Source organism: Elephas maximus, chromosome 12 (assembly GCF_024166365.1).
Source record: "Elephas maximus indicus isolate mEleMax1 chromosome 12, mEleMax1 primary haplotype, whole genome shotgun sequence".
NCBI lineage: Eukaryota > Metazoa > Chordata > Mammalia > Proboscidea > Elephantidae > Elephas > Elephas maximus.
The window spans coordinates 59,804,153-60,027,157 of NC_064830.1; the positions used below are offsets into that span (position 1 = coordinate 59,804,153).

Below are 223,005 nucleotides of genomic sequence, written 5' to 3' on the forward strand. Positions count from 1 at the left end.
ACACACACGCCTGTGAGTTTCCTTCTATAAATGTCACCAAACAGAATGTAGCGTTCAGCCCCTGGCTTTTTTTTTTTTTAACATTTGAAAACATTTTATTGTGGTAAAACAGATCTAACAAAATTTGGCCTTCACTACTGACAATTCAGTGGCTTTAATTATACTCATCTTGTTGTGCAAACATCACCCCAGAAAGAAACTCAGTACCCCTTCAGCAATAACTCCCTTCCCCCTGGGTACCACTCATAAACTTTGGCCCCTGTGCATCTGCCTGTTCCAGATATTTTATCTAAGTGGGGTCATACACTCCGAGGCCTTTGGAGCCTGGCTTCTTGCATTCGGTGTAACAGAACTGAGATCCATCCAGGCTGTGGTGTGTATGGGTGGTTCATTCCTGTCCACTGCAGAGAGGGATCCCGTGGTGTGGATCCCTTCACCTGTGTGGTTTTCAGCTTTTGTCTACTATGACTGATGCTGCTGTGTACATTGGTGTCCACTTTTTTATGTGTGCACACGTTTTCATTTCTGGGGGGTAATCCATAGGAGTGGAATTGCTGAGCTGTGTAGAAAACGTGTCTGACAGAAGGATTTCTGGAACGCTAAAACACAAGTTCTATTATCTGTCAGAGTGGCAATGTTGTCATGTGCCCTATGGCCTTGGGACACTGCACACTCAGGACAGAGTGAGAGTGAAAAAGGCACATTACGTCTTGGTATTACAGTGAAAATGGCTTTGGCCTCGTGGACCCTCTGGAAGGGCCCGGGATCACACTCTGAGAAGCACTGTTGTATGTGATCTCTGCCTATAGTCCCTCAGCCTGGAGTGCCCTCCCTTTTCTCTCCACTTGGCCAATCCTCACATATCCTTTGAGATAGCACAACTCAGATGTCACTTCCTCTAGGCAGGCTTCCCTGAAGCACACTACCCACCTCTGCCTCTGCCTGGGAGGCACCTTTCCCCCAACGCCCTTCATGTGTTGTCATGAACCCAGATGCCACACCAAGCTGCCCCCCTTCTGCTCCTGCATTGGTCTCCCCACTGGGCAGCTCCTGGCCAGACACCTGGCCCCGTCTGAATACCCCCAAGTGCCAGGTGAGAACCTGGCATGGAGAAGGCCTTGGCAATATTTGCTGAGTGAAAGAGGAAGTGAGTGAATGAATGACAGAGGCTTCTCTGAGGCCCCTTCACACTCAGAAGCCTGGAATGGAGCCAGCGGAGGCCAGCTGGGTGGGCCTAGGCCTGGCATGGGTTGGGGGGGGTCCTGGGATGGAGCTCCGTCTCCTCCAAGATTCCAGCATCTGACAGATAGGTCCATGTCCTCGGCAGACTCGCTGAGGCCTGGGGTATCCGACCCCTCCACCTCATCCCTCAGCTCACTTCACTGGCATCTCCTCTGGCGCTTTGCCTCTCCTCCGTCCCTCCAGCCACCCCACCACCACCACCAAGTTCAGAAGGGTTTGGCTGCATTCTAGACCCAAGGACCACGCCTGGCCTCACTGTTTCTGCAGAAGCTTTATTTATCGGAGGGTTCAGATTCGGGGTCATGATGGGGTTACACCAGTGTGGTCCACTCAACCCCTAGATGCCTCAGCTGGGGGATTCTTTCTACTCCTGGGCCCCTGCCCAGGGGCCAAGGAGAGCTCATTCAAGTGGTTACTTGGTAGTATTTCCTGGAACAGCTGTTGTTTTCACTAATGGAAATTCCATTCAAAGATAAGGCCGGAGATGCCCAGGGGCTTGTGCTGGCCAGACACACCCGTGAGCACCTGCCCCTTCTTATCAGGGTAGGCGAAGAAGCTCTGGCCATTTTCACTCCCAAAAGTGGCCACTCGCCCTAGGTTGGTGTACAGTACCAGGGACCGGAGAAAAAGCCGGTAGGTGCCGTAGGCTGAGATGATGTGCTCCCCTGGCCACAGGATGAACTCCTGGCACTTCCCACCAGTGGCACCTTGTCTCTCGCTCCAGGAGGACCCAACTCGCAGCTGGACACTGGGAGAGAGGTGAAGCTTCAAATGCCCAGACCCAGGGTGGCCAGCATCCCTGGCTCCTCCAGCAATGACCCTTCTGTAGCCCACCCACTGGGCTGCTCCCTGTCCCTCCCCTCACCTTGCAGGTCTCCTTCCCTCTGCTCAGCCCACCTCACACTCTGTCTCCTTTGGGGTTGGGAAGTTCTGCCCCACTCCCTCCCTTGGGTCCCTATGTTCCCCATAAGCGCAGAGCAAAAATCTGCCACCAGTCAAGACCAGAGACGTCACCCCAGTATTAGGAGAACTGCTCTCTACATACTTCTGGTGATTTGTGTTCAATCAGTGGTCCATTCTGACCCTCATATCCTTTCCTATTTGACCCAAACCTGGACAGACTGTCACCTGATTTCCCCATCAGGTATTCTGGGACCAAAGAGCCATTTCTAGTGAAGTTGAGTTTGGGTTAAAAGAAGAAGGTAGGGAGAAGCCACCACCTAACCCTCTTTAAAAGAGCCCTGGTAGCTTGGTGGTTAAGCACTTGGCTGCTAGCCAAAAGGTCGGCAGTTCAAACCCACCAGCCTCTCTGCAGGAGAAAGATGTGGCAGTCTGCTTCTGTAAAGATTTACAGCCTTGGAAACTCTGTAGGGACAGTTCTATTCTGTCTTATAGGGTCGCTATGAGTCAGAATTGACTCGATGGCAATGAGTTTTGGTCTTAACCCTCTGTAGACCAACCCAGGAGGTAATTGCAGGACCTGAACATGGAGGCAGAAAGAACTGGGGCTGGTGACTGTGGGGGAAGCTGGCTGGGGCCAAGGGATAAATTGAAAGGTGAACGTGGGTGGGTCCATGACTCCAAGGAATCACCTGGCCCCAGTCACCAGAAGCAGACCCAGAGACTGGGAGAAGAGGCTCCAAGCCCCCTCCCCCTGAATTCCCGAGACCATGGGATGAGTCCCCTGCTCCTACTCACCTTTTAAATAGCCCACCTAAACCTATACAGAATCGAATTGCCGTTATTTCATTTTCATTGTCTGCAGAAATGTTGAAGTACTTGCCTCCTCCGTACCCATACAATGCTACAAGGGTGGAAAAAAACACACAGGTAGTTTGGGTGGTCCTTGTGGCTAGAGTTAGCCTGTACCAGGGTGGTGGGGAGGGGACCCTAGAGGCTGGAGAATGTGGGGTGGCCCCAGGGGGTGGGCTGCAGAAGGGCCAACTTACTCCCTGCCCAGCAGGAGGGGGTCCCTAGGACAGCAAGGGTCAGCAGCAGCAACATGGCTCTGGGCTGCAGATCACAAGGCTCCTGGGGAAAAGAGGAGAGGCCGGGGGACGGTAACGCAAGGCTCTTCCAACCCCCAGATCCCACTGGGCCCCTCCATGGGGGCGGGAACTTCTTACCCACCCAGGTGAGGTCGGGACTGGGGAGTCCTTGCTGTGCCTGGGTGCCTTCCACCTGGCCTTTATACCCATGGACTCCCATCCAGAAGAAAGGAGTGAGGGCCACCAAGGAGACAGGAAGGCTCTTCCTCGGGTAATCCCCAGGCCTGGAGGAGGCTCCCGGATGTGCCCGGCAGCCTAGAAAAACAGGCAGGGACAATGACAGCCATACCTCTGTCGTCTCTGGGCCAGGCAGGTGTCAACCCCATGGGGGTGGCAGGGCAGGTGCATGTGCTGGCTCTGTGGGGCCAGGGCTCCTGCTTCATGCAGCACCAGATTTTGGACATTTCCAGGCTTCAGGTGTAGGCAGTGCCCAGTCCAGTGGGTTTCACCGAGCCCCAGGCTGAGCTCCCACTGCCCCTGAGAGCCGGAGCAGACAGTCCTGCTGTGTGTGTTGGGCGCCAGGTGTGAGCGGGGCTCTGAGGCTGGCCTCACCTGTTCGCCATGTGGGAGACGTCCACAGCGCCTCCTTCGGGCAGGGCTGGGTGTCACAAGGGGTGAACAGCCCAGAAGGGGCTCCCAGGCTGTGGTAAGGAAGACACCAGTGGTGCAGTCAGTGCCACGACTACAGCAGAGGCCAAGAGGAGCTGAAGGCATAGAGCCTGGGCAGCCCTGCTGGTGTGGCACTTCTTTCCCATCTCACCCTCTGCCCCTACTCCCTGTCCTCTCCTCCTGAGTCCTTGGGAAGAAGTCCTGTGTTAGGGGACACAGATCCCTGTTTGTATAATACCGTGATGCTTGGGTCGCTGGCCTGTGAGGGCTGGTGTGTTTGGAGATGGCTCCATGGGCCCCAAAGCCATGCCACTGGGAAGGAACCAGGGCCTGGAGGTAGTAAAATGGCAAGGGGGTGGAGAAAAGAGAAAGAAAGGCCGGAAGATGCCCAACCATGTAGACACCAGGGGCTAGAGCAACTTGACGGGAAATGCTGCATGCATTGTCACAGGCTGGAGGCCAGGCTGTCCAAGGGCCCTCCCTGGCCTTTGGGAATAGCCCCAAGGTCCCAGTCCCCCACAGAAGGGGTGGAGGTGAGCACAGGCCCTGGGATCAGACTTGGGTTTAAATCTGCTTCCCTAGTTATTAGACACGTGATCTTGGGGAAGTGTTTTCACCGCTCTGTGCCTCTATCATTTTATCTGCAAGATGGGCACAATCACAGAACCCACCCTGAGGTTGTTTCGAGGGCTCAGTTGTTGTCTCCATATAAAGGGCCTGACCTACACTACCAAGACTTTGATGGTATGAGGCATGGGTCCACAGTTGTTCTTCGCAGGTTTCTTTGAAATCGCCAGCAATTAGAAATGTACCTGCAAGAGGGCACTGATTAAATAAATTCTGGTGCAATCTACTCCATGGTACACTGCACAGGTGTGAAGATGGAGAACATGCTGGCTGCACTGACACATTGTCCCAGGAGGAAAAGCTTGGGGCAGACAGGTGTATCCAGATGCCCTGTTTGTGTTTAAAGAAAAAGAGTGGGGGTGCAGTGAAGGGGCTTGTATATGCCAGGCTAACTCTAGAAGGGCTGGCTCCCCAGGACTGGCAATACTGGTCACGTCAAGGGATAGCAGTGGGTGGAAACCATGCCTAGCTGGGACTTTGATCATCTATACCAGGGTGAGTATACTACGGCTGGGGGGCCCAAGTATACTGCTTTTGTTTTTGGTTTTTTTAACAGTATTTTATAGTGTTTTCAGCGAAGGTTTACGCAGTGGTTTAGGTTCCCATCAGACAATTTCTACACAAAGTGTCCAGTGACATTGGTCACATTCTTCACAATGCATCAACATTTTCATTTTTTCCATTCTGGTTACTCCATTTCCATTAATCTAGTTTCCCTGACCCCTTGCCTTCTCATCTTTGTTGTAAAGTAATCCACCACCTGTTTTTGCACAACCAGAAGCTAAGAATGCTCTTTAGCGTTTTCAATGCTTGGGAAAAAATCCAAAGAAGAGTAGTATTTTGTGACATGCGAGGATGATCCGAACTTCAAATTTCAGGGTCGACAAGTAATACGCTCGTTCATTTGTCTGGGCTGCTTTCGCAATGCAAGGGCAGAATTAGATGGGGATCGAGTGGCCCACAAAGGCTAAAGCATACGCTCTCTGGCCCGATACAGAACATGTTTGCTGGCCGCTGGTGGAAAATGACCCTCTATCCCAGATCAAATGCATCCCTGTCCAAGTGCTGCAGGACGGATGTGGGGGTCTTTTGTTGTCCTGTTAGTTGCCATCAGGTTGATTCTGACTCCTGGTGACCCCATGTGCACAGAGTGGTTCCATAGGGATTTCAAAGCTGTGGGCTTTTGGAAGCAGATCACCAGGACTTTGTGTTTGTAGCTGAGATCTCAACTGTTTGTACCACCCAGGGACTTCCAGTGAGGGCAGGGCTCTCCTTTTACAAAACAGCCTTTCGCAGGGAGCCTGGAGCCAGAGGGAAGCGTTAGGCCTCCCCAGGTTGTCCCTTTGTTCTGCCTCCCATGCTGCACTCCCTGCAGAGTTGCGTTAGGGCTTAGGCTGTTGCAGAGATGTGGGCGCCCTGCTGGGACTCCGCTGCCCTCCAGCCCCCCTGCCCTCCTGGTGCCCCAGGTCTGAGAGAGTTCCAGGTGTATTGAACTGGGTCCAGGAAGGGGGTGGGCAGCAGGGCCTCCGAGGCCCTGGGAGGAACCCTGGTGGAGGTGGGGGTGGAAGGGGCTGAGCCCTAGGCACGTGGCTCTTGGAGGAAGGGGCCAAGGAGGTGGCACAAAGGGGGCTTGTGTTCCAAGCTAACCTGAAGGCTTGTTGGTGGGTTTTGCTGCCAGTTCTGGCACTTTCTTTCCAGCTCCAGGCTGGCTTTGTGGGCACCCAGGGGAGGGCACGTTTATAGGCGTGCACATGCCTGGGTACAGTAGATGTACATTCACACCCATGCAAGGAAACATGCGTGTGCACACACACACTCACACACATGCACCCTATACATACAGGTGCTAGGTTACCTGTCTACACACAGGTGCTGCTTGTACATGTGTGTACTCTTGCACCATCTTCAGGAGGTGGATTACAGGGTGAGAGGTCTGCCCTGCACCCACTGTCACCCGGCCCCCAGCCCACACTGGTGAAGATGTAACACAAGGCCTTTGTCCTTGTGTCAGAGGGATCTGGTGAGCTTTTACATGGCACGCCCCAGACCTCAGTGTGCCAGGAATCAGAACAATGGGGCCTTCTCCTCCAGCACAGGCAGTGCTGGCTGGCCAGAGCAGGGGGCCTCGGCCACATGTCCTGGGGCTGGGTCAGGGCCATATGCCTCGTCTCTCTGCTCCAGCTGTGGGGCCTGAGGACCTCCCTGGGCTTCTCCAGCCTGACACCCAGCAGAAAGGACAGCTGTCCACGGCCTCTTCAGAGGAGCCTGGGGTCAGGGCAACCCTCTGAAGGGAAGTCCGCAGCAAGCTGGGAGGCAGAAACCTGTGTCCCTGGTTCACACAGTGGGTTGCAAAAGGAGAGCTGCTCTACCACGGGGCCTCACAGGATGCCAGGGCTGTGGGGTCAGTTGGAGATCCTACTGAGTGGGGAGGGGACTGACCAGAGGGGAAGGGCATCCCTGTCTGAAAGCCAAGTGAAGCCCACAACTTAAACACTCAGCTCCCCCCACTCTTTCACTCACCCATTCAAATACTCACTGGGCACCATGCTCCATGCTAAGCTTTTATCCACAGTTTCCCCCCAGAGCTCAGTTTTTTACCTGGGAAACCAGGACTGCCAACCACGCATTCTGCTTCATCATCTGTGTAATTAAAATCTGCTACTTGTGGGTTGACAATAAATTATACTCACCTGTCAACTGGAGAGAGCTAGGATGTCCAGGTTTGAGTCCCCGGGCTGCTCTGGCACAAGTCTTAATTGCCCTGTTAGCACCTCCCAGGGCTGAGCTGCTCCCTGGGGAGTTTCTGCCTGTCACTTGGGCTCCAGATAAGGTACCTACTAAGCAGGGCAGACCCCCAAGATGCCCTCTGCCAGTGCTTATTTGCTGAGCACACTGCCTGCCCCTGGAAATTTTACCTGAGGCCCAAACCCTGGACTCCAGCCTGGGCTCCCCTTCTGACCCTGTTCTTTGCTGGCATATTCCTTAACCTTGCTGAGCCTCAGTTTCTTCATCTGCAAATGGGAGTCATAACAGAGCCTAGTGTATGAGGCGGTTACGAGGGTGGAATGGAACAAGGGGTGCAGAATATTAGCAATGGGTTTGGGGTGGGTAGTACGGTCCCTTTATCAAGGGCTGGCTCTAACAAGGCTCTGGTGTCGGCTCTAAGGGTTTTACGTGCTGAAACAAAAGCAAACTGGTCTTGAATAAAGTGCTCATCTATTTCCCAAGACTGGACAAGCTCTCCCTGTGCGGGCTGCAGAGGGCAGGAGCCCATGGTGATGACCTGGAATTCTTCAGTCCACACCTCCCTGCCAGAGGAGAGAGGGTCCAGACCAACCAAGACTATGGAAGCCAAGAGTGGACCCAAACAAGCTGTCTATCAAGTACAAAGGCAAAGGTCTTTCCCCCAACACTTTACTGTAATCACGCCCAAATACAGAGCAAAGCTGAAGGATTTTTACAGTGAACACCTATCTACCCACTGCCTAGCTTCTCATTTTCTTAACAATCTACTATATTTGAAGATTATAGAAGACTAGAAGAACCGCACAGCTGAGCCAGCCCAAATTGCTGACCCACAGAATCGTGAGCCAAATAAATTGTTGTTGTTGTTCTAAACTGCTTTTAATTTTTTTTTTTTTTACTGTAGTACAATATACGTAAAATTTACCATTAGTGACATTGAGTACGTTCGTGATGTTGTGCAAAATGGTTGTTGCTTTAAGCCACTTAGTTTTGGGGGTGTTTGTTACACAGCAAAAGCTAAGTGATACTAATACAGGCTCCAAAGTCCAGGTTCTTGACTTCTGTGCTGTGCTGCCTCACATGGTATGTTCTCAGTCAATACTGGACCTAGTTATGGTTGTTTAGTAAAAAGACACAGTTCCTTTCTCAACAGCTGTTTTTAAGTGCTGGGCTTCAGCCCCAATGGGTGCCTGTCTCTGAGTCCCAGACAGCACCACTGCCCTGACCTTTGCCCTCTGGGGCATCTCAAGATGCAGAGTCCAGAACAAATCCTGAAGAAAATTCCATCAAGGACCAGAGCAGGAGGAAAAAAACTAAGCTGCTTTGTTTTTTAGAAAGGGAAACAAAAGTCTTCTTTATTCACTTGTTTTTGAAAAACCAGCTTAGGGAAGGTCCGACTGTCGCCAGTAATAATAAACGTCTAATCCTGCTCTGTGTTAAGGTCCAGAAATGGAGAGAGACCAGGGGAAAAGAGGAAACAGGGAGGAGGAAAGATCCAGGGAAGGAGGTGGAGCCCCATCTGCTACTCACTGGTCTTCTAAGTGAGGACAAGATAATCTCTTGAGACTAAAAACAAGAACTGTTGTGGACAGAATTTATTATTGAAATTACAAATGACTTCTGGTGCCAACATCCTGGAGCTGGGCTAAGCATCCCAGGAAAATGGCATGGTCCTCCACAAGACTTCCCTCACTTCAGATACCAGCCACAACCTCAGGGTCCCTAGGCCACCCTTACTTCTGACCAGCTGGCTCCAAGTCTTGGGGCTTCTGCTACCCTCGCAGGTTTGATAATTTGCTAGAACAACTCACGGAACCCACTGAAAGTGCTATACTTACAATTACAGTTTTATTAGAGCAAAAGGAGACAAATCAGAACCAGCCAAAGGAAGAGATGCATGGTGCTGGGACTGGAAGGGTCCCAAATGGGATACTTTCCTGTTCCCAGGGACATGTCACCCTCCTGTCTATGTCTATATCAACCAAGAAGCTCCTCTGAGCCTCAGTGTTCAGAGTTTTTATTTATTTTGTATTTTTTCATTGTACTTTAGATGAAGGCTTACAGAGCAAACTAGTCTCTCATTAAACAATGAATACACATATTATTTTGTGACATTGGCTGTTAACCCCATGGTATGTCAACACTCTCACCTTCTTGACCTTGGGTTCTGCATTACCAGTTTTCCTGTACCCTCCTGCCTTCTCATCCTTAACCCTGGGCTGGTGTGCTCATTTAGTCTCTTTTTGTTTTAAGGGCCTGTCTAATCTCTGGCTGAAGGGTGAGCCTCAGGAGTGACTTCAGTACTGAGCAGTAAGGGTGTCTGGGGACCATACTCTCAGGGTTTCTCCAGTCTCTGTCAGCCACCCCAGTAAATTTGGTCTTTTTATTTATTTATTTTTGTGAGCTAGAATTTTGTTCTACACTTTTCTCCAGCTCTGTCCGGGGCCCCCTATTGTGATCCCTGTCAGAGCAGTCGGTGGTGGTAGCCAGGCACCATGTAGTTGTATTGGATTCAGGCTGGTGGAGGCTGTGATAGTTGTCGTCCAGTAGTCCTTTAGACTAATCTTTCCCTTGTGTCTTTGGTTTTCTTCATTCTCCCTTGCTCCAGATGGGGTGAGACTAATGGAGTATCTTAGATGGCCACTCAGAGTTTTTATTGAGGAGTGATTATTTTATTATATATAAATATCATACATATTTAATATTTATTATATATAAATATAATATTATTTACTGTATTGAGGCCACTGATTGAATCACTGGCAATATGATTGAACTCAATCTCCAGCTGCCATCCCTTCCCTGGAGCATCATTGCAAAGACGCCCAAAAGAGCTTTGTGTGTCTTTTTTGACGCCCCAAAAGGACAAGAGTAAAGGACTGAGGCCACTAACATTTAGGAAATGCAAACAGTATGCTGCATTTCCGTTGAAAATTCTAGTACTTTCTAGAAAACTAAGTAAAAGAAAAATAAAGGCAAGGAATAACTCAAGTGAAATAAACAGAGGTGTAAAAAATAAACCTAATGATATATCACATTACTTGGCTCAATAGCAAAAATATGTGTACAGCCTAAGAGGCCTTGGCCTGGGCCAGCCATGGACGGGACTCTGCAGGCCGGGGCTGGGCCGAGGGAGGTGAATGCTGAGCTGTGGCCAGGAGGGACTCTCTGCTGAGCAGGGTGGGCTCAGATGCCAGGCCCATGAAAGGGAGGTCTACCTGGCTCCCTTAGGTGCCCCACCTTCATGTATGTGGTCAGCTCTGCAGCCAGTAGTGCCCCCAACCCTTCCTCCTGGTGGTTCAGGAGGCACCACTGCATGGAGTAAGGGACATTCTGGGAACCCAGCACTGGTCAGCCCTCCAGGCCTCCATTGCTTGAGTGTGGAAGCAGTGCCTCCTTCTGGGCATCAGTAGGTGGTACCCCTCTTCCTCTCTTCCAATGCTAGCTGGCTTCCTACTGCCTCCTCCTTCTCTGGTTAAAAATTTGGTCCCTGGGTCTCTGGGTAGTGGAAATGGTTTATGGCTCAATTATTAATGGAAAGGTTGGCAATTCGAATTCACCCAGCAGCGCCACAGAAAGGCCTGGTGATCTACTTCCGTAAGATTCTATGCAGTACAATTCTACTCTGAAACACATGGTGTCACTATGAGTCGGAATTGACTGGATGGTAACTGCTTTTTTTTTTAATTTGTGTGTATAAACTGAAATGCCTTCTAGGCTATATTTTCATAATGGCCAAGGCATCTTATCCAGAGAAGAAGCTAAGGATAACCAAACCTATTGCCATAGAGTCAATTTGGATTCGTAATGACCCTATAGGATGGAGTAGAACTGCCCCATAGGGTTTCCAAGGCTGTAATCTTTATGGGAGCAGACTTCCACTTCTTTCTACCATGGAGAGACTGGTAGGTTCTAATCGCCGACTTTTCAGTTAGCAGCCGAGCACTTTAACCACTGAGGAACCAGGACTCCTTGAGGGTAAGGATACAGGATATGAATGACTCAGACAGTGAACTGAAAAACTGGCTTCCTCATTGATCAGGTTGAGACAAACAGGTAAGAAAAGACTAGATTCAGTTGGCTAGCTCCTAGGCAACCATATTCTTAGGATTTATTATTCCACCTTTCAGTGTTAAAACAGGACAACTTTCTGTTGTTATCAAATTTATTGACAAGACAGTTAAATCTGCAGCCTTTCATCTTTAGCCTTGAGAAAACAGTTTAACCTGGATTCATGAACCATTTGTTTGTGGGGTAAATGTTAGCTTATTAAACCAAAGACCAGATGAGTTGTGGAATGACATCAAGGACATCATCCATGAAGAAAGCAAGAGGTCACTGAAAAGACAGGAAAGAAAGAAAAGACCAAGGTGGATGTCAGAGGAGACTCTGAAACTTGCTCTTGAGAGTCGAGCAGCTAAAGCAAAAGGAAGAATTGATGAAGTAAAAGAACTGAACAGAAGATTTCGAAGGGCATCTCGAGAAGATAAAGTACTATAATGACATGTGCAAAGAGCTGGAGATGGAAAACCAAAAGGGAAGAACACGCTTGGCGTTTCTCAAGCTGAAAGAACTGAAGAAAAAATTCAAGCCTCAAGTTGCAATAGTGAAGGATTCCATGGGGAAAATATTAAACGACGCAGAAAGCATCAAAAGAAGATGGAAGGAATACACAGAGTCATTATACCAAAAAGAATTAGTCGATATTCAACCATTTCAAGAGGTGGCATATGATCAGGAACCGATGGTACTGAAGGAAGAAGTCCAAGCTGCTCTGAAGGCATTGGCGAAAAACAAGGCTCCAGGAATTGATGGAATATCAATTGAGATGTTTCAAGAAACAGATGCACCGCTGGAGGTGCTCACTCGTCTATGCCAAGAAATATGGAAGACAGCTTCCTGGCCAACTGACTGGAAGAGATCCATATTTATGCCTATTCACAAGAAAGGTGATCCAACCGAATGAGGAAATTATAGAACAATATTATTAATATCACACGCAAACAAAATTTTGCTGAAGAGCCTTCAAAAACGGCTGCAGCAGTATATCGACAGGGAACTGCCAGAAATTCAGGCTGGTTTCAGAAGAGGACGTGGAACCAGGGATATCATTGCTGATGTCAGATGGATCCTGGCTGAAAGCAGAGAATACCAGAAGGATGTTTACCTGTGTTTTATTGACTATGCAAAGGCATTCAACTGTGTGGATCATAACAAAATATGAATAACACTGCGAAGAATGGGAATTTCAGAACACTTAATTGTGCTCGTGAGGAACCTTTACATAGATCAAGAGGCAGTTGTTCGGAGAGAATAAGGGGATACTGACTGGTTTAAAGTCAGAAAAGGTGTGTGTCAGGGTTGTATTCTTTCACAAAACCTGTTTAATCTGCATGCTGAACAAATAATCCGAGAAGCTGGACTATATGAAGAAGAACGGGGCATCAGGATTGGAGGAAGACTCATTAACAACCTGCGTTATGCAGATGACACAACCTTCCTTGCTGAAAGTGAAGAGGACTTGAAGCACTTACTAATGAAGATCAAAGACCACAGCCTTCAGTATGGACTGCACCTCAACATAAAGGAAACAAAAACCCTCACAACTGAACCAATGAGCAACATCACGATGAACGGAGAAAAGATTGAAGTTGTCAAGGTTTTCATTTTACTTGGATCCAGAATCAACAGCCATGGAAGCAGCAGTCAAGAAATCAAAAGATGCATTGCATTGGGTAAATCTGCTGCAAAGGACCTCTTTAAAGTGTTGAAGAACAAAAATGTCACCCTGAAGACTAAGGTGCGCCTGACCCAAGCCATGGTATTTTCAATCGCATCATATGCATGTGAAAGGTGGACAATGAATAAGGAAGACCGAAGAAGAGTTGACACCTTTGAATTGTGGTGTTGGCGAAGAATATTGAATATACCATGGACTGCCAAAAGAATGAACAAATCTGTCTTGGAAGAAGTGCAGCCAGAATGCTCCTTAGAGGCAAGGATGGCAAGACTGCATCTTACATACTTTGGACATGATGTCAAGAGGGACCAGTCCCTGGAGAAGGACATCATGCTTGGCAGAGTACAGGGTCGGCAGAAAAGAGGAAGACCCTCAACAAGGTGGATTGACACAGTGGCTGCAATAATAAGCTCAAGCATAACAACGATTGTAAGGATGGCGCAGGACCGGGCAGTGTTTCGTTCTATTGTACATATGGTTGGAACCGACTCGACAGCACCTAACAACAACAACATTAAACTCATGCTTGTTATTTTGCACTGAAATTGTGAAGGACGCTGCCAATGTCTTTTTTTTTTCCCGTCCTTTTCTTATTCTCCAAAAAGTTACAGAACACAAGGGAGTTTTTAGACAGCCACTAAGATTTATTATTTCCTATATGCGAAAAAAAAAATTTTTTTTATATGCGAATACTTAATAAGAAAAATTATAAAGGTGGGCAGTTTGAACCCACCAGGTGCTTTATGGGAGAAAAGACTTGAGTTTGCTCCCATAAAGATTAAAACAAAAAACCAAACCCAGTGCCATCGAGTTGATTCGGACTCATAGCAACCCTATAGGACAGAGTAGAACCGCCCAAAAGAGTTTCCAAGGAGCGCCTGGTGGATCCGAACTGTCAACCTTTTGGTTAGCAGCCCTAGCACTTAACCACTATGCCACCAGGCTTTCCCCATGAAGATTACAACCTAGGAAATCCTATGGGGCAGTTCTACTCTGTCCTATAGGGTCGCTATGAGTCGGAATCCACTCAACAACACACAGCAACATAAAGAAATTAAAGTAATTCTGACAGGTTCTAAACATAAGCACAATGCACAACCTTGTATGTATTTTAGCATAAAGAGCGTTGGGCACCCAGAGACACTGCTACAACATCAGCATTTGTTCGCTCTGGGTGATGGGAATACAGGGAGGAGATTTTCATGTTTCTTTTTTTTTTTTGTACTTTTGAATCTTTTCCAAATTTCTTTCCTTACCCATTTACTACGGTATTTTAAACAGAAAACAACTATAAACGTATTTTGAAAACAAACAAGAATCCAGCGTTGGGCTGCTGTGGACAAGCAACAATTTCTCAGTTTTATTAAGGGTCTCCACAAAGGCAAATTCAAGCCACCTACTTCCAACCAAACTGCTGGCCCTCAGCCCTTCCTGGTGACGTTTCAGGACCACTACTACCAGCAACAATGGACGCGAGGATATGGCGCAGCAAGATCTCCACATCTGAGAGAAAACGACTTTAGCTCTAGAATTCTAAGTCCATTCAGGGGACGGAGAATCGTGTCATTCCCAGACGCCCACGTGCCGCCTCCTGGTGGCGGAGTCGAGGTAGTGGAGGCAGTTCCCGGACATCGGGTGACCCTTAGAAAACCCTGGTGGTGTAGTGGTTAAGTGCTACGGCTGCTAACCAAAAGGTTGGCAATTCGAATCCACCAGGCGCTCCTTGGAAACTCTATGGGGCAGTTCTACTCTGTCCTATAGGGTCGCTATGAGTTGAAATCGACTCGACTGCAATGGGTTTGGCTTTTGGGGGCTTTGGGTGACCATCAGCAGGATGCTCAGATGGATGACCACCTGGAGGCCAACCCGAACTCCACTTGTCGCCATATTTTCGCTGGATGCTGAGGGAGTAAACACAAGTCATCCTCTCCTTCTAACACATGCCCCCAACTCTCATCTTCCCCACCCCATCTCCCCCTCCCCTGTTCTCCACCGTCAAGTGGGAGTTTTTCCCTGGATCTTAGTCCCAATCTCCCTAACCCACTCCTGTGCTAAGATCATTCCTCCCGGCTGTGGAGTCATTCCTTTCCCAGAGCTAACCTTTGCTTTCCTGCTGTAAACTAAGGCAAAGCCCGTCGGCTTTCCTCAGCCACATCAATCCTGCTCCTGTACCACAGAGCATTCTGGGAAGCTCTCTGGGTTAGTCCTGAAGGAACAGCAGCTTCTCTGACCTCTCAAGAGTTTGCTTACCCCTCCTCTCTCAGCACGGAAATTTGCCCATCCATCCCAGCTTCCAGCCCCCACAAGTTGGGGTTCCAGGACTCTCAGCACCTCTCTTCTCCCCTCCCCCTCCCTTCTCGGTACCCTGAGACCCTCTTCAGCCTGAGAATGGGTTCCTTGAAGCTACCAAGTGACTCTGGGATCTACTGCTCTGTTTTACCTGAGGTCCACTCTGACCCTCGGGCCCCTTGCTCTTGGATTTCTGCCCTGTTCCCACTGTGTTCTGCCCCAGCCAGTTCTTTCTCTCTTCTTGGGTTTTCTTTCCACCACAAGCACACCAGTCTCTACACAGGCATTCTGAGAGCAGCAGGGGTGGGCTGGAAGGTGCATTGGCAGTGAATCCACCAGGAACTCACTGGGGTCTTATTTACCTTCGACCTCCTGCAAGGTAAACAAGTGCTATACATACAAGCGTAGATCGTGTGTGTATGTGTGTGTGCGTGTGGTTTAATTAAGTGTTAAAACAAAAATAATATTAAGCCAATAATAAAAACCGATTAAAAAAAAGTACAACCAGGATGCTCCTTAGAAACAAGGATGGAGAGACTATGTCTCACATGCTTTACACATGTTATCAGGAGGAACCAGTCCCTGGAGAAGGACATCATACTTGCTGTCTTGGTTATTTATCTAGTGCTGCCATAACGGAAATACCACAAGCAGATGGCTTTAACAAAGAGAAATTTATTCTCTCACGATCTGGTAGGTTACAAGTCCAAATTCAGGGTGTCACCTCCAGGGGATGGGCTTCTTTCTCTGTTGGCTCTGGAGGAAGGTCCTTGTCATCAGTCTTCCCATGCTCAGGGAGCTTCTCAGGACAGGGACCCCGGGTCCAAAGGATGTGCTCTGCTCCCAGCACTGCTTTCTTGGTGGTATGAGGTCCCCAACTCTCTGCTTGCTTCCCTTTCCTTTTATCTCTTGAGAGATAAAAGGTGGTGTAGGCCACACCCCAGGAAAACTCCCTTCACCTTGGATCAGGGAGGTAACCTGAGCAAGGGTGCTGTTACAATCCCACCCTAATCCTCTCAACATAAAATTGCAGTCACGAAATGGAAGACAACCACACAACACTGAGAATCATGGCCTAACTAAGTTGATACACATATTTTTTGGGGAACATAATTCAGTCCATGACACTTAGTAAAGTACGGATCAGTGAAAAAGAGGAAGAGATGGATTGACACAGGGGCTGCAACAATGGGCTGAAGCATAACAACCATCGTGAGGATGGCACAGGACCAGGCCGTGTTTTGCTCTGTTGTACGTAGGGTCTCTATGAGTTGGAACCGACTCAACACCACCTAACAACAACAACGAAAATTGATTGAAGTTTATTGGATATGTAATTTGCAAATTGGGGCAACATTTTGACTGTTACTGTGTGCCGTCGAGTCGATTCTGATTCATGGTGAACCTATATAACAGAACTATAGAACTGCCCCGAAGGGTTTTCTAGGCTTTGTATCATTATAGGAGCAGATCGCCAGGTCTTTTCTCCTGTGTGGGCTTGAACTGCTGACATTTTGGCTAGCAGCTGAGTGCTTAACCATTGCACCACCAGGGAGTCAATATGTTCCAAAGATGAGAGATTTTCCATAGATTTTTCTACCACACCTTATCCATGGAAATGGGGCCAGAGCAGTATTTATATAATAACAACCAACCAACAACTAACCCAGTGCCGTCGAGTCGACTCTGACTCATAGCGACCCTACAGGACAGAGTGGAACTGCCCCACAGAGTTTCCAGGGAGCTCCTAGTGGGTTCAAACTGCCGACCTTTGGTTAGCAGCTGTAGCACTTAACCACTACGCCACCAGGGTTTCCATATAGTAACAAGTTACTCTAAAACACAGCTTCTAGTCTGACCTTGGAGTTTCTGTTTCTTGAAAATGACTGCACATAGATAATCCTTCACAAGGCTCAAGTTCAATATGTTTTACAAATTGACCGGAAGGTGGCTTTCCACCACACATCTGTCAGTTTGTGTACTGTGGTGGCTTGCGTATTGCTGTGATGCTGGAAGTTACGCCACTGTATTTCAAAATACCAACAGGGTTACCCATGGTTGACAGGTTTCAGCTGAGCTTCCAGACTAAGACAGACTAGGAATAAGCAGCAGAAATCTACTTCTAAAAATTGGCCAGTGAAAACCTTGTGAATAGCAGCAGAACATCCTCTGATATAGTGCAGGAAGATGAGCCCCTCAGGTTGGAAGGCACTCAAAATATGGCTGAGGAAGAGCTGTCTTCTCCAAGTAGAGCAGACCTTAAAGACGTGGATGGAGTCAAGCTTTCAGGACCTTCATTTGCTAATGTGGCATGACTCAAAATGAGAAGAAACAGCTGCAAACATCCATTAATAATCAGAACATGGAATGTATGAAGTATCGAAGTATGAATCTAAGAAATCTGAAGTCGTCAAAAATGGAATGCATAAAGATCCATACCCTAGGCATTGTTTTTGTTGTTAGGTGCCCTTGAGTCAGTTCCAACTCATAGGAATCCCATGTACAACAGAATGAAACTCTGCCTGGTCCTGTGCCATCCTCATAATTGTTGTTATACTTGAGCCTATTGTTGTAGCCACTGTGTCCATCCATCTCATTGAGGGTCTTCCTCTTTTTCACTGACCCTCTACTTTACCATACTTGATTTCCTTCTGCAGGGACTAGTCCATCCTGGTAACATGTCCAAAGTATGTGAAATGAAGTCTTGCCATCCTTGCATTTAATGAACATTCTGGCCGTACTTCTTCCCAGACAGATTTGTTCTTTCTTCTGGCAGTCCATGGTATATTCAATATTTTTTGCAAACTCCATAATTTGAAGGCATCAATCCTTCTTATGGAAACCCTGGTGGCAGTTCGAATCCATCGGGCGCTCCTTGGAAACTCTATGGGGTAGTTCTACTCTGTCCTATAGTGTTGCTATGAGTCAGATTGACTCGTTGGCATCCTGTAATACTTCTTTGGTCTTTCTTATTCATTGTCCAGCTTTTGCACACATATGAGACAACTGAAAACTCGTTGGATCAGGCACATCTTAGTTCTTAAAGTGACATTTTTGCCTTTTAACACTTTAAAGATGTCTTTTGCAGCAGATTTGTCCAATGTAATATACATCATTTGATTTCTTGACTACTGCTTCCTTGGATGTAATCATTATAGGAATACACAGAGTCACTATACCAAAAAGAATTGGTTGACATGCACCCATTTCAGGGGGTAGCATATGGTCAAGAATCAAGGGTACTGAAGGAAGAGGTCCAAGCTGCACTGAAGGCATTTGGCAAAAAACAAGACTCCAGAAATTGATGGAATGCCAGTTCAGATGTTTCAACAAACAGATGCAGCACTGGAAGTGCTCACCTGTCTATGTGAAGAAATTTGGAAGACAGCTACCTGGCTGAGTGAAAAGACCCATATTTATGCCTATTCCCAAGGAAGGTGATCCAACTGAATGTGGAAATTATCAAACAATATCATTAATATCACACTCAAGTTAAATTTTGCTGAAGATCATTCAAAAGTGGCTGCAGCAATATATCAACAGGGAACTGCCAGAAATTCAAGCCAGATTCAGAAGACAATGTGGAACCAGGAATATCGTTGTTAATGTTAGATGGATCCTGGCTAAAAGCAGAGAATACTAGAAAGATATTTACCTGTATTTTATTGACTATGCAAACGTATTCTACTACGTGGAGGATAACAAATTATGCATAACATTGCGAAGAATGAGAATTCCAGAACACTTAATTATGCTCATGAGGAATCTGTACACAGATCAAGAGGCAGGCATTCAAACAAAACAAGGGGACACTGCATGGTTTAAAGTCAGGAAAGGTGTGCGTCAGGGTTGTATCTTTTCACCATATAATTCACTCTGTATACTAAGCAAACAATCCAAGAAGCTGGACTGTACAAAGAAGAACGGGGAATCAGGATTGGAGGAAGACTTGTTAACAACTTGCCTTATGCAGATGACACAGCCTTGCTCGCTGAAAGTGAAGAGGGCTTGAAGCACTTACTAATGAAGATCAAAGACCACAGCCTTCAGTTTGGATCACACCTCAACATAAAGAGAACAAAAATCCTCACAACTGGACCAATAAGCAACATCATGATAAGTGGAGAAAACATTGAAGTTGTCAGGATTTCATTTTATTTGAACCCACAATCAACATCCATGAAAACAGCAGTCAAGAAATCAAAAGACACTTTCCATTGGGCAAATCTGCTGCAAAAGACCTCTTTTAAGTGTTAAAAAGCAAAGATGTCACCTTAAAAACTGAGGTGCAGCTGACCAAAGACACAGTATTTTCAATTGCCTCATACGCATGAGAAAGCTGGACAATGAATAAGGAAGGCTGAAGAAGAATTGACGCCTTTGAATTGTGGTGTTGGCGAAGAATATTGAATATTCCATAGACTGCCAAAAGAACAAACAAATCTGTCTTGGAAAAAGTACAGCCAGAATGCTCATTAGAAGCATCAAGCTTGGTAACGTGAAGGGTCAGTGAAAAAGAGGAAGACTCTCCATGAGATGGATTGACACAGTGGCTACAACAGTGGGTTCAAACAAAGCAAAGCGGGATGGAGCGGGATCGGGCAGAGTTTCGTTCTGTTGCACACAGGGTCACTATGAGTTGTAACCGACTCTATGGGACCTAACAACAGCAACTTAAAAGTAAAAACCAAAACCCAGTGCCGTCGAGTTGATTCCGACTGATAGCGACCCTATAGGACAGAGTAGAACTGCCCCATAGAGTTTCCAAGGAGTACCTGGCGGATTTGAACTGCCGACCCTTTGGTTAGCAGCCGTAGCACTTAACCACTATGCCACCAGGGTTTCCAACTTATAAATATAAAATAAAAATTCTAAGAGATGAGAAAGGATTGAGTCATTTGATGGGTAGCGTTTTTTCTTTCTTCGTGGTCCCAGTGGATGGGGTCTTGTACTTGATAGGATAAGCTTGTTAATTACCCCATTAGCACCCTGGAGCCCCATCTTGCTTTCTATTTGTCCACTCAGAGCATGAGGCTGCCCCGGGTCTGCTCTTGCCTTCCTTGAAGGGGGTTCCTGGCAGGCTTTATCGGTCTGGCCCATCTTTTTCCTATCTCCTGGGAAATCATCATAATTTCTGCTTTGCTGATGGAACTCATTTCTAATTTTCAAGAGAGGTATTTATTTGTCCTCTTTAAATATATTTTTTGGTCATTTTAAGATGCTTTTTTTTTTTAATTGTGCTTTAAGTGAAAGTTTATAATTCCAGTCAGTTTCTCATACAAAAACTTATACACATGTTATTATGTGACCCTATTTGCTCTCCCTACAATGTGACAACACACTCCTCCTCTCCACCCTGTATTTCCCACGTCTGTTCAACCAGCTCCTGTCCCTTTTTGTCTTCCCATCCTGCTTCCGAGAGTGAGCTGCTCATTTAGTCTCATGTATCTATTTGAGCCAAGAAACACACTCTTCGTGGCGTCTGGGGTCTTAAAAGTTAGCAAGCAGCCATCTAAGATGCATCAATTGCTCAATCCACCTGGAGCAAAGGAGCATGAAGAACACCAATGACACAAGGTAATTACGATCCCAAGAGACAGAAAGGGCCACACTAACCAGAGACTACATCATCCTGAGACCAGAAGAACTAGATGGTGCCCGGCTACAACCGATGACTGCCCTGACAAGGAACACAACAGAGAACCCCTGAGGGAGCAGGAGAGTAGTGGGATGCAGACCCCAAATTCTCATAAAAAGACCAGACTTAATGGTCTGACTGAGACTAGAAGGACCCCAGTGGTCATGGCCCCCAGACCTTCTGTTGGCCCAGGACAGGAACCAGTCCCAAAGCCAACTCTTCAGACAGGGATTGGACTGGACAATGGGTTGGAGAGGGATGCTGGTGACGAGTGAGCTTCTTGGATCAGGTGGACACTTGAGACTATGTTGGCATCTCCTGCCTGGAGGGGAGATGGGAGGGTGGTGGGGGTTAGAAGCTGGTGAAATGGACATGAAAAGAGAGAGTGGAGGGAGACAGCAGCCTGTCTCATTGGGGGAGAGTAATTAGGAGCATGTAGCAAGGTGTATATAAGTTTTTGTGTGAGAGACTGACTTGATTTGCAAACTTTCACTTAAAGCACCATAAAAATTATAAAAAAAAAAGAAAAGAAACACACTCTTCACCAGTATCATTTTATGTCTTATAGTCCAGTCTAATCTTTGTCTGAAGAGTTGACTTTGGGAAAGGTTTTAGTTCCAGGCTAACAGAGAGTCCAGGGGCCATGTCTTCAGGGGTCCCTCCAGCCTCAGTCAGACCGTCAAGCCTGGTCTTTTTACCAGAATTTGAGTTCTGCACCCCACTTTTCTCCTGTTCCATCAGGGACTCCCTGATGTGTTCCCTGTCAGGGCAGCCATTGGTGGTAATGGGGCACCATCTAGTTCTCCCAGTCTCAGACTGATGGAGTCTCTGGTTTATGTGGCCCTTTCTGTCTCTTGGGCTCATATTTTCTTGTGTCTTTGGTGTTTTTCATTCTCCGGTGCTCCAAATGGGAGCTCTTAGATGGCTGCTTGCTAGCTTTTAAGGCCCCAGATACCACTTGCAAAGTGGGATGCAGAACATTTTCTTAATAAACTTTGTTATGCCAATTGACCTAGATGTCCTTAAGGGACTTTTAAGGAAAGAGAAACCCACATGCCAAGCCTGCCATCCTCCTCCAGTCTCCAGGCCACTTCCTGTGACTACTGCCTCACTGCCATACCCCTCAGCACTCTCCTAACACCCTTCTTGTGCTCCCAGCCCCCTTGGGCCAAGCTGAGAGGCCACCAGTCCCTGCTCTCACTCCAGTGCTTCCCAATGCCTCCCAACATTTTCCCTGCCCCTGTACCCAACAGGCAACACCAAGGGTAAGGTTTTGCTCAAATTGCACTCATTTATTGGAGTTGGCCAGTGTTCTACATTCCCCTCCTCTCTGCTCAGATTTCAGTCAAAGGGAAGGTCTTATAGATAGTCTTCCCATATCTGGCCTGACTTCTTTATTGTTAAGCTGACGTTGAAACTCGAAAGTTTCAACTTCCTGTCACTTCAGGTGACGGGGCTGGACTTTCTGTTGGGGTAATTTAGGTGGCTGGGAGGAAGTTCCCAGAGGTGTAGAAGAGGAGGAGGAAGTGCTCGGAGATGTGGAAGAGGAGGAGGAAGTCCTCAGAGATGTGGAAGAGGAAGAAGAAGAGTCTGGCAATGTGGAAGAGGAGGAGGAAATGCTCAGAGATGTGGAAGAGGAGGAGGAAGTGCCCAGAGATGTGAAGGGGGAGGCCAAGGTTCCTGAAGGTGGAGTTGAAATGGCTGAAGGGTTTGGTATGGGTGTAGTTGAAGTCAGTACCTTGGCCCAGTTGAAGGCTATGCTTGTTATAGATATTCCCCCTTTCTGGCCACGGATAGAGTTGACCTCCATCGACAGCTGCGGTGGTGAGGCCCAGAATTTATGGATTCCTGGCCAGCCAAATTGCACGTGGTGCCCCTTGCTGGTAGTGATGGTGATATGTCTCAGGCACAGCCTGTGGCTGCCAGACACCTGGGAAATATATTCTCCATCTTCCAGGAGGAATTTCTCAAACCTGCTCCCCAAAACGTCCTGCCGCTGGCTCCAGACCTTCCCATATTTTATCTGAATGCTGGAAGAAAAGCAGATAGTTGGGGAAAAATAACAAATTACTTGAAATGGCAAATTAGTTAAAAATAAAAACAAGAACCATTTGGATAAAAATTAGCATTTTCAATGACTTTTGTCACCTATTGGTCATTTAGGGGCATCACAGAATGGCTTTACAACATGGAATGTCCCTTTTATCATAGCCAATGGATTTCCATACTTTGGGGCCATGTTAACTTTAAATTCATTTTCAGTCGCAAGTATCTTCTCTGCTTGTGGAGCCATGTTTTTGTGAGCATGTCCAACCCACAGGGCATCTTTTGACCAATTTTGTGCATGACTGGTATGATGATGAGTTTTATGTGTCCCCTTGGCTAGGCCAGTTATCTAGACAAACACTAATATAGGTGTTGCTGTGAAGGAATCTTGTAGATGTGGTTAAGGTCTACAAACGGTTGGCTTTAAGTAAAGTAGATCACCCTCAATAATGTGGGTGGGCCTCGTCCAATCAGCTGGAAGGCCTTAAGAGCAAAAACTGAGGTTTCTCAGGGGAGAAATTCTGCCTCAAGACTGCAATGTCAACGCTTGCCTGAGTTTCTAACCTGCCAGACTGCCCTGTGGATTTCACACTTACCCGCCTCCACAACGGTGGGAGACAACTTCTTAAAAAAACTCTTTGTGTGTGTATATATATATATATATATATATATATACATGCACACATATACATACATATATATGTAAATCCTCTTTAAATAAATAGGATAAATATATGTGTATCTATATACATATGTATGTATATACCCATTGCCGTCAAGTCCATTCCAACTCATAGCTACCCTATAGGACAGAGTGGAACTGTTCCATAGGGTTTCCAAGAAGTGGCTGGTGGATTCAAACTACCGACCTTTCGGTTAGCGGCCACACTCTTAACCGCTGCACCACTAGGGCTCCCTGTAAAGGTTACAGCCAAGAAAACTCTATGGAGCAGTTCTATCCTGTAACACATGGGGCTGCCAGGAATCTGTATTGACTCCAGGACATCGGGCTTTTATCATGATAAAGAGCATACTTTTTGCACACTACAGGGCTCCCTCCCACTCCTGCTGAGAACTGCCAAGTCAGACGCATGCACTAACTCAGGCAAGACTGTCCTTGCTGGCTGGTGACCTCTCCAGGGTAGGAAGAAGTGGTGGGGAGAACACGCAGGGAAAGAGGGGGCCTCAGCACTGCTCCCCACAGCCCCAAGCTCCGAGCAGCTGGAGTGAGAGGACCTGAGGCTGGTGGGCCCCTCTGGTTCCCCTTGGTGCTGGCTCCAGCCCTCAGTCTGGGTCAGTGACAGCCCTGGGTTGTGGGGCCCCAGAGAAGAACCAGACAGAGAGCCAGTATCTGTGGAGGCTGGGGTGTGGCTGAGGGGGCAAAAGATGCATTTGAGGGGACCGGGGTCTCTGGGTCTCTTCAGAGGTGGGGACTGGTACGGCCCGGGTCTAGGCGCACTCACCCTTTGTTGACAACTGGTGCCATGAAAACCCGCAGGCCCGTGATCCTCTGGCCATTATTCCCTTGGGTGAGGAACGAGGAGCCCCGGCGGTGACCAAAAATCTCTTTGAAGGGAGAAGGAACAGGAGCGTGGTCAGGCTTGCTTAAGAGTAGGAGTCCCAGGGACATCTGCTTATCCTGATCAGCCCCTCCTCCATCCCCCAGACCCTGGGGCACCACATCAGCTGCTCCTGGAGACACATAGGGGTGTTGTGGGTTGAATTGTGTCCCCTCAAAACATAACTCCCAGTACTGGTGAAGTTGGCCTTGTTTGGAAATAAGGTCTTTGAAGATGTTATCAGTTAACATGAGGTCACACTGGAGTACGTTGGGCCCTGATCCAATCCGACTGGTGTCCTATAAAGAAGAGGAGACACAGAGGAGAGGCTGTGTGAAGACTGAGGCAGATATGAGTGTGACGCGTCTACAAGCTAAGGAACACCAAGGATTGCGGGAGCCACCAGAAGCTGGAATAGAGAAGGAAGGGCTGCCTTAGTTATCTAGTGCTACTGTAACAGAAATACCACAAGAGGATGACTTTCACAAACAGACCAAGGCTGGAGCTAGCACCTGGGGAAGGCTTTCTCTCTCTTTCGGCTCTGGGGGAAGGTCCTTGTCATCAATCTTCCCCTGGTCTATGAGCTTTTCAGCACAGGGACCCCGGGTCCAAAGGATGTGCTCTCCTGGCTCTTCATGCTTGGTGGTAATGAGGTCATTCTCTCTCTCCACTTGCTTCTCTCTTTTATATCTCTAAAGAGATTGACTTAAAACACAGCCTAATCTTGTAGATTGAGTTCTGTCTCATTAATATAACTGCCAGTAATCCCACCTCATTAACATCATAGAAGTGCGATTTATAACACACAGGAAAATCACATCAGATGACAAAATGGTGGACAATCGCACAATACTGGGAATCATGGCATAGCCAAGTTGACACACATATTTTGGGGGATACGATTCATTCCATAACAAGGGTCTTCCCCTAGAGCCTTCCAGGAGGGCATGGCCCTGCTTATACCTTTGTAACTGACCGAGGGTTCTTGTCCTGTCCTATTAGCTGATCGAAATAAGACAGACGCCACACCACCAGTTGCAAGCGAAACAGAAAGTGGAAATTTATTGTCTGCGCAGACAAGGAGCAGCAACCATAAGGCCACATGCTCACTGTCTGAGGGGGTTGGGGAACTTTTTATTTCCAATGGCGTCTGGGGGTTGGGTTTGGTGCCTGGAACTCCTCTCTGTCCTTAGCCCTCCCATGTCCACACGTGGAGGTCCAGATGCTGAATCATGTCGGTGATGTTCAGATCTAAGGACAGATTGAGGGCACAGTTCTTCAGGTCCTGTGCATGCTCCAAAATCTTGGTTTGCGCATGTATGGGATTCTGGCACCAAATTCAAACTACGGTTAGGGTCTGGCCAAACCGCAGTTAGAAGCTGTGGCTTGGTGAGCAGAGGGGAGTGGAGGGACCACAGGAGAGTAGGGGGAAGTCTCAAGGGAGGCTTCACCTTGAGTTTGGACTCACGGCCTCCAGAACTGCGACACCTATGGTTTTAAGTGCCTCCATTTGTGGTGTTTTTCAGGTGGCCCTAGAGCACTTGAGACGGATAGGGTTAACTGTGACAGTGGCTGAACAAAAGCTTTTAAAAGATTATCATCTAGAAGTTGGGTAAACAAGAATCCACCCTGTCAACGTGAGATAGGATTGGGACAGCCTGTGAATTACTATCTCCTTCTTAGTGTCTTTCTAGTCCCCTCCTCCTTTGCAGGCTCCCTATGTGCAGAGGAGCAGAGTTTGACTGCTGTTTGACCTTCCTTAGTCCTCCGAAGATGGTGACGTAGTGCCAAAGATCAAGTGCGCTTGCACTATATCCCATAATAAGTGATGCCAAGGCTGCCCAGTGGACTCCATCTTGAGTATCAGCGGGTTCCATCTTAGATACCAGATGTGCATGCAACCTAATTAACATACACCGCCATTCTGAGAAGTACCCGCCCCTTGAAAGAAGCCCACTAAATATTCATTACTCTATTGTCTCCACAGAACCCATTTAAGCCCTAGCCTTGCTTCCTTTTTTGAGTCAGCCTTTTGGAGAGGCTTAGACCCCTCCCTGACTCCTTTTGCTTGACTCAAGCAAAATAAAGCTTGCTGAAGATGAAGTTTGTCTTTTGTGTGTATTCTTACTAGGGAAAAGGCAAGGACTCTTTGTGTCAGATTGGCGATTGGTAACAATATTTGGCAAGCCAGCCAGGAGACTAGGGGCTCAAATTAGCCCCCAGTTAGGGGAGGCAGACTAGAGGGACTGAGTCTGCAGAACAGACCTCTACTCAGAGACAAGCGGCCGCCTGGACCTTTTTGTCTGGTGTCCCTTTGAAGCGGTAAGTTTGGGTGACTCTCCCCCTCAGTCCTCCTTCCCCCTTCAGCAACCTTTATTATCCTTTTTTTTTTTCCTCTGCCTACCTTGTCTCCATTTCCTTTTTTCTCTCTCTTTCTTTCCTCTTTCCACTGAACGGGTCGCAAGCCCCAATGAAGGGGGTTTTGCGGAGCGTGTTCCAGTCGCCTGGCTTTCATGAAAGAGTTTGGGGACAAGGAGTGATTCCTTGTTAGGGGCTTATCACCCATATCCCAAGGGCGGGTTGTGGACCTTGGACAGAGCTGTGGAGAGCGCCCACCGAGTGGATTGTGAACCCCATCAGAGGGTCTCAGAGAATATAATAATGTCTCAGAGAGCACTCAACTAAATTGAGTGGGTCGGGAGCCTCTGATAAGAGAAGGCTGTAGAGAACGCTCCGGGCAGGTAGCGTACCCACAGTGGGAGGTCATGGACAGCGCTCCAATAGTCTACTTCCTTGACCTTTTTTGTTTTCTTTCCTTTCGTTTTTAAACTGTTCTCTCAGGAAGCCCTTCTATTGGTCTCTTGTACTCCAGTTTTTTCCTCTCTTCTTCTTTCCTCTTTCCACTGAAAGGGTTGTGAGCCCCAAAGAGGGGGGTTAGCAGAGAGTGTTCTGGTCATTTGGCTTTTGAGAAAGAGAGTTTGGGGACAAGGAGTGATCCCTTGTTAGGGGCTGATCACCCCATATCCCAAGGGTGGGTCGTGGACCTTGGACAGAGCCACGGAGAGTGCCCGCTGAGTGGGTCATGAACCCCATCAGAGGGTCACGGACAACACTCAGTAAATTGACTGGGTCAAGAGCCTCCAGTAGGAGGAGGCCGCGGAGAGCAGCTCCAGAGCGGGTCGCGTACTCCCAGTGGCAGGTCTTGGGGAGCGCTCCGATAGTCTACTTCCTTGACTTTTTTTTTTTTCTTTTTCTTCTTTCCTTTCATTTTTAAACTATTCTTGGTCTTGGTGAATCTAGAGTTTTGGCAGGCATATGAGTGTGTGGCGGCCGTCCTTTTTGTGTGTCTGGAAGTTGTCTGTCTCTGGTTAGTGCACCCTCCTTCTAGGGAATGGATGTGGAGGTCTCTGTCTAGAGTGAGAGATTGAAACCCCTCCGTTTGGTATTGGAGATAAGAGGTACCTAGAAGATCTACGTGGAGATTCAGATATTCCTAGTAGTGTGTTAGACCTCACCAAGCCCTTTCTGACTTGTCTGGTCTGAGATTCTCTGTTTGTCTGATGTGTGACCAGGGCTGTCTGGGAAGGGTGAGACTGCGAGATTATCTCAGTCGCTTCTGTCTGTGTCTTAAGTGTAATGTCTGTGTTGCATAGAAAGTAATTGGTGAAGAAAAATTCAGGTTGAATTGGAACATGATTGTGGAGACTCCTGAAAATTTATTGATTGGGCTGTTTACTGAACAATTGGTCATATTTTGTTCTAGATGGTTTCAAGAAAAAAGGTAATTTTGTCTTAAAAGAAAAGTAACAGTTCCAGAACAGCAAAAGAAAAATAAATTTTTATCTTTCAAAATATCTGGAATTGGGCTGACTCCCTCCAGCCTCCAGTCTCCCTATCTAAAAATTGGATTCTTTTACAAAATTGCTAAAGGGCTTTGGTGTTTACTGGGTAGATAGCCTTTCCAAATGCCTCTGTATGTAAATGAATAGAATGGGCTAACCTTTTCTTCCACCTTGAGCTAAAAGGTAGGTAGGGTGGGGCAAAATCAGGCCTCCTTAGCCCCCAGCCCTCGCTGCCAAGGTAGAATAGAAATCATAATGAAATGGCCTGGAGAAATGTTTAACTAGTCAATTGAACAGAAACTTTGTCATTTCCAAAGCCAATTAGATTGGAAAAATATGAGAAATAGTGAAAGTCGAATGAAAATGTGGAATATTTAAAGAAGCTTTATTTCATTTAGTTATGTTTTATGGTATACAGGCTTAAAATAATTTCTAAGATCTTTTAGGTAACTGATTGATGTTAAATTGAATCTGCTTCAAAGACGAATGTTCAGTCTGTCATTAGAATAAGATTCCTGAGTCAGAAACCAAGCCACACGGCTTTAAGAAAAAAGCTAAAGTTTTTATTTTAAGATCTTTGGGTTAAATAACTAAAGTATTGTTTCTTGGTGACTTATGATAAACTCCTGACAAGTTTGAAAGCCAAGAAAATCTTTGTAAAGAAAAAGTGCTAAAAAGAATTATTTAACATGTTATAAATTACATAGGAAGTGTTATTAAAATCATGAGAAGTGCCTGATTCTTTCTCTTTGGCTTGAAATTTATTTGTTAGTATTTCCTCTTGTGTTTCTGCCTAATACTAGACAATAAATGCATAATATTATGCCATCTTAATTACTAACTTAGTTGCAAATGTATTTTTTTATTTTTTGAATCTAGCATCATTAAAGTCAATAGTTTGTTTGGTGAATTCACATCATTTACCCATGAAGCTATTTTTTTTGCTGTTCAGGTATTTGGAGACTTGATGGTCTTGGTATATTCTTGATATATACTATTATGTCTCCAGATTATTATGTGTTACATCCAAAGTTCTTTAAAAACATGGTTCTACACCAAGGTCGCACGATAACTACGAGCCCAAGAGACAGAAAGGGCCACATGAGCCAGAGACTTACATCATCCTGAGACCAGAAGATCTAGATGGTGCCTGGCCACAACCGACGACTGCCCTCACAGGGAGCACAACAGAGAACCCCTGAGGGAGCAGGAGATCAGTGGGATGCAGACCCCAAATTCTCATAAAAAGACCACACTTAATGGTCTGACTGAGACTAGAGGAATCCCAGTGGTCATGGCCCCCAGACCTCCTGTTGGCCCAGGACAGGAACCATTCCTGAAGAAAACTCATCAGACATGGAAGGGACTGGACAATGGGTAGGAGAGAGACGCTGATGAAGAGTGAGCTACTTGTATCATGTGGACACTTGAGACTGTGTTGACATCTCCTGTCTGGAGGGGAGATGGGAGGGTAGAAAGGGTTAGAAACTGGCAAAATTGTCATGAAAGGAGAGACTGGACGCGCTGACTCATTAGGGGGAGAGTAAGTGGGAGTATGGAGTAAGGTGTATATAAGCTTATGTGTGACAGACTGACTTGATTTGTAAACGTTCACTTAAAGCTCAATAAAAATTATTAAAAAAAAAAAACATGGTTCCAAAACTTTTTTTTTTAACTGATTTTATTTGGCCTTTGTGTTGTGCTTGTAATTAATTTCTATCATGTCTTTCACCGTTAAGAATTATGTTTATAAATTCATCATGACCATATTAAGTTTTGTCATCTACAGATGATTTTATTTTCTGAAAACTTTTGACAAGAATATCTCAACAAAAAAAGATGGACTATAGTGGACTTATGAAAGGACAGTGACTAGACTCAATCAAAATTTCCAAAATTATTACACAAATGCTGATGGGTTCACAGACTGCGGTTGATCCAGTATCACATGGAACAGAAGTTAACTAAATAGGCTGAGTAAACGATATGATACTGTAGGTTTTATGTGGGAATATTACTGATGTTTTAAGGTTTTTCTTTCTGGAAATAAGAAATGCTTTAAGGTCCTACTTTCTGGAGGTAAGAAACCATATTCCTCTTTTCTCCTAAATTATCTAACTAGTGGGTTTAGATATTGTAGCTCTTGAATTAACAATCTTAGGTTTGGCAGAATATAGTTGCTGCTGAGGCACATGAAAAGCAGTTACTGATGCTGCTTATGCATAAACAAACACCTCATGAGATTTGTTTCCTTGGCTGAAAGACCTTAGGGTCATGGTTTCATTGGTTATTTCAGACAATTGGCCTAATGTTAGTGTTTCCATCCTACCTCCTGATTTGCTGTATTGTGCCTGAGATCTTAAAAACAGATAGTAATTGAGCATTTCTGATCAAAGTTTCTATAACAAGATCATGACCCAAAAGAGAAAACCATGACACAGTTATATGTAATTTTCCCAGAATCCCTATTTCTGGCTTTCATAGAGGTTGGGGCAACCCACACAGGCCATCACCTTTGGGTGTCCTTTTGAACCTTGAGCCTTGGGAAAAAAAAAAAAAAACAACTAATTCCTGAAGCCACTTTGAGGTAAACAATCATCCAGATAAACTAACAAGACTATTTTGCCCTGGGCGTTGTGCTTTTTTTTTTTTTTTTTTTTAAAGAATTCAGTCTGTTCTGAGAAACTGACTCCCAAGATCAGTAAATAGAGTTACGTTTAGGGTCTATCAGTAATCAGTTTAATCAGTCTCTTGCTATACAGAAAATTATGTATCTTAAGAAAACCACTTCTCAGAGGAGATCAATCTCATGAGTCAGACTCCATTTTGTCTTAGATTTCACTTCTGCTTCTGAGAGAGTGACCCACGACTGTTAATAGGTAAACCAAGAAGAGGCAGTTTGCCCTCAGGGAGAACACTAAGTAAGTGTCAGACAGATTAACTGGAGACCTCCAGCAAGAGAAGTCCATCCTGTATTATCTTGCTAATCAAGAATTCTCTAAAGAAAACTTAGTTGTCATATGTTGTTTTTCTATATTTTCTGTTTTCTCTGGAGGAAATTTGTGTGTTCCTTCTAGACATGTTTTTTATACTAGTTTAGATGATCCCTTTCTAACTGACAGTGAGTTTATGTAGATAATTTCTTGTTTAAATTCCTGATAAATGCATAGACAATACACTTTGGGAACTTTAAGATTATCTTTAGGTATCCATGGTAAATAGTAGAAAGGTATGTTTTTTTAATGTTAAGTTTGTTACCCATTGTAAAACAAGAGTCAGAAAAAAAAAAAAAGCCCATGGTCCAACACTCAGGGTATGGTGGGTAATTTTAATTCCTATTTACAGTATATTTGAATTGAAGAAATCCTTAAGAAATTTATCGATCACTATGGGACAAATAACAGATGAAGTTGCTAGTGGAATGGAAACACAACAGTGATCTCTGACCTCATTAAGCCCAAGTGACATGAGATAACAAAATAGCCTTAGATTTTTATTTATTGGTCCAAGAAAATTACAGTCTGTGCTGTAACAAATACCTCTTGTTAAATAACACAAGAGAAGTAGAACACATAGAATTGGACAACAAACTACTTGGTTACACACTGTAACACCCTTACGAACACCAGATTTATTGGGTTGGTTACTATCAAGAATAAGTACAAGCACTAGGTAACTACTGCAAGGGATAGTCCTGATAGTATTAGCCATAAGAGTTATCCTCTATTGTCTTACACACTTAAAAGGCAAAAGAAAAGCCTCAGACTACAATGTTGATGAGAACTGTGCTCTTACTTAAAATCCTGGTGAAGAACAAGATGGTATCCAGTGGAAAGGCAGCACCATGAGTTTAAGGAGCCTGCAGTGGCCGCCATCTAGGAGCTCAACTCAGTCCAGGTATTGATCATCGATGTGTTCCCTGTCCTTGAGCATAGGGAATGTGACCCAGCTGGAGCTGTGCTCACAAGGGCTCACAAGGACTCCCAAAGACACATCAGCTGAGCCCTGAGATAAAGACAATAGATGAGACAATTCTGAAAATTATCTTTTCGGGAACTTCCCACATAAAGCCAATCAAACAGAACAGAAAAGACTTTCCACTCTTATCTTTTTTCTACTAGCATTTAGTAAATAGAAAATTTGTTGGACCAATAAAACCCCCAAAATCTTGACAAATTACCAGCCAACAATGCAGTATCTGTAATAGATCCAGAGTGGAACTAGTATTCAAAAGAGGACATGAGTAGGCTGAGGCATTATAGAAAGTGCTTACTAGAAGACCTTAAAACTAGGGTACAAAAACAGAAAAACCTCTCAAAATTTATAAAGTAGTTCAGGGACCTAAAGAAAGCCCCTCTGAGTTTCTTGAAAGAATTTCTCAGGCTTTCCGGAGACACACTGACATAGATCCTGAAGTTACTGAAAATCAACGAATGGTTAATATTGTCTTCGCAGGACAAAGTTCTATAGATAGCTGCAAAAAAACTCCAGAAATTGGATGGAGGACTAGACCCCAGCTGGTGAGATAGTCACATACCTCTAGTAGCAAGGATGGGCAGTGAACAAGGAAAAATACAGGCACCTGGCTTTTCAGTCAAGTACTTGAGTGTTACCTGGTCAGGTAAGATGGGAATGATGCCTGAAGTGGTGATAAGGTCCAAGCCTACCCCCACCCAGAAACTGTGAAGTAACCACAAGCATTTGTCAGGCTCCTAGGATATTGGTGTCCCTTCATACCCCATGTAGCCCACAGCCTATGGCCCCTATACAGGTTAGTGAAGAAAAAGCGAGACTAAAGTAAAAAAAAAGATTGGGTGAGAAAGTGATACAAGAAGATAGAAAAGAATGAGTGGGAGAGACAAAGACTGGAGAGAGAGAGAGAACGTGAGATGGGAGAGAGTTCTAGAAAGTGAGGGTATAAGAAGGAGAGAGCCCATAAGAAAAGAGAGACTGAGACACAGAAAATGTAAAGAAAAGAACAGTGTGAGATTGAGAAACAAAGGAGGGAGGAGGCAAGATATTTAGTGGACAGTGAGGGAGGCCCTCCCCTCTATTACTTGGTTTCTACCCTTTGTTGTTATACTTCTACTGCTGATTTTGGGGCCTTGTCTCCTCAAACTTCTGATAAAGTTTGTGTCCTCTAGGTTACAACAATTCCAAGATGATGCAGGGTTTTCAGCCCATTCCTGAAAGTGAGACTGCCAATCCTTACAAAACTTTGGACCAGATAGAGATTTCTACTCTATTAGGCAGGACAGCACCCATTTGCCAGCATGAAGAAGTTACAGAAGAGACCTTCACCCATGCTCCCTTTAAGAATAGAGTATGAAATCTCTCGGGGGGATTGAGACAGATAGGGTTAATTGTGCTGGTGGCTGAACAAAAGATTATCATCTAGAAGTTGGGTAAACAGGAACCACATCCTGTCGTGAGACAGATAGGGCTAACTGTGCTGGTGGAACAAAAGAGCTTTTAAAAAGATTACCATCTAGAAGTTGGGTAAACAAGAATCCACCCTGCCAACAGGAGATAGGATTGGGGCAGCCCCTCCTCCTTTGCAGGCTCTGTATGCACAGAGGAGCAGAGTGTGACAACTGTTTGACCTTAGCCCTCTGAAGATGGCACTGTAGTGCCGAAGATCAAGTGCGCTTGCTCCATATCCCATAATTAGTGATGCCAAGAGATGCTGAGAGGGCTTCATCTTGAAATATCAGCAGGTTCCATCTTAGATACCAGATGTGCATGCAACCTAATTAACACACACCACCATTCTGAGAAGTACCCGCCCCTTGAAAGAAGCCCACTAAATATTCATTACTCTATTGTCTCCTCCGAACCCATATAGGACCTAGCCTTGCTGTCCTTTTTGGGTCAGTTTTTTGGAGAGGCTTAGGTCCCCCCTGATTCCTTTTGCTTGACTCAAGCAAAATAAAGCTTGCTGAAGATAGAGTTTGTCTTTCGTGTGTATTCTTACTCGGGAAAACGCAAGGACTCTTTGTGCCAGATTTGCAATTGGTAACACAGTGATAGAGGAGGGCCTGGGGTCCGGGAGGACAGCTCTGCATTTGAGCTCAGGGCTGAAGGGCTCCCAGTGCCATACTCTGCTCTCATGGAGTGAGGTCCTGGGAGGGAGAGTCCAGGACTTTTAGGGACCCTAAACAGAAGAAAAATACACCCTCTTCACCCCATATAATTCATAATAAACATAATAAACCACAGGCAAGCCAAATACAGTTTGGATTTTCCCTAGAAACACCTATGAGACTGTTGTCAGGTGCCGTCAAATTGATTCCGACTCATAGTGACCTGATGTACAACAGAACGAAACACTGCAGTCCTGTGCCATCCTCACAATCACTGCTATGTTTGAGCCCATTGTTGCAGCCACTGTGTCAATCCATCTTGTTGAGGGTCTTCTTTTTCACTGACTCTGTACTTTGCCAAGCATGATGTCCTTCTCCAGAGACTGATCCCTCCAGATAACGCATCCAAAGTATGTGAGACAAAGTCTTGCCATTCTTGCTTCTGAGGATGACCATCGGACATATATAATTTTTAAAAGACATTCTCCTTTTTAGGGGGATTCCGGTGCTGCCAGGACTCTGAGTTTGCTAGCTGGGACACTGACTGGGGCTAAGAGAGTGGAAGAACTGGTCTGCTACCCTCCAGCTGCTGGCCTCTGATAACTCTGAGAGCGTGAAACACTGGCCCTCCCACTTCTCGTTGCCACCCAATCCCAGGAACTTCCACCGAGAGCCTCCAGCCCAACTCAGCCCCCTTTTCTTCTGAAGTGTGTGCCAGGGGAAGGGCCACGGTAGGCTGAAGGCGATGATTCTTTCCCTGAGATCCCCTGGAGGTGGTGACCCAGAAAGGCAGAGGGATTAGATGGGTGGAGGCAGGTGTGGCACGGCCTCATCCAGGTTCACCTGGGGGCCCGCTGGCTGCCCTGGTCAGCATGGTGATTGGAAGTGACATAACAGAACAGCTGCCATTTACTGAGGGCCATTGTGCCAACAAGGAAGTCCCCTCATTTCCTCCTCTCACGCCCTCGGAGTGGGCATCTTATCCTCCTTACAGAGACAGGGACAGAGGCTCAGAGAGTTGAAGGGGCCTTAGGCCCAGAGTGTCCCCTTGATAAGAGGTGGCCATGTGGGCCGCTCCATGTGGTCAGGGACTCAAACATTGCTAAGAGGACAATGGCCGAGCCAGCTGAGTGAGTGGCTGGAGGCATGAGTGCACCACTTGGGTCTCAGTTTCTTCATCTGTAAAAGCAGACAATAGTGCAGCCAACTTGGTGGTGGTGGTGGGGCTGCTGTCAGGGCTGCAGGAGGCAGAGCCTGTCCTCAGTAGATGGAGGGCTCTGTGGGTGGGAGTGAGGGGGTGACGTGGGACTGGGGGCTCTGGGCCCCCAGGCCATCCGAGACCCCCACACCTGGAGCAGAACTTACCCTGGGAGCTGCAGGTGGAGCTCCCCAGAATGGTGAGGGCCAGCAGTTACAGCAGCATCTGGAAAAGAGAGGCAGGTTGCATGGTCGGTGCCCACACGCAGGAGGACAGGGTCCTAGCTCCCTCAACTTGCTAGGGCCCTTCTGCTCACCTCAGTCTCAGCTCAGAGCCTCCTGTGAGTGTCTACAGCTCCCTGGCCCCTTAGCAGGTGTGTGCAGGGCCCTTGGCCTGGGCTTTGGTAGGATGCCAGGGAACCCCTCCAGACCTTTCTGACTCCACCCCCAAGCTCTGGGCCTGCACTTCCATGCCAGGCTAAGATGACCTTTCAGAGTGCTTATCTTATCTCCTCGCATCCTGCTCATGAGAGCTCCAGGGCTTGCTGGGAGGATGCCAGGCCATCTTAGGGTGTGTGGGAAGGTATGGGGGATTGCTAAGGCCTGACAGCAGTCAACACAGAGATTAACAGACCACCTACCAGCCCTCCCAGAGTCTTCCTGCCAAGAGCTGGGAGGAGACCCCTGGGAGGCCATCTGTGAACCCCACCTTCTGTCCCTCTCCCCAGGCCTGGACCCCCTCCACCAGAGGTCCAGTTCCCACAATAGGCTTCTCTGTGCTCTGCCTGCACCCAGATCTGAAGAGGGGACTCCTGGTCTTTCCACGAAGGTCGCAAAATCCCCCGGGGTGTCTGGCCAGCTTCCAGGAGGGGTGGGCACTATAAGTGTATTGTAAAATGCAGGGACGCTGTCTAAGAGGCTTTCTCTCCCCCCATTCCCACCACCAGAAAGGCAAGGAAGATGGGTAGCTTGAGGGGCCATGTTGTTTCTTATGAAAATATTGGAAGACAGGACTCAGGTTACATTCCAGCGGCCATGGATACAGCAACTGGGGAAGAAAGATGTGAACTTGCATGCATCTGCATGTATGTGTGTGTGTGTGTATGTGTGTATGCATTTGTGTGTGCATATATATATGTGTGAACGTATGTATACATGTGTATGTGTGCATTTGTGTGTATGTGTTTGTGCGTGTGTATGCATGTGTGTGTGTGTATGAGAAAGAAAGAGTGCCGCTCCACAAACCTTGACCTGTATCATCTCCCACTCACTGTGCTTCTAGCTCCTCACACCACAGGTCGGAATATGTCCCCTGCCACCCTTATCAAAAATGTGCAAACCCGTTGGCCCAGTAACCTCACTTGAAGGAACTGATTCCAAGAAACTATGTGAGGCTGTGAACAAAGATCTAGTCACAACATTGGTCACTGTAATGTATTTAGAAAAGTCGAGCATGATCTCAATGTCCAACAACATGGGATGGCTTCCGTAAATTCCAGGCAGCCCCACCACGTCCTGCAAAGGGCCCAGCAGATGAAGCCAAGACTGGGTTGAGGGGTCAGGAGACACCACTCCTTGAGGGCCTATCTTCCTCTGGAACTGATCTCCATGATTGTTTTGGAACATTAGGAAATGTTTAAATGGGACTTTATAATCACATTTCCTGATTTGCTTGGGCCAGGTTTCCCTGCGGGTGAGCTGAGATCTCTGTTTTGAGGAGCCGTGTTGTTTCTTATGAAAATATTGGCAGACAGGCTCAGGTTGGAGCCCTGGTGGTGTTACCAATCCCCAGTCTGACACAAAGGGTCCTTTTCTTTTCCCGAGTAAGAATACATGCAAAAGACAAACTTTATCTTCTGCAAGCTTTGTTTTGCTTGAGTCAAGTAACAGGAGTCAGCAGAGGTCTAAGCCTCTCCAAAAAGCTGACTCAAAAAGGGCAGCAAGGCTAGGGCCTATATGGGTTCGGAGGAGACAATAGAGTAATGAATATTTAGTGGGCTTCTTTCAAGGGGCGGGTACTTCTCAGGATGGCGGTCCATGTTAATTAGGTTGCATGTGCATCTGGAATCCAAGATGGAACCTGCTGATATTCAAGATGGAGTCTTCTGGCAGCCCTTGGCATCACTTATTATGGGATACAGCGCAAGCACAATGATCTTTGGCACTACATCACCATCTTCGGTGGGCTAAGGAAGGTTAAACAGCAGTCACACTTTGTTCTTCTGCACATCCGGGAGCCTGTAAAGTGGCAGGGACTAGAAAAACACTAAGAAGGAGATAATTCATGAATTGTTTCAACCTTATCTCATATTGACACGGTGTAGCTCCTGTTTACCCATCTTTTAGATGGTAATCTTTTAACAGTTGTTTTGTTCCACCAGCACAGTTAACCCTATCTGCCTCAATCCCCCCTGAGAGATTTCATACTCATGATTCTTTATGAGGGTGTAGGAGTGGAGGTATCTTCTTCTGTAATCTCTTCAAGCTGACACCAGGTTGCTGGCCTGCCTAGCAGAGCAGGAATCTCTCCCTATCTGGTCTAAAGTTTTGTAAGGACTGGCGGTCTCACTTTCAGGAATGGGCCGGAATCCTTGCTGCATCTTGGAATTGTTGTATCCTAGAAGACACAAACTTTATCAGAAGCTTGAGGAAACAAGGTCCAAAAATCAGAAGTAGAAGCATAGCAACTAGGAGGGCCAAAAAGGGTAGAAACCAAGTAAAAGAGGGAAGTGCCTCCTGCACTGACCACCAAATATCTTGGCCTTCCTGTCTTTTGTTTCACAATCTCACACTGTTGTTTTCTTTACATTCTCTGTGTCTCTGTCTCTCTTTTCTTATGGGCTCTCTCCTTCTCACACCCTCACTCTCTAGAACTCTCCCTAGTCTCACCTTCTTTCTCTCTCTCCAATCTTTGTCTCTTTTTGTCTCTCTCTCTCACTCATTCTCTTCTCTTCTATCCTCTTATATCACTTTCTCACCCAATCTTTTTGTTTCTCTTTCCTTTTGTCTCACTTTTTCTTCACTAACCTATATAGGGGCCATAGGGTATGGGCTACATGGGGTATGAAGGGGCACTAATATCCTAGGAGCCTGACAATGCTTGTGGTTGCTTCACAGTTTCTGGGTGGGGGTAAGCTTGGACCTTATCACCACTTCAGGCATCATTCCCGTCTTACCTGACCAGATAACACTCAAATACTTGACTGAAAAGCCAGGTGCCTGTATTTTTCCTTGTTCACTGCCCATCCTTGCTACTAGAGGTATGTGACTATCTCACCAGCTGGGGTCTGGTCCTCCATCCAATTTCTGGAGTTTTTTTGCAGCTATCTATAGAACTTTGTCCTGCGAAGACAATATTAACCATTCGTTGATTTTCAGTAACTTCAGGATCTATGTCAGTGTGTCTCCGGAAGACCTGAGAAATTCTTTCAAGAAACTCAGAGGGATTTTCTTTAGATTCCTGAATTACTTTATAAATTTTTGAGATGTTTTTCTGTTTTTGTACCCTAGTTTTAAGGTCTTCTAGTAAGCACTTTCTATAACGCCTCAGCCTACTCATGCCTTCCTTTGAATAGTATTCCCACTCTGGATCAATACCAGGGACTGCGTTATTGGCTGGCAGATTGTCAGGATTTTGGGGGTCTTCATTGGTCCAACAAATTTTCTATTTACTAAATGCTAGTAGAAAAAAGATAAGAGTGGAAAGTCTTTTCTGTTCTGTTTGATTGGCTTTATGTGGGAAGTTCCCGAAAAGATGATTTTCAGAATTGTCTCATCTATTGTCTTTATCTCAGGGCTCAGCTGATGTGTCTTTGGGAGTCCTTGTGAGCCCTTGTGAGCACAGCTCCAGCTGGGTCACATTCTCTATGCTCAAGGACAGGGAACACATCGATGATCAATACCTGGACTGAGTTGAGCTCCTAGATGGCGGCCACTGCAGGCTCCTTAAACTCATGGTGCTGCCTTTCCACTGGATACCATCTTGTTCTTCACCAGGATTTTAAGTAAGAGCACAGTTCTCATCAACATTGTAGTCTGAGGCTTTTCTTTTGCCTTTTAAGTGTGTAAGACAATAGAGGATAACTCTTATGGCTAATACTATCAGGACTATCCCTTGCAGTAGTTACCTAGTGCTTGTACTTATTCTTGATAGTAACCAACCCAATAAATCTGGTGGTCGTAAGGGTGTTACAGTGTGTAACCAAGTAGCTTGTTGTCCAATTCTATGTGTTCTACTTCTCTTGTGTTATTTAACAAGAGGTATTTGTTACTGCACAGACTGCACTTTTCTTGGACAAATGAATAAAAATCTAAGGCTATTTTGTTATCTCATGTCACTTGGGCTTAATGAGGTCAGAGATCAATTTTGTGTTTCCATCCCACTAGCAACTTCATCTGTTATTTGTCCCATAGTGATTGATAAATTTCTTAAAGATTTCTCAATTCAAATATACTGTAAGTAGGTTAAGTGCTACGGCTGCTAACCAAAGGGTCGGCAATTGGGATCAGCCAGGTGCTCCTTGGAAACTCTATGGGGCAGTTCTACTCTGTCCTATAGAGTCGCTATGGGTCGGAATCGACTTGATGGCACTGGATCTGTTTTTTTTTTTTTTTTTGGTTTAGAAATTAAAGTTACCAACCATACCCTAAGTGTTGGACCAATGGGCTTTTTTCTGACTCTTATTTTACAGTGGGTAACAAGTTTAACATTACCTTTCTAATATTTACTATGGATATCTAAAGATAATCTTAAAGTTCTCAAAGTGTGCTATCCATGCATTCATCAGGAATCTAAACAAGAAATTGTCCACATAAATTCACTACCAGTTGGACAGGGATCATCAAAAAGGTGGATAAAAAATATATATATCACATAAAAAACATATCTAGAAAGAACACACAACGTTTGTATAGAGAAAACAGAAAATATAGAAAAACTTACATGTAACAATGAAGTTTTCATTAGAGAATTCATGATTAGCAAGATAATACAGCATGGACTTCTCCTGTTGGAGGTCTCCAGTTAATTCATCTAAAACATACTAAGTGTTCTCCTTGAAGGCACGCTGCCTCTCCTTGGTTTACCTATTAACAGTCTTGGGTCACTTTCTCAGAAGCAGAAATGGAATCTATGACAAAACAGAGTCTGAGCCATGAGGTCAATCTCCTCTGAGAACCTGGTTTTCTTAAGATATGTAATTTTCTGTATAGCAAGAGGGTGAGAGTTTGATTATAAATACTAGACACGTATTTCATGTAAACCTTGTAGATAAGACTGATTAAACCAATTACTGACTTACCCTGAATATAATTCTATTTGCTGATCTTAGGAGTCAGTTTCTCAAAACAGACTGAATTCTTAAAAAAAAAAAGCACAACGCCCAGAGCAAAATAGTCTTGTTAGTTTATCTGGACAATTGCTTGCCTCAAAGTGGCTTCAAGAACCAATGTTTCCTCAAAGCTGGAGGGTAAAAAGGACACCCAAAAGTGATGGCCTATGTAGGTTGCCCCAACCTCCATGAAAGCCAGAAATCTGGATTCCAGGAGAATTCCACACAACTCTCTCATGGCTTCCTCTTGGATCATGATCTTGTATAGAATCTTTGATCAAAAGTGCTCAATAAATGGTAATTGGGCACTGTCTGGTTTTTAAGATCTCAGGCATCACACAGCAGATCAGGAGGTAGAATAGAAACTCTAACAATAATATTAGGCCAATTGTCTGATATGACCAATGAAACCATGGCCCTAAGGTCTTTGAGCCAAGGAAACAAATCTCATGAGGTGTTTATTTATGCATAAGCAGCATCAGTTACTGTTTTTCATGTGCCTTAGCAACAACTACATTCTGCCACATATATAAACACAGCAACATTTATCTATTAAGGCACAAACTATTCTTTGGAGAACTAATAGGAAATCTAATGTTATTCGAATTTGTAAAATCATAGCTCAAATTTCAGACCCTTCTCTGGTTATGATATTTACAATTCTGTTAACTTTACCAACAGGAACTTGTAATTTAAAAGTTAAAATAACTTAACGCATTAGTTAATTTAGGAGAAAAGAGGAAAATGGTTTCTCATCTCCAGAATGTAGGACCTTAAAGTGTTTCTTATTTCTAGAAAGAAAGGCTTTAAAACATCAGCAATATTTTTACATAAAACCCATAGTATCATTTCATTTACTCAGTCGTATGTAGTTAACTTCTGTTGAAGTGATTCTGGATCGACCACAGTCTGCAAAACCATCAGCTTCTGCATAAATAAAAATTTTTTTTTTTTTTTTTTAAGATTTCTGGAAATCTTTATCAGTCTAATCACAGTCCCCTTCATAAGCCCAATATAGTCCATCTTTTCTTGTTGAGATATTCTGGTTAAATATTTTCATAAAACAGTAGCAGATGACAAAATTTAATGTGTCCACGATTAATTTATAAACATAGCTCTTAATAGCAAAAAACTTGATAGAAATTAATTACAAGCATGATGTAAAGGCCAAATCAATTAAAAAAAAACTTCAGATAAAAAAATCTCTAAATATTATCATTAGCCATATTTTTAAAGAGCTTTAGATATAATACATAATAATCTTGAGACATAATACCATATAGTCAGGATATACTAAGAATATACCAAGATTATCAAGCCTCTAATATCTGAGTAGTAATAAAAATAACTTTTTAAGTAAATTATTTGAATTCCCCAGTCAAACTATTGGCTTTGATGATGCCAGATTCAAAAAAATAAAGTCTCAACCAAGTGAGCAATACAGAAATAATAAAATTATGACATAATATTGTGCATTTGCTGTCTAATATTAGGCAAAACACTAAAGAAAATACTAACATAAATTTTAACTTACAGTGAATCAGGCACTTTTCTTGATTTTAACAGCGTCTTCTATGTAATTTATAACATGTTAAATAAACCTTTTTGCACTTTTTCTTTATAAAAAAACTCCATGGCTTCCAAACCTGTCAGGAGTTTATCATAAGTTATCAAGAAATAATGCTTTTAGTTATTTAACCAAAGATTTTAAAATAAAACTAAATCCTTAGCTTTTTCTTTTTTCTTAAAGTGGTGTGGCTTGGTTTCTGACTCAGGAACCTTATTCTAATGAGAGAGGCAGATTACACAAAGAAGAGATTAACTCTTCAATTGAGCAATCAAAGAAACTTGTTATTTTAACGGTGAGAAACCTAATTCTTTGTTTCACATGCTATTTAACATTAAAGCTCTTAAAAATCTCATAAACTATTAAACTTTAGTCAGGCAGATAAAACTTTTGAACCATTATCAAATAAATTTCTTTTTCAATAAACCTCTTAAACTTCTTTTTGTATCCCCTTAAATGGCAAAAATAAACTTACTCATTAGCAGACCCAAATACACAAACACGCACACACACACACACACACACACATACATATATATTTGGCTTCTTAAGGTTCTTTTACAATAGACAGAGCTTAGGATTTACCCAATTTCTGATACTATAGTAAAGCAGCAATTTCCTTATCTTTTTTTTTTTTGTCTTAAAAAGGCTCCACCTAGTTGGAGTCTTTTAAAAGCTTCCCTGGACCTATACCTTGAGATGAGGGCTGGGAGCTGAGAAGGACTGATCTTGCCCCACCCTCACCTACCTTTTATCTCATGGTAGAAGACAAGATTAGGTCATTCTAATCATTTACATATGTTTAAGTTAACCTAGACATTTTTGAAAGGCAAAAGATAACTAATTTCTTTCCCTTTTACTGTTCTGGAACTGTTACTTTTACTTTAAGACAAAATGATCTTTTTCTTCAGCCCAATCAATAAATTCTTAGGAGTCTCTATAAGTACGTTCTAATTAAACTTGAATTTCTTTTCACCAATTAATTTCTATGAATCACAAATTACACATAAGACACGCACAGAGGTGACTGAGACAGTCTTGCAGTCTCAACCTCCCAGACAGGCCTGGTCACACATAAGATGAATAGACAAACAAAGCACTCGGACCAGACAAGCCGGAAAGGGAAAGGCGGGACGAGGATGATCTTAGTGAGGTCTTACACGTTACTAGGAATATCTGAATCTCTACTTCAATCCTCCAGATACCTCCTATCCCCAATATCAGATGAGGGGTTTCAATATCCCAATCTAAACATAGATGCCTACATCCACTCCCCAGAACAATGGCACACCAACCAGAGACAGACAACATCCAGACACACAAAAAGGATGGCCATCACACACTCATATGCCTGCCCAAACTCTAGAGTCACCAGGACCAAGAGTACCTCCTGAGAGAATAGTTTAAAAATGAAAGGAAAGAAAAAAAAAGTCAAGGAAGTAGACTATAGGAGCGATCTCCGCGACCTCCCACTGGGGGTATTCCACTCGCTCTGGAGCACCCTCTGTGGCCTCCTCCTATTGGAGGTTAGTGACCTGCTCAATTTACTGAGTGCTCTCCACCACCCTCTGGTGGGGTTTGCAACCCACTCGGTGGGCTCTCTCCACGGCTCTGTTGGAGGTCCGCAACCTGCCCTTGGGATATAGGGTGATCAGTCTCTAACAAGGACGCACTCCTTGTCCCCAAAATCCCTTTTGAGGAAGGCAAACGACCAGAATGCTCTCTGTGAACCCCCCTCTTTGGGGCTTGTGACCCGTTCAGTGGAAAGAGGAAAGAAGAAGAGAGGGAAAAAAACTGGAGCACCAGAGACCAATAGAAGGGCCTCCTAAGCGAATAGTTTAAAAACGAAAGGAAAGAAAAGAAAAAAAAAAAAAGTCAAGGAAGGACTATGCAACCCGTTCAGGAGCACTCCTGGCAGCCTCCCCATCAGAGGCTCATGACCTGCTCAGTTTACTGAATGCTCTCTGTGATCCTCTGGTGGGGTTCATGACCCACTCGGTGGGTCTTGTCCGTGGCTCTGTCTGAGGTCTGTGACCCACCCTTGGGATATGGGGTTATCAGCCCCTCATAAGGACTCACTCCTTTTTCCCAACTCTCCTTTCACGAAAGGCAAATGACCAGAACACTCTCTGGGAATCCGCCTTCATTGGGGCTCACGACCCATTTGGTGGAAAGAGGAAAGAAGAGAGAAAAAAGAGAAAAAAAAATGCAGACAAGGTATGCAGAAAAAAAAGAGGTTAATAAAAGTTGCTGAAGTGGGAAGGAGGACTGAGGGGGAGAGTCACCTGAACTTACCATTTCAAAGAGACACCAGACAAAACGGTCCAGGTGGCCGGTTGTCTCTGAGTAGAGGTCTGTTCCAGAGGCTCAGTCCCTCTGGTCTGTGTCCCCTAACTGGGGGCTAATTTGAGCCCCTAGTCTCCTGGCTGGCCCACCAAATTTTGTTACCAATCGCCAATCTGACACAAAGGGTCCTTGCCTTTTCCCGAGTAAGAATACACGCAAAGACAAACTTCATCTTCAGCAAGCTTCATTTTGCTTGAGTCAAGCAAAAGGAGTCAGTGGGGTTCTAAGCCTCTCCAAAAGGCTGACTCAAAAAAGGAAGCAAGGCTAGGGCTTATATGGGCTCAGTGGAGACAATAGAGTAATGAATACTTAGTGGGCTTCTTTCAAGGCGCGGGTACTTCTCAGAATGGTGGTGCGTGTTAATTAAACTGCATGTGCATCTGGAATCCAAGATGGAACCCGCTGATATTCAAGATGGAGTCCTCTTGGCAGCCCTTGGCATCACTAATGGGATATAGTGCAGGAGCACTGATCTTTGGCACTACATCGCCATCTTCAGAGGGCTAAGGAAGGTTAAACAGTGGTCACACCTTGTTCTGTGCGTGTGGGAGCCTGTAAAGGGGAAAGGGACTAGAAAAACACTAAGAAGGAGCAGGGTGTGTTTCTTGTTTACCCAACTTTTAGATGGTAACCTTCTAATAGCTCTTTTGTTCCACCACCACCTATCTGTCTCAGTGGTGCAGTGTGGGTAAGTGATATGTGATACAGCTGCTAACCAAAAGGTCGGCAGTTCAAATCCACCAGCGGCTCCTTGGAAACCCTATGGGGCAGTTCTACTCTCTCCACTAGGGTCGCTATGGGTCGGAATCAACTGAATGGGTTTTTTTTTTTCTTTTTCTTTGACACAGGTTATGTTCTAGAGGCAGCAGACACAGCAATTGAGGAAGAAAGACACATGGGCGTGTGTGTATGCATATACGTGAATGTGTTTGTGTATGCAGATATGTGTATTTGTGTGTGCACGGATGTGTGTATTTGTGTGTGTATGTGCATATGCATGCATGAGTATATGTGTGCATGTATGTATTTATATGTATTAATATATGTGTATGTATTTGTGTGTATATTTGTATGTGTGTATGAATGTATGAGTATATGTGTATGTGTATTTGCATAGGCATGTATGTGTATATTTGTGTATTGTGTATGCATACTGTGTATTTGTGTGTGTGCATGTGTGTGTATGTGCATGTGTGTAAGCATGTATATATTTGTGTATGTGTGCATGTATGTGTGTGTGTGTGTGTGTGTGTATGATGCGTTGTGGCAGGGCAGGGGTGGGGACCAGGATGGAAGCCAGACGGGAGGGAAGATACGGGGTACCTGGGGGGAAATCACTCCAAGTGAGGCCAGGTCTGACAGGCCCGGTGTGGAAAGGTGGGGGACTGGGGCAGGGAAAGGCTGGGCTGCAAAATCACTGTACCTAGTGGGGCCTCTGGTATTTCTCCCTGGACCCTCCCGCTCTCCCTCAAAAGAGGGGAGAAGGGGAGAAGTGGCCAACGGCCAGGAACCCCAGGGCATTGGAGAGGGAGGGCACGCCCCAGGGCAAGTCCAAGGGAGCAGTGCAGCCTGAAATGCCCAGAACCAGGAGGCAGAAATCCCAGCTCCGCACAAGAGGGGTCCTGGCCAGGCCCTGGGGGCCAGGACTGCCACCCTCCCCTTAAGGGGCAATCTTCAGCATCCATCACTTGTGGGGCTGAGGTGATCTGGGTCACAAATGGAGCATCCTAGAGACACACATGTGCTATTCGGGACCGGTGTTCATGACCTGCAATGAGATGACGAAGGCAGGTGGCACCTGAACTCCCAAAGGTGAGTTGTGTCTGTCTCTGGGGTGTGAGTTTAAGGGCGATTCAGTTTTTTTTGTTTTTCTTACCTTTATTTTGTAAGTTTTCTACAATTAAACTTCACTAGTTTATAAAGAAAGAAAAAAAAAAAATGGCAGCTTAGATTCTCTGCCCTCTCCACCCTTCACCCAGGCCCATCTTCTACATCCTGGGTCATGGCACATCCCAGGGTGGGGGACAGAAGGGGCCTCTAGTGAGGCCGTTTGTCCTAGTTACTATAAACCAAAATACCACAACTGGGTAGATTAAAGGACTGTGAGAATTTACCGTCTCTTAATTTAGAAGGTGGTTGTTGGATGCCATCAAGTCAATTTTTGACTCATAGCAACCCCTAGGCTGTAATCTTTACTGGAGCAGATGGCCAGTCTTTCTCTATGGAGATTCCAATCGCCAACCTTCTGGTTAGCATCTGAGCCCTTAATCCTCTTAACCGTTTTGCCGCCAAGGCTCCTTGGGAGGTTAGGAGTCCAAATCAGGGCATCAGCTCTAGGTGAGGGTTCTTCCTTGTCTGTAGCCCTTGGCATTCCCTGGCGTTTCTTGACTGTTTATAGTTACCCTTTCCCACTGTGTCTGTGTATTCTGCTCTTTTTATAAGACACCATTCAGAAGGGAATAGGTTTAGGACCCACCCTACTCCAGTATAGCCTCATTAACATAACAAAAGAAACCCCCTATTTACAAGCAGAGTCATATTTACAGGGACAGGGATTAGGACTTCCATGCATATTTTTAGGAGACACAATTCAACTGTGACATGACAGAAGAAAAGCTCGGAGGCCGTTCTAGCCTAAGAGGGCCCAAGAAGGGGGCTCAGAGGAATCCCACCTTGGTGACTAAAAACTCGAATTGCATTGGAGACACACAGCACCCCTACCAGGGGCAGTCAGCCCTCAGGCTTGCTTATCTGCTGGCTCACAGGGATAGCCATGGGGTGTCCACATGCCCAGCTTCGGCTACATCTCCTTCAGCTTTTCCTACCCCAGCCAGGTGCAAGCCGAGCCCCAGGGTGAAGGACACCAGGGGCCAGGGAGGCGGTGAGAGACACAGGCAGGTCCAGCGTGTCCATGCTCCTCCAGGACCCACCACCTACCCTGTCCCAGTAGCTGCAGCGCCACCGCCACATGCAGAAGGAACTGCCTCCCCAACTGGGTAACCAGCCCTGTCAATTGTGCAGGGCTCAACCCCCCAATAAACCCTGCACATGTGCATTTCCTGGTGGGTCTGCTTTTCTGAGGGAACCAATGCAGAGGCTTTTCCTGAACCAGGCTCTGAGCTCAGCCTTGGGGGTTCACAGAGAGGAAGGCAGCACTACACCCCTCAGCTGTAGGGGGGGAGGGACCTCGATCGGGGAAAGACAGGAAATATGGGACTTGGGAAGTCAGTCTTGATGAGTGCTAGAGGGGAAATATGGAAGGGCAAGAGGCAGGATGGGGCCAGTGGGGGTTGGAGAGACAGTTCCAGTTTTAAGTGTGGTAGTCAGAGGTATTAGGGTTGGGTTTACTCTATAAGAACTATTTTTTTCTAGTCAGGGATATTAGGCAAAGCCTGGAGGAAGGGAGCCAGCCACACGAAGGCCTGGCCCAGACCAAGCAAAGAAAGGCCTGGGGCAGGACGGCCTTGCTTTGTTCCGCCAGCGAATCTGCCCTGAGATCCGTCTCTCGAGGACATTCGTCACGGGCCACCTGGCGAACCTCTCACTCTCTGAGATCCCTTAGGTTCAGACGCATAGCCAGCCCTTTCTCTCAAGGAGAAGGCAGGTGGCCACAGTGACTGGGAGGTGGGGCAGGGACAGATGGGCCTGGACGCCAGCCCAGCCCCACGCATGCCCTGTCTGCCGTCTCAGCCCATCACAGGTGCCGGCTCGGTGAGGAGGACCTTGCGACCTAGGCGGGGGCCAAGCTGGACCCTCTTGCCTGGAAGGTGGTGAGACAGGCATGGACTCCTGGGGACCAGGGTCAGTGTCCACAACCAAGTGTCCAAGGAGGTGCTGTCATAATGCCACATATGGGGAAGCTCCGCTGTCAGGAAGGGCCTTAAGTCCATTTTGTTTTCACCCTAGCAGTGACCAGAAGACTGAAACTGTCCACATCAAATGAACCCTGAAGATCTAAATCAAGACCACATGCACAGAGACCTGTACAGGGTCTTTGCTGATGTACTGAGGGGACTGTTGCTTCAGATAAGAGAGGGGATTCCCAAGACTTAAAACAAAGTTAGGTCAAGGGGTCACTGGGTGTGCAAACAATTAATGAGGTCAGCTGCTCACCAAAATGTTGGAGGTGCTTCAAAAGAAAGGTCTGGAGGTCTACTGCCAAAAGATCAGCCATTGAAAACCCTGTGGAGTGCAGTTCTACTCTGACACATGTAGGGTTGCTGTGAGTCAGAATCAACTTGACCTGCTGGTTTTAGGTCTGGTTCAAAGTGACAAGGCCCTGAGCACCACAGTCTACTGTGAGGCTCCTTCTGGGCACCAGGACTGGAGGTTGTAGGCTACAGGGTTCAGGGGGTCCCATTTTGGGGTAGGAGGCAGCTAAATGGGATGGAAGCTGGGGTCTGAGTCCTTGTTTTGTTTGCACCAGGCACAGCCCTCCCTTCTGGGCTCTGTCCTCTGACACCCACACGGTTGGAGGTGGGACTTCCTCCTGGGTCAGGAGAGGGTGCTGTTCTGACCTGCAGAGAGGCCCAGGAGAGGGCAGAGCCTGGGCCCACAGGCTTGTCAGAGGGGATGAGGTGTCTGGCCCAGGAATTCTTGTGGTGCCCAGGTTCTGTGCAGCCTGCTCAGCAGAGGGGCCCCAGGACTCAGCCAGCCCAGGTACACCTTCACCTGGCCAGGCCCCAGTTCTGTCCTCTATAGGTGAGGCCTAGGAGGCACCCCTGGCTCCCGGTCACCAGCCTGGCCCTGGGCTAGCTTCCTTGGGACCCAGGGCCAATTCCACCCACCCAGCCTCGGCCTGGGAGCCACAGGGGAAGGTTCCCCACCTGGCCAAGGTGTATGGGGAAGGCCAGGTGGGCTGGCCTGGGTAGAGGCCCTGGGCACAGGCGAACATGGTCAACGTGTGGATGGTAGGGGTGGGCGGAGGGCTGGGATCTGTGCCCAGGCGTCCACCACCACAGCATGTTCTGGAAGCCTCAGCGTGTCCTCCGGGAGCCTGGCAGGAGAACAAGTAAAAAGGCCATCATCCCTTGTCCTGACTAGAGAGTGACAGTCCTTGTGTCTATGGTATCAACAGAGAATTAGAGATGGAGCTTCTCCAGGGCAGGGCCGCCTCTGTGTCACCAGTCCCGGAAGAGGGGATTGAGTCCCCCACCCCAAGTTGGCCCTGTGACTGCTCTGCCTTGGTACCTGGCCTGGGCCCAGTCAGCTCTCCTGCCAGGAAGGGGTCTGCATCCTGGGGGCCTCACCGAGTACTGACTCAGGCTTGGATCTGCTCCTCTTCCTGCATTGACTCAGGTGCTCCTAACCCTATGGCCTGCTGCCAGCCAGAGCTCAGGGCCACCTGGGGGCTCAGAGGAACATCGCTGCTCCCCATCAGGGCCCTGGGTGGAGATCGCATGGCCGCCAGGTGTTCTTTGCTATCTCGCGATGGGCTTGCACCTACCAGGGCCTGCCCCTCCACCTGGTTTCCACATGGCTGCATCTAAGCAGTTAAAAACCAGTTGCCATTAAATCAACTCTGACTCATGGCAACCCCATGTGTGTCAGAGTAGAACTGTGCTCCATAGAGTTCCCAGGCACTGATTCTCAAGATGGCCAGACCTTTCTTCCAAGGCGCCTCTGGATGGACTTGAACCTTCAACATTTTGGTCTGCAGCCAAGTGCATTCAGCATTTGCACTGCTCAGGGACTTGCAATTGCATCTACATGGCATTAGAGGAAAATGATCGAGCTCCCTCATTTCAGTGCCTTTCCTGCCATTTTCCCTGGGACTGCAGGGCAGGGGAGCCACATTGATATCAAAGGCAAAACTTCCCGACTCCTCTTGAACCTCCCCCCAACACCAATCCTCAAATTTCCTTCCAAAGGCAGCACCTCTGTCCACATACACATGTATAGAACATCCTGAGCCCTTTCCAGCCACTCGCCTCTTGTTTGGGATTATCCTCCCTACTGGGTGCTTCACCCCTTTCAGCCTCTCAGGCTTCTGGCAGATTCTTCCTCAGGTGAAAACAGCTTGGCTTTGCCTGGCTTCTCTAAGTGCATCTTAGTGAGTAGCCCGAGGAGGGATCATGGCCCGGTGGCACATGGAGCAGACGTGGAGCAGGCAGAGGACTGGCTGAGGCTGCAGGACACCTGATCTGACGCTCACCACATGCCGGCCCGGCTCCCCTTGGCTGGGCCCCAGGGTGGGGACCCCAGGAGAGGAGGACACTCCAGTAGGGCCAGCGCATGCTTTGCCTGTGCGCCAGCTCCATGCCTGCTTGGCCCACGCACGGCAGATGACAGGTCCAAGTGCAGCCAGAGCACTCACTCCTCTAGAGCCCACCTTGGAAGAGTCTGTCCCAGGGCCCACGGGGGCAGGCTGCCCAGGGCACACCTGAGTCAACACCAGGGGCACAAAGGGCCAGAGCCAGGGCTGCTCTCAGAGGGACCAGTGCAGCCGCCCTACCTGTTATGAGGTCCAGGCTGCTGAGTGCCCACACCTGAGCCAAGGGGGCAAGAGGCTACACTGCAAGACCCCACTTGCCATCACAAGCTGTGCCCCTGAGGGAGATCAAGACAGCGGTCCCCTAGGTTTCCAACAAGAAGCGCTTGGTGTCGGGGTCTCTCCCTAGACACAGCTGATGCTCCTCCCCATGGCTCCTGGGGAGGCTCCTTCTGCACACCCCAGGTGAGTCTCTGCCCCCCAAGGCGACCTGGGGGCTCTGAGGTGTAGGTCTGGCAGCATCTGCTGGGCTTCTCCAGGCCCATCCTTCCCCCTCATTGCATCCCCCTTGGTTCCAGGCCCCAGGCCCTGGACACGTTCATCCATTCAGTCATTCTTTCACTCATCCAGTACTGTTGAGGAGCCTTCCTCATGCAGACCCTGCCCCAGTCTACAGCAGAGACACCCCCATCTGTGGATCTGTCATGCAGACAGATGGGGGCATGGGGAAGGGGCTACTGGCCAGAAGAGGCCTCCTGGTAGGGTGGAGGGGCTCAGCAGCCTGCAGCCAGGGGACAGGACAGAAAGTAGCCTGTGGCTGCCATCAGGTGTGGGACCAGAACACAGGAACTCCACCATGTGGTGAGTCTGAATCTCCACCAGTGAATGAAGTTACTCAAAGTCCTGCGGTGTGTTTCTTGGCAGGGGGGAGGGGGGCTGGAATTAGAGGGAGGAGGAGCCCTCGAAAAATGGATGGAGCTCTGAGGAGCAGGAGTTGGGCATAGGGCTGCCAAATTTAGCCAAAAAAAGTACAGGAGACCAAGATAAATTTGAACTTCAGGCTAATTGACTCCATGAGACCAAAAGAACTAGATGATGCCCAGCTACCACTACTTAATATTTTTATCAAAGACTCTGTAGAACAATCCTGATCAAAAGGGGGAAAACACAGAACAGAACTTCAAATTCTCATGGAGTCAGGCTTTCTGGAGCCATAGAGGCTGGATGAACCCCTAAAAAGTAATGTGCAGGGATAATCTTTAAACCTTAAACCAAAAATATCCCCTGAAGTCTTCTTAAAACCAAGCAATAGTTTAGCTTTACTAGTAAAGAATGTCTGCTTTGAGCATTTGTGCTCTTTTAAGATGTATCTGTATGGGATCAAACAGGTGACAGCAACTCCAAAGATCAGACAAGAACCTCAGGGGCAGTGAGTTCATGTCAATGGGGAAAAAACAACTTGGATAAAGGAGGATGAGAATGTCTGCACAACTCAAGGAATGTAATCAATGTCGTGTAGAAACTGTTGAAAAGGTTATGTTCTGCTGTGTATGTTCTCAACAACAACAAAGCATTATTTTTTAAAATGCTGAACTTCAAATAACCAACGGATAGGTGTTTACCGTAAGGGTGTACTGTGCAAAGGAACGCTGTTAAGAGCTGTACACGGGGGTCCTGGGAGCAAAGGTGGCCCCATTCTTAGATGGGACCAGCCACATTCCTGCCCACTCTCTACGGGGGGCTGAGGCCCAGCACGTCCCACCACCTCCTGCATTGCAGTTGCCAGGTACCCCCTCCCCAGACTGGCCCTACCTGGCTTTGGGGTGCCAATGCCCAGGCAGGGGACAGGAAGGGGAGAGGCAAGCAAGGGGCCCCAGCAGCCCACCCCACCCCAGCAGCCACCCTAGCCCACATCTTGGCTTAGCCTCTGGCCCACACAGGGCTTCTCAGAGGCTGGCAGCCTGTACTCCAGGTGCCACACAGTGGCCCTCGTTCACGCAGACTCCTTTTCTTCCTTTCCTGCCTCGTGTCCCCCTCCCTCACCAGTGCTTCCTGGGATCACCCCAATAAACCACCCATATCCCAGCCCAGGCAAGGGCTGCCTTGGGGGAACCATAGTCAGACCAGGAGAATCTGATATCTGTGGGTGTGGAACCCCAATGAACTGGGGGTCCCAAAGTGTTTCCTCCAAAGCCTCCCAATCCTCCCTACCCCTCTAGAGAGCCTGGCACTGCTAATCTCCTCCCATAAATCACCTTTCTGATCAAACTGACCAGAGGGGTCTGCTATCTTAGAACAAACCTTGAAAATGTAGATAGGGAGACTTGGGAGGGAGGAACGGGCCTGGCTTGGTGGACTTGGGGTGGTGGGGAGGGAGCTCTCAAGGCATCAACTCAAGCATGCTCACGTGTTTATTAGCAAAGAAAGGGGACAGAAGGGATCGAACCCAACTCAGCAAAGGCTTGGCCTGGGTGTCCCCAGCTCTGCGCAGTGTGCCAGCTCCATGGGCTCAGGCTGGCAGCAGGAGCAGGGACGCCCAGAGCAGAGCCAGAAGAAGCAGTGAGGAAGGGTCTGTCCCCAGTGGGCCACAAGCCATCAGCTTTCGGATCCATTGGAAATGCTCGCTGACGTTGGTGTAGACGCCAGGCCGGTTTGGGCGACCGCAGCCCACACCCCAGCTCACGACTCCAATCTGATACCACACATTATCCAGTTCGCAGACCAAGGGTCCACCTGAGTCACCCTGGGGAGCAGTGTGTGCGTGAGCCTGGGCGGGGGTGCCGGGGCAGTACAGAACTAAAGGAGAGGCCTGAGAGTAGAAGCTGTGCAGCTGGACGACAATCTGAAGCGACTGAGCCTCAGTTTCTGCATCTGCAAAGTAGGGCAACAATCCCCACCTCCCGGGGCTGGCGTGAAGTTCAGTTCGTGGGAAACCAGGGGCAGGTGGTAAACTCCAGGGCAGGAGTAGGGTGGGGGGTTGGGATGTCAGGGCACAGAGGCCCTGGTGGGGAAAGGGAGACACTCACAAAGCAGGCATCTTTGCCACCTTCTGGCTCGCCAGCGCAAACCATGTCTCCCCAGATGTTATAGCGGAAATCCGGCTGTTGGTACAGGTGGTTACATATGGTGGTGTTTATGATGGAGATCTGAACTTCCTGGAGGTTGTATGGAGGCTCCAGCTCTGTTGGGGGGTGGGGACAGGAGACAAAGAGAGATGGTCAGCTGAGACTCAGGCTGCAGGGTGGGCTGTGGGGCACCCACAGGGCCTGGGGCAGGGCTCTCATCCCCAGCTCTCGTCAGTGCCAGCACTAGAACCTCACGGGTGCTCAGCCAACCCCACAGAACAACCAAGAGGGTGGGCAGGCTGCTCCAGGGCTACCTGAGACTCAGTTTCCTGATCTGTAAATGCGAAGATGGCCCCTGCCCCAGCGAGTGAGGGGACTCCTGGACCAAAGAGTGCACAGGGAGGGGCCACGAACTGGCTTGTGGAGGATGGTAAGGTCCGGCTGCAGGGTCCAGGCCCAGGACCACAAAGTGCAGCTGGCTGTGCCCCTGGGCCGGCATCCGCTCACCCCTTGCAGCAGCAGCACTTTATGTAGCTCCTGCCAACTCTAGAGGAAGGCAGATTTCCCCTGGAGCCCTCCCACCTCCAATGCCAGGCATGCAGCCTTGGGGACATCTCTCCCTCTCTGGGCCAATGAGACTGGGCTTCTCCTCTATTTACTAGCTTTGGGGCCCTGGGCAATTCCCATAGCTCTCTAAATCTCAGTTTCATTATCTGTAAAATGGGTATAAAAATGTTCCCAGCCTGGCTTCGTTAAGTGAGTTCCGGGAGGAGCAGAGACTTGGCTTTGCTCACTCCTGAGTCCCAGAGCCCAGAACAGTGCCTGGCATGAGACCTGCATGCAGGAGTCGATCTGTTGTCATTATTGTCATGATAGAGAGATGCAGGGGTGGGCCAGCCCTGGGAGCAGTGGGGAGGGGCACTGCGGGCAAAGGGAGTGTGCCCATCTGAGGCCACAGGCCCCGGGTTGCTTTGGGGACTTGGGGTGAGAGGTGAGCAGGACACCCCCCCGCAGATCTTCAGTGGGGAGCCCAGGGTGGAGGAGGATGGCTTGGATTAGGAGGATGGAGCAATGGGCTCAGTCCTCCAGGGGAGTTGACATGAATGAGGACAGATGCAGAGGGCAGGGAACAACTGGGGATGCTGGGGAGCAGGGGGCACCCCAAACTTAAGTGGAATGAATGCGTGGAAAAAACTTGCGGCGTCACCTACAGACCCATTGAGAGCTCCCATCCTCACATTTATGGAGAGAGAAACAGCCTGGGGTGCAGTCCTGGGCCGAGCTGGCCACCTCTTCCAATGCACGCAGCTGGCCACATAGCCAGCCGGGAGCGGGAACTGAGAGTTTGGTCCAGAAAATCCTGCCCGTGCAGGTGGAGGCAGTACAGCAGCAAGTGAGGGGAGAACACTGAGCGGGTCACCACGGGCTCCAGTGGGTAAACAAGTGGATGTGGACGCAGCCTTCCCCAAACCCGCCTGTCCCCCAGCCTTACCCTTGTTCTCCATGATGTCTCCCCACCCAGACACCCAGCAGTCAGTCCGGTTCTGGAACTCCACAGTGGAGTCCACGACACAGATGGGCTGGATATGCTCCTTGTAGGTGACAGAGGAGGACAGCTTCATCAGGGCAATGTCGTAGGGTGAAGACCCCAGAAACCTGGGGTTCATCACAACTCTCTCCACGCTGTAACGATTCTCGTAGGCCTGGAGGTTCCAGATGGATGGCGTGGCAGACAGCTCACCAAACTGGATGCTCCATGGAAAGGGGTCAGTGGTCCTGGCAGAGAGGAGGGCACAGTCAGGGGCTTGGAAGGAGTCACCTGAGCTCACCTGGGGCCTCTCCGTGGGAAGGGAGGGAAAACCCTGGGGTTGCCACTACGTGCTCGTCCTATGTCTGAGAGCCACCCTTGGCAAGTCCTACTCCATGGCCAAAGGGTCCCCTGTAGAAAGGGCAGAAGCCCAGAGAGGCCACACCCAATTCAGAGCCTGGGGCTGTGTGGGGGCAGAGCAGGAGGGTGGGTGACTCCCCCAACGTCTGACCTGCCAGTCACTCAACCAGTCTCTGCCTCAAAGAGCCCTCTAGGACACCTAAATAGGGGCACTTCTTCAGGGGACCCCAATGTAGGGTGCTAACCAGCACATAGGTCAAGGCAGCTTTCCTGAGGAGCTTTCCTCACCTCAGGTAACTCCTCCCACACCTGTGGTACAGGTGCCTGGGGTGAAGTGGGTAAGGAAAAGGATGCCGGTGCCATTTGTTTAAAATTTAAAGGACAACATACACAGATGTACTCGGGAATGTTCTGGAAAAACATTCTGGAAGACGCTCAACAGGGTTCCCTCCAAGGACACCAATAGGACTGCATGAGGTTGTAACGGACTGCAGCCAGGCCTGGGGCTCAGAGGACACCAGGGCCACGTCCACCAGCATCCGTGAGCCCAGGACCGGGTTGACCCAGGGCCTGAAGCTCGGTGTCCCCAGCCCCCTGGCGGCCCCCCAGACTCACTGTTCGAAGCAGTGTGCGGCGGTGAGCACCCAGCGGCGGCTCAGCAGGCTGCATCCGCAGACGTGGTTGCCCCACAGGCGCAGGCTGCCCTGCCATGGCCAGCTCCCCAGTTCCGCGTCTTTGCCACCCACTACGCGCGTGGGGACCTTCCGGCGACCACAGGGTGCTAGGATGGATAGATGGATAGAAGGCTGAGCTGGGGCGGGGGCCAGGCCCTGCCGGTGCGCAGAAAGCAGGGGCACTCCGGGGCCGCGACTGTTCTGGGGCAGTGGAGGGAGACAGTGATGCTTGATTCCCCGCTCCAGCCCCCGCCCACGTGATCCGCAAGCCCGTCCCTCCCCTGAGCCCATCACCTACTCGTGAGCAAGTTCCACTTCGTGGCACCTGGTGGGTAGGGAGAGAGATAAAAGGTAAAGCGCCCTCACGCTGGCCCAGGTGCCCTGAACCGCGAAGCACTCTTCCTGGGCCCTTACCTGGATTCGAGGACACTAAGTCCCCATCCGGTGACCCTGGGGGGAGTTGAGCAGGTGATCCTTCTTGGGTCCTCACGCCCTGCCCGAACTCCCCCAGTCCCCAGAGCCCGGCCCGGGACAGGAGCAGCCAGAGAAGCAGCGTGCGCATGGCCTCCTCTTCCCGCCTGGCTCCCCCTCTGCTTCCTCTTGTGCCCGCCCTGCTGGGGCGCCCCCTGGGGGCGAGGGAAAGAGTGAGAGCCCTGGCCCACCACTCCCTCCCAGCCTGACCTCTATGGGCTCAAGGGCTGTGTGGGGATCTTGAGGTCTCACAGCGCCCTTCCTCAGGCTCCCACTGGGGCTGGGTCACCCAACCACACCCATGATATCCCCCGACCCCGAATGGCTGACCCTGACTCTTCCCTCTCTCTTCTCTGGGATCCAGGAGTTCCGACTGCCTCACCCATTGCCCCTTCCTCTGCCCATTTCTTCTTCCAGGACAATGGACCTGCCCACACCTGGGGACCCCATCAGGGCTATGAGCAAGTCCTTACTGGGTACCCACTGGGACCTGTTCTGTGTCAAACAGAAGATCCTTTAAGGGACCCTGGTGGGGGAGGCGAGGTCCTTAGCCTGGGCCCTCCCTGAACGGTGCCCGCTGGTCCCTGCTCCCCAGGCAGCCCCCAGGTGGCAGGGCCAGTCCCTCTCCTCACCTGATTGGTGGAATTTGAAACTCTTTTGACAGATTTTATTGCTGGGCAGAAAGGGACACAGAGACACCACTGAGTCCTTCATCCTTGGGTCCCTGTGACCAGTGACCCTTGAGTGGGAGTCCTGGCAGGCTGTGCTTGCTCAGTGGGCTGTAGTGAGGGGGTGCAGAGTGAGGGGTTCCCCAGCATCCAACCCCTAGGAGGAGGGGCCCAGCAAAGGTGGGGCTCAAAGTTTAAGTTCTTGTGCATGGGTATGTGAGGAGGGGTCTTCCAGGTGAGGGCAGAGGGGCTCACCTTTTTCCCTGCATAGCCCAGCCAGCCAGCCAGCACAGCGCCCAGCCAGCCAGCACATAGTGATGTGGGCAATGCATGGCCATGCATAGTGGTCCACCAGGGGCCTTGGAGGGCAGAGGAGGTACTCCGTTTCCAAGGGCCATGAGAGCCACTGGGGGGTGTGACCACCAGGCCAGCCGGGGAGGGAGAGCCAGGTGTGGGCTGCATGGGTGGCAGCCATCCCCCTCTTCCTCCCATCTCCTTCTGCCCTTGCTTGGGATGGGGGCCTGTGCCTGTCTCCCAACTGCTTTCTTATACATCTTTGGGCACTTTCCAGGCTTTTCTGGAAAGACTGGGGTCAGAGGAGAGGGAGGGGGATGAGAGAGACGGCAGCAAGCCCAGCCTGGCAACAACCTGTGCTGTCACACCCCCGCCCCAACCTAGATTGAACACAGACCTGACCTCAGCCCTGCCTGTGACTCTGAGATTGACCCCAGCCCTTAACATGACCCTGGAATTGACTTAATGTTGCCCATGACCCCAGAATTGACCTCAGCCTAGCCATGACTCTGGGACTGACGTAGACTTACCCATGACCCCAGGATTGACCCCAGCCCTGCACATAACCCTGGGATTGACCCCAGCCCTGCACATAACCCTGGGATTGACCCCAGTCCTTACCATGACCCTGGAACTGACCATAGCCCTGCCCATGACCCCAGGATTGACCCCAGTCCTACTCATGACCCTGGGATTCACCCCAACCCTGCACATGACCCTGGAACTGACCTAGCCCTACCCCTGACCCCAGGATTGACCCCAACCCTGTACAACCCTGGGATTGACCTAGCCCTACCCATGACCCCAGGATTGACCCCAGCCCTGGCTGAACCTGAGAATTTACCTTAACATCTGACCACGACTTTGGGACCGATGCCCAGCCTTCCTAGTGACTTACAAAGCCTGCTTTCCCACTCCCTGTCCACACTTTCCCTGAACCCAGGCAGACCAGTGCCCCAGACATAGGCAGCAACCAGGTGCTGAGAGGCAGGGGACCACTGCTTTGGCCTCAGCAATTGGCTGGGAATCCAGAGGAGCTGCTTCTCCTGCCCCTCTGTTCTGTGGATGACCCTCCTCGACCCGCTGAGCCGAGGGACAGGGCTGCTGGGATAGTGGACTTGGGCAAGCCTGGAGTTCCCAGCCCTCAGTTTCCTTGTCTGAGAAATGGGGGTAATAGTGCAGGCTACTGTGAGCATCTGAGGACACCCATCAACAGGATCCCCTTCCCAGCTGCCAGGCCCCAGGGGAGGCTGTGACCCTGCAACCACAGGGATGACTGCCCAAAGTAGGAAAGTGGCCCTTCCAGGCCCTGTCTTTTTTGCCCCGAAGACAGACCTGCAAAGGGACAGACATCAGCCCCCCAGGAACCACCACAGTCATCCCTGAGACATGGGCTGCACCCCGCAGTTCGGCCTCAGGCAGGTGAGAGACAAGAAGACACCAGGTGGGTATTAGAGTTGGGGCGGCAGGGAGGAGGCCCAGAGAGGGTCACTGGAGGACTGGGTGGACAGCAGGGAGCAGAGAGAGGTCATGGGTTTGGGACGTGGGGGGCCAAGACTAGCCAAGCCCCAGGGGAAAGGTCGTGTCCCCCAGCAGTCCCAGAAGTAGCAGCAGAGCAGAGGATCTCAGCCTGGCTTGGAGAGAAGTTTCTGTCAGGAGGGGCTGAGTTCTAGGTTGTGATGATAATCCACATGGTGTAGTGCTGACGTGGCTGTAAACACCAGGTTTCTTGGGGAGGCTGCAGCCAAACCCCCAGCTTGCCACTGCGGCCTGAGCCCAGACACCAATGTCACAGACCAGGGAGCCTCCGGAATCACCTTTGGGGAAAAGAAGTGGTTCATGTAGGGGCCCAAGGGGCCGGGGTGCTCAGTGCCAGCTGCCCTCCTCACACAGATGGGTAAGGGCTTCACAGCAGGGCCCCGAGTCCCCTACCTCCCTTGTCCACTCTATTGCCCAGGTCTAGTGGGCAGAGGAGGACCAATGGGTCGGGGTTCCCTAGAAGGTTCAGGGGGTCCCTGGAAGGTACAGGGGTGGCTCATCTGGGAAATAAGTTCTGTCCAATGGGATAAGAAATGGGATGGGACAGCCTGTTCTCTAAATAGGGTGTGACCACCCACAAACAGGAAAAGGAAATTGGAAAACCTCACACCTCAAGTTAGTGAACAACAGCAGGAAAGTTAATTAAACAGTTAAGCCCCTGAATCTTTGCTTTTCATGCCTGCAGTCTGTCCATGTGAATAGACTCTTGTGGGTTTTCTCCCAGAACTGTTTGCTTTCTCTCATTGCTCCAAAAAAAAAAACGTGAGAGTAAATAACAAGGGATTATAGAATATGGCTCCAAAAAGAATGTTAATAAATTTGTTTACTGGCATTTTTGATCAATACAATAGTTTGAGCTTAAAAAAAAATTATGGTTACATAAAATGAAGACAAAATGAAAGAAAACCGTGCACTTCTGTGCTGCAAAGATTGCTGTTGGCTTTGTTTTCGGTGAAAAAAAAAATTTTTTTTAACTCTTAGATAAAGCAATATTAAGAGGCAAGGTGAGCAGAAGCTTGGTTTGGAGTTAGGGTGCTTATAGGAGCAGATGAGAAAAGACAAAACCAATCCAGCTCAGAAGTAGTGACCTTCAATGGCTCTGAGTGTTACTTTGGGAAAGAAAAAATACATGTATTTTCAGGCCAAAATGAAAAAGCTTTAAGGATGGTACATGTTCTGACAATATTCCCTGGGTGGTGCAAATGGTTAAAGCACTCAGCTGCTAAATGAAAGGTTAGTGGTTTGAGTCCACTCAGAGGCACCTCGGAAGAAAGGCCTGGTGATCTACTACCGAAAAACCAGCCATTGAAAACCCTGTGGTTGTTTATATGGGATCAAATTAACAACAGCAACTCGAAAGATTAGATAGAAACCTTAGGGAACAGTGAGTTTATGTTAATGGTGAATAATGGGGGAAGGTTATTCAGAATAATAACTCAGAAAAGGAGGGTGAGAATGGTTGCACAACACAAAGAATGTAATCAGTGTCACTGAAATGTGCACGTAGAAACTGTTGAATTGGTGTGTGTTTTGCTGTGTATATTCTCAACAACAACAACAACAAAATAAATAATTAAAAAAAAAAAAAAACCTACGGAGTGCAGTTCTACTCTGACCCACACGGGGTTGGCAGGAGTCTGGGTGGACATGACAGCAGCAGATATCTGAAGGACAGACAGAGTCCAGGAGCACTTCTTTCCTTTTTGAATTGACCGTTGTATAAGGAGATGCTGCCCAGGAGAGTCCCCAGTGGGAGTGGGGAGCAGGGACCCCTACCCCTTCCCCCCTTCAGGGTGTGGGGAGACAGGGTGGTCTGGGTTCGTCTGCTCACCCCGCAGGCATCCTTCTGGCCCTCCTCCAAGCTGGCACAGAGCATGTCATCTCGAATGATGGCCCCCTGGCTAGAGGAGCTGGAGCCCTCCTGATAGTAGGCCTTGCAGGTCTGGGTGTCAATGAGGGGCAGGTGCAGCTCCTTCAGGGTGAAAGGCAGCGGGAGCTAGGTGGGTGCAGAGAGCTGGCTCAGAGGGCAGCTGCAGCCCTAAGGCAGTCTCCTCCCGGCCCCCACTGGGCTGTCCCCATGCCCCCACTCAGATGGACCAGCCACGCAAAGCCATCTCTGGCGTCAGTCCTCTGGGACCTCCACTTACGCTCATGAGCTCTTGCCAGCTATGCCAAGGCAGCAAGTCGAGCCCATGTTACCGCCATGTCACAGATGTGGGATCTGAGGCCCAGAGGGAAGCTGCAGGAAACGCTAGGAAGGGAGCAATAAAAAAGATTTGAAACTAGCGAGAGGTGGTGGTGGCTGAACACCGTGAATGCACTGGGTGCCACTGAATAGTTCACTTAAAAATAGTTAAGTGTATGTGATGTGAATCACACTGCAATTAAAAAAAAATGGTAAAGAATGTCTGCCTTGAGCATCATGCTCTTTTAAGAACTATCTATACAGGATCAAACTGACAACAGCAACTCAAAAGGTTAAGAGAGGAAACAGTGAGACTTAAACTTTAAGCCAAAAAAATCTCCTGAAGCCTTCTTTAAGCCAAACAATAGTTTAGCATTGTGGGTTTTTTTTTTTTTTTTCCTAAATTTTATTTTGTTGTTGTTGAGAATATACACAGTAAAACATACAGCAATTCAACAGTTTCTACACATACAGTTTAGTGACATTGATTACAATATTCTAGTTCTGCAACCATTCTCACCTCTTCTGAGTTGTTCCTCATTAACATAAACTCACTGCCCCCCTAGGTTCCTTTCTAATTTCTCAAATTGCTGTTGTCAAACTGATCCCATATAGATAGTTCCTAAGAGAGCACAGTGCTCAAGGCAGATCTCTTCTACTAGTTAAGCTAAACTATTGTTTGGTTTTAAAATGACTTTAAGGGATATTTCTGGCTTAAAGTTTAAAGATTATTTCAGGACAATAGTTTTAGGGGTTCATCCACCTTTCACGGCTCCAGAAAGTCTAGAGTCCATGACTATCATGTTTGTTTAGAGAACTCTCTAGGTGGGACCAAATTGACAACAGCAACTTGAAATATTAGATAGGAGCCTTAGGGGTCAGTGAGTTTACGTTAGTGAAGGGAGAACAACTCAGAAGAAGAGGGTGAGAATGGTTGCACAACTCGGAGAATGTAATCAATGTCACTGAATTGTACATGTAGAAACCTGTTGAATTGGTGTGTGTTCTGCTGTGTATATTCCCAACAACAACAACAAAAATAAAATAAATAGAAGATAATAATAACCCTGTGGGGCACAGTTCTACTCTGACACATATGGGTCACCAGAAGTTGGAAAAAGTCTTGATGGCAAAATAGCAAACACCCACCAGGAAGATGTGCGGGTGAGCACAGGTGAGTGGAAACCATTGTGAGTCCCAGGCTCCCCCCAGTGGCCGGCCATCAGGGGGATGCACATATGGTGGGGTGAGGCCTGGGTCTGGCCAGTGACTGGTCGGTTGACTCACTTCCCCCATGTGACCCAGTTCTTCTCAGTTTCCCAAAGTGAGTTAGTAGAAGACACTACAAACACGAGTGATGATGATGATGATGGCAACAACAATGATGATGATGACAATGAGAGCTGCTGAGACATCTGGAGTACTCCACCCTCATCCAGTCTCGCCCAGCTCTGTTGGGAGTGCCGGAAACGTACCCTTCCATCACCCCTCCTGTCTTAGGCTGGGTTCTCTAGAGAAGGAAAACCAGTAACGCATAAAAATATATAGGGAGGGAGATTTATATCGGAAGTGGCTCATGTGGTTGTAGAGGCTGTAACATCCCAAGCCCAGGGGTCAGGAAAGAGGCTTCTCCTGATATATGCAGCCAAAGGGGCTGGCTAACCCAAGATTGGCAGGTCAGAGAGCAAAGCTGTTGCTCACAGGCTGTGAAGATCAACAAATCCCAAGACTGGCAGACAAGACCGCAGGTAACCTGCTAGCTCAAATCCCAAGAGCTGGAGGTCAGATGAACGGAGCCAGATGCAGGATCCAGAAAGAGCAAAAGCCCTGCCTGAAAGTCTGCCCACGCTCAGTGTGAGCTACAGGCCCAAGGAAACTCCCCTTCAGCTGATTGGCTACTCACAGCAAATCCCATCATGGGGGTGGTCACATATCAAACCTCAACAGGGAAGTGACCACAACATCATACAACTGCCAAAACACTGAGAATCCTGGCTCAGCCAAGTTGACACACAATCTTAACCATCACCCCTCCCATCACCCTATGAGGTTGACACTCTGAGACCTCACCTGGCAGATAAGAAACTCAAGTCTCAGCAGGTGGTGGAGGTTACCCTGCCCATCCATAATCAAGCCTGTACTCAGGCTCTCATGTCTAGCTCATTCATCAGAAGGGATGAGGCCGAGAAGGGAGGAGCTGCCTTCTCCTCAGCCTACGTGGTCTGGGATCCCTGGCTAGACCCTCAGCCCTGGCATCACAATACCACCAAGTCCCACCATGACTGCGCAAGTGCTGTGAGCCAACGTATGAATTATGTAACCCCATAAATGGCTCAGTACTAGCTAATGGGGTGTACGTGTGCCCCAGGCTGGCCAGCATCCTGGGGGCCTTAATCCTTCAGAGGGGGCCTGTGGGGGTCTAGGTTAGCAGGCTGTGATGCTTTGCTACAGAATGAAGTATCTCAACAGCTGACCAGCTGACCCAGTGCCCCATGTCGGCCCTGTAGAGGCCCAGCTGGCTCTAGGAAGGGTGGCAGGACTGCCCCACCCCGTGGCACCCCCTAGCACCTTGAAACAAACTTACGTAGATTTATGCTTACGCCCCCCCAGCCAGCGACCCAGCACCACGTCCCAGGGCCCAGGGAGTCTCCAGGTTTGAGGAGGCAGACTGGAGGGATGAGCTCACTGAAGGTGACAGGCAAGGCCAGCTGCACCAGTGCAATGTCACTGCAGCCTTGCGGCTCCAGGTAGCTGGGGTGCACAATGAGCTGGGGCACTTCATGCGGCTCCCCAGGATCACCGGCCTAGGGGTAGGAGCCCAGTGGCAAGTAGGTGGCAGGGGCTGGCTCCTGAGGACAGGGAAGGAAGGGTGTGGTTGTAACCTGACACTCCAAGGTCTGCTCGCACGGCTGTGAAGATACAGGGAGCTGATGAAAGTGAAAGAGGAAGCTTTATTTAGTTGGCCAAGTAAAGGAGAACACCGGGACTCGGGACTCGGGTCGCCAAAGTGTCTCCCAGAACAATAGCCCAACGGGTTTATACGGATAAAGTAAGTTGGGTCTGGGGTCCTCAGGAGCACCCTACGGTGGGGCCAGCTTGCTGACTGGTTTGACATGAGAGGACATTCTTGGGGCTGTCCAGTCTTCTATTTTTTTTAGGCCTGTTCAGTCTGAAAGAGGGGCTACAAAGATGGCATTTTGCCCACGTCCGGGGTGTAGACGTGTGTGTTTTTCGGCCTGTGACGTCAATAAGTTGTCTGAGGAGCAAGATCATCAGTATTATGCAGTCCAGGCGGGCCTGAGCTGGTCCAAGACCGGTTTTAGCTGGACTGAAGTCCCCAGTCTCTTGTTTTCTTTAGCTGAGTTGGAACAGGAAGTATACCTAAATAAGGAGATACTCTAAAAGCAGAGGTTAGTTCCTGTTTTGCCTAATAAGGGGATAACTTCTGCGCTGGGAGTTAACTCTGTTACTGAAGATGGCAGGCTTGGGCCCCTTGGCAGAGCCCCTTGTTTATTCATTGTGGCCAGTGTACTGCCAGTCTCATGGTGAAGGCCAGTGTTTGTGAGTCATAACACTACTAACAAACTTCGGGGGATCTGAGTGGATGCGGGCAACGTGCTCACAGGCCTCAAGTGGAATCCTTGAAGCAATCCTGCAAGGCCCAGATTCTTCCCCCTGATTCACAGGTGTAGGGAGAGGGAGTCACCCGTCAGCGGCCACCCGGCTTGTGAACAGTGGATTTGAGATTTGAGATTCTCTGATGTGGCAGCTCTTGGTTTCTGGGGAATCATTTCTCGGGGTGGACAATGGGGGCCAGGGCTGGGCCTGTCCCATTCCCCACTCTCTCACTGTGCCCAGCCCAGGCCCTGGGGCCACCCTGAATGGGCAAGTGAGACCCCGGATGGGGGGGGCATCCCTTGCCTCCCATCCTGCCCTGGACAGGGGGTGGGGGGAAGGCTGCCATTCCAGTAGGGGAATGAGGGTGTTGGGGGGAAATGGAGGACCTGGCCAGCCCTGGCTCCCCCTGGCACTCCCCCCAGGTACTCACTGGTCAAAGCAGTGAGTGGTGGTCAGCACCCAGTCATTGATGATCAGGGAGCCTCCGCACATGTGGTCCCCAAACTCCCACAGGCTGACCTGCCATGGCCACTGGCTGGGGTGGGCATCCTGCCACAACACCAGTTGTGGCTGGACACATGCAGCTGCTCACTTTCTGCAGGGACAGTTCATAGATCCTGGCACTTACATGGCCCCTTCTGTACCCCCCAGGGCTCCCAGGTCCACCCTCAATCATGTTAGCCACTTGAGCACTGGACACCCAATCTCCTCTTTACAGAGCCATCCGGGCAGAGTGAAACATAGAGCCTGGCTAGAGGACCCCAGGGGGTGCAGAGTGGCCGAGGTGGGGGTGGGCACAGGCCGAGGTGGGGGCCTGGTTATTTGGCCTGAGTGGCCAGGACAGGACTCCTGGGGAGACTGTGAACACAGAGCAGAGCTGAGTGACACCTCTCTGTGACCCCATGGACCCTCCTAACAGGGCCTCTTCCCTGGGGTCTTGGTGGAGGCCGAGAAGGGGCTAAGGTCAGGTGTGTGCACCAGGTCCTCACATCTGGGCCCCTCAGAGGGTCTCCCCAAGTGCAAGGCTATGGGGGGTGGTGCTGGGTTAGACCCCTCGGGGCTCTGGCTCTTGTTGTTCTGATAGGTGCCATGGAGGAGATTCTGACTCTCAGCGATCCCATGTGAAAGGGTAGAATTGCCCCACTGGGTTTCCGAGGCTAATTTTTACAAGGGCAGATCACCAGGTCCTTCTCCCTTGGAGTTACTGGTGGGTTCAAACCATTGACTTTTAAGTTAGCAGCCAAGCACTTAAATGTTGCACTACCAGGGTTCCTTACTCTGACCCTACCTACCCCTAAGCCCAGGCTTTCTACTCTTATGCGAGCCAGTCTCCCCACGTATCAGTCCTACCCTTAGCCCAGGTTTATCTCCTGGGCACTAGAAAGGTCCCATGGGAGAGCTGGGGAGTCTCCCTCCCCTGCAAGGGCCCCAGCAAGAGGGCCAGCAGGATGGCAGGGAGGGCCAGCTCCAAGGCAAGTTTGGGACAGCACGTCTGGGATGGCTCTTAGGGTCAGAGTTCCAGACTCTCCAGGAGGGGGGAAGATGACTGCAGCTCCAACCCCAAATCCTGGGCTGCTCTAGGATAAGGCTGAGGAAGGGAGGAGCCATGGAGGCTGCTCCTGGGCACAGGGCCTTGACCACTCCCCAGCCTGTGTGGTCTGGGACCCCTGGGCAGGCCCTTGGGCCTTGTTCCAGCTGGAATCACAGCACCAATAGCCTCCACCATGGCTGGGTGCATGCTGTGGGCCTGACATGGTGCCACGTACATGACACACACCTCCCTGACCTTCCAGGACTGAGACCCCAAAAAGGAATGAATTGTCCAAGGCCCCATAGGTGCAAAGCTTGACACTCTGAGTGGGGTGACAAGTGGAGCTGGGAGTGCAGGTCTTAGGCCTGATGGGGAGCATCTTTGCTGAGCACTCCCCACTTCCACTCCCCTGTCAACACGGGGCTCTGAGGTGCCCTAGGTGGGGTGACGATGCCTGGGTCATGGGAGGCAGACTCATTATTTAAGATGCTAGCAGCTGGAAGAAGGAACTCTGGTGGCTCAACAGTTAAGCACTCTGCTAACTGAAAGATTAGTGGTTCAAACCCACCCAGCAGCTCCTTGAGAGAAAAACCTATCGACCTGCTTTCCTAAAGATTACAGCCTGGAAAACCCCATGGGGCAGTTCTGCTCTGTCACATAGAGTTGCCTTGAGTTCGAACCGACTCGATGGCACCTAACAACAACAACAAGCAGCTGGAGAAGACCCCAGATTCTCAACAGGAAAAGCGAGGGTCCCCTGGTACCCTCTCTGGCCTTGAAAAGAGCAAGCACCCTGGTGTTCAGCCCCTCTGTGTCCACCAGGGAGCATCATGGCCTGGCTCTCAGGATGACAGGCTTTCTAGAGCTCGTGCCTCCCAGAAAGGGGAGCTGACCAGCCCCTGGGCCCTGGGGAAGTAGGGCTTCAGGAGACTCTTTCTGACTCCTAAATTGTATCCACTACTCACAGAGTACCCCACCCTGCCAGCCTGGCCTCCAGGCAACTCCTCCTGGTGGGGGGCCACCCGGTCTTTCCCATGTCACTGCAGCCACAGACAGGCCTGGGCTAACAACCCCTGGAGACACGCTGACTTTCTAAGCAGCCCCAAATGCTTGATTCAGGCCAAAATTTCAGCCGGTGAATATTTTAATGTTATTGCTTTTTTTCCCTTTACTTATTTTTGTCCTCTACTTCATTTCTCTGGGTACTGGGGTACTTCATTTCTAACAAAAATGTGAATTTAGGAGGCAGGGCCAAGATGGTGGAATAGACGGATGCTTCTGGCGAGCCCTCTTACAACAAAGACACAAAAAAAACAAGTGAAACAAGTATATGTATGACAAGCCCTTAGGAGCCCTGATCATCAAAGGCAAGGTTAGAAAATGATCTGAGGGGCAGAGGGAGGAAGAGACAGTTCAGAAGCGGGGAGGAGTTACTGGACCTGAATCAATGGGAGCCCTCAGGCATCACTCCCAGGAGCGGCTGCGATGGGCTGGTACTAGCGTTTGGCCGGCCGCAATTTCCTCAGGCAGAAGCAGCCAGACACACAGACTACTCGCACCTCTGGAACCAGAGAAAAACAGTGCTCTCCGCAAAAGCTAAGCACTTGCGTATATTTTACCGCAGCCCCGCCCCCCCCCCCCGCTCTGAAGCCAGGTTCATTGGATGATTTCCCAGGGCCAGAGACAGGCCCTGTTGAGTGCCTACAGCCATCCTCCCGGCCTTGGAGAAGGAGTCAATTTGCAATTGGGGGAAAAGATAATTTGCCAGTTCCACTAACCAGGGGAGCTCAGGGCAGAAACGGCTCCTGTCCAGGCATAAACGGTCCATGGACTTTGAGTACCTTTCCCCTCTGCATGGACCTGTGTGGGCCTATTTCAGGAGAATAGGCCCTTGTTATGAGACGACAACTGTTTCAGCTGTGCGGTGGAGAGGTGGGTGTTTGATGTTTGACATTGCTTTGCCTATTAAACAGGGTCTTCACCTACCCACATCAGGGGCCTAAGGACTAGTGGCTCCACTCAGGCCACCCAGCCACCCACGACAGGGGTCCAAGGATAACTGGTACCTCCCAATCCTTACAGACAAAAACATTGGGTGCCCATGGTCCGTTTGCAGAACCCACCCACCTGTACACTCTAGGGAACAGAGACATCTTTCCTCAGAAACAATTAGGGGATGGCTCTGGTACAACCAGATACCAGTACCTACACCAATCGCCACTACCCCTCTAAGACTGCAGGACAGAGCCTATACCACACACTTGATGAGCAGCTACCTGGACACCTGAGCTGAAATCATACAAGAAAAGTGAATGGACTCCTAGACTGATATAGCTGATAACAGCTTTAGCGATCTGGGCACAGGACGTCAGAGCTCCAAAGGAAAAAATAATCAAGCTAGCTCACTTAAGCAACCCATTTAGGTATATCAAAACAGAACAAAGCAAGAAGCTACGACACAGTAAGCAAACATAAAATAAACTAATACAATAACTTATAGATGGCTCGGAGACAACAGTCAATATCAAGTCATGTAAAAACACAGACCATGATTGCCTCAACAAGCTCTCAAAACAAAGAATCAAGAGATCTTATCGCCTCAACAAGCTCTCAAAACAAAGAATCAAGAGATCTTCTAGATGAAAGTGCCTTCCTGGAATTACCAGAGGCAGAACACAAAAGATTAACATACAGAACCCTTCAAGACATCAGGAAAGAAATCAGGCAATACACAGAACAAGCCAAGGAAAACACAGATAAAGCAGTTGAAGAAATTAAAATGATTATTCAGGAACATACTGAAAAATTTAATAAGCTGGAAAAACCCACAGACAGCAATCAGAAATTCAGAAGATTAAAAATAAAATTTCAGAAGTAAACAACTCAATAGACAGTCAGAGGAGCAGAATTGAGCAAGTGGAAGGCAGAATTTGTGAACCTGAAGATAAAGCACTTGGCACCAATATATTCGAAGAAAAATCAGATTTAAAAAATTTTTAAAAATGAAGAAACCTTAAGAATCATGTGGGACTCGATCAAGAGAAATAACCTACGAGTGATTGGAGTACCAGGACAGGGAGGGATGACAGAAAAAACACAGAGGATTGTTGAATATCTGTTGTCAGAAAGCTTCCCTGATATCATGAAAGATCAGAAGATATCTATCCAAGATGCTCATCGAACACCACATAAGGTAGATTTTAAAAGAAAGCCAGCAAGACATATTATGATCAAACCTGTCAAAACCAAAGATAAAGACAGAATGTTAAGAGCAGCTAGGGATGAATGAAAAGTCACCTACAAAGGAGAGTCAATAAGAATAAGCTCAGACTACTCGGCAGAAAACATGCAGGCAAGAATGCAATGGGATCACTTATATAAAAGATCGAAGGGAAAAAATTGCCAGCCAAGAATCATATATCCAGCAAAACTGTCTCTCGAATATGAAGGTGAAATTAGGACATTTCCAGATAAACAGAAGCTTAGGGAATTCGTAAAAACAAACCAAAACTACAAGAAATACTAAACAGAGTTCCTTGCTTAGAAAATCAATAACATCAGTGTCAACCCAAAACTAGAACAACCCAGACAGGGAAATCACAAAAATAAATCAAGATACAAAAAAACACTCAAGGGGCGGAGCCAAGATGGCGGACTAGGCAGACGCTACCTCGGATCCCTCTTACAACAAAGACACGGAAAAACAAGTGAATCGATCACATACATAACAATCTACGAACCCTGAACAACAAACACAGATTTAGAGACGGAGAACGAACTAATACGGGGAAGCAGCGATTGTTTCCAGAGCCTGGAGCCAGCATACCAGTCATGTACGGCACAAGCACAGAGAGCGGCTCCACCCCCCTGAACTAACCCTGGGAGGGGGACCAGCTGGTTTCACGGGCGGGTGGCGTGGGGCGCAGCCGGTAGGAGAAGTCCCCGGGAGGCAGTGACTGGTCTTGGAGCAGAAAGAGCAGCGTCCGAGCCGGGGAACCGTCCCCCAGGGATTTGGACTGGACGCAGGTACGGCATAAACACGGAGAGTTGCTCCACCCCCCTGAACTAACCCCGGGAAGGGGACCAGCCGGGTCACGCGGGCGGCGTGGGACGCAGCCGGTAGGAGAAGTCCCTGGGAGGCAGCGACTGGTATTGGAGCGGGGAGAACAGCATCCCAGCCGGGACACTCGGTCACGGCACAAGCACGGGGACCTGCTCCACCCATCTGAACTAACCCCGGGAGGAGGCCCAACTGGTTCTCGGAGGCGGCACGGCCACGCGGCTGGAGGGACGAGAAGTCCCCGGGAGGCACCGACTGATTTTGGAGTCGAGAGTGCACCGTTCCAGTAGGGGAGCCTTGACGCTGGGCGTGGGGCTGGAAGCGGAGGATCTGACCTTGACTCCAGCGGGCCAGACCCCCCGGGGGCAATCTCCACACAGCCAGCACACATAGGCGACGCGCCCCGTGGGAATCTCAGATATAATAGTCACTCCAAGCAAGACAAGCAACTCTGGCTATATTCTGAGGTGCTACTCTCCTATCTCTCTGTTCCCTCCCCCACCCTCCCCAGGCGGCTTCATTAACATCTGAATAGCCTGAGCCAGAGGGAGAACTCTGATAGGGATCTGACTGCATTTTTTTTTTAGCGGATTTTCTGGAAAAACTAGTTTCCCAGTGATGGCTCGGAGACAACAATTCATATCAAACCACTTAAAGAAGCAGACCATGACAGCTTCTCCAACCCCCCAAACAAAAGAAACAAAATCTTTCCCAAATGAAGATACAATCTTGGAATTATCAGATACAGAATATAAAAAACTAATTTACAGAATGCTTAATGATATCACAAATGAAATTAGGATAACTGCAGAAAAAGCCAAGGAACACACTGATAAAACTGTTGAAGAACTCAAAAAGATTATTCAAGAACATACTGGAAAAATTAATAAGTTGCAAGAATCCATAGAGAGACAACATGTAGAAATCCAAGAGATTAACAATAAAATAACAGAATTAGACAACGCAATAGGAAGTCAGATGAGCAGACTTGAGCAATTAGAATGCAGACTGGGACATCTGGAGGACCAGGGAATCGACACCAACATAGCTGAAAAAAAATCAGATAAAAGAATTAAAAAAAATGAAGAAACCCTAAGAATCATGTGGGATTCTATCAAGAAGGATAACTTGCGTGTGATTGGAGTCCCAGAACAGGGAGGGGGAACAGAAAACACAGAGAAAATAGTTGAAGAACTCCTGACAGAAAACTTCCCTGACATCATGAAAGACGAAAGGATATCTATCCAAGATGCTCATCGAACCCCATTTAAGATTGATACAAAAAGAAAAACACCAAGACATATTATCATCAAACTCACCAAAACCAAAGATAAACAGAAAATTTTAAAAGCAGCCAGGGAGAAAAGAAAGGTTTCCTTCAAGGGAGAATCAGTAAGAATATGTTCTGACTACTCAGCAGAAACCATGCAGGCAAGAAGGGAATGGGACGACATATACAGAACACTGAAGGAGAAAAACTGCTAGCCAAGGATCATATATCCAGCAAAACTCTCTCTGAAATATGAAGGTGAAATTAAGATATTTACAGACAAACACAAGTTTAGAGAATTTGCAAAAACCAAACCAAAGCTACAAGAAATACTAAAGGATATTGTTTGGTCAGAGAACCAATAATATCAGATATCAGCACAACACAAGGTCACAAAACAGAACGTCCTGATATCAACTCAAATAGGGAAATCACAAAAACAAACAAATTAAGATTAATTAAAAAAAAATAAATACACATAACAGGGAATCATGGAAGTCAATAGGTAAAAGATCACAATAATCAAAAAGAGGGACTACATACAGGAGGCATTGAACTGCCATATGGAGAGTGATACAAGGCGATATAGAACAATACAAGTTAGGTTTTTACTTAGAAAAATAGGGGTAAATAATAAGGTAACCACAAAAAGGTATAACAACTCTATAACTCAAGATAAAAACCAAGAAAAACGTAACGACTCAACTAACATAAAGTCAAGCACTATGAAAATGAGGATCTCACAATTTACTAAGAAAAACGCCTCAGCACAAAAAAGTATGTGGAAAAATGAAACTGTCAACAACACACATAAAAAGGCATCAAAATGACAGCACTAAAAACTTATTTATCTATAATTACCCTGAATGTAAATGGACTAAATGCACCAATAAAGAGACAGAGAGTCACAGACTGGATAAAGAAACACGATCCATCTATATGCTGCCTACAAGAGACACACCTTAGACTTAGAGACACAAACAAACTAAAACTCAAAGGATGGAAAAAAGTATATCAAGCAAACAATAACCAAAAAAGAAGAGGAGTAGCAATATTAATTTCTGACAAAATAGACTTTAGACTTAAATCCACCACAAAGGATAAAGAAGGACACTATATAATGATAAAAGGGACAATTGATCAGGAAGATATAACCATATTAAATATTTACGCACCCAATGACAGGGCTGCAAGATACATAAATCAAATTTTAACAGAATTGAAAAGCGAGATAGATACCTCCACAATTATAGTAGGAGACTTCAACACACCACTTTCGGAGAAGGACAGGACATCAAGTAAGAAGCACAACAGAGACACGGAAGATCTAATTACAACAATCAACCAACTTGACCTCATTGACTTATACAGAACTCTCCACCCAACTGCTGCAAAATATACTTTTTTTTCCAGCGCACATGGAACATTCGCTAGAATAGACCACATATTAGGTCATAAAACAAACCTTTGCAGAGTCCAAAACATCGAAATATTACAAAGCATCTTCTCAGACCAAAGGCAATAAAACTAGAAATCAATAACAGAAAAACTAGGGAAAAGAAATCAAATACTTGGAAAATGAACAACACCCTCCCGAAAAAAGACTGGGTTATAGAAGACATCAAGGAGGGAATAAGGAAATTCATAGAAAGCAACGAGAATGAAAATACTTCCTATCAAAACCTCTGGGACACAGCAAAAGCAGTGCTCAGAGGCCAATTTATATCAATAAATGCACACATACAAAAAGAAGAAAGAGCCAAAATCAGAGAACTGTCCCGACAACTTGAACAAATAGAAACTGAGCAACAAAAGAATCCATCAGGCACCAGAAGAAAACAAATAATAAAAATTAGAGCTGAACTAAATGAATTAGAGAACAGAAAAACAATTGAAAGAATTAACAAAACCAAAAGCTGGTTCTTTGAAAAAATTAACAAAATTGATAAACCATTGGCTAGACTGACTAAAGAAATACAGGAAAGGAAACAAATAACCCGAATAAGAAACGAGAAGGACCACATCACAACAGAACCAACTGAAATTAAAAGAATCGTATCAGATTATCATGAAAAATTGTACTCTAACAAATTTGAAAGCCTAGAAGAAATGGATGAATTCCTGGAAAAACACTACCTACCTAAACTAACACAATCAGAAGTAGAACAACTAAATAGACCCATAACAAAAAAAGAGATTGAAAGGGTAATCAAAAAACTCCCAACAAAAAAAAGCCCTGGCCCGGACGGCTTCACTGCAGAGTTCTACCAAACTTTCAGAGAAGAGTTAACACCACTACTACTAAAGGTATTCCAAAGCATAGAAAATGACGGAATACTACCCAACTCATTCTATGAAGCCACCATCTCCCTGATACCAAAACCAGGTAAAGACATTACAAAAAAAGAAAATTATAGACCTATATCCCTCATGAACATAGATGCAAAAATCCTCAACAAAATTCTAGCCAATAGAATCCAACAACACATCAAAAAAATAATTCACCCTGATCAAGTGGGATTTATACCAGGTATGCAAGGCTGGTTTAATATCAGAAAAACCATTAATGTAATCCATCACATAAATAAAACAAAAGACAAAAACCACATGATCTTATCAATTGATGCAGAAAAGGCATTTGACAAAGTCCAACACCCATTCATGATAAAAACTCTTACCAAAATAGGAATTGAAGGAAAATTCCTCAACATAATAAAGGGCATCTATGCAAAACCAAAAGCCAATATCACTCTAAATGGAGAGAACCTGAAAGCATTTCCCTTGAGAACGGGAACCAGACAAGGATGCCCTTTATCACCGCTCTTATTCAACATCGTGTTGGAAGTCTTAGCCAGGGCAATTAGGCTAGACAAAGAAATAAAAGGTATCCGGATTGGCAAGGAAGAAGTAAAGTTATCACTATTTGCAGATGACATGATTATATACACAGAAAACCCTAAGAAATCCTCCAGAAAACTACTGAAACTAATAGAAGAGTTTGGCAGAGTCTCAGGTTATAAAATAAACATACAAAAATCACTAGGATTCCTCTACATCAACAAAAAGAACACCGAAGAGGAAATCACCAAATCAATACCATTCACAGAAGCCCCCAAGAAGATAAGATACTTAGGAATAAATCTTACCAAGGATGTAAAAGACCTATACAAAGAAAACTACAAAGCTCTACTACAAGAAATTCAAAAGGACATACTTAAGTGGAAAAACATACCCTGCTCATGGATAGGAAGACTTAACATAGTAAAAATGTCTATTCTACCAAAAGCCATCTATACATTTAACGCACTTCCGATCCAAATTCCAATGTCATATTTTAAGGGGATAGAGAAACAAATCACCAATTTCATATGGAAGGGAAAGAAGCCCCGGATAAGCGAAGCACTACTGAAAAAGAAGAAGAAAGTGGGAGGCCTCACCTTACCTGACTTCAGAACCTACTATACAGCCACAGTAGTCAAAACAGCCTGGTATTGGTACAACAACAGACACATAGACCAATGGAACAGAATTGAGAACCCAGACATAGATCCATCCACGTATGAGCAGCTGATATTTGACAAAGGCCCAGTGTCAATTAACTGGGGAAAAGATAGCCTTTTCAACAAATGGTGCTGGCATAACTAGATATCCATTTGCAAAAAAATGAAACAGGACCCATACCTCACACCATGCACAAAAACTAACTCCAAGTGGATCAAAGACCTAAACATAAAGACTAAAACAATAAAGATCATGGAAGAAAAAATTGGGACAACCCTAGGAGCCCTAATACAAGGTATAAACAGAATACAAAACATTACCAAAAATGATGAAGAGAAACCCGATAACTGGGAGCTCCTAAAAATCAAACACCTATGCTCATCTAAAGACTTCACCAAAAGAGTAGAAAGACCACCTACAGACTGGGAAAAAATTTGCAGCTATGACATCTCCGACCAGCGCCTGATCTCTAAAATCTACATGATTCTGTCAAAACTCAACCACAAAAAGACAAACAACCCAATCAAGAAGTGGGCAAAGGATATGAACACACATTTCACTAAAGAAGATATTCAGGCAGCCAACAGATACATGAGAAAATGCTCTCGATCATTAGCCATTAGAGAAATGCAAATTAAAACTACGATGAGATTCCATCTCACACCAGCAAGGCTGGCATTAATCCAAAAAACACAAAATAATAAATGTTGGAGAGGCTGCGGAGAGATTGGAACTCTCATACACTGCTGGTGGGAATGTAAAATGGTACAACCACTTTGGAAATCCATCTGGCGTTATCTTAAACAGTTAGAAATAGAACTACCTTACAACCCAGAAATCCCACTCCTAGGAATATACCCTAGAGATACAAGAGCCTTCATACAAACAGATACATGCACACCCATGTTTATTGCAGCTCTGTTTACAATAGCAAAAAGTTGGAAGCAACCAAGGTGTCCATCAACGGATGAATGGGTAAATAAATTGTGGTATATTCACATAATGGAATACTACGCATCGATAAAGAACAGTGACAAATCTCTGAAACATTTCATAACATGGAGGAACCTGGAAGGCATTATGCTGAGCGAAATTAGTCAGAGGCAAAAGGACAAATATTGTATAAGACCACTATTATAAGATCTTGAGTAATAGTAAACCTGAGAAGAACACATACTTTTGTGGTTACGAGGGGGGGAGGGAGGGAGGGTGGGAGAGGGTTTTTTATTGATTAATCAGTAGATAAGAACTGCTTTAGGTGAAGGGAAAGACAACACTCAATACATGGAAGGTCAGCTCAATTGGACTGGACCAAAAGCAAAGAAGTTTCCGGGATAAAATGAATGCTTCAAAGGTCAGCGGAGCAAGTGCGGGGGTCTGGGGAGCATGGTTTGAGGGGACTTCTAAGTCAATTGGCAAAATAATTCTATTATGAAATCATTCTGCATCCCACTTTGAAATGTGGCGTCTGGGGTCTTAAATGCTAACAAGAGGCCACCTAAGATGCAGCAATTGGTCTCAACCCACCTGGAGCAAAGGAAAATGAAGAACACCAAGGCCACACAACAACTAAGAGCCCGAGAGACAGAAAGGGCCACATGAACCAGAGACCTACATCATCCTGAGACCAGAAGAACTAGTTGGTGCCCGGCCACAATCGATGACTGCCCTGACAGGGAGCACAGCAGAGGACCCCTGAGGGAGCAGGAGATCAGTGGGATACAGACCCCAAATTCTCATAAAAAGACCAAACTTAATGGTCTTACTGAGACTGGAGGAATCCCGGCGGCCATGCTCCCCAGACCTTCAGTTGACACAGGACAGAAACCATCCCCGAAGACAACTCATCAGAAATGAAAGGGACTGGTCAGCGGGTGGGAGAGAGACGCTGATGAAGAGTGAGCTAATTATATCAGGTGGACACTTGAGATTGTGTTGGCAACTCTTGTCTGGAGGGGGGATGGGAGGATAGAGAGAGAGGGAAGCCGGCAAAATTGTCAAGAAAGGAGAGACTGAAAGGGCTGACTCAAGAGGGGGAGAGCAAGTGGGAGTAGGGAGTGAGATGTATGTAAACTTATATGTGACAGACTGATTGGATTTGTAAACGTTCACTTGAAGCTTAATAAAAGTTATTAAAAAAAAAAAACACTCAAAACGGGGAAACAGTGGTGTAATTATGTAAAAGAAGACAACATTAAAACAATAATGAGGGACTAAGAAATAGATCTTTCATATGGAGAGGAAGACAAGGGGATATAAAGAAATAAAAGTTAGGTTTAAATTTAGAAAAATAGGGGTAAATAATAAGGTAACCACAAAGGAGACAAACTATCCTACACATCAAAATAAAATACGAGAAAAAAATAGAGGCTCAGCAGAAACAAAATCAACAACAACAAATATGAGGAAAGGACAATATATAATCTACTCAGCACATAAAATTAAGTGGGAAAAAGAAGCTGTCAACAACACACAAAAAAAGGCATCAAAATGATAGCACTAAATTCATACTTATCCATAATTACGCTGAATCTAAATGGACTTAAATGCACCAATAAAGAGACAGAGAGTGGCAGAATGGATTAAAAAAAAGACCCACCTATATGCTGCCTAAAAGAGACATACCTTAGACTTAGAGAAACAAACAAACAAAAACTCAAAGGATGGAAAAAAATATACCAAGCAAACAGCAATCAAAAAAGAGCAGGGGTGGCAATATCGATTTTTGACAATAGGCTTTAAAGTTAAATCCATCAGTAAAGGATAAGGAAGGACACTATATAATGATTAAAGGAACAATGTACCAAGAAGATATAACCATATTAAATATTTATGCACCCAATGACAGGGCTGCAAAATACATTAAAAAAAAAAAAAAAAAAAAAAACCTCTAACAGCAATGAAAAGTGAGATAGGCAGCTCCACAATAATTGTAGGAGACTTCAACACACCACTTTCGGTGAAGGACAGAACATCCAGAAAGAAGCTCAATAAAGACACGAAAGATCTAAATGCCACAATCAACCAAATTGACCTCACAGACATATACAGAACACTCCACCCAACAACAGCCAAGTATATTTTCTTTTCTAGGGCACATGGAACATTCTCTAGAATAGACCACATATTAGGTCATAAAGCAAACCTTAGCAGAATCCAAAACATTGAAATATTACAAAGCATCTTCTCTGACCATAAGGCCATAAAAAGCAGAGAAAAGAAATCAAACACTTGGAAAACTGAACAATAAACCAAAAAAAAAAAAAAAAAACACCCAGTGCTGTCGAGTCGACTCCAACTCATAGTGACCCCATAGGACAGAGTAGAACTGCCCCATAGAGTTTCCAAGCATCACTTGGCAGATTCAAACTGCCAACACTTTGGTTAGCAGCCATAGTACTTAACCACTACGCAATCCATTAAGGATGGAATAAAGAAATTCATAGAATCCAATGAGAATGAAAACACTTCCTATCAGAGCCTTTGGGACACAGCTAAAGCAGTGCTCAGACGTCAATTTTTATCAATAAATGCACACATACAAAAAGAAGAAAGGGCCAAAATCAAAGAAGTATCCCTACAACTTGAACAAACAGAGAGCAACAAAAGAAACCCTCAGGCACCAGAAAAAACAAATAATAAAAATTAGGGCAGAATTCAATGAAATACAAACCAGAAAAATGATTGGAAGAATTCACAAGACCAACAGCTGGTTCTTTGAAAAAATCAATAAAATTGATAAACCATTGGCCAAACTGACAAAAGAAAAACAGGAGAGGAAGCAAATAACCCGAATAAGAAATTATATGGGCAATATTACAACAGACCCAACTGAAATTAAAAGAATCATATCAGATTAATAGGAAAAAATCGTACTCTAACAAATTTGAAAACCTAGAAGAAAAGGATGAATTCCTAGAAACACACTACCTACCTAAATTAACACAAAGAGAGGTAGAACAACTAAATAGGCCCATAACGAAAGAAGAGATTGAAAAGGCAATCAAAAAACTCCCAACAAAAAAAAGCTCTGGTCTGGACGGCTTCACTGCAGAGTTCTACCAAACTTTCAGAGAAGAGTTAACACCACTACTACTAAGGTATTTCAGAGCATAGAAAAGGATGGAATACTCCCAAACTCATTCTATGAAGCCAGCATATCCGTGATACCAAAACCAGGTAAAGACACCACCAAAAAAAAGGAAATTACAGACCTATATCCCTCATGAACTTAGATGCAAAAATCCTCAACAAAATTCTGTTGTTGTTGTTGTTGTTAGGTGCCGTCGAGTTGACTGATACCAACCCTATGCACAACAGAACGAAACACTGCCAGTCCTGCACCATTCTTACAATTGTTGTTAGGCTTGAGCTCATTGTTGCAGCCACTGTGTCAATCCACCTTGTTGAGGGTCTTCCTCTTTTCTGCCGACCCTGTACTCTGCCAAGCATGATGTGCTTCTCCAGGGACTGGTCCCTCTTGACATCATGTCCAAAGTATGTAAGATGCAGTCTTGCCATCCGTGCCTCTAAGGAGCATTCTGGCTGCACTTCTTCCAAGACAGATTTGTTCATTCTTTTGGCAGTCCATGGTATATTCAATATTCTTCGCCAACACCACAACTCAAAGGCGTCAACTCTTCTTTGGTCTTCCTTATTCGTTGTAGAGCTTTCACATGCATATGATGCGATTGAAAATACCATGGCTTGGGTCAGGCACACCTTAGTCTTCAGGGTGACATCTTTGCTCTTCAACACTTTGAAGAGGTCCTTTGCAGCAGATTTGCCCAATGCAATGTGTCTTTTGATTTCTTGACTACTGCTTCCATGGCTGTTGATTCTGGATCCAAGTAAAATGAAATCCTTGGCAACTTCAATCTTTTATCATGATGTTGCTCATTGGGCCAGTTGTGAGGATTTTTGTTTTCTTTATGTTGAGGTGTAATCCATACTGAAGGCTGTGGTCTTTGATCTTCGTTAGTAAGTGCTTCAAGTCCTCTTCACTTTCAGCAAGCAAGGTTGTGTCATCTGCATAACGCAGGTTGTTAATGAGTCTTCCTCGAATCTTGATGCCCCGTTCTTCTTCATATAGTCCAGCTTCTCATATTATTTGTTTAGCATACAGATTAAATGGATATGGTGAAAGAATACAACCCTGACGCACACCTTTGCTGACTTTAAACCAATCAGTATCCCCTTGTTCTGTCCGAACAACTGCCTCTTGATCTATGTAAAGGCTCCTCATGAGCACAATTAAGTGTTCTGGAATTCCCATTCTTCACAGTGTTATCCATAGTTTGTTATGATCCACACAGTCGAATGCCTTTGCATAGTCAATAAAACACAGGTAAACATCCTTCTGGTATTCTCTGCTTTCAGCCAGGATCCATCTGACATCAGCAATGATATCCCTGGTTCCACGTCCTCTTCTGAAACCAGCCTGAATTTCTGGCAGTTCCCTGTTGATATACTGATGCAGCCGTTTTTGAATGATCTTCAGCAGAATTTTGCTTTCGTGTGATACTAATGATATTGTTCTATAATTTCCTCATTCGGCTGGATCACCTTTCTTGTGAATAGGCATAAATATGGGTCTCTTCCAGTCAGTTGGCCAGGAAGCTGTCTTCCATATTTCTTGGCATAGACGAGTGAGCACCTCCAGCGGTGCATCTGTTTCTTGAAACATCTCAATTGATATTCCATCAATTCCTGGAGCCTTGTTTTTCACCAATGCCTTCAGAGCAGCTTGGACTTCTTCCTTCAGTACCATCGGTTCCTGATCATATGCCACCTCTTGAAATGGTTGAATATCGACTGATTCTTTTTGGTATAATGACTCTGTGTATTCCTTCCATCTTCTTTTGATGCTTCCTGCGTCGTTTAATATTTTCCCCATGGAATCCTTCACTATTGCAACTTGAGGCTTGAATTTTTTCTTCAGTTCTTTCAGCTTGAGAAACGCCAAGCGTGTTCTTCCCTTTTGGTTTTCCATCTCCAGCTCTTTGCACATGTCATTATAGTACTTTATCTTCTCGAGATGCCCTTCGAAATCTTCTGTTCAGTTCTTTTACTTCATCAATTCTTCCTTTTGCTTTAGCTGCTCGACTCTCAAGAGCAAGTTTCAGAGTCTCCTCTGACATCCACCTTGGTCTTTTCTTTCTTTCCTGTCTTTTCAGTGACCTCTTGCTTTCTTCATGGATGATGTCCTTGATGTCATTCCACAACTCGTCTGGTCTTCAGTAACTAGTGTTCAAATGCGTCAAATCTATTCTTGAGATGGTCTCCAAATTCAGGTGGGATATACTCATGGTCATATTTTGGCTCCTGTGGACTTGCTCTGATTTTCTTCAATTTCAGCTTGAACTTGCATATGAGCAATTGATGGTCTGTTCCACAGTCGTTCCCGGCCTTGTTCTGACTGATGATATTGAGCTTTTCCATCATCTCTTTCCACAGATGCAGTCAATTTGATTTCTGTGTGTTCCCTCTGGTGAGCTGCATGTGTATAGTCACCGTTTATGTTGGTGAAAGAAGGTATTTGGAATGAAGAAGTCGTTGGTCTTGCAAAATTCTATCATCCGATCTCTGGCATTGTTTCTATCACCAAGGCCATGTTTTCCAACCACTGATCCTTCTTCTTTGCTTCCAGCTTTCACATTCCAATCGCCAGTAATTATCAATGCATCTTGATTGCGTGTTTGATCAATTTCAGACTGCAGCAGCTGATAAAAATCTTCTATTTCTTCATCTTTGGCCCTAGTGGTTGGTGTGTAAATTTGAATAATAGTCGTATTAACTGGTCTTCCTTGTAGGTGTATGGATATTATCCTATCATTGACAGCGTTGTACTTCAGGATAGATCTTGAAATGTTCTTTTTGGTGATGAATGCAACACCATTCCTCTTCAAGTTCTCATTCCCAGCATAGTAGACTATATGATTGTCTGATTCAAAATGGCCAGTACCAGTCCATTTCAGCTCACTAATGCCTAGGATATTGATGTTTATGTGTTCCATTTCATTTTTGATGATTTCCAATTTTGCTATATTCATACTTCGTACATTCCAGGTTCCGATTATTAATGGAAGTTTGCAGCTGTTTCTTCTCATTTTGAGTCGTGCCACATCTGCAAATGAAGGTCCTGAAAGCTTTACTCCATCCACGACACTAAGGTCGACTCTACTTTGAGGAGGCAGCTCTTCCCCAGTCATCTTTTGAGTGCCTTCCAACCTGGGGGGCTCATCTTCCAGCACTATATCAGACAATGTTCCACTGCTATTCATAAGGTTTTCACTGGCTAATGCTTTTCAGAAGTAGAGTTCCGGGTCCTTCTTCCTAGTCTATCTTAGTCTGGAAGCGCAGCTGAAACCTGTCCTCCATGGGTGACCTTGCTGGTATCTGAATACCGGTGGCATAGCTTCCAGCATCACAGCAACACACAAGCCCCCACAATATGAAAAACTGGCAGACATGTGGGGGAAACAAAATTCTAGCCAATAGAATTCAACAACATATCAAAAAAATAATTCGCCACGACCTAGTGGGACTCATACCAGGTATGCAGGGATGGTTCAGCATTAGAAAAACAATTAATGTAATCCATCATATAAATAAAACAAAAGACAAGAACCACATGATTTTATCAATTGACACAGAAAAGGCATTTGACAAAGTTCAACACCCATTCATGATAAAAACTCTCAGCAAAATAGGAATAGAAGGAAAATTTCTCAACATAATAAAGGGCATTTATACAAAGCCAACAGCTAACATCACCCTAAATGGAGAGAGCCTGAAAGCATCCCCCTTGGGATTAGGAACCAGACAAGGATGACCTTTATCACCACTCTTACTCAACATACTGCTGGAGATCCTAGCCAGAGCAATCAGGCCAGGTAAAGAAATAAAGGGCATACAGATTGGTAAGGAAGAAGTCAAAGTATCTCTATTTGCAGATGATATGATCTTATACACAGAAAACCCTAAAGAATCCTCAAGAAAATTACTGAAACTAATAGAAGAGTTCAGCAGAGTATCACGATACAAGATAAACATACGAAAATCAGTTGGATTTCTCTACACCAACAAAAAAAACATCGAAGAGGAAATCACCAAATCAATACCATTTACAGTAGCCCCAAGAAGATCAAATACTTAGGAATAAATCTAACCAGAGATGTAAAAGACTTATACAAAGAAAACTACAAAACACTTCTGCAAGAAATCAAGAGACCTACATAAGTGGAAAAACATACCTTGCTCGTGGATAGGAAGGCTTAACAATATAAAAATGTCTATTCTATCAAAAGCAATCTATAGATTTAATGCAATTCTGATCCAAATTCCAAGGCCTTTTTTTGATGAGATGGAGAACAAATCACCAACTTCATATGGAAGGGAAAGAGGCCCCAGATATGTAAAAAAAAAAAAAAAAAAAAAAAAGCATTGCTGAAAAAGAAGAACAAAGTGGGAGGCCTCACTCTACCTGATTTGAAAATCTATTATACCGCCACAGTAGTCAAAACAGCCCGGTACTGGTACAACAACAGTTACATAGACCAATGGAACAGAATTGAGAATCCAGACAGAAATCCATCCACATATGAGCAGTTGATATTTGACAAAGGCCCCAAAACAGTAAAATGAGGAAAAGACAGTCTTTTTAACAAATGGTGCTGGCATAACTGGATATCCATCTGCAAAAAATTAAACAAGACCCATACTTCACACCATGCACAAAAACAAACTCAAAATGGATCAAAGACCTAAATATAAAATCTAAAAAGGTAAAGATCATGGAAGAAAAAATAGGGACAACGTTAGAAGCCCTAATACACAGCATAAAAACTATACAAAACATTACCAACAATGGAGAAGAAAAACTAGATAACTGGCACCACCTAAAAATCAGCCAACTATGCTCATCCAAAGACTTCAACAGAAGAGTAAAAAGATTACCTACAGACTGGGAAAAAGTTTTTAGCTATGACATTTCCAATCAATGCTTGATCTCTAAAATCTACAGGTTACTGCAAAAACTCAACTACAAAAAGACAAATAACCCAATTAAAAAATAGGCAAAAGATATGAACACACACTTCACTAAAGAAGACATTCAGGTAGCTAACAGGTACATGAGGAAATGCTTACGATCATTAGCCAGTAGCCATTAGAGAAATGCAAATCAAAACTGCAATGAGATTTCATCTCATTCCAACAAGGCTGACATTAATCCAAAAAACACAAAATAATCAAAGTTGGAGAGGTTGTGGAGAGACTGGAACACTTATATAATGCTGGTGGGAATGTAAAATGGTGCAACCACTTTGGAAATTGATTTGGCGCTTCCTTAATTTTTTTTTAAAAAGCTAGAAATCGAATTACCATACAATCCAGCAATCTCACTCCTTGGCATATATCCTAGAGAAATAAGAGCCTTTACACAAACAGATATATGCACATCCATATTCATTGCAGCACTGTTTACAATAGCAAAAAGCCGGAAGCAACCAAAGTGCCCATCAATGGATAAATAAATTATGGTATAGTCACACAATGGAATACTATGCATTGATAAGGAACAGTGATGAATCTGTGAAACATTTCATAACATGGAGGAACCTGGAAGGCATTATGCTGAGTGAAATCAGCCAGTTGTAAAAGGACAAATATTTTATAAGACCACTATTATAAGAACTTGGGAAATAGTTTAAACAGAGAAGGAAATATTCTTCCATGGTTACGAGATGGGGAGGGAGGGAGGGTGGGAGAGGGGTATTCGCTAATGACAGTATATAAGAACTACTTTAGGTGAAGGGAAAGACAATGCACAATACAGGCGAGGTCTGCACAACTGAACTAAACCAAAAGCAAAGAAGTTTCCTGTATAAACGGAACGCTTTGAAGGCCAGCGTAGCAGGGGGATGAGTTTGGGGACCATGATTTCAGGGGACATCTAAGTCAATTGGCATAATAAAATCTATTCAGAAAACATTCTGCATCCCACTTTGGAGAGTGGTGTCTGGGTCTTAAATGCTAGCAAGCAGCCATCTAAGATGCGTCAATTGGTCTCAACCCACCTGGATCAAAGGAGAATGAAGAACACCAAAGACACAAGGTAATTATGAGCCCAAGAGACAGAAAGGGTCACATAACCAGAGACTACATCAGCCTGAGACCAGAAGAGCTAGATGGTGCCTGGCTACAACCAATGGCTGCCCTGACAGGGAATACAACAGAGAGCCCCTGAGGGAGTATGAGAGCAGTGGGATGCAGACCCCAGTTCTCGTAAAAAGACCAGATTTAATGGTCTTACTGAGACTAGAAGGACCCCAGAGGTCATGGTCCCCAGACCTTCTGTTAGCCCAAGACAGGAACCATTCCCAAAGCCAACGCTTCAGACAGGGATTGGACTGGACTATGGGATGGAAAATGATACTGGTGAAGAGTGAGCTTCTTGGATCAGGTGGACACTTGAGACTATGTTGTCATCTCCTATATGGAGGGGAGATGAGAGGGCAGAGGCGGTCAGAAGCTGGCCAAAAAGACATGAAAATAGAGAGTGGAGGGAAGGAGCGTGCTGTCTCATTAAGCGAAGAGCAATTAGGAGTACGTAGCAAGGTGTATACAAATTTTTGTATGAGAGACTGACTTGATTTGTAAAAAAAAAAAAAACTTTCACTTAAAGCACAATAAAAATTTAAAAAACAAACAAACATGGTATCCACTTTTACTAAAGACAGCCATGTGTTTATACAGAAAGTACTTCTAAATCCTAGTTTTCTGGAAACACTGGTTAGTACAGAAGATACAGGGCTAAAGTCATAATAATTTATCATTCTGAGATTATTATTAGTAATGTTTCATGAATGCTTTTAGTATTTTCTTGAAAAGCTGAAGTTAAAAGAAAAGATGCAAATGAAAGCATGAAGTATTCTAATCTACAAAGTTTCTATTTTTTGCTCAATGCCATGAGAAATTACACATGCTTCTACTTTTTTTTTTTTTTTTCTACGTGGTGATATTTCTAGTAGAGAACATGGGCAGCCCATCTCCTGGTGCCTTCAGTGAGAAAGGAGCAGTTTTAATTTAATAACTCCATTGTTGATAATCTTGTAAAAAGTGGGAGGCAGCCTACTTTATGTCCAAAACATTTCATATCCAAGGAGTTTCACCATGAATAAGCTTCTCATTCATTGCCTGAATTGCCTAAGAGAGGCTTCACTGTTTGAGATTCTGAGAAGAAATAAACAAACTTCATCAACAGAGAGTTGAGAAGCGTGTTTATCATACCTGATGATTAATTTAAAATAAGCTTGAGCTGTAACTAAAAGAAACTTAGTTGGAAAATCTTTTTGATTGTTATCTGACTCTTGGAGTCCTGGACATTTCACACTCTGCCTCACAAAAATAACCAATGGAATAATTTGGGACTTGACAAGGAGAAGGAGGTCTCTCCTGATTTTGTTTATCCCTCGGGTTTTCATGGCTGTGACCCCTTGGAAGCAGGTTACCAGGCCTTAGTTCCAGAGGCCCCACTGCATGGGTTTGAACTGCCAACTCTTTGGTTAGCAGTCCAGAGCTTAGCCATTTGTGCCACCCAGGAGTTGAACTCCTGAGTACTTATTTGCTTTCTGTGTTTCACAGCTATGTTGTGGGGGGCACGAAGGCTCATCCCTCTTACATCTTTTCAGTGGATTAAACTTTTATCGATGGAAAATTTCCTTACCTTTCCTGCTTAAGGCTGCTAGCCTTAGATTTGATTTTGTCTGATATTTAATCTTTCATCCTCTGATTTTATCTTGTTTGGAATTTCTTCACAACTTTATTTATACTGTGGTGAAAACATACACACCAAAATATTCACCAGCACAACTTCCACCATTTACGGTTCAAAGGCATTGATGACATTTTTCATAGAGTGCCACCATTATTGCTATCCTTTTCCAAAATATTCCACCGCCATTAGCAGAAATTCAACGGCCAGCAAGCAGAAGCTCCTCTTTGCCTTCCCTCCTATTCCTAGTAACCACGAACAATCTTTGGCTTCTCTATATTTGCCTATTTCATGTAAGTGAGATCATACAGTATTTGTCCTGTAACTGAATTATTTCATTCAGCATGATGTTTTCAAGGTTCATCCATGTTGTGGCATCACAAATTTATTTTGACAATCAAAATAAAACTGCATATATGTCTAGAAAAACTTACAATAAATGAAATGCTTTAACCCACTTATGCTTATAAAAAAATCCATTGCCATCAAGTCAATTTCAACTGATGGCAACCCTGTAAAACAGAGTATAACTGCCCCATAGGGCTCCCAAGGCTGTAATTTTTTACGGAAGCAGACTGCCAGATCTTTCTCCCGTGGAGTGGCTATGAGTTCGAACCACTGACCTTTTGGTTAACAGCCAAGCTCTTAACCACTGTACCACCAAGTTTCCTAACTTATTGGAATATATAACCTGGGATGTACTTGCTGGAATAGTTGTCTGGCTTGCAAATAAGTATTTTCATTAACATTATTAACTATTTTAGGATTGCAAAACAAACCGAAGTTTCATATGATTCATTGATACTTTATGGAGATAAAGGCTTATACTGCCTGCTTGAGTGTTTGGTTTTTTTTTTTTCCAGTTTGCTCCCAGAAATTGTGTTTGAGAGCTCCTAGATAATTAGAATTATTTAAGAGCTAACACATTTCCATTTGAAGACATCACAACAGTCATTATCATCATCATTGATGAATTGTTACTTAGAATTCACACCTTTTCAGTGGCACAGACCTGCTGAGTATGGTACCAGGAGGTAAGGTATCCAAAGCCCCTGCAAAGCGTTTAACCCTGAAATGCAATCAACCTTCACAGTCCTCTTTTTCCAAGCGTGTTCATTAAGTTCCTTGTTTGAGCTGATGTTCCATTAGGAATATACAAAGTGCAGGAAACACACTTCTTCAAAGTGAGGATTATCCAATCTGGGGGAGTGCACACTGCTGTAGACAGACACATGGAGCATACAGAATCAACACCAAGTGTCTCAGTTTGCTAGTGCTGCCATAACAAAAAATATTCCAAGTGGGTGGCATTAAAGAACACGAGGAATTAATTGTCTCACAGTTTTGGAGGCTAGAAGTCCAAATCAGGGCATCTAAGGGAGGGTTCTTGTTTGTCGGTAGCCCTGGGCATTTTTTGTTGTTCTTTGGGTACTTGTGTTACCGCAATATCGCGAGTTAGAGCCGCCTGCTGCAAATACCAATTCTTGAGACAGGGTGAGGTGGGTAACAAGAGCTTTATTAGATATACCGGTATGTGGAGACAGAGGGGAATGATCTCCTCCTAAAGTCATCTGTCTCACCAGACTACCAACGGGTTCGGGTTTTTAAGGGAAAAGGGGCCATAAGTTTTAGGGACTTGTGGCATGTGCGCTCTCTTTCTTCCACTTGGTTTTGGTGGTCGTATCTCAAACATGTTGATCTTTTCCTGCCATTATCCCATCAGCTCAGGGGGTAGCTGGCACCATCCTTGTCTTATTTGACAGGCTTAAATCAATACCACTTGTTTTCCACAGTCTTAGAGGAAACATTTGTTAACACTTAACCATTTGGGGAGTTAACATCAGGATCTTACTTGGAGGCAGGGATGGGCTAGGAGAGGGAAAGGAGAGAAAGAAGGAAGAAGGGGAAAAAAAATTGGCTCAGGTACTGTTCAAGATATGGCTGAGCAGCCTGTTTCACTTGTAGATGTACCTTCATATGGTACCTCTTTCTCCTGTGTGTCTTAGTGTCTATACTCCCCTTTACAAGACACCACTCAGAAGGGATTAGGGTTAAGACCTACCCTCCTCCAGTAAACCCTGGTAGCACAGTGATAAAAGTGATTGACTGCTAAAGAAAGGCTGGCGGTTCAAAACCACTGTTACCAATCACCAATCTGACACAAAGGGTCCCTTGTCTTTTCCCAAGTAAGAATACACACGAAAGACAAACTTTATCTTCAGTAAGCTTTATTTTGCTTGAGTCAAGCAAAAGGAGTCAGCAGGGATCTAAGCCTCTCCAAAAGACTGACTCGAAAAGGGAAGCAAGTCTAGGGCTTACATGGGTTCTGTGGAGACGAAAAAGTAATGGGCTTCTTTCAAGAGGCGGGTACTTCTCAGAATGGCGGTACGTATTAATTAGGTTGCACGTGCATCTGGAATCCAAGACGGAACCTGCTGATATTCAAGATGGAGCCCTCTGGCAGCCCTTGGCATCACTTATGGGATACAGCGCAAGCGCACTAAAGTGGACACACTGTTCTTTTGCGCTGGGAGCCTGTAAAGGGGGAAGGGACTAGAAAAACACTAGGAAGGAGATAATAATTCACGGGTTGTTTCATCCTTATCTTATGTTGACAGGGTGTGCTTCCTGTTTACCCAGCTTCTAGATGGTAATCTTTTAACAGCTCTTCTGTTCTGCCAGCACAGTTAACCGTATCTGTCTCACCACCAGCAGCTCCATGGGAGAAAGATATGACAGTCTGCTTCCATAGAGATTTACAGTCTTGGAAACCCTATGGGGTTCCAAACCCTATCGAAGGCAATGGGTTCTTAGTGGCTACTCCAGTATGGCTTCAGTAACATAACAAAAGAAAGCTGCTATTTCCAGTCAGGGTCACATTCACAGGCACAGGCATTAGGACTTCAATATATATTCTGAGGGGACACAATTCAATCCATAACACCAGGTAAATACTTGCCTTGCTGTTGGTATACTGATCATAATTCTAGAGTTCGGCCTGGTCTTTTTGTCTTATTTCGAACTTTTATCTTATTTTCTTTAAAACACATTTTATTATGGAAATGCTTAAATATACACAGACTAGTACAAGGAGCACCCTGTGCCTGTCCCCCAGGTCAAACAATTATCAGTATATGGCCAATCTTCTATATCCCTCCATATCTTTATATTTTTGCCCATATAATCTGCCATTTTTAAATTTTTGCTCTAAGTCCTGAAAATGTACTTTATCTTCAACTTTACCAATTCATTCTTTAGCTATGTCCATCTTATTGTTCAGCCCTTCTAAAATGTTTTATTTCAGCAGTAATATTTTTAAATACCAAAACTCTTTCTTGTTCTTTGAGCAATCTTGTCTAATGTTTATAAAACCTTCTTGAATCTCTCTGAGGATACCAGTTAGAATTTACCAAGTTGTCTGCTGTTCCACATATTGTCTCAATTTTCTGTGGTGTCAGTTCAGTTTATTCAGATAGATCCTTCTTTTGCATATGTGGATTTTCCTTGAACACTTTTCCATCTTTGGTTCTTGTGCAATAAAGAGTTAACTCAGCAGGTTTGTGATGTTCAAATCCTGTACTTTTCAAAGAAATAACTGGCCCTTGGCCAATTTCTGGGAGATAACCTCTAAGCTCCTGGAATATCCTGCCTAACAATAGTGCCTTTGTATAGCTGAGGCCTTGGGCCATGCCAGATAGTCTATGCTAACAATGTGGTTTATGGTGGGGGCCTTGGGCCACAGAGTATCAGATTGACCTCTGAAGGGCTGGAGACTGAGTAACTAAGGTTGACCAAGCAAATGGCCTATGCCCCCAGTAAAAATCTCGGACACCAGGGTTCAGATGAGCTTCCCAGGTGGCCAGTTCCTCACGTGTGTGGTCACACATCATTTCGGAGAGAATTAAGCGCTACCCATACAACTCCAACGGAAGAAGACAACTGGAAGCTGACACCTACCTAATCTCTCCTGGACACTCCCTTTTGAACCTTTTGCCTTTGCTGATTGTAATCCATACCCTTTTGCCATAATAAACCATAACCATGAATATAATGGCTTTTCTGAGCTCTGTGAGTCCTTCTAGGGAATCACGGAACCTAGGCCTGGCCTTGGGTTATCCATTCACAGCAATGATGAAGAGTCAGGCAGCCCTACAACCGCTTCCACCAGGACAGAAGGGCTGTGTGGGGGCTCTATTTCATTGTGTGGAGCCAGCTGCAGGGCAGCATGAAGACAGGGAGGCTAGAAGCCCTGTAGGTTGTCAAATAAAGCCAGCTTTTACTCTGTGGGTCCCATAAAGAATCTTCTCTTTGGCAGCAGCTGGCACAGAGCTAGGACCCAGTGGGCGCTGTTATGGATTGCATTGTGTCCCCGAAAAATATGTGTTGTAAATCTTAACCCCTATAGGGAATGGGGTTTCTTTGTTATGTTAACGAGGCAGTATAGTGTAGGATGTATCTTGAGTCAACCTCTTTTGAGATCTAAAAGGAGCAGATTAAGCAAACAGAGATGGAAGAAGCCATGTCACATAAAGATCACCCAGGAGTCCAGGAACAGAAGATGAAGAGACAAGGCCCTCCCCTAGAGCCAAGAGAGAGAAAGCCTTCCTCTAGAGCTGGTGCCCTGAACTTGGACTTTCAGTCTCCTAAATTGTGAGAAAATACATTTCTGTTTGTTATAGCCACCTACTTGTGGTATTTCTGTTATAGCAGCACTAGATAACTAAGACAGCCACCCAGTAAGGATTTGCTCATGGGTCTGATGGGGTCCCCAGCTGTGAGCATGTCCACTGTCCTGGAGGAAGAAGTGGGTGGAGGAAGGGGCAATGGGTAGGGTAGCCAGGACCCCTGGGTCACAGAGAAGGAGACAGAAGAGTCAGGGCCAGCAATTCCTGGGGGGTACCAAGGAGTATGGTTGGGGGACCCAGCCCCGGTGGGAGCCTGAAGAAGGGCACTGTAAGACCTGGAGATCCCCAAACAGCCATTGATCCCGGGGAGGTCAGGCTGGGAGGGGTGGTGGGCCCGGGGTCCCGCTCCTTCCCTGGCCACCAGGGGGCGCCCCCGCCGGCGCAGGAGGAAGCAGAGGGGACGCCAGGCCGGGACAAGAGGCCATGGGCTCACTGCTGCTGTGGCTGCTGCTGTCCTGGGCCGGGCTCTGGGGGCTGGGGAAGTTTGGGCAGGGCGTGAAGACGCAGGGGGGCTCACCTGCTCAACTCCCCCCAGTGTCCCAGAATCCAGGTAAGGGCCTAGGAAGCGCGCTTCGCGGTGCAGGGCGCCTGGGCCCGCGTGAGGGCGCCTCACCTTTCCTATCGCCCCCTACCCAACAGGTGCCACGAAGTGGAACATGCTCACGAGTAGGTGATGGTCCAAGGGAAGAGCGGCCTGCGGATCACCTGGGCGGGGGCGGGTGGTCACGCATCACTGTCTTCCTCCCTGGGCCCGGGAGGTAGCGGCGGGATGGCCTGTCCTCCGTGCTAAGCCGCGTGTCCGTCTATCCATGCCAGCACCCTGCGGGCTCCGGCATATCCACGAGCGCGTGGTGGGAGGCCAGAACGCGGTGCGCGGGTTCTGGCCGTGGCAGGGCAGCCTGCGCTTGCAGAAAAGCCACCTGTGCGGAGCCAGCCTGCTCAGCCGCCGCTGGGCGCTCACGGCCGCGCACTGCTTCAGAAAGTGAGTCTGGGGCGGACGCGGGCTGGGGACACCGAGCTATTGGGCCTGGCCTCCCCAGGTTGCAAGTGGTTGAGGCCCTGCTGTCTTCCGAGCCCCAGGCCTGGCTGCAGTCCGTTACACCGTCAGGAGTCCTTATTGGTCCCCCTGGAGGCAACCGTGTTGAGCGTCTTCCAGAATGTTCTTCCAGAACATTCCCGTGCACATCTATGTATATTGTCCTTTTAGTTTTAAACAAATGGCACCGCCATCCTTTTCCTTACCCACTCCACCGCAGGCACCTATACCACAGGTGTGGGAGGAATTACCTGAGGTGAGGAAAGCTCCTCAGGAAAGCTGCTTTGACCCAGCCTGGTGAGCACCCCACATTGGGGTCCCTTGTAGTACTCCCCCCAGTTTAGGGCTCTTTGAGGCAGAGACTGGCTGAGTGACTGGCAGGTCAGACGCTGGGGAAGGTGCCCACCCTCCTGCTCCAAACCCCCTTCCCCCCCACCCGCAGCCTCGGGCTCTGAATTGGGTGTGGCCTCTCTGGGTTCCTGCCCTTTCCACAGGGGACCCTTTGGCCATGGAGTAGGACTCTCTAAGGGTGGCTCTCAGACATAGGACAAGCACGTAGTGGCAACCCCAGGGTTTTCCCTCCCATCCCACGGAGAGGCCCCAGGTGAGCTCAGGTGCCTCCTTCTAAGCCCCCTGACTGCGCCTTCCTCCCTGCCAGGTCCATGGATCCTTCAGACTGGAGCATCCAGTTTGGTGAGCGGACTTCCCAGCCATCTTCCCTGAACGTGCGGGCCTACTACAACCGTTACCAGGTGGAGAGGATAGTGATGAACCCCAACTTTGGAGGGCAGTCACCCTATGACATTGCCCTGTTGAAACTGGCTTCCTCCGTCACCTACAAGAAGAACATCCAGCCGGTCTGTGTAGTGGACTCCACCATGGAGTTCCAGAACCGGACTGACTGCTGGGTGACTGGCTGGGGGAGGATCCAGGAGCATAAGGGTGAGGCTGGGGAGCAGGCAGGTTTGGGAAGGGCTCCATCTGCATCCAATTGTTCACCCACTGGGGCCTGTGCTGACCCACCAGGCGTTCTCTCCTCACCTGCTGCTTTATTCCCCCCACTTGCACAGGCAGGGTTTTCTGGACCAAACTCTCAGTTTCCGCTCCCGGCTGGATATATGGCCAGCAATGTGCCTTGGAAAGGGCAGCCAGCTCGGCCCAGGAGTGCACCCCAGCCTGTTTCTATCTCTGTAAATGCAAGGATGAGGGCTTTTGGGGGGGCATATTCGTGAGACTGCAAGTGTTCATTTTTCCATCGCACTTACATTCATGGTGCCCCTGTTCCCCCACATACTCAGTTTCTCCTTGCCCTCTGTGTCTCTCCTAATTCATGTCAACTCCCCTGGAGGACTGAGCCCATTGCTTCAGCTTTCTGATCCAAGCCATCCTCCTCCACCCTGGGCTTCCCACTGAAGCCCCCGGGGGGGTATCCTTGGGACACCCCCAAGTCGGCAGGGACCTGGCACCTGCTCATTTCTCACCCCAAATCCCCAAAGCACCCCGGGGCCTGTGGCCTCAGATGGGCACACTCCCTTTGCCTGCAGTGCTCCTCCCCACTGCTCCCAGGGCTAGCGCATTCCTGCAACTCCCTATCATGACAATGATGACAACAGATCGACTCCTGCATGCAGGCCTCAAGCCAGGCACTATTCTGGGCTCTGGGACCCAGGAGTGAGCAAAGCCAAGTCTCTGCTCCTCCCGGAACTCACTTTAGAATGAAGTTTTTATACCCATTTTACAGATGTTGAAGCTGAGATTTAGAGAGCTGTGGGAATTGCCCAGGGCCTCAGAGCTAGTAAATACAGGAGAAAAGCAAAAAAAACGAAACCCAGTGCCATTGAGTCGATTCCGACTCATAGTGACCCTATAGAACAGAGTAGAACTGCCCCATAGAGTTTCCAAGGAGCATCTGGTGGATTCGTACTGCCAGCCCTTTGGTTAGCAGATGTAGCACTTAACCACTACGCCACCAGGGTTTCCAATAGAGGAGAAGCCAGGACTTATTGGCCCAGAGAGGGGGAGATGTCCCAAGGCCACACACCTTCACTTTAGAATGAAGTTTTTATACCCATTTTACAGATAATGAAACTGAGATTTAGAGAGCTGTGGGAATTGCTCAGGGCCCCAAAGCTAGTAAATAGAGGAGAAGCCCAGTCTCATTGGCCCAGAGAGGGAGAGATGTCCCCAAGGCTGCACGCCTGGCATTGGAGGTGGGAGGGCTCCAGGGGAAATCTGCCTCCCTCTAGAGTTGGCAGGAGCTACATAAAGTGCTGCTGCTGCAAGGGGTGAGCGGATGCCGGCCCAGGGGCACAGCCAGCTGCACTTTGTGGTCCTGGGCCTGGACCCTGCAGCCGGACCTTACCATCCTCCACAAGCCAGTTCGTGGCCCCTCCCTGTGCACTCTTTGGCCAGGAGTCCCCTCACTCGCTGGGGCAGGGGCCATCTTCGCATTTACAGATCAGGAAACTGAGTCTCAGGTAGCCCTGGAGCAGCCTGCTCACCCTCTTGGCCGTCCAGTGGGGTTACTGAGCACCCCCAAGGTGCTGGTTCTGGCAAGAGCTGGGGACAAGAGCCCTGCCCCAGACTCTGTGGGTGCCCCACAGCCCACCCTGCAGCCTGAGTCTCAGCTGACCATCTCTCTTTGTCTCCTGTCCCCACCCCCCAACAGAGCTGGAGCCTCCATACAACCTCCAGGAAGTTCAGATCTCCATCATAAACACCACCATGTGTAACCACCTATACTATCAGTCTGGTTTCCGCTCTATAATCTGGGGTGACATGGTTTGTGCAGGCACTGAGGATGGCACCAAAGATGCCTGCAATGTGAGTGCCCCTGCCAAGCACCCCCAACCAGGCCTGAGATGCACCCCCACTTTCCCGTCTTACTGACTCCTGGAGTTTTCATGAGAAAACACGTGCAGCCCTTTTTTTTTTAATAAGATTTTATTGTGATTTTTGTGAAGGCTTACACAACAATTTAGGTTCCTGTTCAACAACGGCTTCTACACAAGTCGTTCAGTGACATTGGTTACATTTCTTCACAATGGGTGAACAGTCTCATATTTCTGTTCTGGTTGTTCTTTTCCATTGATCTAGTTTCCCTGCCTTCTTACCTTCCCATCTTTCCTTTAAAGTAATTGTTAGTTCGTTTGGTCTCATATAGATGAATTTTTAAAGACACACAGTACGCAATCTGTTTTTACCTCAAAGGTGACCTCAGGGCTTAGTTTTGGTTCAAGGTATAAAGAGGAGAATCTCAGGGCAATAGTCTCGGGGAGTCCTCTGCCTCTTATTGACTGATCATGTAGCACCGTCTCCCGACCCCCAAGCCATGCACCATGATCTTACCTCTTTTAATCCCCACGGCAGCCCTGGGAGGGGCTGATTTCCACCATAACATCTGGGGAGACATGGTTTGCATTGGCAAGCTAGAAGGTGGCAAAGACGCCTGCTTTGTGAGTGTCCCCCCTTCCCCACCAGGGCCTCGGGGCCCCGACATCCCAACCCCCTGCCCTACCCCCACCCTGGAGTTTATTATTACTGACCCAGAGTGTACAACCTGCCCCTGGTTTCCCACAAATTGAACTTCACGCCAGCCCCAGGAGGTAGGGGTTGTTGCCCCACTTTGCAGATGCAGAAACTGAGGCTCAGTCGCTTCAGCTGATTGTCCAGCTGCACAGCCCCTGCTCTCTGGCCTCTCCTTTAGTTCTGCGCTGCCCCAGTACCCCCGCCCAGGCTCACACACGTTGCTCCCCAGGGTGACTCAGGTGGACCCTTGGTCTGCGAACTGGACAATGTGTGGTATCAGATTGGAGTCGTGAGCTGGGGTGTTGGCTGCGGTCGCCCGAACCGGCCTGGCGTCTACACCAACGTCAGTGAGCATTTCCACTGGATCCAGGATCTGATGGGCTGCGGCCCGCCAGGGACAGGCCTGTCCTCGCTGCTGCTGCTGCTGTCTCTGCTCTGGGCGCCCCTGCTCCTGCAGCCAGCCTGAGCCCATGGAGCCGACACACTGCCCAGAGTTGGGGACACCTAGGCCAAGCCCTTGCTGAGTCAGGCTCGGTCCCTTCTGTCCCCTTGGCTAATAAACTCTTGAATGCTTGAGTTGATGCCTTGACAGCTCCCTCTGCATCACCCCAAGTCCACCCAGCTAGGCCTGTCCTTTCTTCCCAAGTCTCTGTCCCCATCTGCATTTTCAGAGTTTGGATGCTGACGGCAGACCCTGTGGTCAGTTCGATCAGAAAGGTGATTTAGGTCACCAGGCTCTCTGGGGTTGGGGGGATTGGGGGTTTTTGAGGGAAGTGCTGTGGGACCCTCAGATCATTGGTGTCCCACACCCACAGATGCCAGACGCTCCTGGTCTGACCATGGTTCCCCCGAAGGGAGCCCTGGACAGGGCTGGGGTGAAAGCAGTTTATTGGGGTCATCCCAGGAAGCACCAGTGAAGGAGGGGGATGTGAGGCAGGGAAAGAAGAAAAGACGTCTGGGTGGAGAAGGTCAGTGTGGGCACCTGGGGCACAGCCAGGAAAGCCTGGTGCAAAGTGCCCCAGCATTGCCCCCTGGAAGATGGCTGGGTGAGCGTTTCTCTGCTGACCCCGTCCCTGGGTAGAGGGCTCCCCTGGAGTCATGGACTCAGAGTGGAAGCAGGCCCAGGTGAAGCCATGGGGGTGGAGGGATAGCATCCACAGTGTCTGTAAGGTGGCCAGGGCACAGTCTCAACAAGTACTAGAGATCTCTCCAAACCACTAAAGCAGAACCTGAATTTTCACAGGAGCCCCAGGTATTTGAGCCTGTGGGCTGGGGTGGGGGAGGGAGGTACAGTGAGAAGCTCTGTCTGGACCCCTACCCTCCTCTCCCAGAAAATGCATCTGCCCTTAGCAGCCCCTCCTCACCTCCCTGCCATCCCTGGAGCCTGGGGGAATGGCTGCAGGGGGCTCCAGCCACAGAGGCATAGCCAGGGTAAGGAGCACCCAGGGGCAATCTCTAAGTTGCGCCTCTCTCCCAATTTCAAGATGAATAGAAACTGATAAAAGAGATACATCAGCAGAAATGCCTTCCCCCCTCTTGTCCGGCTGCATCAGTCAGGCACCTTTCATATTTGTGGCACCTCAGAATATCATTCCGTGCCTTGTCTGGCACCCCCTTGGACTTTCAGCCTCTGCCACCTATCTGTTTTACACCTCTGTATCTACCATGCTTGAGGAAGGTCATTGTGGTTAATAGAAACGGCTCAGTGGCAACTCCACAATAATAGTAGGAGACTTCAACACACAGAAAGAAGCTGAATAAAGACACAGAAGATCTAAATGCCACAACCAACCAATATGACCTCATACACATATACAAAACACTCCACCCAACAGCAGACAAGTATACTTTCTTTTCTAGAGCACATGGAACATTCTCTAGAATAGACCACATATTACGTCATAAAGCAAGCCTTAGGAGAATCCAAAACATCAAAATATTACAAAGCATCTTCTCTGACCATAAGGCCATAAAAGTAGAAATCAACAATAGAAAAAGCAGGGGAAAGAAATCAAACACTTGGAAACTGAACAATACCCTGCTCAAAAATGACTGGCTTATAGAAGACATTAAGGATGGAATAAAGAAATGCATAGAATCCAGATGAGAATGAAAAGACTTCCTATGAGAACCTTTGGGACACAGCTAAAGCAGTGCTCCGAGGTCAATTTATATCAATAAATGCACATGTACAAAAAGAAGAAAGGGCCAAATTCAAGGAGTTACCCCTACAACTTGAACAAATAGAAAGAGAGCAACAAAAGAAACCCTCAGGCACCAGAAGAAAACAAATAATAAAAATTAGAGCAGAATTAAATGAAATACAAAACAGAAAAACAATTAAAACAGGTAACAAGACCAAAAGCTTGTTCTTTGAAAAGATTAACAAAATCCATAAACGAGTGGCCAGACTGACAAAAGAAAAACAGGAAATGAAGCAAATAACCAGAATAAGAAAGAGATGGGCAATATCACAACAGACCAAACTGAAATTAAAAGGATCATAATGGAATACTGTGAAAAATGGTGCTCTAACAAATGTGAAAACCTAGAGGAAATGGACAAATTTCTAGAAACACACTACCTATCTAAACTAACACAAACAGAGGTAGAACAACTAAATAAACCTATAACGAAAGAAGAGATTAAAAAGGTAATTTAAAAACTCCCAATGAAAAAAAAAGCCCTGGCCCAGATGGCTCCACTGCAGAGTTCTACCAAGCTTTCAGAGAGGAGTTAGCACCACTACTACTAAAGGCATTTCAGAGCATAGAAAGGGGAGGAATACTCCCAAACTCATTCTATGAAACCAGAATATCCCTGATATCAAAACCAGGTAAAGAAAATTACAGACCTATATACCTCAAAATCCTCAACAAAATTCTAGCCAATAGAATTCAACAACATATCAAAAAAATAATTCACCATGACCAAGTGGGATTCATACCAGCTATGCTCTGATGGTTCAACATTAGAAAAACAATTAATGTAATCCATCATATAAATAAAACAAAAGACAAGAACCACATGATTTTATCAACTGATGCAGAAAAGGCATTTGACAAAGTCCAACACCCATTCATGATAAAAAAAAAACTCTCAGCAAAATAGGAATAGAAGGAAAAATCCTCAACAGAATAAAGGGCATTTATATAAAGCTAACAGCTAACATCATGCTAAATTGAGAGAGTCTGAAAGCATTCCCCTTGAGATCGGGAACCAGACAAGGATGCTCTTTATCACCACCCTTACTCAACATTGTGCTGGAGGTCCTAGCCAGAGCAGTGAGGCTAGATAAAGAAATAAAGGGCATCCAGATCGGCAAGGAAGAAGTCAAAGTATCTCTATTTGCAGATGACATGATCTTATACACAGGAAACCCTAAAGAATCCTCAAGAAAACTACTGAAACTAATAGAAGAATTCACCAGAGTATCAGGATATAAGAGAATCGTATAAACATCGGTTGGATTCCTCTAAGCCAACAAAAAGAACATCGAAGAGGAAATCACCAAATCAATACAACTTACAGTAGCCCCTAACAAGATAAAATACTTAGGAATAAATCTTACCAGAGATGTAAAAGACGTATACAAAGACGACTATAAGACACTACCACAAGAAACCAAAAGAGACCTACATAAGTGGAAAAACATACCTTGGTCATGGATAGGAAGACTTAACATTGTCAAAATGTCTATTCTACCAAAAGCGATCTACAGATACCATGCAATTCTGATCCAAATTCCAATGACATTTTTTAATGAGATGGAGAAGCAAATCACCGACTTCATATGGAAAGGGAAGAGGCCCCAGATAAGTAAAACATTTACTGAAAATGAAGAATAAAGCGGGAGGCCTCACTCTACCTGATTTTAGAACCTATTATATTGCCACAGTAATCAAAACAGCCTGGTACTGGTACAACAACAGATACATAGACCAATGGAACAGAATTGAGAATCCAGACATAAAGCCATCCACATATGAGCAACTGATGTTTGACAAAGGCCCAAAGTCAATTAAATGGGGAACACAGTCTCTTTAACAAATGGTGCTGGCATAACTGGATATCCATCTGCAAAAAAATGAAACAAGACCCCTATCTAACACCATCCACAAAACCTAACACAAAATGGATCAAAGACCTGAATATAAAATCTAAAATGATAAAGATCATGGAAGAAAAAATAGGGACCAACGCTAGGAGCCCTAATACAAGGCATAAACAGTATACAAAACATTACTAACAATGCACAAAGAACAGAAGAGAAACTAGATAACTGGGAGGTCCTAAAACTCAAACACCTATGCTCATCCAAGGACTTCATCAAAAAAGTAAAAAGATTATCTACAGACTGGGAAAAAGTTTTTAGCTATGACGTTTCCAATCAGCGTCTAATCTCTAAAATCTACATGTTACTGCAAAAACTCAACTACAAAGAGGAAAATAACCCAATTAAAAAATGGGCAAAAGAGAGCGAAGCCAAGATGGCAGAATAGACAGACGCTTCCGTCAAGCCCTCTTTACAACAAAGACCCGAAAAAACAAGTGAAACAAGTATATCTGTGACAAGCTGGGAGCCCTGAGCATCAAAGGCAAGCTTAGACAACGAACTGAGGGGCTGGGGAAGGAACAGACCGTTCAGAAGCAGAGAGGAGTTACCAGACCTGAATCATGGGGAGCCCTCAGGCACCAGTCTTGAAGCGGCTGCGGCAGCGGCGGGCTGGTCCTAGCATTCGGCCACAGTTTCCTCAGGGAGAAGCAGCCAGCCACACAGCCCACTCACACCTCCGGAACCTGAGGAGAAGGGCGCTCTCAGCAAAAGCTAAGTACTTGCGAATATTTTACCATGCCACCCCCACCCCCAAACCAGCTTCAGTGGCTGAATCCCTAAGCCTGAGATAGACCCTGGTGAGCACCTGGAGCCGTCCTCCTGGCCTTGGGGAAGGAAAAAATTTGCAACTGGGGGGAAAAGATTATTTGCTAGCTCCATTAACTGGGGGAGCTCAGAACAGAAGCAGCTCTTGTCCAGGCATAAAGCATCCGTGGACCTTGAGCACCTTTCCCTTCTGCATGGACCTGTGTGGGCCTATTTCGGGAGAATAGGCCCTTGTTGGCAAACTCCAACCATTTCAGCGGTGCAGTGGAGAGGTGGGTGTTTGACGTTTGACATTGCTTTGCCTATTAAACAAGGTCCTCACCTGCCCACAACAGGGACCTAAGGACTGGTGGCTCCATTTGGGTGGCCCAGCCACCCGCAACAGGGGTCCAGGGATAACTGGTACCTCCCAGTCCTTACAACAAAAACTTTGGGTGCCCATGGGCCCTCTGCAGAGCCCACCCACCAGCACGCTGTAGGGAATAGAGATGTGTTTTCCTCAGAGACACTTGGGGGTCAGTTCTCAGCCTGCTGCCTTGTTCAGAGCATGACCCCCTGCTGCAATCAGATACAGGTATATACGCCAATCACCCCTGCCCCTCTAAGACTGTAGGACAGAGCCTGTACCACACGCTTGATGATCACCTACCTGGAAACCTGAGCTAAATTCATACAAGAAAACTGAATGGACTCCTAGACTGATATACCTGATAACAGCTCTAGCCAGCTGGGGACAGGACACCAGAGTTCCAAAGGCGAAAATAATCAAGCTAGCTCACTCAAGCAACCCATAGGAGTATAGTAAAACAAAACAAAGCAAGCAGCTACGACACAGTAAGCAAGCATAAACTAAAACAATAACTTATAGACGGCTTGGAAACAACAGTCAATATCAAGTCACATAAATAAACAGGCCATGATCACCTCAACAGGCTCTCAAAACAAAGAATCCAGGGATCTTTTAGATGAAAGTGCATTCCTGGAATTACCAGATGCAGAATACAAAAGTTTAATATGCAGAACCCTTCAAGACATCAGGAAGGAAATGAGGCAATACGCAGAACAAGCCAAGGAACACACAGATAAAGCAGCTGAAGAAATCAGAAAGATTATTCAGGAACATAATGAAAAGTTTAATAAGCTAGGAAAATCCATAGACAGACAGCAATCAGAAATTCAGAAGATTAACAATAAAATTACAGAATTAGATAACTCAGTAGAAAGTCAGAGGAGCAGAACTGAGCAAGTAGAAGCTAGAATTTCTGAACTTGAAGATAAATCACTTGGCACTAATATATTTGAAGAAAAATCAGAAAAAAGAATTTAAAAAAATGAAGAAACCTTAAGAATCATGTGGGACTCTATCAAGGGAAATAACCTACGAGTGATTGGAGTACCAGAACAGAGAGGGATAACAGAAAATACAGAGAAAATTGTTGAGGATTTGTTGGCAGAAAACTTCCCTGATATTGTGAAAGATGAGAAGATATCTATACAAGATGTTCATCCAACTCCACGTAAGGTAGATCTTACAGAAAGTCACCAAGACATATTATAATCAAGCTTGCCAAAACCAAAGATAAGGAGACAATTATAAGAGCAGTGAGGGATAAAAAAAAAAGTCACCTACAAGGGAGAGCCAATAAGAATAAGCTCGGACTACTCGGCAGAAACCATGCACGCAAGAAGGCAATGGGATGACATATTTAAAAAATTGAAGGAAAAAAATTGCCTGCCAAGAATCATATATCCATCAAAACTGTCTCTTAAATATGAAGGTGAAATTAAGACATTTCCAGATAAATACAAGTTGAGGGAATTCATAAAAACCATACCAAAACTACAAGAAATACTAAAGGGAGTTCTTTGGTTAGAAAATCAATAATATCAGGTATTGACCCAAGACTAGAACACTGGGCAGAGCAACCAGAAATCAACTCAGACAGGGAAATCCAAAAAAAAAAGCAAGATTAAAAAAAACCCAACACAGGGTAATGGCGATTTATTATATAAAAGAAGGCAACATTAAAATAATAAAGAGGGACTAAGAAATGTAATCATGCACCTTCCATATGGGGAGGTAGATACGGCGATACAAAGAAATAAAAGTTAGTTATAAATTTAGAAAAATAGGGGTAAATAATCAGGTAACCACAAAGGAGACAAACTGTCCTACGCATCGAACTAAAATACAAGGGAAAAATACAGACTCAGCAGAAACAAAATCAACAACAACAAATATGAGGAAAGGACAATATACAAAGAAAATCTACTCAGCACATAAAATCAAGTGGGAAAGAGAAGCTGTCAACACAAAATAAGACATCAAAATGATAGCACTCAATTCATACCTATCCATAATTACCCTGAATGTAAACAGACTAAAAGCACCAGTAAAGAGACAGAGAGTGGCAGAATGGATTAAAAAACACGATCCATCTATATGCTGCCTACAAGAGACACACCTTAGACTTAGAGACACAAACAAACTAAAACTCAAAGGATAGAAAAAAATATATCAAGCAAACAACAATCAAAAAAGAGCAGGAGTGGCAATGTTAATTTCTGACAAAATAGACTTTAAAGTTAAATCCATCAGAAAGGATAAGGAAGGACACTATATAATGATTAAAGGGACAATACACCAAGAAGATATAACCATATTAAATATTTATGCACCCAATGACAGGGCTGCAAGATACATAAAACAAACTCTGTCAGCACTGAAAACTGAGATAGAAAGCTCCACAATAATAGTAGGAGACTTCAACACATCACTTTCGGTGAAGCACAGGACATTCAGAAAGAAGCTCAATAAAGACATGGAAGATCTAAATGCCACAATCAACCAACTTGACCTCGTACACATACACAGAACACTCCACCCAACAGCAACCAACTATACTTTCTTTTCTAGAGCACATGGAACATTCTCTAGAATACACCGCATATTAGGTAATAAAGCAAGCCTTAGCAGAATCCAAAACATTGAAATATTACAAAGCATCTTCTCTGATCATAAGGTCATAAAAGTGGAAATCAATAACAGGAAAAGCAGGGAAAAGAAATCAAACACTTGGAAACTGAACAATACCCTGCTCAAAAAGACTGGATTATAGAAGACATTAAGGATGGAATAAAGAAATTCATAGAATCCAATGAGAATGAAAATACTTCCTATCAGAACCTTTGGGACACAGCAAAAGCGGTGCTCAGAGGCCAATTTATATCAATAAATGCACACATCCAAAAAGAAGAAACGTCCAAAATCAAAGAACTATCCCTACAACTTGAACAAATAGAAAGAGAGTAACAAAAGAAACCCAGAGGCACCAGAAGAAAACAAATACTAAAAATTAGAGCATAATTAAATGAAATAGACAACAGAAAAACAATTGAAAGAATTAAAAAGACCAAAAGCTGGTTTTCTGAAGAACTCAACGAAATTGATAAACTATTGGCCAAACTGACAAAAGAAAAACAGGAGAGGAAGCAAATAACCCAAATAAGAAATGAGATGGGCGATATTACAATAGACCCAACTGAAATTAAAAGAATCATATCAGATTACTATGAAAAACTATACTCAAATTTAAAAACCTAGATGAAATGCATGAATTCTTAGAAACACACTACCTACCTAAACTAACACAAACAGAGGTAGAAAAACTAAACAGACCCATAACAAAAGAAGAGATTGAAAAGGTAATCAAAAAACTCCCAACAAAAAAAAAGCCCTGGTCAGGAAGGCTTCACTGCAGAGTTCTACCAAACCTTCAGAGAAGAGTTAACACCACTACTACTAAAGGTATTTCAGAGCATAGAAAAGGGTGGAATACTACCAAACTCACTCTATGAAGCCACCATATCCCTGATACCAAAACCAGGTAAAGACACCACAAGAAAAGAAAATTATAGACCTATATCCCTCGTGAATATAGATGCAAAAATCCTCAACAAAATTCTAGCCAACAGAATTCAACAACATATCAAAAAAATAATCCACCATGACCAAGTGGGATTCATACCAGGTATGCAGGGATGGTTCAACATTAGAAAAACAATTAAATGTAATCCACCACATAAATAAAACAAAAGATAAGAATCACATGATTTTATCAATTGATGCAGAAAAGGCATTTGACAAAGTTCAACACTCATTCATGATAAAAACTCTCAGCAAAATAGGAATAGAAGGAAATTTTCTCAACATAATAAAGGGCATTTATACAAGGCCAATATCACCCTAAATGGAGACAGCCTGAAAACATTCCCATTGAGATCAGGAACCAGACAAGGATGCCCTTTATCACCACTCTTATTCAACATTGTGCTGGAAGTCCTAGCCAGAGCAATTAGGCTAGATAAAGAAATAAAGGACATCCAGATTCGCAAGAAAGAAGTCAAAGTATCTCTGTTTGCAGATGACATGATCGTATACACAGAAAACCCTAAGGAATCCTCCAGAAAACGACTGAAACTGATAGAAGAGTTCGGCAGAGTATCCGGATACAAGATAAACATACAAAGATCGGTTGGATTCCTCTACACCAACAAAAAGAACATCGAAGAGGAAATCACCAAATCAACAGTAGCCCCCAACAAGATAAAATACTTAGGAATAAATCTTACCAGAGATGTAAAAGACTTATACCAAGAAAACTACAGTACACTTCTGCAAGAAACCAAAAGAGACTTACATAAGTGGAAGAACATACCTTGCTCATGGATAGGAAGACTTAACATTATAAAAATGTCTATTCTGCCAAAAGCGATCTATACATTTAATGCAATTCTAATCCAAATTCCAACGACATTCTTTAATGAGATGGAGAAACAAATCACCAATTTCATACGGAGGGAAAGAGGCCCCGGATAAATAAGGCATTACTGAAAAAGAAGAACGTGGGAGGCCTTACTTTACCTGATTTAAAAAAAAAAAAAAAAAAACCTATTATACCGCCACAGTAGTCAAAACAGCCTGGTACTGGTACAACAACAGATACATGGACCAGTGGAACAGAATTGAAAATCCAGACAGAAATCCATCCACATACAAGCAGCTGATATTTGACAAAGACCTCAAAACAGTTAAACGGGGAAAAGACAGTCTTTTTAACAAATGGTGCTGGCATAACTGGATATCCATCTGCAAAAAAATGAAACAAGACCCATACCTCACTCCATGCACAAAAACTAACTCAAAATGGATCAAAGACCTAAATATAAAATCTAAAACGATAAAGATCATGGAAGAAAAAATAGGGACAACGTTAGGAGCCCTAATACATGGTATAAACAGTATAGAAAACATTATAAAGAACGTAGAAGAAAAACTAGATAACTGGGAGCTCCTAAAAATCAAACACTTATGCTTATCCAAAGACTTCACCAAAACAGTAAAAAGACTACCTACAGACTGGGAAAAAGTTTTTAGCTATGACATTTCTGATCAGCGCCTGATCTCTAAAATCTACATGATACTGCAAAAACTCAACTGCAAAAAGACAAATAACCCAATTTAAAAATGGGCAAAAGATATGAATAGACACTTTACTAAAGAAGACATTCAGGTAGCTAACAGATATATGAGGAAATGTTCACGATCATTAGCCGTTAGAGAAATGCAGATCAAAACTACAATAAGATTTCATCTCACTCCAACAAGGCTGGCATTAATCCAAAAAACACAAAATAATAAATGTTGGAGAGACCGTGGAGAGACTGGAACACTTCTACACTGCTGGTGGGAATGTCAAAAACCACTTTGGAAATCGATTTGGCGCTTCCTTAAAAAGGTAGAAATAGAACTACCATACGATCCAGCAATCCCACTCCTTGGAATATATCCTAGAGAAATAAGAGCCTTTACACGAACAGATATATGCACACCCATGTTTATTTCAGCACTGTTGACAATAGCAAAAACAGGGAAGCAACCAAGGTGCCCATCAATGGATGAATGGATAAATAAATTATGGTATATTCACACAATGGAATACTACACATCAACAAAGAACAGTGAGGAATCTGTGAAACATTTCATAACATGGAGGAACCTGGAAGGCATAATGCTGACTGAAATTAGTCAGTTGCAAAAGGACAAATATTGTATAAGACCACTATTATAAGAACTTGAGAAATAGTTGAAACTGAGAAGAACACATTCTTTTGTGGTTACGAGAGGGGGAGGGAGGGGGGGTGGGAGAGGGGTATTCACTAATTAGTTAGTAGATAAGAACTTCAAAAAAAATTTTTTTTTTTTGAAGAACTACTTTAGGTGAAGGGAAAGACAGCACACAATACAGGGGAGGTCAGCACAACTGGACTAAACCAAAAGCAAAGAAGTTTCCTGAATAAACTGAATGCTTCGAAGGCCAATGTAGCAGGGGCAGTGGTCTGGGGACCATGGTTTCAGGGGACATCTAAGTCAATTGGCATAATAAAATCTATTCAGAAAACATTCTGCATCCCAATTTGAAGAGTGGCGTCTAGTGTCTTAAACGCTAGCAAGCAGCCATCTAAGGTGCATCAATTGGTCTCAACCCACCTGGACCAAAGGAGAATGAAGAAGACCAAGGACACAAGGTGATTATGAGCCCAAGAGACAGAAAGGGCCACATGAACCAGTGACTACATCATCCTGAGACCAGAAGAGCTAGATGGTGCCGGGCTACAACCCATGACTGCCCTGACAGAAAACCCCTGAGGGAGCAGGAGAGTAGTGGGATGCAGACCCCAAATTCTCACAAGACCAGACTTAATGGTCTGACTGAGACTAGAAGAACCCCAGTGGTCATGGCCGCCAGACCTTCTGTTGGCCTAGGACAGGAACCATTCCCGAAGGCAACTCTTCAGACATAGATTGGACTGGACAATGGGTTGGAGAGGGATGCTGGTGAGGAGTGAGCTTCTTGGATCAGGTGGACACTTGAGACTATGTTGGCATCTCCTGCCTGGAGGGGAGATGAGAGGGTGGAGGGGGTTAGAAGCTTACGAAAAGAGAGAGTGGAGGGAGAGAGCAGACTGTCTCATTAGGGGGAGAGTAATTGCGAGTGTGTAGCAAGGTAGATATGGGTTTTTGTGTGAGAGACTGACTTGATTTGTAAACTGTCACTTAAAGCACAATAAAAATTATTTTAAAAAAAGAATATTAAAAAATGGGCAAAAAATACGAACAGATACTTCACTAATGACATTCAGAAAGCTAACAGACACATGAGGGAATGCTCATGATAGAGAAATGCAAATCAAAACTACAATGAGATTCCATCTCACTCCAACAAGGCTGGCATTAATCCAAAAAACACAAAATAATCAATGTTGGAGAGGTTGTGGAGAGACTGGAACACCTACATACTGCTGGTGGGAATGTAAAATGGTACAACCACTTTGGAAATCTATTTCGCGCTTCCTTAAAAAGCTAGAAATTGAACTACCATACGATCCACCAATCCCACTCCTTGGAATATATCCTAGAGAAATAAGAGCCTTTACACAAACAGATATATGCACACCCATGTTCATTGCAGCACTGTTTACAATAGCAAAAAGATGGAAGCAACCAAAGTGCCCATCAATGGATGAATGGATAAATTATGGTATATTCACACAGTGGAATACCAAACCAAACCCGTTGCCGTTGAGTCAATTCCTACTCACAGAGACCCTATAGGACAGAGTAGAACCATCCCATAGAGTTTCCAAGGAGCACCTGGTGGATTTGAACTGCTGACCTTTTGGTTAGCAGTCATAGCTCTTAACCACTATACTACCAGGGTTTCCAAGGCAATACTATGCATCATTAAAGAACAATGAGGAACTCCTGAAATGTTTCATAACATGTAGGAATCAGGAAGGCATTAAGTTGAGTGAAATTAGTCGGCTGCAAAAGAACAAATATTCTATGAGACCACTATTATAAGAACTCAAGAAATAGTTTAAACAGAGAAGAAAATATTCTTTGATGGTTATGAGAGTGGGGAGGGAGGGAGGGAGAGGGGTATTCACTAACTAGATAGTGGACAAGAACTATTTTAGGTGAAGGGAAAGGCAACACACAATACAGGAGAGGTCAGCACAACTGGACTAAACCAAAAGCAAAGAAGTTTCCTGAATAAACTGACCACTTCGAAGGCCAGCGTAGCAGTGGCGGGGGCTGGGGGGCCATGGTTTCAGGGGACATCTAGGTCAATTGGCATAATAAAATCTACTAAGAAAACATTCTGCATCCCACGTTGGAGAGTGGATCTGGGGTCTTAAACCCTAGCAAGCAGCTGTCTAAGATACATCAATTGGTCTCAATCCACCTAGAGCAACGGAGAATGAAGAACACCATAGACAAGGTAATTATGAGCCCAAGAGACAGAAAGGACCACATAAACCAGAGACTACATCAGGCTGAGACCAGAAGAACTAGATGGTGCCTGGCTACAACTGATGACTGCCCTAACAGGAAACACAACAGGGAAGCAGAAGAAGCGGGATGCAGGCCTCAAATTTTCATAAAAAGACTGGACTTAATGGTCTGAGACTAGAAGGACCCTGGAGGTCATGGTCCTCAGACCTTCTGTTAGCCCAAGACAGGAACCATTCCCAAAGCCAACTCTTCAGACAGGGAATGGACTGGACTATAGGACAGAAAATGATACCAGTGAGGAGTGAGCTTCTTGGATGAGGTAGACACATGAGACTATGTGGATCTCCTGTCTGGAGGGGAGATGAGAAGGCAGAGGGGGACAGGAGCTGACTGAATGGACAGGGAAATAGAGGGTGGAGAGAAGGAGTGTGCTATCTCATTGGGGGAGAGCAACTAGGTGTATACAGGAAGGTGTAGACAAATTTTTGTATGAGATTTGTAAACTTTCACTTAAAGCACAGTGAAAATTAAAAAAAAAAAAGAAACAACTCAGTGGTGCTCCCCCACCCACCCACTTCACATGACACCCAGCACCTGCCATGCCTTAGATATATCTCTACTCTGGCGCCCCACACCAGGGAGCCTTCGTAGTTGGGAGGGGTAGCCTCCAACCTGGCAGTGTTCCACTCCCCCATCTCTGCCCCCACCTGCTCTCCTGCTTTCCTCTCCCTCCTCTCAGCCACTGTGCACCTGGGGATCATGAAGTCCACCCTGACACCACCTACCTGCCTCCCCACGGCTTCCCATTGCTGGCGCTTTGGTGGCTGTCCCGACTGGGGGCCATGGTCTACTGCAGGGCCAGCAAGCACAGCACGAGGCTGAGAAGGGGCTCCTCGCTTGTCCCCTAACCATGCCCACCCCCTCCCCCTGCTGCTGGGTCTCCTGGCTGACCCTGGGGTCTGGCCAAGGACATGGCTGGGGATGGGTCCTGTACCCTGGGGCTGGACCATAGTCTGGGCACTGCAGCACGGATACATACCTGGTGGGAGCATGAGGCAGGGCCACTTTCCTTCCACCTTTGTCGGACTGTGCTCCTTGGCCATCAGAGGCTGTTAATTGTTTTGTTTTGTTTTCATTCTTGGCATTTCTATTGGACTGGAAACTTTGATTACAAGCAACAGAATCCCCTAGAAGTACCATGAGCAAAGGAAAAGTGATGTGTTAGAGGGGAAAGAGTAGCCCAGGAATGACTGGAATGAGAAATCCCAACACAAGGCCCTCTTTCTCAGCCCCTGAAGGTTCTAGGCTCTCAGGCCAGCTCAGAGTCTGCGCTAGCAGCCACGGCCATGGCTGCCCCATACCTGTGACCATACAGGCTCTCTTTCCCTCCTCCAGTGTGAAAATCCCAGGGAAGGATTCTGATTGGCCAGGCTTGGATCATATGTCATCCCTTGACCAATCACTGTGACCTAGGCGTGGGGGTATGACGGCCCTGGTTTGGGGCAGGTCTGGCATCAGAAGAAGGGGATGACAATCCACCTGTGGTGCTGAGGATTATTACAAGCCAGGTACCCCCAGGGTAAGTATGTGACATTTTCCCAGGGTGCTATTTCCATGGTGGGAATCAAGAGTGGGGCTGAAGAGGAGGTGGGCCCAGCAGTGGTCTGTGCCTCAGCTTCCAATCCAGGGATTGAGACAGAGGTTGGATTTTGGGGGCTCTTTACAGGGGGACATTTTCTGCTCCTCCAAGGTTGAAATGTTCATTATTCACTCAACTGGGAGCCCCCCGTGACTCATTTCTGTGAGAACCCATTTCCTTAAGCTATGCCCCCAGGTGTCCTCAGGCTCTCCAGCCTTCCTCCCTGCACCCCAAATTCCAGCAGGTGGGGACCCAGCTCTCTGGCAGGCTCCTCAAGTCACAGGGGCAGTGGGCCTGTTCCGAGTGCCCCTTGTCGCCTTCACTCTCACCAGTCCCTCTGTCTTTTCACCAGCCACTCTCAGAAGCTGCCCCACCCTGTCCCGAGCTGGACACTGCCCCCTAGCCTTGCCCCTGCCAAGCCCCTGTTGTTGTTGGATGCCTCCAGTTGATTACAACTCACAGCACCCCCTTGTGACAGAGTAGCACTGCTCTCATAGGGTTTTCTAGGCTGTAATCTTTATGGGAGCAGATTGCCAGGTCTTTCTCCCATGGAGCGGCTGGTGGGTTCGAACCGCCAACCCTTCAGTTAGAAGCCGAGTGCTTAACCGTTGCACCACCAGGGCACCTTCCAAAGCCCCCTCAGGGCAGGCAAACCTGGGGTGCTGTCAGGCTTGTGGAGAACAATAGTAAGTTTCTTTTAGTCTTAAAACACTCTGATAGCGTTTACGGCATGCAAGGCACTGTGCTCAGAGCGGTGCAGTTAGCTCAGTCATCCTCACAAGAGCCTGCGAGGTGGGAAACTGAGTCACAAAGGGGTCCAATTGCTTCCCCAAGCTGGAGGCTGCAGCCTCAAGAGTGGTGGACAGAGGCAGACAGAGAAGGTGGCACCTGAGGCCAGCTCCCTCCATCTGCGTCGAGGCGAGGTCTGGGGCTCTGCCAGGCCCCAGCCTGCGCCCTGCTTCCAGAATGGGTTCGCCTCCCAATCATTCCCTCCCAAACACACTCTCAGGGCCACTCTGCACTGGGCTCTGTTCCAGGCACTGGGGACACAGGCCCCTTCCTGCAGGGGAAGCAGACAGATGTTCTCAAACCTCCTCCAACACACAGCAAACCACAGAGGAGGCCCAGCCTAGGCAGGGGGCTCTGGGCCCCCACAGAGGAGGTGACGGAGCAGAGGACTGAGGGAGGAGGGGCAGTGGGCACTGCGTGTGCAGAACCCAGGAACAAGAGGGAGCCTGGGACACTGGTGTGACCTGAGAGGGGACTGAGTGTGCAGGGCACTGTACAGGCCCAGCCCTCCATTGGAGCAGAGAGAGGCGGGCAGTCCCTGCCCTTGTCCCCAAGTCTCTGGGTCCCACCCTACGTCAGCAGCCTCGCTCTGTCTTGGAGTATCCTCCAAGGTCAGGTCTGCTCCTGCCTTGGGTCAAATGGGGGTGCTGCCAGTTTTGAAATGGCCCTTCCCCACTTAGCGGCGCCCAGACCCAGGATCCTGGGGTCCAGGCTCAGCATGGTGCTTTCTGCACAGAACAATAGCGCTCAGAAGCCCCAGGGACCAAGTGAGAAAGGAGCCGGCTCAGGTTCAGAGATGAGCTGCCAGGGATCCTCCCAGGAGCTTCCCAGCCTGACCGCAGCCACTGGCACGCACCCAACTCCCAGCACCTTGGCCCCAGCCAGGCTTCCTTCAAGAAACCCAGGCATCCCTTTCCTGCCACTCAGAAAGCTCTGCTCAAAGCATCTTTGTTCCAGGCTGGACAGGTGAAGTCGAAACCCAGCCCTGGTCCCTGTAATTACCCCTGGCTGGGCCTCCGCCCCCTCCTGGCCCTTTAACCTCCAGGCCCTCCTCTCACCAAGTCAGCTGGGAGTACACCTGGCCAGAGGGTGAGAACAGGGCGCAAGGGCTGCCAGGACCAGGGGCTACCTCAGGACTAGGGTCAGCTGTGAGGCAATGGAAAGAGAATGTGTGGTGGAGTGGGGTGGGAGTGTGGGGGTACAAGGCCATGAGGAGGCTGCACATTTAACCAGAGTGGTCACTGGAGGCCTGCGCAGGGGGCCTGGACCAAGTGAAGAGTATATAGCACATGGGCCACAGGGGGAAGTGTGGCACCAACCAGGAGCTGAGGGCAAACAGTGGCTCTGGGGACTGGTGCTGGGGCCAGGACCTTCCGTTCTCTCCCAGCTGGCTCCAGACCAGAGTCCAAGCCCTGGACAGTGCCACCCTTCCGCAGCTTAGCCCTGAAGACAGAATGAGGCAGGTACCTGGCCACCAGATCCTGTTCCTACTACTGCTGGGTGAGTGGAGCCAGGGACTGGGTGGGCTGGCCACAGTAACCCTGGTCTCCTGGTCTCCCATCTCACCCTTCTCTGGGCCTGGCTCCCCTATGGCACTCTGGGGCGTCTAATCTTGGCTCCAGGGATTCGATCCTCTCTGCCACTGATCCAAGGCTCTCCAGACCCAATGTGCCCATCTGTGCACTGGGTGTAAGCAGTCTGGGGAGGGTTTAAGCAGGTGACTCATTGCACAAAGCCTGGCATGAGGTCACTGCCCCAGTATGTGCCACCCTCCTTCCTAATCTCTGACCTCCCCTACCCCACGCGATACTTGACACTAAACCCATAATCCAGCCGTCCTGCCTCCTCCAGAAGCTGCGGCGACCCCGAAGTCTACAGGTAAGGAAGCTCGGCGCGGCGCCTGGCCACCCCCCCCCCCCCCACTGCTCAGGCCCCCAGTCCTCTGCTCACACTCGCCCCCACTTGTCCCCTGCAGCCTGTGGGCGGCCCCACGTGTCCAGTCGGATCGTGGGGGGTCGGGATGCCCGGGACGGAGAGTGGCCGTGGCAGGCGAGCGTCCAGCACCGCGGGGAGCACGTGTGCGGAGGCTCACTGGTCGCCCCGCAGTGGGTGCTGACGGCGGCGCACTGCTTCCCCAGGTCGGCAGAGGTCGCCCTTCTTCTTCCCAGGGCTCCCGCGAGCGGGGAGGGGGCGCCGCCTGGCGGAGGCGCGGGGTGGCAGGGACGCGGTCCGGGGCTCGGGGAGGGGGTGCTGTAAATCGCCGTCTCTCCTGTCGCGCAGGCGGGCGCTGCCGTCCGAGTACCGCGTGCGCCTCGGGGTGCTGCGCTTGGGCCCCACCTCGCCCCACGCGCTCTCTGCGCCCGTGCGTCGGGTGCTGCTGCCCCCGGACTACTCCGAGGACCGGGCCAACGGCGACCTGGCGCTGTTGCAGCTACGCCGCCCGGTGGCCCTGGGCACCCGCATCCAGCCCGTCTGCCTGCCCGCGCCTGGCACCCGCCCGCCGCCCGGCACCCCGTGCTGGGTCACCGGCTGGGGCAGCCTGAAGCCCGGAGGTTAGGCGCGGCTGGGCGGTGGCGGGGAGACCGAGAAGGGGCGGGTGGGCCCTACCACGTGCCTCCCCACTCACTACCATCTGACCAGAATCCCAGACCCCGAACCCCCATCGGGAACCAGCGCTTGTGGCCGGAGCCCGACACCACTCCCAATCGCATAGCGAGTCAGCCGGGCTTCTCCCCCCGCCCCCGTGCTCCCCTACACCCTCCTCCCCCCAGTTCCACTTCCGGAGTGGCGACCCCTGCAGGGAGTGAGGTTGCAGCTGCTGGACGCGCGCACCTGTGACCGCCTGTACCACGTGGGTTCCAATGCGCCACGCGGGGAGCGCATCGTGCAGCCCGGGAACCTGTGTGCCGGCTACGTGGAGGGCCTCAAGGACGCCTGCCAGGTGCGTGGGTCTTCAGGAAGCCAAGCCCCTGCTCCCCGCACGCTGCCTTCCTAGAACCCAGGACCTAGGAGTTCCTGCCTCCAGGCTCAGTGTCCCAGCCCCTAAACCCAAAGGCCCCCACCTCGGGGACTGGAGCCCATGGACAGTGATCTCAAGTCCCGGGAAGGCTAGGACCTAACCACCCCCTTCTCCTGCAGGGGGACTCCGGGGGACCCCTGACCTGCGTGCAGTCTGGGCATTGGGTCCTGGTGGGCGTTGTGAGCTGGGGCAAGGGCTGTGCCCTGCCCAACCGCCCTGGTGTCTACACCAATGTGGCCACTTACAGCCCCTGGATTCAGGCTCGCCTCAGCCTCTGATGCAGAAACACTGACCTGGAGCCAGATGCTGGGATCCCTCAGCCTCCCGGTCCTGCTAGGAACCTGCACACCCCACCTGCCCCTTCTGGCTGATAGCCGAGAGGCCTAATAAATCTAAGGGGTCTTCTGTGGCTGTGCCATCCATGCATCTATCTGTCCATCCTCCTACTTCCTCTTCCCCTTGGGGCTCCCCTAGTCTGACCCTGCCAATCCTCTTTCAGGGATCTCCCCCGTGACCCAGGGGGCTTACGCTTGCTCCCTCCCCTCCTTGCTGATATTTACCCTCCTCACTCTAGCTGGGGCTAGCACTAGGCACCCAGAGATGGGTAAGCCAGTTGGCTTCCCATCTGGCCTGTGTGCCCGTTTTTCTGGAGAACATCAGAAAGATTTGAAACATGAGAGGGATTCAACACTGGGAGATTCTCTGTTGCTAGCTTTGAAAATGGAAGGGGCCAAGTGGCAAGGAATTGTGACTGCCTCCAAGGCTGAAGAGTGGCCCCTGGTGGACAGCCAGCCGGGAAATGAAGACCTTGGTCCTACAACGGCTGGAACTGAATTTGGCCAACAATGTGAGTGTGCTTGGAGGCCAGCCAGCCCCTGATTTTGGCTTCATGAGACCCTGAGCAGGAACCTGTAGGACTGCTAACCTACAGAATTGTGATTTAATAAATTGGTGTTTGAAACTACTACATTTGTAGTAATCTGTTACACAGTAATAGAAAATTAATGTAGATTTTGCCCCCTGTCATGATGGAGGAGCCCTGGTGGCACAGTGGTTAAGTGTTCGGCTGCTAGCCAAAAGGTCAGCAGTTCAAATCCATCAGCTGTTTTGGAAGCTTGCAAACCCTATAGGGCAGTTCTGCTTGTCAGGTCAGGCAGGGGCCCAGGAAGCCAGCAGGGAACCGAGGGGCAGGGGCTGTACTGAGGTGCAGTGGGTAGAAAGTCGCATGAGGGAAAGGGGCCTCAGAGGGCTTCTGAGGAGCAAGAAATACAAGTGGCATAGCTTCTAGCGTCTTAGCAACACGCAAGCCACCACAGTATGACAAACTGACAGACAAGTGGTCATTCACCTGTCTTGGGGAGGAGGAAACTGGGGCTCAGTGAAGTTAACTGCCTAAAGCCACACACAGTTGGTGAAGGATTTGGGCCCGGCCGCCTGAGCCCACCAACCTAGGCGGTCAGCCTCTGCTGGCCCACCATTCACCCAAAACTCGATGAGGGGCAAAAGCAGCATCTTCCCGACTCTGCCCGCCCTCAAATCACAGGCTGGGCACTTGCAGAGGTGTTTGGCACCCAAGGCCAGCCACTGGCTCCTCTCTCACTGGGTGTGATGGGCATGACTTCTTTGACACATGCCCAGCCATGTCCCTGCTGAAGGTGACCCTCTACCCGGGTATCATTAAGGGAGGGAAAAACCTTCCCTGTCAACAATGTAGCTGCAGTTTGGGGAGATGCAGGACAATGTCCAATGCCCAAGGAAGGACTCAGCTGTTGGTGGTGATGCCCACAAGGGGACAGCCAGGCAGCCAGGGAAATTTTTGAGCCCTACATCTGTTGAAAGAGATGTTGGAAAAGCTCAGCATCATCGGTCAGAACAATGTGAGGGGCCGACTGTGAAACAGACCATCTATTGCTCATATGCAAGTTCAAGCTAAAACTGAAGAAAATTTAAACAAGTCCACAAGAGCCAAAGTAAAACCTTGAGTGTATCTAATCTGAATTTAGAGACCATCTCAAGAAAAGATTTGATGCGTTGAACAGTAATGACTTAAGACCAGAGCCAGACAAGTTGTGGAATAACATCAAGGATATCATACATGAAGAAAGCAAGAGGTCATTAAAAAGACAGGAAAGAAAGAAAAGACCAAAATGGATGTCAGAAGAGACTCTGAAACTTGTTCTTGAACGCTGAGTACTAAAGCAAAAGGAAGAAACGATGAAGTAAAAGAGCTGAATAGAAGACTTCAAAGGGCGGCTCAAGAAGACAAAAGCAAAGTACTATAATGACATGTGCAAAGATCTGGAGGTAGAAAACCAAAAGGGAAGAACATGCTGCACATTTCTCAAGCTGAAAGAACTAAAGAAAAAATTCAAGCCTCAAGTTGCAATACTGAAGGATTCTATAGGGAAAATATTAAAACATGCAGGAAGCATTAAAAGATGGAAGGAGTCACTATACCACAGAGTCACTATACCAAAAAGAACTGGTCAACGTTCAACCATTTCAGGAGGTAGCATATGATCAGGAACCAATGGTACTGAAGGAAGAAGTCCAAGCTACAATGAATGCATTGGCAAAAAACAAGTCTCCAGGAATTGATGGAATACCAATGGAGATGTTTCAACAAACGGATGCAGCTCTAGAAGTGCTCACTTGTCTATGCCAAGAAATTTAGAAGACAGCTGCCTGGCCAACCGACTGGCCACTTTATGCCTACTCCCAAGAAAAGTTATCCAACAGAATGCAGAAATTATCGAACTGTATCATTAATGTCACGTGCAAGTAAAATTTTGCTGAAGACAATTCAAAAGCGTCTGCAGCAGTATATTGACAGGGAACTGCCAGAAATTCAAGCCAGATTCAGAAGAGGACATGGAATGAGACTATCATTGCTGATGCCCCATGGATCCTGGCTGAAAGCAGAGAATACCAGAAAGGTGTTTATTGGCTATGCAAAGGCATTCAACTGTGTGGATCATAACAAATTACGGATAACACTGCAAAGAATGGGAATTCCAGAACACTTCATGGTACTCACGAGGAACCTGTCCATAGAACAAGAGGCAGTTGTTCGAACAGAACAAGGGAATACTGTGTGGTTTAAAGTTAGGAAAGGAGTGCCTCGGGGTTGTATCTTTTCACCATAATTATTCAATCTCTATGCTGAATAAATAATCCAAAAAGCTGGGCTATATGAAGAAAAACGGGGCATTAGGATTGGAGGAAGACTCATTAACAACCTGCATTATGCAGATGACACAACCTTGTTTGCTGAAAGTGAAGAAGACTTGAAGCACTTACTGATGAAGATAAAAGATCACAGCCTTCAGTATGGATTACACCTCAACATAAACAAAACAAAATTCCTCACAACTGGACCAATAAGCAACATCATAATAAATGGAGAAAAGACAAGTTGTCAAAGATTTCATTTTACCTGGATCCAGTCACCACCCATGGAAACAGCAGTTCAGAAATCAATGACACGTTGCATTGGGCAAATCTGCTGCAAAAGACCTCTTTAAAGTGTTGAAAAGATGTCACTTTGAAGACTAAGGTGTCCATGACCCAAGCCATGTTGTTTTCAATTTCCTCACATGCATGCGAAAGCTGGACAATGAATAAGGAATACTGAAGAATTGACATCTTTGAATTACAAACAAATCTGTCTTGGGAGAAGTACAACCAGAATGCTCCTTGGAAGCCAGGATGTTGAGAATACATCTCACATACTTTGGACATGTTACCAGGAGGGATCAGTCTCTGGAGAGGGACACCATGCTTGGTAAAGTAGAAAACCCAAAACCAAACCCACTGCCGCCGAGTCAATTCCAACTCGTAGAGCTGCCCCATAGTTTTCAAGGAGCACCTGGTGGATTCGAACTGCCAGTCTTTTGCTTAGCGGCCATAGCTCTTAACCACTATGCCACCAGGGTTTCTTGGTAAAGGAAGGCCAGTGGAAAGGAGAAGACCCTCAACAAGATGGATTGACACAGAGGCTGCAACAATGGGCTCAAGCATAACAACGATTGTGAGCATGGCGCAGGACCGGGCAGTGTTTTGTTTTGTGGTACGTAGGGTCGCTATGAGTGAGAACCGACTCAACGGCAACTAACAGTGTATCTAAGCATCCAGGGGGCCGGGGAGCTTCCCCATTCGTCCCCCTGGAGAGCGCAAGAACCAACGGCGGCAGAGCCCCGCTGCTTCTTCCCAGGAAGGTCGTCCGACCCACTTCCTACCCCTAACAGCACTTTTCTGGCATCCTCATAGGTCCCAAAAGCCTCGAAGAAGTGGACTGAACAAGCCCTACACCCAAAGCTGGGGCGGGTAAGGAAGGAGAGTCATTCTTCCAGTACGGTGGCCGGAAGGTTCAAAACAAAATACCTTGGCAAAATAGCCACCAAAGCAGCCTCTACAATCATGAGTCAGACCCCTTGATAATGGCAGCTCACGGTACACTTCAACGCAAATGTCTTACCAAACCAGATGACTAAGACGCCCCTCATTCATCCACCCCTCTGGATTGTGTGGTCACTCTACGCTCGCAGTTAACCCCCAATATCCCCAAAAGCAAGTGGTCCCTGTGTCAGGAACTCGCCCGACATCAACATGTAGACCTCTCCCTTGCCATACCCAAGATGACTGCATCGCCTCCCGCAATTGCTCCTCCCTCCCTCCCTCTCTCCCACCCACCACCTAAGCCATGCTGCCCATCGGCACGCCCCCTAGCTCCGGCACCCAGATGGCGGCCGGGTACCCAGTCTTAGCTACCCGTTACCGCATCACTTTAAAATGGCGGCGGGGAGGCGGGGCCGTAATGGGGGCTGGGCCGCCAGGCGCGGGGCATGCCGGGGCGGGCGCGCGGTGTGCTGGGAACGGGGCGGAGCGTGGCCGCGCCGGCGCGTCGAGGGGAGAGGTAGCCTCCGCGATGGTGAGCGGGCGTGGGGGAGGGGCGGTACGGGCCGGGAGCCTAGAGGGCAGCGGGGGGCGGCGGGGGGCGGCGGGGGGCGGCGGGGGGCGGCGGGGGGCGGCGGGGGGCGGCGGGGGAGCCCCGGGAGCCGCTCTCACGCCGGCCCGCCGATCCCAGGACGTGTTCCTCATGATCCGGCGCCACAAGACCACCATCTTCACCGACGCCAAGGAGTCGAGCACGGTGTTCGAGCTGAAGCGCATCGTCGAGGGCATCCTCAAGCGGCCGCCCGACGAGCAGCGACTGTACAAGGTACAGGCCGGGCTGGCGGCCCGAGGAACGGAAGGCCCGGGGTGGGGTGTGCGGGCGCGCGGAATCGCCGGCGTGGGCGCGGCGCCGCGGGTGGTTGTCACTGATGTAAACAGTGGCGCGACGGACCGACGCGCGTCCGAGTCCCTGGCTCGCGGGCTGCCATCCGGATTAAGCGGGACGAAGCGTGAGAAGCACCGAGCACCTGTGACGTCTCGGTGAAGGATGCTCTTAAACCGCGTCCCGGGCGCTGCGTGCAAGGCTAACAGCGCATCTAACCCAGCTCAGCGGTCTCACCCACGCCCCGGGGACTCTTGACAGCCCTGCCCTGCTCCCTTAACTAGCCCAAGGGCGTTGACAGAGCCAGGATTTGAACCCCGATGCCCGTAACTCCCAGCCTGCACTGTAAGCCCATCAGAATCACACCCTGCCCCCTAGACGCCTCTCCTGAGGGCCTTAGTTACGCCGAAATAGAAGAGACGAAAGTCAAAAAGGAGGGTGCTAAGTCAGAGTCCACCAGTTGTTCATGAAGAAATCGTTTATTATGCTCTCCATTCCCTGCCAATGTTGGAGAAGCCCTCTTTTCTCTTTACAAACCAATGGATCATGCAGTAATAAAGATGGCTTCAATTTCATTGCAGAAATCAGATATGTCAGCCCTGATCCTCACCTCAGTGCACTGATATGATTCTAGCTGGGAACTGGGAGATTGGCCTTTTAGTCTACACCACCCCTCAGCTCCCAAAAGCCTCTGCTTCCATGGTCTCCCAGATGCTGCTGGGGCTCCCAGACAGGCCTTCGCTCTGTGCACTTCCCAAGTGCTGTGTGCCTACTCAGTGCTTTCTGTTCCTTGTTGAGAATTCCAGTAACTCCCATTTTACAGAGGAAACTTCACATCAGGAAGGCCAACTACCTTGTCTAAGGTCACACAGGAAGTGGCAAAGCTAGGATTCAAACCCAGGTCTGCCTGTTCCCAAACTGGCTCAGGGGCTCTTTAGAATTAGATTTGCCTGGAAAGTCTGGAAAAACAGACTCCAGAGGCCCCTAATCATAGTCAATTCTGATTTGTAAAGTCTTGTCATATGCTCTGGCTGGTCCTGGGCCTCTCACTGAGTCTCTGCCTCTCTCCTCAGGATGACCAGCTCCTGGAGGATGCCAAGACACTGGGCGAGTGTGGCTTCACCAGTCAGACTGCACGGCCCCAAGCCCCAGCCACAGTGGGGCTGGCTTTCCGGGCAGGTGAGGGGGCCTGGATGGCCACAGCCAAGGAAGAGGGTCTTCAAGGAGCCCCTGCTGCTGTTCCAAACCTCTGGGGCAGTGTCTTCCAGCCTGGAAAGTACAGGCAGTATCTCATGACACGTGTAGTTTCTCCATATAAAAATGAGCACCAAACCAGAGATTCTTAATAGAAATTAAGGCCTATCTCATAAATGATTTGAAAATTCCTGAGGAGGATACTAGCTCCAATATACGACCAGCTGATTGAGTCTTCCCTGCACTCGGCATTACCCCTATTGTCCCATTTAGTCTTGTCGGCAGCCATGGGACCAAAGCCCTGTCGTTAACCGTTTTGCAGATGTGGACACTGAGGCACAGACTTAGTAGTAAGCTGCCTGGCCCTGCCAGAGCCAGCATTATGCCACGCTCTTTCTGTGCATTCTGCCTACTCCTCGAGCCTCCCTGGGCAGTCTAGACTTGGATGAGGAGGAGTAAACTGATGCTGGGCTGTTGGGTCACTTGTTATCCACTGCCATTGAGTGGATTCCGACTCATAGCTACCCTAGAGGACAGAGTAGAACTGCCCCCAGAGTTTCCAAGGAGCACCTGGTGGATTTGAACTGCGACCTCTTGGTTAGCAGCCACAGCACCTAAGCACTACGCCACCAGGGTTTCCGGGTCACTTGTTAGGGCTGCCATAATCCAGTATTCATATCCAAAGACTGCTCTCATTAGCTACACCCCACAACTGCCCAGTATTGAAACCTGGGGGAAAGGGAACGGTTTAACTTCCCCCCAAAAAAGGATGGGAAGTTTTAAATTATGTTTCTGTAAACTTAAAAGGGGCTTGACAACTGTTTGCACAACTGAGGACCCAGGGGCTGTGGGTTGTTGGCTAAACGTGGATAAAGTTGCAAGGAACCAGGGCTGAGGGCAGTCTCAGCTCCACAGAGCCTGTGTTGGGCTCAGCAGTTTGTTTTCAGGCCCACTACTACCGTAACTCCAGCCTGCAGTCCCCTTCTCTAGAGCCAACCCTTGCTTGCCTGGATCCACCTGTTGTGTACACAGAGTGGCAGGGTGGCCATGGCACAGGTCAAACCCTGCACAGGTTGTTCTTCTGAGGGGACAACAACTGAAAACAGTGTGGTGGTCTGCCCCCACCCCCACCTTCCCACAGATGACACATTTGAGGCCCTTCGCATCGAGCCCTTCTCCAGCCCCCCTGAGCTGCCAGATGTGATGAAGCCACAGGACTCAGGAAGCAGCGCCAATGAACAAGCTGTGCAGTGAGGCCCAGCTGCCTCCCAGCCCCACCTCTCCAATAAAAGAGATTTGGGTATCTCCCTGGGTCCTGCCTCTTTCTCACACCTCCTCCTGACCCCACCTCACCTGGATGGTGCCTTCTCCCCTTAAATTCCTCCACAGGCTCACCCTGTGACCTTAGATTAAGGGCCAGTCTGGCTGCCCACCCCCGGAGCCCACTCCTCAAAGAACTACGAACATAGGGTGAGCCCAAGCCACCTGTCCTGGGTGAGGGTGGCGGAAAGGCCAAGGACGACCCTGTCCCAGCTGTGGAGCCAGTGACTGTTCTAGCAGGTGACGATATGCTCCTGGCTGTGGGGCAGCAGGTATTAAGTTGAAGTCAGTGTCTAGGTCCCACCAGTGGCAGTCTCTCCCACTGGTTCCCCACCTACTATCCTAATAAACAGCCTACAGATCCAATTCCTGCATTTCTCATTTTTATTGGACAGAAAAAGTTGCTCTTGCTGTACAGATTTTAAAAAACCAAAATGCCTTTAAGAAACATGAAGAAAAGTTGGGGGAAGGGGCCACGACCCCACCCAGGGCAGTAGATGCCAACTGATTTCAACTCCTGCCCCCCGCCCCTCCAGGAACTCCTTGCCAAAGGGCCAAGTCCCTAGCCCCCAGCAACTCAGGGGTGAAGGGCAGGCAGAGCCTCCCAGCCCCTCTGATCAAGGCAGTGGGGGCCCAACCATCCTCCCCTCCCCTCCCCCAGCTCCCATTCTTAATCCCTCCCACCCCAAACCCCCCAAAACACATGAACCAAGAAAAACTCACAGAGATTAACATTTCACAGGAACAAAGAAAAAAAGGGGGGGGGGAGGTAAAAGGAGCCCTCCCCGTTAGACGCTGCCATGGTTTAAGTGGGGGCACATAGGATCCCACCCATGGCTCCAGACCATGGGGTGTGTTGAGTTCCCCCAAAGAGATTTATGGAGACCTGCAACAGAGAAGATACGTAGTCAATGCAGAGAACCCAGGCCACAGGGAAGCTTCCAGCCAGGCCCAGGATGGGGCCACCCCAAGAACCAGCTCTCAAAGAAGAAGCCTTCATCCTTTCAGTCCCAGGGTCCCAGCCCGGAGTGCAGCAAAGGACACACACCTGGAGGAGCGGTGGCGCACAAGGCGGGGGCTGGGTGTCTCCCTCCTGTGCTTGTGGCTTGGGGAGTGGCTGTCCCCACGCTGGCCTCTCCGGGAACCCCGTTCACTGCTGCTGCTGCAACACAACAGACATCTGACCACAGGGACACCATCATTCACTCCTAGCACCCAAGCCACACAGGAGTTCCCTACATATTTCGCAAAAGCACATAATGGCCACACGAGGGTGCTTTCCAAAGCTGGCTATGGGTGGGAGACAATTACCGACCCACACACCTACCTCTGCTGGTCCCGGGGTGAAGGCTGCGGTGAGGGACGGTGACGCTCTGCAGGCGAGTAGCTGAGGGACCGCGAGTCCCGGAGCGAGTCTATTGGCTTCCGGGGACTGCGGGACCTGGGGAGCAGAGTGAGTCCACATAGCATCAAACCCTACCAAGTCCACCAGCCAGCACGCAGGACCACCCTCCCAGGTCCTGGCCACCAAACCTCGCACCACTTGGGGCAGCCTGAGACCCACCTGTACGCGCTCACTCACCCATCCGCCCGCACACCATCCACCGAGCGCCCAGCAGGTGGGCACAGGGTGCAGCGGGGGAGGCAGAGAGAAAGAAGGCCCTACCCTTGGAGAAGCTCAGCCAGGTAGAGGAGGCGAGTCAACAAGAGGGCAGTTTCTGCCCATGTGTGGGGAGCAGCCCCTGTAGGTGGGCTGCACATGGGTCTGGGGGACCCTGGGTGGTGGGGTGAGGTGGGGCAGGGCAGTCGTCACGAAGGTGCTGTCTAGGCGGATGGAGTCTTGCAGACCGAGGAGTCCACCAGGCAGACAAGGGGGTTCCAGGCCGAGGAGCAGCATGTCCAAAGGCATGGGCCCAAGAGCATGGTGGCCCCTGGAATGCAGGGCATGTGGGGGCGGACAGAGGAGATGCGGGCAGGCAAGGCCGCTGGTGAGGAGCCTCACGCGCCATCCACGCAGAGGTGGGGCTTTATCCTGCAGGCCACAGGGCGTCCCGGGAGGATTTGTGGAGTGGAGGGAAGTAACCAGATGTGCGTTTTAGAAAGATCCCTCTGGCTACATGTGGAAGAGAATGGCGTGGAGGCAAGGAGACAGGGAGAAGGCTGTGGACAGAGTTGGGGGAGAAGATGACGGCAGCCAGACCAGAGGCCCGACGGCGGCAATGGGGAGATTCCAAAGCTAGAATCCCTGGGCCTGTTAGACTAGGTGTCGGGGAGGACAGCACTAAGGCCTGCCCAGTCTCAGGCACAGCAGAGCAGGTGGGGAGGAGAGCCCAATTCCTCCCCCACAGCCAGACAACAGCGTCCACATGGACCTCCGGCTGGCAGCTGGCGACCCAGGGTCCTCTCTCTACTAAGTCACCTCATCCCCCTCCATCAGGCAGGGACCACTCACCTCCTCTCGCCAGGGGGTGCCTTCTTGGGGCTTGCAGGTTTGGGCAAGGCCTGAGGGCCAGGCTTAGCAGGGGAGGAGGAGGAGGAGGAGGAGGAGGAGGAAGAGGAAGACGACGACGAGGAGGAAGAGGAAGAGGATGAAGAAGAGGAAGAAGAGGAAGAAGAGGAAGAGGAAGAGCTGGAACTGGAGCTGCTAGAGCGCCTCTTCCTTTTGGCTGGGGTCAACTCTTGGGGACGTCCCTCTCGAACAGCTTCCTTTGGGGCTAGGGCAGGGCTGGGGACCCTGTGGGAGAAGAGAACTGGTCACAGGGAGACAGGCAGCCCCAGCCCCAACCCTTACCTTCCTTGGCCTGGAAGAAGGGCAGTGGAGGAGGGGTGCCTGAGATATGCCCTGGGAGCTCTGGCGCCCAAGAGCCAGTGAGCTCTCTCGTAGAAGTGGCCCGACCTCTGCTAACACAAGCAACAGGCTGGGTGCCTGCAGCACAAAGGACGAGGTTAAACCTCAAGACTGTCCCTGATAGAGGAATAAGGCCCTGGGCTCAGGTGTGGAAACCTGGGGCCTCCTTCCTCTGGAGAGCCGCAGCTTGGGGAGGCCCAAGTGCAGGCTGGCTGGGGGCGGGGCCTTCCTGCCTGGAGGCAGAAGAGGGATGGGATGACCTCTGAAGATCCTTCCAGCCCAAGGAGTTCCTCTTGAGGTCTAACTGCCATCCCTCCTGCTGTAAAATTAAGTCCATTTCCTCTAGTTCTGTCCTCTGTAGAGACGGAAAACTTATCATTATCCTCTAGAGAATTAACCTTCTGCGACTTTCACCTGTCCCAGCCTCACCCACCAGCCCCCACCCCAGCATTCTCTTCTACACCCAGCTTAAGGGCCAAGGTCCCCCATACCTCCTCAAAGATCCGAAAGCCTGACACGGTTTCTCCCGCCCCACTCCCCCACCCACGCCCACCACCTCCCCTAGCAGGTTCTCTGAAGTCAAGTCCCCTCACCTCTTCAGGGCCACCTCAGGCTGCGGGGGAAGGCTAGAGCCCTCCGAGTCACTAGAACTGGAGCCAGAGGAAGAGGAGGATGAGGAGGAGGAGGATGAGGACGAAGACGAGCTAGAGGACGACGAAGACGATGACGAGCTCCGCCGCTCCTTTGCAGGCTGCAGGGTGGCCAGTGCCAGGGCCTGCTGGGCCCCAGCTGAGGCAGGAGGCTCCCCACCCTCAGAGTGGAATACCCCAGGGGCAGGGCCTGAGAGCATGCTGTTGTGGTCACCAACGGAGGACGCGGTCTTTGCCACGGTCCCAGAGGAGAAAGCCTGAGACCCTGCTACAGGGGTGCTCTGGGCAGGCAAAGAACGGGACGACTGGTCTGAAGAAGCAGGTGGGCCAGGGGATCTGGGCCGCTCCTGTGCTGGCTGGAGAGCAGCCTGTGAGGAAAGCTGGCCCATTCTCAAGGCAGGAGAAGGAGCCCGCTCACAGGCCATCCGGGACGGTGGGGTTCTGGAGCCTCCAGGTGGTGTTCGAGACCTAGCTCGGTCGAGAAGCGGGGGTGAGGCTCTGCTGCTGACGCGCTCATAGGCAGAGAGAGGCACCCTGGGGCTGGTGAGGTTGGCCCCCGATAGGGCTGGAGCCATCCTAGCACTGGTGAGGCTTGCAGGGGCCATAGCTGCAGGGGTTCTCGAGCTGCCAACAGTCCCTGGTGCTAGGGCATGAGCAGACCTGGGGCCCACCAGGTTTGCAGGTGCTGGAGCCTGGGGTGTTCTGGAACTGGAGGGGTAGCTTGCAGCCGCCGGGGGCGTGCCAGAGCCTGTGAGGCTCAAGGCTGCCAGAGCAGCTGGAGTTCTGCCTCCTGCTAAGTTCACCGCTGAGGCTGCAGGGGCACGAGGATCAGTGAGGCTCACGGCTGAAGGGGCCCCTGCCGTTCTGGGGCTGGCCAGACTCATGGCTGCGGCTGTGGCTGGTGTGCGTGAGTCTGCCAGGTTCACAGCTGTTGGGATGGTGGGTGTTCTGGCGCTAGCCAGGTTCATGGCTGCTGCTGAGGCTGCAGGGATCCTGCTGGCAAGGCTGGCAGCTGGGGCTGTTCTGAGACTCATGAGAGGCACCGGAGCAGGCACCTGGGACATCCTGGCAGCTAGGCCTGCAGCAGACATGGACGGAGGAGGCCGAGCAGTGCCGAGACTGATGGCTGTCAGGGCAAGCGCAATTCTGGATTGAGCATGGTTTTCTGGCACGGATGATGTTCTCGGGTGGTCAGGAATTCGTGGACCTGGACCATCCATCAGGGAGCCACCCACTTGCTGCAGAGCAGACACTGGTGCTCTAGAGCTGCCCAGGGGCTCGAGCATTCCAGGTGACCTACAGCGGTCAAGAGGAGTCGGCGACATGCTAGGACGACTAAAGCAGCTCATTCTAGAGCTACCGAGCGCCATTGGAGGCGTCTGTGATCCAGAGTGATTTCTTCCTACTGAAGTAGCAGACCTTGAGCCATCAGAGCTGCTTCCAGACACAGAACGCCTACGGATGGCTGGAGGTGACCTTGTCAAGGACCGTTTGCCCCGAGTTGTTCGTGGAGTACGGGACCTGGAGCGACGGCGGATAACAAGCGGCGAACGACTGCGGGAACGTTTGCGTGGCAGCAGTGGCGTTCGAGACCTAGACCGACGGCGAATAGCTGGAGGCGTGCGGGACCTAGAGCGGCGGCGTGTCACTGGCGAGGTTCGAGAGCGGGACCGCCTTCGAGTTACTGGAGATGTACGGGACCGAGATCGCCTCCTGGTAACTGGGGATGTTCTGGATCTTGATCTCCTGCGTGTGATAGGCGAGGTTCTGCTTCGAGATCGCCTCCTGGTCACTGGTGGAGTCCGAGACCTGGACCTTCTGCGAGTCACCGGTGGAGTTCTGGAACGGGAGCGCCGGCGTGTCACTGGTGACCTAGACCTAGACCGCCGGCGGGTCACCAGCGGTGTCCTGGACCTCGATCGTCTGCGACTCACTGGGGACGCCCTAGACCGAGATCTCCGTCGAGTCACTGATGTCCTGGACCTTGACCGTCTCCGACTGACTGGTGAGGTGCGAGATCGGGACCGACGTCGGCTGACCAGGGGTGTTCTGGACCTGGATCGCCGGTGAGTGGCTGGAGACCTGGAGCGTTTCCACAGTGCTGGTGATGTGCGAGAGCGGGAGCGCTTCCGACTGGTTGGGGGTGTTCGCGAGCGGCCTCTCCGGCGTCGGGAGGAGGTTCGGGAACTCTCCTGCCGGGCAGGTGACCTGGAGTGGTAGCCAGAGCCACCCCTCCGTCGCCTAGTAACCCGAGACCTTGATCGACTCCGCTGTCTCCTCCGCGAGGTGGACTGAGAAGACCCAGATCTATCGTGACGTCGGGCTGTCCGGGTTTTCTCCCTCCGTGAGCGGGAACGGGACCGCTGGCGTCCACGAGGCTTTGGTGAAGGAGATCGGCCTCTCCTGGAAGTTGTCTTTGTACGTGGAGATGAAGCAGAGCGCCGCCGGCGTGAGGACCTCGACTTCTCAGCTGGCTCCGGGGAGGACACCGAAGGACTTCTTCGGCGCCTCGGGGGAGTTCTAGAGCGGGTCTCAGGTGAGGATGAAGCAGAGCAGCTTCTCCGGGAGAGTCTGGCCTTCCTAGTCAGCTCTGGGGACGACCGGGAGCTGCGACGACGAGGTGGCGTGCGAGACTTGGTCTTGGGCTCTGGAGAGGGCCTAGAGCTTCTTCGAGCAGCTCTGGATTTGGGGGGATGCTCTGCAGATGACTCCGAACTGCTGCTTCCTTCAGGGGAAGGGCCTCTACCTTTACTTGATGAACCTGATCTGCTTCGTCTGGGAAGAAGAGCCCTAGGAGCCGGAGCCTGGGGTTCAGGAGAGGAATCAGAACCACTCCGCACCCCGGATGCCGCTCCTGGCTTATCTTTAACTTCAGGGGATGAGCCAGACCTGCTGTGCCGAGAAGAAGGTTGGGATGTGCCCTCAACCTCAGGAGATGATCCAGAGCGGCCCCTCTGCCTAAGCGGAGTTCGGATCTTAGCTTTAGAATCTGGAGAAGAATCTGAATCACTTTGTTCCTGAGGGGATGCACTGGGTTTCCCATCAAGTTCTTGAGAAGATCCTGACCGACTTCTCTGTCCAAGGGGAGTCCTAGCCAAGGTCTTCTGTTCAACTGACGATTCTGATCCACTTCTTTCCCTCTGGGGGGTAAGACACTTGTTGTTGAGCTCTGGGGATGATGGAGAACGGCTCCTTGGTCTGGGAGTCTGAGGCAAAGCCTTTGGTTCTGGAGAAGAATCACACTCACTTCTGCCCCTGGATGGCGTTCTAGGTACATCTTTCGTTCCAGGAGAGGACCCAGATAGGCTATGCCTCGAGGGTGTCCCAGACCCATCTCTAAGACCAGAAGACCCGGACCCGCTTCTCCGTGATGGGGTTCTGGGTAAACCATCTTTCAGTTCCGGAGAAGATGCAGAGCTACTTCTTTCCCTTGAGGGTGTTCCTGGTGTAGCATCAAGCACTAACGAACAGATGCTCTGATTCAAAGGCATTCCTGCTTTTTCTACTGCATCTGGTGAGAGCTCAGTACTGCTACGTCTAGAGGATCTTGTGGATTGCTCTCTCACATCTAGAGATGGATCCGTCTCCAGTTGATTAAGGAAAGGCTCATTCAAATCTTCTTTAACCTCAAAAGACAATCCAGTATTCATTTCTGTAACAACAGGGCCTGGGTTTCCAAATTCTAAAGGTGACCCAAAGCTGTTCTCCCTGGGAGGAGAGTTAGACAGTTCTTTCCGTTCTGGAGAAAACTGTGGCCTGCTCCAAGCTGAGACCACCATAGGAACTTCTACTGCTTCCAAAGAAGCCTGTGACTGGCTTTGATCAAGAGGTACAGACAAAGCAGGCCTTTCTTCTACCTCAGGAGATGACTCAAAGTTCCTTCTAGCCACTTCTTTAAGTTTTGGAGACAGAACGGGCAGAATCTGGTTTGAGAGTTCTTCAGGTTTCTCTACCACCTCCATCAATTCCTCATCTTGTCTGGGCTTAGCTAATACACTATTCTGACTTTTTGTATCTGGAGATGACCCAGAGCTACCCCTCTCCCTCGATGGGGTTCTACGTGTATCTCTGAGCACTGGTGAAGACTCAGGCCTATCCTGCACTGGAGTGGGACTAAATTTATCTCTTGATCTAGGAGATGATGCAGAAACATCTTCCTGAGAGAATAAGCTCACTTTCTCTCTTGATTCTGAAGAAGCCTCCGATCTATTTTGCCTTAGAAAAAATTTGTCTGTTCCAGGATGTGGGGAGGAGTCAAACTGAGGCCTTTGCTCGGGAGAAACACCCAATCTCAGCCTAGGACTTGTGGACAACCCGCTTCTATTTTGTCTTGTTGGCGATCTGGGTGCCAGATCAGCAACTGGAGATGAGGACCTGGACTGACAACCCTTAGTAGGTGTTCGAGATCTGCTCTGCAGAGATGGAGACTCACAGCGAGCCTGTCTCACGTCTGGACTTGAAGTATCAGATGTGTGGTCTGGTGAGGTTTTAGATTGTCCTTTCTGTTGCAGAGATGAGAAGTCTAGGCAGCTCTCTTCTGGTGGTGTGCTAGATTTTACACCTGGACACGCAGAGAGGGATCCAGAGCTACTCTGTGCTGGTGAGTCTTTAGACTTCTCTTGGGGACATGGTGACTTTGATCCAGACAAACATTGCCTTGGTGGAGTTTTGGGCTTTACTTTGGAGCACGGTGAAGAAGACCCTGAGTGACTTTGTCTTGGTGGTGTTCCAGGTTTCACTTTGGTATCTGGCGAGGAGGATCTAGAATGGCTCTGCCTTGGCAACAATCTAGATTCCACCTTGGAGCAGGGAGACTCTGATCTGCTTTGCCCTGGAGGTGTTCTAGAGGTCACCCTACTAGGACTTGGAGAAGACGAGCCAGAATGGCTTCGTCTTAGTGAAGTCACCGCTTTCATTTTGGGTTGTGGAGATGTCCCAAGTTGGCTATGTCTCGGAGATGTGCCAGATTTCCCCTCAGGGTCTGGTGACAATCCGGAACAGCTCTGTCTTTGTGGTGATGCAGACTGTTCATTTGCCTGGGGACCTGTCGTGGACCCTTGCCTTGGTGGTGTTCCAGATTTTACTTTAGGATGAGGAGATGAATTAGAACAACTCTGCCTTGATGGTGTTTTAGATTTCTGATTAGAAGGTGAAAAGCCACAATGACTTCGTCTTGATGGTGTTCTAGATTTTGCTTTAGGTCTAGATGACCCAGAGCGACTGCGTCTAGGTGGCGTCTGAGAATTCTGTTTAGCACATGGAGAAGACCCTGAAAGGCTTCGCCTCAAAGACAAGCGAGATTTTGCTTTGGATCTTGGTGAAGAAAAAGACCTGCTACGCCGTGACGAAATGCAAGATTTTTTCACTTCCAGGCTGGAGGTGGACCTGCTCCTTCTCTGAGACGCTCTGGATTTGTTCTTCCGTTCTGATGAGCCAGACCTGCCTCTTCTTTGTGGTGTTCTAGTGTGAGATCTTCCCCGTCTAGCCAGACTCCTACTACGGGATCTCCCTCGTCTTGCTGGTGTTCTAGACCGAGACCTCCCTCTCCTGGCAGGTGTCCTAGAGCATGACCTGCCACTGCGTCTAGCTGGTGTCCTAGAGCATGACCTGCCACTGCGTTTGCCTGGGGTTCTAGAGCGTGACCTGCCACGTCTGGCTGGGGTTCTAGAGCATGACCTGCCACCTCTCCTGGCTGGTGATCTACTACGAGACCTACGCCGTACTGGCGATCGGGTCCTAGATCTCCGCCTAACAGGTGTTCTAGAATGAGACCTGCCCCGTCGGACTGGTGTTCTAGAACGAGACCTCCGTCTGGTAGATGTTCTGGATCGAGATCTCCGCCGCGTGGGTGTTCTAGAGCGGGACCTACCCCTCCGGGCAGGTGTTCTGGAACGAGACCTGCCCCTAGTGGCTGGAGATCGAGTGTGTGATCTGCCTCGCCTTGCTGACCTAGACCTGCCTCTTCTCTGGGTGTTTCTGCTCCTGGACCAGCCTGGTCGCTGAGGAGACCTAGAGCGGCCACGCCGCTGGGGGCTTCTAGATCGTCCCCACCTCTGCGCCGACCTGGATCTACGCCACTGAGGGGATCGGGACCGAGAATGACCTCTTTTGGTAGGGCTCTGAGACCGAGATCGCCCCCTCTTGGTGGCGACAGGGCTACGGGACCGCCCCATCCTACGGGAAGGGGTAGGCGAATGTGATTTATCCCGTTTTGCTCTGCCATGTGAGCGACTCTTGGATATGGGAGAAGAAGAAATCTCTCTGCGGGACCCAGGAGCTGGTGCACGTTTAGGACTTTCAGGAGAAGAGCTGCCATGTCGAGAAATTTTGGTAGGTTGAGGGGATAGTGGACAGCTCTCTGAGGAAGAAGACTGGGGAGGTTTCTCAGGAGACTTAGCTGGTGAACGGCCCCGCGTGGGGGAGACCTCAGATGCGGGGTTCACTGGCTCCTGACTTAAGGGAGTTGTTACAAGGGGTTGTGGGGAGCTGCCACGTTGCTCAGCAAGGAGCAGAGTGGGAACGGGTGGCTCTGGGCCTGTGCTGCTCCTCTCCAGGGAGAGACTAGGTCGAGTTGCAGGTTTCTGAGAGTGGAAGAGAAATTAGGGATAAGAATACGTAAGGCATATGTAAGCATTAATCAGCCCTAGCATTCCAACACCCTTCCCAGTGCAACTTTTCTTCTATGCATCCCAATGCCCCAACTGGTCCTTTTCTTCATCACAGCAGCACTATTCAATCAATAACAAGGGATCGCACAATATAAAGCACAGAAAGGAAAACATAACGTAGTCTGCTAGCCCAAGGGTCCCACAACGTACAGAAAAAAACACTGTACAACAAATACTCTCACAAAACACTATAACCAAAAAAAAAAAAAGTTTTACGTGGAAAGTTAAGCAGTTTCCCCAAGTGGGCAGCACATGACTTTACTCTTGTGGATAGATAACTACACCGAAACTGCACAAAGGCAGACGTTTGATAACATGGTTTGTTTAAACTGTAAAAAAGTAGACCAGGATGACTGGAGCGCAGAAAATATAGGAGGCCAAATTATAAAAGCTTTAAATGTAACCCAAAACCAGTAGGAAATAAAATTTCTGAGGTGATCTGACTTGAAGTTTGGAAAGGTAACTCTGGATAATGAGATGGAAAATAAACGGGAAAGGCAAGAATTTAGCATACAGCAATTAAATTATACTAGAATAGTTCAAGCAAAAATGACTAGGGTTTCTGTTAGAACAGAAGATACAAAAGAAAAGAGCTACAGGTAGTCTCCAGGTTACAAAGAAGATCTGTTCTTAAGTCTCGTCTTTAAGTTGAATTTGTAGGTGAGTCTCAACAGGTACATAAATTTCTTACTTAGCATCAGTTAATCAAACGTTTGTCTGAACACATACTATATATTTTATCTTTCTACGCACTTGAACGCTTCCAAACCAGTTTTCATGAGCATCACAAAGTAGCACATGCATTTATCACCACATAATACTGTATTTAACTCAAGTTTTTAATATAAGAGGCTTTATGGCAGTTTGTTTTTGCATACAAACTGTAAATCAGATATTTATAACCTGGCGACTGCCTTACTGAAGACATCATTCCAAAATCGTGTTTTCAGACTGTAGGTAGCAACCCAGTGAACTGAAAAACTTTAATGAGCCACAACCGGCAGGATTTAAATAAAGAAATTTTTGTTTCAATTCGATCTATGTATGTGCATACACAGAGCAGTGATGTAAAACCTATGTCACACGCAGTGAAGGCTTAAAAATATAAAATTCTGAAGATATTTGCACTAGATACAAATGAAAAATGCAAAAAAAAAATGCACACACAATTGAATTCATTTCTTACTACCTCTCCCCTCCACTCCATACTCACATCCTAAGCCTACTCCCTTGCAACCCCATGAATACCCTTAACTCAGGAAGGTACCTCCTTCTTGTCTTTGTCTTCGTGAGGGCTGCTAGGCTCCTTCGTAGAGGGCTCAGGACTACTCGGCTGCCCTGTGTTAGTGGTACTTGATTCCCTGCAGGGTGCAGCTCCCTCCCCTTGGCATCCTGACTGAGGAGAAGGGCTTCGCCCAGTCAAGACGATTCTATGGGTTTTAGCTGCAGCACTCCGAGACCTAAAGGGAGCAAATGAGGAAGGGGAAAGGGAGGAGGGATATCAGCTCAAGGGAGACTAGAAAACCCCCTCCCCAGCTCCCATCCATCTCTGCTGACTGTACAACCCTCTTCCAAAAAGCTGCCTCAGTCAGAAGACTCAAACCATTCATACTGAAATTCAAGTCCAGTCCGCTCTGGTCCTTCTCTTCCCAACACAATCCCAAAGAACGTTCTCCCTCTACCCTTTTATCCTCCCCTCCCCGCCCCGAAACCTCCCCAGACCCTCCACCCAGCCCATTCACAACTCACCTCTGAGCCCACCTCCTTCAGGAAGCCTTCCCCGATTAAGGAAGCCAGGGTAAGGATTCCTTCCTCCCCCAGACACCACGAACAAACCCCCCCCCTATTCTGGCAGTCCATATACATCAGAACAAAACAAAAAAACAAAATAAACAAAAATAAAAAATAAAAAGAGAAGGGGGAAATGTATATGTCTGTCCATCCTGCTGCTTTAGCCTGTCAGCTCCTAGAGGGCAGGGACCGTGTCTTCCGAATGGTCTGTGCAGCGCCTAGCACACCGTGGGCGCTCAATAAATATTAAATTGATTAACTCACCAGTCCCTCTCCCTCCCCTCCTCCTGGACCACCCCTTACCGACTGCGGGAAGTATCGGAGGAGGAAGCAGAGTCAGCAGAAGTTGAACGGTGAGCCCGGCGGCTCTTGGGGGCTGGTGTTGTACTTCGAGACCTAAAATAAGACCCACCACAGCTCAGGGTGCTGTCACACCTATACTGGGTGACCCTCACCCATTCTCTAACCCTCTACTAGTCCGGGACATAACTGAGTCTCCCCTCCCTGCCAGTGAAATTCATCCACTTTCCAAACACATACCCCTCAGATGCACGTAAGTTCACTTACCGCTTCCTCTTCTTGTCCTTGGATTTACGCTTACTCTTTGGCGTGGGCGATCTGGGAAATAAGACACGGCGTTAAGAAAGACAAAGGAATAAAACCAAAAAACGAAATAGAGGGAATCGGGAACATCGAGGACTTGAGCTGCACACAGGCCATTCCTGGAGCTGTACTCCAAGAAGAAAAAACCTCAAGGAGGCCAGGAAACGAAAGAGCAAACCCATCAAGCAACACTCCCACATGCCACTATGTTTCTCTATAATCCAAAGAGCTCTCACCTATGCTTCCGTTTCTTGGACTCGGATTCTGACCTTTTTTGGGGGGAGGAGAGAAAAAAACATAAATCAACCCCTAGGCCTGCGCTCATCAAGCTTTCTCTAATCACTCCAAGTACGCCCACCTCATAACCTCATACCTGTGCTTCTTCTTCTTTGAGCTCTTCTTCCTCTCCCGTCGAGGAGAGCTACTCTCTGACCTCCTAAAGATAGGTTCAAAAACAATATCAATATACACGACATTTTCCCCAGCCCTCCCTCACTTACAATCCACCCCAGACAAGGTTTTTAAAGCACCCCAACCGTACCACCACCAATGCCCTAGACCTAAGCCCAATAATTCTCTTTATTCTCCAAGACACATAAAACTTCTCCTTAAATCAGCAAACCTCAAAATGGGAGGAAAAAAAAAATTCCAGATATTCAAAATGCTGCTAGCCAGTTCTTAATTACAGCTGCAGACTCAGCCCTTCCCTACTGAAGCAGCCCACACATACACATTTCTTCTTACAACAGAGACCTGACTAGTAACTTCCTCCCTGACTTTCCTCACAGTTCAATGCCTCCTGATTCCTGGAAGCAAGAATTCTCAATTTCCAGAGAGAACAGCATACCACAGATACGTCCTGACTACCAGAGTAACTTTCCAACTGACTTACCGTCCTCTGTCTTTCTTCTTTTTCTTCTTCTTTTGCTTTGGTGTTGGTGAGCGAGAACTGCTGGACTCCCGGGCAAGACTGAAAAGATGAAAAGAAGCTGAAATCAGTACCAAGATAAAATTCCTTAGACATTTCAACTTCAGGAGAACAAAATGTGATAAAATGAAGACTGTGGGAAGACTGCAAAAAAACAGCACGGTGCTTAGGACTGGGAAGACAAGCTGATAGTGAACACCTAGCCTCTGGGCCTGGCATACCTGTAAGGTTTAGGGGGCTCAGGTGCTGGCTGTTTAGCCTCTCGAACACGACGCTGAGGATCAAAAGAGCTGCCATCCACGTAGGAATCGCTGATGCCAAAGGCAGCACGGAGTCGCTCATTTTTCTTCTCATTCAATTCAGCCAACTGGTGAGTCTCAGTAACACTATAGGGAATAAAGCAAAAGTCTAAAGGAGCTAGTGAACAAAGAGCAGAGGCACGGGACAGAATGCATATTCAGGACAAAAGTATAGCAGGGCCACATGGGTCTGGGAAATGGAAGGACAGAGGCAGGGAGGAGGTCCCAGGTGAGAGAAGACAGCAGAAGCAGCAGCACAGAGTCCAGAGGACATCAGGAAGGGCACTCACGCAGGCCTCTGCCCTGGGGTCTCCTCCTTGCCCCCAGGGTTCACATCCTTCTCCAGCAACATGAGTCGAAAGGTCGCCACCTTTTCCTGAATTTGCTGTTCCTCGTACCTAAAGAACAAAGCCCTCCAGGATTAGGGCTTGACAGGACATTTTCCCTGTCTCCAGGTCGACACATCCGTTCTTCTCAACAGGGCCCTTCCCTGTCCATGCACACACAGAATTTTCACTCAGTTATCACCCAAAGGCCCTTCCCATAAATCCTTCTGATCTTTTCTCATCATCTTTCCTCCTTCTTACTACACCATCTAGAACAGTGGATTTTAAACATGTTACACTTCAGGGGCTAAGAGAGGAAAACTAAGCAGGCAGAGTTCTGGGTGCTCCTCCCCAACTTCAACCAGGACAACATGCATTACATAAAAGGGGCGCCACTGCTGAAGTTTGAAAAACCACTGCTCTAAAAGGTTTTCTGCCTAGATGTGCTTCTTTTCCAAAACTATAGCCCACAGTCTCCTCAGAAGGACATTCTTCCTAGTGCTGCCTCTCCTGCCTTCCAAGGCTTCGCCTCAATCCCTAAATACATTTACCTTCCTCTTCTCTACCAGAAACAATACCTGTCAGCTTAGCTAGCTCTTTGCCTGGCTCTGCCCTTCCACCTCTCCCTCAAAGCACATTTCTCTTCCTCAGTACTCCTCTTTCCCCATGTGCCTCCAGCTAAATGACTGAAAACTAAATGATTCAAAGACTCCCTCAAGGTTCCACCTATGCCCCAGGCAGTTTTCTCATCTCCCACTTGCAAGTGTCCTTTTTATGTCTCTACAGCATTTATCACCTCCCCTACTATGACTCCTCTCCAAGCCTTTTTCAACCAATCCTAAGCTCCCTATACTCAGTACCTAACTCCCCCAGCTCTGCACTCACTCAAAGCTTGGCTCTCCCCCAGCCCTCCCTCACCCCTGCTCTTCCATCATCTCCTCCAGCTCGAGGCATCGCAGCTCCACACGCCGCTTGCGCTCGTGGTCCAGGATGTCAGGATTAGGCCGCTTCACCAGGGCAGCCTCCAGGCGCCGCAGTTCCTCCTCTCCCTTGTAGTCAGGCCGCTCACCCCGGCGGCCCCGCACCAGGGACAGGTTGCGCTGGACGTAGCCGTTGGTGCCGCTGCCCCGGGGCGTCGGCAGCCCGATCCCGTTGTACATGGCCCCGTGCCCGGGGGGCACCACCGCTCCTGGGGGGGAGCGGGGAGACACGGGTCAGGCCCTGGCCCCAAACTAACCACTTACCACCACCGAAGTCTCTGCTCTCCTTCAACATTTATCTCTGCACTAGCCTCCTTTAGCTGCACACTGTACTTCATTGTCCTTCTGGTCTCCTAATCAGGTCTCGCTTTTTCGTCCTTCCCGCACTGCTCACATTCCACCAAATCACAGACCAGCTCTCATAGGCTTTCCCCCAGTGTTCTTACACAGAATTCTGAATCATTCCTGCTTGCACCTACATTTTTGTCTTTTTCCACCCTAGACCAACAAGAATCGTACTTCTCTCACATCTCTCCGCTGTCGTCCCTTCATCCTGCTTTGGTTCCAATACACACAAATAGCATCTTCCTAACCTCTGGTAACTGACTGAGGCCTCCAAATAGGGCATGACCAACACCAGACACAGATCTGTAGCATCCTAGGGCCTGTAGTCCAAGTCTCTTCCAAGATACAACCTGAGGCTTTGAGGCCACCGTACATATACAAAATGGACTAAAGGGCCCATACTCATCTGAGCAAGTGGCCTGACTGGTTAAGAGAAACAAGCGTCCTGTACAGCCTTTCACTCAGAATGAAGGCCAGCAAGCACATCAGAAACCACATGAACTTTAGATACATAATGCTCTAATACTTCACCTCCCAGATAAGAGGCCACTTCCTTGATTCTAAATATTCATAGCTCCTCTCCACTGTCCTGATTGATATTTTCTTCCCTTAATTTCCTTCTCAATAAGATTTCTCATTTGATTGGTAATTCTCTCCAAATCTTACTAAAAAACCAGTCGACTCTAGCTCCCATTAAATACTACCTGTTTTCAATTCAAATTCTATTTAAATATATCAAACTAGTCACTGTTAAAACTACTCTCACAGCTTCTCTACCCTATTTGCCCTAAACCCACCAATATTCTCTACACTTCACTTTCAGTCATACTAACCCGTCCTTGGCTTTCACTACCGATACCCTAAATGTCACTTTCTGGTTATTCTCTTATAAGCCTCACCTTACCCTTTCTCCTGTTACTCCTATGCCTCCCACCCCACGCATGACCCTAAAGAGCGCCAGGCCCCCATTTTTCTACTCAGATTTCTTAGCCACACATATTCCTGTCTCCTGCTGTATGTTACACTCTTCGTTCCTTTCTCTCGCCCATCCTCGCCAAGACAGTTTTACAAAGCATAAATGTGTGAGGGCAAACTATCACAGGAAAAGACCCAAGGCTCAGGCAAAGAAGACACATTAGGCAGAGGTGAGGAAAAGCAAATGAAATAATCAGATAAAAAAAGTTACACTTAAACTTCAAAACAAAGGATTATCACATGAATAACTAGAAAATGCACTAAAGTGGTAAGAGAAAAAAGGAGGAAAGATGCTGAAAAGAACGGAGATTCCAGAATGACCACTCAACCCAAGCAGCAGACCCAAAAGAATGAAGGAGGAAAAAAAGGAACTATACCAGGTTAAAGGAGGAACAGGTGAGGTCATTATCTAGGGAAAGCAAATGCAAATGCACAAAAAGATTAAACAAAAAAAACTTCCTTTACAGCACAGAAAATAGATGTTCTGCCTTCCAATCTTTATTTCTATTTTCTTAAATACCAATCCTTCCCACTCTCCACACCTAAGTCCTTCTTTCCTCTATGGCCTGCCTAAAATCTGCTGCTCCCTTAGAGAATGCTTCTGACCTGAAATTCTTCAGTTAACCATTCAGGCACACTTCCATACCACCTCACACAAAAATCCGCCCACTCCCTAGCAGCTGCTAAGTTGATAAGGGTATTACGGCACAACGAATTACAGAACTTTTAGGGGAGGAGCCAAAAAAGAAAAACCCAATACCATGGCATCCAAGGCAGCGCTCAAAACACTAAAAGGAAAGCAGCCATGCAAAGGGGAATATCAACCACACACATACAAACCACCACGCCACTTTATAAAACACAGATTCTTATAACTAGGTCCATAAATTGTGGATATGCAAAATGTACCCAAGGTACAGGCACTAAGTAAAAGCGAGCTGCAAAAACAGGAGAATTTTTTTCTGTGGGAAAATTATCGGGGTGCCAAATAAAAGAGGCAGAGGAAAAAACTAAAATTCAGTACAGGCACTCAAGAAGAGAAAATGCACCAAGAAGAGAGGCAGAATGCCCAAGAAAATGCAAGATACGGACAACACGCTCAGGGCTGGGGCATTACAGTGGCTGAGTGGGCTCGACAGAACACGATTACACAAGGAAAGACCACAGAACAAACTTTTAAATTTCTCGATCCAGAATACAGAGATGTGTGAGTAGTAACTGAGACTCTGTAAAAAAAAGACTCAGAAACGTTGCACCAAACAGTGCTTGAAGCAGAACGCCAGACCTCTCAAACAGATTCCGGCGTTTTCTCCACAACCAAGGACTGGACAGCCTCCCACGCTTTAGCACGAATTTGGAGAAGTGACGGAAAAAAAAAAGTGGAGAAAAAAGGACCACGCGGTGCGCACTCTATAAATCTAAGATCTGAGCTGAATACATGGGCTCTTCTAAAGTACGCCCCCCACCCCAAATACTCCATGGAAAATAGTACCCAGTCCACGCGCTGTGCTTCATGAGGCACTGTTTCCAGGCCCTACTGCGCCGTCTGGGCCGCCGAGGCCTATTTTCGGCCTCCCGGGGTGGGGGAGGGGGCGGCGCAGCGCCCCGCAGTCTAGGAGGAGTGGGATGAACCCGGGCCTCCCGGGGGGTCGGCGGAGCCTACCACCCGAGAGAAAAGCGGGGGAAAAAGACCGGGGGCGGGGGCAAGGACCTGGGGTCAGGCCCTCCGCCACCCAACCACCCGCACCTCAGAAACGCCGACAAGGCCCTCCCGGGCCGCACGCGCGGGCAGCGGCGAGGAACCGAGGAGCGCGCGCGCCCGCCGCGACCGGAGCGCGCGAGCACGAGGGCGGTCAGCGGCGCGCGCCGTTACCATGGGGGAAGAGCGGGGAGTCGAAGCCCGCGCGCAACAGGAGCCGCAGGAGGGGGGAGGGGAAGCAGGCAGGCTAAGACGTCCACACAAGCCGGGGGTGCCGAGAGCGCGTGCGCGAGGCGGCCTGGGCCGTTCTCCGCGCGCTTTGGCCTCGCGCCGCGGCCGCCCCTCCCCCACCCAGCTCACGCGCTCCCTCACCCTCTCACCCGCCGCCGCCGCCGCCGCCGCCGCCGCCTGCCTTTTCTGATCGGGAGAGGTCCCGCCGCTGCCGCTGCTCGAGCTCCCGAGTCCCCTGAGGCCCGGAGCCGCCGCTGCCGCCGCCACGCCTCGCTGGTCTGCCCGCCTCAGCCGATGCTGACGTCTCCTCGCTTACTCGGGCCGCAGCGGGCTCCAACTGCGCCACTGGTACCCCGCCTGGGCCGCGCTGCACGCGCTGCACGTCAGCACGACTCGCTCAGCGCGTCATCACGCAATCGCGCGCGTCGCAGGGCCCTCCGGGAACCGTAGTATGCCCCACGGCCTTGTGCGCTTGTGCCCAAATGCCACTGGGAAGTGTAGTTTCTTAAGGCCCCAGAGAGATTCAACCTTGAGGCCGAAAAACTGCGAGTTCCATCGGCCAGTGCGAGGAAGGCTGGAGACGTGTCCGTAGGCCTTCCACGGTTGGGAGGGTTGGGGGGCGGGGGCAATAATACAGAGCCTAGGGCCACAGCGACCGGCGGCCTTCGGCCGGGAGCATTCTGGGAGTTGTAGTTCCGGCGTGCCACAGAACCCGTATGTGGCTTGGCCTCGGAGCACGGCCGCCATTTTATGTTCCTATGTTAGGGGTGATGGTCGGAGCGCAGCGACTCTGATTCTTGCTTGTAACTATGGGCTGCAGACCCCAACCTTTTGCAGTTTTGAGAAGCTGCCTCAGACGCCAGCAGACAGGAGGAGACCCTGGGGAATAATCTTCTGTTGCCTCCCAGCTAGGGTGACCAGGCAGGGATGCAATTTTCTCATACTGAATCTGGGATGTTTTATATGTGAATGTGTACACACATAAGGCAGAAGTCCACAGGCTTCAGAAAATTCAAATGCTTTAAACAGCTTGCTTGGCCTGCCCCGTAAAAATCCTGGTGATGGAAAGGGCCACATGAACCAGCGACTACATCATCCTGAAACCAGGAGAACTAGATGGTGCCCGGCTACAACCGATGACTGCCCTGACGGGGAACACAACAGAGAACCCCTGAGGGAGTAGGATAGCAGTGGGATGCAGACCCCAAATTCTCATAAGACCAGACTTAGTGGTCTGACTGAGGCTGGAAGGACCCCGGTGGTCACTGCACCCAGACCTTCTGTTGCCCCAGGACAGGAACCATTCCCGAAGCCAACTCTTCAGACATGGATTGGACTGGACAGTGGGTTGGAGAGGGATGCTGGTGAGGAGTGAGCTTCTTGGATCAGGTGGACACTTGAGACTATGTTGGTATTTCCTGCCTGGAGGGGAGATGAGAGGGTGGAGGGGGTTAAAAGCTGGAGAAAAGGACAAGAGAAGAGGGAGTGGAGGGAGAGAGCAGACTGTCTCATTGGGGGAGAGTAATTGGGAGTGTGTAGCAAGGTGTATATGGGTTTTTGTGTGAGAGACTGACTTGATTTGAAAACTTTCATTTAAAGCGCAATAAGAATCATTATAAAAAAAAGTCCTGGTGACGAACTGCGCTTTCGTAGTACGATTAAGAATTGCTGACATAACTTGTATGAACTCCTCACTTGTAAACTCTTTGAAAGTAAACTTTCCCCTTGCCCTCGCTGAGCAGCCATGGCAGCAGCAGCTCTAACTGATGCCTTTCATTTTACAATGAAATAAAGGTTCCTTTCTGCTTTCCCACCTTGGTCTCTCATTTATTGACCAATACGAAAGTCATGCTCAACAGAACCTGGGGTTTCCGCCTGGCAACACACAAAAATGTAAGGAAGACATATAAGAGCCCTTAAGTTTTCCATCTTGCCGCAGAATGTTTCCTGATGATGTTTTTAAGTACATTTTTCTGAGTCTCAGAAGTAGCCAGGCATCCTCAGAACAGAGTTGTAAGAAGCTGAGCTTCTCAGAAAGCCCAAAGTGTAAATCTGACTCCACCACTTGCTGGCCGACCTTGGACTCTATATGTAGCTGTCCTGGTTATGTCTGGTGTCTTTGCATCCTCAACAGGACCTAGCACATAAAACCCAAACCTTTGCCCATGGGCTTGATCCCAACTCATGGCAACCGCACGTGTCACAACTGCTCCATAGAGTTTTCTTGGCTGTAATCTTTATAGAAGCAGATCACCAGGCCTTTCTTCCATGGCACTACTGGGTGGGTTCCAATCGCCAATCTTTTGGTTAGCAGCTGATCAAAAATAATTTGCACCACCCAGGAACCTAACCTAGCTCACTGTTATTAGGTGCCATCGAGTTCTTTCCAACTAGAGTCAGTTCCAACTCAGCAAGCCTGTGTACACAGAATGAAACACTGCCTGGTCCTGTGCCTTCCTCACAATTGTGAGGATTGTGAGGACCTAGCACATAATAGCTGCTTAATAAACTGTTGTCAATTTGAGTTTCAGGACTTACCCTTGATATTATTAAGATTTCTTTTTTTAACTTGCCCACAGAAAGATATACTCATCTCTGACACTAGAACAGGGAGACTTTCCATTTGGTGTACAACCTATAACTTCAGCTTACAGTGTCCAGGGAATTGTTTTAATCTTGCCTCCTTGATTTTGGGCACCTTTGCACGTTGCTTCCGTGAGCTGGACACACTTCTTGGTAAGTATGACCAAGTACCTTTGTCTTTCTGGGCTTGAGCTGGTATTTCTAAGGGTGGAGGTGGATTTTTTTTTTAACCCCTCACCATCCCCAGTGAGATCCTCTTGCCTATAATGGAATTCCCAGTGATATTCGCTATATTTATTGAGTATTTTGTGCTGGGTTCTGTATGTGAATCAGCTCAGTTAATGCTCATAACAGTACAGTGGGGTAGGTGTTATTATCCTTCTCTACAGAGAAAATAATGAATTCCCTTATATATCCACAGTACAATGATCAAAATCAAGAAAATAACCTAGAGGCAGTATTACTATCTAATCTATAGACCTTATTGAGATGTCCTCAATTGTTCTAATAACATCTGCTATAGAAAAAGAAAATCCAAGATCATGCAAGCATTGCATTTAGTTGTTATGTCTCCCAGTCACCATCACTAGCAGTTGCCTTTATGTCAACTCCGACTCACAGCAACTCCGTGTCAAGAGTAGAACTGTGCTCCATAGTTTTCAATGGCCAATTTTTTGGAAGTGGATCTCCAGGCCTTCCTTTTGAGGTACCTCCGGGTGGACTTGAACCTCCAGTCTTTCAGTGAGCAGCTGTGTTAACTGTTTGTACCATCCAGGGACTCCCTTGTTGTTATTAGGTGCTGTGGAGTCGTTTCCGATTCATATCATAGCGACCATAGGTACAACAGAAGGAAACACTGCCTGGTCCTGTGTCACCCTCACAGTCCTTGCTGTGTTTGAGGCCATGTCCCTAGACTCCTTTTAATTTGGAACAGTATGTGCTGCTGCTTTTGTAATTCGAGACACTGCCAGTTTTTGAAGAATACAGGCCATTTGTTTTCTAGAATGCCCCTCAGTTTGCGTTGGTCTGATGTTTCCTCCTGATTAGATTCAGGTTGTGTACTTTGGGCAGGAAGAGCAGAGACGTGAAGCTTCCTTCTTCTCAGTGCATCCTATCAAGAGGCAACTGCTGATGCTAGCTTTGATTATTTGGCTCAGAAGGGGTCAGTCAGGTTTTTCTGCTGTAAAACTGAAAAATAAAAGTATCTAAAAAAACACATCTAGCCCCCGGATACCCTTTTAACTCAGTATTGAAGTCATTCCTGAGGTTCACCCTTCAGCCAAAGATTAGACAGGCCTATAAAACAAACAGTAACACACGTAGTTCAACCATAATGTGAAACTAAATGGCACACCAGCCCAGGGGCAAGGACGAGAAAAGGCAGGAGGGGACAGGAAAGCTGGATGAATGGAAATGGGGAACCCAAGGCCAAGAAGGGGAGAGTGTTGACTCGTCACAGGGTTGGCAACCAATGTCAGAAAACAGTATGTGCATTGTTTAATGAGAAACTAATTTGCCGTATAAACTTTCACCTAAAGCACAATTTAAAAAACAAAAACACACCTATATGAGACCAAAGGCCAACATTTACTGTACAGCAAAGATAAGAAGATAAGGGGGCAGGGAAACTAGAGCACTGGAAATGGAATGACCGGAAAGCAATTAAAGAGAATGTTGACACATTGTGAAAATGTAACCAATGTCACTGAACAATTTGTGTAGAAATTGTCAAATGGGAACCTAATTTGCTGTATAAACTTTCACTGAAAACACAATAAAATATTTTTTTTTAAGTATCTAGTTGTTATGGATTGAATTGTGTCCCCCCAAAGCGTATTTTAAGTTATAACCCCTATAATTTAGATGTAACGCCATTTGGAAATAGGGTTTTCTTTATTATGTTTATGAGGCTGTGTCAGTGTAGGGTGTGTTTTAAGCCAATCAGCTTTGAGATATAAACCTAGCGGATCAGGCACAGAGAAGCAAGCAGAGATGGGGGAAGATAGATGCCACACCATATGAAGATCACCAAGAAACCAAGAAACAGCAGCTGAAAAGAGACAAGAACCTTCCCCCACAGCCAAGAGAGAGAGTCTCTTCCCCTAGAGCCAGTGCCCTGAATATGGACTTCTAGCCTCCTAAACTGTGCAAAAATAAATTTCCATTTGTTAAAGCTACCACGTGTGGTATTCCTCTTATAGCAGAACCAGATAACTAAGTCACTAGAGAATGTATTTAGAAACTGAGATCTGGGCATTTATTGCTATGGGTGTCATTGCTTCTAGACCTTTTGGAGGACAGAACTGGGAAATAGACATAGGGTTTTCTGGCTGCAATCTTTAGGAAGCAGATCACCAGGCTTTTCTTCTGTGGCACTGCAGAGTGGGTTTGAACCACCATGGACCTTGCCTCCCCTATGGTCAGGATTATTTGCCTGTCCCATTGCCTATGAGCTCCTCGAGGGCAAGTCTGCGTCTTTGTCTTGGTCAGTGCCCTGGCACCTAGTGCAGTACCTGGCACTAGGAAGGGGTTCAACATGAAGGGCATGCCCCAGTGTCAGCAGACACATGCTTCCCTGACAGACAATGAAAAACAAATCTCCTTGCTGTTGGGGAGACTCAGAAGCAGGTCCCCACGGTCTCTGCGCAGGCAGGGAGGCTGAGTCTCATCTCGCCATCTCTTCAGATTCTTTGCACATGCATTCTCTGTGCCACCTGAAATCCCAGCATCGTCCTTCTCCTTGTCCGACAGCCTGGGTGGGTGCCCAGCCCTGGATCCAGGGGTGGAGCTTCGCCTGGGCAGACTTGTACTGACACCCACCAGGACTGGGCCCTATGTGGGCCTTGGGAATGAAAAGAGGCTCCTGGAAGCCTCCTGATGGGCAGTATTATTTTTTTGTTTTTTAACTTTTTTTTTTTTTTGTATTTTAAATGAAGGTTTACAGAGCAAACTAGTTTCTCATTAAACAATACACATATTGTTTTGTGACATTGGTTGCCAACCCCATGCTTGTCACCACTGTCCCTTCATGACCTTGGGTTCCCCATTACCAGCTTTCCTGTCCCCTCTTGCCTTCTCATCCTCGTGATTGGCAGTTTTTAATATTCAGTTTTGGTAGTAGAGGTCCACAGTGATGTGCCATGCAGCAAAGAAAGAAATTAAAATAAAATATTGGAAACCCCTGGTGGTGTAGTGGTTAAGAGTTCAGCTGCTAACCAAAAAGGTCTGCAGTTAGAATCCACCAGGCGCTCCTTGGAAACCCTATATGGCAGTTCTATCCTGTCCTATAGGGTCACTACGAGTCAGAATTGACTGGACAGCAACGGGTTTGGTTTTGGGTTTTGTCTCACACAGAGAACTCAGTCCTGATGGGTTAAGCCACCCAGTTAGTGGCACTTCGTTAAGCACCCCTAGTAAGCTAATACATACTAAACCAGTGTTCGAGTTGATTCTGAATCACAGCGCGCCTATAGGACAGAGGAGAACTGCCCCATAGGATTTCCAAGGCTGTAGTCTTTACAGAAGCAGACTGCCACATCTTTCTCCTACGGAGGCGCTGGTGGGTTCCAAGCACTGGACCTTCGGTTAGCGGTCAAGTACTCAACCACTGCGCCACCAGTGCTCCTTGCTAATACATACAGATAAACCATATTCATTGTAGAAAACCTTAGAAAATACAGATAAGAAAAACACAGACAGCCCCACCCCAAAGGCAGCCACTGGTCACATTTCACGTCTGTCCGTGTCAGAGTAGTATTTCTAAAATGCCAACTTCTGAAATGCTTCAAACTCTCCCAAATACCTTCAGGATAAGATCCAAAGCCCTCGTTGGGGCGCTCCAGAACTGGGCCTTCTTACGGCCTCTTTTCCGGGGCCCGCCCCGGGTCCTAGGAGTCACGAGCCCGAGCCGGCTCAACTGCCGCGGCCTGCTCTCTGCAGCGGCGCATGCCGGCCGCGGCCTGGTCTGGTGCCGGCTAGGCGCCCCCTGGTGGAGCTTAGGCCGTAGCGGCGCCTAAATAAGGCCCCGGGAAGGATGAGACGCAGAGTTGCCAGTGCACCACCCCCTACCCGGGGTAATGGTGGGCGGAGACACCCCCATTCCTAGAGCTGACAAGTGACAGAGGGAAGACAGACCATGCACAAGGCTATAAGCCAATCATGGTATGTGCAAGGCGGGGAAGGGAGTGTAAGCAGAGGGGGCATGTCTGGAGAAGGATCTCCCCAGGCTGCAAAGCGCGGCAATAAGAAGAGCTGCAAAGGCTGATGCCTCAGCCCCCTCGTCCGAGGTGCCAGTGAGTGTGAGGCTGCATCCTCATCAATGAGAGGCGGGCGAACAGGGAAGGAGGGAGGAAATAAAGGAAGAAGATAAATAGATAGATGTTAGGTGCTGTCCAGTTGACTTTAGACTCATGGAGATCCCATGAGACAGAGTAGAACTGCCCGGAGGGTTTTCTAGGCTTCTTTGTGGAAGAAGATTGCCAGGTCTTTCTTCTTCAGAGCCACCGGGTGGATTTGAACCAACAACCTTTCCATTAATGTCCAAGTGCTTAATGGTTGCGCCATTAGGGCTCCTAGATAGATAGGTAGATAGAGAGCTACAGAGATGATAGTTACAGAGATAGATATAGAGATAGATAGATACAGAGATAGGTAAGTAGGTAGATACAGAGGGAGACAGATACAGAGATAGTTGGGTAGGTAGACAGAGATACAGAGAGAGAGAGATGGATACATACATGAAGACATGAAATCTATGGATTGGTCCAGTCGAGTCCAGGCATCCTGCTGGCTTTGCTGCTCCAGCTACGCAGCAGCTGACCCCCACCTCCTCTGGCCCATGCTGCAAGGCTGTCGAAACCCTCTTTGAAGACCTGGATTTGGTTCCAGGTTCCAGGATCGGGCTCTGCTTCTCTTGGGCATGGAAAGCATTTGATGCAGTGCGTGGCCTAATGTTTCCATCAATGCATTTCAGTTCTTACTTTTAGGAGTGAGAAAGCAGCAGGTTTAGCTCTCCATTGGCAAGATTTCTTTATTTGGCTTGTCTGAGTCAGAGCTCATGGTCCCAGTGGACAAATCCCTACCTACAGCTGTGTGGACTAGGCACAGCTGCCCTTGTGGACATAAAGGCACCCCCAGCACCAGGAGCAGAGCCTCCTCGCACGCAGCTCAGTGTGTGATGGGCTAGGGACCACACGCTGTGGGTCTACCAGGGGCAGGGGGACCTTTGGGATATGAGTCCAGGGTAGAAGCTCGCCAGGGCAAGTAGACACTGCAAGAGGGCACTGCCTGGCCAGCCCCATGCAGGGGTCTCAGCGCACAGGTAAATGTGATCCTACACCAGCCTGGAGATGGGGACTTTCCATAACCAGAATTACACCTGGCCATCTACTGCGAGTCCTCTGCTGTACTGGCGATCGGGTCCTGGATCTGTGCCTAGCAGGTGTTCTAGAACGAGACCTGCCCACCTGTTTACTCTCCCAGTGGGGGTTCAGCCTTGAGGGAGAGGGGAGCAAACGGAAAAAAAGATCAGCCACAGGGGGTGGCCTGAGATCAGAGGTGGAAAAGACACAGTCACCATGCAGGGACTCAGCCTTGTCTTCTGGGTGATCCCTGGAAATGGGAGACTTCCCCTCCCCCATGGCAGGTTGACGGATGGAAGTCCCCAAACCTGAGGTTTGCCCGGGAGCTCCAGGGCCCTCCGGGTCAGCTGAGGGCTGACATCCTCCTCCGGGACCCACGCCCTCCACCATCCTGGCCCCTCACCCACACCCCCTGCCAGCTTCTCTCAAGGCCAGTGGACTGACTCCCACCATCATGGGACGTCCAGAGGCCTCTGCAGTGTGAAGGCCCCTCCAGCAGGTGCTTAGCAGGGGCCTTGGCTGAGAGCTGTCCCCACCCCCCCATGCCAGGCAAAGGCCACTGTGGAGACAGACCTGTCTCTCTGTTTTGTGAATTGGAAAGCGTTGGGATAGGAAATGAGTTTACACGGCTCAAAGACAAAAACTGTAGAGAAGAGTCTGGCATGAGTGCCGGTCTCCACCTTACACGCCCACCCCCAGGTCGCCTCCCGGGTTGGTGCCTTCTAGACTTCAAGTGTATTGAGACAGAAACCACTGCTTTCCTCTCTGGCGTTTCTCCACCAGAGGGGTCGCCCTGTCTGGAGCCACCCTGCCCGGAAAGGGGCCTGCTGGGTGAGAGCGGGAATGCATTTACATGACTAGGGACTTGTTCACCCACCCCCACCACACACCTGTGTCCTACTGCCCCAGAGTACTGAGTCTGTGCCAGTCTCATTGGTGCGAAATGGTACCTCCACACATTGCCGTCGAGTGATTCCTGTTGCCCGACTAGGGTCCGTGCCCTGGAGCAGTCGAGCCAATGAAACATACTCCAAGTCAGAAAGAGTGAGAAAGTTTATTCAGGAGATGCATACATGGAGTCACAAAGAACAATTTTACATTGGAGCTTCCTAACCTAGCCTAGAGGCGTCGAGTCAATTCCGACTCATAGCGACCCTACAGGACAGAGTAAAACCGCTGCATAGAGTTTCCCGGGAGCTCCTGGCGGAATCGAACTGCCGACCTTCATGGTTAGCAACTGGAGGTACCACTACGCCGTTGGAGCTTATATAGAATTTTTAGAACGGTTAGGAGTGGCTTCGTAGCCTGCAGATGGCATGGCCAGAGGACTTATTCATTACAAGATAGTGACTCTATCAGACTAAAGAGATTCATATGGGACATCTTATCACGCTAAAGATATACACGTCAGACACCTGGGCTCTAATTTCCCTGCAGGGTGTCGGGGTGGTAAGTCACAGGTGATTGGACAGAACAAAACAAAGTTATTTACATCAGATCAAAGCAAAGAACAAAGTTATTAGTATTAGATCAAAACGAAGTCATTAATAAAGGTATGTGAAGGAGGAGAAGGCAGAGGAAGGAGAAAAAGTGCACAGGTTCATCACGGCGTTAGTTATGTCAAGCTCTCAAGTTACCCATTTTGAAAAGGAGAAAACATGTTGGGGAGTATTAGAGTCACAATTCCTACTCATAGTGACCCTCTAGGACAGAGTAGAACTGCCCCATGATGTTCCCAAGGAGCAGTTGGTGGGTTTGAACTCACAACCCTTTGGTTAACAGCCGAGCTCTTAACCACTGCTCCACCAGGGCTGCTAACTCTGCTAACCAAAAGGTCAGTGGTTTGAACCCACCAGCCACTCCATGGGGAGAAAGATGTGGCAGTCTGCATCCGTAAAGATTTACAGCCTTGGAAACCCTATGGGGCAGTTCTACTCTGTCCTACAAGATCTCTAGGAGTCTGAACCGACCTGACAGCAGTGGGTTTGGCTTTTTGGTGTGAAACTTTTATACTCAAAGAGTGGGCGAATTACAAAGGGGGAAAAGAATGTGGCCCCGCAGGGGAAGGGAGGGAAAGCAAAGTCTGAAAATCTCAGGGGGGTGGCCCTGAGGCGTTTCCTAATTGATGGCTTGATTTGCACTTAAAGGCTGTTCATCTATAGCTGAAGTGTTTGGGTGGGGGGAGAGGGAACAGAGGGGAGTCTGGCTATGTCTAATTATGGATGGGGTTACAGTCCAGTCAGTCACTGTCGTTCAAACCCAGAGTCCATCGCAAGCAGGGTCCATATTGGTTATGTCTAAGACCCTACTCCGGGGAGGCATGAGGAATGGAGCAATGTTGCTTTTCCAAATGTCACCCCAGTTGTCCCATAACTTCAATGTCCCCAAGCCTTATCTGGAGGGTCAGAGCCCACCCCAGGATCTGATGGATGAGAAGCCCTATTGGGGACTTTCCACATTAGGAAAGAAACCTCACAACCCTTCTGGAGTTTTACTTTTCTGAAATAGTCTAAACATTGACAGTGAAATAATTTTCTCCCTCCCGGCAAAGCCACCTGGCCCTTGTCCATTGACACCACACCCTGCTTCTTAAACTATAATTAATCTCCAAAAAAAAAACGACGGCAGTCACACTTCCCCTCTCAAGGCTGTGGGACCCTCAGCCTCCATCCCCTATCTGGGTTTCTGGAACTGGCGCAGCAGGGCTCAGGGGACTCACAGACTCCCAGGCGCCTTGCCCCTGGCCTGGTGCCCCTCATGGGGTGCGCAACTAACACCTATGGGCACTTCTGGCCGGTCAGTCGTACTCTGGTGCCCCTGTGTCCACCTGGTTCGGGGAGAAGGAGGCCATCCCATGCTTTTTAGGGCCAAGTCACCTCCCCAAATTCAACACCTCGCCCTTACCGGGTCCTTGCCAGCGCTGCCTGGCCCTGGGCCATCTCTCACACCCCCTTTGCTCTCCTGGGTCTCCATCCCCCAGGGTGTCACAGGCTCTGACCCCCTCAGCCTGGAAACCAGCCTCAAGCCTAAAGACCAGGTGGGGTCTCTGAGGCTCTCCCTTCCTGATGCCCTTGGCCTGGACGGTGTTACCAATTGCCAATCTGACACAAAGGGTCCTTGTCTTTTCCTGAGTTCAGAATACATGTGGAAGACAAACTTTATCTTCAGCAAGCTTTATTTTGCTTGAGTCAAGCAAAAGGAGTCAGCAGGGTACTAAGCCTCTCCAAAAGGTTGACTTGAAAAGGGAAGCAAGGCTAGGGCTTATATGAGTTTGGTGGAGGCAATAGAGTGATGAATATTTAGTAAGCTTCTTTCAAGGGGTGGGTGCTTCTCAGAATGGCGGTGCATGTTAATTAGGTTGCGGACACATCTGGAATCCAAGATGTAACCCGCTGTTATTCAAGATGGAGTCTTCTGGCAGCTCTTGGCATCACTTATTATGGGATATAGTGCAAGTGCACTGATCTTTGGCACTACATCGCCATCTTCGGAGGTCTAAGGAAGGTTAAACAGCGCTCACACTTTGTTCTTCTGCGCATGTGGGAGCCCGTAAAGTGGGAAAAAAAAAAAAAAAGTGGGAAGGGACTAGAAAAACACTAAGAAGGAGAAAATAATTCACTGGTTGTTTCAACCTTATCTCATGTCGACAGGGTGTGGTTCCTGTTTACCCAACTTCTAGATGGTAATCTTTTAAGGGCTCTTTTCTTCAGCCAGCACAAGGGGACTGTGGAACCTCTCGCCTGGCCCTTGGGAAGGCAGATGTTGGCCCCTCCCTAATCCTTCCCACCAGGACCTGAGCTCAGGAAGTCTCAGCCTCTCCCACAAGCCCTACCCCAGGCTGCCCCTCCCTCATTGCCCTCCCCACAGAGTCCCTCCTCCTCCAGGAAGCCTCTCAGGCCTGACAGCTCTGGGCACTGGGCCCCCAGGGGAAGCTCTAGGGATTATAAGTGGTGTGTAGGCTTTCAGACCCTGGGGTGGGGCATTGGACACAGGGGTCTGGACCTAATGCTGTGTCTATACAACAAACTCATGGTCCTCTTTTCAAGCACCTCAGAGGAACAAGGACATTTTGTTACCACAAAACATGGATTCAAGCCACCTGCTGCAAAGCCGATACTGAGACGGGGTGAGGTAAGTAGCAAGAGGGCTTTATTGTATACCGGTATGCAAGAGACAGAAGGAAAGGGGCTCCTCCAAAATCTGTCTGTCTCTCAGAGACCAACCAGAGGGTTTTATAGGGTTAGGGTTTAAGCTTGAAGAATCTGGAGATTGGCAGTTCTCCTTTGAGGAGGCATGTTGACCTTCTGTGTGTATTCTTAGAGCTCCTCTGATGCCATCCTGGTTTCAATCACAAGATGGGCCCCCGTTGTCTAGTTGTCTTGTCCCAGATCTTATCGATGGCTCTTCTGCTTCTCCAAGAGGAACATAGGTTAATTTTAAACTTCATGAAATCATTGAAGAAGGGAGAGGAAAGGGAGGAAACAAACCACAAATCACAAAATCACCGGGGTATGCAAAAGCTAACTATGCAAGCCACGTTGAAACAATGCTACAACACCCAGGACTCTAGGCCCCTACAATCTCTTTCTCACGCTGCCCCTTTCAATTTGGGGGTCTCTAAGCCCACTCCCCGCTCTCCTGGCCTGCCCCTGCTGTTTGGGGCTGACTGCTCCACTCCTTCTCTAAGGCAGTGCTTGGAAAGCCAGCCCACAGCTGCTTCTCTCCCTCCCCTTAAACCAGTCCTTGACCATCTCAGAAAAGGTGCATTTAAAGCGATTTGATTTCAATTGTTGTTAGGTGCCATTGAGTTGGTTCCAACTCATAGCGACCCTATATACAACAGAACAAAACATTGCTTGGTCCTGTACAATCCTCAGCATCTTTATTATGCTTGAGCCCATCGTTGCAGCCACTGTGCCAGTCCATCTCAATAAGGGTCTTCCTCTTTTTCTCTGATCCTCTACTTTACCAAGCATGATGTCCTTCTCCAGGGACTGGTCCCTCCTGATAACATGTGCAAAGTACCTGAGATGAATTCTCACCGTCCTTGCTTCTAAGGAGCATTCTGGCTGTACTTCTTCCAAGACAGATTTGTTTGTTCTTCTGGCAGTCCATGGTATATTCAATATTCTTTGCCAACACCATAATTCAAAGGCATCAATTCTTCTTCAGTCTTCTTTATTTATTGTCCACCCTTCGCATTTCTTTTTTTTTCATATGAGGCAATTGAAAATACAATTGAGGACTAAGGGTCTGGAGCACCTTAGCCCTTAAAGTGGCATCTTTGCTTTTCAACACTTGAGAGAGGTCTTTTGCAGCAGATTTGCCCAAATCTCATTACAGAGCAGGTGAAAATTTAAATGAAATCAAATGCAACCAGATAGTAGCCTCAGGCAAAGGTTGTAACTGACCCATGTCATGTTGTTTCAGGGAAACCTCTGCGTTCTGAGCAAAAAGCAGAAAACAGGAGGGAGGAGAAAGGAACCGGCCACTCCTTTAAAGCCCCATCCTGGGCCCTGGTCAGCAGTCTGAGGGAGACTTCCACTGAGGGGAGCTTAGATTCCTTCCCAGGTGAGGGGAGGGGGACAGGCGGGAGCACCCGTCACAGAAATGTCTGGGAAATCCCCAGATGGTTCTGTATTGGAGAGGGGCAGCGGGGCTGCCTCGCAGAATAGGGGCTGAGGGATAAAGATTGAGGCTGGTTGTTGGGGTCTCAGCAGGAGAGGCCCAGCTGAGGTGGTGACATTGAGGCAGGAGGAATCAGACCTCCCTTCTGGAAGGGGCACCAGGAGGAAAGGGTGTGTGACTTGAGGTGGGCTGTGGAGGAGGGGAGGGAAGGAACAGAGAGGGAGCCCAGGGTCAGAGCCACTCCCTCTCACCCCCAGCACTTCCCTGGGTGGCCCAGCCCCCTGTGCTGTCTCCAGCCCCAGCACAGTCCCCTCTATCCTGCTTCTTGGCTTGAATGGGGAGGTTCTCAGGAGTGGGGCGGCTACCTCAGGGCCCTGCCAGGCACGGCGAGATGGGGGAGGTCAAGGGCTTGGGGAGCCAGAGGAGACAAGAAGGGGACCAGGCCCCAGAGGACTTATGAGAGTACCCTCTCCTGAGCCAGTGAGGCAGAGAGAAGAGCCTGGGCTGAGCCTGGGGTGCAAATTTGTATGCAGGAGGGGCAGCTGGAGGGCAGAGGAACAGGATGGGAAGGAGGGGTGGGGGTAAGGAGGAGGCCAACTTTTCCCATTGCACTTCAGGTGACAGAAGCCCTGCGGGGTGAGGAGGCATCAGGAGCTGACACCAGGGGCAGCCATCACAGTCCCATCAGCCCTTCAGGGATTCAGGAGGGGCCCAGGGAGAGCTGTGGCTTGAAGAGGGTGAAGGGCAGGACCTTTGCTCCTAGAGGATGACAGCCAGGGGGCAAAGTACAGCAAGGTGGGGACTAGGTGCCCTCTGGAACCAACCAGAAGCAGAGGACAAGAGGTGAGGTCGAGTCGTGGGCAGGGCCTGTGGGAAGCAGTTTATGGATTGTCCCTGGGGTTCATGGCCTGGGGATGACTGAGCAGGCCTCGGGGAGCCAGGGAGTCACAGTGCCTCCACCCAGCATACGCTCCCAAAGTGGGGTTTGTGTACTTGCCCCCATCTGCAGAGCAACCCTAACCTGGGGCCAGGAGGAGGCTCTGGGGAGACTCAAGAGAACGGCTGGGGCAGCTCCCTGGGCTCCTGACCAGTCCACACTCGGCTCCAGGCCCAGGCCAGGCCTCCCCATAATCAGGCCTTTGATATAGAGCCTGCCTGTTCCCTGGGAGTGGGGGGAACCCTGGGGGTCCTAGGATGAAGAGTGCAGGAAGGAATATGACTTGGGGTTTCCTCCCAGCAGGGGTGAGCTCGTTACTCTGAGAAGATGCCAGTGCCAAGTGGAATTTCCGCTAGCTCCCTGGTGAGAGTCAAGACTTCCCTTTTCTGTCAGCCAGGCCCTGGCAATGCCCTGCCACGAGCACTGGGGACAGGAGCAGGAGCCTGCAACAATCCCCCAGTTGACTGTGTGGGTGCAGGAAATCTAAAGATGCCTTGTCACCTGGGGTGGGCACCCCCTTGTTTCTCCTGGGCTCAGACCCCTGGAACCCTGAGATGGGGGAGCTATGGGCCTGGAGCTCTCAGGGGCACCATGGGACCTTCAGCTCCACCCTTCCCCCGCCCCCAACTCGGGTTTCCCAGGCCTAGCAGGAGCTGTGCTCTGGGATGCACAGAGACCCGGACCCCTAGTCTCAAGCCCCCCTGCAGAGGGCACAGTTCACACCAGTGGGTCCTTCCTGCCAGAGGTCAGCCTTTCTCTGGTTCCCCATGGCTCCCCCTGGTTCCTCTCACCAGCCCCAGCAGAGCAGGGATGCCATCCTATTGACCTGAGAACAGGCAAGGCTCAGAGCACCAAGTCACTGCCCTAGGTCACCAGCCAGTCCCTGCAGAGGGAGAAGAGGGCCTGGGTCTGGCTCAGAGCCTGGCAGAATGGGGCTACCTCCAGGGTCCCTGTCCTTTTCTCTAGTTCCTGCCCCAGTGTCTGCCTGGAACATTGACCTCGCTTCCCCTCCTGGCCCTCATCCCTGTGAGTGTTGGCACAGGGTCACTGTGCTCACCCTACTCCTTCTTCCCCCACCCAGAATTTTGGTACCATAGTCCTGGACGCCCTGGCTACAGGGTCTGCAGTATGTCCTGCTGCATGTGTGCTGGTTGAGGATGTTGCTCTGGTTGCTGCAGGAACCTGCATCCGGCAGAGAGAGAGACAGACGGAGAGCTGTTGCCAGAAGCTCCATCTGCCAGCCAGAGAGAGAGAGAGAGAGAGAGAGAGAGAGAGAGAGAGAGCTGTTGTCCCTGAAGCCTGCATCTGCCGGAGAGAGAGAGGGAGAGAGAGGGCTGTTGTTGCTGGAGTCTGTATCTGCCAGAGAGAGACAGAGAGCTGTTGTTGCCAGAGTAGGCATCTGCCAGAGACAGAGTGAGACAGAGACAGAATGCTCTAGCACTGGAGAAGGTGCCAGAAGGTGAGAAGCTGGGGCAAGTGAGGCTGAGAAATGGTGTAGCAGAACCAGGAGACCAGCCGGCACCAGAGGGTTCTAGACCAAAAAGGAAAAGAAGACAGCATGATGTTGACAGGAATCATCTCCCATCATTCCCCTACAGGGCCTGTTCACTTTCCTACATGCTTTAAAATTTCAGCTTGAGGTAAGTAAATTTTTTTTATCACAACTGATTTTATTTTAAATGAGCATAAAATTTCTTTATAAATAAAGCTTTTTTTTTGTCAAATAGAGAAACTGTCTTACGTTGTCTGTGAATGGGTGGAGTGCCCCATGTTAATGATTTTTTTTTTTCATTGACGTTAGTTACATTTATCACAGTTTGTCAACATTCTCTTTGTGTCTACACCTGTCCATATGTGCTCAGACATTTTTACTTTGGTTGTGCTATGCTCACTACAACCGCATCGGTGTCGCTTTTCACATCACCAAAAATAACAAGCCTTACAACTGGACCAATAGGAGACATTATGAAAAACGGAGAAAAGATTGAAGTTGTCAAGGGTTTCTTTTTACTTGGATCCACTATCAACACCCATGGAAGCAGCAGTGAAGAAATCAAAAGATGGATGGCATTGGGCAAATCTGCTGAAAAAGATTTCTTAGAAGTGTTAAAAAGCAAAGATGTCACCTTGAGGACTAAGCTGCGCCTGACCCAAGCCACAGTGTTTTCATTCGCCTCCTATGCATGCGAAAGCTGGACAATGAATAAAGAAGACTGAGGAAGAATTGACCTTTGAATTATGGTGTTGTAGAAGAATATTGAATATACCATGGACTACCCAAAACACGAACAAATCTGTCTCGGGAGAAGTACGATCAGAATGTTCCTTAGAAGCAAGGATGGCGAGTCTACTTCTCGCATACTTTGGACAAGTTGTCAGGAGAGATCAGTCCCTGAAGAAGGACATCAAACTCGGTGAAGTGGAGGGTCAGTGAAAAAGAGCAAGACTCTCAACAAGACGGATTAACATAGTGACTGCAAAAATGGGCTCAAGCATAACAATGATTGTGAGAATGGTGCAGGACCAGGCAGTGTTTCATTCTGTTGTACATAGAGTCACTATGAGTCTGAGTCAACTTGACAGCAACTAACAACAACACATTCTAAAGTGAACTTTTCCCTCCCCCCTCTTCTCCCTGGTAACCACCAATGAACATTGCTCTCTCTCTGTTTATCTGTTCTTGTCTTCTCATAAAAGAGGGCTCATACAAAATTTGTCTTTATACTACTCATCAGACATGGAAGGGACTGGACAATGGGCTGGAGAGAGATGCTGATGAAGAGTGAGCTACTTGTATCAGGTGGACATTTGAGACTGTATTGGCATCTCCTGTCCGGAGGGGAGATGGGAGGATAGAGAGGGTTAGAAACTGGCAAAAGGGTCATGAAAGGAGAGACTGGAAGAAGGGAGGGGGCTGACTCATTAGGGGGAGAGTAAATGGGAGTATGTAGTAAGGTGTATATAAGCTTACATGTGACAGACTGATTTGATTTGTAAACTTTCACTTAAAAAAAAATTAAAGCACAATAAAAATTATTTAAAAAAAATTTGTCTTTATATGCTTGACTTATCTCACTTAGGATTATACTTTCAGGTCCATTCATGTTTCATAGACTCATCATTGTTCTTTGTGGTTGTATAGTATTCCGTTGCATGCATGTTCCACAATTTGCTTATCCATTCGTCTCTTGATGGGCACTTTGGTTGTTTCTGGGTTTTTTTGCTATTGTGAATAAAGCTGCAATGAACATAGATGTGTATATGTCTGTTCGTGTCACTACTTTTAGGTCTCTAGGGTATATTTCTAGGAGTGGTATTGCTGGACCGTAAAAACCATAAGGTAGCTCTATTTCTAGTTTTTTTTAGCAAGGGTCATACCATTCTCCATAGTGGTCGTACCATTTTATAGTCCCATCAGCAATGGATAAGGGTTCTAGTCTCCCCACATCCTTGACAACATCTGTCATTTCCTGTTTTTTTTTTCATTTTGTCGGAGTGAGGTGGTACTTCATTACAGTTTTGATTTGCATCTCTCTGATAGCTAATGGAACTCTGGTAGCTCAGTAGTTAAGAGCACATCTGCTAACCAAAAGGCTGGCACTTCGAATCTACCAGACTCTCCTTGGAAACCCTACGGAGCAGTTCTACTCTGTCATTATGAGTCAGAATTAACTCGATGGCAATAAGTTTTTGGTTTTTTTTAATGGCTAAAGATCATGAGCATCTTTTTCATGTGTTTGCTGGCTGTTTGGGTTTATGTAAATTTTTGAACAATAGAGAAAATTTCTCTGATCATGCTTTTATTGAGCACCTACTATGCATCTTTCTGTAAAAATGGTGCAGTGACATCAGAGGTTCTCTAACAGGGGAGGAGAATCAAGATCAACATCAGCCCAAGGCCGATTCCTATGAAGTAGAGGTCAGGCATACCTCCACCCTCCAAATTTTAACAATGCTTACACCAGCCATCCCTCCCAAGGCACTCTCTACTTCTCTGCATGCATGCAAAGTCTCCCTTCTTAAGTGTGAGACAGTTCTTGCAGATCCTCTTAGTCCCCTGAGGACAGTATCCTCTTGGCCCCCTGAGGACAGGCTGCCTCTCTCAGCCCTTGACCCCTGCTCTGCCCTGGCCTGTGCCCTGCAGACAAGTAGGAAATGCTGTAGGAGGGTTGGTTGGTGTCAGATTTGGTAGAAAAGGCTGGTGAAAGGAGGTATGTCTGACAACCACCTCAGAGGACTCAAACTTGGGCTGTTGATATTGATTCTCCTTCCACTTTGTGAAGTTAGAGGAGGTCAGACAATGCCCCCATGCCATTTTTACACGCTGGAAACCTGGACTCCCCGCTTTGCTCACCCCTCCAGAACCCTGTCCCCAGGAGGCCCCAGGCCCCCGCACTAGTCTCTCCCCATGCTGTCCCTCCCTCACTCCTTGCCCAAGTCCCCCCTCCTCCAGGAAGCCTCAGAGAACCGACAGCTGGGCACTGGGCTCCTAGGGGCAAGGTCTCTGCCCCAGATGGCCCCTCTAGGGATTATATGAGTTGGGTGTGGGCTTTCAGACCCTGGGTTGGGGGATTGGACACAAGGAGCAGACCTAATGCTGGGCCTACACAACAAGTTCACCTTTCTCTTTTCAAGCACCTCAGGGAAGGTTTTTTTTTTTTTTTTTCAGGGAAGGAGGGTATTGTGGGGGGCCTCTGACCCCACTCCCTGCCGTCTCTTGTCACTGCCCCTGCTGTTTGGGGCTAAGGGTTATGCTCCTTCTCTGAGGCAGCCATGGAAAGCCAGCCCAAGGGCTACTTTCTCCCTCTGCCAAACTCAGTCCTTGGCTGCCTCAGAAATGGTACATTTCAACCGCTCTCATTTCAGCCCCCTGGGATCCTGACCAGTCCACACTAGGCTCCAGGCCCAGGCCAGGCCTCCCTAGACCTGGGCTTTTTATGTGGAAACTGCCTGTGCTCTTGGGATGGGGAACCCTGGGGTCCCAGAACAAAAAGTATGAGAGGGAGGTTGAGATGGGATTTCCTCCTTGCAGGGTGAGCTCCTTACTCTGAGAAGATGGAGTCAGGCACAAGTTCGTTTTCAGCTTCATGGTGGTAGGAACCAGGACTTCCTGTCTCAATCAGCCCTGGCCAGCCACCAGCCCTGAAGACAGGAGCAGGGCCTGCATGGGTTTCCCAGCTGACTGGGTGGACACAGGAAGTCTAAGGAGCCATCTTCCTGGGGCAGGATCCCCACTGCTGCCCCCTGGGCTGAGCCCCCAAGAAACCTAAGACGTGGTACCTTGGCTTAGGCCTAGAGCTCTCAGAGAACCCAGGGATCCCTTAACCTCCATCCCTCTGCTATGAGGTCTCAGGCCTGACGGGAGCAGTACTGGGGACTGAGAGAAACTGGTTTCTACACCCCACCCCCGAACTCCCCTACAGGGTGCACAGCTTACGTATCTGGGTGCTTCCCACCGGCCTGTTCCACTCCAGTGCCCCCAGGTGTTCACCTGGTTCCTCCTGCCAGCCCAGTGTGGGCAGGATACTCCTCGGTGACCTGTGGATGGCCCAAGTCACCCCTGAGGTCACCAGGGAGTCCCTGCAGAGGGAGGAGCAGGCCAGGGTCTGACTTAGAGCCAGGGGTGATGGGACCATCTCGAGGGCCCCTCTCCTATTCTCTGGTCCCTGCCACAGTCTCTGTCTGGCAGCTTGAGCCAAGGGTACCCTCCCAGTCCCTATGCTGTGGGGTCAGCAATGGTTGCAAGGTCACCCTGTCTCACGCTTTTCCCTTCCTGACTTGCAACCTAAGATTATGGATTCCTGTAAAGTTCTTGGTGGCCTTGGGCATCTTCGCTGTTGTTGTTTGCTGTGTACTGATATAAAAAAGTCAGGAGAAGGCCTCTGCCACCTGGATACCACCTGGAGAGTCCCAGGCTGGGCAGGGTACCAGCCCTGAGGGAGGTGTGGGGGAGGCATACTCGGGTCAAGACTGGGAGAAGAGTGGGTGGCCCTGCTTTTCAGCCTCTTACCCATCCCATCCCCACCTTCCACACCCCACCTCTTGTGAACTCTGTAGCCTGCCATAGTCTCCTCCCTTTCTCTTCCAGAAGGAAATGGAAAAGACCTGTAGAATGTACTGACCAGAATCCTCTTTGTCTTAGTAATCTAGTGCTGCTGTAATAGAAACACCACAAATGGATGGCTTTAACAAAGAGAAATTTATTCTCTCACTGTCGTTTAGGCTACAAGTCTAAATACAGGGCGTCAGTTCCGGGGGAAGACTTTCTCTCTCTGTCAGCTCTGGAGGAAGTTTCTTGTCATCAATCTTCCCTTGGTCTGGGAGCATCTCAACACAGGAACCTTAGGTCCAAAGTACACGTTCTGCTCCCGGCACTGCTTTCTTGGTAGTATGAGGTCCCCATGTCTCTCTGCTCACTTCTCTCTTTTTCATCTCAAAAGAGATTGGCTTAAAAAACACAAAATAATAAATGTTGGAGAGGTTGTGGAGAGACTGGAACATCTATACACTGCTAGTGGAAATGTAAGATGATATAACCACTATGGAAATTGATTTGGCTCCTCCTTAAAAAACTAGAAATAGAACTACCGTATGATCCAGCAATCCCACTCCTTGGAATATATCCTAGAGAAATAAGAGCCTTTACACGAACAGATATTTGCACACCCATGTTCATTGCAGCACTGTTTACAATAGCAAAAAGATGGAAGCAACCAAGGTGCCCATCAATGGATGAATGGATAAATAAATTATGGTATATTCACACAATGGAATACTACGCATCGATAAAGAACAGTGAGGAATCTGTGAAACATTTCATAACATGGAGGAACCTGGAAGGCATTATGCTGAGTGAAATTAGTCAGTTGCAAAAGGACAAATATTGTGTAAGACCACTATTATAAGAACTTGAGAAATAGTTTAAACTGAGAAGAACACATTCTTTTGTGGTTATGAGAGGCCGGAGGGAGGGAGGGTGGGACAGGTGCATTCACTAATTAGACAGTAGATAAGAACTACTTTAGGTGAAGGGAAAGACAGCACACAATACAGGGGAGGTCAGCACAATTGGACTAAACCAAAAGCAAAGCAGTTTCCTGAATAAACTGAATGCTTCAAAGGCCAGTGTAGCAGGGGCAGGGGTCTGAGGACCATGGTTTCAGGGGACATCTAAGTCAATTGGCATAATAAAACCTATTAAGAAAACATTCTGCATCCCACTTTGAAGAGTGGCGTCTGGGGTCGTAAACGCTAGCAAGCAGCCATCTAAGATGCATCAATTGGTCTCAACCCACCTGGATCAAAGGAGAATGAAGAACACCAAGGACACAAGGCAATTACAAGCCCAAGAGACAGAAAGGGCCACATGAACCATAGACTACATCATCCTGAGACCAGAAGAACTAGATGGTGCCCGGCTACAACCGATGACTACCCTGACAGGGAACACAACAGAGAACCCCTGAAGGAGCAGGAGAGCAGTGGGATGCAGACCCCAAATTCTCATAAGACCAGACTTAATGGTCTGACTGAGACTAGAAGGACCCCAGTGGTCATGGCCCCCAGACCTTCTGTTGGCCTAGGACAGGAACCATTCCCGAAGGCAACTCTTCAGACATAGATTGGACTGGACAATGGGTTGGAGAGGGATGCTGGTGAGGAGTGAGCTTCTTGCATCAGGTGGACACTTGAGACTATGTTGGCCTCTCCTGCCTGGAGGAGAGATGAGAGGGTGGAGGGGGTTAGAAGCTGGCGAAATGAACATAAAAAGAGAGTGGAGGGAGAGAGCAGACTGTCTCATTAAAAAAAAAAAAAATTTTTTTTTTTTTTTAGGGGGAGAGTAATTGGGAGTGTGTAGCAAGGTGTATATGGGTTTTTGTGTGTGAGACTGACTTGATTTGTAAACTTTCACTTAAAGTACAACAACAAAAAAAAAAGAACAATGATGAATCCCTGAAACATTTCATAACATGGAAGAATCTGGAAGGCATTATGCTGAGTGAAATGAGTCAGTTGCAAAACGACAAATATTGTATGAGACCATTATTATAAGAACTCGAGAAATAGTTTAAACAGAGAAGAAAATATTCTTTGATGGTTATGAGAGTAGGGAGGGAGGGAGAGGGGTTTTCAGTAATTAGATAGTAGATAAGAATTAATTTAGGTGAAGGGAAAGACAACACTCAATACAGGCGAGGTCAGCACAACTGGACTAAACCAAAAGCAAAGAAGTTTCCTGAATAAACTGAACACTTTGAAGGCCAGCGTAGCAGGGGCGGGGGCTTGGGGAGCATGGTTTCAGGGGACATCTAGGTCAATCGGCATAATAAAATCTATTAAGAAAACATTCTGCATCCCACTTTGGAGACTGGCGTCTGGGATCTTAAACACTAGCGAGCATCTATTGGCCTCAATCCACCTGGATCAAAGGAGAATGAAGAACACCAAAGACACAAGGTAATTATGAGCCCAAGAGACAGAAAGGGCCACATAAACCAGAGACTACATCAGCCTGAGACCAGAAAAACTAGATGGCGCCCAGCTACAACTGATGACTGCCCTGACAGGTAACACAACAGAGAACCCTTGAAAGAGCAGGACAGTCGTGGGATGTAGACCCCAAATTCTCATAAAAAGACCAGACTTAATGGTCTGACTGAGACTAGAAGGACCCCAGAGGTCATGGTCCCCAGACCTTCTGTTAGCCCAAGACGAGAACCATTTCCAAAGCCAACTCTTCAGACAGGGATTGGACTGGACTATGGATAGAAAATGATACTGGTGAGGGTGAGCTTCTTGGATCAAGTAGACACATGAGACTCTGTGGGCAGCTCTTGTCTGGAGAGGAGAAGAGAAGGCAGAGGGGTCAGAAGCTGGCCGAATGGACATGAAAATAGACAGTGGAGGGAAGGAGTGTGCTGTCTCATTAGAGAGAGAGCAACTAGGAATATATAAAACCAAAAACCAAACCCAGTGCCATCGAGTCGATTCCAACTCATAGCGACCCTATAGGACAGAGTAGAACTGCCCCATAGAGTTTCCAAGGAGTGCCTGGTGGATTTGAACTGCTGACCTTTTGGTTAGCAGCCGTAACATTTAACCACTACACTACCAGGATTTTGTGTGAGAGACTGACTTGGTTTGTAAACTTTCACTTTAAGCACAATAAAAATTTAAAAAAAAAAAGAAAAGAGATTGGCTTAAGACACTCTAATGTTGTAAACCTCATCAGTATAACTTGCACTAATCCATCTTATTACATCATAGTGATAGGATTTACAACACATAAGGAAATCACATCAGAAAATAAAATGGTAGACAATCATACAATCATAAGGGAATCATGACCTAGCAAAGCCGACAGATATTTTTGGGGGACACAATTCAATCCATTACACCTCTCCAACCTCTCGCCCCCAACAATGGACCTTCCTGGGATGACTCATCAACACTCTCACCTCTGACCTTTGCACACACCCTCTCCCCCTCTGTCTCCATACTTGCCCTTGGATTCCACAGCTTTATCCAGCTTATTGTTTCTGGTGGGAGGCAAATGGGCATTTTCACATTTTGCTTACAGCCTATGTATCTCTTAAAATTTGGGTATGAGAAGAGTAAACTTTAGAGCAAAATAAAACAAATTCACCAAAGTCACATTTCTTGAGCTCCTTCCACGTGACAGGTGTTTTTCCAGACTGAAGCTCTGAATTCCAGGATTCTGGGTCTTTCAGTGGAGCCCTAATGGCGCAGTGGTTAAGAGTTTGGCTGCTAACCAAAAGGTCAACAGTTTGAATCCACCAGTCGTTCCTTGGAAACCCTATGGGGCAGTTCTATTCTGTCCCATAGGGTTGTTATGAGTCAGAATCAACTCGACAGCAGTGGGTATTTAGTGGGTCTTTCAGGGCCTTTGCCAATCCCAACACCCCTGAGGGTCCTTCCCCAGAGTTGTCTTGCCCTGGGCCATCTCTCAGACTCAACTTTGCTCTCCTGGGGCCTCCACCACTAAGCACCTCGCCCCCATGGGCCACCTAAGCCTGAAAAACCATCCTCAGGCCTGGAAGGAGGTGGGGTCCCGAGGTTTCCACTTCCTGTGGCCTTGGCCTGAAAGGGGGCAGCTGCATCACCTGACAGGACCTCCTGGGGTCAGACACTGACCCCTCCCTAGCCCTCACCACCAGAGCCTCTTCAGGAGGCCTCAGGCCTTCCTGCTAGGTCCTGTCCAGGCTGCCCCTCCCTCACTGCCCTCTCTGTCCAAGTTTCACCTCCTCCAGGAAGCCTCACGGGCCTGACAACTCTGGGCACTGGCTTCCAGGGGCAGGGACCTGCTAAAAATGATGGCCCTTGGGTTCTTCTGAGGACGGTGGGGTGCAGTCTATGGGTGGGTCCAACCATGCCTGAGCCCCATCCTGTTCCTTTAGGTGGTCTGGGGGCCTGGGAGAGACTCCTGGGACCCTGAGCTCCTCCCCAAGCCTGCTGGGTACCACCCTGCTGGAGGAACAGATGAGCTAAACACACAAAGTTGCCCCAGACCTGGACTTGGGGTGTTCTAGAGGCCCCAGAGTCAAAGGCTTCAGCCTCCAGCAGCTTCTGCACACCGTGGTCCTCTGAAAACTGCCCTGTGTGACCTTAAACCAAAATTATTCCCTGAAGTCTTCTTAAAACCAAACGATAGTTTAGCTTAACTGGTAAAAAAAAGGTTGACCGTGAGCATTATGCTCTTTAAGAACTACCTACATGGATGACGAGCAATTGATATGAACTTGCATATGAAATACTTGTTCAGTCTGTATGCTGAACAGATAATTCAAGACGCTGGACTGTATGAAGAAAAACAAGACATCAGGATTGGAGGAAGACTCATTAACAACTTCCATTATCCAGATGACACAACCTTGCTTGCTGAAAGTGAAGAGGACTTAAAGTACTTACTGATGAAGATCAAAGACTACCACCTTCAGTATGGGTTACACCTCAACATAAAGAAAATGAAAATTCCCACAACTGGACCAGTAAGCAACATCATGATAAACGGAGAAAAACTGAAGTTGTCAAGGATTTCATTTTACTTGGATCCACAATCAACACCCGTGGAAGCAGCAGTCAAGAAATCAAGAGACGTATTGCATTGGGTAAATCTGCTACGAAAGACCTCTTTAAAGCGTTGAAAAGCAAAGATGTCACCTTGAAGACTAAGGTGTGCCTGACCCAAGCCATGGTATTTTCAACTGCATCTTATACATGCGAAAGCTGGGCAATGAATAAGGAAGACCAAAGAAGAATTGACACCTTTGAATTGTGGAGTTGGTGAAGAATATTAAATATTCCACGGACTTCAAAAAGAATGAACAAATCTGTCTTGGAAGAAGTACAACCAGAATGCTCCTTAGAAGCAAAGTCAGCAAGACTGCGTCTTACATACTTTGGACATGTTATCAGGAGGGATCAGTCCTTGGAGAAGGACATCAATCAGGCTTGGTAGAGTACAGGGTAAGGGAAAAAGAGGAAGACCCTCAATGAGATGGATTGACACAGTGGCTGCAACAATGGGCTTAAGCATAACAACGATTGTGAGCATGGCGAAGGACAGGGCACTGTTTCATTTTGTGGCACATAAGGTTGCTAGAAGTCGGAACCAACTCGACGGCACCTAACAACAACAGCAACACAAGGATGGTATTGACGAGAGCAACTCAAAAGATTAGATAGGAACCTTGGGCGGTGTAAAAATGGCATGGCAGAGGCATCTGATCTCCTCTAACTTCATGAGGGGGAAGGAGAACCAAGATCAACAGCCCAACCATCCCTCCGAAGGCACTCTCTACTTCTCTGCTGAGTTCGATAATTCATTGCAATGCCCACACCGAACTCACTGACAATACTCATGATTATGGGGTTTATTAGCAAAGTAACAGGTTTTAATTCAGGTTCAGGAATGCTCAGGATACAGTTCTTCCATCAGTACAGCCTCTTCTCTGCCATGCCTATAGGCAGGCCCCTCTCTGGCCTCTCAGGCTCTGCCCTGCTGGTTCAGGCAAGTGTTACAAAGCTCATTTAGCTCTGCTGATAAGTGCCCTGAGGCATCCCACTCCACTAGTAAGCCTCAGCCTGGCCCAAAGGTACTCAGCTCTCTAGCTCTTTGGGTCAGCTAACCGAGCTTTGCCAAGTAACTGAAGACATCCCACTCTGCCAGGAAGCCACCTGCCCAAAGGCGCTCAGCTTTCTCACTCCGTGGGCTGGGAAGACCACCATGTCTCTTGCCAGTCTCCTGGTTCAGCTGCCTGTGCTGCCGTCATTTCTCTGCTGCTGCTTCTCACTGTTCATCACTGTCTCTGGTGTTACAGCTCTTTTTGTCTTCTGAGTCTAGGAGGTCTTAGCACAGGGATACCAGGTCCAATGGATGTGCTCCACTCCTAGCTCTTATTTCTTGGTGGTAGTAGGTCCCCTTCTCTGCTATGAGATTCACTGCTCTTTTAAGCTTAACAGGATGGCAAAACTGACAAATCCCCTCATTAGGGTGCCATACACCTTGTTTGCATGGTCCCACCTGCACAAGGGTGCCATGCACCTTATTTGCATTAGCAGCAACTTGTCCAATCCCCTTGGTTGACTACTAGGACATTATTTGCACAGTCCTGATGCAGTCATTTGGTAGGAATTACAAAGTCTATAGCTAGAAGGGCCGTATTAAGTAATTCACTGCACCGCAATACTTCGCAGGCTTCTAGGTTTCTGAGTTGAGAAATTTTCTAAACAACTTTCTTATGACTTACAGGTTTCCTTTTTAAAAAAATAATAATCTATTGGGTTTTGGTGAAAGTTTACATGGCTAATTAGGTTCCCATTTGACAATTTCTGCACACACTCTTCAGTGATATTAGTAATATTTTTCAGAATGTGTCAACATTCTCTTTAATTGTGTTCTGGTTGTTCTGTTTCCAGTATTCTAGTTTCCCTGCCCCTTTTCTTCTCATCTTCACTTTAGAGCAATTGTTGATGTTTTGGTGTCATAGAGATGGTCTTTTAATGGAGCCCCAAGCTCATGGGTAATGTCCTATTTTTGGATGCAGTCTGCTGTTTCACTAAATGGTGACCTCAGAGAATAGTTTCAGTATGACTTGGAGGTTTCTGATGGCTTATAGTTAATGTTAGAAAGCCTCACAAAGGTAGACATATTTCTATTTCTAAGTTCATATCATGACTGCTTATACATATGTTTTTTGAAAGTATAACAGTGCCTTACACTTCAGAACAGGGGTGCTTCCCAGGGCACAGGACCAAGACTCTCTGCACACTGGGCCTCCACATGCAGCCTTCAGTCTCTTGGTCCCCTTGGGGTCCAGTCCCCAACAGGGCCAGCACCAGCTTCTGTTGGCCTGTTCCAAGCTTCATCCCCAACAGTCCTCTAGATGAAAAAGGCAAAGAGGGTAAAAGAACATTCTTGGGGACTCTGTTCACTTCTTCTGGACCAAACCTGCCGGGGCCCTACCCCAAGTCTCCTTCCACTGTGACAAGTTCTGCTCTTGGGGTCTTTGCTGCGCTAGGCCAGAAATGAGAACCTGAACATATGTAATGTGATCTTTAAAGCATGAGAAAACAGTAAGATTGAAATCACACACAAGGACTAATTTCTATGCATATTTGTTGAGTGCCTACTCTGTGTTGGAACTGACCCATGTCACAGGGTTTCAGGGAAAGCACTGCTTTTCTAATAAACAAAACAGGAAAACTGGAGGCAGGAGAAAGGAAACAGCCTCTCCTTTATCAACCAGTTCCAGGTCCTGGTCAGCGGAATCTGATGGAGGCGGCCACAGAGCAGAGCTTGGATTCCTTCACAGGTGAAGGTGATGGGCAGAAGTTGACCAGGGTAGGGAGCACCCAGTGCCATAATGTTGGGGGAATCCTCCATATGGTTCTGTATTAGAGAAGGGCGGGGGTTAGACTTGAAGAAAAGGGGACTGAGGAATGCAAGCTGAGGTTGCTTGTCGGGATCTCAGTAGGGGAGGCCCAGGTGAGGTGGGGATATTCAGGCATGAGGACGTTTGACCCTAGAGGACAACAACCAGTAAGCAAAGCACAGCCAGGTAGGGACCAGGCTGACCTTTGTCCCCTGACCCTCTGACCCACCAGTGCCTTCCTGTCAGAACCAACGTGAAGCACAGAACAAGGGCAGACACAAGGCAGACTTGGGCAGGACGTGGGTGGGGCCGGTGGGGAGCAGTTTATGGATTGTCCCCAGTGTTCAGGGCCCAGGAGTGACCAAGCAGGCTTGGGGGAGCTAAGGAGGCATAGGCTCCCCACCCAGCACATGATCCCAAGGGGGAGTGTGTACACTTGCCCTCATCTGCAGAGTATGACCCTGACCTGGGGCTGGGAGGAGGCTCTGGGAGACTCAGGAGAATGCCTGGGGCAGCTCCCTGGGCTCCTGACCAGTCCATATTTACCTGAGGACAGGCAGGGCTCAGAGCACCAAGTCACTGCTCCAGGCCACCAGCTAGTCCCTGCAGAGGGAAAAGAGGAGCCTGCTTCTGGCTCAGAGCCTGGAAGGATGGGCCATCTCCAGGGATGCTGTCCTTTTCTCTGGTCCCTGCCCCAGTGTCTGCCTGGGACCTTGACCTCACTTCCCCTCCTGGCCCTCATCCTTGTGGGTGTTGGCACAGGGTCACTGCACTCACCGTGCCCCTTCTTCCCCCATCCAGAATTTCTATAGTGCAGTCCTGTATGATCTGCAGTGTATCCTGCTACATGTGCACTGGCCATGGGCATTGTTCTGGTTGCTGCTGGATTGTACATCTTTAGAGCCTCTCAGCAGGCTAGTACCTAGGCGTCCCCACAGAGAAGTTCCTATGACGGCATCCAGATGGGTGCTTCGATAGAGGCTTGGGGGAGGGACAGTGGCTCACCCCACGCACTGCCTCCCTGCTCTTGCTCCCGCCCTTTTCTCTAGCAGCTAGAAAAGGAAAAGAAGACAACACAATGTTGACGGGAATCATCTCCCTTTATTCCCCCAGAGGGCCTGTTCACTTTCCCATGCCACACACGCTTTAAATCTTAGTTTGTACTAAGTAAATTGTTAAACAACAACAAACATCTCTGATCATGCTTTTATTGAGCGCCTACTATGCATCTGTCTGTACAAATGGCGAAGTGGTGTCAGGGGTCCTCTAACTTCAGGGGGGTGGAGAATCAAGATCAACATCGGCCCAAGGCCTTTTTACCAGTTCTGACACCAACTGTCCTTCCCACAACACTCTCTACTTCTTTGCTGGGTTCGATAATTTGTTGCAATGGCCACATAGAACTCACTGAGGATACTCACAATTATGGGGTTTATTAGGGAAGTAACAGGTTATAACTCAGGATCAGGATTAGGAAGCATGCAGCCAAAGTCTCCCTTCTTCAGAGAAGAACAGGTCTTTCAGCTTCTCTTGGCCCCTTCGGGATAGGTTCCTCTGGGCTTCCTCATAACAGGCTCCTCTCAGTCCCCTCTGGACAGACTTCCTCTCTCAATCCTTGACCACTTGGGCCTGGTGTCTGCCCTGCTAAGGCAAGTGTTACACAGCCCTTTTAGCTCTGCTGATAAGTGCCCATAGGCATCTTACTCTGCTAGCAAGACTCCTGCCCAAAGGTACTCGGCTCTTTGACTCCATGAGACAGCAGGCCCACTGTAGCCACCTTACTCTGTGGGCCAGGAAGCCCATTGCCATCTCATGCCAGTCTCCTTGTTCTGCACCACTGTTTCTCTGCCATACTTGCTGTCATTTCTTGCCATCTCATGCCTTCTCTGATGTTACAACTCTCTCTTTCTATCTCCTGGGTCTAGGAGGTTCTCAGCACAAGAACCCCAGGTCCAAAGGATGCAATCCACTGAGGTCCCCTCCTTTTCTCTGAGATTGGCTCTCTTTTTAAGCCTAGCAGGATGGCAAAACTAACCGGTCCCCTCATTAGTGTTCCATACACCTTATTTGCATGGTCCTACCCCCACACGAGTTCCATGCACTTTATTTGCATTAGCAGCAAGCTGTCCAATCCCCTTGGTGGGCCACAAGCACCTTATCTGCAGTCCCACCTAATCATTGTGTGGGAGTCACAAAGACTGTGGCTTAGAAGGGTATTTTAATTAGTGCTGCTATAACAGAAATACCACAAGTGGGTGGCCTTAACAAAGAGAAATTTATTCTCTCACTATCTAGTAGGCTAGAAGTCCGAATGCAGTGTGCCAGCTCCGGGGAAGGCTTTCTTTCTCTATTGGCTCTGGCGGAAGATCCTTGTCATTGATCTTCCTCTAGTCGAGGAGGTTCTCAAGGCAGGAACCCTAGGTTCAAAGGACACGTTTTTCTCCTGGCTGTTGTTTCTAGGTGGTATGAGGTCTCCTTATCTTTCTTCTGGCTTCTTTCTTTTATATCTCAAAAGAGATTGACTTAAAACACAACCTAATCTTGCAGATTGAGTCCTGCCTGATTAACATAACTACAACTAATCCTGCTTCATTAACATCATAGAGGTAGGATTAACAACACATAGAAAAATAACATCAGATGACAAAATGGTGGACAATCACACAATACTGGGAATCATGGCCTAACCAAGTTGACACATTTCTGGGGGACACAATTCAATCCATAACAAAGGGTTATATTAAGAAATTCACTCCACCACACTCTCACTCTGCTAGAACCTGTCTTTGAATCCCACCATCAGTGGGGACACTCCCCATCCACACCAGGCCCTCACCTGATCCTTCCCCTGTACCACCTCGCCCTGGACAAACTCTCAGATCCACATTTGCTCTCCTGGGGCCTCCATCTACTCCCACTGAGGACATCATCTTTTAAGCAGCCTCTGGCCTGGAGATGAGGTAGAATCTATAGGTTTCCACTTCCTGCTGACCTGGGCCTGACTGGGGGCAGTAGGCCCTCTAGCCTTGATCCCTTTGAAAGGAGGACCCCTGTCCTCTCCTTGACCCTCCCCTCCAAGGCCCTGTTCCCAGGATGCCTCAACCCCCCACCACTTTCCCAGCATTCGCCTTCCTCCTCTCACTGTCTTTGCTGTCCAAGTCTCACCTCCTCCAGGAAGCCTCACAGGCCTGACAGCTCCAGGCACTGAGCTCCCAGGTGCAGAATGGCAGTTCCAGGGTTCTGCTGAGGAAGGATAGGGCTGGCTGATAAGCCTGGAGCCCCATCACCTTTCTTTCAGGTGGGGCCTGGGAGAGACTCCCCAGAACCCTCAGCCCCTCGCTAAGCTCCTTGGGTGCTGCTCCTGCTGGAGACTGAGTTGAAGGAGACACACGCAGTTCCGCTCAGAACCTATTGTTGGGGGCTAGCAGAGGCCCCAGTGGCAAAGGCTTTGGCCTCCAGTTGCTTCTCCCCATATGGTCCTCCTTCTTTGAAAACTGTCCTGTGTGCAAAAGAAGGGATTATTTAAAAATTGTAGAGTTTGGAGGCCTTGTATTTTTAAATGACATTTTTCAAATTTCATCAGCATCTATCCACTCCTGCTCTTAGTTATCTAGTCTGCTATAATAGAAATACAAGTGGGTGGCTTTAAGGGACAGAATTTTTATTTTCTCACAATTTATCAAAAATCTAAACCTACTGCTGTCCAGTGATTTCCAACTCATAGAGACCCTATAGGACAAAGTAGAACAGGCCCATATGGTTTCTAATGAGTTGCTGGTGTATTCAAATTGCTGATCTTTTGGTTAGCAGCTGAGCTCTTAATCACTTTGTCGCCAGGGCTCCTTCTCACAGTTTACAAGAGGCTGTTGTCGTTAGGTGCCCTTGAGTCGGTCCGACTCATAGTGACCCTACATGCCACAGAACGAAACACTGCCCGGTCCTGCGCCCTTCTTACGATCATTGCTATGCTTGAGCCCATTATTGCAGCCACTGTGTCAGTCCATCTCGTTGAGGGTTTTCCGCTGACCTTCTACTTTACCAAGCATGATGTCCTTCTCCAGGGACTGATCCCTCCTGACAACATGTCCAAAGTATGTAAGACGCAGTCTCGCCATCCTTGCCTCTAAGGAGCATTTTGGTTGTACTTCTTCCAAGACAGATTTGTCCATTCTTTTGTCAGTCCATGGTATATTCAATATTCTTTGCCAACACCACAATTCAAAGGCATCAGTTCTTCTTCAGTCTTCCTTATTCACTGTCCAGCTTTCACATGCATACGATGCAACTGAAAATACCATGGCTTGGGTCAGGTGCACCTTAGTCTTCAAGGTGACATCCTTGCTTTTCAATATTTTGAAAAAGTCCTTTGCAGCAGATTTGCCCAATGCAATGTGTCTTTTAATTTCTTGACTGCTGCTTCCATGGGTGTTGATTGTGGATCCAAGTAAAATGATATTCTTGACAACTTCAATCTTTTCTCCATTTATCATGATGTGGCTTATTGGTCCAGTTGTGAGGATTTTTGTTTTCTTTATGTTGAGGTATAATCCATGCTAAAGGCTGTGGTCTTGATCTTCATTAGTAAGTGTTTGAAGTCCTCTTCACTTTCAGCAAGCAAGGCTGTGTCATCTGCATAATGCAAGTTGTTAAGAAGTCTTCCTCCAATCCTGATGCCCCATTCTTCATATAGTCCAACTTCTCGGTTTATTTGCTCAGCATACAGATTGAATAGGTATGGTGAAAGGATACAACCCTGACACACAACTTTCCTGACTTTAAACCACTCAGTATCCCCTTGTTCTGACCGAACAACTGCCTCTTGATCTGTGTACAGGTTCCTCATGAGCACAATTAAGTGTTCTGCAATTCCCATTCTTTGTAATGTTATCCATAATGTCTTATAATCCACACAGTCAAATGCTTTTGCCTGGGCAATGAAACACAAGTAAACATCCTTCTGCCTTTCAGCCAGTATCCATCTGACATCAGCAATGATACCCCTGGTTCCACATCCTCTTCTGAATCTGGCCTGAATTTCTGGCAGTCCCCTGTCGATATACTGCCGTAGCCGCTTTTGAATGATCTTCAGCAAAATTTTTCTTGCTTGTGATATTAATGACATTGTTCAATAATTTCCACATTCGGTTGGATCACCATTCTTAGGAATAGGCATAAATATGGATCTCTAACTGGTGGCGTAGTGGTTAAGTGCTACGGCTGCTAACCAAAGGGTCGGCAGTTCGAATCCACCAGGCGCTCCTTGGAAACTCTATGGGGCAGTTCTACTCTGTCCTATAGGGTCACTATGACTTGGAATCAACTGGAAGGCACTGGGTTTGGTTTTTGGTTTTTGGGTTTTTTCCAGTCAGTTGGCCGGGTAGCTGTCTTCCAAATTTCTTGGCATAGACGAGTGAGCACCTCCAGCGGTGCATCTGTTTGCTGAAACATTTCAGTTGATATTCCGTCAATTCCTGGAGCCTTGTTTTTTGCCAGTGCCTTCAGTGCAGCTTGGACTTCCTTCAGTACTCTCGATTCCTGATCATATGCTACCTATTGAAATGGTTGAACATCGACTAACTCTTTTTGGTATAATGACTCTGTGCATTCCTTCTATCTTCTTTTGATGTTTCCTTCATCATTTAATATTTTCCCCCTAGAATCCTTCACTATCGCAACTCCAGGCTTGAATTTTTCCTTCAGTTCTTTCAGCTTGAGAAATGCAGAGCATGTTCTTCCCTTTTGGTTTTCTACCTCCAGCTCTTTGCACATGTCATTATAATACTTTACTTTGTCTTCTCGAGCTGCCCTTTGAAATCTTCTGTTCAGTTCTCTTACCTCATCATTTCTTCCTTTTGTTTTGGCTACTCGACATTCGAGAGCAAGTTTTAGAGTCCATCTTGGTCTTTTCTTTCTTCCTGTCTTTTCAATGACCTCTTGCTTTCTTCATGTATGGTGTTCTTGATGTCATTCCACAATTCACCTGGTCTTCAGTCATTAGTGTTCAACACATCAAATCTTTCTTGAGACGGTCTCTAAATTCAGGCGGGATATACTCAAGGTCATATTTTGGCTCTCGTGGACTTGCTCTGATTTTCTTCAGTTTCAACTTGAACTGGGATATGAGCAATTGATGGTCTGTTCCACAGTCGGTCCCTGACCTTGTTCTAACTGATGATATTGTGCTTTCCCACCATCTCTTTCCACAGATGTAGTCGATTTGATTCCTCCGCATTCCATCTGGTGAGATCCATGTATGTAGTTGCCATTTATACTGGTGAAAAAAGATATTTGCAATGAAAAAGTCGTTGGTCTTGCAAAATTCTATCTCCAGCATTGTTTCTATTATCAAGGCCATATTTTCCAACTACCAATCCTTCTTCTTTGTTTCCAACTTTCTCTTTCCAATTACCAGTAGTTATCAATGCATTCTGACTGCATGTTCAATCAATTTCAGACTGCAGAAGCTGATAAAAATCTTCAATTTCTTCATCTTTGGCCTTAGTGGTTGATGCGTAAATCTGAATAATAGTCATATTAACTGGTCTTCCTTGTAACCAAGACCAAACCAAACCCAGTGCCGTCGAGTCGATTCCAACTCATAGCGACCCTACAGGACAGGGTAGAACTGCCCCATAGAGTTTCCAAGGAGTGCCTAGTGAATTGGAACTGCTGACCCTTTGGTTGGCAGCTGTAGCACTTAACCACTACGCCACCAGGGTTTCTGGTCTTCCTCATAGGCATATGGCTGTTATCCTATCACTGACAGTGTTGTACTTCAGGATGGATCTTGAAACGTTCTTTTTGGCAATGAATGCAACACCATTCCTCTTCAAGTTGTCATTCCCAGCATAGTAGACTATACGATTATCTGATTCAAAACGGCCAGTACCAGTCTATTTCAGCTCACTAACGCCTAGGATATCGATGTTTATGTGTTCCATTTTTGACAATTTCCAATTTTCCTAGATTCATACTTCGTACATTCCAAGTTCTGGTTATTAATGGATGTTTAGCTCTTGAGTGGCATTTTGAGTCATGCCACATCAGCAAACAGAGGTCCCAAAAGCTTTACTCCATCCACGTCATTAAGGTGAATTCTAATCTGAGGAGGAAGCTCTTCCCCAGTCCTCTTTTGAGAGCCTTCCAACCTGCGTGGCTCATCTTCTGGTGCTATAACACACAATGTTCCACTGCTATTCATGAAGTTTTCACTGACTAACTCTTTTCAAAAGTATACTGCCGGGTCCTTCTTCCTAGTCTGTCTTAGTCTGGAAGCTCAACTGAAATCTGTCCTCCATGGGTGACCCTGCTGGTATCTGAATACCGGTGGCATAGCTTCCAGCATCACAACAACACACAAGCCCCCACAGTAGGACAAACTGAGAGATATGTGGGGGGTTGGGAGGCTAGAAGTCTGAATTTAGGGCGCCATCTGTAGGGGAAGACTTTCTCTCTCTGTTGGTTCTGGAGAAAAGTCCTTGTCTCATTTCAGCTTCTGTTCCTGAGTACCTTGGCGATTATCATGTGGGGTGGTACCTATCTTTCCCCATCTCTGCTTGCCTCTGTATGCCTAATCTGCTTCTTCTATTCTCAAAAGTGAGGGGCTTCAGACACACCCTACACTGATGTGGCCTCATTAGTATATATAACAAAGAAAATATTCCCAAATGGGATTACATCCACAAGTATAGGGGTTAGGATTTACAACACATATTTTGGGGGGATGCAATTCAATCCATAACACTCCCTCTATGAAAAAATGAGATAATCAGCACGTTCCAACCTCTCCTACCTTGCCATTATTTATTTCATCTATATTACAGTCTGGAAACTCTGGTAGTGTAGTGGTTAAGAGCTACAGCTGCTAACCAAGAGGTCTGCAGTTTGAACCCACCAGTCGCTCCTTCGAAACCCTGTGAGGGAGTTCTACTCTGTCTTATAGGGTCGCTATGAGTCGGAATCGACTCAATGGCAATTTTTTTTTTTTTTTTTTTTTGGCTATATTACGATCTACAACCATGACTTCTTTGATGCTGAACACGTTTCAGGGGAACTTGTTGTGGGTGCGAGTTGTGATGTAGGTGTGGACCACTGGTCATTCCGTATGCCAAAGGGTGAGCGGAAAGCAGCGGTTTTGAGGACCTGCACCAAACCCTCCCTCGGTTCGCTCCGAAAAGTGACGCGGCCCATCGAGGCCTCAAAGGAACGCTTCTACTTCCTCCGCCGTAAGCGGGAGTCAAACCCTGGGAGGTACACGGGTCTCAGTTAAGTGTCCCCTCCCCAACCCCCCGACAACCCAAGTTGTGCTCTGATGGTCCCGCCCAGGACTCAGGTTCAAGCCGCAGGACCTGCTGACGCACAGCTCTCAGACGGTGTCGCCCAATCCAGGACGGCCCCGCCTCTTCCGCGAATCCTGGCCCCACCCCCAGCGCCGATTGGCCTGGCTGCGGCTTGATACCGCGCTGGGAAGACCCGGAGAGCGGCATTCGCTCGAGGAATCGGGTCCGTGGTCATGCTGCGCATGCTCGCGGCGTGACCCCCATCCTGAGGTGAGGGGCCGAGACGAGGCGGCGGTCTCCGGCGCCGGGGCTGAGAGACTCGCCGCGGCTCCGTCGCCGGAGAGACAGGGCCCCGCTGCCGTCGCCGCCCGGCTGGTGCTCGGCGAGGACAGGCCCTAGTGGGTGAGGAAAGACCCGGTACCCTTGGCGTGGACGCGCCACCGGCCGGGCTCTCCCGGGGATCCCACAGGGCTGCTGATGGGTGGGGGTCCCCGGCTCTGCGTCTCGGTCCTCAGGTCACCGTCACTCGCTTCCTTTCTCCCCGCTCCTCCCTCCCCCCAGGCCACCGACCCTTCCGACTGAGTCCTGACACCCCCAAATCAGGGAGCCTCGCCATTGGCCCGCCTTCCCCGACCGTGTTGTCCCCGCTGCTGCCCCCACCCAACCCCGGCCTGCTTTTGTGCACAGAGGTCCTTGTGACCGATGGCAGCGAGTTGGAGGCGTGAGGTCTTGGGGCGAGGAGGCACTCCAGAAGCTTGGGCAGGAGGTGGAGGTAGGTGATGGTGGAGTAGGGAGCCATTTGGCGCAGCTTAGGCAGCTTATGATGGCACATTACTTTAGGTGACCAATCCAAACCAAACCTCCTGCCGTCAAGTCGATTCCTACTCATAGCGACCCTATGGGAGGGTCTGGCGGATTCGAACTGGAGCGTTTCGGTTAGCAGCCAAACTCTTAACCACTGTGCTACCAGGGCTTCTACGAGGAGGAGTGCAAGTAGGGGAGATTCTGAGCCTGATTAGGAGAAAGGACGTTCATTACATGAAGCTCGTACATTGGGGAATTCTGCTCTGCATAGATAGAATAGCAGTTTCTGGCCTTTTGGGGAGAGGGGGCAGTGAGAGTGGTATCACTGTTGCTTTGAAACCCACCCCAAAAGGGTGTGCATCTGCACACATAAATGGCGCAGTCATCCCAGGAGTCGTCCAACCACAGCCTCCGACAACCGCGTGGGATAGTGATTGTGCGGGCCACACCTGTCAGTATCACCCAGGAACTTTTTATTGTTGTCGTTGAAAGTATAAACAGCAAAACATACACCAATTCACCCATTTCTGCATGTACAATTCAGTAACATTGATTACATTCTTCAAGTTGTCAACCATTCTCACCTTCTTCTGAATTGTTCTTCATAAGCATAAATTCACTGCCTCCCAAGTTTCCTATCTAATCTTTCATTTTGCTGTTGTCAGTTTGATCCTATATAGACAGTTCTTCAAAAGAGTGATACTCAAGGCAAACATTCTTTTCTAAATAAGCTAAACTATTGTTTGGTTTAAAGAAGACTTCCTGGGATATTTTTGGTTTAAGGTTTAAATATTATCGCGGGACAGTAATTTCTGGGATTCATCCATCCTTAGTGGCTCTGGAACGTCTGGATCCCATGAAAATTTGGAATTCTGTTCTGCAGTCCTCTCTCCCCTTTTTATCTGCATTCTTCTGTAGAATCTTTTGTCAAAACGTTCAGTAATGGTAGCAGAGCACTATCCAGTTCTGGTCTCATGGATTGCCCAGAAATTTTGACTTCACCTGTTCCCTAGGTGGTAAATTTGCCACTACTCCTATTCTACAGATGAAACCAGCCTGAAGAGGGTAAGGGACTGGCCCTCATTGCTGATGACCCCAGTGTTGGTGGATTTGAGGGTATTTCTCTCCCATGTGTATTAAGATAATGCCGTTGATCCACCATCAGCTGCCAGGCAAGGTTCCTGGCTTTCAGAACCTCATCAATAAGCAATTGGACCTTGTAGTGGTTTTCCATTGCTTCCAGAACAAATTACCACAGACAGTAGCTTCAAACAACCCACATTTGTTATCTTGCAACTCTGTAGTTCGTAAGTCCAAAATAAGCCTCACTGTGCTCAGATCAAGGTGTGGGCAGGGCTGGGCTATTTCTGGAAGATCTAGGGGGAATTCACTTCCTTGCTTTTGCCAGGTAGCACAATGGTTAAGCACTCAGTTGCTAACCAAAAGGTCAGCGATTCCAACCCACCATAGGCTCTGTGTGAGAAAAGACCTGGTGATCTGCTCCCATAAAGTTTACAACCAAGGAAACCCTATGGGGCAGTTCTGCCCTTTCCTATATAGGGTCACTATAAGTCAGAATGGACTCAATTGCACACCATAGCAGTGGGTGCCCACATTCCTTGGCTCTGGCCCCCTTCTCCATTTTCAAAGCCAGCAACACCACTTCTCTCTGACCCTGCTTCCATTGTCCATCTCTGGTTCTCTTCTGCCTACCTCTTTTACTTTTTTTTTTAATTGAAAAGTTTTTTTTAAACATATTGTTTTAGGTGAAAGTTTATACAGCAAATTAGTTTCCCATTCAACAGTTTATACACAAATTGTTCTGTGACATCGCTGTCCCTGCATCCTGGGGCCACTCTCCCCATTTCCACCCTGCCTTCCCCATTTCCATCCTTCCAGCTTCCCTGCACCTCCTTGCCATCTCATCTTTGCTTTTGGGCATATGTTATCCATTTGGTCTCCTATAGTTGATCTAAGGAGCACATTCCTTGTGGGTGTTATTGTGTATTTTATAGGCCAGTCTATTATTTGGCTGAAAGGTGACCTCCAGGAGTGGCTTCAGTTTCAGGTTAAAAGGGCATCTTAGGGCGATAGTCTTGGGAGTTACTCCAGTCTCTGTCAGTCCAATAATTCTCATCTTTTTTATGAATTTGAGTTTCATTCTACGTTTTTCTCCCATTCTAACCAGGACCTTCTGTTGTGTCCCTGGTCAGAGCAGTTGGTATCGGTAGCGGGGCACCATCTAGTTCTTTTGGTTTCAGGCTAGAGAAGGCTGTGGTTCATGTGGGCCGTTAGTCCTGTGGTTTCCTTCACTCTCCTTTCCTCCGGATGGGAAGAGACCAATAGCTGTATCTTAGATGGCCCCTTGTAAGCTTTTAAGACCCCAGACGCTACTCGCCAAACTAGGATGTAAAATATTATCTTTATGAACTATGTTATGCCAGTTGACCTAGATGTTCTCCGAGTCTATGGTCCTTAGCCTTCAAGCCCAATAACTCAGTCCCACAAGGTGTTTGGTTATGTCTAAGAAGTTTCCATTACCATACCACCTATGTACTCTATGTATATGCAGCGCATACAAATACGTATATGCAAATGCCCACAACCATACCTATATATGCACACACGTGTACTCTCCTAGGCCCTCCCACGCCTATACAGCATACATATCTACCTATGTAATCACTCACAAAAATTTTTGGGAGCCCTTGTGGTGCAGTAGTTAACAGCTTGGCGGCTAACCAAAAGATCGGTGGTTCAAATCCACCAGCCGCTCCTTGGAAACCCTATTTAAAAAAAAAAAAAATCAAACCTGTTGCAATTCTGACTCATGGGGTTTCGAAGGAGCGGCTGGTGGATTGGAACTGACCTTTTGGTTAGCAGCTGTAGCTCTTAACCACTGCACCACCATAGGGTTTCCAAAGCTGTAAATCTATAGAAGTAGACTGCTGCATCTTTCTTCTGCAGAGCGGCTGGTGGATTGGAACCTCTGACCTTCTGATGAGCAGGTGAGCACTTAACCACTGTGCCACCAGGGCTGTACTCTGCTGATGAGCAACCTTAATTCTATCTGCAGCCTTAATCCCTCTTTGCAATATTAAGGTAACGTATTCACAGGTTCCAAAGATTAGGACGTGGACATCACTGGGGGGCCGTTATTGTGCCTCCCACATACCTGATAGTGTCTGAGAGGCTCCTGCCAGTTCTTAACAGTGTGTGCCTCTTCAGTCTTGGGTTTGCACTGAGCCATCTTTATGCCTCTGGTCTCCTTGGTAGTGACGGACAAGCAAGGAGCTTCAAGGTCCAGGGCCCTTTAGTCATTGGGATTTGAACGAATACACATACCTGGGGCTTTAAAGCACACTTAACGATGTATAATCTATGACTGTGCATACCTGGGGTTTTAATGCACACTTATGATCATATGATCAGTGACTGTGCATACCTAGGGCTTTAATGCACACTTACAATCATACTGTCAATGACTGTGCATACCTGGGGCTTTAATGCACACTTATGATCAGATGATCAATGATTGTGCATATCTGGGGCTTCAGTGCACACTTACGATCATACAATCGATGAATCTGCAAGGCTGCATTGTGCCCCCGCCCTTCCTGAAGTTAGTTCACCAGGTGCGGGGCCTGTGGAACCCCTACTTGTCTAGTTATTTTAGAAAGATAAAGAGCCCCTTAATTGCTCAGGCTGTTTTCAGAAACCAGATATAAAAGTCCAGACTTAGTTCTTGGTCCCACAAATGGGTGCCCTTTTTTCTGAGCAATGGACTAATAGAAAAAATTACCATGTGAGTAAATGTATCTTACTCTTAAAGAGTTTAATATTTTTTCATTGTAAAGTTAGTTCATGCAAAAAGATATAAACAATTTGATCAACTAATAGAAAATTAGTGAAGAATAAACCATTTCCACTACTAGTAGCATTCTGGTGAATTGCTTGCTAGCTGACTTGAGTGCATTGTAATTTGAAAAGGTCCCTGGGTGGTTCAAATGGTTTGTTCTTGGCTACAAACCTAAATGTTGGTGGTTTGAACCCATCCAGGGGTGCCATGGAAGAAAGGCCTGGCGATCTGCTCCCGTAGGGATTACAGCCAAGAAAACCCTATGGAAACAGCCCCATGCTCGGTATCTACAAGGCTCTGGATTCGCGGTAACTCACAAGTATTAGTACATTAGTCACCCCAACACCCTCTGTGAGAGGCTTTTATTTTGCATACCTCACAGGTGGGGAAAGTGATCCTGAGGTAGGAAGGGGATGTACCAAAGCTGCCAGGAGAGGCGCTGGCAGAGCAGAAACCCCCGCAGAGTTCTCTATCTCCAGTCCATCCATCCCCAGCCTTGATCCTCCATCCATCCGCTAGCCGCGGACCTAAGGGCCTCCACTAACTGGGGTTTTGCCTCCTCCTGTAGGAAGGAGGAAACCTTGATGGTGTAGTGGTTAAGAGCTACGGCTGCTAACCAAAAGATCGGCAGTTTGAATCCACCAGGCGTTGCTTGGAAACCCTGTGGGGCAGCTCTGCTCTGTCCTATAGGGTCGCTATGAGTTGGAATCAACTCGTCAGCAGTGGTTTTTTGTTTTTTGTAGGAAGGAGCCCCTGGACTCCCAGGGTCAGGGCCAGGAAGGAGAAGGAGGAGCTAATATCCAGCTGCCAGCCTGGGCGTGGCCTGTGGGCAGCCCTCTACAGGGATGCCCCTGCAAGAGTCCCGCGACCAGGAGGGTGAGAGTATGCGGGCAGGCCAGGAGCCCGCCCGAGAATCAGTCATGGGCGTCGTCTCCGCAACCCCCAGGATACCCAAGAAGTTTTCCAAGCTCATCCTGCTCACAGCCTCCAAAGACAGCGCCAAAGTGCCTGCGACCAAGCGCAAGGGGGTGCACTGCATCATGTCCCTCGGGTTGCCCGGCCCTACCACCCTCGCCAAGGCCCTCCTGAAGATCCACCCCGAGGCCCAGCGGGCGATCGAGGCGGCACCCCAGGAGCCTGAGCCAAAGCGCAGCAGGCTGGACACAGGTGAGGGTGGGGCTGCCCTGCCCCCAGGGCCCAGGTGCCTTTGGAGCCACTGCCCACAGCCAGATGGGAACACCTAACTAGCAAACAGGTGGTCTTTCCTGGGCCTCACCTGGATCGCCCCACCCTTCCTTCCCGCTGCATGGCTTTCCTCCATGAGCCTCCGGGATAAGCTCTGGGCACCCAGGTCGCCGAAGTTAAGAAGCTCTGGTTGGCAGTGATGGCTACTGCTGTCAATGGGGGGGGCGGATTGGGGTGGTTTTGGCAGGCCAGCTTAGGGGGGAGGGGTTGACAGCCCAAGGTCACTGCACTCTTCTGTGGTTTTGGAGTGGCTTTGTGGGGCAGATGGGACATGTTGGGGGAACTGTAGCTCCATTCCCCAGCCTCTTGGCTCTGCCCCTGCTGTGTGGTGATTGACCTTTCTCTGAGCCAGACATTGGGTGGAGGAATCCTGGAGGGGGGCAGGGATCAGTGCTCGGGGACTCACAGAGACCAGGGACCCCAGACCTTGACACCCCCATTCCCCCCGCAGAGGGCACAGCTCACACGTTGGGTCATTCCTAAAGACCAGTCCTGCTCCAGTGCCCCCCTGGGTTCCTCCTGGCAGTGGGGGATGGGAGGTGGAGAACGCTGTCCCCATTGACCTGTGGACAGGCCATGCTCAAGGAGCCAAGTCACCTCCCTCTCAGAGCCAACTCTTCGCACTGAGCTTGGTGGGATGGCGCCATCTCGGGGGTCGAGGGACCCCCGTGTGAGACCTCTGCCCACTCATCGGATCTGCTCCACCCCTCTGCCTCTGTGAGAATGAAAATAAAGTCCCCCTTCCTCATATGGAGAGAGGCCCAGGGCCGGCTCTCTGCCCTGCGGGCTCCCCCGAGGCCGGCGCTCCTGGGCAATCAACAATCCCCTCAGCCACCAGCCCTGTCGGTGTGGGTACCTTGTCCACAGGCTTCCCCACCTCACGCTCAGCACAGGCCCGGAAGTGGGGATGGCAGCCGCTTTCTAGTGCTCGGCTCGGATTAATTTTTTTTTTTTTTAACTTTTATTGAGCTTCAAGTGAACGTTTACAAATCAAGTCAGACTGTCACATATAAGTTTATATACACCTTACTCCATACTCCCACTTGCTCTCCCCCTAATGAGTCAGCCCTTCCAGTCTCTCCTTTCTTGACAATTTTGCCAGCTTCCAACTCTCTCTATCCTCCTATCCCCGCTCCAGACAGGAGATGCCAACACAGTCTCAAGTGTCCACCTGATACAAATAGCTCACTCTTCATCAGCATCTCTCTCCTACCCACTGTCCAGTCCCTTCCGTGTCTGATGAGTTCTCTTCGGGAATGGTTCCTGTCCTGGGCCAACAGAAGGTTTGGGGACCGTGACCGCCGGGATTCCTCTAGTCTCAGTCAGACCATTAAGTATGGTCTTTTTGTGAGAATTTGGGGTCTGCATCCCACCGATCTCCTGCTCCCTCAGGGGTTCTCTGTTGTGCTCCCCGTCAGGGCAGTCATCGGTTGTGGCTGGGCACCAACTAGTTCTTCTAGTCTCAGGATGATGTAAGTCTCTGGTTCATGTGGCCCTTTCTGCCTCTTGGGCTCATAGTTATCGTTTGACCTCGGTGTTCTTCATTCTCCTTTGATCCAGTTGGGTTGAGACCAATTGATGCATCTTAGATGGCCTCTTGTTATCGGCTCGGATTAATTTTGTGGAAATAATTAACATCTTTTGTGTCCCGGGGCTTAGTGGCCTGTAGGGTCTGTGTCCCTGGAGTCAGCAATTACCCCTATCAGGCGGAGCTTTCTTCGCAGGGCTTCCTGACACCGGGTAGACCCCAGAACTTCCCTCCCCCGTTCCACTGATAGCAGCCTGACCCACCCCCTTCTCTTCCAGATGCTGAAGGGAAAGGTGATGGAAGATTAACGTGGCAGTTACCTCCCACCTCCGCGATGGAAGGGGAGGAGTCCGCGCCCTCTCAGGGTGGGGCAGGGTGTGCGCTGCCAGGCACACTGAGCCCAGCGTATCCTCGTAACCATGACAACGATGCCGCCGGCTCCGGAGTCCCAGGGCGTCTTCGTAACCTTGACAACGGCGCGGCGTCGGCATTTAAGCTCAGTGGGTGAACTCCACCAAGGGTTACACCAGATCCTTAGGGCTTAGGGCCCAGTCACCGACAGATTTTCACTTTCAACATTGTGTAATTTTTTTTTTTTTTTTTTAGATAAAGTACAAGTTACTTTTGTAAGCAGCTTCCCCCCCCCCCAAAAAAAAAAGATTAAAAGAAGCTATACCTTTTAGATCCCATCATGGACGGTTCAAATTCCAGGATTCTGGGTCCTTTCGGACCCAGCTCCAACCCCAGCACCCGGGGGAGGGGGGCACTCACCACCCTTGGTGGCCCTCCGCACCTGGCCCTCGCCTAGTCCTTCCACCTCCACCTGCTTCTCCACACATCGTCCTCTTTCTCTGAAAACTTCCTCTGGGCGCAAGAACACGAATTATTCTAAAATTTAGAGTTTGGAGGCCTTATGTTTTTAAACAATATTTTTCAAAGATAACCACTACCAATAGACTCCCTCTCAGGAAAAAGGAGCGACTCGGCACATTTTCCCCTCAGCCCCCACTTTTCCTGTATTATTTTTACAGCGTCATTGTTAGAATGTTTCTATTGTCTTCTGTAACCGTAATATGGAGAGTTATTTGGTCCCAGTTGTGTATAAACAGAGTCCACGTTCCCTACTGAGATCTTTCCTGAGTGTTCTCTTTCTCTTGGTGGTCTGGATTTTGTCGCCAGGCAAGAAAGCCCGAGGAACAGCTCAAGGCTTAAGGGCTTATCGTGGACTGGAGCCCCAGGGAAGCAGGGGTGAGGAAGCTGTGATTTTAGACTCAGCACATGCCTGGTCTCCTGGGGCGTCTCCAGACAGTCCTGGCTTGAGTGGGTGAGAGAATAAGATCCTGGGTCCAGAATCACTGAGCAGAGTCATCCATGGGGCATCCACTCCCCAGTACTTTGCTCTGGCACCATTGGTCCCCTCCAGCTGCGGCCAGGGAACCAGAGCCACAGGCCTCAGGGCTGCCTTAAAGTGGGGATAAAGCAAGGGCGGGACCTCCCTCCCGGGGTTTGAGTGGATGGCTGGTGCCTGGTGATCATCCCGGAGGATCCCCAGCCAAGCCAGAAGCCCATACTCTGGGTCTGGCCCAGCAACATGACTACTCATTTCTTTATTTGAAATATTTCAAACACATAACAGCTGGAGCTGTGCAATGAACACAGTAGCCCTCCTAGATTCAGATGGGTAGACATCCCACCCTCTTCTCCCTTTCTCTTGTACACCCTCGCCTTCTGCCTAATTTCCTAATGGGGACTGCACATAACATGACGTGTCACCTTGAAATCCTTGGTCTGCACCCCTGCCCCAGAACCACAAGCCTAAAAGGGTCACCACTGATTCAGTAACATCATCCAGCACCCAGGCCACACCCAGCAGTCCCAGCACGGGGCAGAAATGGCCCTTCCCCTCCCAGCCAGGGCCTCTCTTTTTCTCTCCCTCTGATCTGGGAGACATTGGATCCCTTGGAGAGTCCCAGCCAATGTCCCTGGTGCTGCATTCATTAGATTCTGAGTGGGGGCATTACGTTTTTGTTGTTAGGTATCATTGAGCTGGTTCCAACTCATAGACATGCCATGTGCAACAGAATGAAACACTGCCCAGTCCTGCACCATCCTCACAATCGTTGCCCTGTTTGAACCCATTGTTGCAGCCACTGTGTCGATCCATCTTATTGAGGGTCTTCCTCTTTTTGGATGATCTTCTACCTTACCAAGCATGACGTACTTCTCCAGGGACTGGTCCCTCCTGATAACATGTCCAAAGTATGTGAGACGAAGTCTTGCCATTCTCCCTTCTAAGGAGCATTCTGGCTGTACTTCCTCCGAGACTGTCTGGCAGCCCATAGATTATTCAATATTCTTTACCAACACCATAATTCAAAGGCACCAATTCTTCTTTGGTCTTCCTTATTCATTGTCCGGAAACCCTCGTGGCATAGTGGTTAAGTGATACAGCTGCTAACCAAGAGGTCAGCAGTTCAAATCCGCCAGGCGCTTCCTGGAAACTATGGGGCAGCTCTACTCTGTCCTATAGAGTAGAGCTGAGTTGGAATTGACTCGACGGCGGTGGGTTTGGCTTTTTTGGTTTATTCGTTGTCCAGCTTTTGCATGTATATGAGGTGGTTGAAAATACCACGGCTTGAGTAAGGTACACCTTAGTCCTCGAAGTGACATCTTTGCTTTTTAACACTCTAAAGAGGTCTTTTGCAGCAGATTTTCCCAATGCAATACGTCGTTTGATTTTTTGACTGTTGCTTCCACAGGTGTTGGTTATGGATCCAAGTAAAATGAAACCCTTGACAGCTTCAATATTTTCTCTGTTTATCATGATGTTGCTTATTGGTTCAGTTATGAGGATTTTTGTTTTCTTTATGTTGAGGTGTGATCCATACTGAAAGCTGTAGTCTTTGATCTTCATCAGTAAGTGCTTCAAGACCTCTTCACTTTCAGCAAACAAGGTTGTATCATCTGCATATTGCGGGTTGTTAATGAGTCTTCCTCAAATCCTGATGTTCCATTCTTTATATAGTCTGGCTTCTCAGATTATTTGCTCAGCATACATATTGAATAAGTATGGTGAAAGGATACAACCCTGATACACACCTTCATGATTTTAAACCATGAATTGTCCCCTTGTTCTGTTTGAACTACTACCTCTTGATCTATGTACAGGCTCCTAATGAGACAATTAAGTGTTCTGGAATCCTCGTTCTTCACAATGTCATCCATAATTTGTTATGATCCACACAGTCAAATGCCTTTGCATAGTCAATCAAACACAGGTAAACATCATTCTGGTATACTCTGCTTTCAGCCAAGATCCATCTGACATCAGCAATGATATCCCTCATTCCATGTCCTCTTTTGAATCTGGCTTGAATTTCTGGAAGTCCCCTATCAACATACTGCTACAACCATTTTTTAAAATAACTTCAGCAGAACTTTACTTGTGTGTGATATTAATGATATTGTTTTATAATTTCCATATTCTGTTGGATTACCTTTCTTTAGAATGGGCACAAATATAGATCTCTTCCAGTCAGTTGGCCAGGTAGCTGTCTTCCAAATTTGTTGGCATAGACAAGTGAGCGCTTCCAGCATTGCAACAGTTTGTTGAAACATCTCAATTAGTATTCTGTCAATTCCTGGAGCCTCATTTTTTTTTTTTTTTTTTTTTACCAATGCCTTCAGTGGAGCTTGGATTTCTTCCTTCAGTACCATCAGTTCTTGATCATATGCTTCCTCCTGAAATGGCTGAACATCAACCAGTTCTTTTTGATACAGTGACTTTGTGTATTCCTTCCATCTGCTTTTTTTTAAAATTAATTTTTATTGTGCTTTAAGTGAAAGTTTACAAATCAAGTCAGTGTCTCATACAAAAATTTATATATACCTTGCTAAAAAAAAAATTATAGAAAATTTTTTTTTCTATACACTCCTAATTGCTCTCCCCCTACTGAGACATCACACTCCTTCCCTCCATTTTCTCTCCTCGTGTCCATTCAGGCAGCTTCTGGCCCCCTCTGCCCTCTCATCTCCCCTCCAGACAGGAGATGCCAACATAGTCTCATATGTCTACTTGATCCAAGAAGCTCATTCTTCACCAGTATCATTTACCATCTCATATTCCAGTCCAAGCCCTGTCTGAAGAGTTGGTTTTGGGAATGGTTCTTGTCTTGGGCTAACAGAAGGTCTGGGGACCATGGCCTCCGGGGTCCTTCCAGTCCCAGTCTGACCACTAAGTCTGGTCTTCTTACGAGAATTTGGGGTCTACATCCCACTGCTCTGCTCCCTCAGGGGCTCTTTGCTGTGTTCCCTATCAGGGCAGTCACTGGTTGTGGCCGGGCACCATCTAGTTCTTCTGGTCTCAGGCTGATGTAGTCTCTGGTTTATGCAGTCCTTTCTGTCCTTCTGCTTTTGATGCTTCCTAGGTCGTTGAATATTTCACCCATAGTATCTTTCGATATTGCAACTTGAGGCTTGAATTTTCTCTTCAGTTCTTTCAGCTTGAGAAATGCTGAGTGTGTTCTTCCCTTTTGGTTTTCTAAACCAGGTCTTTGCACATGTTATTATAATGCTTTACTTTGCCTTCTCTAGCCGCCCTTTGAAATCTTCTGTTAATCATTTCTTCCACTCACTTTAGCTACTCTATGTTCAAGAACAAGTTTCAGAGTCTCTTCTGACATCCATTATGGTTTTTTCTTTCTTGTCTTTTTAATGATCTTTTGCTTTCTTCAGGTATGATTTCCTTGATGTTATTCCACAACTCATCTGGTCTTCAGTCATTAGTGCTCAATGCATCAAATCTATTCTTGAGATGGTCTCTAAATTCAGGTGGGATATACTCAAGGTCATACTTTGACTCTCATGGACTTGTTCTGTTTTCTTCAGTTTCAGCTTGAAGTTGTATACAAGCAATTGATGGTCTGTTCCGAAGTCAGCCCCTGGCTAACTGATGATATTGAGCTTCTCCATTGTCTCTCCACAGATGTAGTCGATTTGATTCCTGTGTATTTCATCCAGCGAGGTCCCTGTGTATAGTCGCTATTTATGTTGTTGAGAAAAAGGTATTTGTAATGCCTAGGTCATTGGTCTTGCAAAATTCTATCACCAAGGCCATATTGTCCAACTACTGATCCTTCTTTGTTTTCGACTTTCACATTCCAATTCACCAGTAATTACCAATGTATCCTGATTGCATGTTTGATCAATTTCAGACTGCAGAAGCTGATAAAAATCTTCAATTTTCTCATCTTTGGCATTAGTGGTTGGTGCGTAAACTTAAATAATAGTTGTATTAACTGGTATTCCTTGTAGGCATATGGGTATTATCCTATCACTGATAGCATTGTACTTAAGGACAGATCTTGAAAAAAATTTTTTTTTTAATTTTTATTGTGCTTTAAGTGAAAGTTTACAAATCAAGTCAGTCTCTCATACAAAAATTTATATATATCTTGCTATATACTCCTAGTTTGAAGTGTTTTTTTGACAATGGATGCGAGACCATTCCTCTTCCGTTTGTGATGCCTAGTATAGTAGACCATATGATTGTCTGATTCAAAATGGCCAATACCAATCCATTTCAGCTCACTATAAAATAAACCAAGCCCATTGCCATTGAGTTGATTCCAGTGGCAAACCTATAGGACAGAGTAGAACTGTCCTAGGTTCCATAGGTTTTCCAAGGAGTGACTGGTGGATTTGGACTGCCAACCTTTTGATTAGCAGCCAAGCTCTCAACCACTGCATCACCAGAGTTCCTTCAGCTCACTAGTGCCTAGGATATTGATCTTTATAGTTCTATTTCATTTTTGACAACTTCCAATTTTCCTAGATTCATACTTCGTACATTTCATGTTCTGATTATTAATGGATGTTTGCAGCTGTTTCTTCTCATTTTGAGACATGCTATGTGAGCAAATGAAGGTTCCAAAAGCTTTACTCCATCCATGTCATTAAGGTCGATTCCACTTTGAAGAGGCAGCTCTTTCCCAGTTGTATTTTGAGTGCCTTCCAACCTGAGGGGCTCATCTTCCAGCACTATGTCAGACAATGTTCCACTGCTATTTATAAAGTTTTCACTGGCCAATTTTGTAGAAGTAGGTCACCAGGTCCTTCTTCCTAGTCTTAGTCTGGAAGCTCTGCTGAAACTTGTCCACCATGGGTAACCCTATTGGTATTTGAAATACCGGTGGCATGGCTTCTAGCATCACAGCAACATGCAAGCCACCACAATACACAAACTAACAAGTGGTGGATTAATTATGATGGGATAAGAAGTAAATACTGAGACTGCAAACTCTCTTTTAAACAGCAACTTTGATTGGTCTTCAAGCCAAAAAAAAAAAAAAAAAGGTAATTTGCAGTTATTGAAGAAAAAAATACTAATTACTGTATAAAAAATAATTACATATATCACCAGTAATTCTGCCATTGAGTCATAAGTCTATAATGCATTTTTAATTAAAAAAAGTGATACCGTTCATATTCTTTCTTAATATATTACAAACATCTTTCCTTCATATTAATACCCTATATCACCCTTTTACTAGCTGCATAATCCACTACAGTGGTAGGTGATCATTTATCCAACCAATTACGACTACTCGTTAACCCGTTGCCGTCGAGTGGATTCCGACTCACAGCAACCCTATAGGTCAGAGTAGGACTGCCCCATAGAATTTCCAAGGAGCAGCTGGTGGATCTGAACTGCTGACCTTTTGGTTAGCAGCTGTAGCACTTAACCAGTACGCCACCAGGGTTTCCAACTACTCGTTAGATGCGATAATTTCTAGGATCTTCGCTGTCATAAAGAACAATCCTTTAAACCACCTTATATTTTCCTGCGATAAAACTTCAGAAGTAGAATTGCAGCTCCCCGAGGGGTTATACTGCCTCAGTGAATTTTCCTCAGTGAGCAAAAATCAAACCCTGGGCAAGTGCAGCGTCCTCAGTTAAAGCCCCTCGACATTGTGCTGTGAGCCGCCAGGCCCAGGACCTGAGTCCAAGTCTCGGGTAGGGCCGACGCTCCGCCCCCGCACGGCACCGCCCAATCCCGGGATGGCCCCGCCCCTTTCCGGAGGCCCAGCCCCGCACCCAACGCAAACTCTGCGGCTCCGCACCGCGCAGGGAAGACCCGGAGAGTGGTATGCACCTAAGGAATCGGGCCCACAGCCCTGCTGCGCATGCTCGCACAGAGCCTGCTTGCGCATTCGGAGGGGCCGGCTCCCCGCTCGGGTCACGCGCGCTCCCGGCAGCCATCGGGGCGGTGCGCACGGGCACGAGGCTCGCTCCCGAGAGAGGCTGGGGGCGGGGAGCCGGAGTCGTGGTGGCTGGAGGGACTTGGGCTGTGAGGTCGACGCCTGCCGCTTCAGCGGCCGAGAGCCCCGTCACGGCTCCGTCGCCGGAGAGACAGGGCCCCGCTGCCGTCGCCGCCCGGCGGGTGCCCGGTGAGGACGGGCCCCAGTGGGTGGGGAAAGTCCCGGGACCCGCGGCCTGGACGCGCCCCCGGCTGGGCTCTCTTGGGGGTCCTGTAGGCCTGCTGATCGAGGGAGGGTGTCCCTAGCTCTGCGTCCCGGTCCTCAGGTCGCCCCCTTGTCCTTCACTGTCGCTCTCCTCCTTTCTCCCCGCTCCTCTTTCCCCCAGGGCACTGACCCTGAACCCCCCCACCCCTGGGGACCGATACTTACCTGGCCTCGACACCCCCAAATCAAGGAGCCTCACATTCTCCCGCCTTCCCGACTGTGTGCGCCCTCCCCTCCTGCCCCCACCCCACCCTGGCCCACTTTTGTGCTTGGCGGTCTCTGTGACCTTGCATGTTTTGCTGGCTGTTACACCCCCTCCTTTTACCTCTGTTTATGTAGATTGCCGTTAAGGCTTTCAAACTTTTTTGACTCATCCAACGCTGAGAAATACTTTTTACATGTTGACTCTGTGTCCATAGAGCTATAATGCAAAACACAAGCATTAAGTAAGGAGATGTATTTACTCTTACCTCACAGACTGCAGCCCCATCTATTCAATTCTATATTTTATTGCATTCCATCCCTTTCCATTCCAAAGACTGTTGCTGACTCATTAGATTGATTTCAGGACCTATGGGTTTGACCATAGTTTGGAAGCCCTTGCGTTCATTAAGTGTCCCTTTAACGACTCCTTTACTTCCTGCATTTGGAGGATGCTGAGCTCCAGTAATTATGTGCAGCCTTCAATTCCGAAGAAAGGGTATTTTTATTTTGATATTTCTGCTTTTCAAAGCCAAAAGCAGTGCTGGTGACTTGACTTGCATATTCTGTTTGGGTTCCATCAGGTCTACTGTGCTTCCTCTCCAGAATGCTACTGGTTGGACTTGTGGAATGGTGTGGGAAGTTGGAGGGTAGGTTGTGGAGTCGGGCTGATGGTTGCTTGGCCATGGAGATTGGAGATGATTTATTGGGGAGAGAAATGACGAAAGTTGAGCTTTAAAAGATTAGCCTATGGTCACTGGGTAGGGAAGGAGCCCTGATGGCTCAATGGTTAAGTATTCAGCAGCTAACCAAAAGGTTGGTGGTTCGAGCCCACCCAGTGACTCTGCAGGAGAAAAGACCTGGCGATCTGCTTCCATAAAGATTACAGCCTAGAAAACCTTATGGGGCGGTTCTGCTCTGTCACATAGGGTCGCCACGAGTTGAAATCAACTCAGTGGGTACATAACAAGAAGAAGAACTGGGTGGGAGAGTTGGAGTGGCTGGAGCTGAAGGAGGAAGACTATTAAGAAGGTTTGAGTAGGGACTAAAGAGGAGGTGGTGAGGATGATGTTCTGAGGTGATAGGGGAGAGGAAAGGTGGAAGATGAGCATGATCAGATTAAGAAGGAGCAGGGTCTGGAGGATGTCTTAGGCTAGGTGACCAGTTGCCTTCAAGTCAACTTTGACTCATGGTGATCCCATGTGTGTCAGAGTAGAACTGTGCTCCATAGGGCTTTTCAGTGGCTGATTTTTGGAAGTAAAGCACCACACCTTTCTTTCCAGGTGCTCTCCAGACCCTCTGAGTCAGAATTTTGGATGTCTGCCTTTTTATCAAGTGCCCCAGGCAATTCTTATAAAAAAAAACCCAAAATTGAAATAATTGAAAGAAAAGTTTCACTAAAACTATACTTAATGCTTTTTTTGCAGATGTACTCTTTGCTATTGAATTTCCTTTTTTAAATGCCAGTCTTAAGCAGGGCTTCTCAACCTTGGAGCTTTTGACATCTTGAACCAGATTACTCTTTGTTGTGGGCAACGTCCCTGTGCATTGCAGGATGTTGAGCAGCATCCCTGACCCCTGTCCACCAAATGCCAGCAGCACCCCTTCCCCAGCTGTAACAACTAAAAATGCTTCCAGACATTGCCAAATGTCCCCTGGGCGTGGCAACATCACCCTGGTAGAGAACCCCTGGTCTTAACCTACTGAAGTGATCCATGATCCACCAATGGGTAGCATCCTCAGTTCGAAAAGGATGGTTTTAACTGTAAGGGCTCAGGCCCTGAAGGCAGACTCCTGCAAGGTTTGAAGGCCGGCTCTGTCCCTTGCTGGCCTGGCACTTGGTCATTGGAGCCTAAGATGAAGCCTTAGGTCTGTCCTCTATAATATGGAAGAACAGTAGAATTTAATTGATGAGGCTGTTTTGAAAATTAATGTGTATAAAGCACTTAGCATAGTGTCGGGCACATGTTATTGTTAGGTGCCTTCGAGTTGACTCCACTGCATAGTGGCCTCATATGTAACAGTGAAATGTTGCCCGGTGTGCGCCACCCTCACAATAGTAGGTATGTTTCTACCCGTTATTGCAGCCACTGTGTTAACTCATCTCTTTTTCACTGACCCTCTATTACATAAAACCAACAAAACCCATTGCTGTGGAGTCAGTTCTGACTCATAGTGACCCTATACGACAGGGTAGAACTACCCTATAAGGTTTCTGAGGCTGTAATCTTTTTGGAAGCAGACTGCCACATGTTTCTCCCTATGGCGTGGCTGGTGAGTTTCAACCACTGACCTTTCAATTAGCAGCTGAGCAGATAACCACTGTAAGCACTGTGCCACTAGGGCTTCTTCTCTACTACCTTTAATATGGTAAATATTAAATGACCTAATTCCAGTCATTTTACTCTTGGTGGCTGTATCAGAGTCCACCTAGGGAAACAGAAACTACTGGAAGATTTCAGCTGCGAATTAAGTGCTCACCATGGTGATAGAAGAGCTGAGAAGCCAAACAGGAAGTGGTGAGACAAGGCGGAGATTAGCAATGGCTAGAAGCTGCTTGGCACAGCCTGGGTGGAGGGACAAGGGCAGGATGCACTGTGAAGCTGGCATCAGGGGCTGGATGGCACTGATGGAGATACTGTCTGAGGCAGGTAGCAGTAGGACCAGCCTCGCTTCTCCTCACTTCCACCCTGTGGTCTCCTGCAGGGGCTGCCTTGGCCAAGTTCAGCTGGAAGCTGCTGTGATGCAAAACCTTGATAAATGATGAACGACACAGTTTGTTTGAAAGGCAGCCTGGCAGTCTGCTTCTGAAAAGTCACAGCCTTGAAAACCCTATGGAGCAGTTCTGCTGTGTCACATAGGGTCGCCATGAGTCACCCAACAACAACAGCAATTTTGTAGGGACAGCTTAATGCCCTGACTTCTGACTCTGAGGGTGTGGCTTTGGCTCTGTGTGTTGTGCTTCTTGCAGGAAGTCAGACACAGAAGACAAACATCATGTGATCTCACTTATATGAAATATCTAGATTAGGCATAGAGACAGAAAATAGATCAGTGGTTTCCAGGGTCTGGAGGGAGTAGGGAATAGGAGTTATTGCTGAAGGGGCACTGAGTTTCTGGTTGGAGTGATGTCAAACTTGGAAGTGGATAGTGGTGATGGCATCTCTTCCTCTAAGCATCTGCTGCCTAGGGGCAGAGGAAGGCGTGCTGGCTCTGGACCAGCCAGGCCTGGCTTCCAGCCCTGGCTCTCACTAGCTGTGGGGTCCTGATCCCTTAAGCCCTTGAGACCTCCATCTCCCCTAGGGTAAAGGGGATAACGGTGACACTTGGAAGGGCCACTGTTGGGTTACAGTAATGGATGTCAGGGCTAATGCTGTGGAATTTTTGTTCCTGGTGTTAGGAGCCAGTAGACTGGGCTCAAGCACCAGGCCCAGGACAGGGGAGGTGGCTCTGAGTAGGTCACTTTGTGCTGGGCATGGGCAGGAGGGGCAGGCAGGGTGTTCTCTCTCATCCTCCCGCACAGACGGCCTCTGTTGCTCCTTTTCTCTGTTAACTTCCATTGTATCTATAAATCTGAAACTGGGCTATTCAAAACCTTTTATTTTTAATTAATTTTAGACTTTAAAAAAAGTTGTAAAAACAGTACAGAGAATTCCTGTCTACCTAGCTTCCTTGGATGTTAGCACCTAACTCAGTGCAATGAGCAAAACCAGGAAATTTACAATGTTACAATGCTATATACTAAACTACAGCTTAGTCAACCTCCAGGTATTCTCCGGCATGCCTTTCTCTGGTCCAGGATCCACACTGCATTTAGTGTCCTGCAGTCTGTAAGAGTTTCTCAGTCTTTCCCTGTCTTAGACTACCTTGACAACTATGAGGAGGGCTGGTCAGGTGTTTTGTGGAATATCCGTCAAGTTAGATTTGTCTGGTGTTTGCTCAAGATTAGAATTAGTTTGTGCATTTATGGCAGGAAGAGAACAGAAGCTATACTGTATCCTTCTCAGTGCATTTTATCAGGAGTTCATGGTGTTAATGTGTCTTATTCCTGACGATAATGACGTTGGTCACTTGGTTAAGGGGGTGTCTGCAAAGTCTCTGCATTGCTAAGTTATTATCCTTCATAGTTAATAAATATCTTGGGGGAGATACTTTGAGACTACACAAGTCCTGCAATAGGGATTTTAATGCACTTGGTTTTATTCATTTCTCTATTCCGTTTATTTTATATTACCCTTTATTTTCTTGTATGACATAATGTTACATAGAGGCAGAGGCCCTGTTTCCCTTTGAGAGTTATGGAGTTAAAGAAAAAAAATCACGTAAAGAGATGCAGCTTATTTTAAAAGTGAAAAAAAAATTTGGAAGAAAAATTTTCCATTGTAAAAAGGGTTCATACACATTTAAGAAAAAATAAAATCAATGTTGTTACTGTTTTATAATGTATAACATTGACTTAACTTTTTTTTTAAGTTATGAACATATTCAGCCATAAAGATAAGTTTTGATACATGCTATGATATGGATGAATCTTGAAAACATTATGCTGAGTGCAATAAGTCAGACACAAAAGGACAAATATTGTATGACCCCACTTAGATCAGTCAAATGCAGAGGCAGAAAATAGGTTGGTAGTTATTAAGGGCTGAGGAGGGGAAGGAATAGGAGTTATTGCTGAAGGGATATTAAGTTTCTGTTCAGAGTGCGTGTAAAACTTTTGGAAATTGATAGTGATGATGGTAGCACAAGACAGTGAAAGTAATGTCACTAAATTGTACACTTAAAATAGTTAAAATGGCAAACTTTGTGTTATATATAATTTACCACAATAAAATGAAAATTTTAAAAGTTATGAACCAGTAAAATAACATTAGTCACTTAATAACAAGTATGACCAGAGTGCTTTAGGGCAGTGTCCAAATAATATTTTGATCTTTTTTTTGAAAAACCTTACTTGTTTAGCTTGGGAAAGATAGCTGAATTTGATAATTGGATTTTGCTTTCTAACTAGTAGTTTACATAAACAAAGCACAAAGCATTTTTGGAAGTCCTCTTTAATCATTTTTTCCTAAAGGGAAAACACAAATTCTTGTTTTGGAAACACTGTATCATGCATTTAATTTTAAGTAGCAATATCGCCCTCCTGTGGCCTTCTAGAGTATTGCTACTAAGGATTTACTTTTGTGTTTTTGTAACTATGGGCTTAAATTACGTAATGTTTTGGTCCTTCCCAAGGGCTCCATCTCATCTGCAGGTGGGGACTTCCTACTCTAAAGGGGAATGAAGTAGCGAGCAACACGTTCCAGCATGTGTATCTATAATTTGCTATGAGTTATTGAGACTTTTTATTGTGGCTGTTGCTTATCTGTGCTTAATGTCATTTCATTCTTTGTTTATTTTGACCTATTTGCATTTTGGAAATCCTGCTAACAAATTAGCTCAGTTGTAGCATTTGCTTTAGTGTTTGAACACTTCTTGAAGTTGTTAGTGTGGCAGATTACATTTGGTTGGGGGCAGTGGTTGCCTGGGCAGAGGCGATAAGAATTTCTCTTGGAGTTCTGAGTGGTTTAATGGGGATAGCTGTTTTCTAGCTTGTTCAGGAGCTTAACAATAATATGGAGTCCCTGGGTGGTGTAAACTATTAACATGTGAGGCTGCTAACTGAAAAGTTGGAGATTTGAGTCCACACAGAGGTGCCTTGGAAGGCCTGGTGATCTATTTCTAAAAAGTCAGCCATTGAAAATCCTGTGGAGCACATTTCTACACTGACCCACATGTGGTCACTGTGAGTCAGAGTTCACTTGACGGGAGCTAGTTATACAACAATATTGTAAACTCTCAGATCTGTGCTGTTACATGTATTATTCCCTGATACTCAGAGTTCTCTAACTACTTGGTGCTGGGGTCTCCAAGGTGAGGGGAGTCCCATAGCTAATGGTAACCTTGAGATTAAGGTTTGTGGGGTACATAGGGGGTCAACAAATGCAAGAGGGGGTTATCCAAGGTTGCGGTCCAATGACCCCTGGGCTGTACACTGAAGCCCATGGCAAAGGCAGGCAGACGAGGAGCTGGGGAGGGTGCACCAGGGTGAGAGTGACCAATGTAACTAAAACAAAAAAGGGGATGCCCAGTTAAATTTGAATTTCAGATACACACAAATACTTTTTTCTTAAGAGTATGTCTCATGCAGGGACCCAGCACTGGGTGATCCTGGCAGGCAGAGCCGGGAGAGGGCTGGAGTTCTGAAGACGGGATCCCAGCTGGCAGGCACCAGACAGATCTCTAAACTCTTGGGACTTTTGAGTCTGTGGGAATCAGTGTATCCCTTCTAGCTTTGGATGGCTGCACATCACGTGTGAGTGGCAAGTCCTGGCTGTAGAATTTTTTTTTTTTTTCCCGGTAACAATTTTAAAATGTTCGGAGGCGAGAGTAGGTATTTGCAAACAGACACCCCTCCCTTCTTTGGAATGTGCCGCTGGCTCATGTGCATGGTCCCTACCAGATCTGGACCCAGGACCAGTCCAACCGCCCAGCTTTCTCCCTTTATCTCCCCATACAACAATTACTGCTGGCCCTGACTGGGCCCATCCTACAGGGCAGCCTGCTCCCAGCCTCTGACTCATGGCAACCCTATGTGTGCGGAGTAGAACTGCTCCATAGGGTTTTCAAGGCTGTGACCTTTCAGAAGCAGATCTCCAAGCCTTTCTTCCGAGGAGGTGCCTTTAAGTGGGTTCGATCCACCCGCCTTTTGGCTCGTCCCCACCAGGGACTTCTTCTCGGAGCCTAGGATGTCTTGAATGCCCTTCTTCCCCTTCCTTTAGCTGCCGCTTCCGTGTCCTGCCGAACTTGGTCCGCCATTGCCTTTCTGGGAAACCATTCCCACTACCTCTCCCCCACCCCTTCTCTGATTCTGATGGTCCTCCTTGCCCACTCCAATCCTGGGGCTTGCAGTGGTGACTCAGGGTAGAAAGTTCTGGGGTAGAAAGATCCAGGGATTGGATCGCATTTGTGGTGTAGCCTTAGTGTCTAGCACAGGAGCTGAAATGTTACCTCACAGCAAATGCTGGTTGTCTGAATTAATTTAGAACAGTTGTTAGAAGGACTGCGGCTGTGGTCTGGCTGGTTTGCTGTGGATGAGGTCTGTTTTCTCACGTAGAGGACTTTCTTTCCCTGAAGGCCTGCCACAGGTGTTCAGAGCTGGTGTCCAGAGGCAGAACACGGTTCATGTCATGGCTGAGCCAGGCATCAGGCCACATGCTGGCCAAAGAGGAACGTGGTGTTTTTGGGGTTGGGGGCAGCCGCCAGGTGGCAGGAAGGGGTATGGGTGAAGGATGGGAGGACTTTTGCTATGTTTTGTCTTAGGATACAAGAGCCCTAAGAACCTTGGTTGTCCAAATGTAAAGACCAGGAAGGCAGAGAGGTTGGGAACCTGGAGAGGAGGAAAGGAAAGTTGAGAAAGGGCGGAACCGGATAGAGACACTGCATTTTCCAAATCAGAATCAAATCTATATGCTGTTTACCCAGACAGTGAAAAGACTGATAAGAAGTTATAAAGATATCATCCTAAATGGATAAAAATTATAAAATTCTGAATCCCTAAGGGATAACCTTAGTTACTCAGAAATCCACGGTGAGAGAGAACCACAACCGCATTCCCACAATGTGAGTAATGGGACATTGCTATGTGTAGTTTGTTTCAGAGGTTTTTAAATACTTGGTTCTCATTTGCTATCCCTTATTCTTAATATTCTTGTTCCCCTCGTTCTGTTACAAGCCTTTTAAATGTGGTCATCTGAAGAGCTTCGCGTCTGTATAGATGTCACTCTGTAGTTCAGAAGTATTTACACCCCTGTTATTTCACAATCATTCCATGGTTGTGAATTACTCCAACTGTCCAAAAGCCGAAACTCTAGGTTTGGACACTTGCCAAGTGTATCTGGCCCTGTATCTGGCACTGGGAACAGTGTGAAGAAATGTCGGGGACTTTGGGGAGCAGAGAGGGCTGGGAAGAAGCGGGGCTGATCTTGGGGATCCTTGAGAGGTGCAGGGAGGAGCGCAGGATCAGTGGATGTGGGGTCCCGGTGACCGAGCCTTGAGGGTTGCCGGGGTGCATGGAAGAATGCGGGTCCAGGACTCACTACTTTTTGTTCGTTCCGGGATTCTCCGACTGCGAAGTGTGAGCGAAGGAGCGGGCCACCAGGGTCAATCAATGATCAGGGTAATGTGTATGGGTGAGTGGGAATCCCTGCCGTAATGCTTTCCTGCCCGGAGTGTCTCTTGTAGGTGGAGAGGAGAGCCCCTCCGCCGGCGGTGCCTTTGTGGAGTCTGGGCCTCAGGGCACCCCAGGTACCCGCACCCCACAAGAGGAGCAGGAGGCGGCCTGTCCAAGGACTGGACCGCTGGACTAGGATGGGCACGCAGGGGGGCAGGGTGATGACCCCTCATGAGGTTGTCCGTTACTGGCAGATTTCCTGGGGCCCCTCTCAGGGTGGGGGCTTCGTGTGGGGCGCTAGGTAGCTGGTGGGGTTGCTGGTGGTGTCTGGGATGTGGCCCCACTGCACATTTGGCCTTGGTTGTATTCCTGACTCTCGGAACAGGGCCATACGCACATCCCCCTCCGGGGCCGTGGAGTCTAGCTCTTGGGTTGGCCGGGCGGCTGGGGAGCCGAATGCAGGCCCCAGATCAGGGACCTGTGAAGAGATGTGAGGGACCAGTGGGAACTGGAACTGCAGAACTGGGTATGGGCGGCAGTTCTCAAGGTGGAAGGTGATGTCAGGGAGGCAGGGTTTCTGGAAAGGGGAGAGGGACCTTACCATCTGCCTACCACCCAACCACAACCAAACCCGTTGCCTTCGAGTTGATTCCGACTCCTAGCAACCCTTCAGGACAGAGTAGAACTGCCCCAAAAGGTTTCCAAGGAGCCTCTGGTGGATTCAAACTGCCAGCTTTTAGTTAGCAACCACTATGCCACCAGCGTTTCTGCCCACCACCCAGTACCCCCCAAGAGGCAAAAAGGTCACCCACGCTGATCACAGGTGCTGGGACCCGTTTCCATCCCTGCCCTTCCACCAGTGCCCCATAATCCGTCCTTTCTGATTCTCCAGGGTGCCGGCCAGGGAGTCCTGAGTGCTGGCGGGATTCTCTCACCACCTCCACAGTCCTGTCCCCGCCTGGCTGACATGGCACCAGCACCAGCTCTGGCAAAGGGTTGCTGCTGCTGTGGGGCCCAGGCATTTTGGGAGTGCTGAGAACAGGCACAAGGCCTGGAACCCTTCATTGTCCTCTGGGGCCAGCCTGCCCAGCCGAGGGGCCGGCTCCTTAGGACACAGCCAGGGGACCACCGCCTCATAGGTGGGGAACATGGGAGGGGATGCACCCAAGGCCCAGGGTTCTCTAGCTGTAGTCGATCTGTCCCCAGCCTCTTGGTCCCATCTGCCCCAGCCTTGATCCTCCATCTATCCCTAAGCCCCAGACCTAAGGGCCTCCACTGACTGGGATTTTGCCTCCTCTGGTAGGAAGGAGCCCCTGGAATCCCAGGGTCCTGGCCAGGGAGGAGGAGGAAGAGCTAATATCCACCTGCTGGTCTGGGCATGGCCTGTGGGCAGCCCTCCACTGGGATGCCTCTGCCCGAGCCCAGTGAACAGGAGGGTGAGAGCATGGGGGCCGACCAGGAGACCACCCAAAAGCCCAGCACAGACATTATCCCTGCGGTCCCCAGGATACCCAAGAAGTTTCCCAAGCTGGTCCTACTCGCAGCCGCCAGCCACAACAGGAGTGGGCTGGGCTCTGAGCCCAAAGGTGCGCACTGCGTAATGTCCCTGGAGATGTCTAGCCCCAACACCCTCACCAGGACCCTCCAGATCCTGCCAGCCAAGGAGCAGGAAGCCGTCTTGCCAAGCCCCCAGGCACCTGAGCCGAAACGCAGCAGGCTGGATGCAGGTGAGGCTCCAGGGCTGGGCTGGCAGACCTCAGTTTGTAGGGCACTGAGCAGTGAGAGTTAAGATCAGGGTGTTGGCATCCAGAAGGTCCTGGGCTGGACTCTGTGCACCCCGTTTTCTAGCAGGGCGGGCTTGGCGTCCCTCCCACTCTGAGTTGGGGCTCCTTGTCCCTGCTCACGACGGTCTCCTAGGCTGGGTAGGGCACAACTCCACCCGGTACAGAGCCCTCCCAAGCCCCTGAGAGTGCAAACGGTGTACAGAATCATGTCAGCCCCTTAGAAACCTCCACACCCAGCCTGAGATCTGGCCCAGCAGCCCTAGTGGGCTCTGTGGGTCCCCTTCAGGTTTGGGGTCTGGGAGTGTAAGGAGTTTTCTCAGCCTCCTCCAGGCCCTGTCACCCACCCTTGCTTTCCTCCTGGTCTCTTAGCTGACACCCCCCTTGCCCCTGCAGCCCCCAAGCCCCTGGAGTTCCTGAGGACTCCGTTTGGGGGCCGCCTGCTGGTGCATGAGTCCTTCCTGTACAAGCAGAAGGCTGTGGGGGACAAGGTGTACTGGAAGTGCCGGAAGCACACCGAGCTCAGCTGCCGGGGCTGTGCCATCACCCAGGGCCCACGGGTGACTGTGATGCAGGTCCACTGCCACCCGCCTGATGAGGAGGGCCTGGAGGCACGGCGCCAAAGAGAGAAGCTGCCCAGCCCTGTCCTGCCAGATGGCATGGGGGGTTCCAGGGGCCATACAGAGGAGCCACTGGAGGGGGTGGGCCCCTGGCTTTGTCCTGAAGAGCCGGCCCCTGGGCTGGGCAGGCCGGCCCCGGAGGAGGACGAGGGGCTTCAGGCCCTGTCGCTGTCAAGCTTGCCCCCTAAGAAGCGTCCGACACCAGAGACAGGTGAGCACCCCTTTCCCCACCCCAAGGCTCACAGTGAACCCCACTGTGTGCAGGTGGACCCCTCTGTGCCCATGTAGAGATGTGGTGTCCTGCCGGCTTTAAAAACGCCTCCAAGTCAAATGGACTTTAATATGAACGTCCCAATAATCGTTTGGCCCGTGGGATAGGATTGCTGCTCCAGAACCAGCTGCCTGCAGAATGATCTGGGATCCCAGGTCCTTCTGGAATTTTCCGCTGCAGCAGGGTCTGGTATGGGGCCCAGAAATCTGAATTTTCACTTAGCACTCTCTTAAGTAGGAGCCTGGGTGGCACAGCGGTTAAGTACTCTGCTGCTAACCAAAAGGTCAGTGGATTGAACCTACCAGCCGCTCATCTGGAAAAAAGACCTGGAGATCTGCTCCCACAAAGTTTACAGCCGGGAAGACGCTATGGAGCGGTCCTACTCTGCCTTATAGGGTTGCTCTGGCTCGGGATCAACCCAACAGCACCCAGCAACACAACAGTCACTTAAGTTTGGGAAGGATGGTGTAGCGGGAAGATCTTGGGCTTTGAGCCTCGGATTCAGTTCCAGCCCCACCTTACAGCAGTCTCATACCAGTTGCCATCGGTTGACGCCAACTTACGGCGGCCCCGTGTGTGTCGGAGTAGAACTGTGCTCCGTAGGGTTTTCAACGGCTGTGACCTTTTGGACGCAGATCACCAGGACTTTCTTTTGAGACGCCTCTGGGTGGGTTTGAACCTGTGAGTTTTCAATCAGCAGCTGAGCACATTAACCATTTGCACTACCTAGGGACTCGCATTGGATTCAGGGCCCAGCCTAATCCAGTATGACCTCATCTTGATCCCATCTGCAAAGACCCTGTTTCCAAACAAGGTCACGTTCACAAGTACCAGGGGTTAGTTCTTGAATGTACCTGTTCTGGGGACACAATTCAACCCTTAACAGGAGGGCACCCTGGCTCCTCCATGCATGCCCAGCTTGGGGGATGTACATGACAAATGGAAAGGAGAGAAGCGAATGGCTGCCCCCTCTGTCCCCACTCCATGGGGAGTGACCTCAGTATAGCCCCCACTCCCCAGTTCAGAGCAAGCGTATCCACATCCCCCCCAGGTTCCCCTTCCTTGTGGTAACTCTCCCGGCTCCCCCCAGGCGAGGTGCAGCCTCTGGAGTTCCTGAGGACATGCTACGGGGGCAGCTTCCTGGTGCACGAGTCCTTCCTTTACAAGCGGGAGAAGGTTGTGGGGGACAAAGTGTACTGGACTTGCCGGGAGCACGCGCTGCACGCCTGCCGCAGCCGGGCCATCACCCAGGGCCCGCGGGTGACCGTCATGCGGGGCCACAGCCACCCGCCCGATGTGGAGGGTCTGGAAGCTCGACGGCAGCAGGAGAAGGCCATGGAGTCACTACAGGTGCAGCCAAGTGGCCTCGGGGGCCCTGTGGACAAGTTGCTCCCAGGCGTGGACAGTCTCTTCTACCGCAGGGGGCCCGGCTCCCTGACGCTTACCAGGCCCAGGCCCAGGAATCGCGCCAAGCCCAAAGATCAAGGGCTCCGGGACCAGCCCCCAGCACTGCAGGGACCCCCAGCCGAGGACCAAGACTCAGACACCGGTGAGTCTTCATCCTTCTGGACCCTGCCAGCCAGGAGCTGGGCCCAGCTTCAAGCCAGCCTCCTGAGGTCCGGGACCAGTGGGTGGTAGGGTCAGGCAGCTCAGCCCAATCCCATCTGCCTCTGCATCTCCCACCTCCCTGCCTTGTGCCCATCCCCTGACCAGGTCTGTCTTCTCTGCAGGTGGCCCCGAGTTCCTGAGGACCCCCCTGGGAGGCAGCTTCCTGGTACAGGACTCATTCCTGTACAGGCGGGAGAAGGCGGCCGGGGACAAGGTGTACTGGACATGCCGCGACCAGGCCCGCATGGGCTGCCGCAGCCGGGCCATCACCCAGGGCTCACGGGTGACGGTGATGCGGGGGCACAGCCACCCACCTGACCTGGGTGGCCTGGAGATCCTGCGGCAGCGGGAAAATTGCCCGGGCCCAGCCCAGCGCGGGAGCTCAGGTACCTGGAGCGACGGGGCCGCTGGCGGGGCCTTGGGAAATGGAATAGCCTTTCCCTGTCAACCCCATACCTCTTGGTGGCAAGCGCCTCCCCTTTCTTTCCCAGGAACCTTCTGGAAGGAGTTACAGCCTCTCCCCTAGCTTTTCCCTTTCCTCTGTCTGCTCCTCTGACCATCTCATTCCTTCTTTCCTGTGAGTGGTGGTCCTCACCCTGACTCTCAGTCCAGTCCCGCCTGTCTAGCCAGCCCTCCTCAGATCTCGGCAGTGTTTAATTAACTCATGCTCCTCTTCCTTATTTTTTTTATCGTTAGTTGTCGTCAAGTCAGCTCCAACTCATGGTGACCTTGTGTATAACAGAAAGAAATCTTGCCTGGTCCTGCGGCATTTTCATGATCGTTGAGTCCATTGTTTCAGCTATGTGTCAGTCCTTGTCATGGAAGGTTTCCATCGTTTTTGCTGACCCTCTACTTTACCAGCCATAATGTCCTTTTCTAGTGATGAGTCTTTCCTGATGACGGGGACACATCATCATAGTATTTATGGGGGAAGTTAATTGCACAAGGTGGTTTTCTGATTATTACGGTATAATAGATAAATAGAATTTCCAATAACAAGTATATCCTACAGGTTAAGGGGTAAAGGATTGTAGAGGTGACATTTACATATATCGCAGCTATTCTTGGTAAATATCTATAGCCCTCCTTAAGGGGTACATGGCTAGGGTCACTGCTACTATATCTACCAGTTGCCCTCAAGTCGACTCCAACTCACGGCGACCCCCCATGTGACAGAATAGAACTGCGCTCCATAGGGTTTTCAAGCCCTGATTTTTTGGAAGTAGATTGCCAGGCCTTTCTTCCAAGGTACCTCTGGGTGGACCCAAACCTCCAGCCTTTGGTTGGGAGCCAAGTACTTAACTGTTACCATCACCCAGGGATGGCAGTTGGTTTTAACTGGAATCACAGTGCTGTACTGTCCCCTTTACATGAGACCTTGTCCACTGAGTCCACTCTGACAGTACCGTTGGTGTTGTGACTTCTCACGGTCACAGCACTGTAAATACCCCTGTCCTGCTAAGGAGAACCATCTCACCCCTGTCACCCACCTCCACCTTCATGCCGACTGGCTTCTCAGACCTGTTATTTTCTCAGTCAGGTGGGGCCTTAAGGCCTTTTTGGCATCACTTTCCCTCAAACTTAAAGTCTGTTATTCTGATCATCTTTTTACTCCATTTTCATCTAATCTTTATGCGTATGGAAATAATGCTGCCAGGTACACAGCAGCCCCTGATTCAACGTCACCCCAGCCCCCCTCCAGAAAACCACCTTGAGTTCTTCCCGTGGTTTCCTCGGACACTTGCTGCCCTATTTCTTTTTCTATTTAATTTTTATTGTGCTTTAAGTGAAAGTTTACAAGTCAAGTCAGTCTCTCATATAAAAATTTATATACACATTCCTATATACTCCTAGTTGTTCTCCCCCTAATGAGACAGCACACTCCTTCTCCCCACCCTCTTATTTTCATGTCCAGTCAGCCAGCTTCTGTCCCCCTCTGCCTTCTCATCTCCCCTCCAGACAGAAGCTGCCCACATAGTCTCGTGTGTCTACTTGATCCAAGAAGCTCACTCCTCACCAGTATCATTTTCTATTCTATAGTCCAGTCCAATCCCTGTCTGAAGAGTTGGCTTTCGGAATGGTTTCTGTCTTGGGCTAACAGAAAGTCTGGGGACCATGACCTCCAGGGTCCATCTAGTCTCAGTCAGACCATTAAGTCTGCTTTCTTTACGAGAATTTCAGCTCTGCATCCCACTGCTCTCCTGCTCCCTCAAGGGTTCTCTGTTGTGTTCCCTGTCAGGGCAGTCATCGGTTGTAGCTGGATACCATCTAGTTCTTCTGGTTGCAGGTCGATGTAGTCTATGGTTTATGTGGGCCTTTCTGTGTCTTAGGCTCATAATTACCTTGTGTCTTCGGTATTCTTCATTCTCCTTTGTTCCAGGTGGGTTGAGACCAATTAATGCATCTTAGATGGCTGCTTGCTAGCATTTAAGACCCCAAATGCCACTCTCTAAAGTGGGATGCAGAATGTTTCTTTAATAGATTTTATTATGCCAGTTGACCTAGGTGTCCCCTGAAACCATTGTCCCCAACCCCGTGCCCCGCTACACTGGACTTCAAAGCGTTCAGTTTATTCAGGAAGCTTCTTTGCTTTTGGTTTAGTCCAGTTGTGCTGACCTCTCCTGTATTATGTGTTGTCTTTCCCTTCACCTAAAATAATAGTTCTTGTCTGCTATCTAATTAGTGAATACCCCTCTCCCTCCCTCCCTCCCCACTCTCATAACCATCAAAGAATATTTTCTTCTCTGTTTAAACTATTTCTCGAGTTCTTGTAATAGTGGTCTCATGCAATATTTGTCCTTTTGCAACTGACTCATTTCACTCAGCATAATGCCTTCCAGATTCCTCCAGGTTATGAAATGTTTCAGGGATTCATCGTTGTACCTTATCAATGTGTAGAATTCCATTGTGTGACTATACCATAATTTATTTATCCATTCATCCGTTGACGGACACTTTAGTTGCTTCCATCTTTTTGCTACTGTAAACAGTGCTGCAGTGAACGTGGGTGTGCAAGTGTCTGTTCGTGTAAAGGCTCTTATTTCTCTAGGATATATTCCAAGGAGTGGGATTGCTGGATTGTATGGTAGTTCTTTTTCTAGCTTTTTAAGGAAGTGCCAAATCGATTTCCAAAGTGGTTGTAGCATTTTACATTCCCACCAGCAGTGTATAAGTGTTCCAGTCTCTCCACATCCTCTCCAACATTTATTATTTTGTGGTTTTTGGGTTAATGCCAGCCTTGTTGGAGTGAGATGAAATCTCATTGTAGTTTCGATTTGCATTTCTCTAATGGCTAATGATTGTGAGCATTTCCTCATGTATCTGTTAGCTACCTGAATGTCTTCTTTAGTGAAGTATCTGTTCATATCCTTTGCCCATTTTTTAATTGGGTCGTTTATCTTTTTGTTGTTGAGTTTTTGCAGTATCATATAGATTTTAGAGATAAGACGCTGATCGGAAATGTCATAGCTAAAAACTTCTTCTCAGTCTGTAGGTAATCTTTTTACTCTTTTGGTGAAGTCTTTGGATGAGCGTAGGTATTTGATTCTTAGAAGCTCCCAGTTATCTAGTTTCTCTTCTGGTGTTTGTGGATTGTTACTAGTATTTTGTATACTGTTTATGCCATGTATTAGGGATCTTAGTGTTGTCCCTATTTTTTCTTCCATGATCTTTACCATTTCAGATTTTATATTTAGGTCTTTGATCCATTTTGAGTTCATTTTTGTGCATGGTGTGAGGTATGGGTCTTGTTTCATTTTTTTGCAGATGGATATCCAGTTATGCCAGCACCATTTGTTAAAGAGACTGTCTTTTCCCCATTTAACTGACTTTGGGGCTTTGTCAAATATCAGCTGCTCATAGGTGGATGGATTTATGTCTGGATTTTCAATTCTGTTCCACTGGTCTATCTATCTGTTGTTGTACCAGTGCCAGGCTGTTTTGACTACTGTGGCTGTATAATAGGTTCTAAAATCAGGAAGAGTGAGGCCTCCCACCTTGTTCTTCTTTTTCAGTGATGCTTTACTTATCCGGGGCCTCTTTCCCTTCCATATGAAGTTGGTGATTTGTTTCTCCATCTCATTAAAAAATGTTGTTGGAATTTGGATCGGAATTGCATTGTATGTATAGATTGCTTTTGGTAGAATAGACATTTTGACAATGTCGAGTCTTCCTATCCACGAGCAAGATGTTTTTCCACTTAAATGTAGGCCTCTTTTGGTTTCTTGCAGTAGTGGCTTGTAGCTTTCTTTGTATAGGTCGTTTACATCTTTGGTAAGATTTATTCCTAAGTATTTTATCTTCTTGGGGACTACTGTAAATGGCATTGATTTGGTGATTTCTTCTTCAATGTTCTTTTTCTTGGTATAGAGGAATCCAACTGATTTTTGTATCCTTATCTTATATCCTGATACTCTGCTGAACTCTCCTATTAGTTTCAGTAGTTTTCTTGAGGATTCTTTAGGGTTTTCTGTGTATAAGATCATGTCATCTGAAAATAGAGATGCTATTACTTTTTCCTCTACCAATCTGGATGCCCTTTGTTTCTTTATCTAGCCAAACTGCTCTGGCTAGGACCTCCAGCACAATGTTGAATAAGAGTGGTGATAAAGGGCATCCTTGTCTGGTTCCTGATCTCAAGGGGAGTGCTTTCAGACTCTCTCGATTTAGGATGATGTTGGCTCTTGACTTTGTATAAATGCCATTTATTCTGTTAAGGAATTTTCCTTCTATTCCTATTTTGCTGAGAGTTTTTATCATGTATGGATGGGTGTTGAACTTTGTCAAATGCCTTTTCTGCATCAGTTGTTAAGACCATGTGGTTCATGTCTTTTATTTATATGATAAAAAAGAAAAAATATATAATGGATTACATTAATTGTTTTTCTAATGTTGAACCATCCCTGCATGCCTGGTATGAATCCCACTTGGTCATGGTGAGTTATTTTTTTAAATATGTTGTTGAATTCTATTGGCTAGAATTTTGTTGAGGATTTTTGCATCTAAGTTCACGAGGGATAAAACCAAAAACCAAATCCATTGCCGTCGAGTCGATTCCAACTCATAGTGACCCTATAGGACAGAGTAGAACTGCCCTGTAGAGTTTCCAAGGAACGCCTAGTGGATTCGAACCGCTGACCTTTCGGTTAGCAGCCGTAGCACTTAACCACTATGTCACCAGGGCTTCCTCATGAGGGATATAGGTCTGTAATTTTTCTTTTTTTGTGGTATCTTTACCTGGTTTTTTGTTTTTTTTTTTTACCTGGTTTGGGCATCAGGGATATGCTGACTTCATAGAATGAGTTTGGGAGTGTTCCGTCCTTTTCTACACTCTGAAATACCTTTAGTAGTAGTGGCATTAACTCTTCTGTGAAAGTTTCAAAGAACTCTCCAGTGAAGCCCCTAGGGCCGGGTTTTTTTGTTGTTGTTGTTGGGAGTTATTTTAATTACCTTTTCAATTTCTTCTTTTGTTATGGGTTTATTTAGTTGTTTTACCTCTGTATTAGTTTACGTAGGTAGCGTGATTCTAGAAATTCTTCCGTTTCTTCTAGGTTTTCAAATTTGTTAGACTACAATTTTTCGTAGTAGTCTGATGTGATTCTTTTAATATCAGTTGGGTCTGTTGTGATATCACCCACCTCATTTCTTATTCAGGTTATTTCCTTCCTCTCCTGTTTTTCTTTTGTCAGTTTGGCCAATGCTTTATCAATTTTGTTAATTTTTTCAAAGAATCGCCTTTTGGTCTTGTTAACTCTTTCAGTTATTTTTCTGTTCTCTATTTCATTTAATCCTGCTCTAATTTTCATTATTTTCTTTCTTCTGGTGCCTCAGGGTTTCTTTTGTTGCTCTCTTTCTATTTGTTCAAGTTGTAGGGATAATCCTTTGATTTTGTGTGCATTTATTGGTATAAATCGACCTCTGAGACTGCTTAAATCTGTGTCCCAAAAGTTCTGATAGGAAGTGTTTTCATTCTCATTGGATTCTATGAATTTCTTTAATCCATCCTTCATGCCTTCTGTAAGCCAGTCATTTTTGAGCAGGGTATTGTTCAGTTTCCAAGTGTTTGATATCTTTTCCCTGTTTTTCTGTTATTGATTTCTACTTTTATGGCCTCATGGTCAGAGAAGATGCTTTGTAATATTTCAATGTTTTGGATTCTGCTAAGGCTGGCTTTATGACCTAATGTGTGGTCTGTTCTAGAGAGTGTTCCGTGTGCTCTAGAAAAGAAAGTATACTTGGGTGCTGTTGGGTGGAGTGTTCTGTATATGTCTATGAGGTCAAGTTGGTTGATTGTGACATTTAGATCTGCCATGTCTTTGTTGAGCTTCTTTCTGGATGTTCTGTCCTTCGCCAAAAGTGGTATATTGAAGTCTCGTACTATAATTGTGGTGCTGTCTATCTCACTTTTCAGTGCTTTTAGAGTTTGTTTTGTGTATCTTGCAGCCCTGTCATTGGGTGCATAAATAATATGGTTATTTCCTCCTCATATATTGTCTATATTGTCCCTTTAATCATTATATAGTGTCCTTATCCTTTGTGGTGGATTTAACTTTAAAGTTTATTTTATCAGAAATTAATATTGCCACTCCTGCTCTTTTTTGATTGTTGTTTGCTTGATATATTTTTTTCCATCCTTTGAGTTTTAGTTTGTTTGTGTCTCTTAAGTCTAAGGTGTGTCTCTTGTAGGCAGCATATAGACAGATAGTGTTTTTTTATGAGTTCTGCCACTTTCTGTCTCTTTATTGATGCATTTAGTCCATTTACATTCAGCATAATTATGGATAGGTATGAGTTTAGTGCTGTCATTTTGATGTCTTTTTTTTGTGTGTTGTTGACAGTTTCTTTTTCCCACTTAATTTTTTGTGCTGAGTAGTATATCTTCATATATTGTCTTTTCCTCTTATTCACTGTTGTTGATTTTGTTCTCCTGCGTCTTTATTTTTTTCTTGTATTTTATTTTGAGGAGTAAGATTGTTAGTCTCCTTTGTGGTTACCTTAATATTTACCCCTGTTTTTCTAAGTTTAAACCTAACTCTTATTTCTTTGTATCGCATTGTCTTCTTCTCCATATGAAAGATCTATGACTGCATTTCTTAGTCCCTCTTTATTGTTTTAATGTTGTCTTCTTTTACAGGGCATTGCTGTTTCCCTGTTTTGAGCATTTTTCTAATCTTGATTTATTTTTGTGATTTCCGTATCTGAGATGACATCTGGTTGCACTGTCCTGTGTTCTAGTCTTGGGTTGTTATCCGATATTGTTGATTTTCTAACCAGTGAGCTTCTTTTAGTATTTCTTGTAGTTTGTTTTTTACCAATTCCCTAAACTTCTACTTATCTGGAAATGTCCTAATTTTGCCTTCATGTTTGAGAGACAGCTTTGTTGAATATATGATTCTTGGTTGGAAATTTTTTTCCTTCAATGCTTTATGTAAGTCATCCCATTGCCTTCTTGCCTGCATGGTTTCTGCCGAGTAGTCTGAGTCTATTCTTATTGACTCTCCATTGTAGGTGACTTTTTGTTTATCCCTAGCTGCTCTTAAAATTCTCTTTATCTTTGGTTTTGGCAAGTTTAATTATAATATGTCTTGGTGACTTTCTTTTGAGATCTACCTTATGTGAAGTTCAGTGATCATCTTGGATATCTTCTCATCTATCAGGGAAGTTTTCTGCCAACAAATCTCCAACAATTTTCTCTGTATTTTCTGTTATCCCTTCCTGTTCTGGTACTCCAATCACTCGTATTTCTTTTGATAGTGTCCCACATGATTTTTCGGGTTTCTTCATTTTTTTAAATTCTTTTATCTGATTTGTCTTCAAATATATAGGTGCCAAGGCTTTATCTTCAGTCTCACTAATTCTGCCTTCCACTTCCTCATTTCTGCTCCTCTGACTTTCTATTGAGTTGTCTAATTCTGTAATTTTATTGTTAATCTGATTACTGTCTCTCTATGGATTCTTGCAGCTTATTAAATTTTTCATTATCTTCTTGAATAACCTTTTTAAGTTCTTCAGCTGCTTTATCTGTGTGTTCCTTGGCTTGTTCTGCGTTTTGCCTGATCTCCTTCCTGATCTCGTTCCTGATGTCTTGAACAGTTCTGCATATTAATCTGTTGTATTCTGCATCCACTAATTCCAGGAAGGCACCTTCATCTAGAAGATCCCTTGATACTTTGTTTTGAGAGCTTCTTGAAGCAATTATGGTCTGCTTCTTTATGTGATTTGATATTGACTTCTGTCTCCGAGCCATCTATAAGTTATTATTTTATGTTTATTTTATGTTTGCTTACTGTATCCTTGCCTCTTGCTCTGTTTTGTTTTGATATGCCCAGATAGGGTGCTTGAGTGAACTAGTTGATTATTTTCGCCTTTGAAGCTCTAACGTCTTATCACCAGATGGCTAGAGCTGTTATCAAGTATATGAGCCTAGAAGTCCATTCGTTTTTCTAGTATGGATTCAGTTCGGTTGTCCAGGTAGTTGGTCATCACGTGTGTGGTACAGGCTATGTCCTGCAGTCTTAGAGTGGCAGGAGTGATTGGTGTAGGTACAGGTATCTGATTGCAGCAGGGGTCACACTCTGAACAAGGCAGGGGGCTGACAACCATATCCTGAGTGTCTGTGAGGAAAGCACATTGCTGTTCCCTAGAGCGCACAGATAGGTGGGTTTTGCAGACGGGCCATGGGCACCCAATGCTTTTGGTTGTAAGGACTGGGAGGTACTACTTATTCTTGGTCCCCTGCTGCAGGTGGCTAGGTGACACGGGTGGAGCCACCAGTCCTTAGGCCCCTGATGCAGGTAGGTGAGGAACGTGTTTAATAGGCAAAGTGGCATCAAACATCAAACACCCGCCTCCCTACCACACAGCTGAAATAGTTGCAGTCTGCCAACAGGGGCCTATTCTCCTGAAATAGGCCCACACAGGTCCATGCGGGGAGGAAAGGTATTCAAAGTCCATGGACCATTTATGTCTGGCCAGGAGCCACTTCTGTCCTGAGCTCCCCAGCTTAGTGGAGCTGGCAGATTATCTTTTCCCCCAATTATGAATTTATTTCTTCTCCAAGGCTGGGAGAATGACTCAGGACACTCAGCAGGACCTATCTCAGGCCCGGGGAAATCAAGAGCCACTGAATCCGGCTTTGGGGCCAGGGCCATGGTAAAATAAACGCAAGTACTTAGCTTTTGCTGAGAACGTTGTTCTTCTCTGGTTCTGGAGGTGTGAGTAGGCTGTGTGTCTCTCTGTATCTCCCTGAGGAAACTGAGTACGGAACGCTACAGCCAGTCCCGCCACAGTTGCTCCAGGGAATGGTGCCTGATGCTTCCCAGCGATTCAGGTCCGGCAACTCCTTGCCGCTTCTGAACTGTCTTTCCCTCCCCGTGCCACTCAGTCCATTTTCTAACTTTGCCTTTGATGTTCGGGGCTCCTAGCTTGTCATAAATATAATCGTTTCACTTGTTTTTTCGGGTCTTTGTTGTAAGAGGGCTCACCGGAAGCATCTGACTACTCTGCCATCTTGGCCCTGCCTCCTGCCCTGTTTCTTAAAGCATGCATATACTCAGACCACTGTTTTCCCCGAGTGTCATAAATGGTTAAGTGCTTGACTACTGACCAAAAGGTTAATGGTTTGAACCCACCCAGAGGTGCCTTGCAAGACAGGCCTGGTGATCTTCTTCTGAGTGGTCACAGCTTTGAAAACCCTGTGGAGCAGTCCTACTCTGAAACACATGGGGGCACCATGAGTCAGCATCTACTCGACAGCAACAAGTCTCATACCACCATTAATTGATTCTTCAATTTCTTCATCTCCTACTGACTTCCAACAAGAGAAAATGGGATTTGATTTTTACCCACTGCCTTGCATTCTTTGAATAGTTAGCAGGGTCTTTGTTTTCACTTCATGATAGAAATCTGTTCCCTGCTGAGCCCTCCTCCCTCAGCTCTCTTTTCGCTGCAGTTCAGCAGCTGCTTATTTGTTTGCCTTGCTTTTCATGTGTACTCATCGCTAAGCCAGCCTTGGCAGTAAAACTTCTCTCCTCCCTACGCCATGTTGATCACATCTTTGAATAGCTCCAGGATTTGCTGGTAGCGTCCCTCCAGGAGCCTCCGGCCTCACTCCTGTCAGCCTGGGGCCCACGGCACCCAGCTGTCCTCTCTGGCTCCCTCCCCACGGTCTCGGGGCTCCCTTCACTGGAGTCCCGGTATTTGTGCTCCATGTCCTTCTCTTTCTTGTTCTGTGAAGTCCCTCCTCTGGTCTCTTCCTGAGCAAGAACCCCTGAGAGATAATACCTTTGAGACCTTGTATACCTGAAAATGTCCTTATTCTTCCCTCATGCTCACGGGAAAAAGCGTAGCTATTTGTAGGACTTGGGTTGTAAGTAATCTTTCTGTGGCTGTCGATACTCCTTCAGAATGACTCTGCTGCTTTCCGATTACTGCCACTATGTGTGGGGCAGCCTTTGCTCCACCCCTGTGGGCCTGGCTGACCACTCCCCAGTCTCTCCACCACCTCCTTGCGGGGCCGGCCTAGAGACAGGAAGGAGTCCTCTGGACATCGGCCCCTCCTCCCCACAGCCTCCAAGTCAAGTCCCTGCCCAGCCCAGCCCTATCTCCCGGCCCATCCTGGGGTGACCCAGGCCCTGGGAGTGACCTCAGCCCCAGGGGTGACCTAGGCCCCCTCTGCACCCATTGCTTGTGCTCACAGCCCCGTTCAGCTCCTGAGCTGCTGGTGCCTCCAAAGAGGCTGCCCATTCCTCCAACTCAGCAGGTACTCAGAGCACAGCAGCTGCTTGCTGGGCATCTGTGGGGACATGTGAGTGGACAAAGAGGATACCTGCCTCCTGCAGGCCCTGGGAGGTGAAGAGAGACATGCCCTCCTTCAGGGTCCTACTCTGCCTCACCAGGCTCAGGAAAGGGAGCCCCAGGCAGCTGATGGCCAGGCTGGGTTTGGGAGACCAGGCTCTGTGTCCTGAGCTCCAGTGCCATTGTGGTGTGAAGAGGGGGTGTAGATGTGGGGTGGGCAGGGGGGGTCTCACCCCTGAAGCCATGCTGCCCCTGGCTCTGAGAACAGGCTGCCCCTACCCCTCCACCTCACTCCCACTCCCCCAGGCCCGGGCTCCAGGGTCCCCATCAATCCTCTGACTGTGGCTGGCTTCTCTGCAGGTGGCCCCGAGTTCCTGAAGACCCCCCTGGGGGGCAGCTTCTTGGTGCATGACTCATTCCTATACAGGCGGGAGAAGGCAGCGGGGGACAAGGTGTACTGGACATGCCGGGACCAGGCCCGCATGGGCTGCCGCAGCCGGGCCATCACCCAAGGGCCACGGGTGATGGTGATGCGGGGGCACAGCCACCCGCCTGACCTGGGCGGCCTGGAGGCCCTGCGGCAGCGAGAGCAGTTCCCCAGCCTCGCCCAGCAGGAAGGCCCAGGTACTTGAGGCGAGGCAGCTCCAGGGTCCTCTCTCCCTGCATACAGGCCGAGATCGCATATTGGCCCTCCAGACCCACGTCCAGTGGATCGTGCATTTGTCCATCTCTCCGCCTGGGCTGTGAGCCCGAGGGCACAGGCCACAGCTGAATCTCTACACCCATGGTGCCAGCCGAAGGCTGGGCTTGGTGGCCAGTGGGAGGAACTGCTCAGGCAGCCAGAAAAGGGGGTGGGGCAGGGGTGGCATCACTGGCAATTACTGGATGCACTTGGCACCCATTTATAGGAGTGCATCAGGCCTTGAGGGGCCTCCATCACGGAGCCCAGCCACTCTGTCACCCCTTCTCCCTGGGGCGCTTTCTGTTTCCTGCTTCCCCACCCCACCCTACCCCTAGCCCACCCTTCTGCTCCTACATGGTCCGCATGGCTACCTGGCCCAGCATTGCATGACTCTCAGTGCAGCTTCTTAAAGTTCTTGAGAGAGCCACGGGTTGGTTGCCATCTGGCCGAGGGTTCAGGAGACGGGGGGCTGGGAGGCCTGGCCAGGCGGGGCCCGCACAGAAGACCTAGCCCGGCCTCTGCCCTGGGAACTCACCGTCAAGTGCAGAGTCAGGAGAGTTGACGGTAGACCGGGCAGCACTAGAGCCCCTGGAAGGGGCCAGGCAGGCTGCCCTTGAGGGTGTCAGGCCCAGCCCCAGGCTGATGGGCTTGAGCATCTGACCCCAGCGGGTCTTGTCGGGGTTGAGGGTGGGGAGACACATTTCCCTGGTGGGCTGCCTGGTGGATGACAGAGACAGAGCCCCCTCCCTGGTACCCAGCCCCCGTCCTCTGCCCCGTGGCCTGGATCCCATGGCTCCGCTAACTGTTGCTTTCTCCCTCAGGAGCCCTCCGGCCTCTGGAGTTCCTGAGGACCTCCCTGGGGGGCCGCTTCCTGGTGCACGAGTCCTTCCTCTACAGGAAGGAGAAGGCGGCTGGGGACAAGGTATACTGGATGTGCCGGGATCAGGCCCGGCTGGGCTGCCGCAGCCGGGCCATCACCCAGGGTCCACGGGTGACAGTGATGCGGGGGCACTGCCACCTACCTGACCTGGTGGGCCTGGAGGCCCTGCGGCAGCGGGAACAGCTCCCTGGCCTGGCCCAGCAGGAAGGCCCAGGTACAGACAGCAAGTACAGAGAGGAGCGAGGGCATGTGAAAGGGCTGCGGATATCTTGGGAGTCCTTGGGTAGCTGCTAATTGAAAGAGTGGCAGTTCAAATCTGCCCAGAGGTGCCTCGGAAGAAAAGCCTGGCAATCTACTTCCGAAAGGTCACAGCCATGAAAACCCTGTGGAGTACAGTTCTACTCTTAAACACATGGGGTTGCCATGAGTTGGAATTGACTCAGTGGCAACTGGTTTTGTGTGTGTGTGCACGCGTGTGCGCGCACACGCATGTGTATCTTGGTCTCTACTACCTAGTTCAGGGAACAAAGGCCTCTGTAGTCAGTTACTCTCTGAGGAGCTTGGTGTTCTGGCCCAACCCTCTTTTTCTAGAATCGTCCATCTCCCTTTACTGGCTCCTTCTGCTTAACCTGAAAATACATCTAAATTAATCCCATCCTTAAAAACAATCCCCTTCTATCTTTAATTTCTCATCTTTCTTTACTTCTAAGAACTCTTAATTTTTTATAGATCATAGTCCCCTTCGAAAATCTAATGAAAAATATGAGAGTACTAACGTTCAAGTGTGCATGTATGTGTACACACATGCATACACACAAGCAAACTTTTTAAATAATTAATTTTATTGAATTGAAAGTGGATTTCTTTCACATAAACAGAAGTAAAATCAGTCTTTATAAAGTACTATGTGTCTCACATTAATTCATGTTAATATTAAGGACCACATCTTGAAAAACATAGAACTGAATCCAAATTGTATAAAACAACTAAAATAAACTTGATTTCCACTAAAGAAAAAAAAAAAAGATTTCTGTGAGAAACTCACCAGTTGGCTTAAACAAGAAGTGGAAGTTGTAGATTGCCATTGGCACGGTAATGAGTACAATCTTTTATATCCAGTGATTCTCTATCCTTTTGATAACAGGGCTGAAGGCTGACTCTTTTGGGTCTCAAGTAGCTCATTTAATCAGGCACAGGTAGTTTGGGATGTTAGAAAACCAGAATTCCCAGTGACTCCCCAAATCAGGGTCATTTCACTGGTTTTCTTAATCTTCAAGACCTTGAGGTCCTCATTGACAAGGTATGTGTCATTGGTTTGTCAGCTTCAATAAGAAAAGAATTATTAATCCATGTTTTCAGTTTTATTCTCAGAAAAGATAAAACTCCTACCAAAAGTGCCACTGTGCTTCAAGACCTGTTCTCCAGAAAGCCAGAAAATTTATGGGTAACTGTATTAGTTATCTAACGTTGCATCACAAGTTATCCCAAAACTTAGTGGCTTAACACAACAAATATTTACTGACTCCCACAGTTTCTGTGGGTCAAGAATTTGGGATTGGATGGGCTGTGTGGTTCTGACTCAGGATCTTTTGTGAGGTTGAAGAAAAGATGTCAGCTGGGGCTGCAGTCATCTGAAGGCTTGACTGGGGCTGGGGAATCCACTCTAAAATGGCTCACTTACTCACATGACTATTGGTTGGAGGCCTCAGTTGCTTACCATATGGTCCTCTCCTTAGATCTACTTGAGTGTCCTAAGACATGGCAGCTAGCTTCCCCCGGAGTGAGTGGTCCAAGAGAACACAGCAGGAAGGAAGCTGTCAACACATTCTTCTCAAACACACATGGAACATTCTTCAGGATTGACTGTGTGCTAGGCCATAAAACCAGCCTCCATAAATATAAAAGAACTAAAATCATACAAAGTATGTTCTCTGACCACAGTGGAATAAAATTAGGAACTGATAACAAAAAGATATTTGGGGAACTCACAAATACGTAGGAATTAAGTGCCATACTCCTACATAACCAATGAGTCAAAGAAAAAATCACAAAGGAAATTAAAGAATACTTTGAAATGAATAAAATTAAGGCATAAAATACCACAACTTACGGGATGCAGGTAAAGTACTGTTTTGAGGGAAATTGATAGCCATAAACATCTGTATTAAAAGAGAAAATCTCAAGTCAACAACAGTATGTGTGCGCATGTATAAAGAAGCTCTAGTTGATGGTTATGTCTAGGGAAGAGCGTTACAGGGATCCTTAACTGTCTGTATTGCCTATTTCTTTCATGCTTGAATTTTTACAGTGCACACGTTTCTTTGTAATCAGGAAAATCACAAATGTGAAATTGGACAATGAGTCGCAGTGATGCAGAACCTCCTTCCCCACCAGAGCAGAGGCGCTGTGCGGATTCCAGGCATCAAGGATGTTTCATGTCCACACGGGAACCGGCATCTTCCATCCAGTTAGATTTTGCTTGACAAACACTTCTTCCCACTCTCCTAAGGGTGTCGATAGCCTTCACATTCCCTTCTGAGGTCGCCCAGCAGGAGCACTTCCCTGGTGGCCTGCAGAGACCTGTGACACAGGCAAGGGTCGTGGCTGCTACACCAGCCTCACTGTCAAAAGGTTGACTGAGACAGTGCCTCCCTGGTCTCCTGACACCCAGGCCTGACAGCACTTGTCTTCAGAGTGCAGGACTCTGCCAGCCAGGCCTTTCCCACTGAGCCCCGCTCTGGCCACCTAAAATGAGACAGTTGCTGTGGGCACATGTGCTGAAGTCCCTGCCTATCACTCTGAGATGCCCTGTGTGGACAGGTGTCTCCAGGACAGTGCCAGGTGGGCCACTGTGGCCTTTGGCTGCCCACTGCCAGGTACATCTGCAGCCCCTCCCGCCTCACAGTGAGCCAAACCAGAGGTTCCTCACGTCCCGTCACTCTTTCCTTGCCTGTTCCCCACCTTAAGTCAAATGTCCATCCTCCCACAGCAGGCGCATCTTGCATAGCTCCTGGAAGTGCCAGCCCAGCCCAGGGTCCACAGGAAACCACGTGGGGTGGACACCCCTGACTGCAACCATCGGCTCCCCAGTTGATTGCCTGTGTTCATCTGAAGCATGAGGAGAGGCAGATCTAGAAGGCACCAGAAATGTGTCCCTTTCTCTCCCGTAGGTAGCTTTGCAGACGGATAGGCTGGTGTTTGCCGAGAGCTCTGGGGGCTCCTCCTTGCTATCAAGTCTACGTCCTTCACCTCGAGTTTCCTTGCTCTTCGCCTATCCTATGATTGTGGGAGCACACGGCTGCAGGGTTCCTCTCTCTGGAGACTCCAGCCTACAGCCTGTGTCCAGGTGTGGGCTCCACTGCTCGCAACCAGTCCTCTGTCACACTGCTTACACCATCCCCCCAATAAACCCTGTTTTATTAAATCTCACCATGGCGTGCTGCTGTGTGCCCACCACCCTCTGCAACATGAGGTGGCAGCACAGAGCCACACAGGTCTAATGCCCCCGCCCACCTGCAAGCTGGAAGAGGCAGAGTCACTCAGACTGAAAGTGAAACCCTTCCTAGGCTTCATTCCGAAAGAGGGAGGCAGGGAAGAGCTTCTATGAGGGGTGGGCCTCAAAGGGAGCATTATCCCCTCTAGACGCATGGGGAAACTGAAGGAAGAAAGCCAAGAATGGCTGAGCAGCGAGTGGAACCCAGGGATCCTGACTCAGACCACGGGATCCGCAGCCCAACTTCCACTTGAACCCCACTCCTGGAAGAAGAAAAGGCTCAAAACTGCATTCAGCAACACCACCCAGCACTCAGGGTTGTAGGGACAAAAGCTGAGTCCACCCCTTCCCCTTCCTGGGGGGATCAGTTGAGCTGAAGTGGCCTGACCTCTCCTCTCACACCAGGCCCCCCACCTTCTTGCTGTCTCCCGAGTATCCGGAATTCAGCTACGCAGGCTGGGAGAAGGGAGACCAGCCTTAGTGACCCTGGGCTGACCCCTGCCTTCTCTGGCGAAAGTCTTTGGAGTGATCCTGTTCTGGTCACTGCAGCGGGGACACTGGAGTGGTGGTGGAACTTCCTGGCACAGACGAGGGGGGAGCTAGTGACTATGTACCTAGAGGTCCCTGTGGAGTCAGGGACCCCCAGAGCAGGGGTGCTATGGGGGTGCACATAGTGCTTGGATCGGCCCCAAGGATTATGGTTGTGCTGGGTAAACACTAAGATGTTCATAAAGCCTGAGAGTGGGAACATTTGAGAAGCGGTGGGGGTTGCAGCGTCGAGAACTTCCTTAGCTCTTGGGGAGGATCCCTGAGCAACTCGCCACTGCAGCTTGCAGCAGGGATATCCCCAGATCTCAGTGCCGGGAACCTGTGGGACTGAGCACCGGGCCCCTCCTCACCCGTTTGCAGGCCAGGGCATTGAAGCCAGGCAGACCTGGAGGGAGGCACAAAGCCACGGACAAGCCAGACAATCCTCTTGCCCAACCAAGTAGAGGACTGGTTCCAGCCAATTCTCCACTGATTCCCTTGTCCCCCCACCTCGCCAACCTCCCAGGTCGGCTGTGGCACCTAGTGGTAAGGACCGAAGCTGG

General features: G+C 48.1%; 9 protein-coding genes and 1 long non-coding RNA gene across 31 annotated transcripts; 6 read left to right on the forward strand and 4 right to left on the reverse strand.

The window, feature by feature from the left end:
* Positions 1–1,499: 1,499 nt before the first annotated feature.
* On the reverse strand, positions 1,500–3,806 carry ZG16B (zymogen granule protein 16B). 3 transcript variants are annotated; one of them, XM_049903489.1, is made up of 4 exons: positions 3,580–3,806; positions 3,192–3,273; positions 2,941–3,046; positions 1,500–1,990 (listed from the first exon to the last, which is right to left on the reverse strand). In XM_049903489.1, the coding sequence occupies exons 2-4, from the start codon at positions 3,244–3,246 to the stop codon at positions 1,693–1,695; spliced, it is 459 nt and encodes a 152-aa protein (XP_049759446.1). In that variant the 5' UTR covers positions 3,247–3,273; positions 3,580–3,806; the 3' UTR covers positions 1,500–1,692. The 3 variants fall into 3 exon arrangements, with proteins under 3 accessions (XP_049759446.1, XP_049759444.1, XP_049759445.1); XM_049903487.1 differs by lacking the exon at positions 3,580–3,806 and adding an exon at positions 3,373–3,532; XM_049903488.1 differs by lacking the exon at positions 3,580–3,806 and adding an exon at positions 3,369–3,527.
* A 49,820-nt stretch (positions 3,807–53,626) lies between these two features.
* Positions 53,627–57,707, reverse strand: LOC126086724 (testisin-like). The gene is made up of 7 exons (XM_049903311.1): positions 57,600–57,707; positions 57,161–57,372; positions 57,045–57,071; positions 56,688–56,853; positions 55,677–55,960; positions 54,146–54,300; positions 53,627–53,862 (listed from the first exon to the last, which is right to left on the reverse strand). Exons 1-7 carry the CDS (start codon positions 57,665–57,667, stop codon positions 53,629–53,631), a joined length of 1,146 nt encoding a protein of 381 aa, XP_049759268.1. The 5' UTR covers positions 57,668–57,707; the 3' UTR covers positions 53,627–53,628.
* Positions 57,708–59,586: 1,879 nt separating this feature from the next.
* Positions 59,587–63,083, reverse strand: LOC126086725 (serine protease 30-like). Its single transcript, XM_049903312.1, has 4 exons — positions 63,053–63,083; positions 61,866–61,969; positions 61,550–61,714; positions 59,587–59,996 (listed from the first exon to the last, which is right to left on the reverse strand). The coding sequence occupies exons 2-4, from the start codon at positions 61,869–61,871 to the stop codon at positions 59,832–59,834; spliced, it is 336 nt and encodes a 111-aa protein (XP_049759269.1). The 5' UTR covers positions 61,872–61,969; positions 63,053–63,083; the 3' UTR covers positions 59,587–59,831.
* A 29,684-nt stretch (positions 63,084–92,767) lies between these two features.
* On the forward strand, positions 92,768–97,374 carry LOC126087467 (testisin-like). Its single transcript, XM_049905010.1, has 6 exons — positions 92,768–92,894; positions 92,984–93,010; positions 93,161–93,326; positions 94,039–94,322; positions 96,049–96,203; positions 97,138–97,374. The coding sequence occupies exons 1-6, from the start codon at positions 92,768–92,770 to the stop codon at positions 97,372–97,374; spliced, it is 996 nt and encodes a 331-aa protein (XP_049760967.1).
* Positions 97,375–113,628: 16,254 nt separating this feature from the next.
* PRSS33 (serine protease 33) lies at positions 113,629–116,555 on the forward strand. Of its 3 annotated transcripts, none has more exons than XM_049904640.1 (7): positions 113,629–113,666; positions 113,965–114,077; positions 114,411–114,455; positions 114,553–114,715; positions 114,858–115,129; positions 115,349–115,518; positions 115,716–116,555. In XM_049904640.1, exons 2-7 carry the CDS (start codon positions 114,032–114,034, stop codon positions 115,872–115,874), a joined length of 855 nt encoding a protein of 284 aa, XP_049760597.1. In that variant the 5' UTR covers positions 113,629–113,666; positions 113,965–114,031; the 3' UTR covers positions 115,875–116,555. The 3 variants fall into 3 exon arrangements, with proteins under 3 accessions (XP_049760597.1, XP_049760599.1, XP_049760598.1); XM_049904642.1 differs by having other exon boundaries at positions 114,429–114,455; XM_049904641.1 differs by having other exon boundaries at positions 113,645–113,666; positions 113,945–114,077.
* A 3,900-nt stretch (positions 116,556–120,455) lies between these two features.
* ELOB (elongin B) lies at positions 120,456–123,762 on the forward strand. Its single transcript, XM_049903296.1, has 4 exons — positions 120,456–120,526; positions 120,683–120,817; positions 121,948–122,053; positions 123,210–123,762. The coding sequence occupies exons 1-4, from the start codon at positions 120,524–120,526 to the stop codon at positions 123,320–123,322; spliced, it is 357 nt and encodes a 118-aa protein (XP_049759253.1). The 5' UTR covers positions 120,456–120,523; the 3' UTR covers positions 123,323–123,762.
* Positions 123,763–124,084: 322 nt separating this feature from the next.
* On the reverse strand, positions 124,085–141,995 carry SRRM2 (serine/arginine repetitive matrix 2). Of its 5 annotated transcripts, XM_049903292.1 has the most exons (15): positions 141,913–141,995; positions 138,420–138,690; positions 137,466–137,573; positions 137,098–137,262; positions 136,841–136,918; positions 136,322–136,384; positions 136,185–136,217; positions 135,913–135,963; positions 135,649–135,741; positions 134,822–135,014; positions 126,830–133,467; positions 125,841–126,122; positions 124,716–124,829; positions 124,437–124,550; positions 124,085–124,274 (listed from the first exon to the last, which is right to left on the reverse strand). In XM_049903292.1, the coding sequence occupies exons 2-15, from the start codon at positions 138,659–138,661 to the stop codon at positions 124,265–124,267; spliced, it is 8,184 nt and encodes a 2,727-aa protein (XP_049759249.1). In that variant the 5' UTR covers positions 138,662–138,690; positions 141,913–141,995; the 3' UTR covers positions 124,085–124,264. The 5 variants fall into 5 exon arrangements, 4 of the variants coding, with proteins under 4 accessions (XP_049759249.1, XP_049759250.1, XP_049759251.1 ...); XM_049903293.1 differs by lacking the exon at positions 141,913–141,995 and having other exon boundaries at positions 124,437–124,547; XM_049903294.1 differs by lacking the exons at positions 124,085–124,274; positions 124,437–124,550; positions 141,913–141,995 and having other exon boundaries at positions 124,736–125,548.
* Positions 141,996–153,580: 11,585 nt separating this feature from the next.
* On the forward strand, positions 153,581–159,128 carry LOC126086831 (uncharacterized). The gene is made up of 6 exons (XR_007519604.1): positions 153,581–153,805; positions 155,105–155,245; positions 155,920–156,145; positions 156,543–156,602; positions 157,838–157,879; positions 158,102–159,128. It is a non-coding gene; the product is annotated as an uncharacterized LOC126086831 (long non-coding RNA).
* Positions 159,129–178,600: 19,472 nt separating this feature from the next.
* On the forward strand, positions 178,601–186,973 carry FLYWCH2 (FLYWCH family member 2). Of its 7 annotated transcripts, XM_049904261.1 has the most exons (6): positions 178,619–178,815; positions 179,101–179,185; positions 182,185–182,225; positions 183,277–183,384; positions 183,820–184,243; positions 186,128–186,973. In XM_049904261.1, exons 5-6 carry the CDS (start codon positions 183,922–183,924, stop codon positions 186,355–186,357), a joined length of 552 nt encoding a protein of 183 aa, XP_049760218.1. In that variant the 5' UTR covers positions 178,619–178,815; positions 179,101–179,185; positions 182,185–182,225; positions 183,277–183,384; positions 183,820–183,921; the 3' UTR covers positions 186,358–186,973. The 7 variants fall into 7 exon arrangements, with proteins under 7 accessions (XP_049760221.1, XP_049760218.1, XP_049760217.1 ...); XM_049904260.1 differs by lacking the exon at positions 183,277–183,384; XM_049904263.1 differs by lacking the exon at positions 179,101–179,185.
* A 6,235-nt stretch (positions 186,974–193,208) lies between these two features.
* On the forward strand, positions 193,209–221,850 carry FLYWCH1 (FLYWCH-type zinc finger 1). 8 transcript variants are annotated; one of them, XR_007519578.1, is made up of 10 exons: positions 193,209–193,297; positions 203,089–203,512; positions 203,939–204,397; positions 205,548–206,006; positions 206,188–206,451; positions 217,220–217,483; positions 218,363–218,635; positions 219,781–219,865; positions 220,753–221,297; positions 221,411–221,850. XR_007519578.1 is itself a non-coding variant. In XM_049903324.1 (9 exons), the coding sequence occupies exons 2-9, from the start codon at positions 203,164–203,166 to the stop codon at positions 220,790–220,792; spliced, it is 2,193 nt and encodes a 730-aa protein (XP_049759281.1). In that variant the 5' UTR covers positions 193,209–193,297; positions 203,089–203,163; the 3' UTR covers positions 220,793–221,850. The 8 variants fall into 8 exon arrangements, 6 of the variants coding, with proteins under 6 accessions (XP_049759281.1, XP_049759282.1, XP_049759284.1 ...); XR_007519579.1 differs by having other exon boundaries at positions 221,592–221,850; XM_049903324.1 differs by having other exon boundaries at positions 220,753–221,850.
* Positions 221,851–223,005: the final 1,155 nt, after the last annotated feature.

What these genes read in the sequence shown, in the direction of transcription:
- LOC126086724 (XM_049903311.1), bottom strand. Translation starts at nt 57,667, where the DNA reads ATGGGGTCCCCAGGTGTGGGCAGGTCCATTGTCCTGGAAGAAGAAATG. An exon ending in GAAGTGGAACTTGCTCACGA is followed by an intron (nt 56,854 to 57,044) that starts GTAGGTGATGGG and finishes TATCCATCCTAG; the next exon opens with CACCCTGTGGTCGCCGGAAG. An exon ending in AGACATCATGGAGAACAAGG is followed by an intron (nt 54,301 to 55,676) that starts GTAAGGCTGGGG and finishes ACCCCCCAACAG; the next exon opens with AGCTGGAGCCTCCATACAAC.
- LOC126086725 (XM_049903312.1), bottom strand. An exon ending in GCCAGAAGGATGCCTGCGGG is followed by an intron (nt 59,997 to 61,549) that starts GTGAGCAGACGA and finishes TTTTCCCCAAAG; the next exon opens with GTGATTCCGGAGGCTCCCTG.
- FLYWCH1 (XM_049903324.1), top strand. Translation starts at nt 203,164, where the DNA reads ATGGCCTGTGGGCAGCCCTCCACTGGGATGCCTCTGCCCGAGCCCAGT. An exon ending in GGCCCAGCAGGAAGGCCCAG is followed by an intron (nt 218,636 to 219,780) that starts GTACAGACAGCA and finishes CCATGTTTTCAG; the next exon opens with TTTTATTCTCAGAAAAGATA. An exon ending in GAAAGCCAGAAAATTTATGG is followed by an intron (nt 219,866 to 220,752) that starts GTAACTGTATTA and finishes CTTTGTAATCAG; the next exon opens with GAAAATCACAAATGTGAAAT.
- PRSS33 (XM_049904640.1), top strand. Translation starts at nt 114,032, where the DNA reads ATGAGGCAGGTACCTGGCCACCAGATCCTGTTCCTACTACTGCTGG. An exon ending in GGGCAGCCTGAAGCCCGGAG is followed by an intron (nt 115,130 to 115,348) that starts GTTAGGCGCGGC and finishes TCCTCCCCCCAG; the next exon opens with TTCCACTTCCGGAGTGGCGA. An exon ending in GCCTCAAGGACGCCTGCCAG is followed by an intron (nt 115,519 to 115,715) that starts GTGCGTGGGTCT and finishes CTTCTCCTGCAG; the next exon opens with GGGGACTCCGGGGGACCCCT.
- LOC126087467 (XM_049905010.1), top strand. Translation starts at nt 92,768, where the DNA reads ATGGGCTCACTGCTGCTGTGGCTGCTGCTGTCCTGGGCCGGGCTCTGG. An exon ending in CCCAGTGTCCCAGAATCCAG is followed by an intron (nt 92,895 to 92,983) that starts GTAAGGGCCTAG and finishes CCTACCCAACAG; the next exon opens with GTGCCACGAAGTGGAACATG. An exon ending in GCCGCGCACTGCTTCAGAAA is followed by an intron (nt 93,327 to 94,038) that starts GTGAGTCTGGGG and finishes CCTCCCTGCCAG; the next exon opens with GTCCATGGATCCTTCAGACT.
- ELOB (XM_049903296.1), top strand. An exon ending in ACGAGCAGCGACTGTACAAG is followed by an intron (nt 120,818 to 121,947) that starts GTACAGGCCGGG and finishes CTCTCTCCTCAG; the next exon opens with GATGACCAGCTCCTGGAGGA. An exon ending in GGGGCTGGCTTTCCGGGCAG is followed by an intron (nt 122,054 to 123,209) that starts GTGAGGGGGCCT and finishes ACCTTCCCACAG; the next exon opens with ATGACACATTTGAGGCCCTT.
- FLYWCH2 (XM_049904264.1), top strand. Translation starts at nt 183,922, where the DNA reads ATGCCCCTGCAAGAGTCCCGCGACCAGGAGGGTGAGAGTATGCGGGCA. An exon ending in GCGCAGCAGGCTGGACACAG is followed by an intron (nt 184,244 to 186,127) that starts GTGAGGGTGGGG and finishes CTTCTCTTCCAG; the next exon opens with ATGCTGAAGGGAAAGGTGAT.
- SRRM2 (XM_049903292.1), bottom strand. Translation starts at nt 138,661, where the DNA reads ATGTACAACGGGATCGGGCTGCCGACGCCCCGGGGCAGCGGCACCAAC. An exon ending in GAGATGATGGAAGAGCAGGG is followed by an intron (nt 137,574 to 138,419) that starts GTGAGGGAGGGC and finishes TTTGTTCTTTAG; the next exon opens with GTACGAGGAACAGCAAATTC. An exon ending in TCACCCCGGGACCAGCAGAG is followed by an intron (nt 124,551 to 124,715) that starts GTAGGTGTGTGG and finishes GTTGTGTTGCAG; the next exon opens with CAGCAGCAGTGAACGGGGTT.
- ZG16B (XM_049903487.1), bottom strand. Translation starts at nt 3,450, where the DNA reads ATGGGAGTCCATGGGTATAAAGGCCAGGTGGAAGGCACCCAGGCACAG. An exon ending in CCAGTCCCGACCTCACCTGG is followed by an intron (nt 3,274 to 3,372) that starts GTGGGTAAGAAG and finishes TCTTTTCCCCAG; the next exon opens with GAGCCTTGTGATCTGCAGCC. An exon ending in TTAGGTGGGCTATTTAAAAG is followed by an intron (nt 1,991 to 2,940) that starts GTGAGTAGGAGC and finishes CCTCTCTCCCAG; the next exon opens with TGTCCAGCTGCGAGTTGGGT.